At 40.7% G+C, this 288358-nt stretch overlaps 7 protein-coding genes across 22 annotated transcripts; 2 read left to right on the plus strand and 5 right to left on the minus strand.

Annotated features, from left to right (window-relative positions):
• Nucleotides 1–19312: 19312 nt before the first annotated feature.
• On the minus strand, nt 19313–20184 carry LOC134208270 (transcription factor SOX-4). Its single transcript, XM_062684297.1, has one exon. The coding sequence runs from the start codon at nt 19907–19909 to the stop codon at nt 19577–19579; it is 333 nt and encodes a 110-aa protein (XP_062540281.1). The 5' UTR covers nt 19910–20184; the 3' UTR covers nt 19313–19576.
• Nucleotides 20185–102168: 81984 nt separating this feature from the next.
• Nucleotides 102169–242314, plus strand: LOC134208272 (allatostatin-A). 3 transcript variants are annotated; one of them, XM_062684301.1, is made up of 4 exons: nt 102169–102842; nt 230946–231334; nt 231398–231519; nt 241121–242314. In XM_062684301.1, exons 2-4 carry the CDS (start codon nt 230994–230996, stop codon nt 241240–241242), a joined length of 585 nt encoding a protein of 194 aa, XP_062540285.1. In that variant the 5' UTR covers nt 102169–102842; nt 230946–230993; the 3' UTR covers nt 241243–242314. The 3 variants fall into 3 exon arrangements, with proteins under 3 accessions (XP_062540285.1, XP_062540284.1, XP_062540283.1); XM_062684300.1 differs by having other exon boundaries at nt 102173–102842; nt 231392–231519; nt 241124–242314; XM_062684299.1 differs by having other exon boundaries at nt 102188–102842; nt 231392–231519.
• Nucleotides 163795–173352, minus strand: LOC134223867 (uncharacterized). 2 transcript variants are annotated; one of them, XM_062703083.1, is made up of 2 exons: nt 173053–173352; nt 163795–164523 (listed from the first exon to the last, which is right to left on the minus strand). In XM_062703083.1, exons 1-2 carry the CDS (start codon nt 173094–173096, stop codon nt 163944–163946), a joined length of 624 nt encoding a protein of 207 aa, XP_062559067.1. In that variant the 5' UTR covers nt 173097–173352; the 3' UTR covers nt 163795–163943. The 2 variants fall into 2 exon arrangements, with proteins under 2 accessions (XP_062559067.1, XP_062559075.1); XM_062703091.1 differs by having other exon boundaries at nt 172913–173102.
• On the minus strand, nt 173491–174254 carry LOC134223877 (probable salivary secreted peptide). Its single transcript, XM_062703106.1, has 2 exons — nt 173993–174254; nt 173491–173914 (listed from the first exon to the last, which is right to left on the minus strand). The coding sequence occupies exons 1-2, from the start codon at nt 174170–174172 to the stop codon at nt 173741–173743; spliced, it is 354 nt and encodes a 117-aa protein (XP_062559090.1). The 5' UTR covers nt 174173–174254; the 3' UTR covers nt 173491–173740.
• On the minus strand, nt 184254–184958 carry LOC134208271 (probable salivary secreted peptide). The gene is made up of 2 exons (XM_062684298.1): nt 184697–184958; nt 184254–184616 (listed from the first exon to the last, which is right to left on the minus strand). The coding sequence occupies exons 1-2, from the start codon at nt 184874–184876 to the stop codon at nt 184443–184445; spliced, it is 354 nt and encodes a 117-aa protein (XP_062540282.1). The 5' UTR covers nt 184877–184958; the 3' UTR covers nt 184254–184442.
• Nucleotides 242315–254954: 12640 nt separating the features above from the next.
• On the plus strand, nt 254955–261716 carry LOC134223885 (short neuropeptide F-like). Of its 13 annotated transcripts, XM_062703115.1 has the most exons (13): nt 254955–255106; nt 257370–257465; nt 257540–257635; nt 257694–257804; nt 257865–257960; nt 258019–258129; nt 258190–258300; nt 258362–258472; nt 258534–258644; nt 258705–258815; nt 258890–259000; nt 259061–259171; nt 261456–261716. In XM_062703115.1, the coding sequence occupies exons 1-13, from the start codon at nt 255010–255012 to the stop codon at nt 261512–261514; spliced, it is 1332 nt and encodes a 443-aa protein (XP_062559099.1). In that variant the 5' UTR covers nt 254955–255009; the 3' UTR covers nt 261515–261716. The 13 variants fall into 13 exon arrangements, with proteins under 13 accessions (XP_062559099.1, XP_062559144.1, XP_062559116.1 ...); XM_062703160.1 differs by lacking the exon at nt 258890–259000; XM_062703132.1 differs by lacking the exon at nt 258362–258472.
• Nucleotides 261717–271899: 10183 nt separating this feature from the next.
• Nucleotides 271900–273077, minus strand: LOC134208273 (uncharacterized). The gene is made up of 6 exons (XM_062684302.1): nt 272968–273077; nt 272659–272703; nt 272497–272592; nt 272320–272436; nt 272219–272260; nt 271900–272145 (listed from the first exon to the last, which is right to left on the minus strand). Exons 1-6 carry the CDS (start codon nt 273041–273043, stop codon nt 272057–272059), a joined length of 465 nt encoding a protein of 154 aa, XP_062540286.1. The 5' UTR covers nt 273044–273077; the 3' UTR covers nt 271900–272056.
• Nucleotides 273078–288358: the final 15281 nt, after the last annotated feature.

Below are 288358 nucleotides of genomic sequence, written 5' to 3' on the forward strand. Positions count from 1 at the left end.
TTTTTTAGTCTTCATTAAGGTATTTTTTTAATCTACTCAGGCTTCGCGGAGGAATGTTTTGGGAAACTCCTGGAGGGATTTCCGGAATAATTTCTGTAAGTAATCCCAATTGAATTTCCATAAGTATACCTAAAACAACTTCCGGGGAGGTTGGGAGTTGCATTAGAAATTCTATGTGAGATTCGAAAAAGAGTTTTCAAAGTAATTTAAGAAGAATTATTACAGGAGTTTTTGCAGGAACTCCAGGGAGAATTTCAGGAGATTCCCCGAGGAAAACTTGAAGACATTTTAGAGGAATATCCGTAAAAAATCTGAATTTCGGGACTCCACGGGGAAATTTTGTAATAGCTCCTATTAATTATCTGAACTCCAGAGAAATTTTTAAAAGGATTTTGGATGAATTACTTCAAGAAATTCAGGACAAATTCCTGTAGGAATCCAGGGAGAAATTATCTGAAGGGCTTCCAAACGAACTCCCTAAAGAAGGAATTTTTGGAGAATCTTCCGAAAAATGGTTCCATGAAGGATTTTTTTATGAGAATTTTGTAGGAACTTCTGCTGAAATTCCTGGAGAGACATCCGAACGAAATCCGTAAGAAATCCTGGAGGAACTACTGGACGAAATCTTGTAGGAATTTCCTAATGAAATTCTGGAGGATCTTCCTGGACGAAATCCTGGAGGAACTTCCGGACGAAACCCTGGAAGAACTTCCGGGCAAAGTCGTGAAGGAACTTCTGGACGAAATCCTGAAAGAACTTCCGAATGAAATCCGGGAGAAACTTCCGGATGAAATCCTAAAGGACCTACGGGACAAAATTAAGAAGAAACTTCCGGATGAAATCATGGAGAAACTTTCGGACGAAATCCTAGAGGAGCTTCTGGCCGAAATCCTGGAGAAACTTCCGGACGAAATCCTGGAGGAATTTCCAGACGATATTCCGGAAAAACTTCCGCACGAAATTCTGAAGGAATTTACAGACCAAATCCCGAAGGAACATCCGAACGAAATCCTGGAGGAACTTTCGGACGAAATCTTGAAGGAACTTCCGGAAGAATAAATGGTGAAACTTTCTGGAGATACTTGCGAAGAAATATCTGGAGGAACTTCCGGGCGAAATCTTGGAGGAACTTCCGGACGAAATTCTGGAGAAACCTCTAGACAAAAACTTGGAGAAACTTCTAGAAAAAATCTTGAAGGAACTTCCGAATGAAATCCTGCAGGAACTTTGGAATGAAATTCTGGAGGAGCTTTCGGGCGAAATCCTGAAAGAACTTTCGGACGAAGTTCTGAAGAAACTTTCGGACGAAATCTTGGAGAAACTTTCGGACAAAATCCTGGAGGAGCTTCCAAACGAAATCCTGGAGTAACTTCTGGAGAAATCCTGGAGGAACTTCCGTCGAAATCTTTAAGGAACTTCCAGACGAAAGGAGGAACTTCCGGACGACGAGATCCTGAAGAAACTTCCGGAGGAAATCCTGAAGAAATTTCCGGACAAAATCCTGAAGAAACATCCGAACGAAATCCTGAAGAAACATCCGAACGAAATCCTGGAGGAACTTCTGGACGAAATTCTGGAGAAACCTCTGGACAAAAACCTGGAGGACCTTCTAAAAGAAACCTTGAAGAAACTTCCGAATGAAATTCTGGAGGAGTTCCAGACGAAATCACAAAAGAAACTTCCGAATGAAATTCTGGAGGAGCTTTCGGACGAAGTCCCGAAAGAACTTCTGGACGAAATTCTGGAGAAACTTACGGACGAAATCTTGGAGAAACTTTCGGACAAAATCCTGGAGGAGCTTCCAAACGAAATCCTGGAGGAACTTTCGGAAGAAATCCTAGAGGACCTTCCGTCGAAATCTTTGAGGAACTTCCAGACGAAATCCTGGATGAAAGTCCGGACGAAGTCCTGAAGAACTTTCATACGAAATCCTATAGGAACTACCGAAAGAATTTTTGGATCCTGGAATTTTTTAAATCCTGGAGAATCCTCCGGACAAAATCAAGGAGAAACTCCTGGATGGAATCCTCGAGGAACTTTCGGACGAAATCCTGAAGAAACATTCGAACGAAATGCTGGAGGAACTTCTGGACGAAATCCTGAAGGAACCTCAAACGAAATCCTAGAGAAATTTTCGCATTAAGTCTAACTTTCGGACGAATTTCCGGAAGAATTCCTGGAGTATGTCCGAAGAAATATGGGGCAAAAATTTCAGAGGAATTTCTTAATGAACTTCCCATCGAACTTGTTGAAATTCTGAGGAACATGTTGAGAATTTTCTGAAGAAAGTTCTGAGAATTTTGGCGCTTGATATTAGTCCACGGCGACCCACGCCGCCGTCGCTGGCTGAAAATGAGCTATCATGCCCCCGCCAGTAAATTTTCAATCGACGCACAGGTCTAATAAATAAGACAAAAGAAACAATATGGACTAATAAGACAAAAAAATTCAAGACGAAATCCTGAAGGTTCTTCCGAATAATATTCTGGAGGAGCTTTCGGATGAAATCCTGAAAGAACTACCGGACGAAATTCTGGAGAAATTTTCGGACGAAATCTTTGAGAAACTTTCGGATGAAATCCTGGAGGACCTTTCAAACGAAATCCTGGAGGAACTTCTAAAGAAATCCCGAAGGAACTTCCGGACGAAATCTTGGAGAAACTTTCGGAAGAAATCCTGGAGGACCTTTCAAACGAAATCCTGGAGGAACTTCTAAAGAAATCCCGAAGGAACTTCCGGACGAAATCTTGGAGAAACTTTCGGAAGAAATCCTGGAGGAAACGTCGAAATCTTTAAGGAACTTCCAAACGAAATCCTGTAGGAGCTTCCGGACGAAGTTCTGAAGAACTTTCAGACGAAATCCTGTAGGAACTACTCGAAGAATTTTTGGATGAACTTTCGGAGGAATTTTCGGACGCAATCCTGAAGGAACTTCAATACGACGAAATCCTGGAGAATCCTCCGAACAAAAGGAAGGAGAAACTCCTGGACGAAATCTTGAAGGAACTTCCGGACGAAATCCTGAAGACACTTCCGGACGAAATCCTGAAGAAACATCCAAACGAAATCCTGGAGGAACTTATGGACGAAATCCTGAAGGAACCTTGAACGAAATCCTGGAGAAATGTCCGGATGACTGAGAAATTTCTGGACTTTCGGACGAATTTCCGGAAGAATTCCTGGAGTATGTCCGAAAAATTATGGAGAAAAAAATTCAGAGGAATTTCTTAATGAACTTCCCACCGAACCCGTTGAAGAAAAAAACCTGAGGAACACGTTTAGATGCTTCTGAAAAAAGTTTTGAGAATTTTGACGCTTGAAATTAGTCCCCCACGCCGCCGCCGCTGGCTGAAAATGATCTATCACGCCGCCACCAGTAAATCTCAATCGGCGCACAGGTCTAATAAATAAGACAAATGAAACAATATAGACTAATAAGACAAAAAAAAAACACAAAAATATTTCCAAGAAGCCGTTTATAAAAAACTTAAGAAATTTCAAAAATTGAAGCTATTCTATCCACTGATCAACTGAAGGTCGTCATTATCCCTGAAAAACAAGCTTGCTGTCTAAAAGCCAATTATACCAACCCCTTATACCAAGCTGCGCTCAAATCCACCACCTAAAACATTCCAACGGGCTTAAAACGAGTTCCTGACGAACACCTGAGATCCACCGTCTGTCCGTTAATTGGATGTTTTACGAAAACTTTGGTGAGTGTAGAGATTTAGGGTCAGCGTTCCAATCAGTGTTTGATCCGGGTCGATTATAGTAGTTAGGTTGTCAAATTGTAGCTAATAAAACCATTAAATTTCAAACTGTTAAATAATTTAAAAAAAAACCAATTGAACAAACAACGACGATGGGCCAAAAATCTGAAACAATATTGTAATAACCAAAAATTAAAAAATAAACATAATATTATTGTGAAAAAAAAACAAAAATAATTGGAACATTCTTAACACAAATTCAAAGTAGATCGAAGAAGTTGATCCATTAAAAAGACCAGTTGAGAAACAATAAGCTTTTCCATATCTGGAATATATGTTTGATCTTGTCTTATTCTTAATGCCCATTAAAACCCACATTACAGTGTTGGTTCTGCGCAATTAACAGCTAATCGGTAATAAATAATAGTCTGTCTGAGCTGACTGCTGAGCACCCCGTTAAAAAGAAACAGTACCTGAATCTCACCACGCAACTCTCGTGAATCTAGATAAAAAAGTATTTTCTCCGTAATTAGTAACCTTCAAACTGGTTCTTGATCTCGACAACATTCACATTTTGCTTTTACAATGTATCATGAATAGAAGCCGGCAAAGACGACGGTGACGGCCGAAGTTGCACGAGAAAAATCTCCTATCGTGTGTCTATCATTGGCACCGTTTCCATGCTGCCTCCTTATTGCGTCATATCAGACCTCCATTCCGTACCGTTACCTAAAAGGTTACGAACCGAACGCAATCCCCATAATTGGACAAAAATGCACCACGCTGCAGCGTCTTATAGATGCATCTTCGTGGTGCGGCGCAGCTGATTGTGGAACAATGCAGTAGTGGACTGCCGTGGGTGCCGGTGCATCATCAACCATCATCCACCGCGAAAATTGTATTTCACATGAAAAGGAAGTTAATCCCCACACGCGTTTCTCCTCCAGTTGCGGCAGCTGGGTGTCAATCAAGGGGGGATTCCAGGTCGCATATTTTATGGAGCACCTGGGAACATAAAGTAGGTGCCGTGTCAAAGTGACAATGAGCGGTAATCACTTTGGAATCCATTATGTTTTAAAGGTGAAGATTAAGATCTGGAAATGTGTTCGCTGAAACTTTTGTTCCTGAAAAATTGGAAGATTAGCAAAAATCGTCTTTCTAAACATTGTTTAAATTGTGCGTTCGAAGTAGTGTTTTGAAATCATATCTCGTGTCTGCTTACTAGCACCTTCGCAAGTACGTATAGACCAGTTTTCAAGCCATAAATTTCTTGAGTAAATTCTTTTATTATTGAGGATTAAAGAACGCCCTCTCTATAGCCTTTTAAGCTCAAATTTAGCTTCAGCCTTCTTGGTACACCAAAGCATAATGGTTAAGTTTCAGAAAGCATTAAGAATAAACTTGTTAGTAGTGAATTACATACAAGACGAATGGTTGTAATAAATTACTTATTTGACATCTTTGTACTTTAGACATAATTCAATGGGGATTTTTAGTTTGCTTCACAGAGTTTGTTCTGAAATACTCTGTTTCATTTGACGGTACATAACTATCTACAATTCCATATCTCACCAGCTTTTGCAGTGAATCATTTCCTAGGTGGTCAAGCCATAGCCAATACCTTCAAGGTACTGCGCTAAGAAGGTAACGAAGGATCGCCGATCGATGACGATCGTTCGGAGAATACGCGAGACGAGAGAACTACCGATCAAGTCTAGGTCAATGTCATACAGAGAGCGCGAGAGAAGTTACAGTCCATGGACGAAAACGGTTGTTGTATACAACTCTGGTTCTTTGTGTTTCCTAGACTCGGAGCATGCCGCGAGAAAGACCCGCTCTAGTCAATTGAGGTGAGCTTTAGGGGAGAGAGAGAAAAGCACAGAGCTTTGACTTATTTATCGCTGCGTTAGTTTTATGATTGAGTATGCTTTCTGATGCATTCAAACCTTATTTTGTTTGAGAGAGGCTATATGATTATAAAAGTGTAAAATCTCTCATATTGACGCCAATGATGTAAATTCCTAATTGTGTGTTATCAGCTAATTTTGAAGTATTGTCTTCTGTTTTGATGATGATGTGTTATGTTTAAATGAGGATCAAGCACAGAAGATTTTCGATATACTGACTGCACTAAAATAAGTTATATGATAAAATCTTTACAAGTTTTATTTTTTTATCTTACTTAATTATTAGACGATGTTCTAATTCAAAGTAGTACCAAACAATTTCAAAATTTTACAAACTTCTGTAAGCACGAAGCTATAATCTGAAAGATAGCAAGTCGACTTTCTGTTGAATCAAGTGCGAGACACTCGAGGTCGAAGTACACGTAGTTGAAGTTGAATACTCTTCATTAAAATTTATATTTTCAATAAGGTTTGCGAAGAGTTTGATTTCAAAAGTCAGATAATAACGGGGGAAATAATCATGCTAGGAAGATTGTTATCTACGTCACAATCACCATATGTGATGTTCACTGTGAGGGATGGAGGCAGTGTGGAATTTGGAGCAAATATTGGAAAGTTTGGAGCTCACCGGGAAACGAGCAATGACGTCATTCGGCCGATTTGTTTTGCCACCTGAAAAGTATCTTTGATCTATTTTTACCACAGATGTATCTCAATGATATATTAACAGGAGGTCAACGTATCCAATTGGAAGATAATTCTTTTCTGTCATTGATAATGGTGCCAAAGTAGTTGTAAATAGATCTTAAAACCATGCAGAATAAGTTGGCAAATCCTTGACGTGGGTGGCGTGTAATATAAAGCTTGCGAAGCGAGGCTCGGGTTAGTTTTCAATCATTCTGTATTGGGTATCAATGACGCAAGTGAGGTATGCTATTGGTGTATAAGGTGGTTGGCTCTCTAATCATACTGAACAGACTTTTTCGACCGCAGGATCGGTTTGTGATAATGGCGTGCTTTGGTCCGAAAATCTTTGGCGATATTGAACGTTAAAAGCTCAGCCGTTATTATAATGTTTTTGGACCATTCGATCAAGAAAGAGTCAACGCTTCATTGTAAATTTTTATTAAAATTAAACATTTAGGATGAGTGGAAAATTGAGAAAATGTAATAGTGTAAAAACTCAAAGGTGCAGCTCAATCGGGTCGTACGCAAAGGTGACGTAGGGCTACGTATCTATGCAAAATGGATGGTATTTGTCATCATATTTTGTGTCTCTTTATTAACTTTGATATTTCACTCTTTCTAAAATCTCAGTTATATCTCTTTCTTACTCAGCCATGTGTCGTGACATTGCACTTTCTTCTTAAACTTTCCACTTACACACTTCCTTCTTCTACACTTTTTCAAAATGTTCGCTTTTATATCGAATGATAGGGACTCTATCCAACGCATTGAAACACTTTCTAGCACTGATTGGAATTTGAAGATAAAGTTTTCAATGATTACCAGGTGATATAAGACATTGATGTCTGTGCTAGGAAAGTGTATGGTGAGATTAGTTCATTTTCATAGTTACTCGATTGCGTACCCACAATACCAGCTGTCAGATGCAAATTTTAAACCATTTTTGATCGATCAGTCGCCGATGGAATCGAAAAGCCGAATAGCAGCTTCCAGTTGGATGGACTTTAAGTCTCCAACCATGGAAAAGGGATTAATACGACTCATCAGCCCCATCGCCGCTGAAGCCATTCATCTGACTTTTAGTGGAGGACATCGGAATACCAGAAGCACCATCCTCAGAAATGTAAAAAAGGAAAAATAAGCCGAATCGGAAGCGGCGTGAAACCAAACGCAAATATATTTATTTGTAACGTTCGGTTTCGACCTGCGGTTGAAGCTATCACTCTCCATGGTATTGGTGGAAAAGTGAGAGGAAGTTAAAGAATTTATTGCAAGCAGTCCTTTTCAGGACTAAAACTATTTATCCAGGAAGAGGTATTGACCGTTGTCAAAAATCTTCACTCAGTCAAACAGGCTATTCAGCTTGAGTTTTCGAATTTTCTTCGTTTAAACGACAGTGTCGATTCCTTACTTATAATACGCCTTTTCGAGCATTAATAGCAGCTAAACGAAATTTTCCACGCTTGACGCCTTCAACAACTTGGCTGGCAAGATTATTTGGTTTTGTGTCTGTTAAAGATTGGAAATTAAATTGATTTTGAATTATCTTCAAAGTGCAGAATTTAACCGTTTAGCGACGACAGAAAGTTGCCTTTCAGTAGTAAAATAATAAGCGCGCTTTGAATAAAGATGATGCGATACGTTTGTTCGAATGGATGGCATCAGTGGCAGTAAAATAAAATTTCTTGACTAGATTCTGATTTTGTTGCTGTTAGAGATTGAACAATGCATTGGAAAAATATTGGTTCTTTGCTGAACCATTGTTTTACACAGCGGAAGGTAGATCCAAAAATTTTCTACGAAGTGTAAAATTAACCATTTGGGACGATAGACAGTTGCCCTTCTGCAGCAGTATTACAAGCGTGTCGGAGGGAGATGATGCAATAAATTTGTTTGAATGGATGGAATCACTAACAGCAACTAAGATACCACGCTAAACGCCGATGCCACCGGTTAACGGTCCATTTTTGCGGTCAACTCTTTCTTTCTAGGAAATGCTGGTCCTGAGAAGAACCATTTTTTCCCCAATGCGCCCCAATAATTACTAACTGCATTCAAACGCTTGTCCGGACCTTGCGTTGAAATTGTCTGACAGCCACTCGATGATTTTTCACTCAGCCCCCTCCATTTGGAATAAACTTTCAGCATTGCCACTAGGGCTTCCATTTTTCCCGGGAATCAACTTCCCGGGAAACGGGAAGTGAAACAATAAATTCCCGGATTTCCAGGATCCCGGAAATAAAAAAACTCTCGAAGCTACTTCAAAATCGTAGTTTCAATTTTGTAGTAAAATATGATTTTGAAAATATACATTAGACATCAGGGATGCTTGTTATTTTGTCCTCAAATTATGAAAGAGTTGTTGAAAGCCTGAGAATGTTTTTGTTCAGTTCGAAAAGCGTTAACTCCTTCTACAAAACGTTCGCCATGTCATAAGTATTAGCATCTGATCTGGCTCGAGTGTAAGATCTACAGTGTCCTGATAAGCTCCGCTATATGCTACTTTTCAATATTTTTTTTAAAACTTTTTCAGGTTGTATCCGCATTTTTTTTTCAGTTTTTGGACAACGACGGCTTCGAGAGATTCTCTTCTATTATCGCCAAAATATTCCTAACTTGAACTATTCTTATACTCGACGACTTTTTTTTTGCGTATAGAATCTTCAGGTCAACTTTGAAGGATAAACCATTTTTATTCATGTACGTCCACTTGAACACATTTTGTATTTAAAGCAGATGAATGAAATATTTGAAATGAGAATTCTTCGTACTTTAATGATCCTGACTATAACATTTTTTCAGTCAAACTATCCTTGTAATGCCAAACAGCACCTAAAAATGAAATGAAATGTTTCAGAAATATCTCAAAATACAAACGAGTCTTCGGAATATGAGTTTGTTCAGGAATTGAATAAAAAAGGATTAAAGGTCTTAAAATTTTTTGACAATAATAGAACAAACCTGCCAAAGCGGTCACTGCTATTGCCTGAATATCTGCGAACATTGGTAGCTCTGCTGTTTCACCGCAGACACTTAATTTTAATTCGACTTTACAACACTTACCGACGTTTGAACCTACTAAATAAACGAACGATAGATACAAACTGGTTCTTTGTCTCGCCTCTCTTCAACACGTGTTAAAATACACCGTATGATTATGTGGCATTTTCAGTTTTAACTTAAATTCTTAAACTTCAAAAGTGAAATAAATAGATAGATGATGCTTGAAAAAAAATGTAATTGATACCCCAAAATCCGATATCATCAAATTTAAAAAATAAGACAATTATTAGAAAATATTTTAGTATGTTCATTTCCCGGGAAATTCGGGAAACTGATACATAAATCCCGGGAATCGGGAATCCCGGGAAATATGATTTCCCGGGAAATCGTTTCCGGGAATGGAAGCCCTAATTGCCACTGGTGTCACTGGTGCTGCTGTGTTCGCTTCGCCACGTCGCTGGGCGTGAAATCTTGTGAGACCGCTCCTAGCGGAATCCCGATCAAAATGGCTTACGCGCGCCGTAAAACAGCTTTCTAGTATTTAATAAATAGGCCCGTAGGCCCCGCCCCTTTGTGATCTGGTATGGGTGAAAATATAATGTACACTCAGAACGATTAATCAAGGGGCGGGGCTTCTTCTTCTTCTTCTTCTTCTTCGTTGGCATTACATCCCCCACTGGGACATTGCCGCCTCGCAGCTTAGTGTTCACTAAGCACTTCCACAGTTATTAACTCCGAGGTTTCTAAGCCAAGTTACCATTTTTGCATTCGTATATCATGAGGCTAACACGATGATACTTTTATGCCCAGGGAAGTCGAGACAATTTCCAATCCGAAAATTGCCTAGACCGGCACCGGGAATCGAACCCAGCCACCCTCAGCATGGTCTTGCTTTGTAGCCGCGCGTCTTACCGCACGGCTAAGGAGGGGCGGGGCTAATGGGATTAATTCAATATATACAAGAATGATGCTCTCCGGCGCACGCATAGCAGGAATGACAATATTAAGAAACTAAGATGAACCTCCGATCTGTTTTCACAGGGTTCTAGTACTAATTATCACATTTCAGGAAATCATTCGATCAAAATATTCTATCGGTGAAAACTTAAGAAAATTGGGTTTTAAGATTTTACAGGGGTTAGACATAAAGGTTGAGATAGTAAGAAAATTGTCGAAATTCAAACTAGCATAACTTTTCGTAAAATAATTCACCATTGGATGCTAAATGTTTTCTAGGTTTTACCTCACATGAAATTTCATTTCGGTCTGAAGGTAGCTGAGATATTCCGGAATTCTGAGGTTGGTGGAAAATGCATTTATTCCACAGATAGTTTTCATTATTTGAAACGTAAGATTTGAATATTGTTTATGCCTTCTTCAGGAACTAGCACAAATACAATGCAGGCTATATGTCGATAATCCGCAAGGAATTCTCAGATATATGGTCCTTTCCGTGGAATTAATTAAGGGAATATAAACGAATTGATTATCGAAATCATGGAAAGTAGTTGTTCAAGACGATGATAATAGAGATTTTCAGGATCTTAATGTGGACTGACTTCCTTAGAATATGTTGGGGGAATTGGTTAGTTTTGGAATCGATCGGAATTGCATGCTTATGGATTGGGTATCGTATTTTTGATTTTATTTAAGGGGCAAGCCAGAGTAAACGTGACGAGCAATGCGACGCGACAGTGCAATTTGACAGCTCCTTGATAATGCTTGTTATTCTTTTATGTGAGTCGCGCCGCATCGCATTTACTTTGGCTTGCCCCTAAGACTACGTAGAGATTCTCTAGACCATGATATTCAATAGCCACTCTGTAACAGGTCTTCGGTGCTCCGGAATTGTGACAATTGGTTCAGGGAATATGACCAAATTGCTAACGAACGAAATTATGGTAATGTGGGTATCAAACTTTATAGTTATGCTAATCGATGACTATTTAGACATTTTCAAGATAATAATTATATCTGACTATCCATTAGTTGATTCCAGATTCGACAAGAATGCCATTTTATGTTTTTTGAACAAAAGTTGCACTCACAACAAAAATATTATGATAGTTGTTGCTTATATTTTTTTCATTTGGTAAGCAATTTTGGCAATTACTGATTTCATATTTCTATGGCACCTAGCAACTGATAAAGATTAGTCAGTGAGTTTTACAGTCCTGAAAATCTAATTAAAACCAGAGCAAGAGGTAATAACATACATACAAATATCATAACTTGATATTAATAAATGATACTCGTCATAGATAAGTTACAATGACTGTGACACGACTTTAATAATTTATATGGAAGTTGTTGTAACCAAATCGGTCTGAATTGTGTTGATAGGATGATAAATACCTCAACCATGTTGTTATTGTGTACTACACAGCTGTCATATGCATATCTATCCCATGTTTGCTGGGATTTCCTATGTACATGGGACAATTATGCGTAGAACGGCAGTATATCCGTATTATAATAACTGAATTAACATGCATTTGATATTCGTGAACATGGTTGAGTTACTATTTCTGGCTATTTCCGTTATATGCAAAGCTCTCCCAACCCATAGATCATTGCAGTATTGGATATTGAAGTGTTTTAAATTTATTTCCTCTTGCTAGTAGTTATCGTTTTCAAAATATGAAAGCTAATATTATAGTTTCGGTCAGTGTAAAGCTCTCCACATAGCGGTGATGATGCCTTATTCGTGTCTTTGTAAGAGTTAAAAGGCTTACAAGCAGAGATGCATCCTGAACAGAACATGAGCCAAGAGCGTGCCTTGGTGTTCAAATTTTTGAACTCTGAACACAGTTCAATGTGCACTGGGTTGGTACGCAAGCAAAACGATCATAATAACTAAGATTCCTTAGATTTGGAACTATGCAAAAACATACGAGCATGCTTGATTTCTATCCGTTAGATGCCCACGTGTTCCATTACTAGCCGAAAAATGAGTAGCATGCCGTCGCTTGAGTTTGTTTTCCTAGGATACAAGTTGCTAAGTTCGGTCAGTGCTCTTCCCAAGTAACATTTTAAGTTTAATAACGCTCTTGAAGACCATAATTTACTCTACAAGAGTGTTATAAAACCAGTATAAAACCAAAATGTTACTAGGGTTGAGCAGTGTGCAGTGTTCAGAACGTTTTGAACACGAACACGCGTTCTCGTGTTCAGATGCATCTCTGCTTACAAGAAAGGTCAAGAATATCATTGATAGGTAGATAGGTCCTGATTTTTGAATCCGTTTATACCCATTTTATAATTTCACGTCGAACGCAATTTGTTTCTAGTACATCGGATGACCATAACTTTCAAGCACATAGTCCGACGTATGGCATATTTTTAATAGGAAATAATGGGGATGATGAATACCAGCCTTTTCAAGCCAATCGGATAACACTGAGTTATTTCACGAAAAATTATGCTGAATTGAATTTTGACATTTTTTCCTATCTCAACCTATATATCTAAACCCTGCAAAATCTTGAAATCTAATTTTCTTAAAATTTCACCGATAGAATATTTTGATCGCATGATTTCCTGAAAGGGAATGATTAGTACTTGAACCCTGTGAAAACAGATCGGAGGTTCATCTTAGTTTCATAATATTTTCATTCCTGGTATGCGTGCGGCGTGCGTGAGCCATTTTGATCGGGATTCCGCAGAGAGCGGACCAGTTCTGACTTTAGTTATAAAATGTTGATTATTCAAAATACGATAAGGGTAACATCAGAAATTTGACCCAAGACGAAGTTTCTTCATATTACAAAACATTATCGCTTGGGCACGGCAAATGCTGGGTACCCTAGCAGCACACATGTTGCACTGAAGTTAATGCAACTCATATGTGACCCGAATCAGTCACAATCAAGTTGCTGCAACTATTTTTGACTGACTTGTGCTGCTCGGGTAAAGCGTACCATTGATACTTCGCGTACCTGAAGGAATAAAATAGACCCCATCTCGCGGTCCTTAGCCTCTTACCCAGCAACTCCTATCTCTACCTTCCCGTGGTGCTGGCCGAGATACGAGCAACCTTATAGAAGATCGGGTAACCAACCCCGGTGGGAACTATGGTCGTGTGCTGACAGGGAAGGGGGGGGGGGTGGATTTGTTCCTCTCCGGAGGAGCAAATCTTACTGAGCGTCTGTTCTCCATGTCAGGATCGGCTGCCAGCGAGGGATTCTAAGTGAAACTGTGCACCATGGTCCACCGGGAATAAGGAGGAATGGTCCTCCGGAAATTTAGGGGGTTTGGTGTCAGGCCCTGCAAGCCACCAAAAAAAAATCACGCAACGAACAATTACACTCTTGAACTCCAATCCTCAAAATTCTTAGATGACTGAAATCCAATTCTTGGAATTCTTGAGCGACCCGAAATGGAACATGTATTCCAATCATATCCAAATTGTTAAAAATGAATCGGCGCGCCTCCGAGTATGTTCTTACTACGACGATGGTTATTGAAAAACTTTTGAAGCAGTAGCGATTCGAATGTTTACAAAAATTTATCTTGCAGAAAGCACACACAGTCAAGTTGGTATGACATAGAGTATTTAATCTTATATCCGTTAAATTTTCTGAATCATTGGATGGAAACCTACCCACTACTGTTTCTAGCATGTAAATATTTTTAGCTGAATTAGTGCGAAAAAGGTTATGAGGAAAGGTCTTTGTAAGGCCAATTTGGCCACTACATCTCTTATTGCTTTACAACGGCCATACATTAAAAATAATGTTTAATGAGAAACAACAAATTATGCACAGTTCACCAATTGAATAGTTTTCTCGGAACTAGAAAGCTATTCTCACTGTACATGCTTCAGAGTTTCTTTAATTCAAGACCAATAACGATGCCGGCCACGTCCTCACAGAAAAATTAGTTCGACACTCATTGCTACAAGAGACCGAGGAATCCTCTGCATATCCATGAGCGCACGGGAAAGGAATAGTATGTTGGTTGGGAAGGAAATATATTGGAAATCGCCTTGGTAAGCGACTAATTATTTTATTTGAACGACGCCATATTCATGATGATACAAACACGGAAAAGCAACGTGTGTCTTACATATTTTCCCGAAGACTGTTTCGATATCTTAACTACTTCGCGACGACTAAAACACGCAATGCACAACGCGTGCTCGAAAGCTACTCCGAAAAAACACGCACTGAACTGATTAACTATAAACAATGCCACACAATGCAGAACACAATATTTCGGCAGATCGCGCGATCGTTCTGCTGTCCGAAACAAGAGAAAACACGCACTGGACTGATTAACTTTATTACCGGCCGCGCAATCTCCATACATTAAAAATAATTTTTAAATAAAAATCCACATGACATTTAATGTTTGAGAAAATGTGAAAATTTTTGGAATGATTTCTGAAATAATTCTTGAAGTAAATTCCACGGAAATTTCTGGAGGATTTTTTGAAACAACTCGAGGAAGATCTCTTGGAAGAAAGCTTGGGAGGGTAAATTCATTAAGATATTCTGGGGGAGTTCCTGATAAAATTTCGCGGAAAATAATGCAGAAGAGTTTGCTAGGTGATATCTTGACGAAATGGGTAGTACCTGGATAATGTTTTTGGGGACTTTCGGCAATAATTTCTGAGAAGTTGTACTAATAAGATTGATGGTTCTCGGCGATGGCATTTTAATAAGTAGCAAATACGTTTTTTGCGCCAACATTTCAGTAAGTCGGATGTACGAGCAAAAAATACATTTGTTACTAAAATATTAGGACTACTATCGCCAAATTAATTCAAGCGTTTCTGTAGATGTTTCCGAGTACTTCCCAATAATTTTTCTAGAGAAATTTCTGTTTGGATTCTCAAGGAAATTTCTGGAGATGTTTTTGGAGAAATTTGAAGAATTTTTGTACCAATTTCTGAAAGAATAACTGGAAGAATTTTTTGAAGGAACTCTTTTAGGAATCAAGGAACTTCTAAAAAATTCTTTAGAATTGTTGAAGGAATTTTGGTAGAAAACCTGCAGGAACTTCCGAAAAAATTCTGAAGGAATTTCTGGTAGAATTCTCGGAGGCTGGATGGGAGGTGGAACTTCTGGAACATTTCCCGGAGAAAATTCCGGAGGAATTTCTGGACGAACTTTCCAAGAAATGTCTGAACAGAGTACCAAAGGAAATCCTGGAATAACTTCCTGAGGAATTCCTGGAAAACTTTTCGTGGGAATTTCTGGAGGAACTTCCGAAGGATTTTCCGGAGGAATTTCTGGAGGAACTTGCGGAAGAATTCCTAAAGGAACTTCCGGAGCAGTGGATCACAACCTTTTTCTTGATAGGAACTTTTACATCCATTGGCACTCCCTATTTTTTTTTTTTGAAAAACGGACCTGAAAACTAACGGAATACATGGTTGTCCAAAAGTTGTCTGAAATCAGCATTATTCCGTGAAAGTTTTCTATTCCAATTAACTTCTATCTCAAGCTTCCTATGAGACTCAGGACTTTTGGTGGGTTCCGAGCATCCTGAAAGGAAGTTTCCGAGAAAGGAGGCTTCCGAGCCTCTCGAAAGGAGGCTTCCGAGCCTCTCGAAAGGAGGCTTCCGAGCCTCTTGAAAGGAGGCTTCCGAGCCTCTTGAAAGGAGGCTTCCGAGCACCGAAAGGAAGCTTCCTAACCTCTTGAAAGGAGGCTCCGAGTCCCCTGAAAGAAAGCTTTCGCGCCTCTTGAAATGAGGCTTCCGAGTTTCTCAAAAAAGAGACTTACGAATTTCTAAAAAAGGAGGCTTTTAAGCCTCTTGAAAAAAAAACTTCCGAGCCTCTTGAAAGGAGGCTTCCGAGATTTTTGAAAGGGGGCTTTCGAGCCTTTTAAAAGGAGGCTTCCGAGCCTCTTGAAAGGAAGCTTCAGGCCTCTTGAAGGAGGCTTCCAGGCCTCTTGAAGGAGGCTTCCAGGCCTCTTGAAAGGAGGCTTCCGATCCTCTTGAAGGAGGCTTCCAGGCCTCTTGAAAGGAGGCTTCGAGTCTCTTGAAGGAGGCTTCCAGACCTCTTGTAATGGGGCTTCCAGGCCTCTTGAAGGAGGCTTCGAGCCTCTTGAAAGGAGGCTTCAGGCCTCTTGAAGGCTTCCAGGCCTCTTGAAAGTAGGCTTCAGGCCTCTTGAAAGGAGGCTTCCAGGCCTCTTGAAGGAGACTTCCGAGGCTTCTTGAAGGAGGCTGAGGCCTCTTGAAGGAGGCTTCCAGGCCTCTTGAAGGAGGCTTCCAGGCCTCTTGTAAGGAGGCTTCAGGCCTCTTGAAGGAGGCTTCGAGGCCTCTTGAAAGGAGGCTTCCGAGCCTCTTGAAAGGAGGCTTCCGAGCCTCTTGGAAGCAGGCTTCCGAGCCTCTTGAAAGGAGGCTTCCGAGTCTCTTGGAAGCAGGCTTCCGAGCCTCTTGAAAGGAGTCTTCCAAGCCTGTTGAAAGTAGGCTCCTAAGTCTCTTGAAAGGAGGATCCAGAGCCTTTTAAAAATAGGCTTCCAAGCCTCTTGAAAGGAGGCTTCCGAATTTCTTTAAAAGGAGGCTTCTGAGCCTCTTAAGAGGAGGCTTCCGAGCCTCTTGATAAGAGACTTCCCAGCCTCTTGAAAGGAGGCTTCCTAGCCTCTTGAAAGGAGGCTTCCTAGCCTCTTGGAAGGAGGCTTCCTAGCCTCTTGAAAGGAGGCTTCCGATCCTAAGCAACATTTTAGCAATTTTAGTCGTGTGGTGGACAAAATAACTTCACTCGATTCCGTGGAAAATTCTAGATGAGATTTGTAATGCGAGGTTATTAATAAGCATATATAAGCTCACATAACACGATTTTCGGCAGAATTTTGGGTCAAATGTGTTATGTTTTGTCGATTATTTGTAGCTCCGAGCTTGATAAATTACATAACTAATAAGGGGCATTGGGGTAAAACGAGGAACTTTACCACCTTTGTATGATGTCCCAAAAAGTTGTCCGCCAATACTGAACCGAGATAGTGAAATTATTCGCGTTTTGGACAATGTTTTCCCATTGTTCACTGTGCTGGTTGTAGTGACGAAATTCAATAGGTTTTGATTTCTTGATCGCCATGCATATTATGTACAATACAAAGTTTCTGAATAAAAAAAAAACATAAATATCAAAACTGCATCAATAAGCTTTTATTGCAATTGTAATACACCTGCCATTACGCATTTCTGTCCGAGGTACCCCCTGGAGCCAGTAAAAGTGCTCTCAAGGGTACATGTACCCCAGGTTGAGAACCGCTGTCCTAGAGAAACTTCTGGAAGCTTCCGAAGATATTCGAAGATTTTTTGATGCATAAAATTAGCGCACGCCGACCCACGCCGCCGCCGCTGGCTAAAAATGATCTTTCACGCCACCGCCGATAAAATTTCAAAAACAGCCTGAGCCTACCATGCGTCTCCATCTTCCATATTTTCTTCACAGAACGCTGTGAATTACTATTTTCATTTTGACTTTCGTTAACAAAGCATCCGTATAAAGTGTTAAGGTAGTGAGTTCGAGACGAGGATAATGCTTATTTTGAAAACTGTACTGTACAAACTGTTGAAAAAAAAAAATTACCCAGTAAGGTGGAACACTATTTTAAACAATAATATTAAATTGCTTTCAGCAGCGAATCATTTCACTCAAACTAACAATGATATGGAAATGCTAATATCATCTTCCAAACTTGGACGTACATGTTCATGATAGAATTAGAGGCGAAAGTATAGAATTGATAGTTCCGTTAGGATACGGCAGGCATGAAGAATGTTTTTATAGAAGTCGATTTGAAAGCGAGCGGAGGGCAATATTTGTGATGGCACATATCACACGACCTTCTTTCTGCCAAGCTCCCGTATGAAGGGGGAGGGAAGAATATCAGTGTGGAAGCTGATAATAAATTGTTTCGTAAATCGTTTAACTTCACGTACAAGTAACACACACGAAATCATTAATTTAGTCAAACTAACAGTTCCCCCGACAAAGAAGTTAGAAGGTTATTCAGAGTTTAGGACCAAGGGGCAACTAACTCTAAACTTTCGACAGTATCCAGAAATACTAACAAATACTAGCGAAAAACTACGTCATATCAACGGTAAATTGATCGAAGAGCCCTGGTTGGGAAAGCATGAAAACGACGCCACCCAGTGAATACAGTACACCACGTTTTATGCAACACATAATTTCAGTCTCTTTTGAATTTCTAAAAAAAAGCCCTGAACAACTATTTCTATTACCAATAATTTTGGAATAATCTTTTGGGCCCCTGTTTTGGTTTTATGGCATTAGAAATATAAAATGTGGTTCTAGTGTTTTCTAGAATCTGTAGGAGGTAGAAAACAGATGTTTTCAAAACGGGGGAGCACTGTGTTTCATTAACTAACCAGCAAACGCCATAACAACCGAACTAGCAACCGTATCGTTGTTTGACGAAAATCATGGATACTAGAAATACCACGAAATACTATTGCGGGACAATGAGTAATATTTTCGCAAAGTTTAGAGTTGGTTGCCCCTTGTTTAGGACTGATTGTGAATTGGTCAAACTTTGAGGAAAGAGCAGGATGATCCAGAATGTTATCAGGTGAACCATCAGAATAGTTTCCTTTGAAATATGGTTTCTGTTATAAATCATAGAATACCTTCATTGAAAAACTAAGATTTGCAATAAATTCCACAAAATGAGTTGCGCACCTATCACTGAAATCAAGACAGTTTCACCATTGCAATAAGTAAATTCAATTAGATATTTTAAAATTATGTTTTAAATGATACCTCTACTATTGGTGCGGTATCCCTAATGCAAGAACAGACAAAATGCAAATTCACTTTTTAATTATGTATAAATTGAACTGTAAACTGTGCTTTCTCACATCACGAGTCGAGGACCTCTACTATGCATTGAATACACGCCTCGATGATGAAGTTTGAGAAAGGCTGGTAAGCATAATTAATCATTAATATTAAATAAAAACCGGAATAGATTGCATGAAATGCTATCTTCACCAGTCCGGGCAGCTACATCTTTGGAAACTCACCTGGTTGTCATTGACGTAATTCCTTGCGTTGTTCGGTCGGTGCTGCAGTATGTCATAAAAATCTCAACGATTTGATAATGTTAATGATAATAAATTAACTACTAGTTTAGATAGAATAAAAGTTGATAACATTGAAAAATCGCACACGTTCTGGCTCAACAACAAAAGCAAAAAATTAATAACTTCTTCTCCAAACCGCTTTTGCGCACTGCTCACTAGAACAACCTTTTCCACTACTACTAAATATTGCTTCTGCACACACCGACTCTACTGTCGGCGTCCGGCCCTGGTGACCTGATTTCGTTCGGCTTGTTCCTTCTCGCGCAGTTCTTTGATCGCTCCGACACTTCCCCACATCACTTTGGCCGTCACCTGGGTGGCCCCTGTCACTTGGGAACCCGTTCCCCCGTTGGCACTGCCGTGGCTGGATCCGTTAGCGTTTTCGTTAGTGCCGCCCCCATTGCCGGCGGCGTTCCTGCTGGACCGGGTTGAACCGGACCTATTGCCACGAGTGCCATGGGCATTGGCCGCATAGGTGGCATTGACGTAGTTATTGTTTTGGTCCTTCTCACGCTCACAATTCTTGCACTGATAGGACATTTTCGATGAACTTTGTTCCGCACCCGCACAAAACGATCAACACGCCTGAGCTGACAACAAATTGCAGTTTAGCACCTACGTGAAGCTGTGAAGCTGGAAACTTATGCAATCTACACCGCACACTACCGATCGACGGGAGCCCGTTTCGCAGAATCACGCGAGTGGTTCGTCAAGACAAGTTTCGTCTTCCAGATGCAAGTGCGCATTGAAGTCTCGCGAGCCCAAAAATGCTGCGATCCACTACCACACAGGCAAACTCGACTCACGATCTCCCAATTGAATGAGATGGGATAGGCGATGGGGAGGCCGACAGGTTGTCAGGTGAAGTTGGATCTTTGTGCGAGTTCGCGATATGGCTCTTTTTCCTCTTCACCCAACGAATCACAAACGACGGAGGCCTTATACTCTGGAATGTTATCTCCGTGTTGACATACACTGCAGAACAACGACGCTGCAACCTCGGAACAACAGAAGAGAGAGGCAGGCTCACCCGAAAACCCGTACAGGCCACGAAAAACAAAAACAATAAAATATGAAACCTTTGCCACACAACACCGCATCGATCCGAGTAGATTAGAATACATTGTGCGCAAAGCTGTGGCGAGCTTGCGCGATCATACACGGACGGGAGGGATAGAAAGAGAGCGATCTTCCGAACATGATCTGGTTGCCGTGTACGATCCATTCGCTCAGCCGCGACGACACACAGGTGTGTTGCGATCTTTCTCAATTTATCTCACTCTCCTATATGGTGGCACCGCGACGACAGGTTCGACGGTGGCTTCACCCAAGCAGGCAAGTATCACCTGTTCGATATTCGAAAGCTCGCCAACTTGCAGCAACGGAGTATTCAGCGCGATCTTCGAGCGGCCGGCTCGTTCTCCGCAAGATGGGTGAAGGTATGCGTGTGACCAAGTTTATCTGGCCGGTGATGGGTCGTTGAACTTTGATACTACTTTGGCGAAAGCTTCTCCAATTTTGTTTCGCCTCCTTTCTTCCGGGTTTCGTTGGTTTCAATTGCGCGCTTGGGAATCCCCACATTGACTGCTGGGCGTGTGGCGTAGGTAAGGTAATGTAAGATCAGACCGAATTGCAATGCACCAGCCTTCGCTCATAAGAGTTGTTTGTAGCTTATTTAGTGTTGGGGATTTGGGGATGGTGGTTTTAAGTATTTATGGATAATCAACGTAAAAATATAGAAAGGTAAATTAGACGCCCAGGAAAAACCATAGGAAAGTATAGCTGCTAGACTGCATGTAATCGCATGTCTGTCTCTTCTTCTTCTTCTTCTTCTTCTATGGCTCTACATTCCAATTGGAACTGGAATCCTGCTTTTCAAATTAGTGTTCTATTAATTGAAAGCTTTCTATGCCCGCAAATGCATGAATATGGGTCTTGTGTGGCAAGTGCAATGGATACACTGTGCCCAAGGAGTTAAGAATGTTTTCCACCCGAAAACATCCTGGCCCGAACCGGGAATCAATCTCGCTATCTCCGGATTTGAAATCATTTGCCTTGCAAGGCTAACTGGAGACCCCTATGTCTGTCTCGAATTCGTTGAATATTTTAATCACATTGGACAGATACACGATTACAAGCTGACTAATAAGTTGTTACGTTTTAATATGAATTCTATCACAAACACTTGAACGACACTTGTCTGAGTTCCATTCGTTCGAAAAAAAACCAACCGCCTGAAGGGACAACACACTTAAACAGAATAAAATTTTCCCATTAAAATAAAAAAATATTAAAAAAAATCTTTTTGCTAGAATCACAAATTTAGCCAAGCTGGGTGGAAATCCGATTGGCGTAAAGTCGTTTCGCATAATGCAATATACCGTATTTGAAATACCCAGAAAGTTAATGAATGATTTTTCTAAATTTGAATTGGCTCGCAATAAGGCATAAGAAAAATATTTTAAAAAAATAGGTAGGGTCACGGGAGGTAACGTAACGTTGGATCGTCACGCAAATTATTCAAAATTCACGCAAATTTATAAAAAAGCATATCAAGTACATTTTAGTAACATTACGCAGAAATGCACTTTTCAGCTAAGCGCAATAAACTTGCGTAAAAATCACTTTCACTCGGTGTCACTTAAAAGGACATGATTAACGGTTTGTACAAGATTGTATCCCTTAACCCTTAAAAGACCGGAAAGACACTCACCTCGTTCAAATTGCTCAAATTCAGCAAGTAGGACATATTACAAGTAGGACATATCCTACGCATGAATTTTCCTGGGTGGGACAGTCAAACCGTTGTCCTATCCATGATTATGGAAAGAACATATGAAGTCATTGGCTGTGTGTTAGTAAAAGGTGATTTCAAAGTTAATCAGAGTCCAAACAATAATAATAGAGGTTTCTCGGATCCTATAGAAATAGACTACTAATTGCTCCTAAAGTGAAACTGCCCAAAACCCAAAAAAAAATTTGCCACGCATTTCAAGAGAAGCAACAAATAACTGTCATATTTTTATTTTTGCTTTGCTGCGTCGCAGAAAGCCTAGAATAAAAAGATGACAGCTACTCGTTGCTTCATTTTTGATAATAGTGCCCTTGAAAACGCGAGGTGGAACAACATTTAATATAGTAAAATTCATCCTTAGGGACTTCAGGTATATTATATAATACCTATAGGGCACTACACGGACTGCTTTGTCTCTTTCTCGCTGCAAAGAAATTCGAATAAACAAAGTCAGGCCAGTAAACCAGGCCAGTAAACGTCAAAATTTATGAAGAACGAAAGAGAAAGAGATTTTCCGTGCAGTCCCCTATAATCAAAGATGTCTAGAACTATGATGATTTCGATAATCTAGTAATTTTGGTTAAAATAATTAATTCCCATAATAAAAAATTCCTCAATGTGGTGTATGGTGGACTTCTATTGTAACGGTTTTTCTGCGACTCGGCTCAACAAATTGATTTTTGAAGCATTAGTTGCAATGTTTTATTCGGAATGAAAACATAATTTCAATTATGTTATTATGGAATTCAAACAACGAAGTATTAGGAAAAGTTGCAGTAAAACCTTCGCACTAGAAGTCCACCATACTACACATTTTGGAATGCAGCCGATCCGACAACATTATAATGTCGCTGGAATGAGTTGTTGGCAAACTACTATATGATCGAACCCCGAATGACTGAAAATATCCTTGGTTCTCCAGAGATGAAAAAAAAGCGGTTAAAATCTGCAAATTTTATTATTTAAATTTGTTTAGAAGTTAGTTATTTATGAAGCCAACGGAATTATGCATTCATTTATTTAGTCTACATCTAAACAGATAACACTGAATCAACAAATTGACGCCACAATACACGGTTCGAGGCCGCATCTCTCCATCCTCGAATACACCCCACGCTCGCCAAGTCGTTTGCACCTGGTCTGCCCATCTCGCTCGCAGCGCTCCACGCCGTCTCGTACCTGCCGGGTTTGCAGGGTTGCTGTCCGGCATTCTTGCAACATGTCCTGCCCATCGTACCCTTCCGGTTTTAGCTACCTTCTGGATACTGGGTTCGCCGTAGAGTTGGGCGAGCTCATGGTTCATTCTTCGCCGCCACACACCGTCTTCTTGCACACCGCCAAAGATGGTCCTAAGCACCCGTCTCTCGAATACTCCGAGTGCTTGCAAATTCTCTTCGAGCATTGTCCATGTTTCATGTCCATAGAGGACAACCGGTCTTATTAGCGTCTTGTACATGACACATTTGGTGCGGTGGAGAATCTTTTTTGACCGCAGTTTCTTCTGGAGCCCGTAGTAGGCCCGACTTCCACAGATGACGCGCCTTCGTATTTCACGACTAACATTGTTATCAGCCGTTAGCAAGGATCCAAGGTAGACGAATTCCTCGACCACCTCGAAGGTATCCCCGTCTATTGTAACACTGCTTCCCAGGCGGGCCCTGTCGCGCTCGGTTCTGCCCACAAGCATGTACTTTGTCTTTGACGCATTCACCACCAGTCCAACTTTTGTTGCTTCACGTTTCAGGCGGGTGTACAGTTCTGCCACCTTTGCAAATGTTCGGCCGACAATGTCCATGTCATCCATGCAAGCAAATAAATTGACTGGATCTGTTGAAAATCGTACCCGGCTGTTACACCCGGCACTCCGCATGACACCTTCTAGCGCAATTTTGAACAACAGGCACGAAAGTCCACCACCTTGTCTTAGTCCCCGGCGCGATTCGAACCAACTGGAGTGTTCGCCCGAAATCTTCACACAGTTTTGCACACCATCCACCGTTGCTTTGATCATCCAGGTGAGCTTCCCAGGGAAGCTGTTGTCGTCCAAAATTTTCCATAGCTCTACGCGGTCTATACTGTCGTATGCCGCCTTGAAATCAATGAACAGATGGTGCGTTGGGACCCGGTATTCACGACATTTTTGAAGGATTTGCCGTAGAGTAAAAATTTGGTCCGTTGTCGAGCGGCAGTCAACGAAGCCGGGTTGATAACTTCCCACGAACTCATTCACTAATGGTGACAGACGACGGAAGATGATCTGCACACTCAGTTTTTAATTCTGCAGCTTGGCAAAAATCCGCACAGTCGTCTGCCCAGCAAAATAAAAACTGATATCCCGGCAAAAATGACGTTTGTTAGCTGATTTTCAGCAAATTATTTACTGATTTTCAGCAACTCAAAAATCTCGTCAAAAAACATGTTTGCTGGGGCTCGGCTGTGTGAAACTCGGTAAAAGTTTAACATTTTGCTGAGATCCCGGTAAAAAAATTAAGTGTGTGGGATATCACTTTATAGGCGGCATTAAGGATGGTGATCACTCGAAAGTTCTCACACTCCAGTTTGTCGCTTTTCTTGTAGATGGGGCATATAACCCAGCAAACACAAGATCGTATATCATAGCGAATAAGTGTACAAAGTGGAGGCCATATACGTGCACTTTGCATGCAGTCAAATGGAAGAATGCGCCTATATCGCCTCCACCTTGTATACTTATTCGCTAGCATATGCGACTTTGTGTTGGCTGGGAACCCCTTCCTCCCACTCCTCCGGTAGCTGTTCGGTTTCCCAGATTCTGACTATCAGTTTGTGCAGACAAGTGGCCAGCTTTTCCGGGGCCATCTTGATGAGCTCAGCTCTGATACCATCCTTACCAGCTGCTTTATTGGTCTTTAGCTGTTGAATGGCATCCTTAACTTCCCTCAAGGTGGTTGGCTTCCATCGTCCGCTGAACTGACGTAGTCATCTCCTCCTCCTCAAATGTTCCTCGTAGTGCTGCTTCCACTTTTCGATCACCACACGTTCGTCCGTCAAGATGCTCCCATCCTTATCCCGGCACATTTCGGCTCGCGGCACGAAGCCTTTGCGGGATGCGTTGAGCTTCTGATAGAACTTACGTGTTTCTTGACAACGGCACAGCTGTGTCATCTCCTCTCACTCCGCTTTTTCCAGGCGGCGTTTCTTCTCCTGAGAAAGGCGGGTCTGCTGTCTCTGCTTCCGTCTATAACGTTCCATGCTCTGCCGGGTGCATTGCTGCAGCGCGACCGCCCGCGCTGCGTCCTTCTTCTCCAGAATATGTCTGCACTCTTCGTCGAATCAATTGTTCCGTCGACTTCGTCCCACATACCCGACGTTGTTCTCCGCTACGTCGTTAATGGCTGCTTTGACTGTATTCCAGCAGTCCTCAAAAGGGGTCCTCACCCTCTTCCGGCAACGCAGCCTCGAGATACTGCGCGTATGCAGTGGCGACATCAGATTACTTCAGTCGCTCTAGGTCGTACTGCGGCGGTCGTCGGTACCGAACATTGTTGATGACGGATAGTTTTGGGCGCAGTTTAACCATCACCAGATAGTGGTCATAGTCGATGACGTTGATAATGTCGGAGAAGTGCCGTCCATCAATCAGAACGTGGTCGATTTGTGATTCTGTCTGCAGTGGTGATCTCCAGGTGTACCGATACGGGAGGCTGTGTTGGAAGCAGGTGCTGCGAATGGCCATATTCTTGGAGGCGGCGAAATCAATTAGTCGTAGGCCGTTTTCGTTCGTCAGCCGGTTAGCGCTGAACTTTCCAATAGTCGGTCTAAACTCCTCCTCTTGGCCAACCTGAACGTTCAAATCTCCTATGATGATATGCAACTATCGTACTCACGTTCCAGCTGCGGGTAGAATGCGTCCTTATCATCATCATTGCTTCCGGAGTGTGGGCTATGGACGTTGATTATGCTGAAATTGAAGAACCGGTCTTTGATCCTCAACCTGCACATTCTCTCGTTGATCGGCTACCACCCGATCACGCGCCTTTGGATATCGCCCATCGATGTGAAAGCTGTTTCCAGCTCGTGAGTGTTGCCGCAGCTCTGATAGATGGTATGATTACCTCTAAACGTTCGCACCATTGATCCCTTCCAACAAACCTCCTGCAGCGCTACGATGCCGAATCCACAGTCCTTGAGCGCATCGGCGAGTATGCGTGTGAAGTTCTTCTTCGATGAAGTTGAGAGGGTTATTCCTCGGTAATTGGCGCACTCCAGTCTGTGCCCTTTCTTAAAGAGAGGGCAAATGAGGCCGTCCAACCAGCTAGCAGGCATTTCCTCGTCTACTCATATTTTCGACATAATATGGTGCAGAACTTCATAAAGCTAGGGGCCCTCCTTAGCCGTGCGGTAAGATGCGCGACTACAAAGCAAGACCATGCTGAACACTAAGAACACTAAGCTGCGAGGCGGAAATGTCCCAGTGGGGGATGTAATGCCAATGAAGAAGAAGAAGAACTTCATAAAGCTGCTCACTGCCATGTTTGAGAAGTTCAGCCGGGAGCTGGTCCTTCCCCGCAGCCTTATTGTTTTCCAGCTCTTTAACAGCTTTTTTAACCTCATCTAGTGCAGGTGACTCCACAGCTTGCCCATCGTCGCTAATATTTATTCTGTTCACCGATGCACCGTCACTTCTACTATTCAACAAAGTCTCGAAGTGTTGCTTCCATCTGGCAGCCACTTCGGTTTTATCTGTCAGCAAATTCCCTTGTTGGTCGTTGCACATGACGGGAGATGGCGCTGACTTTCTCCGCACGCCATTGACAGACTCTTAAAACCTCCGCATATCGTTCTGCTCCATTTTTTCCTGTGCCTCACTAATAACTTGGTCTTCGTACTCTTTCTTCTTCCTGCGGTGGGTTCGTTTTTCGGCTGCTTTTGCTTCCTTGTACCGATCTCTATTCGATCGGGTACCCGACACCAACATTCGGCTTCTGGCAACGTTCTTCTCGTCTGTCACTCTCTGACACTCCACATCGAACCAACCCGTCCTGGGTCGCCTCTGTGCAGTGCCTACTTTCCTACAGTGCTTTCGGATATTCTTTCGTGCAAAGTTGGTGCTACTGATGGCCATCCCTCTGGCAGCAGCGAAGTTTACTAGCCGTAGGCCGTTGGCATTGGTAGCGGAGTGAAGGCTCTCCCTACCGATTATGGGACGGGAAAAGTCCTCTCTACCGACCTGAGCGTTAGCGTCTCCGATAACAATTTTCACGTCATGCTTTGTGCACTCTCCATAGGCTTTATCAAGGCATTCATAAAACGTGTCCTTCACGTCGTCGGAATTATCGTTTGTCGATTCGTAAACTTTGATTTGGCTGTAATTGAAGAATTTGCCCCGTATCCTCAACACACAGATTCGTTCGCTAATGGGTTTCCACCGCTTCATCTGCTTGCCCATCACTACGAAACGAACTCCATGCTCTGCTTTTTCGCCGCCGCTGTGATAGATGTTATACTTGAATGCAGTGTTGGTCGTTGGGCCCACGGCTCGGAATTCACGTTCACCGGATCTGGGCCATCGGACTTCTTGAATAGCGGCAACGTTCACTACAATCTTCTGCAGTTCGCGAGCCAGAAGGCTCACTCGTCCAGGTTCATTTAGGGTCCTGACATTCCAGGTACCGAGTTTCCAATCATAGTCCTTATTTCGATGCCGGGTCGGTTGCCAAAAATTACGTTCTCTTTTTCTTCTATCTCCATTTTTCGTGGTATTTGAGAGGCTTCAGTAAGCTACCTTACCGGGGTCGCGTTACCTACATCGCGCGTATCGCTGACGCGATACATCTTTGCCTGGTGAACAGACGCTCGAGGCGTACCTTCTTACTCTAGCTGATGTCAGAAGGACAACAGTACCCAGGCTGCACTACCAGCTAAGTACACAACCCTTAGCTGGCGGTCTTTTGTCATCGGACGACCCGTGGAAGCGTGAGATAGGAACTTGTGGGAAGCTGAGCTCTGTTGGGCGCTCCTTCCTTGATGTCAACCCACCATTTTGCAGCCCTATGGCCTTACTATTTCGAACAATTTTGTAGAAAAACAGTACCTCCTTTTTTCTTATTGTACCACGACTCGGAACGTGGATGCGCCTCTGCTCAAATTGTCAGTAATGTGCTGCCGATTTGCATAACTTTGAGAGTTTCTCAAAGGGATTTGAAGGGCTTTATTTTGACCTAAGTGCAGCCCTGCTACACCCCTCCTTGCGATCATACTTACTTACTTATGGATCCTGTACACCTCCGGTGGTGCAAAGGGCCGACTTGAAAGATCTCCATCCTGAGCGTTGTCCAGCTATCGCTTTAACCTGTTGCCAGGTTAGATTTCGGTCGACTTCTTTTATTTCTTTATTGAGGCTCCGCCGCCATGAGCCTCTGGGTCTGCCTCTGCTGCGATGTCCCGCTAGGTTCCAGTCTAATGCTTGTTTGCAGATTTCGTTTCCGCCCCTACGTAGAGTGTGGCCGACACAGCCTCACTTCCGATCCCGAATTGCTGTTGCTATCGGCCTCTGGTGACAACGACGATGGAGCTCGTTGTTTGAAATCCACTTGTCAAGCCACCATTATATACCGCAGGCATCTGTTAATGAACGCCTGCAGCCGTTGAGTGTTCTCCACTGATACACACCATGTTTCGCTAGCGTATAACAGCACAGATTTCACGTTAGAGTTGAAAATCCGTATTTTGGTGCGTTCACTTATCTGTCTGTTTTTCCAGATATTTTTTAAACTCGCAAAGGCCGCCCTTGCTATTTTGATCCGTGCGCCTATGTCGATCTTGGTACCGCCGTCTGACGCCATTTGGCTACTAAGATATTGGAAGCTTTCAACATTCTCCACTGGTTGCCCGGCTACTGTGAAACTGGAAGGAGTCGCCGTGTTTACATCCAACGATTTGGTTTTGTTGACGTTGATGACTAAACCTGCCGAAGAGGAGCGCTCGGCAAGGTCAATGAGCTTACTCTGCATATCAGAGCGCCGTTGAGCGAGGAGTGCAACATCATCCGCCAATTCGAAGTCATTTAGGTGCTCCATGGTTTATAGGCTGCCATAACAGCCCGCGGTTTTGTTCGCGGTCAATCGCACCTACCAGAATCTCGTCGATTACGATGAGGAACAGTAGCGGTAATAGAATACATCCTAGTCTCACGCCAGCTACTACCTGTATAGAGTCAGACAAGATCCCATTGTGCAGCACTCTACACGAAAAAGCCTCGTACCACAGAGAAACAGACGTCTCACTTAGAACAAATTGCAATCAAAATCATCGTCACGAAAACATTGTCGCCCAATGCTAAAATCCCGGTGAGTGGCCAAGCGGCAACCAGATGGCGGTAGTGTGCAAACGTCAAACACAAGCAAAATCGATGGAAGCGCCATCGGTGGCCGATTGACCACCTACAAAAAGTTAAATAAACCGTTAAAAAGGTGTACGATGGAACATATGTTGAGTGAGACGTCTGTTTCTCTGTGCTCGTACTGTGCCTCGATGAGGCCGATGATTATCTCAGGAACCCCCTTGCGTCTCAGGGCACCCCACATATTCTCGTGATTGAGACGGTCGAAAGCTTTTTCGTAGTCAATAAATACCAAGTAAAGGGACTCTTGGAATTCGTTGACCTGGTCCAGAATGATACGGAGCGTGACAATATGGTCCACACAGGATCTTCCGGCACGGAATCCGGCCTGCTGCCGCCGGAGAGTCGCATCGATCTTCTCCTGAATCCGGGCTAGGGTTACTTTGCATAGAACTTTGAGAACGGTACACAGCAACATAATGCCTCGCCAGTTATCACATACAGTCAGGTCGCCCTTTTTGAGTCCGTTCACTAAGATACCTGGCATCGAGCGGGAAAGTTGCGGTGTCCTAGATATTATGAAATAAACGATGCAGTAGTTGAGCGGATGTCATGGGGTCAGCTTTGAGCATGTCGGCTTGTATGCGATCGACCACTGGGGCTTTATTCGATTTCATGTTTTGAATGGCTGTTTGAATCTCTAGCAGTGATGGAGCTTCGGTATTGACGCGTGTTATACGTCGGATCCTATAGGCAGATCATGCCGAGATAGTGGTGGCCTGGCTGGCACTTATTTATCTTCGCCCCGCTTAAGCGGCGTGAGATATCGTAGAGGAGGCGAATGTCCCCGGTTACTGCGGCTCTCTCTCCTTTGTCGGCCAGAGAGTCTGCCCACACTCGTTTGTCCCGTCGACATGAGCGTTTTACTTCCTTCTCCAGAGCCGAGTATCGTTGACGGGCTAAGACTTTGGCTCCTCGGTTTTTGATCGCTCTATCGCGGCTTTGGTTTCTCTTCGCTCCTCTATCTTCCTCCAGGTCTCATCGGTGACCCATTGCTTTCTCTGGGTGCGAAGTTCGCCCAGATTGTTTTCGCTGGTGGTGATGAAGGCATTCTTGATGGCGGTCCATTGGTCTTCCACGCTGCCACCTTCCGGAATATCTGCAGCACGCGTCTCCAGTTCTTCAACGAAGGACCGTTTCACCGTGACATCTTCCAGTCGGAGTATGTTGAACCGTCGTCCACCTCTCTCCTCCTGCCGACAATTCCGCGCAATGCGCAGGCGTATTTCACCGATGAGGAGGTGATGATCAGACGCGATATCGGCACTACGTTTATTCCGTACATCAAGAAGGCTCCGTTTCCATTTTCGGCTGATGCATATGTGGTCGATTTGATTTTCTGTAAAGCCGTCGATGAGGGAAGAGCGATCCTCCGATCACCATGTCGTTATTACCACAAAATTCTTCGAACAGCTCTCCGTTTTCGCTCATTTCTCCGAGACCATGGCGTCCCATAATGCACTCATGGTTCGAGTTGTCGGATCCGATCTTCGCATTGAAGTCACCCAAAAAGATCTTGATATCACCCTTCGGAATTCTATCTACGACGGCATTGAGTTGACTGTAGAAGTTCTCTTTGTCTTGCAGATCAGCAGCATCGGTTGGCGCTTAACATTGGATTATAGTAAGGTTTCGGACCCGTGTTCTAAATCTGGCAACGATTATCCTTTCACTTATAGGTTCCCACTTCATAAGCGCAGAGTGTGCCTGAGCGCTTAGTAGGAAGCCAACTCCGTGATGCCGGTGAGCGTGTTCACCTCGTAAACCACAGTATAGCAGAACTTCTGTATTCTCCAAAGTTTGGCCAACGGACTTCACTCAGTCCCAGGATCTCAAGCTTCATGCGGCGTGCCTCATTGGCAGCTTGTGCCAATTTGAACCGTTTGTTTGAGAAACTGCATATGTAACATTTTTGGCCAAAATGAGATTTTTATATATTCTGAATCCTCGTCCAAAAATACGTATTCTGGCAAAAAATACGAAAAAAACATTTTTGTTCAGGAACGTATGAAATTTTTTTCGTTTGTTTGAGAAACTACAAATGTCCATGTACTTTGAAGAGCAATTGTGGAATACTGCTTAGATTTTTTGCACTGAAATTGTCCTAGGGTGTTAAGTTTTTCCAAAAACTATTCATCTGTATCGAAGAAATCGAAAGATTCGGTGCAAATTTGTTCAGAAAACAGTTTTTTGTTGTTTTCTCAAAATAGTGTAAAATGGACTTATGCAGTTTCTCAAACAAATGATTCATTTACGTTCCAGGTTCCTATTGGTGTCCGTTGTTTCACTCTAAGAGTCGTCGCCGTCAGTTCCTATTCTTCCATTATCGGATTCTCGAACAAATTGATGTTTCGGGAACAGTAGGTTGTTGGCCCGAGGTTCCCTATCCACCGGGATGGGGCTGCCATCTTAGGTATAGCTTCCGGGGAATAGCATTTCATACTCAGCCGCTGGATGCCAGAACAGACGCTGTTGGAGCCGCACCTCCTTGGTGGACAGACGCTCGATCAGTCGGGTCAAATTTGTTTAAAGTCCCACCCAACACCAGGACTAAGCTAGTGCGCTTTGAGCGGCAAACGGTCGCTTTGATAGGGCCTGCTTGGGGACACATGCAGCTTTTTATGGAAGTTCAACAGAGCCCACTGTCGAACCCACCACATCCTAGGCATTGCGTTGGTTCAACACAATTTGATAAAAGCAAGCTTGTTGAACAAAAGGAAGCGAGCTTCCGTGCGCTGATGTAAGAATGACAACAGTGCCCAGGCTACACTACCAGCTAAGTACGCAACCCTTAGCTGGCGGTCAATTGTCATCGGAAGACCTGTGGAAGCGTGAGTATTGGAACTTGTGAGGTCCCCGGATGTCAACTCACAATTTCGTAGCCACACTTGGGCAAATGGTCCTTTGTAAAGGGCGTTTGTCTTTTGTGATAGAATCACACAATATCTTGAACAAAGTAGTGAAACTCGTTGTTGCACCTAATAGCTATTCTTGGCTTTGAGCAAAATGTTAACCTTGAAGTAAAACATCCATCAAAATAAACAACGAGATGATCCGGTTATTTTTCTTGGATTTGGGAGCATAGACTACTCAGTGTTCCGCATACTGACTATAATATCTACATCTTTCCAAGACTATCGCACACCATCGGCATGTCGTTAATTTATCCATTTATTATAATCACTATGCAAGAATGGGAAGCAATCAACCAGTTCCATATTCATATGCAGTTCGAAATATTTGCCTAGCAACTGATTGGATTGTTTTGTCTTTCATTCTCTTAGCTGCCGAACCACCTTGAAATCGCCAGAACCGCATCATAATGACGGCAGTAAATTTCCCACACCTTCTCTTATGGCAATACTGCGACGAATGCAACTCGTAAAGTGGCCTGGTAACGAAGCGAACACATTTTTGGCAATGCTTCGTGTCTAAAACCAACCACAACCAACCTGGCCTTATCGAATCCTTAACGATTTTTTCATCTGATGTGTTTGAACAACCATGATCATAGGGGAGATTTAGGTAGGATCAACATGTCAACATTTTACATAAGTAACAATGTTATTAATAAGAACAACGATAGTAATTTAATATAGTGGACTAATGTTTCAAAAATGTAATTGATATATGAATGCGATAGGTGGTCTAGGCAGCGTGGTAGGTAGGTTGATGCCAAATTCAACAAGCTTGTTGAACAAAAGGAAGCGAGACTGCGTGCGCTACTCAAAGCCATTTGAAATCTGCTCCAAAGCGTTTCAAAGTACTTACAATCATGAATAAAAATGTAAGACATTTGCTATATTAAGATTTCAGATACATTCAAAGACAAAACCAAACCCTAAATCCGATAGAGATTGGGAATTCAATGACTTTTTTCGGTATCAATCGTTGACCGTTCCGTAGCTTAGATTCGCATAAAGCTGGTTCACCGCACCCATTTTCCCCTACACATATTTCACAGCTGGTTGACTAAACGGACACGGGTAGACGATCACATCGTTATCGCTAGAAGATCTATGTAACCTTGAACGATATTTAAGAATACAAATCAAAATGTGAGTAAATTCTAGTTAAAACATTTTATGATTTTAAAACTAATCAGCTACAATCAGCAACTCATTTTAAAACCAATTTAACTTCCGGAATCAACCGTATGGGAGCATGTTCGACTTCATCGAGACATAAGAAATGCGAACGCGCATGCGTTGCCTCGTGCCTATGAATTCGAGGGAATGAACTCTATACTGATATTCGTCATGAATAGCTTGTATTTCGTAAAAGAATTTGTTTTATGGCTTTTTATGGCATGTTTGATATGTGAAAGGGGTTAAACCGTTTCAACCGGAAGATGGCTCTCGAGTCTTGACTCAATTAGGACAAGAAGGATTAAATTTATGTTTCAAACTTTTCATCTTGTTTTTTTTTTGCAGTATTTCAGCAAATTTCAGTTTTAAGCTATCGTAGTTTATGCTTTTTTTTGGAAACTTTCGATAATCAAACCTTAATTTTAAAAAATCAGAAAGGCTATGTACAAGACACGACCGTCCGACGTGAATTAAAAAGTTTGGTACATTGAGGAATATAGTGCTATCATGTGTGAATATGATAAGACAATAAATTTGATTACTTATGACACTGAATACGAACAAAACTGGCGTTACTCAATATATGACAATTGCAGGATATTACAATACTAGGAACTTTTTTTCAAAAAGTAGTAACTGTATTTGACCTTGATATTTGAAAAGGCTAATACTCTCTCAATTCAGCAAATTCCATACAACTTACGATATTACCAAATATATCAGAATCTATTTTTTTCTGGAAGGCCAAGCTCACCAAAAATAGTTGGAATGAACATCACAATCGCCGTTCCAAAAATCAAGGTCAGAATCAATTAGGCCCATTTGAAAAAAGTTCCAAGAATTTAAAATTTTACTTCATTCAAAACCCAAATTTATTTCCCAATGGTGAATAGGGTAGTGAGCTAATTCCTGTCGTAGTTTGTACTACTTGGTTTTCAAATCTAATTTAAACGCTAGCCCAAGCTCTGACTCTAACTAAGTTGTATGTAACATATATTTTAGAGTTCCTACTTTCCATTTATTAAGAACCGGTAATCAAATTCCAATCTTTTTCTTACGAAAATCTGTCTTCGTCCATAAAAGCTTTCATTCGTCCATTCCAATATTCACTGGTTTGACCTGAAATAAAATTATTAGTATTAGTGTCCGATTTCAACATGTACACCGCATTAATTTTTTATGCGGTATATAATATATATGCACTGTGTTAAGGTTCAAATGTCATACATCAAATCGACTTCTTTTTCTTGCTGTTCGCTTCTTTTTTTGCGGAGAGCCTACTCATTCGCTCAGATCTGATTACACAAACATTAGTACACAAACATCTGAAGTACACAAACATTTCAAAAGGTATCAAACACTATATATTTCCACAAAATATTAACGTCCTTTTCAATACCTGTACAGCGCACAGATTGACGTGATACGCATAAACAACCTCAAACATGCATCTTAGATTGATTTGTTGTGCATCCTTCTCCTAATTACCCAATTTCCTACATGCATTTTACATGAATGTAAAATTATGATGCAGTTGACTACCTTCTCAAATGTTCGTCCAGATTCAATGGATTGTTTACATGACCATATGATCGGTCTTCTCTCTGTGTACATGAAAAGTGATGCCGTTTTAGCATTACATTATTATTTTAGCGTTACATTACATTATCAACACTTGAATTATGAAAAAATAAATAACCTGCGTTGCTTATGAATGCTTGCGTTTTTACAGTTCTAGCTCACATCTAATATTTAATGTTAATATATAGCATGAAAAGCATCATTTTCATAGATTATTGCTTGATGTTTACGAACATATTCGAGAAAAAAAAATATCATATAGAACAAATCAACACGCAACACTGAACGATGATTTTCGAGTATCTGCAAAGTATAAGAGAGCGTGAGAGTAAATCGACGGTTTCCCCTCCTGGAAAAATATTTTTTCAACTTTGCAATATTTTCTGCAAAAGGCAGTTTTTTCAAATAATATTACAAATGAAGCATCCCACGGATGTATTGAAGTCACCACTATATGTTGATGTAGTTTTAAAACAAGAGTGCTTCCCCGATTCAGCTGGGGAATGCATTTTCTCCTCAGTGGGCGGATTTTTTCCTGCGGGTGGTACAAGCACGTGGCTGTTTTCTTGTCAATGACTGGATTACGGTAATTTGGGCCTTAAATCAAAATTACATAATCTCATCATAAATATAATACCCTAGCAGCACACATGTTTCTCATTGGTTTCTGCAACTGATATGTGACCAGATTCAGTCACAATCAAGTTGCTGTAACCATTTTTGGCTAACTTGTGCTGCTCGGGTAGCCCTGTTTGTCTGTCTGGTGACTAGCCAACCAGACGCAGCACGCGTGGAAATTCTCTCGAAAAATAAAATATTTGACACTTCAATTATTTTTGATGTAGATGCAGAAAACAAAACCAGCGAAAACCTTAGACAACCAGACACAGCATTTGATGAAAAAATCACAGACAACAGACGTTGAAAATTTTGATTTTTTTAATGCAGAAAAGAATCTATCACTTTTATTGTATTGAAAAAAAAACTTGCCACGGATGCTACTGGGTTCACAATTAAACTAATTTCATATAATCTTGGCCTGTTCTGAACATGAATATGTTCATTGTAGAACATAGATTGAAAAATGTGTTTGGACGATGTTCTTGATTATCCAAGAAATTTCAGAAATGAAGGTCTTCAGATCGAAGATCAAAGTAAACAAAGATCTTTGGCCCACTTTAAAATATATTATGAGCCCATTGCGGTCCATACAACAGAATATGTACATAAAGGCGTTAGCGGTTAACCAAGAAATCTCTGAAGTGAATGCCTTCAGATCTTCACACGTAACCAATGATCAACAAGTCTGTTTTGAGTGAGTTGTGTGTCCATTGTGGTACATATAATAGCTTGTTTTAATCATGTCATTTTTTTAACTAATGTTATTTGCTAATTATATTATACATGCATTCATCTCTTAGGTGTTCCATGTTTTCTTAACACTATCATCCTTATTTGCTATGATACATTTTTAGTTTTTATAAATATATTTCAATTGCCTCTGGCAGTTAGGATTTTTCCTTTGGTTGATGGAACCATGTAGGAATTAGGGAAATCGCCCTCATCCCAGTGTTCGCCCACTAATTTTAAAATCTTCATTTCTTGAAAACTAGTTGTTGGAAACAGTTGAAGTTCTAATTTTTCCATACAATTATCAAACGGGGAAGGATCATTTGGCCGAAACCCATTCGGCCGAAAACCATTTGGCTGAACGCCACTAGGCCCAACAGACCATTAGGCCGAAACCCATCTGGCCGAAAGCCATTTAGCCGAAAGGTTTATTTGGCCGAAATGGTCGTTTGGCCGAAAGGGTAATTTGGCTGAAAGGGTCGTTTGATCGAAAGGATCGTTTAGCCAAAAGAGTCATTTAGCCGGAAAGGTCATTTGGCCGAAAGGGTGATTTGCCCGAATAGGACATTTGGCCGAAAGGGTCGTTCGGCCGAAAGGGTCATTTGGCCGAATAGTTCATTTGAAAAGTGAGAAATTAGGAATGAGAAGAGAGACGTCTCACTTCACGCTTCTCATTTTTTACAGCAAGAAGTGATAAATGAGGAGTGGGATCGTAGTAAGCGATGTTAGTGAAACTTACTTACTTACTTATGGATCCTGTACACCTCCGGTGGTGCAAAGGGCCGACTTGAAAGATCTCCATCCTGAGCGATGCCCGGCTATCGCTTTAACCTGTTGCCAGGTTAGATTTCGGTCGACTTCTTTTATTTCTTTATTGAGGCTTCGCCGCCATGAGCCTCTGGGTCTGCCTCTGCTGCGATGTCCCGCTGGGTTCCAGTCTAATGCTTGCTTACAGATTTCTTTTCCGCTCTACGTAGAGTGTGGCCGACCCAGCCCCACTTCCGATCCCGAATTTCTGTTGCTATCGGCCTCTGGTGACAACGACGATGGAGCTCGTTGTTTGAGATCCAGTTGTGAGGCCACCAGGCCCGAATTATATACCGCAGGCATCTGTTAATGAACACCTGCAGCCGTTGAGTGTTCTCCACTGATACACACCATGTTTCGTTAGCGTATAACAGCACAGATTTCACGTTAGAGTTGAAAATTCGTATTTTGGTGCGTTCACTTATCTGCCTGTTTTCCAGATATTTCTTAAACTCGCAAAGGCAGCCCTTGCTTTCTTGATCCGTGCGCCTATGTCGATCTTGGTACCGCCGTCTGACGCCATTTGGCTACCAAGATATTGGAAGCTTTCAACATTCTCCACTGGTTGCCCGGCTACTGTGAAACTGGAAGGAGTCACCGTGTTTACATCCAACGATTTAGTTTTGTTGACGTTGATGACTAAACCTGCCGAGGAGGAGCGATCGGCAAGGTCGTTGAGCTTACTCTGCATATCAGAGCGCCGTTGCGCGAGTAGTGCAACGTCATCCGCTAATTCGAAGTCGTTTAGGTGCTCCATGGTTATAGGCTGCCATAACAGCCCGCGGTTTGGTTCACGGTCAATCGCATCTACCAGAATTTCATCGATTACGATGAGGAACAGTAACGGTGATAGAATACATCCTTGCCTCACACCAGCTACGACCCGGATAGGGTCGGACAGGACCCCATTGTGCAGCACTCTACACGAAAAGGCCTCGTACTGTGCTTGCGTTTCAGGGCGCCCCACATATTCTCGTGATTGAGACGGTCGAAAGCTTTTTCGTAGTCAATGAATACCAAGTAAAGGGACTCTTGGAATTCGTTGACCTGCTCCAAAATGATGCGGAGCGTGACAATATGGTCCACACAGGATCTTCCGGCACGGAATCCGGCTTGCTGCCGCCGGAGAGTCGCATCGATCTTCTCCTGAATCCGGGCTAGGATAATTTTGCACAGAACTTTGAGAACGGTACACAGCAACATAATGCCTCGCCAGTTATCGCATACAGTCAGGTCACCCTTTTTGGGCACCTTCACTAAGATACCTTCCATCCAGTCGACCGGGAAAGTTGCGGTGTCCCAGATATTACGAAATAAACGATGCAGTAGTTGAGCGGATGTCATGGGGTCAGCTTTGAGCATCTCGGCTGATATGCGGTCGACCCCTGGGGCTTTATTCGATTTCATGCTTTGGATGGCTGTTTGAATCTCTAGCAGTGATGGAGCTTCGGTATTGACACGTGTTATACGTCGGATCCTAGGCAGATCATGCCGAGGTGGTGATGGCCTGGTTGGCACTTGATGTTAGTGAAAGGACGTATTTTTTAACCTCCGTCAAAAAATAGTTTCTTCAAATGTGCAAAAAAATAAATAAAGATGTCCCGTCAAATTAAAAAATCCATACCTTTCAACCGTTCAAAAATAAGCGAAATATGTGATTTGGCTTCATCGAAGACATAAAGCAAGTAGAATGTTTATAAATCAAGAAGTTTTGGATAGTTTGGAAGAAATTGAAAATATGGAAGCAATTGGACGTTGAATCAAGAATATCAAATGGAGCAGATTCGAATGAGAGGCAGTGTGGGAATTGCATTCGTGTGGATTCTCCATTAGCCGAGATATTGTTACCGGACTGTCTGTCAAGCCGAATGGGAGACGCGTGTGCTGAAATATGTCCCGCGTGCTGAGGAATCGCATCTTACTCAAACTTCCCAGTATACGACGTCGTGATCCATGAATCGGGAGTGAGGTGAGGGTGTACTGGATGTGTTGGTAAGTTGTAGGGGTTTTTACTCCTAGAAGACAAGGCTGCAGATATTGCCCCGCAAGGTAGGTGCATGATTTATCATTTTTTAAAATAAGTGATATAGCAACAAATGCGCTGCATAAGTGAGTGTGATATTGTTACAAACCTAATCCCGCATTCACACGTTTGGACGAGTTTGGGAAACATTGGCTCCGCCGCTTGAAGAAGGCCTTGTGCTCTGATTGAAGGCGATTGTCAAACATAAACGAAATTACAGTTATTGCTGTCAACACCTCCGAATAAATTCTTACGCGTTTTGTTTCAGTTCTGGTTAATCATAATAGTATAGTAATTACGAAATTATTGGAATGTGGCATATTTTCATCGTTTTGGGTGTCTGTATTTTGTTTTTTTTCTCGTTCCAGAGGGTGAGCAATGGCGCTTGAACCTAGGCTTATATAGGGTAAACTGGGGTAATATGCACCCCCGGGGCAAAACGACCTTTTGGCTTTTTTAGCGGTGTTCCAGGAATATTTTTAAGAATGTTTACTACTGAGTTGGTAGCTCGAGATCCGAACTACATGCTCTGTCGTAAATACTATCGAAAAACTGCTGTAAATGTACTCAAAAATGCCAAAGGGTCGTTTTGCCCCGGGGGTGCATATTACCCCAGTTTCCCCTAAGGTGCCATTAAAAAATTACGTACCGTAGATTTGGGTAATTTTAGACCCCCTCACTCCCTCTCGTAATACTTTTTGTATGTATGATTTAATTATTTTGTATCAACCGTAACGATTAATCTGAATCCCTTCCTCTCCTACAACGTTACGTAATTTATGCACGGTACCTAAGCCAGGGCACTAGACTAAAAACTGTGTCCCATCCCAAGACGTCGAGGACCCAAGGAGTGTATATTAATCTTCTTAGCTAAGTCACTCCCAACGATTCGTCAATCATCTATCCCCTTAAATGTGAAACGGTTGGTACGGCTGTCCCCGTTTCTTCCTTTCGTGGATTCAAAACTCTTTGTTGATCATGTTATTTTTACTAAATAATCTGATTGCCGGGGAGTAATGAATTATCTCCCAAATTCAAGCCTGCACGGTGGGCCTGGCCGTTTTAATACTTGTGCTATATTCAGGACCGGATTTAGCCGGAAGGGGGCCCCGGGACCGACGGTATGTGGGGACCCCAAAATGTACAAAAAAGGTTGGTTTTGGTACATAAGATTAAAGAGATATAAGATTTGGTACATAAGAATAAATCCGTTCCCTGGCTATATTTATGATATGCTGCAAATATTAATGCAGACAAGAAAATGCTCGGAAATACAACCGACATTTCCAGGATGCTTTTCAATACTGGCTGTGCATGTGCTAAGACAAGCCAATAAGACAAGACAAGACAAGAAGTGATAAATGAGGAGTGAGAAGTGAGATGTCTCACTTCTCAATCCTCATTTCTCACTTCTCATTGTAAAAAAGAGGCTAAGGGGCTATCCTTAGCCGTGAGGAAAGATGCGCGGCTAAAGCTGTGTCCATTTAGAATCCGGAATAATAAAACATCTGTATCTAGGTAACGGATTGACATACAAATAAGGTTAATACATCAAAACAAAGATAATTTACTGTACTTTAAGGAAAAAATATAAATGCAAATCATTTCAAGTTTTCTAGTGACGATTCGCACTTTCTTCTTTATTCCTCTCATTAAACGCTGCACACCTCCGGAGACAACTTCCTTGGTACATTTGTTCCACATTTTGGTCATCTGAGTCGCGTCCCGAGCTGTTTATCCACTTTTATTAAGCTTCCGCTTCATTGTTGCCCAAAATGTCTCGATGGGCCGGAACTGCGGGCAGTTGGGTGGATTGTGTTTTTATTGTCGAAATTTACGTTATTATCGCGGTACAACTGGATGACTTCCCGGCTTTAGTGGCAACTCGCCAAATCTGGCCAAAACTTCACGGGACCTTCATGGGCTTTCATGAAACTTGGTACGCGGTTTTTGAGACATTCTTCCTCGTACAGCTTAGAGTCCATCGTCTTATTCGTCACGAACACTTTGGTATTTGCTCAACAGCTGCATATCTCTCGCCTAATCATCTTTTTTTTTGGCAAATTTGTCCATAAAAGCAAACTTAATCTCGCAGGAACAACTCCTCGTGCCGTCGCCATGCAGAATTTTTGGCCAGGAAGCTGTCCAAAATCCATTTTGACGTAGGTTCCACCGTCGATGAGCAAGATTATCAACGGGGAGGTGCAGAATTTTTTCTTTGACTTGCTGCACGAAACACCATGAAATTTATACCACAGAAAGTGGGCGCCTAGGTAGTCATACTACTGTAATATAAATCTTACAGTGGTCACTTTCCCTGTCGCTGCAATACAATAAATGATTCCGGATTCTAACTGGACAGAGCTTTACAAAGCAAGACCATGCTGAGGGTGGCTGGGTTCGATTCCCGGTGCCGGTCTAGACAATTTTCGGATTGGAAATTGTCTCGACTTCCCTAGGCATAAAAGTATCATCGTGTTAGCCTCATGATATACGAATGCAGAAATGGTAACATGGCTTAGAAACCCAACAGTCAATGACCCATTCGGCCAGATGACTTTCGCCCAAATGACTCTCTCGGCCAAACGACCCTTTCTGCCAAATGACCCATTCGGCCAAATGACTTTCGGCCTAATGGTCTGTTCGGCCTAATCGTGTTCGGCCAAATGGTATATTCGGCGAAACAACTTGGCTTTCGGCTTTCGGCCGAATGGGTTTCGGCCAAATGACCCTACCCTCTTCCGAAGGAATTCCTGATGGAATTGCCAGAGGGACTCCTGACGGAACTTCCGGAGATATTCTTGAAGGAACCTCTGGAGGAGTTCTAGAAAGAACTTTCGGAGGAATTGTTAAAGGAGCTTTTGCAGGAATTGCTGAAGGAACTTCCGGAGGAGTTACTGAAGGAACTTCCGGAGGAATTCCTGAAGGAACTTCCGGACGAATTTCTAAAGGAACTTTCGGAAGAATTTCTGTATGAACCTCCGGAGGAATTGATGAAGTTACTTCAGAAGGAATTGCTGAAGGAACTTTCATTAGGAATTCCTGAAAGAACTTCCATTAGAAATTCTTGAAGGAACTTTCATTAGGAATTCCTAATGGAAGTTCCTTCAGGAATTCCTCCTGAAGTTCCTCCAGCAATGTCTGCGGAAGTTCCTTCAGCAATTCCTAATGAAAGTTTTTTTCAGGAATTCCTAATGAAAGTTCCTTCAGCAATTCCTTCGGAAGTTTCTTCAGCAATTCCTCCGGCAGTTCCTTCCGTAATTTGTCTATAAGTTTCTTTATGATTTTCACTGAAAGCTCCTTCTATAATTCCTCCGGAAGCTTCTTCAGCAATTCCTCCGGAAGTTCCTACAGGAATTCCTCCGGAAGTTTATTCAGAAAATCTTCTAAAAACACCTTCAGGAAGATTCTTTTAGGAATTCTTCCGGAAGTTTCTTCAGTAATTCCTCTGGAAAATGTTAAGGAATTTCTCCTGAAGTTTCTTCAGCAATTCCTTCGGAAGTTCTTTAAAGAACTCCTCCAGAGGTTCCTTCAAGAATTTCTTCGGAATTTCCTTCAGTAGTTCCTTTGGCAGTTCCTTCAGGATTTCCTCCGGAAGATCCTATAGAAATTGCTCCTGAAGTTCCTTCAGAAATCCCCAAAGGAAGTTCCGGAGGAATTCCTGCAGGAACTACTGGATTAATTGCTGTAGGAACTTCCATAGAAATTGCTTAAGGAACATCCGGAGGATTTGCTGAAGAAACTTTCGGATGAATTTCTGAAGGAACTTCATGAGAAATTCCTAAAGGAACTTTCATAGGTATTCCTGAAGAGACTTCCAGAGGAATTCCTGAAAGAACTTCTGTTTGAATTCCTGAATTAACTTCCGGAGTAATTCCTAAATTAAGTTACAGAAGAATTCCTGAATTAACTTCTTAAGGAATTTCTGAAGGAAGTTCCAGAGGAAAAAAGGTTATGCAGGAAGGCGTGTGCTTTGGCATGAGGCGTTGATAAGTTTAGAACTTGGCCGCCAGGTGGTGGTATATTTGAATTCATTATTTTAGACTACTCAAGTAATTCCGAACACATTCTATTATTTGCAGCATCGCTGGAGCAGGTTGAATACAAAGAAAACTTTTGATTAACTCTACCACAACATTTATGTTTGTCAAAAATGCTACAAACCAAAATACATCAGATCTCATATGGAACAATATACTCAAATATAAAACAGCTTACTAGTGCCGCATCTTAGAAGAAGTGTTCATTATATTGAGCACCGCTTTGTAGTCCTGGACATCCTGAGCAATGTTGCCGAATACAACTTGGGTGTAGGTATGAGGGATCTCAAGCTAAAGCAATATTTCAAACATGCAAGAATATTGCAAGTACACTAGCGCCGCCTATTTGTAAATTTCCTAATTATTTATTTCGTCCCATGACAGTCCAGACCAGACGAACTTTGTTAAGGACGTTATCTTTGAAAATTTCAAAATTGTGCGATAAGAATATTTACAATGAGGAAAATTCCATATATCGGAATTACTTGAGTAGTCTAAAATAATGAATTCAAATATACCACCACCTAGCGATCAAGCTCTAAACTAATCAATGCCTCATGTCAAAGCCCACGCCTTCCTGCATAACCTTTTTGAAAAGGTGCAGTTCAAAATGGGTAGGATATTCAGATATAAGTAAAATAAGCATAAAAAATCACTGTTGTTGTACCCTTTTTTACGAAAACCGCTCCCCGCGATGTACCCGCCCACCTATAGTCAGTTTTTGGTAACGACCTGAAAGATGATTAAATTATCTTTCGAAACAGCCCCAAAAATTCAAAATTGGCCAAACATTAAGAAAGTTATAGAAATTTTAATTTGGGGTCAATTTGACCCCAGAGCACAGACAACGTTTTTTGAAAAAAGTACACTGTAGCGCATATTTTCAAGATTTTGCGAATTTGCACCTAGGAGATAGATCTCGGCGAGTTTTAGCAAACTACCAAAAATTAGGAGAATCGGTTGAAAACTAAAAAAATGGCAACCACTCAAAGTGGCCTGGGGTCATATTGACCCCAGAGCACAGACAAAAGGTTAATGCACCCATTTGGATGGTATGGAAAGTAGGACGTTTTATCACTCAAACTTAAATTGTAAACCAGGTATTATGATCAATAATTGCAAAAAAAAGGTAGCAAGCGGGACAGCTATTGCTGACTCTGCACCACTTGCAAGCTCCAGATTATCTGTGTCGGAATCTGAAAAGCTATTTTCAGTAAGGGATCATGTATGACGAAGTATTACGTTTAAACGTCACGGCCAGCGTGAAAAAAGACGGGTTCGCGGATGCTGTAATGCTTGAGGTTACTGGGGACAATCTCGATAAATTTTAGCCATAAGTTATACAAATCAATGGTCGACCTTTGAACAATCACGGTAGAGTCCAAAAATAGCTGCCACAATGAATGCTTTCTCGCCTCGCGTTTTTATAGGGACAAAAATCTCAATTAAATAGGTCACTCATATCGTGGAAAAACTAAAATGTTCTACCGGGGGATCTAAAACAATTTTTATTTGTTCACTATTTTTTGTGCAAATTCCATAGAAATCTCAAATAATGAACCCCCGATAGAACATTTTAAAAAATGCAACTACGTGAAAGAGGAAAACCTATACTTTAGTGGGTGTTTTAGAGATACTGATTTTTTGAAAATAAGCCCCTTCGGACTAAGACACCGTGGGTAATCAACATTCAACAAATCTAAAAGTTATACTATGCAAAGCAGCAAAGAGGACATGGTTTTTACTGGTTGCAGAATCTTACCTTTTGAGATGTGTGTCTCTGAGATCGAGAAGTAGATTTGACTATCAACCTTATCTCGAAAAAAAAAACGTTCAAAATAATAATCCACGTTCTTACTAGATTAGGATGTCTACTAATTTATGAATAAAACATGAGTTGCCGAAATAGGATAGTGGCAATTATTGTTTTGCCAAATCTACCCACGTGTATGCACTGGAACCTTCCTTCCACAAAGTAGGTGTTGCTTTTCTTTTGTTTGACGTCATTCGCTCTGCTCGCGCTTTAGAAGAGCACAGAATGACAAATTACGCGCGCTAACCTACCGAGGCAAAGTAGGTGTCATCGAAACAATATGCTGTGCTATGCCATGCTTGGTTACGCGTTGGACCGTGCTCAATGGGAAAATTCTCAGCTTCCCCACCCTCAGTTTCCCAGTGGCTGGCGGGAAATTGTACTGTGTGGGTGGCCTTGTGATGTCACACCGCCCGCCAGTAGCCATTCGGAGCCGGTAGCCGTAGCCCAATCACGCAACTTTCTGTGATTTCAGTCGTATCATCGCGGCACTACGCCATCGCATCGGCGAGATTACAACCAGTTCGACGCACGGGATATTTATGGCACTTGAAGGCGGGGTGTAATAATTAGCCCTCAGCCGGCGGAGGGCCGATGATAAGGACAATAATGAAGCCGACGATGTCTGTAACGTTGGTTGGTGGAGTGGTTCTGCTGGATATGGATTGCGAGTCTATGCGTCTATTGTTTATTGAAAAAAGTGGAAGCTCTGCGTGCAGTTTTTTTGCCGCACAGATTGAGGGCATGAAATATTTATGGCATGGACTTTTATTTATCTTTTTGAGTGATATGTGTCCCCAATGCTGGTGGTAGTGCTGGAGGAATATCTCTATTATTTTGCTCGACGTTGCGCTGATTCATATGGAAATATTAAATTTATCCAGCACATAGCCCGTCGTAAATATTGTCGGTTATGGATTGTGGTAAATGCGAGATATATAATTGAATATGATGACGTTGGCATGCTTAGAAAAAGAATCCGGGATTTGTTGGATTTAGAAAATATACGATATGGAGTGTATATTAAGCATGCTGGTGTTTAGGTGGTAATGAAACAGTGAATAGGAAGTTGTGTCTGGTTTCCAACATACCGCTGCAAATACCATGGCATTTACTACTACACAAAATGCAGCTAAAAGTATACCGCCAAATTTTTATATGGTAGACGTACAGCAACCGTTTGTTCACTGGGCGCTCTTTAATGAGGCTGCTTTTTAACTGGGTGTTTGCTATTTGGGCTACTGCCCAGTTAAAAAGCAGTTATCCATCATTAATAAACGTCAAATGGAGTTTGGCATTTTACTGTCAAAACTAGCAAGAGGCATGCGAAAGAGAGACGAGTGAATATAATTAATTCTCGATTAGCATGCAAATCGGGCGCAATCTAATTACACTGGACTACAAAATCAGATAAAAAAGTTTGTTTTGCGAAGCTCATGTGTTGCATTTGTAGTTCTCGCCCTCTAACATCGACTGGTTACTGATGTTTGTTGTTTGATTGGGGAAATTCCAAGATTATTTGGTCACAAAGTAGAAAAAAGATCATCGCTTTAACGGCGTTGAAGTCACTTGCATGTTTGCATGATTGCATATTTAGATTATTTTTTAGTTAATTCAAATAAAATTTGAAATCGCAAAGTTGCTACCAAAAATTTTGCTATATAAACCTTAGCTTTATACCTGCCATAGAAGTTCAGATATGGGTCGTTATTTATGAACCACCCTCAGGTTTTTCACGATACTTTCGTCAATATATTTTTAAGATTATTCAAATGTTCTACAATGATGTCCGTCGTAATAAAAAACATGATTTTTTCACTTAATTTCTGTGAATTTTGAAATTACTTCAGTTCTTCACTTGTCATGATATTGCCAGCGCTAAGGGAGCAACTGGCAAGGGTGGGCGCTGAAAGCAGCAACCCTCAGGTCCAACCTAGGGGCCTTCCGCAATTTAAAAATAAAACCAAAAACTTCGAAACAAGCGTGGCTCATTCTGAGAGCGACAGCTTTCGTATTCCTGCTAAACAGGACTTGGTCGGTTGCTATCAAGATGAGGATACGATGGTAGCGAAGTTAGAGAAGGAAAGGCAGCCATGGTCCATGGGGACTGTGGGAAGCGTGGGGACTTACAACCCTGGGAAGACCAGGGAAGCTCGCTTACCTCCATGGGTGGGACTTATTTCCGGGTGCCCGGAAAGTCAAGCTGAATCTAGATCTGGTGGTACAGTCCTCCATCTTTGAAGAAGCAGATGAGGACAGATAAGCTAACGGATCGTCAGCTAGGGCATCTCTCATTTGTCGGTATTCCGTAGCTAGAGCGAGGAATTTAAAACTTTGGACATCGGCAGATCACATGTTCCACTGAGTTTTGTACTCCGCAGATGACACAGACAGTCCGAAAGGGCCTTCCGCCGAAGATATGTGAGAATCGAGTGTGGCCGGTGCGGAGGCGGGAGATTACTTGCTGGTACTTGAGACTGGGCATGTCGTTCCAGGGTACCGTAGATCCCTTGACCTTCCGCAATTGCGTGGTTCTGGAAGCAGCCCATTGGTTTTTCCAATCCTGGCTGACGATTTTTTTTATCCAGGCTTTAACGTCAGCCAAGGGAACCGATGTTGTGAAACGTCGGCCTTGGTGGCCGGCTCCAGCCAGAATGTCCGCAGTGACGTTGCCTCGTTGCCTCGCAATGGAGCTATTTATGTTGGCTGTGATGGAGTGCCAGCTCCTAGCTCCATGCCAGTGAACCCTAGCCACCGGGGGGAGATTGGCGCTGGCCATCATGTGCATGATCCGATCCCCTTGAACAAGGAGAGGGTTCCTATGGTTTTCGAATGTGACGGAAGCATATGCGGCGGATTTTAGGCAAATAGCCACTTGCACACGATGGCGAAATGGGAGGACACCTGCTTCGGCGCAGGCAGCCTCAGCGAGTGTGAAAGGAAGAAGTCCGGAAGCTTTGCGGAGGTATTGGTTGAAGACTGGGAAGAGTATGTTGACAAGCTAACAACGTGCTACAAAAGTCAGTTCTAGTCCGTACAGCATTCTGCTGTTGTTAATCAGCGCTTGGCCGATATGATACCGAGTGGCACTGTTGTTCGTCCAATGCGGTCTTGATAATGTTTTTATAAGGTTGGTCCTTGATTTGCAGACGACTTTGACCGCTTGGAAATGAGGGACGAAGGTCAGTCCTCGGTCGATGAAGACTCCGAGGACCTTGACGAGTATCCGGTTAGGAATCGGCTGACCGTTAATCTTGAGACTATGGTTGGAGAGACGGTGTCGTCCATTGCACACATGTCTGCGGACGCTTTTTCGGCCGACATGGGGAAGCCAACCGACGAGGCCCACCGATGAACTGCACTAACCGCTGTTTGGGTTCGGATACGCATTCGCGCCGGAGTGTCCCCGACTACCACAAGCAGGATGTCCTCCGCGTAGACGAAGATGTAGGTGTTCTTGGGAGGCCATTGAAAACCCCATTCATGGCAACCAGGAACAGAGTTACTACCAGAACAGACCCCTGCAGAACCCCAGTCTCCTCTGGGAAGGTTCTGGAGGCGGAATTGCCGATAAAGACCAGGTAAACTAGATCGACGTGTTTTCCTTGGTCAAAGGCACTTTGGAGTGCGTCTCCTAATCCGGAAAAGTACGAACTTGCCTCATACCCCAGTCGAAAGGCGTGTTGCCGAAATCCAAGTCGTCCGCCAGACTCAAGATTTTACGACCTATGATACACAGTAGGTTTAGCGAGATAGACCAGTAATCAGTGGCGTCGCGGGAAGAGAAACTGTTTTTAGGAATCGGAATAACGTGGCTGAGGCGTCACTCGTCGGGAAAGTTTGATTTGTTCAGGCTTCATTCACCAGGCCGAACGCTCCACCACCACGGACCAGGTGTTCGCCATTCGCCAAGTACTGCAGAAATACCGCGAATACAACGTGCCCACACATCATCTATTCATCGACTTCAAAGCCGCATATGATACAATCGATCGGGACCAGCTATGGCAGCTAATGCACGAACACGGACTTTCGGATAAACTGAAACGGTTGATCAAAGCGACCATGGATCGGGTGATGTGCGTAGTTCGAGTTTCAGTTCGTTTCTTTCGTGTCTGCTATTCAACATCGCTATTCAACATCGCATCAAGAGAAGATAATGTGAGCCACCCAGCTCGAGTTTGCATCGGTGGTGAATTTGTGTACTTGGGCTCACTGGAGACTGTCGAAAATGATACCAGCAGAGAAATTCGAAGACGCATAGTGGCAGCAGGGACTATGTCCAAGGGCTTGACGACCCCTCCCCAGGCCATCTGCGAGTTGTGGGGCTTGCCTAGGGTGTGGTGGGGTTTGACAGTGGGCCCTGTTAAACCTCTATAAAAAGCTGCATGTATCCGCAAGTAGGCCCCACCAAAGCGACCGTGTGCCGCTCAAAGCGCACAAGCCCAAGTCCTGGTGTTAGGTGGGACGCTAAACAGCCCTGACACGACGGCCCTCCGACGAGACAGGAGGTTGCGCAGGCCCAATAAGCCGCCTAGAAAACCAATCATTACGAACAATATAAGAGATAATGCGACTCGATATAATCGGCAAAGACCTGAGCGACGAATACAGGATCACGATTGGAAGCTTGGAACATGGAATTGCAAGTCGCTAGGTTTCGCAGGTTGCGACAGGATGATCTACGATGAATTACATCCCCGCAACTTCGACGTCGTGGCGCTGCAGGAGATTTGCTGGACAGGACAGAAAGTGTGGAAAAGCGGGCATCGAGCGGCTACCTTCTACCAAAGCTGTGGCACCACCAACGAGCTGGGAACCGGCTTCATAGTGCTGGGTAAGATGCGCCAACGCGTGATTGGGTGGCAGCCAATCAACGCAAGGATGTGCAAGCTGAGGATTAAAGGCCGTTTCTTCAACTATAGCATCATCAACGTGCACTGCCCACACGAAGGGAGACCCGACGACGAGAAAGAAGCGTTCTACGCACAGCTGGAGCAGACATACGATGGATGCCCACTGCGGGACGTTAAAATCGTCATCGGTGACATGAACGCACAGGTAGGAAGGGAGGAAATGTATAGACCGGTCATCGGACCGGATAGTCTGCACACCGTATCGAATGACAACGGCCAACGATGCATAAACTTCGCAGCCTCCCGCGGAATGGTAGTCCGAAGCACCTTCTTTCCCCGCAAAAATATCCACAAGGCCACATGGAGATCACCTAACCAAGAAACGGAAAACCAAATCGATCACGTTCTAATCGACGGTAAATTCTTCTCCGACATCACGAATGTCCGCACTCACCGCAGTGCGAATATTGAATCCGACCACTACCTCGTTGCAGTATGCCTGCGCTCAAAACTCTCGACGGTGTACAACACGCGTCGAAGTCGGACGCCGCGGCTTAACATTGGGCGACTACAAGACGGTAGACTAGCCCAAGAATACGCGCAGCAGCTGGAAGTGGCACTTCCAACGGAAGAGCAGCTAGGCGCAGCGTCTCTTGAAGATGGCTGGAGAGATATTCGATCCGCCATTGGAAGCACCGCAACCGCTGCACTAGGGACGGTGCCCCTGGATCAGAGAAACGACTGGTATGACGGCGAATGTGAGCAGTTAGTGGAAGAGAAGAATGCAGCATGGGCGAGATTGCTGCAACACCGCACGAGGGCGAACGAGGCACGATATAAACAGGCGCGGAACAGACAAAACTCGACTTTCCGGAGGAAAAAGCGCCAGCAGGAAGACCGAGACCGTGAAGAAACGGAGCAACTGTACCGCGCTAATAACACACGAAAGTTCTATGAGAAGTTAAACCGTTCACGTAAGGGCCACGTGCCACAGCCTGATATGTGTAAGGACATAAACGGGAACCTTCTTACGAACGAGCGTGAGGTGATCCAAAGGTGGCGGCAGCACTACGAAGAGCACCTGAATGGCGATGTGGCAGACGAAGATGGCGGTATGGTGATGGACCTGGGAGAACGCGCGCAGGACATAATTCTACCGGCTCCGGATCTCCAGGAAATCCAGGAGGAGATTGGCCGGCTGAAGAACAACAAAGCCCCTGGGGTTGACCAACTACCAGGAGAGCTATTTAAACACGGTGGTGAGGGTCATTACCAAGATTTGGGAGGAGGAAGTTTTGCCGCAGGAGTGGATGGAAGGTGTCGTGTGTCCCATCTACAAAAAGGGCGATAAGCTGGATTGTAGCAACTACCGCGCAATCACATTGCTGAACGCCGCCTACAAGGTACTCTCCCAAATTTTATGCCGTCGACTAGCACCAACTGCAAGGGAGTTCGTGGGGCAGTACCAGGCGGGTTTTATGGGCGAACGCTCCACCACGGACCAGGTGTTTGCCATTCGCCAAGTACTGCAGAAATGCCGCGAATACAACGTACCCACACATCATCTATTCATCGACTTCAAAGCCGCATATGATACAATCAATCGGGACCAGCTATGGCAGCTAATGCACGAACACGGTTTTCCGGATAAACTGACACGGTTGATCAAAGCGACGATGGATCGGGTGATGTGCGTAGTTCGAGTTTCAGGGGCATTCTCGAGTCCCTTCGAAACCCGCAGAGGGTTACGGCAAGGTGATGGTCTTTCGTGTTTGCTATTCAACATCGCTTTGGCATGGTAATACGAAGAGCAGGGATTAACACGAGTGGTACAATTTTCAATAAGTCCGTCCAGCTATTTGGTTTCGCCGACGACATAGATATTATGGCACGTAACTTTGAGAAGATGGAGGAAGCCTACATCAGACTGAAGAGGGAAGCTAAGCGGATCGGACTTGTCATCAACACGTCGAAGACGAAGTACATGATAGGCAGAGGTTCAAGAGAAGACAGTGTGAGCCACCCACCGCGAGTTTGCATTGGTGGTGACGAAATCGAGGTGGTAGAAGAATTTGTGTACTTGGGCTCACTGGTGACTGCCGAAAATGACACCAGCAGAGAAATTCGGAGACGCATAGTGGCTGGAAATCGTACGTACTTTGGACTCCGCAAGACGCTCCGATCGAATAGAGTTCGCCGCCGTACCAAACTGACAATCTACAAAACGCTAATTAGACCGGTAGTCCTCTACGGACACGAGACCTGGACGATGCTCGTGGAGGACCAACGCGCACTTGGAGTTTTCGAAAGGAAAGTGCTGCGTACCATCTATGGTGGGGTGCAGATGGCGGACGGTACGTGGAGGAGGCGAATGAACCACGAATTGCATCAGCTGTTGGGAGAACCATCCATCGTTCACACCGCGAAAATCGGACGACTGCGATGGGCCGGGCACGTAGCCAGAATGTCGGACAGTAACCCGGTGAAAATGGTTCTCGACAACGATCCGACGGGCACAAGAAGGCGAGGTGCGCAGCGGGCAAGGTGGATCGATCAGGTGGAAGATGACTTGCGGACCCTCCGTAGACTGCGTGGTTGGCGACGTGTAGCCATGGACCGAGCCGAATGGAGAAGACTCTTACATACCGCACAGGCCACTTCGGCCTTAGTCTGAATAAATAATAAATAATAGTGGCCGTAAGACGCTCGAATAGAGTTCGCCGCCGTACAAAACGCACATTAGACCGGTGTTCTGTACGGACACGAGACCTGGGCGATGCTCGTGAAGAGCGAAGGAAAACTCGGCTGGAGTCGTCTTAGCCCTGGTGGCTACGAGACTTTTAAAGTCGGTTGAATAGCCGCTTACTGATGCGAAGCACTTCCTAAGAACATTGACCACATCCGGCGGCTTGTAAATAGCACGGTCTTACGAATCAATGTGGTTGGGGGCGCTCTGCGCTTTCCCGAAAGACCTGCGACGTCGAGAACGATCTTCGAACAGGAAAAAGGTTGTTCACAAAGATGTCGTAAGCAACGTCCCAGTTTAACACGGCCATTAAAAAAGGAAAACCTCGAGTAGGGGAGCACAAAAGAGAGAGAGAGAGAGAGAGAGAGAGAGAGAGAGAGAGAGAGAGAGAGAGAGAGAAGGAGAGAGAGAGAGGGAGAGAGAGAGAGAGGGAGAGAGAGAGAGAGGGAGAAAGAGAGAAGGAGAGAGAGAGAGAGAGAGAGAGAGAGAGAGAGGTAGAGAGAGAGAGAGAGAGAGAGAGAGAGAGAGAGAGAGGGGGGGGGGGGGGGGTGGCATGTGGCCCTTACGTAACTTCTCATAGAACTTTCGTGTATTATTAGCGCGGTACAGTTGCTCCGTCTCTTCACGGTCTCGATCTTCCTGCTGGCGCTTTTTCCTCCGGAAAATCGAGTTTTGTCTGTTCCACGCCTGTTTATATCGTGCCTCGTTCGCCCTCGTGCGCTGTTGCAGCAATCTCGCCCATGCTACATTCTTCTCCTCCACTAACTGCTCACATTCGCCGTCATACCAGTTGTTTCTCTGATCCGGGGGCACCGTGCCAAGTGCAGTGGTTGTGGTGCTACCAATGGCGGATCGAATATCTTTCCACCCATCTTCAAGAGACGCTGCGCCTAGCTGCTCTTCCGTTGGGAGTGCCACTTCCAGCTGCTGCGCGTATGCGTATGCGCGTATGCCTAGAATAGATTAGGATAATTTTTAGTCGAAATTCGCAAACAGCAAAATCGTTCAAAAAGGTCTCTTATGTTTTAATCTTCTTGCCCTCAGATATATTCAATATATTCTACAAGCATTCTAAGTAGTTGAAACAGTGACCCATCCTCATCCCCATTTGACCCATTATCACCCCCGACGACGGTATATTTTTAATTCAGTTTGCCTGCACGTTATCGTGGGTTCAAAAGATCTGCAACATATTATATGACAATGGACACTAGACAATGGTCATATAATATGTCTCAAATATTTTCACGCAATGACTATGATTTACGATTGGATTTAATTGAAATGGCGATTGCCGTCCGATTTTTTTTACCAAATTAGACACAAATCTCATCTCATAACAATGAAAATCTGTCCCACTTCGCCGGAAATAACTAATAATCTGCAGAAAAGAAAATCAACAAGTTTTCCACACATCACAACAAACGCAGAAAGGACATAAATCTTTCTTTCTATTTTATTGCGATTCCATTCCGCATGATGTGAATGGCAGCTGGAGGCAACGACGATAGCGATATCAGCCGGAACATTATTAGAGTGGATGGTTCACTTTCGCGCGCGCGGTATCATTCCACGTTGCTGCAGACATATTGTTCGGTTGGCCACGATTGTTGCTATTCACCCCCGGTTTTATGTGAGAAGCTGTCAGATTTGTCACCTAGCTTATTTGGAAAGTAATTTCCAGGGCGTCCTCCAACGCATTCAACGCAATTGTCACCCCCGTAACTGCGTACTGTTGATGCACTGCCAAGATTCGCCGAATGTATTTTGTATACCTTGTTTCACTTTTGGTGGCATCCTCAGGAGCGGTGGCAAAACTTTCAACGAATGTGTTTGGGTCATAAATCTCTATCATCTCCCACCGTCGTTGTCGTTGTTGTGGCTTTTTGGAGCCATCTGTTAGTGTACTTTATTATGCTGGAAATAATAGTAATCTTTGGTGTTTACTACTGTTTCGTAAATTAAAATGCATATTCACATGACCAGGCCAATGTAATATCTTCATCTCATATCTCCTATTATTCCAAACAAAAATAAAAAAAATGAAGAACAGTACCACCGCGATCAGTTCTCATCAAGCTATCGAGAATCGCATCGCTTCGCTCTACAAAAACGTCAAAACACAATTAAGGAGTTTTTGTTTACATTTGAATTTATTAACCATTGTTTCATGTGAAAAAAGTTAATTCAATGCATTCAACAATGAGGAACACGTAAAAATCATGCAATGATGCAAATCGCGATTCGAATTGTGTGGTCCTAAATGTGGAAATTATGACAGCGACTCTCCGTGGATGCGTGCGCATGCCGCGGAGATATGACCAGGAGAGGCATAGTCATGGCTTGATGTTAGCCTATTGAGACGCTGAGGTGTGACTATTTAAACACACGCTGAATGCATTTTACTTAAACCCAACATTCCCCCTCTTCTCTCGTTAAACCGCAAAAAAAATCTTCTAGCATAGGATGCAATGCTTGTTTTTGCACTATTTAAATGAGACTAAGATGAACATCAGAAAATTGCACATTAAAATAAACTTGTCTCAACATCATGGTTTTAATATTAGAACATTGATTTAGAACATGGGTTCCCAAACTGTGGGTCGCGAAAGATAAAACGCGATTCATACTTTCGTTCCTATTCCGTGCTTTTACATTAGGATCTAAGTAATGAATGGATGATTAGAGAACAACAAATTAACGAAGCCAAATGGGCTTCTTTTGTTATCCGAGATTTTCGCAAATACAATGAAAATACTAAAACATTCCAAAACCCATTCTAATGCAATTCAAAACAAAGCGGTGTTGGACTTCATTACTAATAAGATTAAAAAACAACATAATTATATGGCTACTGCTTCGGTCTCATACGCAGGAAGTCGTGGGTTCAATCCCAGGTCCGTTCCACTTTCCTATTTTGTATCTTTCTCTAGCAATCGCTAGAACTGGAAATGGACTTCCATACCGTTTCCATTTCTATCCTATACCTTCAACTTGACTATTCTAGCAGTAGCTGCTAGAATTGGAAATTAAATAAAAGCTCGTTTCCCTTCATCAAATTAGAAATTCCATCAAATGCTTTCTCCTATTCATCACATTAGCAGCACGTTAACCAAGACGAACCTCTGCCTCTCGAACCTAACCCAAAAATTCCAATAAATTCCGTATGATCTCGTGGCAAGTGCAGAGGTATATTCGGCTTGCAGTGAGCGAATGATTACATCACCATTTCCTCCCCTTCCCTACATTGACTTGCATTCTGACGTGCAGGCGCCAGTATGACCTAACAAATGAGATCACCAGTACTTGTACATTGAAGATGAGTGCTAGTCCCAAGCAAACATCTGTTGGTTCTTTGTGCAAAAACAGCTGATCTGGTCATAATGGAGTAGCAACTACGGGCAGTCAATCAAGCTCAAGCAATACGATTAAAAAACAACCTAATAAAGATAAGAAAATGCTAATCCAAATCGAATCCAAATCCAATCCAAATGCTAATCCAAATCCAATCCAATCCAAATCCAGTCCAAATCTAATCCAAATCCAATCCAAATGCTAATCCAAATCCAATCCGAATTCAATCCAAATCCAATACAAATGCAATCTAAATCCAATCCAAATTCAATCAAAATCCAATCCAAATCCAATCCAAATCCAATCCAAATCCAATCCAAATCCAATCCAAATCCAATCCAAATCCAATCCAAATCCAATCCAAATCCAATCCAAATCCAATCCAAATCCAAATCCAATCCAAATCCAATCCAAATCAAATCCAAATCCAATCCAATCAAACCAATCAAACCCAATCCAAACCCAATCCAAACCAATCCAAACCAATCCAAATCCAATCCAAATCCAATCAAACCAATCCAAATCCAATCCAAATCAATCCAAATCAAACCAACCAAACCAATCCAAATCCAATCCAAATCAATCCAAATCAATCAAATCAATCCAAATCCAATCAAATCCAATCCAAATCCAATCAAATCAATCAAATCCAATCCAAATCAATCCAAATCAATCAAATCAATCCAAATCCAATCCAAATCAATCAAATCCAATCAAATCAATCCAAATCCAATCCAAACCAACCAAATCAATCCAAATCCAATCAAACCAATCCAAACCAATCCAAATCCAATCCAAATCAATCCAAATCCAATCCAAATCAATCCAAATCAATCCAAATCAATCCAAATCAATCCAAATCCAATCCAAATCCAATCAAATCCAATCCAAATCAATCAAATCCAATCCAAATCCAATCAAATCCAATCCAAATCCAACCAAATCCAACCAAATCCAATCAAATCAATCAAATCCAATCAAATCAATCCAAATCCAATCAAATCCAATCAAATCCAATCCAAATCAATCCAAATCAATCAAATCAATCCAAATCCAGTCAAATCAATCCAAATCCAATTCAAATCCAATCCAAATCAATCAAACCAACCAAACCAAATCCAAATCAATCCAAATCCAATCCAAATCAATCCAAATCAATCCAAATCCAATCAAATCAATCCAACCAATCCAAATCAATCCAAATCAATCCAAATCAATCAAATCAATCAAATCCAATCAAATCCAATCCAAATCAATCCAAACCAATCAAATCAATCCAAATCAATCAAATCCAATCCAAATCAATCCAAATCAATCAAATCAATCCAAATCCAATCCAAATCAATCAAATCAATCAAATCAATCCAAATCCAATCCAAATCAATCCAAATCAATCCAAATCAATCCAAATCCAATCCAAATCAATCCAAATCAATCCAAATCAATCAAATCCAATCCAAATCAATCAAATCCAATCCAAATCAATCAAATCAATCAAATCCAATCAATCAAATCCAATCAAATCAATCAAATCAATCCAAATCAATCCAAATCAATCCAAATCCAATCCAAATCAAATTCAATCAAAATCCAATTCCATCCAATCCAATCCAAATCCAATCCAAATCCAATCCAAATCCAATCCAAATCCAATCCAAATCCAATCCAAATCCAATCCAAATCCAATCCAAATCCAATCCAAATCCAATCCAAATCCAATTCAAATCCAATCCAAATCCAATTCAAATCCAATCCAAATCCAATCCAAATTCAATTCAAAAACAATCCAAATCCAAACCAAATCCAATCTCAATCCAATCCAAATCCAATCTAAATCCAATCCAAATCCAATTCAAAAACAATCCAAATCCAAACCAAATCCAATCTCAATCCAATCCAAATCCATATTAATTGTGCAAATTCCAAGATAATCTGATCCTACAGGTTATCCCGCTATGGCTAGATCGTAAACCATTTTGGAAAACATACGCACTTTGTAGTTTCACAAACTACAATACATTTTTCGGACACCTTCCAGACACGCCTTATAGTTTTCTATAGTTTCTTTTCCATAAACCATTTTCCACCGGTCTTCCAGACGCCCATTGTGATTTATTACTCTTCACAATTTAACCACTTGAATTCAACTCACCTCATGAAATCAGCGACAGGATCCAAAAAATAGACTAGCAGGATCGCCAACAAAATGTGTGGCGCTAAATGGCCGGAACGAAATTATGACAGCGACTCTCTGTGGATGCGTGTAAACGCCACGGAGATCAGACCAGGAGAGGCAGAGTCATGGCTTGCTGCTAGCCGATTGTCACGCTGAGGTGTGAATATATACACGGACATTTTCAAGAACCCATTAATGGGTATTTTCGTACCCATTTCGAAGAAAAGCGGCATAACTCATTTAATGAGTAAACTCGATTTACTCATTAATGGGTACGCTAGCGAAACTTCACAAAATGGGTAGTTTTGACTCCTAGTTTTCAATTATAAAATGGGTAAAAAAGTCCCAATAAATTGCTTTTTTTGTTTGAGGTTATGTTTCAAATGCAATGAAAACTAATGAATATATTTGAACAAAAAAATAAACAAAATTTATTTTCTCTGATGTATTAAACACACATAATGCCGCTTCATAACATAAACAATAATCTAAAAAAAAATCTCAAATAATGTTTATAACTTTTATACGACGCATTTTTGCTATAACATCCGGCGATCCTTGGTGGATTGATCCGTACACGGTAACATCGATTCCACTGGCGATCCAACACATATCAGGATAGGGGTATCACACGATGTCTCATCCTGCAGCCGGCCATTGGCCTTGATGATTGGAGCGGATCAAAAGTTGTTCTGGTGATCTTACAATCATCAGAAATCTCCCCCATCGGCATACTTCTTTCTGAAACAAGAAAAACGATTGGAAGTCAGTGGATACGCGTATTTCGGTAAAGTTCTGGGGTCAAATTGAAATTCAAACATGCGTATTAATTCAAATAAACTCACCTTATTTGTTTTTCCAAGAATGAAAGGAAAATTCAATATTTTTTCGCAACAAAAGTTTCGACGCGTTGGAACGGCGCAAAAATGGCGTTAACACTTGTTTCCGAAATGGTGCGTACAATTTACCCATTATTGTTAGAAAGCAAGGAATTTCAATATGAGGCTTAAATACCCATTATTTGTATTCGAAAAAATACCCATTTTTTGACATTTCCGTACTGAGACGAATAATGGGTACATGAAACCCAATTAATGGGTATATTGAAGCTTCCGTGTAAACAGTAAACACACGCTACTTAAACCCCACACGATTAATGAGCGATTCTCTTGGCAAAGATTCTGATGGGACTCACGCATTATTTGAATCACCGATGAGATTTGAAAATTTGAAGTATATCCAACACTGTTTATGAAGCGGTAACAGCGCACTTTTTAAATGGTACTGTTCGACATTCGCCATAGACGTCGTCATAGAAATTCTGTAAATGTCGCCTCACGGATTCACGTTTTTTGTTGAGAACGCATTTAAATATTTCTAAGTGAGATTCACTATACGGTTTAAGATTTAATCGAAAAATATTGTCTCGGCTTTTGTAAAATGATCAAAACAGGGCAAATGTGGTTAATGTAGGGCAATATTAATTTGATGGCTTATCATGGCCATAGCTTATCCGAATATTAGTTTGTTTAAGACTTATGCACATTTATTAGGCTTGTTTAAAATGCTGTATTCAATTTCTCCTCTTCCTGGAATATCTGTTCCTTCATTTGCAAACCGATTTTTGCAATTGATATGACATTAAACTCTGTATTTCCGTAATAAAGAAACTTTTGCTATATAAAACCAATCCTCGGCAAATATCGAGCAGTTTAATATGCGGTTCAGATTGAAAGCGCTCCGGACTGGCCGGCGCTACTAAAATAAGCCACAGAAAAGTATCAATTCCCTGCCCTCCCATTCGAAGCGATATTTATTGCCGCACACAGGCATGAACAACTTTTGAATAATGATGGCTGCCGGTGGCCCAATTCGACCAGCAATAAAGCCCAGCTTCCCGCCACATCGCTGGTTCATCAGTCTAGTGGAGTTGAATGTTAATCTTATTAAAACCGCATCCTGCACTGCCGCCCCCGTCGACGAGTTGGTTCTGTGCAATCTTCCATCGTAATCTGTTGTAAATATTGCGTGTTTCACGTGAGTTTTTTTTTACGGACGATTTAAAATTGCAGCAATTCAACTGCAGAGTAAACGAGCGATAGATGAAAACGGGATAAAAGATCAGATCGATAGCAGAGGTAACAGCATCCTAGGAATTTAAATAATTTGGGGCATTTTGACCATTTCCTGATGTTGAGGAATCTAATACAGGTTGTTGAAAATATTGTGATTCGAGCATTTATTCAAGCATACGAGCCATTTTTGTGTTTGTTAAACTATTACACTATTTGTGTGTTGTCTCAGAAGAGGTTGAAGCAAAAACATCTCTGTATAATCATAGTTTAACGCCATTGATGCTGGGTGGATCAATCATAGATTTTTCAATCGCACCACGTGCATCGCAAACTCATGCCGAGTGACTCTCCCAGAGGGAATCGATATTTACAAAATGCTGAATGGCTCCGCAGTAAAATATGGGTGGCAAATGGTTGGTGGAAACATGTATAGAAGAGGTACACTAAAATTATGAGTGCTTGGGGATTGATGCTCTATTTACTTAACAAGGACTTGTTACAAACCGAATCTATGCACATTTTATTTTTTCAATTCTTGACCAATTTTGCTGATTCAACCATCAAACGAAACGATTTTTATATATGAACCGGTGCCAGCGAAAGTGGTACATGTTACATTGAATAAATTTTTCAGGAGACGCATTCTCCCAAAAACATCAAATAATAAATTCATATTTGCAATTTTTTGCAACTAAACTGTACCAACATTATGACTGATGTGCCTAAAGATAATAGTGAAAAATAAGCGAAGTTTATGACAAATTTCAAGTTTATTGGAACAAATTGCACATGTACCACTATTAATGAGAACAAAAGGAAACAGAAACCAAAAAACGTTGACAGTAAAAGTGGTACATGTACATTTTTAAAATCATTCTAAACGGCAGAAAGCTATCTTGAAATTCAAAATAGGATTAAAATCTGTTGTGAAAACAGTCATGTTGCCAATTTTCCTTTAAATAAGCTGATTTTAGTGGGTGCAACTGTACATGTAGGGACACGGCAGGTATTTCCGTCCATCGTCGTAGGGTCTAAAATCAATGAAAGCAATGTCCATTTGCCATAATTTCACTATAGCTGAACGTTTTTCCTGAGCTTACGATTTGGTACGGATGAGTTTAGCAAAAAAGTGTCTCTTCTATTGGTTTTTGAGACTGTGACGAAAAGACGAAAATACCTGCCCTAACCCTACCACTTTTTCTGGCAACGAAATGGCCATTGTGATATATACCAGAAAATAAAATGTGCATATTTCCCGATTTAGTTGCCATAAATCACTTTTTCGTTATTCCCTTACTAGATCTTTGCGAATAGAAGCCGTTGGTATGGAAAACTCAAAATTGACAAAAATGGTTTATGTACCATTTTCGCGGGCACCGGTTCATATGAGACTGATTTGTAACACAGTTTGACACATCCGCTGGATAAGGGTATCCGGGATTGTGTTCTGACCACAAACATCTAGCATTGCTCTTCTTTAGAGGTCAAAGCGAGGACATATTCCGAACAGTATGTATATGCAATTTCGTCAACACCTGGGCAGTCGGGGATTCACGTGTGCTTAAACTTGAGGAAGTACTGTTTGAAGCAGCCATAGCCTGTCCCCATGGGGTCTCTCCACCCAGCTCGATATGTTAAGTATCAGCAGGTGGGTCCACCTACCTTTCAAGTAGTTGTCCCACACGCGTTGCCATCCGACAACCGAAGCTACCCTGATGCATTCTCGGGCTCCTCTGGTGCCACGTAGCTCGAAACACTCCTCGACACAGGATGCGTCGTGTGATAGGCAGATATCACTCTGAGACACTTAAAGCGGTACGTTCTCTCCAGCTTCCGCAGGTAACTGGTTAACCCCAGCGCACGTGCCCCGGACATGTCGCCGTTTTTAAGGCTAGATACGGCATGGCCTACTAGTAGCCTACGTCTACCGGCGCACACCTTGAAGCTGTTGGACATCATCCTCGATAATGTCAGCAATTGTAGCTATCTTGCATGCATAGTCGACAAGGCTGCGGAAAGTCAGCTTGTCGTCTATCATAACTCTGAGGAGCTTCAGGCTCCACTTTGACGTGATCTCAACTACTCACACATGAATCATTACATGTTGTGCCGAATTGCGGTTGTGGACCTCTGTCTTATGTTGAATGTGCTTCAGGTCTCTGGCGCTCATCCAATCCACCACCGTGCTGATCGCGTGTGCTGCGGTCTATTCTACCTCGGGAATTGACTTTCCGTAGACCTCCATGGTTACGTCATAGGCGAAGCTGACGATCTTAACACCAGGAGGGAATCCAGCTTTCCACGATCGCCATAATTGCGGATGCTATAAATTTTTTGACATAAACTGCTTCTAGACACTGAACTTAAATTCCGGGCTAAGCAAGCATTGATGTTGCTCGTTACTAATAACAACCAATATGTTGTTTATTTTTCTTCAATGGGCAGTACTTGTATAAATATGAAATCTATTTAAATTTTAAGCTTTTTCTTTAATATTGATAATATTTATTCCGTTTGAAATATTTAGAAACTTTTGTAATTTTTTGGACGTTGAAAGTTATATACCTGTGAACATTTTAACTCTCGTGAAGTCAAAAAAAAACAACTTTATCTGTTTACGTGGGACACTGGTAAACTAAAGTGGACGACTGAAACTCTCGACGGACATAGAGCACGAAAGTCTTATCTAAATTTTATCCATACCTAATCAGCTTGAAGGTCACATATTCCCAAATGGAGATAATCTGAAGTATTGTCACTAAGATCGTAGTGGTATCACATGCTGACTATATATGTTTAGTGCCGCTTCACATATAATCTGGTATTGACGCACTGATTTTACGCATGTACATGTGATCCAACGGACATCGTATCTTGGAGCCTTGAATGGTGGTTCAGTAAGGCAGAGTCCTTTTTCATCAGTGATAATGATGTAAGATCTTTTCTTTTCGACAATACTTTTCTGATGCGTTCCCTGTGACGATGAGTCGTAGCCACGCTTACATTTAGCTAGCTAGGCATTTATTGTTAAATAATGTGTTCAAGACATTCGTAGGGAAGCGACTGCTGGATTCACTGAGAAGAAGTTTTTTTTTTCAAAATTAGGAACGTGGCGCCAATCTTATTTTGTTATTATGGGGAATAAAGTGAGTCGGAAAAAAGTATTCGTATTTTTGGTTACATTGAATACACGATAAAAATACCGAAATAAACTTAACTATTTTAAAATGACAATAATAAAAAAATGATAACGTATTTGAAATTCAATCGTAGTAGGCATTTGAAATGCCAGCATACTAAGAAGCTAATGAGAAGAAATTTGAAATTCAATCTCAGTAGGCTGACAGGGAATTCTAGATTGTTCGAATGAAAATAAACGATGATCATTCAGTGTTCATTTCTTGGAGCGTAAGCACGCTTTCCAATTTTCGGAGTTGAAGACAAATTTTCCGCTGAGCAAGGATTTGTAAGGCTACGACAGTTATGTCTCACTTCGAAGAGCCATAATAAAAAATACCCCACATTTTAATGATGGTATATGAACAATCTTATGACGGCATCATTCTCGATAATTTTTACTAGTAGATAGGGAATGGGCGTGAGGAAGCTTTACTTTGCCACCGAAAAGTGACTCCTATAGCTGACCTATACCTAATTAAAACTGTATAGACAAGCACCGTCGATAAAAAAAACTTGTTAGTACAGTTCAAAGTTGTAGGCAACAGTTGATAACAGAATAAACTAAATTGATAAGGGGTCATCCAGAAACCACGTGGTCATATTTTTGAAGATTTTTGACCCCCTCCCCCCATGTGGCTTATCGTGGTCATTTGGCAGACCCCCCTCCCCCCCTATGACCACGTGGTTTTTTTTCAAGTACAAAAATTAAAAAAAAAAACCTTATTTAACTAAAACATATGGTTAATCCGATCAATTTTGAAGATGGACAATTTCAATTGATTCAAAATCAAACTAAACCCAGCATGGAAATTATAAATTTTCATGAAGTTGAAAATTTTGATGATATCATGTTGTAATGTGTATCAGGTATTAGGATATCTAGAACTCGCACACCTTCAATGCTTCAGGAGGATACAAAAAAATGTGGTCTCGTGAATATCTTATAAAAATTTCGAAAAAAAAATATAATGGTTTAGAAATTTTCCAAAATATCCCGATATTTTTATTTTTTTTTATTAGTGTTTTTTTAAATAACTATAAAGTACATCACTGAATATCCCTATAGATTCCTTAGAGTATTTGGGACTTTCCATAGCTCTGGAGCTACTGGAAATTCTTAAGTATTAACCTCAACTGAACTCCTAAAACGAAAAGTTTATCAGAGAATCACAAAGTTAATATGTAATCTTAGAGATGCAAATAAAACCTCCTACTGTTGTTTCTTTTGAATAGCATTCCTGTAGAAATTTCAGTATTGTTTTCAGAATCATCAATATTAGAAATAAATTTTGTATTTCTTCTTTGAACATTTTGATTTCTTTATGGAAAATTCTTATTTCATAATTGCAATTTTTGCTTTTACAAGTGCTGATTTATTATTGTTGTGTGTATTATTGTTTTTTATTGGCAATTTCCTATTTTATTATGGAAATTTTCTATTTGTTTCTCTACTAAAGAGATTTTCAATCCAGAGCTGGCTCTCTCAAAATTTCTAATTCTTCATTGAAATTTTATTTTGATATTGACTCGTGGAAGCCAATGATTCGAATAATTTCCCACGGAACTTCTATTTCACATCTCGAATATGCTTCAGCCAATGGTCCTTCCACAAGCGACTCATAGAGGAATGAATGTATTATAGACCAATTATTATTTTGGAGTTCGGATCATTCGATTTGCGCATGTTATCAAAGGTGGCTTAGATATGTGCTGTGGCGCGCGTTCTTCTGCATATGTTTGAGTGTGCGCGAAACCACACATCGCAGGCATCTTTGATGGCATGCGTATGTTTTTCATGGCAATCAATGAATTCCAAAGTGCACAGACCAACTCCTAATAAATCATCCGAAACTTTATAAAAAGCCATTTAATCATCGTATAATGTTCTGTGGAATTGATCTTTGTGATCTTTGTTGCAATTCTGAGCTCAATCGGGCATACCGAACCAATTTCATGAATGAAAGAGTGCGCACTACTAGAATTTTGTGCATTTAGAACATTTAGGTGCATTATTAATTTTTTCGATCATTAATTATTCAATATCATAAAAACTAGGCTTCTTAAGCCTAAATTATTGGATTAATTTTAAATCCCAAGATCTTCTTAATTTTCAAGAATAATTATTCTGGAGTTGCAAGGGAAATCCTTCGGAATATTGATAAGAAATTCTTCGGAGTGTCCCCGGAAAATCTTTAGAATTTCAACGACACTTTTTTCCGAAATTCTGCGGAAGAGTTCCAAAAAATGTTCTGTAGAAATTTTGAAGAACTAGAAGAATCCGTGGAAGGATCCGAAATGCATATTTACAATGATAATTCCAATAAACATCAAATTCCGAAGAATTTCCAGTATAAATTAGAGAAAAAAATCCATCTTACTTTTTCACAGAATCTCTTAAAGACTTTTTTCAAAATCCTGGACAACTTTAAGGAATCTTCAAATGAAATCCTTCTAAATTTCCAATGGATTTTTTTTTTGTTTTCCAAAAGAAATTCTTAGAAATTTTCAGCAGTTTTTTTTTAATTTCCAAAATAAATTATTCGGAATATGTCAAAATATTTCCGATGGGAATTCCTAAGGTTTTCCAGTAGAAAATCGAAAAAAGTTCATCTGAAACACCAATAACGAATTTCCCGAGGAAATTCTGATGTTTTTACAAATGGTAATAACGAAAAAATTGTACTTTTGAAGTACTTGTTTGAAGCATTTCCAGTAGGAATTCCTTAAAAAATTAAATCAAAATTTTAAAGATTTTCTGATGTGAAAATTCCTTAAACTTTCTAAATCATTTCCTGTGCATCTTTGCATGGTAAAGATTTAAAGCAATGTTTAGCTGAACCTACAAAGAAATCAAAATGACATCCCGAAGAAGAATGAATTCCCGATGCAACTTTGAAATGATTTCTGGTTCAAATAAAAAAAAAACATGAACCTTGAGAATTCTAAATATTTATTCTTTGAAAATGCAAAGATTTTTTTGACGATAATCCATAGACTCTTCCGTGGAAATTCTAAATAATGCCTGAATAAAAAAATACATGGAAAATATATATAAACAAAAAATATATATATAAATAAAAGATATCCATCGGCGTTGCGACCGACGCTGCGTTATCGATTTTTCTCGATGCACACCTACGTCTTTCTAACGCTAAGTTGAAAAGACGCTACGTGGGCATCGGCTCTTAGATGCGCTTTACGTTTAATGATTAAATCATTGAATTTTAATGATTTGTATTTTAAAACATGATGAACCCCCCCCCCCCCCTCCCCCCATGTGGCTTATCGTGGTCATTTTCCAACCCCCCTCCCTACCCACGGGGCTTCCACGGAATGTAAAGTGTGGAGTTCATCCTGACTGTTGGCAAGCGGGAGCCACTTGGAACACCTTATCGCACTGTTTGTTCACTGAATGTGGTTGATGACACATTCCCCGATTGCTTTGATTGCTGATGATGTGACTCTAAGTTGTGGTTCAAATTGGGCCTACTTCGATGGTTTCAAAGCAATTGAATATATGATTAATGTAGTAAACAGCTAGTACTGTTTCACTGCCATGCTGTATCTGTCCAGTAGCCAATCCTCCAAAAGGTTCAAAGCGTCCTTTACTGGAACGCTTGGGAACAATGCCGCTATGTCAAATGATACCATGATGTCCTCTTCTCCGATGATTCCTGATTCCGATATCCTTTTGGTGAACTCCTGGGTGTTCACAACTGATGTGCTGGGGAACGGCTTCGGCATACTCTGAAACTCCTTGACTAACCACTTGGCCAAGTTCTGTGTAGGGGATCCCACTGATGAAACTATTTCTCGCATCTCTGTACCTGGCTAATGTATCTTTGGTAGTCCTTTGATCCTTGGTAACACAGGGTTCGTCATTTTTACCCGGGCTTCTCCGATGACCGTCTTGCATTCCTTTAACGTTTTGTCCGTAAGTTTGATAAGTCCGGGTAGTGGGTCCACTCTCAAATGCCTGTATGGTCCTCAGTTGATTTTTGTCGTCATTTGTTCATCGTAGTCCTCTTTCTCCATTACCACCACTGCGTTTCCTTTGTCCGCCTTCATGTAGTAAATAGGTTTCTCCTTCAACTCCTTCAAAATCCACCTCTCGTCTTTGTTCGATGTCCCATGCTGTCCTGTTTTGATGGCGTCTGCTACGACATTTCTCACACTATTCTCGTCCCGTTGATTAACATTTCGTGAAATCGCTGTCTCAGTATCCACGATTATCTGTTCTAGGTCCGCTTTCTGGGTTGTCGCATATCCTAAACCCTTGTTGAGGTGTGCTAATTGTTCCTCCGTAAACTGCTGTGTCGAACGGTTAACGACGAATCCTTCGATCAATTGTACTGTAGGGTTAGTCGTTCTACCTTCCGTCGCTGATTTACCTCGTAGAATGGTCAATTTCTTCTTGTGCAGTCTCCTCTTCCTATCGGTACTCCACCAATCTATCGGGCGTCTCCCATTACTCGGTATGGTTTTTCTCGGCATGGTGACGTCGCATGCACGTTATGGAACAGCTATCGGGCATCACCTGAAGGTGGCTGGAGCATGCTTATTGGGCATACTGAGCAATCAATCTTCAACTTCCCTCGATCCAGTACCCTTTCGGCTTCCACGGCCAGTAACTTGAAGTAAGCTACCTGCATGCAAAAGGGTCCGCCTCTTAGGCGTACAGAGGTCCGAACAAACTTTATACCGCTCTGCGTTTTGATGGCAGGGTCGATGTCGTCTGCTACACTGGAGGGTCATTTCCGCACCCATCGACTCCAGCCCGATGCCGTCACCCAGGACCTTCTTGTGTTTTACGTTTCAGCACCCAGAACAGTTCCCCTGCCTTGGTGCGTCAGACGCTTCGCACTTCTACTCCCAGAGCCAAAAGACTTTCGGCCGCTAGCATCGATTTAAGGACTTCGGCGTACTTTTCCTAGTCTGCTATAACCAACAAGGCCTCGCCTCTGTTCTTAATTTTCTTAGCGAGTCGGGATGCGTTCGGTTTCCGTTTTGCCCTACTAATCAGCTGCCATGGATTCTTGGTCTTTTGTGCCGATGGCACAGGCTGGCTGGTACCTTCTTGAGGCCCGGCGAGTTGCGAGAACTAGCCTTTCGGGTTCCACTGGCTCCCCGAGCTGCTCCGTCAAAACGACGTTTGGCCTTTATGGTCGTACGTCGTATGGCTTACTCTTACCAAATTTTCTTTTGTTTGTCCTGAATGCGCGGGATCCTCTCTTCAACACCAGTATGTATCTGAATTGATTTTTGAGGAGTCAATATCTTGAGACAGAACATACTCAAAGTTTGAAAAATATTAGTTTGTAATCCTGAAAGGATGAGGTAAAAAGAACGGAAGCAGAATCAAACATTATAGCAACCGTTTTGCTATGTAGGCACATAATTGTCTTCAATTAGCCCGATCTGTTTTATCGTCTTCTGTGCATAGTCCAGGTCGTGTTTAATACGACGCGTAATATCCCTGGGAGCAGTTAGCTTCAACGGACAGTGGTGGATATACCTATAATGTTGATTAACTAATCGATTCAGTCGATGCTGTTCGATTTGTTTTAGATCATGCATTTAATCATATCAGCATTAGTCAACATAATCAAATGATCCAACCTAAAATAAAAGAAAGACTGTTGTTTTCTCGTGCGGACGTGTCTTGTACCTAATTCTTCTGATTTTTATTTCATATTTCGGTTGTCAATCGGTCAACAATCGAAAAAACGTACCATAATAAATGGGTTCTTTAAAGTACTTATGAATTACACACATCTGACGGTTGCTTGCTAGCTGCATTGTTCAGATTTAGTATCTGCCAGGTTCTATATGCAAAAACCGTAGCAGGGGTAACTTTCAACACGCGTTTTGGAAAATTGAAATAATAATACCGAGCTATTCGATAGCCTCTCGGTAAGCTTTGTCTCATTCTCCTCCACTCGTTCTATCCAATCTGAAGGGGACCCAATGGTGTGTATAATTGTTCCCACGAGAGAAAAGTTACTACGAATAAGGCCAGTGGAACATGGAGGAGAACGTTCGATTGACTTTCATGTTATTTATTGCCACATAAGGAAGTTATACATAAATTACAGAGCCCGGCTGATGATAGAAAAGTTCTTTAGTGGCGGGCGTATTTAATGGAATGATTTTACAACTCACGAGTACAAGTACAAACTATTCTATTTAAAAAGATAACTTCGATATCTGGAGCTTGACTGGAAAAAAAAATTTAATCGAGAAGAACAAAGAACTCATCTTCCACATCCGTTACACGATGATGCATTTGAAACATTCTTCTCTGCATGGAATAGGTATGATTGACTGCTCAGTTGTTGAGAATGCACTTGCGAAACGCGAAGCATGCCTTCTTATGAACTGCTACGATTTCTTTTTTACCGACTTTAAAATTGAGCATCAATCGTTTGTGTATGCAATAGATCATTTATGTATTAGGCTAGATGTACCAGTTGTGGCTATAGCACCAGTTGTCGCACTAGTGCTTTATATGCCAAATGGCCAATCAAATCACTACAAACCAAGTTCAAATCGATAAAGCATATTCATACGATACGATAACACCTTTGATGTCCTCCAAGACAAGCAAAGCATAATTGTAAAAATTGATTTTGCTTAATTTTTGACGTCCTTTGCACCAGTTGTCGCACTAGTGGTCCCTATTTGGCCAGTCCCATAAGAAAACAATGGGATTTGCCAAATAAGGAACCAAAATTAAGAATAGTGCCACAACTGGTGCATGCGTTCCTATTATGGATTAATAAATTTTGAAGATAATAACAAATTTTATTGTGGTTTTCACAGCTGTTCTAAGGACCAGGAAGTAAAACCTTTCGCTTGATATATAAAGTCCACCCACATGCCTTTTACTTATTTTTTTAAAAATAGTTATTCTTATGTATGGCGACAATTGGTACACCCACCCTACACATATACCGAATGAGCAACCCTGTAGATAATATGGCATCGGAAAATGAGAAATGGAGAGATGGTTAGATTCAGTCAAACCGCCAGGAGTCGATAATGAGGATAGACTCATGAAAATATCGAGATGTGGAAAAGAAAATTCTTGAAAAGCTTTTTGAAGGGACCATCACAATTACTCTTGCAAATATTTGTTTAGATATGACATAATTTGCTTCCATGAGTCGACATCAAGACATAGAACATCAACTCATGGAGGTTTGACGGTAGCTGCATCTGGTTCTATGGTGGAGCACATTGTTTAAAATCATATGAACCATATTTATCTTAATCTGAAAGTAAACTATGACAGGGTTTGATTTTCTTTTTTCCACTCTCTACTGCATTCGAATTCCAAATATCATTTCCTTCTTTTTTCCCTTTTCTTCTCGGCTCTCGCATTTCGTTTTTTTGCCGTAAAAAACTTGCTCTTTTTTCATTGTGAGACTTATATCACCAACCCTCTATTTTTAGAAAAAAGTTTTCAACCAGAAATAGTTCGATGCTAATACCGGAAATCGAACCATTCAGCATGATCTTGCTCTGCAGCATTAGGCTAATGGAGACTAATTGTGGACTAAAACTCTATTGAAGATCGTCGAAAACGACACATAGAATGCACTTCGTAAAATGCTAACTAGTTTACCATTTATCACCTGTACAATTGATCAATTGCATTATTCTCATCAAGATTTTTTTTGGTAACATTTCTCGCAAGCAGTCAACACTGTGAGTATGATTCCGCAAAATTACGAGAAATATGGCAAAAATAAATTGCTGTGTCATTTTCCATCACAGGTTCACAGACTCTTCTTATTTCAATTGAAATGAATAAAGCACCAATTCCGTCAATTGTTTTTGTCAGCATGCGAAATCACGAAAATAAGAAACTATCACATCTGTTTTTTTTCGTAGTTTTCAAAAGTATGAAAATGGGAGCAATTCGATTAAAAACCGGGACAGTTACCAACCCCCTTCCGATTGAAAGAAACGGGGCTAAACCAAGCGTTTATTTAATATTGCATATTTACAACGAAACAGACAGCATCACTCTTACTTGCCGACATGATAAACATCGCCCATCAACGTGTGGCCAGCTGCAAGTAATGAAATTGTTGCCTACAATAGAAATATTTGCTCGGTCCTTTCGCGAACCGCACTGACTCGCTAATGGCAGCAGCATCCTTTCGTGAAAGCAATGACGGCGATGGCGGCGACGACGACGACGACGAAGACATCGACTACTCAACGATGTCTCCCCAACTGTTGGCAACCCAGCAACCAACCCGCCAGTTCGAAGCACCAGCAGAATGGTTTACTCCCAATGCCGCCGTTTAACTTTCCGTCAGTTCGGCAATTGGTTCCCGAGTAAGAGGCAATAGTAAATCTTGAATAAGCGATTCTTTCGCAGTATTTGATATCTCCCTGAATAGAAGTACCCAGTCGGCAGAGGGAAGATATCGAGGACAAAATGTTAAAATTAGTATGAAGGAACTCAGACCGCATCGTGCTTTCGTGCTGTGCGGTTCTTTCTCTCTTTGCGGAAGGAAGTTTTTAATACTACCCGAAGCTATTTTAATTTCAACGGTGCTTCTTAGCGCTATTTGTACCCACTGATCCCGTTACTATCTTTGCAAGGACCCGTGCCTTCGTTTTACGTTGGACCCGTTTGCGGAAGTAAAATTCCGACAAGCGGTGGTAATCCTGCAGGGACACCGTTCTGGGAAAAAACCTCTTAGAAGGTCACGTCTCCACGCTCAGCAATGAGTATTAAAAAAAACAAGAGGAAGGGGAGTCTCTGAGTTCTCCACTTCCTTCAAAGAAACAAGGTTTCAAGACCGTCCTGCCCAAGCGCGGAAAAAATAGAAGGAAGCTGGAGAATTCAGATATTCCTTCTAACTCTAATATCGGAAATAATTCTTCTCCAATCGAACTGAGCAATCAGTTCGATTTGATTAATGATGATATTGAGCAAATCGAATCTACCTCTAGCCCAGGTGATTCGATTCATGCGAAAAAGCAAAGGATTCCGCCAATTGTGGTATCTGTTGCCGAGTTTTCTGGCTTCCGGAATGAGATTTTGAGTAACCTTCAGGGGATCAAGGTTTCATTTCAGATTGCTAGGAAGGGTGACTGCCGCGTTTTGCCGGGATCCTTTGACGATCGCAAACGTCTTCTTCACTATTTCACTGAGAAGCGCCATAAATTCTTCACATACGACGACAAAACTGAGCGATTGTTCAAAGTCGTCTTGAAAGGTCTCCCCAGTGATGACAAATCACTGGATGAGATTAAAATTGAAATTTCTCAATTACTTGGATTTTCACCAGTCCAAGTAATTAAGATGAAATCTCACTCTGGTACTTCCCAGAGGGGCATTTCTCAAGAATTTTATTTAGTTCATTTTAACAAAAGTGAACTAAATAATATGAAAAGTTTGGAAAAGGCCTGTATTATGTCTCATGTCCGTGTTACATGGGAACATTTCCGCAGGCCAAAGTGCCAAAAGTGGGGTCATGGAACCAAACATTGTCACATGGATGCTAAATGCATGATTTGTGGTGGAACCTCTCACGCCAAGGACGCATGTCCTGTGAGAGAAGATTCCAATAAATTTAAGTGCGCAAATTGTGGGGGCAATCACAAATCCAATTTCTGGGAATGCCCTTCACGCAAAAAAGTTTTGAATTCCCGTGCAAAATTGATGACGGGAAATTCCAATCGGATCCCAGATTCGACGGGTAGAAATTTTTCAAACGCTCAAATTTCGAAACCGGTTACCGGTCGAGCAATTCATAACAACCACAATTCACAAACAAATTTTGCCGCTCGTCAACGGGTAGCAAGCACTTCAGTAAATTCAATTTTCCAATGTACCTACGTATGCAAACATCGCTGCTGGTAGACCAAATTTCTCTTCTCAAAATGAGGTTTATACCAATGTCCCAACGGAAAATAACGGTCATGTTGCCGATTCAGATAACATGACTGCTTCAGATTTTGATTATTTAACTGAACAATAGCATCAAATGATTGATGCAATATTCAAAGCAAATACCATTCCTGAAGCTGTTCAGGTTGGTATAAAGTACACACAAAAAATTGTTATCGGACTCCGTTTCAATGGATCCAAATAATTGTGTGAAAGTTCTAAATTGGAATGCCCACTCTCTAAAGGGTAAGGAAGATGAATTATTCAACTTCCTTTCAGTTCATAATGTGCATATTGCCATTATAACTGAAACGTATTTAAAACCAGGACTCTCTATTAAAAGAGATCCAAACTATTTTATCTACAGAAATGATCGTCTTGACAGCGCCTGTGGTGGGGTCGCCATTGTCATTAATAGACGTATCAAACATAAATTATTTTCTTCGTTTGAAACCAAAGTTTTTGAAACCTTGGGAGTTTCTGTTGAAACAAATTTTGGACAATTTTCCTTCATTGCAGCCTATTTGCCTTTTCAATGCAATGGGCAGCAAAAGAATTTGTTGAAAGCTGATCTTCAAATTCTGACTCGCAACAAATCAAAATTCTTCGTAATTGGTGACTTCAATGCCAAACACCGTTCATGGAATAATGCTCAAAGCAATTCCAATGGTAAAATTTTATTTGAAGATTGTTCTGCGGGATATTATACTATTCAATATCCCAATGGACCAACTTGTTTTCTTCCAGTCGAAATCCTTCTACAATTGATTTAGTTTTAACGGATTCAAGTCAGCTGTGTGGCCAATTGGTAACTCATGCTGACTTTGACTCTGATCATCTTCCTGTGACGTTTGAAATCTCACAAGAAGCCATTTATAATCCAATTAGCTCTACTTTTAATTATCATAGAGCTGATTGGGATTTATATAAAACATATATCGATAGGAATTTTGATGTTGATATTCCTCTCGATACCAAAAGTGATATTGACAATGCGCTCGTATCTTTGACAAATTTAATTGTCGAAGCCAGAGGCATTACAATTCCGAAATGTGAAGTTAAATTCAACTCCATTATTATTGACGACGATCTTCAGCTACTGATCCGTCTTAAAAATGTGAGAAAGGCAATACCAAAGAACTCGCGATCCCGCGTTGAAAGTTATTTGGCGAGATTTGCAAAATGAAATTAAAAAACGTTTCGCTATTCTGAGAAATACCAACTTTGAGAATAATGTCTAGAAGTTGGATCCCAGTTCGAAACCCTTTTGGAAATTAACAAAAATTCTTAAAAAACCTCAAAAGCCAATTCCAGAGCTTAAAGAGGGAAATAAAATTTTATTAACAAATGGCGAAAAGGCTCAAAAACTTGCTCAGCAGTTCGAGAGTGCCCATAATTTTAGTCTAGGTCTCACTAGTCCAATTGAGGATCAGGTTACGGAGCTTCGAAGACATTCTCAATCAAGATAATGTTTTGACCCTTCGTTGGGAACTAATTTGGATGAAGTGAGATCTATTACTAGAAAATTTAAAAATATGAAAGCCCCGGGTGATGATGGTATTTTCTACATACTTATCAAAAAACTTCCTGAGAGCTCTTTATCCTTTTGGTTAATTTATTTAACAAATGTTTTCAATTGGCATACTTTTCAGATAAATGGAAAAACGCCAAAGTTGTTCCAATTTTGAAGCCGGACAAAATCCAGCTGAGGCTTCTAGTTATCGGCCAATCAGTTTGCCTTCTTCAATAAGCAAACTGTTTGAAAAGATTATTTTAAATATAATGATGGTTCATATTAATGACAATTCTATTTTTGCTGATGAGCAATTTGGTTTTCGCCATGGGCATTCAACCACTCATCAGTTATTAAGAGTTACGAACTTAATTCGGCTCAACAAATCTGAAGGATATTCGACTGGAGTTGCTCTTCTTGATATAGAAAGCATTTGACAGTGTTTGGCATGAAGGTTTGATTGTAAAATTGATGAATTTTCATTTTCCTCTGTACATCATTAAACTGATCCAAAATTATTTATCAGATCGCTCGCTGCAGGTAAACTATCAGAATACTAAATCTGATAGATTACCTGTAAGGGCTGGTGTCCCCAAGGCAGCATACTGGGGCCATATTGTATAACATTTTTACTTCTGACTTACCTGATTTACCACCAGGGTGTCAAAAATCTTTGTTTGCAGATGACACGGGCCTCTCAGCCAAAGGGCGAAGCCTTCGTGTCATTGTAGTAGATTGCAAAAAGTTTGGATATTTTCTCCACTTACTTGCAAAAATGGAAAAGTAAAGTGTGAATGCTTCCAAAACTCAGCTTACAATTTATAAAGCTTCTTATTTGAAACCTTCTAGCAGACATATTGTCACTATGAATGGGGTTCCAATTAATTGGTCTAGCGAAGATAAATATTTAGGACTTCTGCTAGATCAAAATTAACTTTTTAAAAATCACATTGAAGGCCTTCAAGCCAAATGTAACAAATATATTAAGTGCCTATATCCACTTATAAACAGAAAATCAAAACTTTGTCTTAAGAACAAACTTTTGATTTACAAACAAATTTTTAGACCTGCCATGTTGTATGTTGTGCCAATATGGGCTAGTTGCTGCAATACCAGAAAGAAGGCACTCCAGAGGATTCAAAATAAAATTTTGAAAATGATTCTGAAGTTGCCTTTGTGGTGTAGCACCAATGAACTTCATAGAATTTCTAATATTGAGACATTGCAACAAATGTCCAACAAAATAATTTCCAATTTTAGACAAAAATCGTTGCAATCTTCTATTGCAACGATTAACTCCTTGTACCCTTAGTATAAAATAGATTAAGTTTAGTTTAAGTTGAAAACATTGTAATTCCTACATGGTTCAATTCAACCAGAGGAAAAAATTCTAACTGCCAGAGGCAATTGAAAGGTATTAATAATAACTAAAAGCGTAGCAAATAAGGATGATAGTGTTAAGAAAACACGGAACACCTAGTCTAAGAGATGAATGCATGTATTAGATAATTAGCAAATAAAATTAGTTAAAAAAAAAAAAAAAAAAAAAAAAAAAAAAGTATGAAGGAACTGATCGGCCACGATTTCCAATAAGATAAAGTGACCAGATATTTCTTGGGCCAATCCGGGATACAAGCGTATCAAACTTACTACACCCAGTATGATAATAGCTACTCAATTATATACAGATAAATACCCCAAAATTTTAGAATTTCAAAGTATTTTTGAAATAAGAAATGTTTTACAATCCATACTTCGCCTGGGGATATTGTGTAGTCCACTAGAATCGTTTCACTTTCACGTGAATCGTTTTAACGCGACTATTTTGACACGATTTGTTTGCGTTGCGTTGCGTTGTAACAGAGTATTTCGTAGATTGCATAATGATAGCTGTCATGTATTTTCTTTAACTTTCTTACCCCAACTGCTTATGGATTACTATTTGGGATTTAATAGCAACCCAATTGGGGGTCAAAAATGATAAGGCATGAAAGCTACCATTGCCGGCCACGCCCATCTTCTCTGTTACTAAGGAAGGGAAGGAAATGATGATATGACATCTACTTAACGAGAGGCCAGCGACTCACCGACGACCTCATAGATGTCAAGGAGTTGGATGGTTGGTAGGGAATATAATATATACCAAAATTACTTTATTTGAGAATGGAACGTCATTGTTACCGTCATCCCTGTCGTACATCAGGCCTGTTACTAACATCGGATTGGAAAGCTGCCCCGTCAAACGTTCAAATGTCCGGCATTCTTCATGTCTAGCCCACTGTATGCATGACTGCATTTGCTTCATGTGGATGGTCCCTGCTATGGAAGGCTTGGATTTTAACTAAATAAGTTTGATATCCTTGTCTTGATCAACCATCTGCAGCAAGCTTCCCGTAGAACGCTTTTTATTACTTTTGATAAAAAAAAACTCAAAATACAACTATTCTTCATTATCAAGAAGAAAAATTTCACTGTCAGAAAAAATACGTCTACTTCCGACCTTCGTCTACTACGTTCTCCACTATTTTTACACGATTTGTTTGCCCCGGAAACACGTGGGACCCACAGAAAATTGCTTTTCGATGAAATCGTTATTTTTCTACGGGTTTCGGGACCTTGGGACTATTGTCCGTTGACTCTTGTAGGTAAGTGTTCAGTCTGAAAAACCACTGGCTGAAAACAGTGAAATTGTCTTTTTTAATCTTCGAATGTTTCAGTCGTTTTCCTGATTACATATTCAGATTTTTAGATCTTTGCTGATTAAACGATGCTTATTTTTCACATTTTCTGATATCCCAGTTTTATTTCCAGATTCTAGAGCAGACTCAGATCTTTCCGATTCAGATTATTGACATGACCTAAACTTTTCAAAATATATTCAGATATTTTTAATATTCTCACATTCTTTAGACCCTCCAGGATATTCAAATGCTTCAGATTTCTAAGATTTTTGCATTATCCAGAGTCTGACATATAAACTCAATTCAAACCTTCATTCTTCAAATTCAGTTGACCCTCTAGACTGCCCACGTTAACCTTTTTCTGAGTATTTGGATCTGTTTAAGTTTGCAAGACACCCATTTCGTATAGATTTCATAGATTTTCCAAACTTTAAAGAATCAACATGGAATGCGGGACGTTTTCCGAGACGGCTAGCAATGCGGGACAAGTAGGATGAATCTGGGACTGTCCCGCATAATCCGGGATGTCTGGTCACTATACAATAAGAAGAACACATCGAGTGAGAGTGAGTTTTCTTTAGTTCCGAAAAATCCCAATTTTCCATCTCCTAGACCTTCCACTTTACCTGTATTTCCAAATCGAAACTCCTTATTTGCATTACATATTTAAGTATTGCAGGTAGCATTCGATTTTGCTAAAACATGTCTTTTGACATACACCTATGTTTATTTTTAGGTAGTTTGATTTTAGTCGATTCGATGAGTTGACTAAACAAAAAAACTCATCAAAAATTGGTTTCGCGCGATATGAGCATGAGCATGAGCATGATTGACCGCCCACGGTTGCTACTCCGTTATTGCCAGGCCAGCTGTGATTACACAGAGAACCAACAGATGATATTTGGGAATAACATCATCCTCAATGTGTAAAAACTGGTGATCAAAAATTAAGCAATACCAGCGCCGGCCGTGTCCGAATGCAGGTCAATTGAGGAATGGGTAGGAAAATGTTGACGTGATACTCGCTTTGATGGAAGCCGACAAGTCATCTGCACTTCCACGAGAAATCACTGGGATATATTGTGTAATTAGTTTGAACGCACAAATCAGAGCAAAGTATCGCGGATCTCGAGATCGTTCTGCACTTCCAAAACACATTCAAGCCCGCACTAATTAATTATCTTTCCGACCGCACAAGGCAGAACAAAATAACGCGGATCTCGAGATCGTCCTGTGCTTCAAAAAAACGTACGATCGCGCACGGGTTATTTATTTTTCCGACCACACAAGGCAGGACAAAATAACGCGGATCTCGAGATCGTTCTGCGCTTTCAAACGTGTCCGATCGCGCACCACTTGAATTTTAAAGAGTATTGAGACTATTGCACATCTTGTATCTTCTATTATTAAAAATGAGACTAAATCAAAAATTTCGTAGATCGCACGAGTTCTTTTCAAATTGAAATGAGTTTAAGAATCTCATAAATTCTTATTATGAACACCCCTTACTAGCTTTCAAACAATGTGCTAGCTAACATTTTGAAAAAAAACCCAGATTAATCCACCTAGCGGCGATGGTGCCTTTCTCGACCTTCGTAAAATGTGTGTGCTTGAAAAAAGATGAGCTAGTGGCTAGGAGTAAAAAAGACAAATTTGTTTGTCCGTTCTATGAAAATCAGATTATTTATGGCAAAGATATTGTAGATCCAGTTGAAAACCGAAAATCATATTTTGTCCCATTCCCGGATGCCGCAACTGCATCGCGAGTGGCGCCCGACTATGGCACAGTTGCGCACTACTCGCGATGCAGTTGCAACATCCGGAATTGCGAGAAAATGCGATTTCGCGGGACCTAGGTTCGGTTTTCAGCTTGATCTACAATATGCTAATAAGAATTTCGACATTTTTGGTTCCTTTTCCAAACTTTTTGACGTACATAACCCTGTTTTATTTCATCCAGTCATATATTTTAAGGATATCACTTTTGGATGTTAGTTGAACTGAAGCTCCGACTACACAAAAAGAAAACGAAAATGTCATTCCCATCACGCGAGCGAAGGGCAATATTTGTTATGATATAAATCTCATGACCGTCTTTCTGCCAAACTCCCGTATGAAGTGGGAGAGACAGAGACATCAGCTCAGTTCGTCGAGCTGAATCGATTGGTATATAACACTATGGGTCTCCAGGCCTTCTGTAAAAGTTTGGTTTTTGGAGCGAACATACAGCCTTTTCGTATAAAAAGGCTAAAATGGTGTTTCGGCCATAACTTCCGATCCCATAGTCCGATCTAGCCATTTTTCATTAGGAAACAATGGGACAGGATTCTGCGTCGAATGCAACTTGTTTCGTGTGAATCGATTAAGGTTAGGTGTCCGAAAATAGGTGACATTTTTTGTGATTTTTATGAAAAAAGGTATTTTGGTCATAACTTCTAATCCCATAGTCCGACCTGTCCAATTTTCAATCGGAAACAATGGGAAAGGATTTTGCGTCGAATGCAATTTGTTGCGAGCAAATCGGTTGAGAATAAGTGCCTAAAAATGAGTGACATTTCTTACGCAATATTTTCGTATGAATTTGTATTTTGGCCATAACTCTCGATCCCATAGTCCGATCTGGCCAATTTCAAATAGTAAATAATGGGACAGGATTCTGCGTCGAATGCAACTTGTTGCGAGCAAATCGGTTGAGGATAAGTGTCCGAAAATGAGGGACATTTTTTACGCGATATTTTTGTATGAATTTGTATTTTGGCCATAACTTTCGATCCCATAGTCCGATCTGGCCAATTTCAAATAGGAAACAATGGGACAGGATTCTGCGTCGAATGCAACTTGTTGCGAGCAAATCGGTTGAGGATAAGTGCCCGAAAAATGAGTGACATTATTTACACGATTTTTTCGTATGATTTTGTGTTTTGGCCATAACTTTTGATCCCATAGTCTGATCGGGCCAATTTCAAATAGGAAATAATGGGACAGGATTCTGCGTCGAATGCAACTTGTTGCGAGCAAATCGGTTGAGGATAAGTGCCCGAAAAATGAGTGACATTTTTACACGATTTTTTCGTATGATTTTGTGTTTTGGCCATAACTTTTGATCCCATTGTCCGATCTGGCCAATTTCAAATAGGAAATAATGGGAGAGGATTCTGCGTTGAATGCAACTTGTTGCGAGCAAATCGGTTGAGGATAAGTGCCCGAAAAATGAGTGACATTTTTTACACGATTTTTTCGTATGATTTTGTGTTTTGGCCATAACTTTTGATCCCATAGTCTGATCGGGCCAATTTCAAATAGGAAATAATGGGACAGGATTCTGCGTCGAATGCAACTTGTTGCGAGCAAATCGGTTGAGGATAAGTGCCCGAAAAATGAGTGACATTTTTTACACGATTTTTTCGTATGATTTTGTGTTTTGGCCATAACTTTTGATCCCATAGTCCGATCTGGCCAATTTCAAATAGGAAATAATGGGACAGGATTCTGCGTCGAATGCAACTTGTTGCGAGCAAATCGGTTGAGGATAAGTGCCCGAAAAATGAGTGACATTTTTAACGCGATTTTTTCAAATGAATTTGTATTTTGGCCATAACTCTCGATCCCATAGTCCGATCTGGCCAATTTCAAATAGGAAACAATGGGACAGGATTCTGCGTCGAATGCAACTTGTTGCGAGCAAATCGGTTGAGGATAAGTGCCCGGAAAATGAGTGACATTTTTTACACGATTTTTTCGTATGATTTTGTGTTTTGGCCATAACTTTTGATCCCATAGTCCGATTTAACCAATTTTAAATAGGAACCAATGGGACAGGATTCTGCGTCGAATGCAACTTGTTGCGAGCAAATCGGTTGAGGATTAGTGCCCGAAAAAAGAGTGACATTTTTTACGCGATTTTTTCGTATGATTTTGTATTTTGGCCATAACTTTCGATCCCATAGTCCGATCTGGCCAATTTCAAATAGGAAACAATGGGACAGGATTCTGCGTCGAATGCAACTTGTTGCGAGCAAATCGGTTGAGGATAAGTGCCCGAAAAATGGTGACATTTTTTGCGATTTTTCAAATGAATTTGTATTTTGGCCATAACTCTCGATCCCATAGTCCGATCTGGCCAATTTCAAATAGGAAACAATGGGACAGGATTCTGCGTCGAATGCAACTTGTTGCGAGCAAATCAGTTGAGGATAAGTGCCCGAAAAATGAGTGACATTTTTTGAGTAGTTTTGCGCACACACACACATACACACACACACACACACACACACACACACACACACACAGACATCACCTCGATTCGTCGAACTGAGTCGATTGGTATATAACACTATGGGTCTCTGGGCCTTCTATAAAAAGTTTGTTTTTGGAGCGATCATATAGCCTTTACCGTATACTTAGTATACGAGAAAGGCAAAAATTATATGAAATCATCGAAATACCATTACCCATATGAATCATCGCATATGCTTAAGAATATACTGGATACATTTTCTATCAAACGCTCGTTAGCTATAGAGTGAGTGTCAACTGTAATGAATTAAATGAATTGAGAATACTGCAATTATAGATGTAATGTAGTGTAATAAAATATTACGCATTCAATTATATTTAGTGTGCAATAGTGCAGAATGCCGAAAGTTGAGCGTAAATTGAATGGAGATGAATCAAGTCTAGTGATTTACTCAACTTCATAGAACCGTCTAACCGATGCTTATTAATATTCATTGTAGTAATAATGAGAAGAAAAGAAAAAAAATAGGAAAAGAAATAAATAAATATGCAGATAATTCATGGATGTCAAGAAAGGATTAAATGTGTTGATGTGAAAGGAATAACGATAGGGAACGTTTGATAGAACACGAATCATAGATTATAAATAAATAAACTGGTTTAATCTCACCGAACATTCACTTTTTTTTTTGGTCCCGTACATGATGTTCACGACTGCAGCGATACTTCTTGTCTTCTTGATCTGACCATTTGATTCGGGGCTATCCATAAACCACGTAGACTCTTGAGGGGGAGGGAGGGTTTTTGAAAAAGTCTACGATAGTCTACGAAGGGTGACGGAGGGGTATACCAAAAGTCTACGTAGACTTTCTAATTTAATGTTTTTTAAAAGCGATTTATACAGCAGCATCGTGCCAAACTCACTTGTTTGATTTTTTTTGGGATGTTCCGTTTTTTTTTGCATGACTTTACCGAAATAATCTTCTGCATTTCTCCTTAAAAAATTAATGAATTTCACTAAAGAAGTAAAAGTCTGAGCTACGGCTTAAAACTATCATTTTTGTAAAAAAGCCCTACTAATTTTCATAAATTTATTCGAATTTTTTTCAAGAAGTTCACAAAAAGTTCAACTGAAAATTCTCCATAATTTCCACCGAAATTTTTTTAAGAAAATATTGTTTGGGATGCCCATAAAATTTATTTAAATTACCTCAACAAATTGCTCCAAATTTGCAAGACAAATTAAAAAATATCGTAGGAAACCATTCTGAATTTCCACGGGAAATATTTCAGAATGTCCGTTTAAACTAAAAATTACCTCGGGAAATAGTTCTAAATTTTCACGGAAAATTACTCGGTTTTTTAACGGGGAAACTTTTGGAATTTAGAAGAAAAATCTTGGGATTTCAACAGATGATTATTCAGCGGGATATTACATGGAATTTTCAAGAAAAGCATCGGAACTATCACGGAGAGTTATTAGGAGTATTTCAAGGTTATCAATTGGGAAATTTTACGAAATTTCCACGCAAAACTTATTGGAATGTAGACTTGACATTCTCGAAATTTGAACTCGAAATTTTTCTAAATTCTGTAAATTCACGATTTTCAGTGAAAATTTTTCACAATTGTGAATAGGCGTTGAGAATTATAGGTCAGATGCGTGACAGATTTTATCAGTGGCGCACCGATGCAGAAATGTCGGCGATGGTGGTGCACACTTCTAGGAGGAGTTGAATTCAACAGTAATTAAATTAATTGCGTTTTAGATTTGATTTCAGGATTTAGGGACAGAGGATTAAATTTGATTTCGTTTCAATTTGATTTTTGTTTTGTTGGATTTTGCTCAGTGTGATTTTGTTAAGTTTGAAATTCGAATTTTGTTGTAATGTTTACATGGAAATGGAATTGAATAGCTGAATTGCTTAAAACGCGGTTAATTTCCATATTTTTCCAATCACATATGTGTTAAGTCTACGTAGACATCATGGGGGGAGGGAGGGGTTTTGAAAAAGTCTACGAAAGTCTACGACGGGGGGGTTTGAAAAAGTGAAATTTCGGTCTACGTGGTTTGTGGACAGCCCCTTCCAGGTTCTGTTCATAGTTGGACACGTCATAAATTATTCATTGCCCGATTGTTATAAAATCAACTCAATGAGCTATCACAGGCGGCAAATAGTCGTGATTAACGCCGCCCAGAGCCGAACATTCATGCTCCCCCACAAAGTTCTTCATACATTTTTTTCCCTCACAAAGTGCACCATACATTTTTTTCTCAAAAAACCCATTCAATATCGTCTAAACTCCGACACTTCCCTGAAGCACAATTAAGAAAATCACTATTCCTAGTTTTAATGTCCTTCCCGGTTGTTTAAAAGCCTTCCACAGGAATATGTTTCTGTAGGTTTCAGAATATAAAAAACACCGAAAATATGAAATTTAGGCACGCGTCAAAATTTACGACCGATCGCATTCAAGGCCTGTATGGTTTCGCGCGATATAATTCATAGTTACCTAAAATGGGTCATGCAACCTAACCTTGATTTGTACGCTGAAACAAAAGTGAACATTAGTAAGGTTTTGGAGCAATCGAACAAAAATGAAAGCAAAGAGAGCTACCACCTTTTTTTTTTCTTTTGACCTCCAACCAACATCGCCCTTGACTTTTTTCCCAACTGTCTCGATACCGTAGGCACATTTCATCGATTGGAACCAAAGATATTTTCACTGTTTAATTCTTCTCGATGCCGGTAGCCTAAGAAAAACAAATCCACATTAGTAATGATAACAGAAATGTCGCAACGGCAGTAGAATATAAGGAGGGTGACAATGGCTATGTTATGTTTCATTCGCGGTTATAGGTTCTATCGTGGAATGTGTTATAAAACGCTTCTGTTAAGTTTTTTATGTAAAATAATTTCCAGCTTTCATTACATTTACATTAAGCTGCAGAAAATAATACAAATGCTTTGTTCTAATATTGTATCTATACACTACGTGAGGTCATAGCTCGAATGTTCTAAATGTCATAAGGGTCTGTTCACAAATTACGTAACGCTGTTTGGGGGAGGGAGAGGTCCAACTTGCGTTATACTTTGTTACACTAAAATATGGGGGAGGGGGTGGGTACTACCAAATGTTACGCATAACGCGAATAAAAATTTATTTGAATGTCTTTTTTTTTAATTACTGATTGCTGTTTATCGTTATCGTATATTAGTCATTATCGAAATCAAGCATTCTGACATAGCGGGACTGATATGCGTAAAATACCGAGCGAATATTGTATTTATCGTTACGCACAGTTCCGCAAAACTATATAAATGGTTATGATCGCAAATTCTATTTTCGTTTCTATAGCTGCATTCTTGATAACCTTGATTTTTGATCATGTGCCGTCCCTATTCTAACAGTGTTCAAAAAAATACCAAAACCCAAAGGCTTCAGAGAAGGAAACAAAATCTGCCTTTAAAATTTTCTCAGTTACGCGTCACATGGGGGAGGGAGGGGTACCAAAAATGTTACTTTTTGTTACAAGGGGGAAGGAGGGGGTCGAAAACTCGGATTTTAGCGTTACGTAATTTGTGAACAGACCCTAATGGATATAGCTTATAACTTTAATCCACTGATTCGTTTATACGATACTCCCCCCTAATCCCCAATGTTGACTGTCGAGATGCACGGTTTTCAGGGCAAAAACTTTTTCTGTCGGGCCGAGCTTTCAGGACAGTCACATATAATTGGTCGTAGATTAGACAGTTTTAGTAAATTGAGCCAGTAACTTGACCTTATAGGGAATTTAAGTTGTAAATTCCACTTTTACATTCGAGTCAGTTGTGTTTTAACAACACTAGCAAATAAACATCACTTGCAGTGCACAGCACGACCCAGCCTGCATGATTGTACCTAGAGCTGTGCGCCGCGGCCGCCGACGATTTTTATGCGCCGCCACCGCCACCGTTTTGGACCGGCGCGCCGCTGCAATTTTTTGACCGCGCCGTTGAAATAATTTAAATGTCGTAGCCTGGGGGTAGTTTTGGGAGTTCATACTCCTCCCCCAATTTGTTAGAAGAAAAAATCCGTTCCAACCCTTATACATTTGAAAAATTTCGGCTGCGCCGCTGAAAATGTACACTCAACCCTCTTTTCATATTATTTTGTTGTTAGGATGCAAAAATAATTTCTGTTAAGATTTCTTGTTTTCATTTAATTGATCTTCGAATTCTTTTAAATTTTATACATAGCAATCCAACAACCCGAAATAAATTAATTTATTAAATATTTTATTGACAGGATCGTTTCAGGTCTTCCAATAATTTCCTTGAGTTTAGGCTTTCAGATCTTCACAAACTAATATCTTAAGGTCTATATATCAATATTCCTAACGATAAATGAATCAAATTGGACGTACATTAAACATGTATTCCATTAGAGGTAACCCAGAATTCCGTGACCTTAACTGCCCCCACTCGCATAACAGTCCCATTTGACTTTTCATCACTGATGAGTTAACCAACGGAATGGTGTTTATTTCTGATGTACTTCCATAAATCATAATAAAAATTGTTATTTTATATGTCCATGAGTGAAAAAAATACCAAGTCATGTGCGTCTCATATTAAAAGTAACCGCATAACAGTCCCATTCAGAATTTACATGACCTAATTACACAGAACTAAACAATGCTTCAATCAAACTAAATCGTGTCACGATAATCTATCGAATGAAGAACAACTCAGCAACATTTCAACAAGATTCGATGATGTTTCAATTTATTAGATTTTTTTTTTAAGTTCTATATGAAAGATGGTATTTAAAACTTCAATGGCTTTTATCTCAGTAGCATTAGCATTAGCATTAGCATTGTTACGGTGTAATTCGTAGATTGGACACTAGTGATACTCATGTTTTACTTTTGAGATCCTTATCTAGAATGCTATCAGAAATCAAGAAGGGGAGTGGTCCTTGATTACAGTCTTAAACAAGAATAACAAAAGCATGAGGATTACTACTCCTGGCCACGCCCATCTTCACCGTAACTAGGGAGAGGAAGGAAGTGTTGATGTAGTACTTACTTAACGAGAGGCCACCGACTTAGCGACACCCTCATAAGTACCACGGAGTTGGATAATGAGGAAGGTATTCGTTGGGTCAGGATTTGCCTGTAGCTGGCAATGTAACCGTGGTAGATCTAACCCCGTAACACACCACGTAAAGGTGTCTACCCAGCATTACGGGTCGACTTCATTGGCTTTTATCTCAGTATGCGAAAAAACGGTAGGGGACTGATATGCGGTTGGAGGCAGTTAAGGTCTATACGGGTAATGAAAGATCTATTAGCTCCTATTTGAAATGAACATACTGTTAGTAATGTTTTGGATCAAATAGCATTTAACTTCTTATTTAAGAGTTTTATGGATCACATAGAGCATGAACAATTTTTGGAAAGATCTAACAGCCAATAAGGCGTATTTATTATCACCTCGATATTATCACCTCGCAGCTTAGTGTTCATTAAGCACTTCCACAGTTATTAACGGCGAGGTTTTTAAGCCAAGTTACCATTTCTGCATTCGTAGATCATGAGGCTGACACGGTGATACTTCTATGCCCAAGGAAATCGAGTTAATTTCCAAACCGAAAATTGTCTAGACCGGCACCGGGAATCGAACCCAGACACCCTCAGCATGGTCTTGCTTTGTAGCCGCGCGTCTTAACGCACGGCTAAGGAGGGCCCCTAAATAGGGCGTATACTCAAGTAAATTCTCGGAGTAAAATAGTTTTTGAGGGCAGATTCAATTTGGTTCTATTGAATACAAAGCGCATTATTCATTTTGAAAAAGAGATAATAGCCGTTTGGATACGCGTGCAGACCTTCATACCTAAACTTCAGGGAATTCTCGGATGAACTGTAATGGAAAAGTTGTTGACTTTTTCTATTTAATTTATGGAATTTTGTTTTGCCTTTTTTATGGAAAGTCCAATTCAATTATATGGATCACAGTCAGCATAAACGAATAAAAAAGCAAGCAGCTTTTAAGAACCTCAAGGCCTATACTTCAGGCAATTCTTGTATGATGATGTTGTCCTACCGATATAGATGCATATGTTTTCTATATCGGTAGGGATGAGTCTTTCATAAGTGATACAGGGTTTAACTGGAAGTAAAGAAGGATGGTGGACGGTTAGGATGAGGATGGTGAGCACGTTCAAATTATTTACTTTCGCCATATAAAATTCAAACTTCTGAAATTTATCACTAAATACGTACAGGGCATCGTTTGCTTCTATTGCCGCGGATATTGTGGGAGTCCCAGGTATTCGGTTCACGCTTTAGTAAGCAACGGTGGCTCTTCTCTACCTTCTATTCCCTGAGTAGTTAGTACGAATAGTTTTGCTGTACCTGTTATGAACAACAAGTACATCCCATTCCCTACACTAGCTGAAGAAACTCCCTTCTGTAGTACACTAGATTCTGTTTTTACACGATTTACATTTTCTCAATTTTCCACTCATCCTAAATGTTTAACGTATATTAATTATCATGTGATTTTTCTTTGATTTATTCTGGATTTTTTGAAACATGTTGCGAAGAGTTTGGTGGCAAATGGAAGTTACACGATCAAAAATACGAGCGGAAAAAAATCGTGTAAAAACAAAATCCTGTGTACTAGTCTTCGTAACTAAAAGGGCACCTTTACGGAACATGAGATCTGATCAAATTATTCGTAGTACTACTCTACCAACACCCCCAGCTGGGTGAGGGGTAGAGGATGACTCACACACACACACACATTGGTAGGGATGAGTATTTCTTAATTATTATAAAAATTTGAAAACGATCCGTGGCGCTTAATATTTTACTTGTTCAAGGGATGCTTAGAAAATGAAAAGATTCTGGATCTGGACTCGTGTTTGAACAACGAAGGACACAAAGTCGGGCAGAAACATAATTTTTAGTTGCTTAATCGAAATCAATACAGAAGTCCCTCCCATCTCCAACAACAAAATTTTCTCTTTACACCACTAATTTGCTAGATGTGCTATAGTTTGTGAAGAAAACTGAATTTGTAACTGATGACAGACATAATATAATGTGCCATCAAATGGTTCGATACGGTGATCAGCATATCATTTCTGGCAATGACAAAACCATCATTGAGCCATTTTACACATAAGAGAGCTAGAAATATTTTTGAGCATCTTTTTACATAACTGGTATCAAACCAGGAAATCCTCCAGGTACATTTTTTACTAACCCTTCCTAGGAAAAATTTCTTCTCCCGGAACTCTGGAAAATCCATTTCTGGGATTCTGAAATTCTGGGAACTCCGCCACCAGTGATTCTTTCTGCAGAAGTCCTGGGGATTCGAGACTCCTCCTAGAATTCAGGAGTTCCCAAACTAAGAATTTTGAGGAATTGCTCCGTTAAGAATTTTGGACTCTTTAATTCTGAGAAAATCTCCTCCTAAAAATTTTGCGAAATTCCTTCTTTAGCAATTCGGGGAAACTCGTATTTCAAGAATACAGGGTTATACTTTCTCTAGAAGTTCTTGAGAATTTCTACCCAGGTGTTCTGATCATTTATTGCTTCAGAAATTATTGGGAATTCTTCCTCTAAGGAATTCAGGATTTTGTCCCGCTTGCAGACTGTTATTTTTCTTTAATTTTAAACAATTTCTCTAGTGTCTTACTAGGAAATTCCTGCTCAATGGACTCTCGGAAACTGATTTTCTAATCATTCTTGGTTCTTCCATCTCGAAGAATTCTGGGGATTTTCTTCTTCAGGAGGTGTGAGAACTTGCCCATTCAGGAATTATGGGGAATAATTCCACAAAAAAATCTATGGAACTACAGCTCCACTGCCTCCTATGAATTATAGGTAATTTATTCTCCTTGGATTCTGGGGAATTCCTTCGATAGGACTTCTAAAAAGCTCCTTCTACAAGAATTCCTGTGAAATTGTAGAGGAAAAGTGGTTTATACTCCCAGTTTCTTAATTCACTCTAAGAATCGTTTATCAATGATTTTTAGGGATTTCCTTGTCCGAAAGTTCTGAGGAATTAACAAATTGTGTCCCAGAATTTATGTATGGGAAACTCCTGGAATTGATTTTTTTGGAATCCCTTTTCCAGGAAATAAGATGAATTCCTCCTTATGGAATTAGGAGGAATTTATCCTCCGAGGATCCCAGCGAGTTATCCATCTCATCCTAAAAATTCTAGATTATTCTCTCTCTAAAAACTCTGGGAAATTGATCCCTCACGAATCATGAGGAAATCTTCTCCTATGAATTATAGGAATTTTCTTCTCCTTGTATTCTAGGGAGTTCCTTCGATAGGATAGTTCCTTCTACTAGAATTCCAGCAAAATTGTAGAGGAAGGGTGGTTTATACTCCCAGTCTTTAATTTCACTCAAAGAATTCCTTATCTATGAGTTTTAGGGATTCCCTTGTCCAAAGTTATGAGAAATGATTATTCGTATATATATATATATATATATATATATATATATATATATATATATATATATATATATATATATATATATATATATATATATATATTATATATATAATAGAAATTATATATATTATAGAAATGATAATACGTATCCCAGAATGTCTGAATGGGAAACTCCTGGGAAATTTCCATCATCAGTTCCTGTAAATTGTTGTAGGATGTTTTGACCTTTGACTTCTATAGTTTTTATCTGCGAGTAAATTCACTATTTTTGCATTCCTGTGCCATAACAATAACACGATGATGCTCATAGGTATAGGAAAGAGACAAAAAAACTTACACTGTACCATGAAATAGATCCAGTCACTTTCTGCATGGCCTGGCTTTGTGGCCGACAGGCTAAGGAAGGCATAATTCAGGATTTTTGGATAGTATTTTCACTAGGAATTGAGAACCCTTCCGGACGAACAGCTGAATAAATTTCAAGTAGAATTCCTGGAGAGAAAGTAAAGAAATTCCTGAAGATTTTTTGAATGAATCTTGGATGCATTTTCTCATTGTATTCCTGAAGGATTATTTAACAGCGTTCAATATAAATTATGCTTATTGCCATTAATGCACGAGACATGCAAATAATATTCCAAAAAAGTATTGTTCGTCAACACCGTTGAAATAATAATTTTGAATCGCGCCGATCCGAGTCGCCGCCGTAAGAAAATTGCGCTTATGCCGCTTCCGGTTCAAAGTGGATCGGCGCACAAGTCTAATTGTACCAAGACCACGCGCGTGTTGACAGTTTAAATCCCTGTGAATTTCAAATGCCTCTAATTCTCCTTCTGTTGCAATATTTTAATTTTTGACACTTGTAATGCTTGGTAAATAAGTATAATGACCATATGCAATGGATTTAGTGTGAATATTGATGAGAAATTTGAATAAACTGTGTTGTCAAAACTGTGTGAAGGAGAAAATCCTAAAACATGACTTATATTCCATAAAATCGGCAAAACTCGACACTAGAAGAAAATAGACAAGATAATAAACTATACGTAGCCAAAAGCTTGTAAAAAAAAGTTGAAAAAGGTTCGAAATATTTAAAAACCAAGTGTGCTTATAATTTCTGGAACAGTCTATAATTACATAAACATGTCTAAGTTTTGACTGCCCCTAGAATGAATTTTGAAAGTCTATAGAGGAAGAAGAATTATTCCAATTTTTTTGGGAGTCTATATTACAAACACAAAATTGTGCCCGGCACAATGTACCGTTTAAACATTTTTCATCGCTAAGCCATAAATTACATTTTATTCATGCTGCTTTGAGCTCCATAATGAACTTTTTTTGATGCATTTTATAATGAACGAGAAAGGCATCATTAGACTGGCCCAAAATGCATGAAATCCTGAATTTCAAACCTAGCACCCTTAAATGACAGTTTGGGGGTCCCAGAAGCTCCCCTGAAAATTTCAGCTCATTCGGTACAGTGGTTGGCGTGCGCAAATGGCTCAAAGTTTGTATGGAAAAAGTGATCCAAATGCAACCGTTTCAGTTTTTTGCTTCTAGGTGGCGCTGTAGTCGACGGATTCCTGTTGTGGACAAAATGTAGAGCCTTTTTTATATAAGGAAGCGACTAGTGAAGACCGGATGTAAATCCCTTTGAAATTGGCCAAGTTATAAGCATCCAAAGTCGAGGAAGTCGAGCGTGTCCCCCAGGGGTGTTTAAAATGAGAGCAACGTACCACCGACCATTGCGGCGGCGATGCAGGCGTATTCGGTGCCGTGCGAAATTAAATGCATGATTATCACGCAATCTCGCGAATTTTTATCCGATTGGTAAATACTTTCCGTACTCTGTACAGTAGTGTAGCTAGAGTGGGAGGGGGTGAATAAGGGGGGGATCTTTTTTTTTGTAGTAGAAAAATACATCCGGGATATTGTTCGATGTTTAATCTCGCAATTTTCTGGCGTCGTTTTATCTTCGAGCTAACACGCTAAAAAAATTTACTTAAAATTGACATAAATTGAAGAACTCAAAATTTGGTCAAGTTTGGTTTATGCTATAGTTTAGAGTTCAATTTTCGAAGCGTGAATGTTCATTTCATTTATTTAGTCTACATCTAAACAGATAACACTGAATCAACAATTTGACGCCACAATACACGGTTCGAGGCCGCATCTCTCCATCCTCGGATACGCCCCACGCTCGCCAAGTCGTTCTGCACCTGGTCTGCCCATCTCGCTCGCTGCGCTCCACGCCTTCTCGTACCTGCCGGATCGGAAGCGAACACCATATTTGCAGGGTTGCTGTCCGGCATTCTTGCAACATGTCCTGCCCATCGTACCCTTCCGGCTTTAGCTACCTTCTGGATACTGGGTTCGCCGTAGAGCTGGGCGAGCTCATGGTTCATTCTTCGCCGCCACACACCGTCTTCTTGCACACCGCCAAAGATGGTCCTAAGCACCCGTCTCTCGAATACTCCGAGTGCTTGCAAGTCCTCCTCGAGCATTGTCCATGTTTCATGTCCGTAGAGGACAACCGGTCTTATTAACGTCTTGTACATGACACATTTGGTGCGGTGGCGAATCTTTTTCGACCGCAGTTTCTTCTGGAGCCCGTAGTAGGCCCGACTTCCACAGATGATGCGCCTTCGTATTTCACGACTAACGTTGTTGTCAGCCGTTAGCAAGGATCCGAGGTAGACGAATTCCTCGACCACCTCGAAGGTATCCCCGTCTATCGTAACACTGCTTCCCAGGCGGACCCTGTCGCGCTCGGTTCCACCCACAAGCATGTACTTTGTCTTTGACTCATTTACCTCAAGTCCAACTTTTGTTGCTTCACGTTTCAGGCGGGTGTACAGTTCTGCCACCTTTGCAAATGTTCGGCCGACAATGTCCATGTCATCCGCAAAGCAAATAAATTGACTGGATCTGTTGAAAATCGTACCCCGGCTGTTACACCCGGCTCTCCGCATGACACCTTCTAGCGCAATGTTGAACAACAGGCACGAAAGTCCATCACCTTGTCTTAGTCCCCGGCGCGATTCGAACGAACTGGAGTGTTCGCCCGAAATCTTCACACACAGTTTTGCACACCATCCACCGTTGCTCTGATCAGTCTGGTAAGCTTCCCAGGAAGCTGTTCTCGTCCATAGCTTTCCATACTGGGCGGTCTATACTGGCGTATGCCGCCTTGAAATCAACGAACAGATGGTGCGTTGGGACCTGGTATTCACGGCTTTTTGAAGGATTTGCTGTACAGTAAAGATCTGGTCCGTTGTCGAGCGGCCGTCAACGAAGCCGGCTTGATAACTTCCCACGAACTCGTTCACTAATGGTGATAGACGACGGAAGATGATCTGGGATATCACTTTGTAGGCGGCATTAAGGATGGTGATCGCTCGAAAGTTCTCACACTCCAGTTTGTCGCCTTTCTTGTAGATGGGGCATATAACCCCTTCCTTCCACTCCTCCGGTAGCTATTCGGTTTCCCAGATTCTGACTATCAGTTTGTGCAGGCAAGTGGCCAGCTTTTCCGGGCCCATCTTGATGAGCTCAGCTCCGATACCATCCTTACCAGCTGCTTTATTGGTCTTTAGCTGTTGAAAGGCATCCTTAACTTCCCTCAAGGTGGGGGCTGGTTGGCTTCCATCGTCCGCTGAGCTGACGTAGTCATCTCCTCCGCTGCCTTGACTTTCACTGCCTGTACTCTCAGCGCCATTCAGATGTTCCTCGTAGTGCTGCTTCCACCTTTCGATCACCACACGTTCGTCCGTCAAGATGCTCCCATCCTTATCCCGACACATTTCGGCTCGCGGCACGAAGCCTTTGCGGGATGCGTTGAGCTTCTGATAGAACTTGCGTGTTTCTTGAGAACGGCACAGCTGTTCCATCTCCTCGCACTCCGCTTCTTCCAAGCGGCGTTTCTTCTCCTGAAAAATGCGGGTCTGCTGTCTCCGCTTCCGTCTATAACGTTGCACGTTCTGCCGGGTACCTTGCTGCAGCGCGACCGCCCGCGCTGCGTCCTTCTCCTCCAGAATCTGTCAGCACTTTTCGTCGAACCAATCGTTCCGTCGACTTCGACCCATGTACCCGACGTTGTTCTCAGCTGCGTCGTTAATGGCTGCTTTGACTGTATTCCAGCAGTCCTCAAAGGGGGCCCCATCGAGCTCACCCTCTTCCGGCAACGCTGCCTCGAGATGCTGCGCGTATGCAGTGGCGACATCAGGTTGCTTCAGTCGCTCCAGGTCGTACCGCGGCGGTCGTCGGTACCGAACATTGTTGATGATGGATAGTTTTGGGCGCAGTTTAACCATCACCAGATAGTGGTCAGAGTCGATGTTAGCGCCACGATATGTCCTGACGTCGATAATGTCGGAGAAGTGCCGTCCATCAATCAGAACGTGGTCGATTTGTGATTCTGTCTGCAGTGGTGATCTCCAGGTGTACCGATACGGGAGGCTGTGTTGGAAGTAGGTGCTGCGAATGGCCATATTCTTGGAGGCGGCGAAATCAATTAGTCGTAGGCCGTTTTCGTTCGTCAGCCGGTGAGCGCTGAACTTTCCAATAGTCGGTCTAAACTCCTCCTCTTGGCCAACCTGAGCGTTCAAATCTCCTATGATGATTTTGACGTCGTGGCTTGGGCAGCTGTCGTACTCACGTTCCAACTGCGCGTAGAATGCGTTCTTATCATCAACAGTGCTTCCGGAGTGTGGGCTATGGACGTTGATTATGCTGAAGTTGAAGAACCGGCCTTTGATCCTCAACCTGCACATTCTCTCGTTGATCGGCCACCACCCGATCACGCGCCTTTGCATATCGCCCATCACTATGAAAGCTGTTCCCAGCTCGTGTGTGTTGCCGCAGCTCTGGTAGATGGTATGATTACCTCTAAACGTTCGCACCATTGATCCCTTCCAACAAACCTCCTGCAGCGCTACGATGCCGAATCCACGGTCCTTGAGCGCATCGGCGAGTATGCGTGTGCTCCCGATGAAATTGAGAGATTTGCAATTCCACGAACCGAGTTTCCAATCGCTAGTCCCTTTTCGTCGCAGTGGTCTTCGCCGATGGTTCCGGTCCGTACTCTCTTGTTGATTGTTCGTTGCTTATGATTTTTTAAAGGCTGGCTTGCAGGGCCTGACACCAAACCCCCTAAATTTCCGAAGGAGCATTCCTCCTTATTTCCGGTGGACCATGGTGAACAGTTTCACTTAGAGTCCCTCGCTGGCACTCGGACGATGATCAGCCGCCCCTAACATGGAGAACAGACGCTGTTGTGAGCCGATCCTGACATGGAGAACAGACGCTCGATAAGATTTGCACCTCCGGAGAGGAGCAAACCCCCCTTCCCTGTCAGCATACGACCATAGTTCCCACCGGGGTTGGTTACCCGATCTTCCCTAAGGTTGCTCGTATCCCGGTCAGCACCGCGGGGAGGTAGGGATAGGAGTTGCTGGGTAAGAGGCTAAGGACCGCGAGATGGGGTCTATTTTATTCCTTCAGGTACGCAAAGTACCAATGGTACGCTTTACCCAGCATTTGCCGTGCCGAACGAACCCGACATTGTTCTAATTTTCCAAACCCAAACCCAAAAGGGTTTCGGGTTTTCAAACTCTGCAGAAGGAGTCCAAGGAGCAGCTTAAGGCGCGTTGCTGGCTTACGTAAAGAAAGAGAGGAGCAAAACGTAAATATAGTGATGAAAGTTGAAAACATCTCCTATAAGCTGAAGGCTGGTTTCACACGATTATTACCTAATCCCGTTGGTGCTGTTTCCGTAACACAATCCACTTCAACCGGAATTTTAAGGGTGGAGCTTCCGGAAATACGACTACCATGCTTCAGTGGACAACTCAGAGAGTGGATTACCTTCCGTGATACTTTCCGTAGCCTAATACACGATAACCTTCAGTTGACAGCTATGGACAAGTTCACGTATCTACGGTTGTCGTTGATTGGAGAAGCCTAGCAAGAAATCAACTCGGTCGAGATGAGCTAAGCAAATCACGAAGTGGCTTGGAGCGAAAGTACGAGAACAAGAAGTTGATCGTGAAGGCTTATTTGGATACTCTATTTGCTGTGGAAGGAATGAGCAATCATACCCGCCTGTCAAATCCTCCGTCCCGCCGCGAAACGAACCTCCCATGTCAAGCTCTCAGCAAGAGCAAAGTTTATCACATAACCAAGACCAATATGCAAACAACCAGGCCACTCTACCTTCCACAAGTGCCCTGTCACCTACTCGTCAGACACACCACCACAGCCCTCCACAAACTAGTCATGCACGACTCGAAACACAGTAGCACTTTTTTTTTCTTCCTAAGCAATGGAGGGGGAATCTGCTCAACAGACATCCTGGCAATGATATGGAAATGCTAATATCATCTTCCAAACTTGGACGTACATGTTCATGATAGAATTAGAGGCGAAAGTATAGAATTGATAGTTCCGTTAGGATACGGCAGGCATGAAGAATGTTTTTATAGAAGTCGATTTGAAAGCGAGCGGAGGGCAATATTTGTGATGGCACATATCACACGACCTTCCTTCTGCCAAGCTCCCGTATGAAGGGGGAGGGAAGAATATCAGTGTGGAAGCTGATAAATCTTCACTGGCAAAAGGAAGGTGGTTCGACTTGCTCATATGCCATCGCGTGCGGAAGGATTTTCTATCGACGAGTACTGTCTCCTAATTTCTAATATGACATCAGCATTTAGTCGAATAGTATTTTTATTGCACAGTTCTGTTTTCTCATTGCTTGCGCTTGCTGGCATAAACCGCAGAGGCATTGGACATCATCCGGGACAATGCCACTATAGCTGTGGAGGCACGCTTGCAGGCGTAATTGACGTGGCTACCAAAGGTGAGCTTATCGTCGATTATCGGAGCGTTCAGAGGTGACCGTGCAGTTGCCTGCGCTTATCACCGCTTGTTGCTCCGACTTTCGGTTGTTAACAACAACCACCTCAGTCTTGTGGTGAGCCAGTTCTAACTTCTTGGAACTCATCCACTCCTTCACAATTGCGATCGAGTGGGCTGCAGTCAACTCCACCTCTTCGATCGATTCGCCGTTGACCTCCAGCGTAATATCATCAGCGAAGCCGACGATTACCACGCCCACCGGGAACATCAACCTCAAGACACCGTCGTACATCACGTTCCATAACACTGGACCCAGTATGGAACCTTGCGGAACCCCTTAGGTTATGTCAACGCACTTCCGACCCGCCTCCGTGTCGTATACCAGTACTCGATTCTGGAAGTAGCTTCCGAGAATCTTGTACAGTTACTCGGGAATTCCAAGACGCAGGAGCACATCTGCAATAGCTGCTCAACTGGCACTATGGAAAGCATTTCTCACGTCGAGAGTCACTACTGCACAATAGCGAACTCCCCTCCTCTTACGCTGGATAGCTATCTCCGCAGATTTGGTAACCGACAAGATAGCGTCTACGGTCGACTTACCCTTTCGGAAGCCAAACTGGTTACTCGATAGACCATCCACACCGTCCGTGCGTATCAACAACCTGTTGAGGATGATGTTCTCGAGCACCTTCCACGCCGTATCAAGCAGGCATATTGGTCTATATGCCGACGGATCCCCCCGTGGTTTTCCCGCCTTTGGCAATAGGACCAAGCTCTGCCGTTTCCATGCTTCAGGGAAGACTCCCTCGTCCAGGCATCTCTGCATGACAGATCTGAACATCTCGGGAGCCTCAGCAATGACCGCTTTGATGGCCAGGTTCGGAATACCATCAAGTCCTGGCGCCTTACCTACACTAAGGGACTGTGCAATCCCTGCAAGTTCCGCCACCGTTACTCTTCCCTCGTCGGCCACCCTGGCCCGTGGCAGCTCCACAAAGGGAAGCCAGGGACTTGGGTCGTGACGTGGGAAGAGCCCCGCGATGATCCTCTCCAGCATCTCTGGAGACCGCTCTGTAGGGGCCATCGCCCCACGTGTCTTGGCCATTACGACCCTATAGGCGTCACCCCATGGATTCGCGTTGGCACTTTGACACAGGCCCTCGAAGCAGGCTTTTTTGCTTGATCTAATCTCAGTCTTCAGAGCGGCTCTAGCAGCCACGAACGCCACCCGTCGTTCAACACGCTCCTCTTCTGTGCGTGCTCGCTGCATCCGCCTCCTTGCCCGTAGGCAGGCGCGGCGCAGGTTCGCAATTGCTTGAGTCCACCAGTAAGCCGGTGGTCTCCCATTCCTAAGGTTGACTTTCCTAGGCATGGTGGCATCGCATGCACCCGAGAGTACTGTTACCAGCTGCACGCCGCTCAGACCGAGAGTATTGTGCTCGCGGCGGAGCGCTTCCTTAAACACCTCGTCGTCGAAGTATGATGTCTTCCACATACGAGGGCTAGGCCTCGCCCCTTCTTCCGTCCGCTGATTGCTGGTCGTATAGTCGATACTGTAGCGAACCGCCAGGTGCAGGTGGTCGCTGTGAGTGTAGCCATCATCTACCCTCCAGTTCGAACTACTCGTTTGGCTAGGGCTCCAGAACGTAACGTCGATAATCGACTCGGCCCTGTTCCAGCTATAGGTACTTTTGGTACCGACATTAGCCAAGTCCACATCCAACATGGCCAGTGATTCCAGCAGGATCTGCCCCCGTTGATTCGTGGATCGGCTTCCCCATTCCACGGCCCAAGCGTTGAATTTCCCCGCTATCACCACCGACCTACGCCCCATCAAGTTAGCCGTCAAACAATCTAGCATTCGACTGAACTGCTCGATCGACCTCGGAGGCGCATAGCAGCTGCAGAAGAAGACCCCGTTGATTTTGGCAATGACGAAGCCACCGTGTGTCGAAGACACCAACTCTTGGACTGGGTATTTCCCCGTTGTCCATATCGCCGCCATTTTAGACCCATCGGTGACCCAATTACCGTTCCTGGCGGGTACTCGGTAAGGATCTGCTATGATAGCGATATCCGTCCCCCATTCAGCAACTGCCTGACACAGCAGTTGCTGGGCTGCATCACAGTGGTTCAGGTTTAGCTGCGTTACCTGCACTGTGATTTTGCAGCACGCTTAAACGCCGGGCACTTCGAACCCCCCATGGGGTGCTTACTGTTCGCAGCTTTGCTGGAACAGATCAAACAGTTGGGAGGGTTCGTGCAGCATTGTGCCTTATGTCCCTCCAATCCGCAGCGTCGACAGAGCTTGCTTCTGTCAGGGCCTTTGCAATCCCATTGCTTGTGTCCCGGTTCCAGGCACTTGAAGCAAACTTCGGGTTGCTCGTATATGCCCACAGAGCATACCGACCAACCCACCTTGACGCTCCCTAACTTGACTACCTTGGAGGCGTCCGCTGCAGGTAGCCGAACCAATGCTACCTGTGTCCCTGCTGGACCTTTCCGTAGCCGAACGGCTGCGGTGGACGCCTCCACTTCACACTGTCGCCGCAGTGCCGTGACGAGCTCTTCGACTTCGGTGATCTCGTCCAGGTCTTTAACCCTTAGATTCACCTGCGTCGTGAGTGCCCTCACCTTGACCGTCTCACCTAGGACTTCCTCCGCCAACTTCTTGTAGGCGGCGCCCTTTTGCGAGACGCCCCGCTTTAGCTCGAGGATCATCTCGCCCATCCGGGTACGTCTTATTCGACGTACGTCGGCGCCGAGTTCACCGAGCTTGACGTCACTCCTCATCGCCTTCAAGACGTCCGAGTACTTAGCCTCGTCCGTTTTGATGACTAGGGCATCGCCCCTGGAGCGATTGGCACCTACCCTAGACTTCTTGCTACCCTCATTCGACTGGGCCCTTCTTTTCGGCCCTTGACATCTTCGGTTTCCTCTTGTTCTTGACCAGGGTCCAGGAGGCGTCATCCCCCTCTATTTCCCTGGTCTGGGGCGGCTGAGAGCTCTCAGCCTGCCGTAACCCCTCACCACCGTCCTTCCTGGGTGGACGGACCTTTCCAGGTCCTTCCTCCCCCGGTTTTGGAGGTACCTGGCCGGGGTTCAGCTTCCCAGCCCCACTACCCTTGTTCGGGGTAGTAACCCTCTCCGTTTTGGGGCGGCCCCAGGGAGCTCATCCCCTGGAGACTGTCTCCCCCGTTTTTGTGTCTGCTCCGTTGGAGCAGTCACCCCCGACGTGCCCACGAATACTTGAGCCTCAGTCTGGGTAGACTTTGGCACCACCGTCTTCGCTGGCACGCCCTCGGTCGATTCGACCTTGCCCAAATCCGCGAATTCTTGGGCCTCAGTCTGGGTAGACCTCGACTCCACAGATTTCACGGATTCGCACTTGGCCATCCCGACCGCCGTTCCCAGCTTGGCGTCCAACATCGACTTTCGAAGTTTCAGCAAGCTCCTCTTGAGGTCCTTACTGATATTATGCTTCGATGACGCAAAGTCGATGATGGCGTCCAGCTGTTCCGTCGCCACCTCGAAGGCCTCGAAAAATCAAAGACATGTAACGATTGGAAATGGTATCAAAATGTGGCGAATTTAGCCAAACTATGACGATAAGTGCGAAAAAACAACTTATTTAAAAAAAAATGCTCTGCCGGAGCCTCTAAACAATTTTTTTTAGAATTTTGGGTTGTTCTACAGAAATGCTGCAGATGCAAAAATCTTTCATTTAAGGCTTGAGCTACAAGACTTTGCAATCTATTCCCTCAAAGTGCTATTTTGACCACTCTTTTCTCATTTTTATAATGGCCGAAATGGACCACCAATTTTGTTCATATGATTAATTATTTTTTGGTGATGTGATACATACATTTTACCATATGATCCAGTGATTTTTAAAATTTTGTGGGTCAATTAATATAGTTTTATTGGCCTTTTTTCCAAGCGTTATGTATCATATTACCAAAATTTTGAATCATATGAACAAAATTATGGACCATGATCACGATAAAAATTGCGCAAATTTGAAGTTTTATTGATCAAATTATAGTTTTTTATGAATCATTTGTCTAATCTTCATGGGAAAATAGCAGGAATGTTATTGTTTTCCTTGATTATGTCTAACGGAACATATTTTTATATAGCGATTGATAGCTAAATTTGTGTTTTGTTATGGATCTTAAAATTATTCTTTATGGGGGTTCCCGAACTATTCTACGGATTTATTTTAGCATGTTATTAGAACTTTCAGGATCGTTTTTCTTTTTTTATCGTTTTTGTACAATTAACGGTACAAAGTCAGGGCTGCCAAAAAGAATGGTAGTAAAAAGAATACGCATGGCTGCAAAGATCGAGCTATTATTGATTAGCTATTAGTATTTTTTTGTCTCTTATTGCTAATCCTACAAATCAGAATGCTTAACCGGAACGAACAAAGTGTCAAAATAAGATATGGAAGTGGTTAACACATTCTTACCATTTTCATTGACGATCTCATCGACTTTCTAAGCAAACTTTGCCTGGTTAAATGCCTAGTCAATCATCAAAAACATTGGAACATAAGGTCGTCAAGCAACTGGTCAGTTGAAACACATGTTCCCAATTTAAGCCAAATTGACTTAACGTTCTACTCCAAAAATCAATACTTTTATAACCATATCGACTGGTGGCGTTTGATTTTCCTCCGATCGGGGTTTTCTGGTATACCAATATGGTGCGGATTTGTACCCAACATTGCCTATGAAAAGACGAAGAGATGAGCATAAAAATCGCTACTCAACAGCGAACATTCCACCCCACCCCTGCCGCCTTGTCAACACTCTATCCGCACCGCTTTGTCGTTATCGTTCGCCGCCGTCGCCGTCGCCGCCTCGTTCGGTTTGGAAAAGCTTCCGAGTAGATTTCGGGATTTCCACGGGATAAGCGGTTGCGGATGCCACGCCGGAGGGAAAACGACAAGCAGCAGCAACAAGTTGGCAAAAGTGTCCATGCAATATATAAAGCGAGTGCTGTGATACGGATCGACTGTAAATGCTCTCGAACCACCGACAGAAGCGGGCTCCTGAAGAAGATTACGACCCACAAAGCTGCTTCATTGGTAGTGGCTCTCGGGCTGTTGAGAAGCCATCGCGCGGTTAGGATAAATCAGGATCAGCAGCATTGAGTGTTTATTGAGTGCTATTCCGTGGTCGCGAGTGGCTTGACCAATCGAGTGTGGTGTGGTGAGGGGACTTCTGCTTCGGTGAAAAGATTTCCTCCCATCGCCGTTGACCAAACATTAGAAAGGCGGTTTCCTTTCTTCCTGCATGGGAATGTGCGATAATGTGAAGTGAAGACACGACGGAATTCGAATCGAGTACAACAAGCATTCCGGACGGTTAGTGGCGCGGTGTGAGACGCGCGATAGTGGGAAGCCGTGAAAAACTGTGGCCGGAAATTAAAATATTTCTTCGAGTCCGGAGGACTCATTATTGATACAAGTGCGAAAGAGCAGTCGCAGCCTAGCAGCAGAATCAACGGGCGCGAACAGCAGCCGTGACAAAAGGTAATGATATTGCACCCATGATTGAACAGTAAAGCGATGTTTCATGTTTCGTCGGGAAGGCTGTGACCGCATAGATCGGTTACGAATACGAAATTCGCCTGATGCTGCGTGTTTAGAAATGCAAATGCCCCCTCCATGTGAGCCAAATTGTTGCGTATTGTGATGAAAATGAGCTGGCTCCCGCTAAAAGTGCATCCCGAATTTAATGCAGGCGCGATGCAGAACATGAATGAACTTCGCGGGGCTTGCATGTCCAATTTAATGCAATAAAGTTGTCAACTGATGTCGTGTTCTACTTTTGTGAAATATCGGATGTTTGATAACCCCCTTTTCATGCATATCGTTTGCTTTTGCTGAAATCTGCTGGGTAATTAAACAGTGCAATGGCAAACAGCAATTAGATTGCTTCATAAATTATATTGCTCGGAGAGCTATTACAGATAACCATTAAATATGAATTTATTCTAAAATCGTGCCCATGAAGGATTATGTTAACATGAGCCTTAAATAAACAATAATGTCATGGGATTGTACAATGCGCATACGCACGTTATTAAATATAATTGATATTTATTGAATGAATGGATTTTTTTAAAGTTTGATTTTTAGTGAAATTAATTTACTTTTTTTACGACAAGTTAGTAACTTCACAGATACGTATTTTGAATTCAATACTTAGGCCACCCTAAGTGTCTCGTATTTGTCTCGAGAATTGTTCACTAGTTAATTGATTAGTTAGTGTTAATTAAAAGAAGACTAAGCATAGACATCACTAGATACCGGATCAAGGAGGGAAGGGGCATTCCCAGAAATATCACGATAGGGCATTGCACGAGCACTTTTAAGAGATTTTGTTTTCAAGTCTGTTTAACTTGCCTTGTTGCTTACATTTCGAAATAGGCAAAAAAAATAACGAAAAATTCAATCACTGTGGGCTTACGAACAACAATTTGTGTGTGGATATATGTGTGGTCTCAATTAAAAATTATGAGCGTCGAAGTTACCAGTTCAAATATAAGCTGAGTTCATTGTTTTTTGTTTTTTTTTTGTGTTTGTTAATATTTACGTACTGGACCCCCGTTATTTTTTTTCAAAGCTTTATTTATGTGTTTTTTAACGTTACATTAAGTTCAACACGGAACCCCCGTTATGCCTTCTTGCACCTAGAACAAAGTTGTACCGAAAGGCCATCATTTCACTTCGAAGGCGAACTTTTTATAGAAGGCTTGGATACCCATATGGGTATATACCAATTAACTCAGCTTGACGAACTGAACAAATGTCTGTCCGTCCGTACGTATATGTATGGGCGTGCGTTGTGCACAAAAGATACAAAAAATTGTTGCAAACTTTTCATTTAGTAATCCTTAAACGATTTTCTTGCAACTTGCCTGTAAATCGCTATTGAATTTGAAAACGATCGGCAATTGCGTTTGAAAGTTATGAAGAAAATTGTGTACCAAACCGAAAAGGTTGGTATTTTGGCAAAAGGCGAGAAAGGCAGTATCACTACTAGGTGATTTTTTTGGGATTTTTGAAATTAAATTTGCAATTAATATTTATAGACATTATAGGGTGGCTCAAATTAGTATGTGAAAAACTTTTTTCTAATTTTTTGAAGGGCCGCCCTCTTATTCGGTTCTATTTGATGCCTTGGTGCTCTGGACAAAATTTCAGCCATATCGGTCAACGTTTGGACGGTGCTAAACTCGTTGGAAGTTTATATGGAAAAATGTATGCAGAAACATCCGAAAACAGTAAATAGCAGTTGGACGACACAACTTACGATCAAGAACTATAATACTCATTCAAATCCTGAAGAATTTAATACAGAATGTTATGCAGAAATCCGCGAGAAGATTAAAGTTTGCCCGGCTAAGTTATTAGTATTTCTCTGAAGTGGGGTTTGAGCAAATTTCGTTTCTTTTACCTTTGAAAAGAAATAAATTCACCCGTAGGGTAACGATGGTATTTTGGACATCTGAATATATTTTGGACTTTAAGCTATATTTTGTTTATTTTGTTACATAAATGTGGTTAGAAATGTGATTATGAAAGAGGCCAAAGAGACACATGATCCCTATTTATTTGAAGAAAGCTAAGTCGAAAAACACACAAAATATTACCAAAAGTCCAAAATATATTCAGATGTCCAAAATACATCATTTACCCTACAACACTGCAGTAAAATACTAATATCTTTGCCTAATAAACTCTAATCTTCTCGCGGTTTTCAGTATAACATTCTGTATTTAATTCTACAAGAACTGGATGAGTATAATGTTTCTTGATCGTAAATTGAGCCGTTCAACTGCAAACCGATTTGGCTGAAATTTTGTCCAGAGCATCAGGGCATCAAATAGAACCGAATAAAAGTGCGGCCCATCAAAAAATTTGAAAAAGTGTTTTTTGAGCCACCCTAATACACAATCAGATAAGAAAAATAAAGGTTTTCATCTAAATTTGTTCTGTCTTGCATTGGTTCTGATTTCTATCACCAATCACAAAATTCATATTGTTCTCCTTTTGAAAAAAGCAATGGTTTCCAAGATATTGCTGGGATACTGGGGTAACCTGCAGTCCTGAATAAATTGACACTTCCTAATTGAACGAGAATCTTTGTATCGATGTCTCCAATTTATTAATTTTGCGAAATTAAAATCATAACTGTTTTTTTGACGACTGTTTTTATTGTAATTTTAAAACAGCTAGGAAAAAAACGTCCTATCGTTGTGGTATGTCCTAATGTTACGGTAGGGTGAAAGTAGTCCATTCTGAATATGATAGCATTAAACACAATTGCTAAAACTCTTCGAATAACGACTAGAACAGCTTTTGTTTGACAAAATTTCGTTAAAAATGATGAAAAATCAAAATTATTCGTTAAACATTTGAATCCTACCCTAATAAAAAATCCCAAAGGAATTACAATAGAAGTTATTGTGACAGTACGCTGAAATGAATAGTAATTACATTGAACTCTATTGTGGTTCACAATAGTATAACAATTTAGACTATTGTTTTCCACCATAAGCCTTATTGTAAATGGCAGTTTTACAATAGAAAATAGGAGTTGTTATGTATCTTTACAATAAAAAAATCGATATTTTCTCGAAGAAATTTTTGCCATTACAATAGAATTTATTGTAATTATTGCCGACATTTTACCGGCAAATGAATTTATTGTACGTCTGTTGGAATAACAATATGGCATTTTAATTGGTATGATATAAAAACAATACAATTTAATGCTCATCAATAAAATGTATTGTATTTTTATGATATTTTATTGCAACTCTATTGTATTTTTTATCCGGGTATTGAGCCTATTATTGCGGTAGTGCTTGTGGTAGTAGCGGATTGTGTTAAAAGAATAATCGAAGATGCGAAATGAAAGCATGAATTATTTGAATTAGATTTGAATTTCTAAATCGAAGCAATCGGCGTTCGAATAGTAGGCGCCCATTAGCACACGAATATGGGCTGTGTACTCACAAGTATGTTCTGACAGAACGAGTAGCTCTAGTGATACATAGACGATGTACCTAATATTCGGATTAGTACCGTCTCTTTCTTTGTTTCGTTCTGTCAATCGAGCTCATATTCGTGTGCTAATGGGCGCCTACTATTCGAACGCCGCAGTGGGATGGTTTTGAAAAAAGTGGGACATTAGTATTATCGGCGAAACTATTGATTGGAGACTTTTGACGTGTTCTGGAGGGTGTATTTATTTTTAGAGCATTTTATTTTAGGAGTAAGAGAAATTGACTTAAAAGGGTGCACCCCGAGAAAAAATTATTTTTTTTTAATTTTATTGATAAAATTGTTTATATTGTATGGAGACATTGTAGAAATGACAATTTCAAGACACTTTGTCGAAGACACCAACTTTTTATCTCTGAAGTGGAAAAAGTTATAGAGGTGCGAAGTTAGTAACCCCTTAAAATTATTTTTTTTAGCTCTAACTTTTTTATTTAAATTTTTACATTTTTACAATGTTCTACAAAGTTTTAGGTGCTTCAAAAAAACATTTTGTCGTAGAAGAGTGCAAATCGCTATCTCTTCATTTTAAGGAGCTATATCAGATTTTATAGTTTTTTAACACTATTTTTAATCGGGTATACCTTTTAGGGTAGCAGGTTGTAGCAGCTGTTATTTATGTCATCAGCTTCAGTAGCTCTTACTCTTTTGTTACATATATAAATCATAGGTGGATTCATAAAAATATTCCGCAAAATGCACATCAACTTTTTTAATCTTATTTTGTTTCTCCGTGCATAATTTAGTTATCAGGGGCCGTCCAGAAACCACGTGGTCATATAGGGGGGGAGGGGGGGGTTTGGAAAATGACCACGATAAGCCACATGGGGGGAGGGGGGGTGTTGCTCTCGAACCACGTGGTTTTTTTAACACGAAAATTTTTGGTAAATAACAATAGCGGTGTAAAAAATACAAATCATCAAAATTTAATGATTTAATCATTAAACGCAAAGCGCATCTTAGGGCCGATGCCCACTAGCGTCTTTTCAACTCAGTGTTAAAAAGAATTTAGCATTAAGCATCGAGAAAACCCGGTAACGCAGCGTCGGTCGCAACGCCGATGCATATCTGAGTTATTTGGCCAACTTAGCTTTAGATCCTTTTCCATAAAAAAATAAACGAAAAAGCAGGTTGCGTTTCAGTCTCAATTTTCACCAAAAAAATTGGGAAAGAAAATGAAAAAATATTTTTTAAATTCCGCCGCAGATGGTTTTTGGCATCACGCCGCCGACACTTTTGCATCAGCGGACTACAGCTACAATTTTGAAAACTGTTCATGTTTTTACAATAATTCAAGAAAAATCTTCAAAAGAATGTCTTGTGGATATTCAGGAAAATTTCCTGTAAAAACTTTGACCTTACTTCATACAATCCTGATAAAGTGCTAGCATTCAGAATGTTTTTTGAACAATTTTCTCTGGAAAATTTTGCTTGTAAATTTTGCTACAAATTGGTCATGAAAAAAAAAACAAAATATCGCCAGTGTAAATGCCGAAAAAAATTCTATGTGAATTCTGTCTGAAAATTCAAAACAGTCTCGTGGGAAATACATATAATTTTCGGTGGAAAAAAATGTTCATATTTTCATATTTTTTTTACATTCTAATGAATTTCTTCGACAAGTTCTTCCGAATCTTCACCAGAAATTCTATTTCATTTCCAAAATAAGTTTTTCGAACATTTTGGGGAGTGCACTTCGGTGGAAAAAAATGTTCATATTTTCATATTTTTTTTACATTCTAATGAATTTCTTCGACAAGTTCTTCCGAATCTTCACCATAAATTCTATTTCATTTCCAAAATAAGTTTTTCGAACATTTTGGGGAGTGCACTTCAAAATGTTTAGTCTCCAGTTAGCCTTACGACCAAAGGCATAGGATTGCCAATCCGGAGATGACGAGTTCGATTCTCGTTCCTGTCTAGGATGTTTTCGGGTGTCAAACATTGTCGACATCCTAGGTATAATGTATCCTTCGTACTTGCTACACAAGATATATAATCGTACAATTGCTGGCATTTAAAACTTTCAATTTATAACTGAGGAAATGCTAAAAGAATAAACTAAGTTGAAAAGCAGACCAACTTCCAGTTGGAATATGGAGCCACAGAAGAAGAAGAAGACTTCTAAATTTTTCAAATAAAAATCTTCTGAATTTTCATGAGAATTTAAATAGCCAATGCCACATGAAACACTTTGATATTACCGTTGATTTTTTGTTTTTGTTTTCAAATTTGGAATTTTGAAATGAAATTTTTTACGCTCTTTGTGAATTTTAACACATTTTTTAAATTTTCCAAATATTTTTTTATTCGAGGCATTATTTAGAATTTCCACGGAAGAGTCTATGGATTATCTTCAAAAAATACTTTGGATTTTCAAAGAATAAATCTTTAGAATTCACAAGGTTCGTGTTTTTTTAATTTGCACCATAAATTCTTCCAAAATTTCATGGGAAATTCATTCTTCTTCGGAAAGTCATTTTGATTTCTTTGTAGGTTCAGCTAAACATTGCTTTAAATCTTTACCATGCAAAGAAGCACAAGAAATGATTTAAAAAATTTAAGGAATTTTCACATCAGAAAATCTTTAAAATTTTGATTTAATTTTCTAAGGAATTCCTATTGGAATTGCTTCTAAAGTACAACCTTCACAAGTACTACAAAAGTGCATTTTTTTCGTTATTTCCACTTGTAAAAACATCGAAATATCCTCGGGAAATTCATTATTGGTGTTTTAGATGAACTTTTCATCGATTTTCTACTGGAAAATCTTAGGAATTTCCATCCGAAATATTTTGGTATATTCCAAATAATTTCTTTTGGAAATTAAAAAACTGCTGAAAATTTCTAAGATTATTTTTGAAAAACGAAAAAATTTCCATTGGAAATTTAGAAGAATTTCCTTTGAAGATTCATTAAATTTGCCCAGGATTTTGAAAAAATCTTTAGAGATTCTGTAAAAAAGTAAGCTGGATTTTTTCCTAATTTATACCGGAAGTTCTTCGGAATTTGATGTTTATTGGAATTTTCATCGTAAATATGCATTTAAGATCCTTCTACGGATTCTTCTAGTTCTTCAAAATTTCTACCGAACCTTTTTTAGGAACTTTTCCACAGAATTTCGAAAAAAAATCGTTGAAATACTGAAGATTTTTCCGTGGAGACTCCGAAGAATTTCTTCTAACTATTCTGAAGGGTTTCCCTTGCAACTCCAGAATAATTATTCTTGAAAATTAGGAAGATCTTGGAATTTAAAATTCATCCAAGCAATACATGCCTAATTAGAACATTTAGGTGCATTTTAAATTTTTCGATCAATAATGCACAAAATTCTAGTAGTGCGTCTGAAAAAGGTTATGACATAGAGAAGTTTGCATTTAAAAAATCCACATGAAATTCTAAATAAAATGCTTTTAAATTCATAAAAGGTCTTAGAACTATGAAGAGTCCGGCGATATGAAAAAAGTGGCAGTGTTCCAGAAAAAAAAAACAATCTAGGTAAAAAAATAGTGTTATAATAACGATTGAAATTTAATTCCAAAACAAATCTCAACTCTTTCAGGACGGATGGGTCATATATGCCCAGCGTTTTAGATTGTCTATTAAATCACAAAAGAGAGCTAGACCACCATTTTCTTCAGTAAAATTGTTCATCTAGATATTGGTTTTACAGAAAAAATATGGGAGCTCAAATTTGACTGACCCTGAAAACTCAGTTATCCGAAACTTTGGGAAGATTTCGATTCTAAGAGCATGCAAATGAAGTTGAAATGTTTGAATCATTCTGAACACTCAGATAAGATGGGTCATCCTGAACGTTAAGCCAGTGATTGCTCTCAAGTTCAGCCCACGACTTCTCGGGTGATCAATCATGACATTTGTAATGTCCTCATCATCGGTATGTACCCAATCCGATGAAATAAGCATATGATCCTAATTTCCATTAACATGAGATCTAAGAGACAAGGTACCCAAAATTATCTTGAGTCAACATCAAGCTGCACAATGACTATGCCTTTTTTGTAGGGCCTTAGAAGCACTGGGTTCACGGACTTGGATGATTAAGTAGTTCAAACAATACGACTTCCAGGACGTTTTTTAAAACCTAAAAGTTTTGTATAACCTAAGTCGAGTCAAGTACGAAACACTGAAGACGACCTTACTGTTGAGGTCGAAATACGTATCTGTCAAGGTACAATCAAGTGGTGGAATTAAATGGGAAGGTACAAACTCGTCTTATGACAAGTAAAGACATTCCATTAAAAAGCTCAACATAATTTTTTAACTAAAAAGTCTGTACTGCCGTCATACGCATATTTGTCCCATGTTTGCTGGGATTTCCTATGTACATGGGACAATTATGCGTAGAACGGCAGTGTAGTAGCTTGTACAAATAACAATTGTCATATCAACCCAATGGACCTAATGGGATATTATATCATACATCATTCATAATTTGGTTAATTGGATAAATCGAATGATCCGAACTCCAAAATGATAATTGATCTATAATAAATTCATTCTTTTATGAGTCGCTTATGAAAAGACCATTGACTGAAGCATATTCGAGATATGGAATAGAAGTTCCTTGGGAAATTATTCGAAAGACATCAGAGTGACCGAGAAAATATGTTTAGTATGGCATCATTGGATTCCACGAGTCAATATCAAAATAAAATTTCAATGAAGAATTAGACATTTTGAGAGATGAGCCAGCTCTAGATTATTTATTAGAGAAAAAATAGAAATTTTCCATAATAGAATTGGAAATTGCCAATAAAGAAATCACTATGAGTATTAAATAAATATAGAATTACTGCCAATAGTGCAAAATTTCTATAAACAGTTGAAAATTTTCCACAAATCAATAATAAATTAGCACTTGTAAAAGCAAAAATTGCGATTATGTATTTAAAAAAATCACCAATAAAGAAATTAAAAAATATTGGGATATTTTGGAAAATTTCTAAACTATTACAAATTTTTCTCGAAATTTTTATAACATATTTGCGAGTCCGCATTTTTTTGTATCCTCCTGATGCATCGAAGGTATGCGAGTTCTATAAAAATCTTCGAAATAATGAAAATTTATAATTTTCATGCTTTTAGTTTAGTTTTAGTTTGATTTTGAATCAGTTGAAATTGTCCATCTTCAAAATTGATCGGATTAACCATATGTTTTAGTCACATAGATTTTTTTTAAAATTTTTGTGGTTGAAAAAAAACCACGTGGTCAAAGGGGGGGTCTGCCAAATGACCACGATAGACCACATGGGGGGAGGGGGGGTTGAAAATCTTCAAAAATATGACCACGTGGTTTCTGGATGGCCCCTCATTATTTTTTCCTCGTTAATTTTTCCCTGTACGCTGTCTGCTGGTCTAGGTGCTGCGCTGTTGTTTGGAAAATTTTTTATTGTGATTCGAAATCGAGCCTTTTTAAGTGATTTAGAGCGTATATTTATTCCTAGACCACTTTATTTAAGGGGTGCACCCGAGAAAAAAATTTCCTCAAAATTATTTATCTTGTGCAGATACATTTTAGAGACGGAAATATTAAGATACTTTAATGAAGACAAAAAATGTCAATCCTCATGTGAAGGAAATTATAATGGTCCAAAGTTGTCAAGCATTTAAAATTATTTTTTTTTAAACTTTTTATTGTGGAAAACATTTTGTCGTAGAAGAGAGTAAATCGCCACCTTTTCATTATGAGGAGCGATATCAGTTTGCTCTTTCAAGACATAATTTTCCGGTTGACAATATGTTTTTTCGAAACACCTACTATTTTGTAGAACGTTGAAAAATGCGAAAAAAAAACAAACAAAAAAAGTTACAACAAATAAATTATTTTCAAGGAGGGGGTAACTTTGCATCACTATAACTTCGTCATTTGAGAAATAGAAATTTAAAGTCTTCGAAAAAAAATAAGTTGCCGTTTTTACGATGTCTCCATAAAAGATAAACAACTTGAGCGATAAGGCCGATAAAAATATATGTTTACCACTACACCCCACGCCTAACTTCTCCCCACCCAGCTAAGATTTTGAAAACAAAATCTTCAGGGGCAACAACAACATTTCAGAATAAAAATTGTGAGTTTTCAAAACACTCCTTAACAAGTCCCAGAGTTTGCTGATGAGGTTTCTCTTTCTCGTTCAATAAAGCACTCAAGGTATAAATACACGCTCTAGATCACATCAAAAGGCTCGAATCACAATTCAAATTTTCCAAACAGCAGCATAGCACCTGGACCAGCAGACAGCGTACAGGGAAAAATTAACGAGGTAAAAATAATGATAGCTAAATTATGCACGGAGAAACAAAATAATGGATCAAAAAGTTGAGGTGCATTTTGCGGAATATTTTTATGAATCCACTTAGATCCACCTATGATTTATATATGTAACAAAAGAGTATGAGCTACTGAAGCTGATGACATAAATAACAGCTGCTACAACCTGCTACCCTGAAAGGTATACCCAATTAAAAATAGTGTTAAAAAACTATAAAATCTGCTATAGCTCCTTAAAATGAAGAGATAGCGATTTGCACTCTTCTACGACAAAATGTTTTTTTGAAGCACTTAAAACTTTGTAGAACATTGTGAAAATGTAAAAATTTAAATAAAAAAGTTAAAGCTAAAAAATTAACTTTAAGGGGATACTAACTTCGAACCCCTATAACTTTTTCCACTTCAGAGATAAGAAGATGGTGTCTTCGACAAAGTGTCTTGAAATTGTCATTTCTACAATGTCTCCATACAATATAAACAATTTTATCAATAAAATAAAAAAAAAATATTTTTTTTCCCGGGCTGCACCCTTCTAGGTCAGTTTTTCTTATTCTTAAAATAAAGTGCTCTAAAAAAAAAAGACACCCTCCAGAACACGTCAAAATTCTCCAATCAATAGTTTCGCCAATAATACCAATGTCCCACTTTTTTCAAAACCATCCCACTGTGCGCCGATTGCTTCGATTTAGAATTTCAAATCTCATTCTAATAATTCATGCTTTCATTTCGTATCTTCGATTATTCTTTTAAGGCCCAAATTACCGTAATCCAGTCATTGACAAGAAAACAGCCACGTGCTTGAACCACCCCCAGGAAAAAATCCGCCCACTGAGGAGAAAATGCATTCCCCAGCTGAATCTTGGAAGCACTCTTGTTTTAAAACTACATCAACATATAGTGGTGACTTCAATACATCCGTGGGACGCTTCATTTGGATGAATTTCGTAATATTATTTGAAAAAACTGCCTTTTGCAGAAAATATTGCAAAGTTGAAAAAATATTTTTCCAGGAGGGGAAACCGTCGATTTACTCTCACGCTCTCTTATACTTTGCAGATACTCGAAAATCATCGTTCAGTGTTGCGTGTTGATCTGTTCTATATGTTATGCTTGTTTTCTCGAATATGTACGTAAACATCAAGCAATAATCTATGATAATGATGCTTTTCATGCTATATATTGACACTAAATATTAGAACTGTAAAAACGCAAGCACTCATAAGCAACGCAGGTTATTTATTTTTTCATAATTCAAGTGTTGATAATGTAATGTAATGCTAAAATAATAATGTAATGCTAAAACGGCATCACTTTTCATGTACACAGAGAGAAGACCGATCATATGGTCATGTAAACAATCCATTGAATCTGGACGAACATTTGAGAAGGTAGTCAACTGCATCATAATTTTACATTCATGTAAAATGCATGTAGGAAATTGTGTAATTAGGAGAAGGATGCACAACAAATCAATCTCAGATGCATGTTTGAGGTTGTTTATGCGTATCACTATAATCTGTGCGCTGTACAGGTATTGAAAAGGACGTTAATATTTTGTGGAAATATATAGGGTTTGATACCTTTTGAAATGTTTGTGTACTTTGTACAAAATCAGATCTGAGCGAATGAGTAGGCTCTCCGCAATAAAAAAGAAGCGAACAGCAAGAAAAAGAAGTCGATTTGATGTATGACATTTGAACCTTAACGCAATCCGCTACAACCACAGTGCTAAGGAACTATTGTTGCAGTATCGCTCTCCATAAGAACTATATGCAATACCGCAACAATAGAACTGACCAAGATTTTGTATGTACAGGCTATCCGACTTCGTCAGTAGATGGGAATAACCAGCGCGGGGGGGAAACATACATTTTCAGTGCAAAACGTAAACAAACGAGCATAAATTCCATACAAAAATCCAAGATGGCTGAGTTGAGGATATTGACAAGTCGGATAACCTGTACATAAAAAAATCTTGGAACTGACCTTCAAAAAATCGCAACAATAGGCAACTGCGTCCAATTATTGCAGTAGTTTGTTTTTATTATGAAGAAAACAAAACAACATAAGTTCAGCACAATTGACGTAATATTTACGAAACTATAGTTAACGAGCATCCTATTCGACTACTACAATGTGGAAAACGACCAACAGGTAATTTTTTAATAATTGTTGAAATCAATTTTGTTTCGACACGGTGCTTAGCTCCTCCATAATAGGTCGTTTGACCCTACTAAGTTGTTAATTATGTGAAACGAACATTTTATTTACCAGGTGTTTATGTTTTCGTAGCTATTTACCGGATGTGAAATTTTGTAGAAAAGCTGTTTTGGTTTCACTTCGACGTGTGTCCAGATTGCATAAGCCCCACATGACGGTAAGTTGTTTTCAAAACTTCTGGTTATACAATTTTTTCTATTAACGCTTACTACATAACCCAAGCAACCAAAAGTTCATCATTGCATAATAAAATCCCCTTTGAAGTTCTAAGAGTTCATATAAAGTTCCGACAGCACCTTCTAGCTGATAATAAGTCTTGAAGCTATTTCTGGCTCCCAACAGTTCCAATGTGAACTTTAAGCAACTTCAAGTTCCAAAGAAGTTCGAAAGGTACTCTCTAGGAACTACAAAGTAGAATAAAGGCTTCTTAATAGCGCCTTAAAAACTTCGAACATAAAAGTTCACATGAATTACCTTCTCTACTAACCAACGATTCCTTTCCCGTAGCGCTCACGGAGATGCAGAACATTCCTCGGTATCTTATAACAATGAGTGTTAAACTAGTTTTCCTTCACGGTTTGAAAAAAATTATCTTCCTTTTACTTCCACTATTTGTTTAACAAAATAGTGGAAGTAAAAGGAAGATAAATGATGTAAAATTTTCCCCTAAGATGCTCGAAAATAATTATTAACATTCCCTTCCTAATCCTTAATTAACTGTAAGGACGGGACCAGCATCGTTATTGGTCATGAATTGGAAACTCCGAAGCAAGTATACAATAAGAATAACTTTTTTGTATCCCAATAATATTATTTAATTGGTGAGGTGTACATATTTGCTGTTTCTCGGCCAATCATGATAAGCAACTACGGTGTATACAGTTAATCAAGCTAAGGTCTTCTTTGACTATTTACACAATATGTAAGGAACATTGAAGATTTATGGACATTTCTAGAACTTCGCATGAAATTTGCAAAAAAAAAATCCAGAACGGGTTGAAAGATCATTAAAATTCCAGAAAGTTCTTTACTTATGATTGCTTTCAGCTCATACTGACTATAACAGCTGTTCTCATATGCCAAGGACACACTGACAATAGCTCAGTTCGTCGATCTGAGTGTATATAAAAAAATTGTCTATATATAAATTGTCTTTATATATATTATATGTGTATATAAAAAATTTTTAAATGTCTGTGAAATTCAATTTGAAATACATATCTTTGTGCATTTTAGAAAGAGGCACAGGATTCTTCTAGTGAGCAAATGTAAGCTTTGTATATGTAGACAAATAATAATAAAGAATCAGTTTTGTATGTTACGTCCTTTTCAAATATCAATTATCTATCTGTGTATGTGCCTGGCAGATGTGGATACATAATTGAGTATCCCACTAAATAAAAAAATAAATCTAAGCATTCATTTTCTAATTTTTACTTAGCTCAATACTTAAAAACCGCGCTGACAAGGCAATATGAAGTATGCTTCAGCATAATTACATAATTCTTAAGTGAACTAAGGTTTTAAACGAAATTTGAATCCGTATATGAAAAATCCCACAATTTCTATATTTTTTATATTTACTTCATCATATTTGGGAGCACACGCTCCACGATGAATTCCTTTGAAAGCGGCACAAATGCTGGGGTATTGCCTTATAGCCAATGGCATATGCGGCGAGAATGCGGGGATTTATCAGACTGCCTCTCCTGTCATTATAACTCTATTGGTCGCAAAACAGTTATTTGACTTGACTATTTGACTATTTGAAAAAGTGAAATCAGAAATGCGTACATAATGTAAAACCAATTTAATAAAAATTCCGCGGAAAAAAAAATAAAATTTCGTTTCGTTTCGAAGTCTCGAAAGTAAATCTATATTTCGTTTCGTTTCGATCCGAATCAACAAAGACATTTTAAATTTCGTTTCGTTTCGTTAGGAAAAAGTATGTTATCGCATGCCCTTAGCGACAACTCCATCTTCATGGTTAGTCACGAATAAGTCGAGTCAAGAACAAGACACTGGAGACGGCCTTACTGTTGAGCTCGAATTACGTACAAAGATACAATCAAGTGGTAGAATAACATGGAATCGCACGAACTTGTCTTATAACAAGTAGGGGAACTGTTCCGATCTCCATCTCACTGAACATATATCCATCTCATCGCTAAACAAAGAAATACGGCACCAAATTCATCGATTATTTTTGTCTTATTGCGTGCTCACTGCTGAAAAAAATCACAAAAATAATGAACAAACCAAATTCCTTTACATTGCTTTGTTTTTGATGAGATGGAAATAGGAGCTATGAGATGAAGTGGCGAACCGTTCCCCTACGAATAATCTTTTGAACAGTATAAAAAGACAATTGACCTCATTAGCCACTTCCGGAACACTACGTAGTGTTCCAAGGGAGGCTTTAGAAGGAGACATTTCTGATTTTATACTAAAATGTGTCATGCGTCAGTTTATTCGTTATTTTTTTCTATCATCTATTGTAGCAAGGCAGCTGTCGGTAGCAACGGTTGAAACTAGAAAGCGATTTCATCAAGGTTGTGATGTTGATTGTGATCAAACTGTTGTATAAAGCCCGTGAGGAGAAGCACTTACGCGAGACTCGCGGGGGAGTCGAAGAATCTCCTCCCATAATAAACAAGCAACATCACGACCGAGCCCTCAATTGACAAAATTAACCCAATAGATTTGGTCAAAGAGCCGTCCCTTATTCCACAAAATATTGCAATAGAGGAGGAGACAGTCCCATGCTCTCCGTCAAATCGTTTTATTGGGGTGCCCAGTTAGTTAGTTCAATTTCCAGTATATAATATGCTTATTTATTATTATCAATGATAATTCAATGCAATATAAAATGGCATAAAAATATAAAATTATTTACCGACTGAAAAAAAATTCAACGAATTAAGGTTGGATATATTATTTTATTGATAACCATTTATTTATTTATTTATTACCAGACTAAGGCCGGAGTGGCCTGTGCTGCACATAAAAGTCTTCTCCATTCAGCTCGGTCCATGGCTGCAGGGTCCGCAAATCGTCCTCCACCTGATCGATCCACCTTGCCCGCTGCGCACCTCGCCTTCTTGTTCCTCTTGGAGCGTTGTCGAGAACCATTTTCACCGGATTACTGTCTGACATTCTGGCTACGTGCCCGGCCCACCGCAGTCTTCCGATTTTCGTGGTGTGAACGACGGATGGTTCTCCCAACAGCTGATGCAACTCGTTGTTCATTCGCCTCCTCCACGTAACGTCCGCCATCTGCACCCCTCCATAGATGGTACGCAACACTTTCCAACACTATCTCGATTTCGTCACCACCGATAGAAACTCGTGGTGGGTGGCTTACATTGACCTCTCTTGAGCCTCTTCCTATCATGTACTACGTCTTCGACGGGTTGATGACTAGTCCAATCCGTTTAGCTTCGCTTTTCAGTCTGATGTAGGCTTCCTCCATCCTCTCAAAGTTACGTGCCATGATATCAATGTCGTCGGCGAAACCAAATAACTGGACGGACTTCGTGAAAATCGTACCACTCGTGTAAATCCCTGCCCTTCGTATAATAACTCCATCCAAAGCGATGTTGAATAGCAGACACGAAAGACTATCACCTTGCCGTAACCCTCTACGCGTTTCGAAGGGACTCGAGAATGCCCCTGAAACTCGAACTATGCACATCACCCGATCCATCGTCGCCTTGATCAACCGTATCAGTTTATCCGGAAATCCGTTTTCGTGCATTAGCTGCCATAGCTGGTCCCGATCGATTGTATCATATGTGGCTTTAAAGTCCATAAATAGATGATGTGTGGGCACGTTGTATTCGCGACATTTCTGCATTACCAGGCGTTTGGCGAACACCTGGTCTGTGGTAGAGCGTTCACCCATAAATCCCGCCTGGTACTGCCCCACGAACTCTCTTGCAATTGGTGTTAGTCGGCGGCATTAAATTTGGGAGAGTACCTTGTAGGCGGCGATCAACAATGTAATTGCGCGGTAGTTGCTACAATCCAGCTTATCGTCCTTTTTGTAGATGGGACACACGACACCTTCCATCCACTCCTGCGGCAGAACCTCATCCTTCCATACCTTGGTAATCACCCAGTGCAGCGCTTTAGCCAGTGCCTCACCACCGTGTTTAAACAGATCTCCTGCACAGAAAAAAATAATGAATAGTAATTAGCGCGTAAAAAATATTAAGACGTGGAAAATTACACTATTCTGGGCGTACACGAATCTTTTCCAACAAGTTAGTCCTAAATGTATGCAATTTACATAGCATTATGACACTTATAAAAAGTGACATAATGCAATACAAATTGCATACATTCAGGTGATAAAATCGTTTAAATGTACGTTCTTTTTGGCATTCCCTTTGTGTGCATTAGTTTCGTGTAAATTTCAACAACTTTTTTTTATCTGTGTGGTAGTTGGTCAACACCAGGGGATTTGTTGTTTTTCACCCGGCCGATCTCCTCCTGGATTTCCTGGAGATTCGGATTCCTGGAAGTCGCATGTCCTGCGCGCGTGCTCTTAGGGCTGTGACACGTGGCCCTTACGTGAACGGTTCAACTTCTCATAGAACTTTCGTGCGTTATTAGCGCGGTACAGTTCCTCCGTCTCTTCACGGTCTCGATCTTCCTGCTGGCGCTTTTTCCTCCGGAAAATCGAGTTTTGTCTGTTCCGCACCCGTTTGTATCGTGCCTCGTTGGCCCTCGTGCGGTGTTGCAGCAATCTCGCCCATGCTGCATTCTTCTCCTCAACTAACTGCTCACATTCGCCGTCATACCAGTCGTTTCTCTGATCCGGGGCCCCCGTGCCTAGTGCAGCGGTTGCGAATATCTCTCCAGCCATCTTCAAGAGATGCTGCGCCTAGCTGCTCTCCCGTTGGGAGTGCCACTTCCAGCTGCTGCGCGTAGTCTTGGGCTAGTCTACCATCTTGTAGCCGCCCAATGTTTAGCCGCGGCGGATGACTCCAACGCGTGTTGTACACCGTCGAGGTAGTGGTCGGATTCAATATTCGCACTGCGGTACGTGCGTACGTTCGTGATGTCGGAGAAGAATTTACCGTCGATTAGAACGTGGTTGATTTGGTTTTCCGTTACTTGATTAGGTGATTTCCATGTGGCCTTGTGGATATTCTTGCGGGGGAAGAAAGTGTTTCGGACTACCATTCCGCGGGAGGCTGCGAAGTTTATGCATCGTTGGCCGTTGTCATTCGATACGGTGTGCAGACTATCCGGTCCGATGACCGGTCTATACATTTCCTCCCTTCCTACCTGTGCGTTCATGTCACCGATGACGATTTTGACGTCCCGCAGTGGGCATCCATCGTATGTCTGCTCCAGCTGTGCGTAGAACGCTTCTTTCTCGTCGTCGGGTCTCCCTTCGTGTGGGCAGTGCACGTTGATGATGCTATAGTTGAAGAAACGGCATTTAATCCTCAACTTGCACATCCTTGCGTTGATTGGCTGCCACCCAATCACGCGTTGGCGAATCTTACCCAGCACTATGAAGCCGGTTCCCAGCTCGTTGTTGGTGCCACAGCTTTGGTAGAAGGTAGCCGCACGATGCCCGCTTTTCCACACTTTCTGTCCTGTCCAGCAAATCTCCTGCAGTGCCACGACGTCGAAGTTCCGGGGATGTCATGTCATTTGACCATATGAGTCCACTTTTGTTGATGATTGTATTACATTTTGAATGAGAATTCAGCAATTCCATGTAAAACTATGTATACGCAGAGGCGTCGCGTTCGCATGTGCAACATGTGCACTGCACAGCTGGCTATTTTGTCTTTAACATTTAAATTCTTGCTAGATATCTTGTCATTCTAATCCAAGTTATGTACAGCTGTAATATGTTTTGTACAAATATGAAGATTAGATACAGATTCGGAAAAAAATTCTCGGATTTTGACGTAAACTACGTCTAAGGGGAAGACTCGGATACAGGGTGACAAATGAAAATTTCCAAATCCGAGACCGTCACGAAATCATGTAAGATTTTGAACGTTAACAGCGCATTCATCTTTCGATGGATTTTTGAGATTTATATATCAATCGACTCGGAAACTCTCCACCAATTTTCCAGTTATATTGAAACATTTGATTATCAACGTTAAAGTAGGGTATTGGACCATTTTGGCAGCACCTCTTTTTCCCGTTCGCAACGTGAGTCTCATTCGGCCGTCGTTCAGTGTAGTTGGTTTTTGGGCTCTTTTTTTTTGTGCGGTGCTTCGCACCAGTTTTCCACAATAAGTAGGGCCAGAGCAGTAACCGCAGTCGGCGATATACATACAAGCGCATGTTTGTGCAAGGATAGGATGATCGATTGTTGGCAACGGCAATGCAATGTCATAATGCGATAATCGCAATGCAGATGAACAAACATGTTCGATTCAAAGATAACTTGGGAAAATGGTAAGCCATTTTATGATAAACTGCAAATTGTTAATTATATTTTTAACATTAACCCTTAAAGGCGCAAGGCGATTTTTTTTAGAAATCGTCGGAAATATTTTTAACGTAAATAACCATTGAAATTATTAACATTAAACGTATTTTTGGTTTATTGTTTCAAAACAACATTGCGCATTGGGTTAAATATGCGCCAAAATCAAAAGAATTCAATTTTAATTCAGGCAGTTTGAATGCACTTCAGATACTCTGTGGGTACAATCATGCGGGACTTATTGTATACGACTATAGCTTCGGAATGCATACTTTATTGAAACGGGCTATAGGTTACAATAGAACTATTACTTTTAAGCTCCCGGATCTAAGATTCTTGCAATTATATTAATAATATGGTTGCACGAATATGTTATCCATAATGCTACTGGCAGATAGTGGAAGTTAGATTGTAATAAAATAGCACAAACACCCTATTCCCGTTCCAAATTGTTGATTCAGTGTTATCTGTTTAGATGTAGACTAAATAAATGAAATGAATGACCCTATTCCCGTCCGCAGCGTTTACTACTCTGGCGCATCTCAACCGAATGGCTTGGTTTTTGGTACCGTTCTGACTCAAACCCCGAACATGACTCATATTCCGAACTCTGGCGTTTTAGCGCCCTAAAACTAAAACTGTCATTGGTTTTCCGCACTGAGGATCAAGATAACAAACGAATTCAAACTCCTGTGGAGAAAATTACACGAATAAAGTTAAAATGGGCATTTAAAAACTAAAGTTCGGAATATGAGTCAAGTTCGGAATTTGAGTCAAAATGGTACATGGCTAGTATTTGTTGATTTCTAGTTGGCGCAACCGGGTTTTATCGACTCGCGCTTCTTTGTCGGACTCAACAATACGACTATCCCTTCTCTGCCAACTATTCCTCGTCACTCCAAATAACAGAAGGCGGATATTCTGCCAAAGGTCCAAGGCTCGTATTCTTCCACCAGTGATGACTCGATGCTCTGACTACCATTGGACAGAGGCACCTGTTTGTCCGTAGCCAGAGCAGAGATTCTTTGCAAGGTCCAGGGCCGATGCGTATCGTCTCGCATCTGTCGTAAAATCGCTTAATCGTGGTACACGCACTCACCAGTATACACCCCCAGCAACAAACATATTGCACATCGATCACAGCAACTTATATATGCCCGAATTCTCTCACAATATGGTAACTGCAACAAGATTGGCTCAACGTGTGCTGCTTGGGATATCATAACCATGTAACGCTAGTGAGTTATTTTTATTTCAGAATAGTATTATTTAATAATCATACTCCACTATTTCCACCTATATATTACTACAAATAAACTAGAATAGTGGTCGAAAATTTGGAATGAAACTGAATCCCTACTAATTTTACCTTAAGTCGAATGCAACAGTTGGAATTGCGAAAAGCATTATTACCACTTGGGGATTTAAAGTTAAAATTTTAAGTTATCGTAAAGTCGTCTGAGAGACAACGGGTCAAATGGGGGTGAGAATGGGTCACTGTTTCAACTACATAGAATGCTTGTAGAATAGATTTAATGTATCTGAGAACAATAAAACTGAATTATAAGTGACCTTTTTGAACGGTTTTGTTATCCGACCTCCAGATTGTCGGTGAGGGCTCGGACGTCACCCCTGACTACGGTATCGAACTTTTTTTTTTATATTTATGGTAATTTTGTTATGGTAATTTTGTTCTATGGTAATTATGGTAGTTATGGTAATTTTGTTCTAAACCAGTGACATAAGTAATCGAATGAATGATCTTAAAATATGACTACATTCCTCAATGCACCAAACTGTTCTACGTAGTTTACGTTGGGCGGTCGTGTCTTGTACATAACCCTTCAGATTTTTTTTTGGGCAGCTTGAGATGTGAGGCAATCAAATGCTGCTATGGAGACGCGTTATAGCTTACTTCGATATTGAATCGATCGCCGAAAACCCTTTGTCATGCATTATACACGCGTCATTTTGTATATGTAGGTCATCCGCTCTAACCGCAGTCAATGCATTCTTCGTGGGCGCTAGGGTCGCCTCCGGCTTAGCAGACAAGTGCCTTCGCCCTTTTGCAGGACGACCATTACTACACACTGATTGAGGTCTGCCTGGATTGTGAGCTGCCAACTTGGGGTACCTCCTGCACGGTACCTGGACGTCGTCTTATTATTAGTCTTGTGGCTCAGGTGGGTGAGTGTTGGGGCACATGTGGTGCCAGTGTGTCTTTCGATTGTATCCAGATAAGCATTATCACTGCTAGATGCATTCATATGTATAATTTTTCTCATTATCAGAGGCTTTTTTAAGAACCTGATTTTTTGTTACTCACAAACAACATGCTTTGATATGCAAAGAATCTTCAAAACATATCTCAGCGCAAACGATCTCAAATCATCTCTTCCCATCCTCCTAACAAAAATAGAATAAAACCTTTCAAAGCCCTTAGATGCGATAACGATATTTTGATAGACAACCTCACCAAATATTCTAGCCTTTACATCTTCGCATCAAAAAGCTCAAAGTGCAGTAATTAACCCCCGACTATCATGCCATAATATAAGATATCATTCTTTGAAGCTATTCGATAGCAACAGCAGCAGCTCCATTCCCGGAACAAAATATTGAACCAATTAGGTATCACAGCAGCTGTTCTCGTTTACACCGTATCATTTACACGAAGAACGGGAATTAATAATCGGGCACCATTCCACGACAAGTCAAAGTTTGATTCCATACTTTGGCACATGATACTCTATGACGTCGAGTTTATGCGAGTTTGGCGTAATTCAATAATGCACGATTTACGTAACGTGATACGCAAGGCATAACGATTTTCTTATTTTGCGATGGCTGAATCACCTTGATAGTGACATCCATCTCCGCGCTTGAGAAGTTTGCCTTTTCCTCTGGGAAATTGTTGATGCGGAAGCAGTTTCTTTTTTTACGCTATCAATTTATGCATCAGGTGATGATTCCTTTTTTCCATATATTGCCATAGAAGCGCATTTTGAAGAATGTTAATTAGAAGAAGGAAGAAGGAAGATATCAACTAGCCTAGGGCTGAAAATCTTTTCAATAAAAAAATTGAAATGTTCGGATCTGAATTTCTAACTTTTAAAATAGGACTGAATCCTCCGTCGATTCCATTTTGTTGCAAACAATGCTTGCTAAGTTCCAAAAAATGTGTCCACAATGGCTAAACATTTACGAAAAGATAAAAAGATGTTATATTAAAAAACTTTTGATAGCTGCAGAACTTAAGTCTAACCATTTTCTAAACTAGGCCAGAAAGTATTTTTTTAATTTGTGCGAGATAATCCAAAATTCAAAGATCTCCCAAAATATCCTTCTCTCTTCATCGCTGGGTAGTGAATAGCTGTTCGATATTCCATTTCTTTTTCAAAGCAAGGACCAACGCGGACGATAAGTTTGATCCGTAGAATTGAGTTATTGGGCATCACATTTCAAAGTGACATTTTCCTTAACCTAATCCTTTTCGAAACTATGTCATTTCAGTTCCGTATTGTGCAACCTATTTACGGGCAGCATATCGGTTTAACCACAGCAAAGACGGTGATCGGTTGCAGCCACAATCGCCACAATAACATCCATACTTACTTACTCATATTGGATTATGGTAGAGGACGCGCAGCACTGAAATCGTTCGGTTGATTTCATTTTGCCAAGCTTATCGCAGTATCGGTCCTTTCTACAGCTCTATTGATGCTCTCGCATAACCATCTGCCCCTCCCTCCGAACGTTCGACTATTGTATTGGGAAGTAAATGTGAATAAACTGCTCCTGATATCGACTAGGAATTGTCACGTACCTACCTCCGACGACAGAAAATGTCCCGAAAGTTTCTCGCAAAATAAATTACCGATTTATTCGAGGCAATTCAAGTGGCTCACCAACTATTGATCCGAGTTGCCTTTGTTGGAGATAGTTGCGAATTGTTTTGCTTGTTTTCCCTGTCGGTAGAAAGACAATATAAATGGACCTGTGAAAAACGACATTAGGATGGAGTGAGCTATCAATGCCCTGAAACGCGAGCACGAGTCGGAGATGAATGGTTGGGTGTCACGTGAGACATAATCAGGAAATCCCTTGCCTGAGCAGAACATATGTCTAAGTATAGGTATCCGAAAGCAAGCGGGTAGGTGGGACAAACTGCTAGTACCAATAAGTTTGCCATTCTGCGTGAATAGTAAGTTTATTTGACATTAACTACAGTTCGACAAAATTTCAAAAAAAATAATGTAGAATCTTGGTTAACATTGACAGTAAATTCCGTATTTCCAGATACCTTTGCACCCCTTTCAGAACGGGTGTGTCATGAAATTTGCCCATTATTTTAGATTGACCCAAAATTTTAGAATAGAGCATCACACTTTCTATAGGGAAATTGTTCATCAGGAGTTGATTTTCCAGAAAAATATCGAAAGTTAAGATTGACTTCAACCTGAAGCCCGAGATATCCAAAACTTTGGGAAGAATTTCCGACACTTTTTAATGCCGTGCCCCGGTACTTCGACACTAGATGTCGAATTAAAACATGTAGGTATACGTGCTCAGCTGTTACATTTCGCGCTAATTAAATCAAAAGTTTCTATTCAAGAGTGCGACGCACTGCAATATAAGGGGAAGAACCAAATAAAAATGAAATGAAAATGATGTGATTTTTTTTGTCACCGTTAGATATGATGATATATTTTTTATGGCACTTTCTATGCTAAAAAATGGTAACGAAAGATCGAAAAAGGAAAGTTCACAATGAAACGCAAGATTAAAAAATTATTTGAAAACTCATTTAGAGTCATACACACTTAATTTTTTACGCCAAAATCCATTGGCGTAACTACAGGGGGGCTAGGGGGGGCTATAGCCCAACCTAGGATCTGGCTAGCCCCCCCTAGAAAAATTGTTACTTTGTATAAGTATTACGCATATCTAGTCCACTGATTATATACGGGGGTAAATGCAGAGAAAGGATTGTCTTCATTATCCAATTACTCTCTTCGAAACACTACAGTAATCTATTCGCTCAAGTTTTTGAACTTCGAGCAATTGTTATAAGGCTTGCTCACGACAAAATTTGGATCCCTCAAAACATGTTATAACTTATGAAATACCAAAGGAAATACCTCATCAACAAGTAAATTAAAAAATATATTATTTATTAGTATTACAAGTACTTAATAGATAATGGACAATTCCTTGAGATTTTCAAGTTTTTCCAGGGTTTGTGAGTAATTGTTATCTAAATCGAGCGTATGATCTTAACCTTCCTAACTAATACCAATCCTAAAAGATGCAGCGCATTTTAATTATCACTGTAGGCTTCTTGCGAAAGGTTCGGTAAAACTCTTAGATTTACAGTAGAGGTAACTAAAAGTTGAATAAGAAAGAACTTTGTTTTCTTTCGGATGGATTTTAGAAACTCCGCATACTATTTAATTCTCTAAACTCCTATTGTCGCTGCAGCAATGAAACCAGTGAAAATGTCTCAGTAGGCGTGAAACAGACCTACTGAGAGAAAAGATGTGTTAAATGTTCCTATGTGTTAACTTGTTAATTTGTTTTTTTTAACTAAATTGAAAATTAACGACCAATAAGTTGTATTGGGATGTAAAACTGATTTTTTTAAATCATCCTAGAAGTTATTCTAGCAGAAAAGAAACGGTAGTTTGTTGTGGTTAGATCGCCGTTTGAAAGCTCGTAGGAATTGTCAGGCCACTGAATTCAAAGCTGGCGAAAAGAGTTTAACTAACTAATTTATTCAATATTTAATTTATAATGTATTCTAGGTTCGAAGCAAATAAAGCAAATAAAAGTCTGCTTTCTTTTGCCAAAATCCAAAATATTCGGCAAAAGAAAGCTGACTCGACAATTAAACTGTTGATAATATGGCCCGAGCTGAGTTCACAAACTAATTTAAGTCTTGCGCTGTCTTGTGTACATTTCTCTTTTGACTTTTCGTCAATAGTTTTTGACGTTGGATAACGTCTTACCCAAAGGTACTGGGTGTCAAATTTGGGGACCGTCACGAAATCATGTAAGATTTTGAAACGCTAATGGAGCCTTTATCTTTTGATGGATTTTCGCAATTTATATATCAATGGACTCCGCAACTCTCCAGCAATTCGTCAATTTCATTGAAACTTTTGATTATTTACGATAAACTATTGAAAATTTCAATGCTTGTCCTACCCAGTAAAAGTATCAGAACCAACCAATCCCATTCATGCAATCCCAACACGGACATCAGAATGATGTAAGTTACGGGCCTTATGACCTACCGTTTCATTTTATCCGGGTATAAAAAAGCCCATGATTCGCGCTCGCACGTCATTTCTTTACGATGATCCATGGTGAGTGGTCACGGAGAGAGGAAACGGAGAGCGCACAGAACGATGGCGTTAGTCCTAGCATCGAAGGTGGTGGTTTCTGCATCTGTAGCGGTTAAGCGACAAACTATCGATTCTCAGGATCACAATTTTGTGGAAGCGAAGCTTTAGCCGAGACGAATTTTGTTTAAAGTGCAAATTATAATCGCTTGACGACAGCAGAATGTTGCCGTCGGTAGTGAAATCACAAGCGCATGTTAGAAGTAGAAGCTGCAAAAACGTATTCGTATGAATGGAAATAAAACCTGAAACATGTGCAGACTACCTACTAAAAATACAATTTTGGAGATTTCACTTGGCTGCTACTCCTACTGCTGCTATCCGTGCGAATAATTTTCTGCTTCGTCTTCCTCTGACGCGCGCTCATGATTCTGCTACCGACGGAAACTATCTGCCATCACCAAGCGATTAATTTGTACTTTGATCAAAATTCGTCTCGCCTCAAGTTGAAGAGTAAGAGCGGCTTTCACTGATGGTAGCCAATCGTTAGTACTTCAGCCAAGAAGATTTAATCTGAGGGCTGCTGATGCTGACGACGACCGCACGACCCACACCATCGGTGGAAATAAACGCAGTCTGCTCTTCGCGGCATCTCGAACGAAATGGCTCGCGCGAGCGAAGAAGCTGCTTTCTTGTAATCAATTAAATGAACCATGTGGCCACGCCCCTTTGATGAGTGTTACGGTTATACAATATTTGCTCTCATACCGACCAACAAAGAGGCGGGATTAATGGGCCTCCTTTATTGACTGACTCCTTCATAAACTGTTTTCCCGCGCGCGCGTGGCATTTCATTTGAACTACTTAAATTCGTTTTTTTTAATTTCTAATTGTTACATTATTTTTATTTCCAGTGGGTGGCCACTTCTTCTTTGATTTTGTTTCAATAGGAAATGGTTGGAATTCAAACGTAGTTTATAAAGATTACCTTATTTATTAAAATATCCAAAACAATAATACTTTAGTTAACACTAAAATCATAACCATAATAAACTACAATGCGTATTGTGTTGCAAGAATATCCTTACGTTGTCCAACATCTACCTTGCGGTCGTGTCTTGTGCACAACCCTTCTGATTTTTTATTACGGATCATGCACTTATTGTTTTACCGGGATCTCAGCAAAATGTTAAATTTTTACCGAGAATACCATTTTGCTGGCACTCGGCTTTGCGAATTTTTGCCGAGCTGCAAAAATAAAAACTAAGTGTGTGCCATGCCCAGGCATTGAAGATCTGAATGAGCACAATGAGCATTGACCTCCCGTGATCATAGTATCCACGATTTGTGATCGAACGTGTCCACTCAATTAGCTTCCCATCATTGATCAGTAATGCTCGTTGCTATGATAAACAATGAGTAGGAAAGATCGGCTGACTAAATCCAAGTGAGCTTGCCTATAATGAAGTGATTAGTGCACAGTTTTCAAAATGTCACGAAATTCGATTTGCCACCGAGAAGCGGTTCTAAGAAAAGCAACAACTGAAATCTCGAATCTTGGCACACAATGTGGAGTTAATGGTTCTTCATTTGTTCAATGTACTTCTAATGCCTCAAACTTCACTCGTCAATTTAAAGCCCTACACCATACAGAATATTAATTAATGAAACTTGGGAATCCAGTTACAGATACAAAATTTGGTTCTACAATTGCTTTATTTTAGGTGTTATTGAGCTTTTTGAGCGGCATACTAAAAGATATTTTAGTTACTAGATAAAGATTGTCGCTGTCGTCGCTGTCCGGAACATCTTTTGCTGGCGAGGATAGGGGAGCTAAATGTCAAAGAAGGAAAATCCATACGATTTGACAGGTATGTACCACACATGTTTCGGACAGCAGAACAAAGGGAACCGAAGCGACAATCTTTATCTAGTAACTAAAATATCTTTTGGCATACTGGTGAACATCTTTACAAAGAGTATTCAAGCTTACTACGGACTATGATATCCAGAAGACGCAAATCTTTTACGTAACAGATGACAACGTTTTTCCCTCGTGACATTGTTAGAGCAACGTGACAAGATTCTGTTGGAAACCCCTGAAACCCATGCTTTACGAGCTGCACTATATGTAGATCCAAGATTGAATTACGCTGGGTCGCAGTTTTTTACACCCGCTAAGAAAAATTATGGTATGAGAATGTCTCCATGGACAGCACCTCCCCTTCCCATCCACAACATCAGGTATCAGGTATCAGAACGTCGGCTCCAGGGGCACGTTCACCTCATTTCGGGAGATTTGTGCCATCGCCTTCACAGCCTTTATCATCACGCACCTGACGGAAAAGGAAGTGAACAAAAAGGAATTGAATATGGATGGGAGAAAAATGGGAAGTTGAGGAAAGGTACCCTTGAAGAGGGCATGCATACAACGTATACAACACGTACAAAAGCTCATAGCTCCTTACCACAACGGGTTATGAACAACAGAATGCTTTGAAGGTTCAGGTTTCTGTAGTCAATTTCACTTAGTAAGTGTTTACCAAATATTTGGAAACGCAGTTGCGCATAAACTGGGCAGTTACAGATTCACAACCATCACAGACAAAGGATTCAACACGTTGAATATTTGCCATGTGATAGTTGAGTCGGCAGTGACCTGTCAAGGCCTTGACTAAGACACTGCAATTCTGTTTAGACAGATTAGCTAAATAGTTAGCTACTACCGGAGATGGCTCTCGGATATACAATTTTGTTTGTCGACATGAATCCAAACTACTCCAATACCGTTTGTGCTGAGTGGAAGCCCAAGAGCTAATCAAACGCTTCACCCAACACTTAGATATTGGAATAGCTGGCTCAGGACCAAAAAAGTCTTGTGATGCTCCAGTGCGAGCTAACTCATCAGCCAATTCGTTTCCAGCTATGGACGAATGGCCAGGTACCCATATAAGGTGCAATGTATTAACTGAATTCAGTTCCTCTATTTGAGTTCGACATGCGATTACTAACTTCGACCTTGAGTTGGCCGAAGCGAGGGCTTTGATAGCTGCTTGACTATCTGAACAGAAGTATATTACTTTGCCCATTATGTGTTTCTGAAGTGCGGATTGCACTCCACACATAATGGCAAATATTTCCGCTTGAAAGACAGTGCAGTGTGTACCCAGTGAGTGTGACTGTTCCAATCTTAGCTCACGCGAGTAGACACCTGCACCCGCTCTACCTTCGAAGAGGGAGCCGTCAGTATAACAAACAATGCTGTCCGACATACTTCTCTCCAAACAGCCAGATGTCCACTCATCCCGCGAGGGGAATTGTGTTGAAAATGTCCTATAAGGAAAACTACTAGCGAGTGTGAGATCACTTGGAGCAAGGACTGTTCTGTCCCAATCAACCATGAGTTGTAACAACGAAGTGTGTGTAGAACTGCGGTTTACATGATTCTCTTCCAAGAAACCGAGAACCCATAATCGGTAAGTACAAGAAAGTGCTTCTTGTTTGAGATGTATGTGTAGTGGGACAACGTCGAGAAGAACCTCGAGAGCAGCCGTGGGAGTCGAAGAGAACGCATCAGTCATTGCCATTAGGCACATCCTTTGAAGATGGCCTAATTTAGACTGAATTGTCCTCACTTCACCCTTTTGCCACCACACAAGACATCCATAAGCCAAAATTGGTTGTACAACTGTTGTGTAAATCCATTTGATATATTTAGGTTTAAGACCCCAAGTTTTACCAAAAGTTCGTCGGCATTGGCCGAAAGCCATACACGCCTTTTTGACTCTGAGCTCAATGTTAGGAGTCCAGGAGAGCTTGGAATCAAGAATTAGTCCCACATACTTTACCTGATCCGTTACATTGATTTCAGAGTCAAAAAGATGTAATGGGCGAATACCGTTACGGTTACGTTTTTCCGTGAAAAGAACAATAGATGTTTTATTCGGATTAACCGAAAGGCCATATTGGCGACACCAACTTTCGACTGCCTGAAGAGCGTTTTGCATCAGGTCGAATAAAGTAGTAATACACAAACCGACTATCAATATTAGAGCAAGTCGTCAGCAAATCCATAGGTAGGAAAACCGCCATTATTGAGTAATCTCAATAGCGTATCTGTAACGAGGTTCCACAAAAGTGGAGATAATACTCCCCCTTGGGGGCAGCCACAGACACTTAATTTCCTAATCGCTGCTTGACGTAATGTCGAGTAGAGATGTCGGTTTTTAAGCATCTGGTGAATCCATTTGGTAATTATATTAGGTAGCCCATGACATCGTGCGGCTTCCAATATTGCATCGAAAGACACGTTGTCAAAAGCACCCTCAATATCTAAGAACGCACCCAAGCATGATTGCTTTTGGGCAAATGCTTTTTCGATGTCGTAGACAACCTTGTGTAGAAGAGTCACGGTGGACTTTCCAGATTGGTAAGCATGTTGATTAACATGAAGAGGCATGTTTGCCAAACAGTCATCACGAATGTGATGATCGATAATACGTTCTAAGCATTTCAGAAGAAATGAGGTCAGACTGATGGGTCTAAAACTCTTTGCTTCTTCATACGAAGCACGTCCTCCTTTTGGGATAAACTTTACAGTGACATCCCGCCAGGATATGGGAATATACCCAGTAGCAAAACTGCATACTAAGAGTTTTTTCAAAACATGTTTGATATGCTCAAAACCCTTCTGAAGAAGAACGGGATAGATCCCATCTTCCCCTGGAGATTTGTAAGGAGCAAAACTATTAAGAGCCCATTGAATCGATTCAGTAGTTATGATTCTACGAGCCTGAGCCCAAGACCCATAACTACATAAAAAGACATCAGGAACATCCGAAGATGCAATATCTACACATCCAGGGAAGTGTGTATCAAATAAGTGCTCTAACGCTTCTTCGTCAGAAGTGTAGTCGCCATTTGGCTTGCGAATTTCGCCAACTTGGAAATCCTTGGATCTCGCAAGAATTTTATTCAATCGAGTGGCTTCACTCAAATTGGAAACATTTGCACAAAGGTTTTTCCAGCCGAATCGTTCAGCAGATCGTAGAGCCTTCTTGTAAGCTTTGCGAGCCAACTTGAAAGAATCCGTCCCTGCTGAATGGCGTCTGTTCCAACTCCTTCTACACTGCTTCCTGAGCTTAGCCAAATCGGAATTCCACCACGTGGTTCCTTTTGAGGTTTTCACAGAACGCAAGGGCAAACTTCTTCAAAAGCTTCCACGATATGCAACGTTGTAGTATCAACGGCATCATCCAAGTCGGTAGGAGTTTCAATGGATGGTAGATATCCATGAAATTTTGTCGAGAGCAACTCTGTATAGAGATCCCAGTTGGTTGAACGGGGATTTCTAAAACGCAAGGTCTGCGAAGAAACATTCAACTGATCAAAATAGATGTAGCGATGGTCAGATATGGATTCCTCATCTGACACATGCCAATTCGTCAACTCGTGACTGATTCGATTGGAGCAGAGAGTTATGTCTAATACTTCTGCTCTATTAGATACCATAAAGGTTGGGCGATTGCCTATGTTAAGTAAACCAAGTTCGGTACTACTTAAGTATTCCATCAAGCTGGAGCCTCTCAGATTGATATCCGAGCTACCCCAGATGATGTGATGAGCATTTGCATCACTGCCGCCAATTAGCGGAAGGCCTTTTGAAGTGCAATATATGACAACTCGTTTGAAAGCATCCGTAGGGGATGGTTCATCATGTGGTAAATAAACCGAACAATAGACGTATTTCCTGACGGGGGATCCGCCAGTTGCATCAATTGTGACAGCACATACATCTCTGGTTGTTAGTTCAGAGATAAGTGTAGCAACGATAGCGTTGTTAACAAGTACACATGCACGCGGCATTGATCGAGAGTTTGCCATTTCATTACTGAAAGCAGCAAAAACCGGGTTCACTAGGTTACCTAGGTAAAAGCTACCCTTGCGAAAATAGGGTTCCTGCACCAAAGCCACTTGGGATTTGCCATTTTGCATAAGTCTACAAAGATTAATCGTTGCTGTTCTTTTGTGCTGAAGATTGATTTGAGCTATCCTAACTGTAGTCATTGTTAATTACGATAATACACTCCACAACTTCAACATTTTTGTGAACAGCAACGATGAAACCAAGTCGGTATCGTATCAAGAACGTCAAAGACGAAACACAGAGTACACTGTGAAAAACGCATAAAGCGAATCCATATAGGTGACAATTAGATGAAAAACTAAATAAAAACATACTCATAATCCCACCCTTATTTATCCTCAAGTTGAGATTGAATAAGAGTAGCCGATTATTCCGGAGAAGCAAAAAGTCAACTACGCCATAGCTCCGGTTAGCGCAATAAGGGCTCAATACTGTGAAGGGTGCCCTGGTGCTTCACAGGCTCCGTTAGCGGTTAGGTTCTTTTTAGACCCCCCTAACCATTCATTCATAGGCACGGTAAGCATAAAGCCGCATCACACCAAGAATTAGGGGTCACCTGTATGGTGGACTTTTACCACTGGAACAGGCAATCCGTAGCATTATTCTTAGCCAGACAATCGGCTGCCGACACCACACGGCTATCTAGGCTGTTCGTGGGGAGAAGTTGACATTGACTTTACGTCAACTCTCAATGTGGCCGAACAGAACGAGTTGACAACATAAATAACGTTTTGCACATTTGGTTGCAAAATGCATCCGATTAAAAATTGTTGGGACGAAAACATGGGGACTGCTAAAGCATTTCTCTCCTTATATTTTTAACACATTTCCAATTTTTATTCGTAAATCCATATATTTTCAGGATTTTTTTTGTACAATTCTCCTCTCGTATCAGTCGGAATAAAAGCGTAGAACGCGTTGATAGATGTCCAGAAAACTCCCAGCTAACAACTGAAAGTAAGAATATGGGCCTGCGTGATTTTCTTAACCAGAAATATGGCCCGAGCGTAGTGAAGCCGCTGGTAAATATAACTGGTACCATAGAACCCAAATGCTGGATGTGCAATTCACACCTCAACAAGATCCTAACGATGAGCATTTCGATGTGTGTCAATACTGGATGAATGCAAAGTATGAGAATCCCTTGTTGTGGAAAATAGCAGATACTATTCTGGCTATTTCGGCAACACAATTTTCGGTTGCAAGAGATTTTAGTTTTTTTAAATTTGATATTAATGATATGTCATGCAAGTAATGTAAATGTCATGTAAATTCGAACCAATTCGGAATTGATAAATTGTGCGAGTTGTGTGAGTTTGTATTTGAAGATCCATAACATTTTGTCGTTGAGTTCAATCAAAGTTAATTGCCTATTTCCGGGGATTAAACCACCCGACTTGGACGTTAATTTACAATGTTATGAAAACTCATATGTGAATATGTACGTTATGTGGAAGATATTGATTTGGAAAATGTATTGGAGGTAACCACTTTCCCTTCGATGGGACTCGAACCCATGACCCTGCAGTCGTTGTATTGTTATATGTCTCTAAGAACTCATAAATACCTACAAGCAAAATAAAAATATTTCTGGAATACAAAGAATCTAAGATAAAATTTTTCACTCAAATCTGAGTTTATAATTCTAGGTTGCGGCTAGCATTAGTATCTCTATCGTAATATAGGGGAGGTTAGCATTGATCTACAAAGTAGTTTCTTGTTGAGAGACGATTGACTCAGCGACATCTTCATAAGTACCACTGGCTTGGTACGTATTCATTGGGTAGGGTTTTCCTGGATAATATTAATTATTCATGTGTTTCTATGCGCGCTTTATTTTCATTTTTTTCGAACACCGTATCCCACGACAGGGGATCGTGGGAGCAAATTCATATTCGAAAATCATTGATCAAATCAGCCGATTGATACATTTTATTCTCAACTGATATATTCTTTGTGGATGCAGTATCATCGATGACTTAAGATAAATAAAACATTTGAATCCGTATTTCGGGAATTATTTGACCAAAAAGGTGAGCCTCAATCACTCTGATCAATCTGATCAATATGTTGTAGAACTATAAATCATGCAGAAAACCATGAACAACCAAAATACCATTTAGTATAAATGTTCTATATTAATGAATATTATTTATTCAAAACCTAAGAATCGTATTTTCCATACAATTTCGTACTTGATCACTTCACTTCCGTAGATGATTTCCCTCACTCAGCAAGTTTTGGATAAAGAGCGATGATGATCAAATGGTGTTTGGGCGATGAACGTCATTATTCAGTGAGTCAGATTGTTCAACGCCTACCATTCTATTGATCATCAAGTTAACATAAAATAGGCCGATTTTTACTCATGAACTGATTTTTTTCAATGCCTGGGCCCATGCCATGCAAATAAATCATTGAAATGAAAAAGTATAAATACCTGACTGTACAATCGTATTGCGGAATATAAGCTTCTTTATGATCCCATAATCGTGTAAAGCTGTGTCATCAGCAAGAAGGGGGATAATAAACTCTCGGCCACAATGCTCAACAAAACTACTAGGGGAAACTGGACACACATGATTCTCGGGGACACTTGATCTGTTTTCTCGAAATCTAATCACATTTTTATACTAATAATATGTGAAAACAGATCTGTTAGACAGATGATAGAATTTGCGTAACATTTGATATTAGTTACTCAATCCTATTCTCATCAATTTTTTTTAATAACTTTGTAAATATAAAACCGAAACGTATCAAATTTTTACTGGACATAGTTTCATTATTGCAGAATTGATTTTGCTCATTATATTAAACATTTAATTGAAAAAACAAATCAAGATGAATACTCGACACTGGTTACGCATGATCCCCCACCGTTATGGGTCTATATTGCAAATATTAGGGCGTTTGATGTATTCCATCTCATATGTATTACTTGAACTAGTTGATCTGTTATAACTCTTTTCTGGTTTAAAAGTTTAAATAAATTTATTTACTTACCTGAACAAAGCGTAGTTGAACTTGGGTGAACCGGCCCAGGGCCGAAAACCTCATTAATAAAGATAATAATAAAAAGTTTATTAAATACGAGTAAATCAGATTCAACTAAGAAAAGATAAATCCTTGATAACACACACGAAAATACTGGGCGTAAAATAGTACTGTTCAATTGTATTTTCACTTTTATCTAGGCCAAGATAACTTACAATCACTTTGTATTTTATTCGTCAGACTTCTTGTCCTGTCTTTCTAAATAAAACATTATCAACCTTTTGTAATTTACCACTGGCCATGGCTTTTGAGGTGCGATCAATTTTAAAATTAGCAACAGAATAATTAGGTTTAAAAAATAAAAATAAATATTTAGGTATCGAACTATTAGATTTTGCACCATAATGGAATAAAGGAACAATGAGTGTGGGTTATTCTAAATAGTCGGAGCGAAATAGGTTGACAGAAGCTCTCCGTGAGAGCAAGAAGATCCAACAAGAAGAGGCCGAGTCATGACTTGCTGCTCACTGATTGACACGCTAAAGGTGTGGATCCATAAACACAAGCTGAATGTGACATACTCAAACCCCACATTCCTCTTCTTCTCTCAATTAAAAAGGCAAAAAGAAATCCTCTAGCATAGGATGTAAATATTGCTTTTTTAATTATTGCGTAAGACAAAGATAGACAATGAACATGTTGAATTTGAGAAACTATTCAATTCCTTTGAAAACTGAACTCCAAAATAAACTTGTCCCATCATCGTGGTTTACAGCAATAATCTAAATCCGTAAATTCCGAGTTATTTGATCCAATGGGTAGTTCCGCTATGACTTTTAAGTCAGTGAATTTCAAAATGAAACTTCAAGATCTTTTATTTATACAAACTATTTTGTAGCATACAGTAGTTCTCCTTATCTCTCAGATTTCATTATATCTAGCTCAACTGGTTGTCTCATGTACACTAACATCGCCAAGTGTATACAATTTTCTAGACGCACCTTGCCAGTTTCCAAAAATATAAATCATTTTGCAGCGGTCTTCCAGCCGTGCTCAAATCACAATACATTATCCGGCCGTCTTCCAGACGCGGCTTGGGATTTTTCTAACAATAAACCACAATAGAGTCCCACAAGCAATCATTTAAATGAGTTCCTACCCTAGCCAACTCGCAAATGCTGTAACCGCCCAAAAAGGGAAAAGTGATAGCAGCAGATATGAAATTTGCGCGCTTGCTGCTGTGCATTGACCCCCGGAGGAATGCATTCAGGGGATATTGAACTTATCCCGAATGGGTCCGCTCTCTCAGATCTAGCGAGCCGTTTGATGTAAGCCTTTCGGCGAAGACAAATCCCCCTCCTTTTAGCCTTGATCGTTTCGCGAGCGTGGGAATTATTTAACCTTCGGATTTCCTCTCAGGATTTCCCGAAGGTTATTATTGCGAAACTAATTAATAATGCGCACCTTGATCTGAGGACAAATTGATTTTGATCGATCACTTCGTTCTGGCAGGAGTGATCGGATGTATAATTGTCGCGCCGTGATCTGTTTTTGGAGGTTAATATTAACATGTTTATCTTTAATTATTTTTTTTTAATAATAGAATGTAGTAAACTTGTTGAGTTGCAAAGTTGTGCGAATAGTAATTAGTTTAGTGCGTGTTGAAATTGTGCAGGTAATTCGTTGGTCTTTTTTGTGTGCATTGAGTGTGTGTGTGTTAATCGTGTCGTCGAACGACACCACGTGTGCTCAAATTATGCAGGATTGTGGCATTCTGCGAAGCTAGACACATCACCCACCCAGCTAAAGATCGCTTCTGACCCCACCGTCAGCTACGAGGGTTTTCCCGGAAATACGTCGACCGGAAGAGGGATTGCGTACATTCTTTGCGCCCTAGGCTGAGGTAGCAGACACCCACGTTCATCGCGGAATCGCGCCAATCGCCGGCAGTTCATCACCGCCGCCGAAACATTCATCGACGCCGTCGCGTGAAGCCCACATACCGGAGGGAATCATCAGCGTCACGCTCATCGACGCGAGTTTCGAACCACGGTGCGTCTCTTCATCGAATGAACGACCGTGGTGATTTCCGTAAATCCCCTCCAAGCGTACGCAAAGCAAGCAAACCGTAGGTAATCATGATTAGCAAGTTAGTCCATGCGCATGACTTAGTTCCCGCCGCTACCGAAGAACTAACAGTAAGTAGCGTGCCAATAAATCTTCCACGTGACTGTCCTTAGCCCAAGCGCTTGAGCTGACAGCCGCGTCTGAGCACTCACACGACCAACCAAATGAACACCGCACGCATAGCACTCAACACACCCGAATGAAAGAGAGAAGCAAGGGAAAGCACACAGTAGGCCTAGGCCAGGGTGGTATATATCGGGTGGCCCAAACGACCGAGTTTTGCGAGTGTTGGTGAGTGTTTTGCCGTTGCAACGGAAAAAATTCATCGAAAATTTACCATAAAGAAACCAAATCAGCTGTTGTTTACTTTTTTGAAGTAACAAATTTGAGCAAAATGTTAAAAATTTTAAATGAAGGGATGTGTTGTCAGCATAAATACGACGAAATCTTAGTACTGCATGAGAAAAATCTTGTGCAATACTTCAATTTCGACGGGAATTTTTTCTTTGTTTTGGTTAGTTGCCATAAGGAAACCGAATCGTGAACATTTTGCCATAAGAAAACCGAAAAGTTCACTGGGTGAGTACAAAATTCACATCTTCCCACCCGTAATGTAGAGCCCTGGGCCTAGGCAGAAAGTAGTGTGTAGAAGCATAAATACGAAATACATGTATGAAATGAATGAACATTTGTAGTGGGATGTTATTATTGTAATGCTGGTAGAGTAAATGCAGGCGAACCACCGTTAAGGAAAATCTATCCCGAATAGCATGTGATAATAAAGTTGGTTAAAGTTTAGCATGTTAATCGGTCGTTAATTTATTTTTATTATTTATTATATTTTGCTGGGGCGGTTCCCCGAAACAATCACGATAACTCCCTATACTACCATAGCAGGATTCGCAGGATTGGTCAGGTCATCCAGTGATGATAAAAAGGGCGTAAGTAATCGAGCGTAATCGCCCAACTCCTACGCTTGTAAAGTCGATTTCCTTTCCCCCTGTTCCCCTACATTGTCTTTCCCCTCAGTCTTACATCACCCGATTCTTTCCCTCTCTGAAAACGAGAGTAACTAGACCCATTCCCTGGGATCTCAGCGGCCGGGCAGCCCTATATCTGGAAGGTGGTCTCCGAAAGGAGTGGCGCATAAACCACATATCTTATGTCCCCGGGAAACGTGCGGGTTGGCGGGTTATAACTTCCGGAGGAATTCTTGGAGGAACTTCCGGAGTAATTGCTGGAGGAACTTCCGGAGGAATTCCTGGAGGAACTTCCGGAGGAATTCCTGGAGGAACTTCCGGAGGAATTCCTGGAGGAACTTTCGCAGGAATTCCTGGACCAACTTTCATAGGAATTCCTGGAGGAACTTTCGCAGGAATTTCTGGAGGAACTTTCGGAGGAATTCCTGGAGGAGCTTCCGGAGGAATTCCTGTAGAAACTTCCGGAGGAATTCCTGGAGGAACTTCCGGAGGAATTACTGGAGGAACTTCCGGAGGAATTCCTGGAGGAACTTCCGGAAGAATTCCTGGAGGAACTTCCGGAGGAATTCCTGGAGGAACTTCCGGAGGAATTCTTGGAGGAACTTCCGGAGGAATTCCTGGAGGAACTTCCGGAGGAATTCCTGGAGGAACTTCCGGAGGAATTCCTGGAGGAACTTCCGGAGGAATTCCTGGAGGAACTTCCAGAGGAATTCCTGGAGGAACTTCCGGAGGAATTCCTGGAGGAACTTCCGGAGGAATTCCTGGAGGAACTTCCGGAGGAATTCCTGGAGGAACTTCCGGAGGAATTCCTGGAGGAACTTCCGGAGGAATTCCTGGAGGAACTTCCGGAGGAATTCCTGGAGGAACTTCCGGAGGAATTCCTGGAGGAACTTCCGGAGGAATTCCTGGAGGAACTTCAGGAGGAATTCGTGGAGCAACTTCCGGAGGAATTCGTGGAGGAACTTCCGGAGGAATTCCTGGAGGAACTTCCGGAGGAATTCCTGGAGGAACTTCCAGAGGAATTCCTGGAGGAACTTCCGGAGGAATTCCTGGAGGAACTTCCGGAGGAATTCCTGGAGGAACTTCCGGAGGAATTCCTGGAGGAACTTCCGGAGGAATTCCTGGAGGAACTTCCGGAGGAATTACTGGAGGAACTTTCGGAGGAATTCCTGGAGGAACTTCCGGAGGAATTCCTGGAGGAACTTCCGGAGCAAATCCTGGAGGAACTTCCGGAGGAATTCCTGGATGAACTTCCGAAGGAATTCCTGGATGAACTTCCGAAGGAATTCCTGGATGAACTTCCGAAGGAATTCCTGGAGGAACTTCTGGAGGAATTCCTGGAGGAACTTCCGGAGGAATTCCTGGAGGAACTTCCGGAGGAATTCCTGGAGGAACTTCCGGAGGAATTCCTGGAGGAACTTCCGGAGGAATTCCTGGAGGAACTTCCGGAGGAATTCCTGGAGGAACTTCCGGAGGAATTCCTGGAGGACTTCCGGAAGAATTCCTGGAGGAACTTCCGGAGGAATTCCTTGAGGAACTTCCGGAGGAATTCCTGGAGGAACTTCCGGAGGAATTCCTGGAGGAACTTCCGGAGGAATTCCTGGAGGAACTTCCGGAGGAATTCCTGGAGGAACTTCCGGAGGAATTCCTGGAGGAACTTCCGGAGGAATTCCTGGAGGAACTTCCGGAGGAATTCCTGGAGGAACTTCCGGAGGAATTCTTGGAGGAACTTCCGGAGGAATTCCTGGAGGAACTTCCGGAGGAATTCCTGGAGGAACTTCCGGAGGAATTCCTGGAGGAACTTCCGGAGGAATTCCTGGAGGAACTTCCGGAGGAATTCCTGGAGGAACTTCCGGAGGAATTCCTGGAGGAACTTCCGGAGGAATTCCTGGAGGAACTTCCGGAGGAATTCCTGGAGGAACTTCCGGAGGAATTCCTGGAGGAACTTCCGGAGGAATTCCTGGAGGAACTTCCGAAAGAATTCCTGGAGGAACTTTCGCAGGAATTTCTGGAGAAACTTTCTCAGGAATTCCTAGACCAACTTTCACAGGAATTCCTGGAGGAACTTTCGCAGAAATTCCTGGAGAAGCTTTCGCAGGAATTCCTGGAGGAACTTCCGGAGGAATTCCTGGAGGAACTTCCGGAGGAATTCCTGGAGGAACTTCCGGAGGAATTCCTGGAGGAACTTTCGCAGGAATTCCTGGAGGAACTTTCGCAGGAATTCCTGGATGAACTTCCGGAGGAATTCCTGGAGGAACTTCTGGAGGAATTCCTGGAGGAACTTCTGGAGGAATTCCTGGAGGAACTTCCGGAGGAATTCCTGGAGGAGCTTCCGGAGGAATTCCTGGAGGAACTTCCGGAGGAATTCCTGGAGGAACTTCCGGAGGAATTCCTGGAGGAACTTCCGGACGAATTCCTGGAGGAACTTCCGGAGGAATTCCTGGAGGAACTTCCGGAGGAATTCCTGGAGGAACTTCCGGAGGAATTCCTGGAGGAACTTCCGGAGGAATTCCTGGAGGAACTTCCGGAGGAATTCCTGGAGGAACTTCCGGAGGAATTCCTGGAGGAACTTCCGGAGGAATTCCTGGAGGAACTTCCGGAGGAATTCCTGGAGGAACTTCCGGAGGAATTCCTGGAGGAACTTCCGGAGGAATTCCTGGAGGAACTTCCGGAGGAATTCCTGGAGGAACTTCCGGAGGAATTCCTGGAGGAACTTCCGGAGGAATTCCTGGAGGAACTTCCGGAGGAATTCCTGGAGGAACTTCCGGAGGAATTCCTGGAGGAACTTCCGGAGGAACTGCCGGAGGAATTCCTGGAGGAACTTCCGGAGGAATTCCTGGAGGAACTTCCGGAGGAATTCCTGGAGGAGCATCCGGAGGAATTCCTGGAGGAACTTCCGGAGGAATTCCTGGAGGAACTTCCGGAGGAATTCCTGGAGGAACTTCCGGAGGAATTCCTGGAGGAACTTCCGGAGGAATTCCTGGAGGAACTTCCGGAGGAATTCCTGGAGGAACTTCCGGAGGAATTCCTGGAGGAACTTCTGGAGGAATTCCTGGAGGAACTTCCGGAGGAATTCCTGGAGGAACTTCCGGAGGAATTCCTGAAGGAACTTCCGGAGGAATTCCTGAAGGAACTTCCGGAGGAATTCCTGAAGGAACTTCCGGAGGAATTCCTGAAGGAACTTCCGGAGGAATTCCTGGAGGAACTTCCGGAGGAATTCCTGGAGGAACTTCCGGAGGAATTCCTGGAGGAACTTCCGGAGGAATTCCTGGAGGAACTTCCGGAGGAATTCCTGGAGGAACTTCCGGAGGATTTCCTGGAGGAACTTCCGGAGGAATTCTTGGAGAAACTTCCGGAGGAATTCCTGGAGAAACTTCCGGAGGAATTCCTGGAGGAACTTCCGGAGGAATTCCTGGAGGAACTTCCGGAGGAATTCCTGGAGGAACTTCCGGAGGAATTCCTGGAGGAACTTCCGGACGAATTCCTGGAGGAACTTCCGGAGGAATTCCTGGAGGAACTTCCGGAGGAATTCCTGGAGGAACTTCCGGAGGAATTCCTGGAGGAACTTCCGGAGGAATTCCTGGAGGAACTTCCGGAGGAATTCCTGGAGGAACTTCCGGAGGAATTCCTGGAGGAACTTCCGGAGGATTCCTGGAGGAACTTCCGGAGAGATTCCTGGAGAAAGCTTCCGGGGGGATTCCGGGAGGAACTTCCGGAGGGATTCCTGGAGGAACTTCCGGAGGGATTCCGGGAGGAACTTCCGGAGGATTCCGGGAGGAACTTCCGGAGGATTCCTGGAGGAACTTCCGGAGGGATTCCTGGAGGAACTTCCGGAGGAATTCCTGGAGGAACTTCCGGAGGAATTCCTGGAGGAACTTCCGGAGGAATTCCTGGAGGAACTTCCGGAGGAATTCCTGGAGGAACTTCCGGAGGAATTCCTGGAGGAACTTCGGAGGAATTCCTGGAGGAACTTCCGGAGGAATTCCTGGAGGAACTTCCGGAGGAATTCCTGGAGGAACTTCCGGAGGAATTCCTGGAGGAACTTCCGGAGGAATTCCTGGAGGAACTTCCGGAGGAATTCCTGGAGGAACTTCCGGAGGAATTCCTGGAGGAATTCCTGGAGGAACTTCCGGAGGAATTCCTGGAGGAACTTCCGGAGGAATTCCTGGAGGAACTTCCGGAGGAATTCCTGGAGGAACTTCGGAGGAATTCCTGGAGGAACTTCGGAGGAATTCCTGGAGGAACTTCGGAGGAATTCCTGGAGGAACTTCGGAGGAATTCCTGGAGGAACTTCCGGAGGAATTCCTGGAGGAACTTCCGGAGGAATTCCTGGAGGAACTTCCGGAGGAATTCCTGGAGGAACTTCCGGAGGAATTCCTGGAGGAACTTCCGGAGGAATTCCTGGAGGAACTTCCGGAGGAATTCCTGGAGGAACTTCCGGAGGAATTCCTGGAGGAACTTCCGGAGGAATTCCTGGAGGAACTTCCGGAGGAATTCCTGGAGGAACTTCCGGAGGAATTCCTGGAGGAACTTCCGGAGGAATTCCTGGAGGAACTTCCGGAGGAATTCCTGGAGGAACTTCCGGAGGAATTCCTGGAGGAACTTCGGAGGAATTCCTGGAGGAACTTCCGGAGGAATTCCTGGAGGAACTTCGGAGGAATTCCTGGAGGAACTTCCGGAGGAATTCCTGGAGGAACTTCCGGAGGAATTCCTGGAGGAACTTCGGAGGAATTCCTGGAGGAACTTCCGGAGGAATTCCTGGAGGAACTTCGGAGGAATTCCTGGAGGAACTTCCGGAGGAATTCCTGGAGGAACTTCGGAGGAATTCCTGGAGGAACTTCCGGAGGAATTCCTGGAGGAACTTCCGGAGGAATTCCTGGAGGAACTTCCGAAGGAATTCCTGGAGGAACTTCGGAGGAATTCCTGGAGGAACTTCCGGAGGAATTCCTGGAGGAACTTCCGGAGGAATTCCTGGAGGAACTTTCGGAGGAATTCCTGGAGGAACTTCCGGAGGAATTCCTGGAGGAACTTCCGGAGGAATTCCTGGAGGAACTTCCGGAGGAATTCCTGGAGGAACTTCCGGAGGAATTCCTGGAGGAACTTCCGGAGGAATTCCTGGAGGAACTTCCGGAGGAATTCCTGGAGCAACTTCCGGAGGAATTCCTGGAGGAACTTCCGGAGGAATTCATGGAGGAATTTCCGGAAGAACTCCTGGAGGAACTTCCGGAGGATGTCCTGTAGGAAACTTGAAAGAATTTTTAAGACATGAAATTAGTTTACGCCGATCCACGCCACCGATCACCAACTGCGTGACACCGCCACTGTGAAAATTATTCGTCACGCCGCTGCCGATAAATTTTTAATTGGCGCGTAGGTCACCCCTTCCCTTATGTGAACTCGCTGTTTCGTTGCCCTGTGTAAGATGCATACTTAGTATAATGGTTAGCCTCCTAAGCTACACGGTATCGGAAAAGGTATAAAGTTGCATTTTGCGACATCATCCCATATCTGCCTACTGCTTCTGATTGGGATTGATTACGTAGTCAGATACATCTGGAAGTACAAATGTAGCCCACTCCGATCAGATGGGTGGAAGATATCAACAGGTTTGCGTCGCGTGGGTAAATGCCGGATCGTGATTTTATTTTTTTATTTTTTTGCTTGTGTAGAGCAAGGCGTCCCTTACTGGGAATAAGAACATCGGGTTGAAACAAATTCGATTGACGCTACTATGGGAAATGCTTTCAATCAAGACTAAAATAACTTTCACCACAGATGATTTGTTTTGTTTTAGACACATAGAACAGATATTCAAGCTAAAATATTTCTAATTGTGGTGTGAGAGGATTTCAAATAAGAGTACATTAAATAACTAGCGCCCCCTCAATAGCAAGTTGTGCTTTTCAACGGATAAGTAATAAAGTAAATAAAATTCAGGTCAAATGCATACTCACTTTTTAAACTATAGTTGGATGTCTCTTATTTGTGCTAAAAGGGATTATGCGGCATTGTCATCTGTGTATTCCTTAAGGATATTTTCCAACAAATGGAATTTCGCTGAAATAATCTCCCCCTGAAACATCCTGATGACAATGTTAACGACGCACGACTAATATTCCAATCAACATGTAGCGTTATATTGAATACTAGAAAATCGTTGTCCATTTTTACCATTCTGTGAATTTGTCTCCCTCATATCTTTCCTCATATGTATCGAAAACACTAACGGACCCGAAGGTTCAACCACGCAACCTCTCGTGTAGGTGTCATGTAGACATAATTTCCACTTCAATCAATTTTACGACCAAATTTCCACACCTTGTTCCGGTCGTTCGAACCACACTCTACAGCATTGCTCCCTACCTCAGCTTGAAAAAGTGCGAAAAACGAATCAAAAGACACTTGGAGCGATAATCAATCAATTGGCTTCCGTTTGCCATATCCTTCGGACTCGGAAGTGTCGAAATCGTCGCGTCATGGTGCTTCACCATAAGTACCAACAATACGCACGCCATGCGGTCATTCTTATAATCGGGACTCTGGTCTTTTGTTGTTGATTTGGGATGTGGAAATCGTCGTTCGTCCGGAATGGGTTGTTTGTACTGTTTGGGATTTATTGCTGGTTAGCAAACACCGACTACAGATTGAGCAGACACAGGCCAATTGAGAAGCGTGAGCGTGGCACTGATGTGTCGCATTTCGAGGATGACTTTTATGTTTGGTTTCAAGGAAGGAAGCGGGGGAGGAGGATTTCCACGACACGGCACATCAGACGTGGAATTTCACTTGATTGTTGAAATGATATCTTTCTTGAAGCATCACTATATATAAAAGAGCCTGAGCTTGATAAATCATATTCATCTTCTCCAGTTAGTGCTGACGCCAATTTATCATACTTTCCCACACAAAGGGTGCTCGTTGAAACTACGACGCGTTTGTACCTACATGGCATGAAATATGGATCAAGTTTGTCACAGCTGAATGATGGAAACGTACTATCAATTAGTTTGATTCCAAGGTTTGTTAATGGGATAATGAAAAGAATCCTGTGACACAGCATATTAAATTTGGTTGAAAAAGTAATAAGAATACTTACTATTTAATGTAGTTCATTAAATAAATGGAATTGACAAATTCATATTTGCAAGAAGGATTAATAAATAAGAGGAAAAGATGTTGATTCATACATACACATATGTACTATACTATGTGAATAAGGCCAGTATCATAAGGATTGCTTTTCTCATGTCGTGTTACATGCTTAAAACAAACTAAATCTTTTTTTCAAGCTCCTTGTAAGGACATAAATACGTATAATTAGACGTATAATCATCCCTCGAAGTTCGAGCTTATTTATTTTTATTCAACTCCTACAATAATCAATCAGCAACACACAGTTTATTCCAATCCATTGAGCACACAATTTCTCATCATTCCGAGCGATTTGCATCAGCCGCTTCCTGAGAAACTCATCACTTCCTGCCCACAATCGATACTCGATGTAAACTGTTCAAGCTTCAGAATGACGCGATTTTCAATTGTTGAATGTATTTCGATCCCCCGCCACCGAGCCTAGCTTTCACCATGCAACCAGAAGTACACGGCAGCGGCAGCATTGAACAGACCATTGGAAAATCGACATCGATCCCAGTTGTCATCATCTTGTTCAGCATCATCGTCATGTATGTATACTAAATGGCCTATTCTAAGGCAGCCAAGCACCGCCGATTCCGATGCCTTTCCGATTGAGGGCAAAGCACAAACCAACAAATACTATCCGGGATGAATTCGATGGAAATGGATGGCAATGAAGGAAAAACTTTTCCCTTACTCGTTATAAATTTCTATATAGATTAGGTATCAACATTGTTGCTGCAAATGGTGTACGAGAGTAAGCCGTTCCTAAGGTGGATGGATGGCGGATATGTTTATCAAAAGGCAATTTCGATTGCGAGATTTGGTGGGAAGCCTCTTCAAAAACGTTGCGTGCTGAAGTGAGCTATTATTTGGAAAATCGTATCACAAGTCTTTGCAGGGCTTGTTCGGGTTACTTTGTAGCCGAGGGCGGATTGTAGTTTGGCAGACCGCAAAGTTAAATGACGTTACTACGAGAACGACCACGCACACGATTGATGGTTGTGAACATGTGGGATGGCAAAGTTGCGTGAATTTATTCGAAAAGCACTTGAATGTTTTCTATTTAGAAATTCGACTATACTCAGTTCTAGTATTGGAAAGCAAGGAAATTTTAAAAGGTTATGCGGTTGAGTATGTTTTATCCCCAATCTTCTGAATTGAGTTCGTAAAACTTGAGAAATGCCATAATGGTTTGATAAGTAAGGAATTATTGAAAATAAAATCATTCGAGGATAAATACGTCATGATTTTTGGCATTTCAAAGCTTGGATGTTTATTCCAAGAAGCCGCTTAGGTCTTTGAGGGGCATACATTTTAACATGTTATAATGAAAAAGATCTTGCATTGTTGATTCATGCGTCAAATTGTTGATTCAGTGTTATCTGTTTAAATGTAAACTGAATAAATGAATCGTTGTGAAATATAAGGCAGAAATATATAAATGACTTGAAGGTTTGGTACCTTTTGCGTCAGTCCACTGTTCAATCCCTGGCTGTTTATTTTCTATACTTGTATTTGTTCAGTTTATAAATTAGAAATTAAATTTTTAGCATTTGTTCCTCAACTATTTCTATTTATGCATATTTATGAAAATAAGGGAATTGTGGCTTGTGCGCTCGCTAAAATTTTACAACCAGTGTCAATCAAACATTTTTGAAGGTCAGAACCCCATTCCCACTTGTAAATGTATTCCAGAAACAGAAAGAAAATGATATTTGTCCGTCTTCAAGCCATGTCTAAAAAAGCATTGATTGATTGATTTTAGCAATCATGCATTTGATTGACACAACGGAAGAACGACAGTCAAATTTCATAATCTAGGTCATTCTATCATTTTTTTCCTTTCAGATTTTGTTTTTTTCTGGCCAGTTCAGCAGGTGAATACTAAGTGGTTAATAGTTTTCAACGCTATATTGACGATGGGAAATGCCATTGAACATTTCACAACGATTCGATTCAGCATTTCAGCAGGAAAAAAATATTTTCCTGCGTTCTCATTCATTTTGGTCACTTGGTGTCTTCATAGAAGTTGGTTGTAAGAAATGTTTTTGCGGTAAAAAAATGATTAGGGTAGTACTCATTTACGTATATTGAAATATGAAGCCAAATTTTTTAATTGATGATAATACGTGGATGTGCTCTTCAGCAACGATGTTATCGATCATTTAGTAATCTGCGTTCGATCATTTAGTAGTTTGTCAATAACTCATTCCAGAGGCTAAATTTCAAAATGTGTTGTATGGTGGACTTTTAGTGCGAAGGATTTTCTACAACTCTCCTTAACAGGTCGATGTTCGAATTCCACTGCTAAAGGAATTACGGTGCTAGTTGCTATACCTATACTAAATGATAGCAAAATATGCAATCATTTAGTCTAAGTTACTGCTACTAGCGCTATAGCTCCGTTATTAGTGAAATTCAAACAACGAACTGTTAGGCAGAGTTGTAGATAAACCTTTGCACTAGAAGTCCACCATACAGCACATTTTGAAATTTAGCCTCTGGAATGAGTTATTGAAAATCTACTTAATGAACGAATGCAGATTACTAAATGATCGATAACATCCTTGCTCTTCAGCAAACTTGTAGAAAACTTTATTTTGAGAAATATTGCCGAAGATACCATTTTTATAGCACTTCAATTTAGCTCATTAACTATATACCCTACCAACCATCCAACTGCTTGACATCTATGAGGGCGTCGGTGATTCGCTGGCCTCTCGTTAAGATGTCATATCATCATTTCATTCCTTTCCCTAGTAACGGATAAGATGGGCGTTGCCAGCAATGGTAGCTTTCATTGTTTATCATTTTGAACCTCCAATTGGGTAATCTATAAACAGTTGGAGTAAGAAAGTTATAGAATATACATGACAGCTATTAGTATTCAATCTACAAAATACTCCGTTGCAACGCAACGCAAGCTCTCCCAGACCGGCATGCCGTATTCGATCACAGGGAGGATGAATTGCTTGTAGACAGTAGGGATCCTATAAGGTACACTGGGGAAAGAGAAAAAAGGGGGTAAGTGTAAAATTCGACCTGAAAATTTTTATTAATTCAAATTTTACAGTTTTTACCACACCATATTGTCATGGTCTGCCCATCTATCCCCACGCTTGCCAAGTCGTTCTGCACCTGGTCTGCCCATCTCGCTCGCTGCGCTCCACGTCGTCTCGTACCTGCCGGATCGGAAGCGTACACCATCTTTGCAGGGTTGCTGTCCGGCATTCTTGCAACATGCCCTGCCCATCGTACCCTTCCGGCTTTAGCTCATTAGAGTCTTGTACATAACACATTTGGTGTGATGGCGAATCTTTTTTGACCGCAGTTTCTTCTGGAGCCCGTAGTAGGCCCGACTTCCACAGATGATAAGCCTTCGTATTTCACGACTAACATTGTTATCAGCCGTTTGCAAGGATCCGAGGTAGACGAATTCCTCGACCACCTCGAAGGTATCTCCGTCTATCGTAACACTGCTTCCCAGGCGGGCCCTGTCGCACTCTGTTCCGCTTACAAGCATGTACTTTGTCTTTGAAACATTCACCACCAGTCCAACTTTTGTCGCTTCACGTTTCAGACGGGTGTACAGTTCTGCATCTTTGCAAATGTTCGGCCGACAATGTCCAAGTCATCCGCAAAACAAATAAATTGACTGGATCTGTTGAAAATCGTACCCCGGCTGTTACAACCGGCTCTCCGCATGACAACTTCTAGCGCAATGTTGAACAACAGGCACGAAAGTCCATCACCTTGTTTTAGTCCCCGGCGCGATTCGAACGAACTGAAGTGTTCGCCCGAAATTTTCACACAGTTTTGCACACCATCCACCGTTGCTTTGATCAGTCTGGTAAACTTCCCAGGGTAGCTCTTCTCGTCCATAATTTTCCATAGCTCTACGCGGTCTATACTGTCGTATGCCGCCTTAAAATCAACGAACAGATAATGCGTTGGAACCTGGTATTCACGGCATTTTTGAAGGATTTGCCTACAGTAAAGATCTGGTCCGTTGTCGAGCCGCCGTCATCGAAGGCTTGATAACTTCCCACGAACTCATTCACTAATGGTGACAGACGACGGAAAATGATCTGGGATATCACTTTGTAGGCGGCATTAAGGATGGTGATCGCTCGAAAGTTCTCACACACCAGCTTGTCGGCTTTCTTGTAGATGAGGCATATAACCCCTTCCTTCCACTCCTCCGGTAGCTGTTCAGTTTCCCAGATTCTGACTATCAATTTGTGCAGGCTAGCTTTTCCGGGCCCATCTTGATGAGCTCAGCTCCGATACCATCCTTACCAGTTGCTTTATTGGTCTTTAGCTGTTGGATGGCATCCTTAACTTCCCTCAAGGTGGGGGCTGGGTGGCTTCCATCGTCCGCTGAACTGACGTAGTCATCTCCTCCGCTGCCTTGACTTTCATTGCCTGTACTCTCAGCGCCATTCAAATGTTCCTCGTAGTGCTGCTTCCACCTTTCGATCACCACACGTTCGTCCGTCAAGATGCTCCCATTCTTATCCCGACACATTTCGGCTCGCAGCACGAAGCCTTTGTTGGATGCATTGAGCTTCTGGTAGAACTAGCGTCAGAAAAATATATATAGCTCTTTTAGTGGAATGTATTCAACCGTCTAAGACGAATTAAGTACTGTCCATTTAATTCCACCAGTTAATTTTCGTTATCTTTGCAGATACGTATTTCGACCACAACTGTGTGGTCGTCTTCAGTGTCTTGTACTTGGCTCGACTTAGTCGAGTCGATTTCGTTTCCGCCCCTACGTGAAGTGTGGTCGGCCGCCGACCCAGCCCCACTTCCGATCCCGAATTTCTGTTGCTATCGGCCTCTGGTGAAAACAAGGATGGAGCTCGTTGTTTGAGATCCAGTTGTGAGGCCACCAGGCCTTAATTATATACCGCAGGCATCTGTTAATGAACACCTGCAGCCGTTGAGTGTTCTCCACTGATACACACCATGTTTCGCTAGCGTATAACAGCACAGATTTCACGTTAGAGTTGAAAATTCGTATTTTGGTGCGTTCACTTATCTGCCTGTTTTTCCAGATGTTTCTTAAACTCGCAAAGGCAGCCCTTGCTTTCTTGATCAGTGCGCCTATGTCGACCTTGGTACCGCCGTCTGACGCCATTTGGCTACCAAGATATTGGAAGCTTTCAACATTCTCCACTGGTTGCCCGGCTACTGTGAAACTGGAAGGAGTCACCGTGTTTACATCCAACGATTTGGTTTTGTTAACGTTGATGACTAAACCTGCCGAAGAGGAGCGCTCGGCAAGGTCGTTGAGCTTACTCTGCATATCAGAGCGCTGTTGCGCGAGGAGTGCAACGTCATCAGCCAATTCGAAGTCGTTTAGGTGCTCCATGGTTATAGGCTGCCATAACAGCCCGCGGTTTGGTTCACGGTCAATCGCATCTACCAGAATCTCATCGATTACGATGAGGAACAGTAACGGTGATACCTCACACCAGCTTCGACCCGGATAGGGTCGGACAGGACCCCATTGTGCAGCACTCTATACGAAAAGGCCTCGTACTGTGCTTCGATGAGGCCGATGATTTTCTCAGGAACCCCCTTGCGTCTCAGGGTGCCCCACATATTCTCGTGATTGAGACGGTCGAAAGCTTTTTCGTAGTCAATGAATACCAAGTAAAGGGAATTCGTTGACCTGCTCCAGAATTATGCGGAGCGTGACAATATGGTCCACATAGGATCTTCCGGCATGGAATCCGGCCTGCTGCCGCCGGAGAGTCGCATCGATCTTCTCCTGAATCCGGGCTAGGATAATTTTGCACAGAACTTTGAAAGCGGTAAACAGCAACATAATGCCTCGCCAGTTATCGCATACAGTCAGGTCACCTTTTTTGGGCACCTTCACTAAGATACCTTGCATCCAGTCGACCGGGAAAGTTGCGGTGTCCCAGATATTACGAAATAAACGATGCAGTAGTTGAGCGGATGTCATGGGGTCAGCTTTGAGCATTTCGGCTGATATGCAGTCGACCCCTGGGGCTTTATTTGATTTCATGCTTTGGATGGGTGTTTGAATCTCTAGCAGTGATGGAGCTTCGATATTGACGCGTGTTATACGTCGGATCCTAGGCAGATCATGCCGAGGTGGTGATGGCCTGGCTGGCACTTGAAAGAGTTGTTCGAAGTGCTCGAACCAGCGTTTCAGCTGGTCAGTTGGGTCGGTCAATAACTGATCATTCGCGTTTTTCACAGGCATCGTTGCATTCATCTTCGCCCCGCTTAAGCGTCGTGAAATATCGCAGAGGTGGCGAATGTCCCCGGTTGCGGCGACTCTCTCTCCTTCGTCGGCCAGAGAGTCTGCCTACGCTCGCTTGTCTCGTCGACATGAGCGTTTTACTTCCTTCTCAAGAGCCGAATATCGTTGACGGGCTTTGGCATCTCTGCTTTTTGATCGCTCTATCGCGGCTTTGGCTTCTCTTCGCTCCTCTATCTTCCTCTATCTTATTGTTCTCGCTGGTGGCGATAAAGGCATACTATATATAATAGCCCTGTTTGCCTGTCCGGTGACTAGCCAACCATACGCAGCACGCGGGGAAATTCTCACAAAAAAATAAAATATTTGACCTTTCAATTCTTTTTTACTATCATATGCAGAAAACAAAACCAGTGACAACCTTAGACAACCAGACACAGCATTTGATGAAAAAAGTCACAGACAACAGACGTTGAAAATTTTGAATTTTTTAATGCATGAATTAATGAACCATATTCATATTGAAAAAAAAAAACACTTGCCATGGGCGCTACTGCGTCCACAAATAAACTAGTTCTTAATAACGGTCCATTGCTCTTCCACGCTGCCACCCTCCGGAATATCTGCAGAACGCGTCTCCAGTTCTTGAACGAAGGACCGTTTCACCTTCCAGTCGGCGTGTGTTGAATCGTCGTCCAACTCTCTCCTCCTGCCGACGAATCCGCGCAATGCACAAGCATGTTTCGCCGATGAGAAGGTGATGATCAGACGCGATGTCGACACTACGTTTATTCCGTACATCAAGAAGGCTCCGTTTCCATTTTCGGCTGATGCAGATGTAGTCTATTTGATTTTCTGTGAAGCCGTCACGGGAGACCCACGTGACTTTGTGAACCGGTCGATGAGGGAAGAGCGATCCCCCGATCACCATGTCCTTATTACCACAAAAAATCTGCGAACAGCTCTCCGTTTTCGCTCATTTCTCCGAGACCATGGCGTCCCATAACGCGTTCATGGTTCGAGTTGTCGGATCCGATCTTTGCATTGAAGTCGCACAAACAGATCTTGATATCACCCTTCGGAATTCTATCTATGACGGCATAGAATTGACTGTAGAAGTTCTCTCTTTGTCTTGCAGATCGGCAGCATCGGTTGGCGCATAACATTGGATTATAGTAAGGTTTCGGACCCGTGTTCTAAATCTGGCAACGATTATCCTTTCACTTATAGGTTCCCACTTCATAAGCGCAGAGTGTTCCTGAGCGCTTAGTAGGAAGCCAACTCCGCGATGCCGGGAGCGTGTTCACCTCGTAAACCAGAGTATAGCAGAACTTGTCCCGACGGCATTCTGTGTTCTCTAAAGTTTGGCCAACGAATATGCAGGCCCTTGGCAAGTTGTGCCAATTTACCCCGCTGGGCTAGGGTTAAAACGTTCCATATTCCAATTCGTGCCCATTGTTTCGCGCTAAGAGTCGTCGCCGTAAAATCAGTCCGCATTCTTTCATTATCGGATTCTCGAACAAATTGATGTTTCGGGAACAGTAGGTTGTTGGCCCAAGGTTCCCTATCCATCGGGATGGGGCTGCCATATAGCTTCCGGGGAATAGCATTCCATACTCAGCCGCTGGATGCCAGAACAGACGCTGTTGAAGCCGCACCTCCTTGGTGAACAGACGCTCGATCAGTCGGGTCAAATTTGTTTAAAGTCCCACCCAACGCCAGGACTAGGCTAGTGCGCTTTGAGCGGCACCCGGTCGCTTTGATAGGGCCTGCTTGGGGATACATGCAGCTATTTATAGAAGTTCAACAGAGCCCACTGTCGAACCCCACCACATCCTAGGCAGACCCCACAGGACGCACCCTCTCACTCTAGCTGATGTCAGAAGGACAACAGTGCCCAGGCTACACTACCAGCTAAGTACGCAACCCTTAGCTGGCGGACAATTGTCATCGGAAGACCCGTGGAAGCGTGAGTATTGGAACTTGTGTGGACCAGAGCTATGTTAGGCGCTCCTTCCCGGATGTCAACTCACCATTTCGTAGCCCTCTATAAAGAAAACTCGTCTAAAATCATCTTTCTCACTTACAGCACGTAACCGAACTCAGAGCTTTGAAAAAAAAATATCTCAACTCAACATTCTTTCCAAATATAATGGTGGTCCTACAAAGAACCGATTTATTTCTACTTATGTGCCTCTGAGCAACCATTTGATATTTTGTTTTGGAAAACGGAAATGATTCCATGTTAATTCATACGTACATGTTTTGTATGACATCCTCAGTAATGGCGTTGAGCGATGTCCGATGATATTTGTGATCAATTGAATCTGCTACAACAAGTTGGGTAAAAAAATAGGAAAATTTTCATTGGCAGAACCCCGACGATTTGTAATGCGACGTACACACCAGTCAAGCATTTTGGCGAACATTGACTCCGCCCCCAAGAAAACGCTTCGGTTGCTGCTTTATTTGCACGTGTGTGAAGTTGTTCGAACAACCATTTGACAGTTGGCGGCTCGGTTGGAAAAAATTAAAACGGTTTGATTTTGGTTTGAGTTGCCGGGGGTGGAGTCAAGGTTCGCCGAACATGTTTGAGCATTTGTAGTGAAGTTGCACAAACCTCCATATATTTTTTGATGGTTGGTGCTCAAGTTGGCGCTTCTGTCGTTCGTGTGTGATATTGTTGGTCGAATAAACTGATTGTTCGTGCCGCTGTTGGCAAAACTTGATGGATGTTTGAATAAACGGGAGGTGGAGTCAATGTTGGTCAAACTGCTTGACCGTGTGTACGTTCCATAAAGCGGATTGGTCTGTTTGCCATACACCAATGCACTTACAAAAAAAATATCGTTCGATTTATTTGAGGTTCGAATCCGCAGAAAATAAAACTAAACAATATGACTGTTTCAAGTATATGAATCTAAACTGATATAAAGATGAATCCAAAATAGCCTTCTGAGAAAACGTTTGTTTCTCAGATCCAAAATCAGTTTCGTAGAACAATCTGAATTACTACTCTGGTAACTCTAAGTATTTCCAAAGATATTGACGAACTTCAGACCGGACCATTCTTCAAATCTAGCCACGTAGCACTATTGGATTTGTAGACTCGACAGTTTTTATCAAGGAGACCCATGTAAAAGGCAATATTAAATATGCTAACTAAACTATCCCTTTTCAGTAAAGCAGTCGGCTATTCTATCCATAATATTAAATACTTGCATAAGTGAATATTTTATAAAGTTCGTTGTTCATGAAAGGATGCAATTCGAAACCGCCGAGGAAACCACCGTAGAATCAGGGAAACTTTCATATTCCAAGAATAGTTGTAGCAGCACATATGAATTTGGTTAAAAAATGTCACATTTATCTGTACGCGGCAAAGAAAAAACTTTAAATCTGATAGAAATCTCGCTTAACTTTTCAAAAGGTCCTAAGTAACATTTTTTTCATGAATTAATTTGAATAGCGCAAACAACAGAACAACATGAAAGCTATTGATTGCAGTATTCAAATTAATTTATGAAAAAAATGTTACTTAGGTCCTTTTGAAAAGTTAAGCGAGAAATATTTTTTGAATTTGAAAGCAACTAGAATAAGATTTGACGTAAAACAAATTTGCAAAGAAACTCAGCTGACAAAGCTTCCCTTGCTTCACAAAAAAATCTGAATCATGAAAGTTAGTGGAAATGTTCGTAACTAGAAAAATGCCCACGACATTACTGTTCAATATTGAGCAAACCTGTTGAAAATATTTGTAAGTAGTAGATGCGGATGGATCCTCAATTCATCTTATTCAAAGATTCAGTTATATCGCAAGTGATATGAAAGACATAATTACATATGGAATACTTTGATCCAGTCTTTAATGCCAATCCAGTGGATTAGACTATGGCTTAGATGCAAAATGTCATTATAACTACCCAGGTAACCATTAAGCACTTTAATAAGCCTTATATAAACCATATAACAACATTTCAGTGCCTATAAGCTGTATATATGATTTTTAAGTGCTAATTAGCCGTATAAACTTCAAGCATGAAAAGAAGCCGTATATCGGTATATAACGCTATGATATTAGCCCTGTGGATTCAAGCCGAATAAGGGAATTATTATTACCAATTTAGAGCTACTGTCTATGACGTTTTGGTTGAATCAATAACAATCACACGTAGAATTTTATAACCTGTCTCTTTTACTCGCATTAAAAACATTTGTTTTTGTAATCCGTCGTGTATGCTTTTCAATATTATTACAATGATAAATAATAATCTGCAGCCAAGTCTGCATCATATTACATGAAAAATGCCAGAAAAATGTTTCATGAGCTGTGAATTTATTGTACAGCAATATTTGTTAATCTTCACCTGAAAGATATTTTCTAAATGGGTTTTTTAAATACAAAGTCGTTTATAAATAACTACTAACTCGCCCTTGATAAAGAGGCAAATGAAAACCTGCTTTTTATCCCTTCCAATCATACAGCCATGCAGATCTGTGTTGGATCAGATGGTAAAGTAAGCGACAAACCTAAACAAAAATCATCAAACACAGCTCCAAGCGTTCAAGCCCGGAGTTAAATTTAATTAGCAAAAATTTGAATCCCCAATAGGAATAAAAGAGAAAGAACGCATTAGAATGTAAACAAGTATTTTCCATTTCATTTTTTTTCTTCGTTCCGTTTCAACTCGTCTAAAAAATTTGACATTTCGGCATAGGCGTGGAAAAATTGGTAGGGGCAAGCACTAAATCAGCCAAATAATTTGCCAAAAGCGGCTTTTTTTTGAGCAGCACTAAAGAATATTGTCTTATTAGCACTGTTGACAGGATTTTAGTGCGACTATAGAGCCGAAATAAAGTCGATTTTAACGGCTTAATGGTTACTTGGGTAATTAAACAAAATTAAGGTAAATGCGACAACTGGAGATTGAAATATTCTGATAATTGCCTAGAAACTAACTGAAATTATTAGAACCGTTTATGAGAAAGATTACTTTGTTTACCGTGCCTTTGGTTGGCGAGTTAAAAATCGGTAGTTCTCGGTAGGAATTTTGAGAAATCTGTAGTTTTCGATCTTTCGTCTGTGAATCGGTAGGTGAGTCAAAAATCGGTAGGACTACCGAGAAATCGGTAGGTCTGGCCACCCTGCCGACGATGTTCATTGGTGCACGGACGTAAATGATGCACTGCTGCTGTCATGACCGCCACCGTAGCGAAAAATCAAGACAAAATTTTCAAAACGACTTATCTGCTTTTGTAAATAAAGATTCAAACGACGATTTGACGAATCTGATAGCTCTCCCACGCAAATCAACACCATCAACAGCGGAAAGCTTCATCTACCAATTAGTGGTGTTGGTTTGCGTAGGAGAGCTATCAGATTCGTCAAATCGTCGTTGGAATCTTTGTTTACAAAAGCAGATAAGTCGTTTTGAAAATTTTGTCTTCAAATGTTCTGCTACTCCACCATAGGGCACTGCACGGAAACATCTCTTTCTCTTTCGTTCCTCATAAATTTTGACGTTTACTGGCCTTGTTGTTTTCTAATTTCTCGCTTAACTTTTCAAAAGGTCCTAAGTAACATTTTTTTCATGAATTAAGTACATGAGTACAGCAATCAATAGCTTTCATGTTGCTCTGTTGATTGCGCTATTAAAATTAATTCATGAAAAAATGTTACTTAGGTCCTTTTGAAAAGTTAAGCGAGATTTCTTCGCAGCGAAAAAGAGACAAAGAAATTAGAAAACAACAAGGCCAGTAAACGTCAAAATTTATGAAGAACGAAAGAGAAAGAGATCTTTCCGTGCAGTGCCCTATAGCTGTTGTCGCTTGGGCCGCATCTGGACGCACTGGTCCGCTCTCAGTGGAACAAAAAGCTTACACCAATCTGATGTCCGTGATTGCTTTATTCTGAATTTTTTACCGGATTTGGAAAGAAATAACATTTTCAATAGTTTAACGTTAATAATCAAAAGTATCAAAGGATTTGGCAAATTGCTGGAGAGTTTCCGAATCAAATGATAAGAAAATCTTTAAAATCCATTGAAAGATAAGAACGCTATTAACGTTTAAAACATCTCCTAATTTCGTGACGGTCTCGAATTTGGAAATTTTCGTTTTACACACTGCATTCGAGCCTTCCGTTATTTGAAAAATAAAAACTAGGGACACGGCAGGTATTTCCGTCCATCGTCATACACACCCGTTTCAAATCACTCAGAGACTGAGTGAAATTGTATTGCCGTCTCTTTTTTTCTCACTGAAAAGTTACTCAATTTTCGTAAAAAGTGGAACTACTCAAAATTTGAGTACCACTTTTTACGAAAATTGAGTAACTTTTCCGGGGGAAAAAAAGAGACGGCAATACAATTTCACTCAGTCTCTGAGTGATTTGAAACGGGCGTGTAGGGGCTAAAACCATCGAAAGCAACGTACATTTGCTAGAACTCCACTATAGCAGAACGTTTCTCCTTAGCTTACGATTTGGTACGTATGAGTTTTACAAAAAAGCGTCTCTTTTATTGGTTTTCGAGACTATGACGAACAGACGAAAATACCTGCCGTCTCCCTACTCACCCATTCCATTTTCGATCAGTGGATCTCTCGCCACTCAGCCACCCAATTTTGCTGCCCAATCTAGTGCGCCTGCCGCTTCCATCGACTGCCCATGCATTTTTCTCAAATTGAATGGTGTCGCAGTAGGTAACTTGACATTTATTTCCCTGAATTCCCGAAATCATGATTTTCGATAAACACAATGTTACTTGCCGGTAACAACGTTAGGCATAATTCTGCCTACTTTATGTCATGGGCTGTTCTTTGCGGACATTTTATGCCCAACGTACTTTTGCCTAGAGGGGTATACTCGTGGAAAGCCAACGTTAGATACTGAGAAAAATATATCAGCAGTCTATTACCGTTGAACTAGAATGTTTTACATGTGGCCATTTCGAATACTCATAAATTAGAAACCGTTTTCATGTTTAGTGTGAAACAAATAAAACGGTCTTATATGTACAGTGGCAAAAATTAAAAAAATATAGGGTTCTTATTCAGATATTGTATAACTATTTATTATGACCCTTGCAGTTTTTGCAAGCAATTTTTGAGTTAGGTGTACTCATATCTTTATGTGTTATAGCTATTTTAAGGGCAAGTGCGGAACCCAGTTTACAACAAACTGTGGATACTATCATTTCTTGGAAAAAAGGTTGCTCTTCACTTCGACAATGAATATATGGGGTAAAGCTTGAACCGACTCAGAAAAGAGACGAAAACATATCCTCCGGCAAGTTTGAAAATCAACAGCCAACCAACGTTGAACCGAAATTGAAGCGTTTCAAAAGTGAACATTTTTCAGCATCTAACAGAGGAGAGTGAACTCTACGGAAATAATGCCACAAGAAGCATTTTCGTAGACAACGGTGACGACAAACACGAGGAGGGTGTTACGGCGAGAAGACACTAATCTTCTGTCGGCCGGTGGAGGTCCCCCCGCTCCTCGGCTGGTGGTGGGTGGCTTGAATGAGCGAGATTTATGCAGCCAGTAGCTTATGGAGCTGTGTGGGTAGGAGTGTGCCAAGTGTGTTTATGAGAAGATGAGCAGCAAAGGATCGTTTTGTCAGTAAAAGGAAAATCCTTGCCATAAGGCAATATGTATAAGGGAAAACCTCGGTCCGGTACGTGATGGAGCCGCTTTTCGAAGTTCGAGCAATGTCTTTTGAAAGGAGGAATTCAATTCCCCCCGAAACCCGAAGAGATGCCATCGCACTGTTGCTGCTTGTTGGGAGGATATATAATACAGTGTGTGTAATAAAACATTATGAAATCGTGACAATTAGGTTATCAATTTTCCAGTTAGTTAAGGCAGACGAGTTGTTTGTCTCGCTGTGATGTGGGAAAGCAGGAATTGGAGAAATACAAACGGTTATAGATATGACAATTGGAACGACAAAAGGGTGAAAACATTTAGATTTTCGGTATTAAGTTACTGGAAGCTTGATGAAATCATAGAAGTAGTGGGAAGCTGCTGTAATTAGCTTTTTTATAAGATAAGGGTTGAAATTGACAGAGGCATTCTTTGCAGATAGCATTTTGTCATTTACTTAATTAATCATTGTTATTTGCAACAAGAAAACAAGTTTTGTTAAAATATTTTCCTAACGTCCACTCTACCATTTCCATCCGTAGGAAATTATTAGATTGAATCTGTTTCACCTCACCTCACTCACAGTAAACAGAGGCTCCGCATCTTCATCTGAATACAATCAAAATCAACGTTCCACCTGTCGGTCTCTCCGCTTGGCTGTGCGGCACAATCGTTCATATATGAACAACTATCGAACCAGGTGGACAAAGCACTCGGGTTGTTTGACATTGTAAATCTATTCAACTCCGCCACCGGACATCACCGGTGGACACCGCGTGATTGATATAGGGATTCCATTTCCCTCACTGATATGAGTTTTGTGAGCCATCGACCGTGTAGATCATGGACAGTCAATCCTTGTGTACGATGAGTAGTCTGTCGACAGTTTGTTCATTCAGTAAAACAAGAATCGAACTACCTATGGGGAAGATGAACTTTATGTACTATAGTTTTTATTTTATTTGATCTTTTTTGAACTTGTAAGCGTACTTTGGGAAGATCCATAAAGTACATCACGCAAAATTTGGCTAGTTTTGACCCCCATCCCCTTTCGTTAAACTTTTTGTATTAAGCCTCTAAAATTTTTGTTTGACCCATCACGCTGCTCGGAATCCTTCTTCCCCCTAGAAGTGAATGGTACTTTGTAGATGGCCCCTACTAGTTATTCAATATTCGATGCACAATGAAACAATAATTGATATTTAAATTTATTCTAAATAAAATGTTCATAACTGTTTAGTTTATTTGTCTATCAATACCTTTCTTCGGATGTGTGAGAAAAAAAAAATCATTGGCCTTTGTAGTGTCGTTACTAGAATGGTTCGATTGTAGGTTTTTCCATTCACAAAGGTGATGATTGAAATCGTGCCGCAAGACTAATAGTATCCAAGTAGCAAACCAATACAGTACAGGAATAATATTGGATATGTGAATTGCGCGATAAATTTAAAAAAAAATCAAGAGTTTTAAATGTACTTTTTGTAATGCAACAAGACCAAATAATTCGTGCATTGTGCTTAATTATTGTTTCATTTTCTCTTAATCAAATATTGACACTTCTTGCGATGAACGGCCGCCTCCAGAATATCAATAATCCTTATTCTTCTAGTCTATTAAAAAGAAAAGATAAGGCACTGAAGGAAAGCAGACAGCTTGACGTATTCTCCTCTCCAATTTGGGGCGGCTAACGATGGGTGATAATAAGCTCTCGCGAACGTGACTACATCGGCATATGCATGCATGGGTATTATAATTACATACGGCGACAACGGATCTTGACACCACCCACATAAACGGGCCTACAAAATAGACATTTTTTCGGTACATTAGCCGCGGGTGATGGATTGATCATTGCTAGACGTTGTTCATATTATAATTGGATGAAGCATATGCGTTCATCTCTAACATGGGTTTGTCTGCTGCGTGTAATGTTGTTATTTGTAATTTGATTTTTATTTTATCATCAATGATGTCAACTCCAGGAAAAAGTCTTTTGCACCTGTACTTCATATATCGATCGAATCAATACATAGACCGGATTCGGATGTACTTCACGTGCGAGGAAGGCCTGAACGGATATCTTTCCATTTGTCAACGATGATGCTGGGTCATTAGACCGAAGGCCATGAAGCCGAATGGTTATTAGGCCGAATGGCCATTAGGCCGAATGAGAATTGATGAGTGAATAGTGAGTAGTGCGAAGTGAGGAAAAAGGAAAAAGAAGGAAGAAGGTAGAATGAAGAGGGAAGAAGAAAGAAGGAAGAAGTAAGAAGGAAGAAGTAAGAAGAAAGAAGGAAGAAGTCAGAAGGAAGAAGGAAGAAGGAAGACGGAAGAAGGAAGAAAGAAGAAGAAAGAAACAAGCAGAAAGACGGGAAAAAGAAAAAAAGGAACGGAAGAAAGAAGGAAAAACATGGAAGAAGGAAGAAAGAAGAAAGAAGAAGGAAGAAAGAAGAAGGTAGAAGGAAAAAAGAAGAAGAAGAAAGGAAGAAGTAAGACGAAATAAGGACGAATTAAGAAGGAAGAGGGAGAAAGAATAAGAGAAGAAGTAAGAAGGAAGAAGGAAGAAAGAAAAAGATAGAAAGAAGAAGAAAGAAGAAAGAAGAAGAAAAAAGGTAGCAGGAAGAGGGAAGCAGGAAGAAGGAAGAAAGAAGAAGGAAGAAAGAAGAAGGAAGAAGGAAGAAGAAAGAGGGAAGAAGAAAGGAGGAATAAAGAAGAAGGGATAAGAAAGAAGGAAAAAGAAAGAAGGCAGAAAGAAGAAGGGAAAAAGAAGAAGAAAGAAGGAAGAAGGAAGAAAAAAGAAGGAAGAAAAGAGAAAAAAGAAGGAAAAAAGAAGAAGGAATGATAAAGAAGGAAGAAGGGAAAAGGAAGAAGGAGAAAGGAAGAAGGAAGAATGAAGAAGGAAGAATGATGAGGGAAGGAGGAAGGAGGAAGAAGAAAGAAAGAAGAAGGAAGAAGGAAGAAAGAAGGAAGAAGGAAGATAGAAGAAGGAAAATGAAAGAAGGGAGAAGGAAGAAGGGGTAAGATGAAGAAAGAACTTCTCATTTTTGCTAATTCGGCCTAATGACTATTCGGCCTAATGACCTTCGGTCAAATGGCCTTCGGCCTAATGGACTGACACCGTCAACGATAGGGTAGCGGGAGGTAATGTAAGGCCTGGATGCAACGTTGGCTCATCATGCAAATTAATCAATAATTCAGTTTCCACGGAGAAGAGACATTTCTTAAAATTTTAATGTTTGATGTCGTAATTGAATGATTTTCCTGATATACATGTTCAGCTACCTTAGACCTAAACTCATAATTTAATCCCTTATCAGTTTCCCTCTTAGCCTTACTTACTTCTGCAATATGTTCTTTGAACCTTACATCTAACGATCTTTTTGTTTGACCTACATATACTTTATCACACTGTGAACAATTAATTTGATAAACCCCGGCCTTATTTAATATTTCTACTCTATCCTTTGTGGAGCCCAACAGTGTCTTCATTTGATTGCTTCTGCTGGAGAATACTAAATCGATGCCGAATTTCCTCAGTCGATGGCGTAGCTGGTGGGTGATGTGTCGATCATAGGGGACCGATACCCTCTTCAGCGGTTCATCGATCGGTGTCAGTGTTGTCAGTTCGTTTTTACGTAGGTTCCTCTGCTTATTGTTGATGATTGCTTGTATTGTTCTTTCCTTGTATCCGTTTATCCTCGCTGTTTCCAAGATGTGTTGTAGCTCCTTCGTTTCTCCTTCTTCGCTCAGGGGAATCGTCTGCATCCTGTGGATCATGTGATGAAAAGCTGCCATTTTGTGCTGATACGAATGATTTGATGTGTATGGGATGACTCTCATGGTGTTGGTGGGCTTCCTGTAGATTTCGAAGTCTAATGTAGGAAAGGAAACAAATGCAACATTAGACTTCGAAATCTACAGGAAGCCCACCAACACGATGGGAAATCGGTGGAATGGTTCACAGCCTTAGATAACCAACAGCTCATAACCAAATTAAAAAAAAAATTCATGGTATTCTTAGAATTTGTCATTCTCCAAACGGTCCGTTGTCTGCGGAATCCCGATCAAAATGGCATTTTAATCGGGATTCCGCACTCTTTAGAGAGCGGTCGAACAAGCTTTCACGCAGAGCGGACGCAGCGCAGCGGACTCAGCAGTACGAAGGCGCTGGTAGAAGTTGCAATGGAAAACCATCGCATTGGTGGTGGTCATCGGGATGGTTGCTGCAGATCATTCAACCTCAGACCAGCATTTTATGTGAAGAAAGGTTGATTACAAAACAGGCGTCTGTTGCGATCCCGTGCCACCAGTGGCGATGCTGAAATTTCAACGCAAGGTTCCAATTTTGATCAGAAAGGGTTGATTGTAAAAATGGACTGTTTCTGTGCGGCGATTGGCGTAGTATCTTGGTTGCTCTTAGTGATTCCATCCATTTAAAGAAATTAAGTGCATCATCCCCTCCATCTAGCTTTGTGATTCTGCCACCGAAGGGTAACTGTCTGTCTTCGCTAAACATTGAGGTTTTGCACTTTCAGGAAATTTATTTCGGATTAACCTCTTCTACTATAAAATGGTTGCCCGGAAAAAATCGATTTCATTTCCAATGACTAACAGAAACACAACCAAATAATATTGCCAGAAAAATGCACTTTCCGCCGACGACAGCCCAGGCATTGAAAGCGTGAGTGAAGCGGACGAGCATTGATCTAATTCAATCATAGCATCCAATGCCAGTGAGTGAACAGCCTTGCTCAGATGGATACCAAACAACGATTATGAGCGATCGTTGCTGCGTAAACAACGAGCGACAGGGTTCGCCAAGGCAAACTTGGTATGGTATCCAGGGAAGCTACGACTGTAGCATTTGTATTACGCTTGCTCTACTAGAATAAAACCAAAACACATCAGGTGTTCTGCTTTATTTACTCTGCTTTCAAGTTGCTGGGATGGGGGAGAGAAAGTATCGAAGCCTCCCATGCAGTGTATCCGAGTTCCATTCTCATAGCGGACTTAATTTTCCTAATGTCTGAAAAGATTTTTCTAACACCGTGTGGTAACAACACTCATTGTTAGGTTACCAAGTGATTTGCCTCGCTCAGTTGCCTCCCATTGGTGAGCGATGAAGATCTTTAAACATTGAATCAACGAACGCCAAATTTCAACGATCTAGAAAGCATCAGCAATTAGACCACAGGAGATTATCAAGTTGGCATGAATTTAGCTGATTTTTACTCATGATCTGATTTTTTTCAATTCCTGCGACAGCCAAATCGATGAAGACGCCATATTAGTTGAAAATTTCGTTAAGCTGCTTTAGGCTGTGAACCATTCCAGCGATTCGTTTAACTTTTAGTTAAAATTTGACAATTCGATGGTTATTTTTCTGTGGTAAAAAATAACCCTGCTCCGAAGCATGGTTAGATTTGACAGTTCCATAGTTAAACTTTCTTCGCGAGAAAATTGGCGCCAAATCTATTTTGTTCCAAATAACTATCAATCTATCAAAACTCAAATGGGTCGACTTCGGGGTAAAATTTCAACCACGATGGGGAAATAACCATCGAACTGTCAAATTTTAACTAAAAGTTAAACGAAGTGCTGTAATGGTTCACAGCCTTAGTGTTTTAAATGGCGCATTATTAAAAATTAAGGATATCTACAGAATCGTTATTGTCGTTTAAACGGATAAATTCGAAAACTTAAGTCTGTTTGTCTGGATGAAGATTTTTCCCAACGGTCAATACCTCTTCTTGGATAAATAGTTTAAGTCCTGAAAAGGACGGTTTGTAATTAAGTCTTAAAGTCCTCTTATTTTGCTACCGGCGCCATAGAAAACGATACACGTACGCTTCCATCGCGGGCTAAAACCGCTCAACGAACATTGAAAGCTAATAAAGCACTTATTCAATCAAAAATAGTTTTCTTCAGCTAGGAAACTAGCTTATTCAACTAAAATTGTTTATTGGGTGAACTTGCAAATAAATATATTTGCGTTTGGTTTCGCACCACTTCCGATTCTGTTTATTTCTCCTTTATTTCGAACATTTTTGAGGATGGTGTCTTCTAGGATTGTGATGTCCTCCACTAAAAGCCAGTCGAGTGGCTTCAGCGGCGATGCGGCCGATGAGTCGCGTTAATCCCTCTTACACGGTTGGAGACCCAAAGTCCATCCAACTGGGAGCTACTATTCGGTTTCTTGATTCCGTTGACCTCCGAGCAGTATGCTCAATGTTAATAAAGATACACAAATCATAATGGCAAATACCATCCATTTCGTATAGCTACGTAGTCCTACGTCACCTTTGCGTACAACCCGATTGGGCTGCACCTTTCAGTTTTTATATATTCTGAATCCTTGCCCAAAAATGGAAAAAAAACACGAAATTTTTTTTTTTGTTCAGGAATGTATGAATTGAAAAAAACGAATATTTTATAGAAGGCTCGGAGACCCATAGCGTTTTATAACAATCAACTCAGCTCGACGAACGGAACTAATATTACAGACATTACTGTCTCCGAGTAAGGGTATGCGATAAAACACTTTTTCATAACGAAACGAAACGAAACCAAATTTAGAATATCTGATTCGAAACGAAACGAAATATAGATTTACTTTCGAGACTTCGAAACGATACGAAATCAAGGTCCATTTAATTCAAAATTTTACGAAACGAAAAGAAATTTAAAAAAATTTCCGCGGAATTTTTATTAAATTAGTTTTACATTATGTAATTTCCGTTTATATACCAATGGCGATGATGCAAGGCCCCAGCATTTGTGCCACTTTGAAAGGAATACATCGTGGAGCGTGCGCTCCCGAAGCTGATCAATCAGGTCAGTTTTATATTAGTGAGTATATAGAAATATAAAGATTGTGTGATTTTTCGCTTAAAATTTCGTCAAAAACCTTATTTTACTTTAGATATGTATTTCAGATTGTATTTCACAAATGTGGTCGCAAAGCTCATCTTTTTGATCGTGTGACTTCAATTTGTCACCAAAATCTTTGCAACATGTTTCAAAAGATCCTAAATAATTTAAAGAAAAATCACATGGTAATTAATATGCGTTAAATATTTAGGATGGGTGCAAAATTGAGAAAGTTTAAATCGTGTAAAAACAGAATCCAGTGTATACAATTAGCTCGACGAACTGAGCTATTGTCTGTTTGTCCTTGTATATGTATTTGAGACACGCAAAAAATGTTGCCAAATTTTCATCATCAATCGACTGCAATTAAGTGCATGAAACAGCAGTTATGATCAGTATGAGTTGAAAACAATCATGAGTAAAGAACTTCAGCAATTTCAATGATCTTCCAACCCGTTCTATTTTTTTACAAGTTTAATGCAAAGATCTAGAAATGCCCACGAACCTGTAATGTTCCGTACATATTGGGCAAATAGTCAAAGAAGAGCCTATAGGCTAAGCTATAGCTATAGCTTAGCTTGATTTACCGTACACATCGTAGTTGCTAATCATGATTGGCCGAGATACAGCAAATATGCAAAGCTTAGGAGCACAAGATGCTCCCTCACGAAAATTTTCGGGGAGAAATCACTTTTCGAAAAAAAAAAACAGTCTGGAGAGTGATAACCATTTTTCGCTCACTTTAATTGCCGTGGAAAATTGGTTTACTTGTTTTCTTTCATATCCGAGCATTTTCGGTGCCTTCAGCAACACAAACAGTAGTAGCCTTTGTGGAACAAATAACCTGGTGCTTATATGCGGATAGCGTGGTGGCGTGGCTAGAGTGTGCGCATCCCTATAGCTATTATTGTTGATATGCTGGGTTCGAGTCCCATCGTGGCCATAACATTTTTATATTTGGTCGGGGTTCAGCCAAACCGCACCAAGCCGCTTTTCGACTGACTTGTGATATTGTGTTCGTAAAAGGACAACGGAAATAGTTTCATATCAATTTAAACATACATTTGCAGTAGGATATCCTCAGTTATGGGGTTGAGGGATATCCGATACGATTTACGATCAATTAAATCTGCTAAACGAAAGTTTGAGCAGAAAAATCGGTATTTTTTCGTTGGCGCTTGGTGCGTTTTGGCTGAACCCCGACCATTTATTCTGCGATAATTCTCATGAAAAATGATAAAACGAAAAAGGAATTTTATCTAATAAGCACGATTTTCGTTCATCCTTCAAGGCTAGCTCCAGAGAAAAGATTGGTGGGTAGGTAAATGATGTTCTTCACTATAAATAACGAAAATAGTTTCTTCCTGGGCCCAAAAAACGCTTGCTTTGGTTTCATCGAAACGAAAAGTCGAAACCCTGTTCATGGTACTTGCTTCGGAGTTTCCATTTCATGACCAATAATGATGCCGGTCTCGTGCTTACAGTCAATTTATCCTTTCTTAACTTTTAAACGGTTCTCAACCATGTGCTTAAACCTTGAGCTTAAAGCCTCAAACCACTTTAGCGGAGGTGTAGAAATCAGTCTTCAATAAAAAAGAGACTTCGCAAGGGACCTTGGAATCCACGCCGCCACAGCTTTGCCTCAAAGTTATACTAATCTGATATATATCTGAATACATTCACACAAATAGGATAGAATAGATGACGATATTAAATATTTTTTCGTTTTCTGTTAGATATTTCTAACAAAATACTGGAGACGTTTTATAGAAGAAAACTAAATACGTATTTGTCTACTTAGAATGGGGTTATTTAACGGGTGGCCACTAAATAGCGGGAATGGAAAATTATATAAAGAGTTGGCTTTAGTCTTTAAACATGCGTTTAAACGTTATTAATTAATGAATAGTAGCATGACCGCTGCTGGACGGCTGCCATTTCCGGATGGTGCTTCTGATCCTATGGATGAGTTGCTTCGTGTCTTTGGCCTTCCAATAACCTTAGCATACAATGGAGCTTTGTAGACCAAAAAAAAAACAGTTCTCGAAAAAAAATTCACGTCTAAAATTGTCCACCGTGTACTTTCTCCACGATCTTTGTTTGCTTGAAAGAATTGTACAATGTGCGCTGCAGTACTTCCTGTTGACGGCATGTTTTAAGCAACTGAAGATGTTGGAGTAAATGTATGTGGGCAACAATTTTCTGAATATTCTAAGGATTCATTCACATAAAGAAGTATTTCTCTGAAAGCATTAACGTTCTCAACGAAAAGTATTGAAATATTGATATTTTCATTTTTAGTGGCCACCCTTTAGTAAGCGTCTCAAGTTACCTTACGAGCAAAGGCGTATGATTGCTAATCCGAGTTTAATTCTCGGTCTGGTCTGTTTGTTTTCGGGTTGGAAACATTCTCGACACCCTGTGTATAGTATATCCATTGCACTTACCACACAAGATACTAATTAATGCTATGGCGGGTGTGGTAGTCACGTGTGGTCATCACGCTGTGTGTATAAAAGTGTGTGTATAAAAGACTAGCAGCTTGATTGACTGAGCTGTATAGCAAGCACTCACTATCGCACCGCTGGTCACTGGTCAACCAGTGTGCCGCATATAGATGTAATATAGTATGCGTACAGTCCGAACCGCAACTAATAAGTATGAGCATCCAGATGATTAAAGCACCAATCACCACAGCGGGCATAGAAAAGCTTTCAGTTAATAACTAAGGAAGTGCTAATGGAATACTATGTTGAAAAGTATGCCAAGTTCCAGTTGAAATGTAGAACTATTGAAAAATATGAAGTAAGTGTTATTAAAAAAAACCAGATTAATCCACCTAGCGGGCATGATGCCTTTCTCGCTCATTATGAAATGTGTCGAGAAAAAAACCTTAGAGAGGTCAAATAAAAGAATTATAAAGCAATGAATGGGTTTTGACTGTCATATAGACTTCCAAAAATGTGACAAAATTGGATCGTGAAGAAACCATATGAAAACCGTCATAAAATCGGGTGTAGACTAAATCAGGGGCAGATAAAGTTTTAACATGCTAAAAATCGATTCATCACTGGATCTTGTATATATTCGTTCATGGAATGATGCTATGGCAGTTTCAATTCGGAAAATTGAAAATAATTTTATTTGAAGTTAAATTGTGAACAAATAATCAGAAGCCTGAATGCGGAAAAAAAAAAGAAAAAAAATGTGAAATATTTAAATTGGATTACGCCGGAAACTAAATGGGCGGTTTGATACTTTGAATTAATCGGATTAAAGCAGAATTTGTCATCTCCTAACTCACACACCAATTGAGTCGCTTTCTCCAATGTATGTGTAATTAATCCTACAAAGGATTTCAAAATCAACTAATGGAAAAAGCTCTAAAAGTTGGCGAAACTTTTACGCCTTTTTACGTAAAAAATGTATTTTGACCATAGTTTTTGATCCTATCAGCCCAGTTTTCAATATGGGACAGAAATACCCACCGAATGTTGCGAGAAAATCGGTTGGGGCCTAGGTTGGGGCTAAGTGTCTGAAAAATGGGGTAGACTTCTCCACTCGTTATTGTCTAAAATAGTATTTTGGCCATAACTTCTAGGCCCATAGCCCGATTCTGCGTCGAATGTGACTTGTTGCAAGCAAGGATGAGGGTAAGTGCCTGAAAAATGGACTAAACGTTTTGCGAACCTTTGCTCACATACACACATACACACATACACACACACACACATAGACATCACCTCGATTCGTCTAGCTGAGTCGATCGGTATATAACACTATGGGTCCCCAGGTCTCCTATAAAAAGTTCATTTTTAGAGCGAACATATAGCCTTTACGTATACTTAGTATACGAGAAAGGCAAAAATATATAACAAAAAGTTTTGAAAATAGTTCTATGATTTAATTCAGCGGCGCAGCTAAAAAATTTGATAATATTAGTGTGATTTAAGTTTAAATTTGTTTCGAAATTCCGTTAAATTTCGTTAGAAGCTAGTTTTTTCTAGCGAAATTTTTGTAATTTTACGAAACGAAACGAAATAAAGAAATCAGATTTCGCCATGCTCAAATTCCGCTAAATTCTGCGGAATTTCGTTTCGAATCACTTGAAACGAAATTTTTCGAAATACCGCATATGCTTATCTCCGAGCCTATAAAAAAAATCTATAAAATATTCTTTTTTTTTTCGGCTTGGTACAACATTGTTGTACGAAAAAGGAAAAAAAGACAATAGCTATTTGGATACGAGTGTAGACCTCTAAGCATATACTTCAGTAAATTCCTCGATGACCTGGACTGGAACAATTGTTGAAGGCAAATGTTGAAGACACAACCGAGCTTCAACTAAGAACTAAGGTTAAAATAATAGATAGGAACGTAGGAAAAACTGAAATTTTCCACATTTTGACGAAACATCTAACATTTCGGCGAGGCAAAACGTCCTAGTGGAACTGTCCTACAATGTACTCGCGTCTCCACGCACTGTCCATACCAGAATGCTGATGCGCCGACGCGTGGTACGTTGTTCCCTAAGAGCTGCCGGCTAAAAGGCGTTTTGCTTCATGAGTTTTCCGGCAAGATATTTCCACTTTAATGAAATGTGAATATTATCAATATTATTGCGATTTTTTTTTCTAATTTTAATATGGCATCAGCTAGCTATATTGTTTAACTGTTGTGTGAGGTTGAAACACCCATTAAAATCTTTATAGTTAAGGCATAAAAGCAGTCTATGCTTAGCTAGGGCATATTGCCCCTCCTTCCCCTACTAGGTAGATCACCAACAAGCATGACCATAATTTAATTATGTAATAGAAGAAGTTATCTGAATCGAAAATGTGGACTTCCGTTTCAAATAACCCCTTAACCATCGTCGTACATCTCCTCTTGTATAATTTAACGGAGGCAGTTCATCACCTTTTATTGAAACATGAAAACCTGCAAAGTGATTGCTCTGCTGCTTTCAACAGATTAGCCAGACATGTTTTTTCTCGTCGGGAATCTGTTTTTTGATAACCAGATTATAAGGAAAGCTTTTTCAGCAGCTTATCACACGAAAAATGGAAAACAATGGCCACTTTACGTTCTCAGCTATGCATGAATGGTTCCTTTTAATCATGATGACTTTCTTGCATACTAAGAATGTCATCAAAGCGTAGAATTTCCCTATTAATGTCAGGCAGGGTGCAGCACGATTTAGCATCGCGACGGCTATGGCAAGGATTTATTGTGTAGAAACATGATGCATGCTGAAGTTATTGCTGACTAGCATACGGCATACTTACTCGATGGGATGTAAAAAATTGCGAAAACAACCCATCCCTAAGAGGAAGACGTTCCCGCTGATGGCCACAGTAACAGCTGCACGCAGATTAAATCGAGCTTGAAAAGTGTCGTCGGCATGCCACGAGCTCGCGTCCCTTACCGTTGAAGATGTTGAGCGGTGAAGCGTAGGGTTTGCGGCTGCATTTTTATTGCATTTTTGCTAGCACATACTTTCGACGAGATCCTCGTTGTCAGTGCATTACCGTCTGTTGTTTGATGACAACTCACGATGAGAGTGGCCTTCCTATATAGTAGCAATTGTTATCAATGGGAGGCCGCGATACTTCGCTTCTGCAGTAGAACTCGTGAACGACAGACGATTATGCTTGTTATACCATTTTCAACGTTTCGCTGCTCAACGGAGGGTGCACTTTCATCTATGAGGAGAATGGTGTCCTTAGGACTAAGACCTTCCTCTGCCTAGCGGTAAGATGCGCGGCTTCAAAGCAAGACCATAACTGAAGTTGGTTATATTCGGTTCCCGGTACGATTTTGGAAATTTTCTCGATTTCCTTGGGCATGAGAGTTTCATAATTGATTCGCTCGTGTTTATTATTTTATTGCAGATCTTAATACCATTCAATAAATAACATTTTGTTCATTATGAAACTGAACCGGCAACGTTCATTGAATCAATATTATCAAACAGCACCAAACAGATAGCACAATTATTACCACGCTACACCCCGCTTCTTCATAAAACAATCAGAAACTGATAATCCTTCGAAACCCCTCACATGCTCCCTAATTGTTTTGCTGCGGCACCAAACCCCAGCCAGCGAGCGAAATTATCGGCCATAAATTTCCACGATAAAGCTGAATCCGTTGCCCCGCTGTGATTTCAAGTGAATCGTCGTGTGATTGTAACCGATGCCACCGGCCAACAAACTGGCGTATCCGCCCTTGCCGTTGATGTACTGGTCGGTGATACTGATGGCCGATATGTTACGACCCACTTGACCCTGTAATGAACGAAACAGAAAAAAAAATCAGAATAAGTATCGATACGACATTCGACCCGGTGAACTTTTGCAACCAACCTTAAGCGGATAGACCAGATCCATGGTCTTCACTTGCAGGATGGAGGAGGACTTGATGGCGAAGGTGCGATTCAGCAGGACATCGTACTGGCCCTTGTAGCCCCAGAAGTAGTTGTGGCTCTGGCTAATGACCAGCGCACCGAACGATACCAGGATGAGGGCGAACACGACGGATTTCATTTTGGTCGAGAAGTTGTATTTTGCGATTGCACTTTTTGCTTTCTATCGGATGGTGTGGCCAACTCGTAACTGATATCGAATCCACGAATGAAAGACTATTTTATAGCACTTTGAAGACGGTGTTCCCTCGCGAATGATACATAAGTGATGCACCCTTCTGAAGGAAGTTGTTCGTCCAATGTTATCTTATCGGTTTGCTAGTTCTATTTCTTCCGAACAGGTGATTGTAATTGTTTGCAGAATGATAGGTTTTGAAAACGGATATTTACCGCCGTGCAGCTTCCAAAACACTCTAACACATTTGGCGACTTAGTTGACGAATCATTTCTAAGAGGTACTCGTGTGAGTTTTATTTACAAACCGGCAAAATACATAACTTATCATTTCGTGGATGAGGTGAAACACTTGATCAAACTTGTCGATTTTCTGTTCAGCAAACAGGTGATAACACGGTTCCCACATTATTGAAATCGAAAAATATGTCTCACTTTGCAATTTCATTAACAATTGCATTTTTGCTAGAACATACTTTCGACGAGTTCCTCGTTGTCAGTGCATTACCGTCTGTTGTTTGATGACAACTCACGATGAGAGTGGCCTTCTTATATTGTAGCAATTGTTATCAATGGGAGGCTGCTCCTTTTGGAGGATTGGCTACTAGAACGGATACGGACGGATACAGCATGGCGAGGAAAAGTATCTCAAGCTTGCAAGATTATGCATGAATGAGAACTGCTTTACATTCCGTGGAAGCTTCTACAAACAAACGAAGGGTGCTCCAATGGGAAATCCGCCATTAGAGTCATCCCATACACATCAAATCATTCGTATCAGCATAAAAAGGCAGCTTTTCATCACATGATCCACAGGATGCAAACGATGCCCCTGAGTGAAGAAGGAAAAACGAAGGAGCTACAACACATCATGGAAACAGCGAAGATCAACGGAACCTACGGAAAAACGAACTGACAACACTGGCACCGATCGATGAACCGCTGAAGAGGGTATCGGTCCCCTATGATCAACACATCACCACATGCTACGTGTGACATCACCCACCAGCTACGCCATCGACTGAGGAAATTCGGCATCGATTTAGTATTCTCCAGCAGAAGCAATTAACTGAAGACACTGTTGGGCTCCACAAAGGATAGAGTAGAAATGTTAAATAAGGCCGGGGTTTATCTAAATTATTGTTCACAGTGTGATAGAGTATATGTAGGTCAAACAAAAAGATCGTTAGATGTAAGGTTCAAAGAACATATTGCAGAAGTAAGTAAGGATAGAGGGAAACTGATAAGATAAGGGAATAAATTAAGAGTTTAGGTCTAAGGTAGCTGAACATGTATATCAGGAAAATCATTCAATTACGACATCAAACATTAAAATTTTAAGAAATGTCTCTTCTGTTGCTGAGAGCTTGGAAATCTACCGACAGGTACAAACGCGGTTGTTGAATAAAGATCAAGGAAATGGTAGCTCCTGGCTCTTCAAGTTTATACCTAAGCATTAAGCGCAACAAGCGAGTAGAAGTAAACACCGTAGTAAATGCATCTAGATAAGTACCTAGATAAATTATAGTGTAAGCTGCGATCATTTTCTTCAAGTCGAGTCAAGTACGAGACACTGAAGACGGCCTTACTGTTGAGGTCGAAATACGTATATGTCAAGGTACAATTAAGTGGTGGTATTCAATGGGATTGTACAAACTCGTCTTGTGACAAGTGAAGACATTCCAATAAAAAGCTCAAAATGACAAGTGAATTTCATTCATTTGTAAAAAGCCACCACATCCACCCCCCCCCCAAACACCATGGTGTCTTCTAGGATTGTGATTTCCTCCACAAAAGCCTAAATAAAGATTAAAAAAAAAAAAAAATCCACAAAAGCCAGTCGAGTGGCTTCAGCGGCGATGCGGCCGATGATTCGCTTTAATCCCTCTTACACGGCTGGAGACCCAAAGTCCATCCAACTGGGAGCTACTATTCGGCTTCTTGATTAAGTTGACCTCCGAGCAGTATGCTCAATGTTGATAAAGATACACAAATCATAATGGCAAATACCATCTATTTCGTATAGCTACGTAGTCCTACGTCACCTTTGCGTACAACCCGATTGGGCCGCACCTGTCAGTTTTTCAGCAGCTTATCACACGAAAAATGGAAAACAATGGCCAGTTTACGTTCTCAGCTTTGCGTGAATGGTTCCTTTTAAGCATGATGACTTTCTTGCATACTAAGAATGTAATAAAAGCGTAGAATTTCCCTATTAATATCAGGCATGTAAAAAATTGCGAAAACAACCCATCCCTAAGAGCAGCGGTTCTCAACCTTTTTCTTGAGAGGTACCCCTTGGAACTTTTGCATTAATTGAGGTACCCCCTCTCGTAATTAGGCTTCCAATTCTTTTGAAAGAATAATACCGAGCCCTTTGAAGAGAATCTCCTTTAAGCTTTTGAATCCCTTTGAAGTAGACTCCCGCTCCTCTTCATTAGAGGCTTCTGAGCCTCTTGTAGAGAGGCTTCCGAGCTTCTTGAAGGCGGTTTTTTAACCACTAAAAACGACGCTTCCAAGCCTCTTGAAAGAAGGCTTCCGAACCACTTGAAAGTAGACTTCTGAGCCTCTTGAATGGGGGCATCCGAGTCTCGTGAAAAAAGGCTTCCGAGCCTCTCGAAAGGAGCCTTCCGAGCCTCTTGAAAGGAGGAGGCTTCTGAGCCTCTTGAAAGGACGCTTCCGAGCCTTTCAGAAGGAGGATTTTGAGCCTCTTGAAAGGATGCTTTTAAATCTCTTGAAATGTGGCTTCCTATCCTCTTGAAAGGAGCCTTCCGAGCCTCTTGGAAGGAGGCTTTTGAGCCTATTGAAAAGAGGCTTCTGAGCCTGGAAGGAGGTTTTTGAGCCTCTTGAAAGGAAACTTCCAAACCTCTTGAAAAGAGGCTTCCGAGCCTCTTGAAAGAAGGCTTCCGAGCCTTTTGGAAGAAGGCTTCCGAGCCTTTTGGAAGAAGGTTTCCGAGCCTTTTGGAAGAAGGCTTCCGAGCCTTTTGGAAGAAGGCTTCCGAGCCTTTTGGAAGAAGGCTTCCAGGCCTTTGGAAGAAGGCTTCCAGCCTTTTGGAAGAAGGCTTCCAGGCCTTTTGGAATAAGGCTGAGCCTTTGGAAGAAGGCTTCCGAGCCTTTGGAAGAAGGCTTCCAGGCCTTTTGGAAGAAGGCTTGAGCCTTTGGAAGAAGGCTTCCAAGCTTTGGAAGAAGGCTTCCAGGCCTTTTGGAAGAAGGCTTCGAGGCCTTTGGAAGAGGCTGAGCCTTTGGAAGAAGGCTTCGAGGCCTTTGGAAGAAGGCTTCCAGGCCTTTGGAAGAAGGCTTCCAGGCCTTTGGAAGAAGGCTTGAGGCCTTTAGAAGAAGGCTTCCAGGCCTTTTGGAAGAAGGCTTCCAGGCCTTTGGAAGAAGGCTTCCAGGCTTTTGGAAGAAGGCTTCCAGGCCTTTTGGAAGAAGGCTTCGAGCCTTTTGGAAGAAGGCTGAGGCCTTTGGAAGAAGGCTTCTGAGCCTTTGGAAGAAGGCTTCCAGGCCTTTGGAAGAAGGCTTCCAGGCCTTTGGAAGAAGGCTTCCAGGCCTTTGGAAGAAGGCTTCCAGGCCTTTGGAAGAAGGCTTCCGAGCCTTTTGGAAGAAGGCTTCCGAGCCTTTTGGAAGAAGGCTTCCGAGCCTTTTGGAAGAAGTCTTCCGAGCCTTTTGGAAGAAGGCTCCCGAGCCTTTTGGAAGAAGGCTTCCGAGCCTTTTGGAAGCAGGCTTCCGAGCCTTTTGGATGTTGAAAGGAGTCTTCCGAGCCTCTTGATAGGAGCCTCTTGGGTGGAGGCTTTTGAGCCTCTTGAAAGAAGGCTTCCGAGCCTCTTGAAAGGAGTCTTCCGAGCCTCTTGAAAGGACGCTTCCGAGCCTCTTAGAAGGAGGCTTTTGTGCCTCTTGAAAGGATGCTTTCGAGAATCTTGAAATGAGGCTTCCGAGCCTATTGAAAGGAGGCTTTTGAGCCTCTAGAAGAGGGGGCTTTCGAGCCTCTAGAAAAGAAGTCTTTTGAGCTTCTTGAAAGGGAGGCTTTTGGGCCTCTTAAAAGGGATTTTTGAGCCTCTTGAAATGAGGCTTCCGATCCTCTTGAAAATAGGCTTCCGAGCTTCTTGGTAAGAGGCTTTTCAGCCACTTTAAAGAAGGCTTCTGAGCCTCTTGAAAAAGGCTTCCGAGCCTCTTGAAAGGAGTCTTCCGAGCCTCTTGAAAGGACGCTTCCGGGCCTCTTAGAAGGAGGCTTTTGAGCCTCTTGAAAGAATGGTTTTGAGCATCTTGAAATTAGGCTTCCTAGCCTCTTGAAAGGAGCCTTCCGAGCCTCTTGGAAGGAGGCTTCTGAGCCTGGAAGGAGGTTTTTGAGCTTCTTGAAAGAAGACTTCTGAGCCTCTTGAAAGTAGGCTTCTGAGCCTCTTCAAAAGAGGCTTTCGAGCCTCTTGAAAAGATATTGAAAGGAGGCTTCCGAGCCTCTTGAAAGAAGGCTTTTGAGCCTCTAGAAAAGGAGGCTTCCGAGCCTCTAGAAAAGAAGTCTTTTGAGCTTCTTGAAAGGGAGGCTTCCGAGCCTCATGAAAGAAGGCTTTTGGGCCTCTTAAGAATGATTTTTGAGCCTCTTGAAAGGAGGCTACCGCATCTCTTGAAAGGAGGCTACCGCATCTCTTGAAAGGAGGTTGCCATGCCTCTTAAAAGGAGGCTTCCGAGCTGTCGTGTCGCTTTGCCGCCATTTCTCCCACAGGGATGGGCTAAATATCCTACACGTGCCTCTTAAATTCACTCCTGACAGAATCCAAGTTTAAAAGTGATCGCGTTTTCGGGGGCACACCACTCGATACGGAAGCAGCGCACAACTGTCATTTTTATTTTTTCACGCACGCAGCAAAGCTGAATCAACAAAAATGGCAGTTGTCCGCCGCCTCCGTATCTAGTGGTGTGCCCCCGAAAATGCGAGCACTTTGAAACTTGGATTCTGTCAGGAGTGACCTTAAAAGAAGGCTTACATACCTCTTGAAAGGAGGCAACCTAATCACTTGAAAGGACGCTTCAGAAGTGCCCAGGAGGCTTCCGAGCCTCTTGTAAGAAGGCCTTCAAGCTGCTTGGAAGAAGGCTTTCGAGATGCGTAGAAGGATGCTTCTAATCCTCTTGCAACGAAGCAACCGAGCATTAGTGAAAAAAAAATCATTTAGTTCATTCGACGTTTTGCTCGTTCGATCTTTTGTTCCGCAGCGCTTTATACATTGTGCTGGTTGTGGAAGGCAGAATTCAATTGGGATTTATTGATCACATTGCATATTATATACAATATAAATTTTTGAAATAAAAATACACAATTATCAAAACTATATCAATGAGTTTTGATTGGAATTGTAATACGTCCGCCATTACGCATTTTTGTCCGAGGTACCCCCTAGGGCCAGCGAAGGTACCCCCAGGGGTACATGTACCCCAGGTTGAGAACCGCTGCCTAAGAGGAAGACGTTCCCGCTGATGGCCACAGTAACAGCTGCACGCAGATTAAATCGAGCTTGAAAAGTGTCGTCAGCATGGCGCGAGCTTGCGTCCCTTTCCGTTGAGAATGTTGAGCGGTGAAGCGTAGGGTTTGCGGCTGCATTTTTATTGCATTTTTGCTAGCACATACTTTCATGGGCGTTTTTTTTTTAAAAAAAAATAAAATTTATTTTTAAAAATGCGTGATTTATTGCTCATCAGATATTTTTAAATAAAGTGAGAAAAATATTAACGAACTTAGTATTCAGAAAGAATATTAAATCGGCTGTAACAATTACAGTCGACTCTCTACATCTCGAAGTTCTATATCTCGATATCTCTCCCTATGTCGATGGTTTCCTCGGCCCTTTCAATCTATATACAGTTGGGCATTCTACATCTCGATAACCTCTCTATCTCGATATCTCTCTATCTCGATGTGTTCTGATCATATTTTGTTCTGGATTCACTCTCCTTATGTCGATATGTTCAAATTTTTAGGCTACTAGACCATCTTTGGACAATAACAAACGGATCATCAACAAGAAATGACATTTGTTATGTTGTAGTTTTTCATAGCAACGAGCTTTTTTGGATCTAGTATCCATTTCAGTTTTGCTTCCATTCCTCGATCTCTCCCTATATCGATGGTCCCTTCAATATCGAGATGTGGAGAGGCGACTGTATTATAAAAATCCTGATTTCTTCCATAAGTTTAAGAAAACTAGAACCATACATCTGAATTTCTAAACAAATCCTCTCTGAAATAATATTTTATATAAAATAGGCAGAAAAATCAATATGCAAGCTTTATCCAGGAATTCCTTCGACAATTGCTCCTGGCATTCTATCCGAAATTCTATCAGGGATTCTTAAGGAATGCCTCCAGCAACTTCTTCGGCAGTGTTTTCAGGAATTCCACCATAAATTTTGCCGGGAATTGATCCGAAAATTCCACCATTATTTACTCCAAGAAAATCTTCACGAACTTCTTTATAAGTTCTGCAGAATTCCCTGCAATAATTCAAATAATTTCGTGCTGTTTCCCATAACTTTTAAGAATAAGAATATTCCGTGGAAATTCCGCAGAAAACATTCCTAAGAAATTCACGAAAAATCTTCGAATTTCTTGTGTAAATTCCATAAAATTTTCCGTGAATTGTTTCGAATAATTTCTTGTGAAAATTTCAAAGAATTTATCCAGAAATTCCACCAGAAATTTATACAGAAACTATACCGAAAATGAAATCAACAATGGAATTTTCGGAGGAATTCCTAGATTAATTCGCAATGAAATCCTGAAAGAATTCCGGTGGAAACTTCAAGATTTCCACTGGGAGATCCTCCAGGAGTTTCTCCGAAAATTCCTCCTGGAATTCTTCCAGGAGTTCCACCGGCATTTCCACCAAGAATTTCTCTAGGATTTCCTTCGAGAATTATTCCGACAGTTCCTCTGAAAATTCTTCCGGGAATTTCGGCAATATTGGAATTTATTTAGGCTTCTTCAGGAATTTATATAGATTTGCCACCAGAAGCTCCTCCGAGAATTTCTCTGCGAGCTCCTCAGGGAATTCTCAGGAGGTCCTCTGATGATGATGATGATGGTCCAGCTACAAACCCCAACAAATCAGCTAGACGAGATTTGCCTATAAGATGAATTCTCTTGTTTCCGAGAATGCTTCTGGTAGTTTCCCCGGGGTTCCTTTGAAAATTCTCCCGGGAGTTTCTTCAGAAATTCTTCCAGAAAATTCCTTCGAGAGTTCCTCCGGGAATTCCACCAGTAATTCATCCGGGAGTTTCTCCGGAAATTCCTTCGGGAGTTCCACCAGAAGCTATTCCAGGAAATTATTCAGGCTTTTTCAGGAAATCATTTAGGCTTTCTTCAGAAATTAAGCTGGAAATTCCTCCCGAAGTTCTACCGATAGTTTCTCTGGGAGCTCATCCGGGAGGTCCTCTAGGAATTCTTCTAGGAGTTCCTCCTGAAATTCCTCCGGGAGTTCTTACAGGAGATCTTACGGGAGCTCCTCCGGCAGTTCCTTCGGGAATTCCTCCGAGAGATCCACCAGCAGTTTCTACGAGAATCCCTCCGGGAGATTCACCTGCAGTTTCTCCGGGTGTTTCTCTGAAAAGGAACTCCCAGAGTAATTTCCGGAGGAACTCCCGGGGGATTATCTATAGGAATTCTCGGAGAAATTATCAGAGGAATTCACGGAGGAACTGCCGGTGGAACTTTTGGAGGAATTTATTGAAGAACTACAGGAAGAATTTCTGTAGGAAATCCTGGAGGAACTCTCGTAAGAATTCTAGGATGAACTCCCAAAGGAACTTCCGTAAGAATTCCAGGAGGAACTCCTGGAAGAATTCTTAAAAGAACCTCCCGGAGGAATTCCCGTAAGAACTCCCAGAGAAATTCTCCGAGAAATTTCTAGAGGAATTTGTAGATTAATGCCTAAAGAAATGCTAAATGAATTCCTGGAAGAAAGCCTGATTGAATTCCCGAAGGAACTACGGGTGGAACTTCAGAGGAACATCCGGTGGAATACCCTAGAGGAAGAGAAAAAATATTTCTGAAGGAACTTCCAAAATCCCATTTCCCGTGCAATTCCTGCCAAATATCGTCCAGGAATTCCCTGCACAGTTTCTGGAGGTATTACCGGAGAATTTCTTGGAAAAACTCCTGGAAGAACTCCCGGAGGAACTCCCATAAGCACTTCCGGAGGAATTCCCACATGGAAGTCCTGAAATAATTCTTAGAGAAGTTCCTAAAGGAATTTCCGAAAAAATATCTGAAGGAATTCCCAGATTAAATCCTGAAAGTATTCCCAGATTAATTGCTGAAGAAAATCGAAGAAATTTCTGGAAGAACTCTTGGCAGATATGCGAGTAAATTCCGAGTGAAGTCCGGAAGGAATTCTAGTACACTTCCGTGGAAAATCTCCCCGAGAAATTCCTGAAGGAATTCCTGGAGAAGTACCTAAACAACCTCCCGAAAAAATACCTGTAAGAATTTCTGGGGAAATACTTGGACGAATTCCAGAAGAAATTCATGAAAATATTTCTAGAGGATTTCTTGAAGGATATTCTGAAGTAATTGCCAAAAGAATTCCAGATTGGAATGCTAGATGATTTCGCTATTGAATGTTTGGAGGTATTCCCGGAAAATTCCCTGGAAGTAATCCCTTAGGAATTAAAGGAAGAGTTCCGAGAGGAGAAGTTCCTAGAAGAATTTCCGAAGGAATTTCTTATAGATTTACAAGTGAAATTATGGAGCTAAATCGGAGGATTTCCGTCATAAATTTTTGAAGAAACTTCTGGTAGAATTTTGGGAAGAAATTCCGTATGTATTCTTGACGGAACTCTCGAATGCATGCCTGAAGGAAATGCCGGATTCTTCCTGAAGAGAGAATAGCCGAAGAAATATCTAGAAGTAAATCTTGGAGAGAAGAAAAGAAATCTTCAAGGAATTTCCTCGTGAATTTCCTAAAAAAAAATAAGTGGGAGGTTTCTAGATAAGAAGGAATTACAATTACATGAAAAGGATTTTCGAACGATTTTCAGAGGAATTTGTGGATAACTTTCCGGAGGAATTTAGAAGTTCCCAGGGGAGCTTCTAGAAGGATTTCAAGGAGAATTTTTGAGCCTGCAATGTTTCGAGTTGTTTTGAACTTTCATATATTATGGATCCTGGATGCCCTAATAAGTTTTGGGAATTTTTTGAATTTCAACCACCTATTTCTGTATATGATTGGATCGTAAAGTGCACATGTTTGAGGGAATTCATTTCAGTACCCGTTCAATCTTTCCACAATTTAGGCCCCCCCTGCCCCCCTTGGCTACGCCCATGCATACTTTCGACGAGATCCTCGTTGTCAGTTCATTACCGCCTGTTGTTTGATGACAACTCACGATGAGAGTGGCCTTCCTATATACTGGAAATTGTTATCAATGGGAGGCCGCGATACTTCGCTTCTGCAGTAGAACTCGTGAAAGACAGACGAGTATGCTTGTTATACCGTTTCCAACGTTTCGCTGCTCAACGGAGGGTGCACTTTCATCTATGAGGAGAATGGTGTCCTTAGGACTAAGACCTTCCTCTGCCTAGCGGTAAGAAGCGCGGCTTCAAAGCAAGGCCATACTAAAGGTGGTTGGATTGTATTCCCGGATAGATTTTGGAAATTTTCTCGACTTCCTTGGGCATGAAAGCTTCATCGTGTAAGCCTTATGATATACGAATACAAAAATGGGAACTTGACTTGGAGTCCTCACTGCTCATGACCAAGGATATGCTTAATGAAAACTAGGCTGCGGTTCCAAGAACGGTTTCTTTTTGTTTTTGGTAGTTCCATACATATACACCCGGTTCTGTTTTTACACGGATTTTTTTTTACACGGCTTTGTAAAAAAAATCCCATATAAAATTTTTGCAAAGTTACTCCATTTTACATGATTCGTCGAGAAATCATAAAACTTTTTTTACACGGATTTTCAAATTTTGAACTGAAAACTTTTTTTACACGGAACGCATCCCCCGTGTAGAAAAAGAATCGGGTGTATAATTGATTCGCTCGTGTTTATTATTTTATTGCAGATCTTAATACCATTCAATAAATAACATTTTGCTCATTACGAAACTGAACCGGTAACATTGATTGAATCAATATTATCAAACAGCACCAAACAGATAGTACAATTATTACCACGCTACACCCCGCTTTCTTCATAAAGCAATCAGAAACCCCAGCCATCGAGCGAAATTATCGGCCATAAATTTCCACGATAAAGCTGAATCCGTTGCCTCGTTGTGATTTCAAGTGAATCTTTGTGTGATTGTAACCGATGCCACCAGCCAACAAGTTTACGTATCCACCCTTGCCGTTGGTGTACTGGTCGGTGATATTGATGGCCGAAATGTTACGACCTACTTGACCCTGTAATGAGCGAAACAGAAAACAAAAAATCAGGATAAGTATTGATACGACATTCGACCCGGTGAACTTTTGCAACCAACCTTCAGCGGATAGACCAGGTCCATGGTCTTCACTTGCAGGATGGACGAGGACTTGATGGCGAAGGTGCGATTCAGCAGGACATCGTACGGTCCCTTGTAACCCCAGAAGTAGTTGTGGCTCTGGCTAATGACCAGCGCACCGAACGATACCAGGATGAGGGCGAACACGACGGATTTCATTTTGGTCGAGAAGTAGTATTTTACGATTGCACTTTTTTGCTTTCTATCGGATGATGTGGCCAACTCGTAACTGATATCGAATCCACGAATGAAAGACTATTTTATAGCACTTTCCCTCGCGAATGATACATAAGTGATGCACCCTTCTGAAGGAAGTTGTTCGTCCAATGTTATCTTATCGGTTTGCTCGTTCTATTTCTTCCGAACAGATGATTGTAATTGTTTGCAGAATGATAGGTTTTGAAAACGGATATTTACCGCCGTGCAGCTTCCAAAACACTCTCACATGTTTGGCTGACTTAGCTACTTAGTTGATGAATCATTTTTAAGAGGTACTCGTGTGAGTTTTATTTACGAACCGGCAAAATACATAACTTATCATTTCGTGGATGAGGTGAAACACTTGATCAAACTTGTCGATTTTCTGTTCGGCAAACAGGTGATAACACGGTTCCCACATTATTGGAATCGAAAAATATATCTTACTTGGCAATTCGATTCAATTGTGAAAAGGGGATTCCTAGAAATTAGCTTGTTATGAAATGAAGGAATTCCATTAGGCTTCATGTCATAACGATTCATAACCGTTGGACAGCCCAAGTAACAATTTCCATGCTTCTAATTCTTATTGCGGACTTATGATAGCAATCACCAAGCTAATTGCTCAGTATTATTGGCGCTCTTATTGCTATCAATAAACCTCTCATAAATCTGTTGAAAAAAGCTTCAAACGTTAAACGTTAACAAGGGTCAATAGGCAGACCATATGAACAGATCTATGGTTGTGATGAAGACGAAGAGCGTAATAAATCCAATTTTCAAAGCTCGAATAAAGCTCCTTTTTTAATCATAATGTGGTCAAATGAATTACTCCCTTAAGAATTTTAGCAAAATTTTTCTGATCAAATTCCATGATGGTTATATTGAAAATGAGAAGCATTTCGCAGTCAGTGAAATATATCACTGAAATTCATGATTTTACATTTTCACCACTTTTCGCATTACTTCCACATCACTTTTTCTGATAAATAATTTTATTTGTTAATGATTTGAGCAAAAGTACTTATCGATTTGGTGAACATTCTAGATGTTGCGGTTAAAAATATTTTCTATTCATTTCCCTGAACTACGTTATATTGTCGGCGCGTGGTGTTCAACCCTATTTTTTCACCAGCTTTGCCCATAAAATCGGACGCGCACTCCTTTTCAATGGTAGGGTTATGCGCTAATTCGTCCATGGCGCTAGTATCCGTCATATCAAATTCTAAATCACTAAATACTCGCGAATCGTAAACTAACATAATAAACTAATCATCTGGCGAGATAGAAAAAGTGTACACTACGATCTGCATTCATTTAAATTACATTCCGGTGTTACTTACTTGAAATATACTTAAATTTAACTTTGCGACTGTGACTTTTTGCACAATTTCCTACGTTATCCGTGCGACGAAGGAAAATCCAATTATTCGTTCACTGCTGTAGAAGACGCGCAACACCGTCACCAAAATCAACGTAATTCACTGATTTTCACCGCACTTTTTCACATGAATGTCACACTGCGCACTAAATAAAAGCAATGTTTATTGCTCAAGTGAAAAATAATTGTAAAATAACTACCGGAAGGCGTTCAAATGATCTGTTTTTTTCAAACTTTAGAGCGTTCGAAATTTATTTTCTTCGTCGCCTTGTTTATAGTCGAAAAACGCGTTGCCAAACTGGCGGTTTGAACTGAAATAGTCTTATGTTATACATCTGATAATACATCATGCAGTCAATAAAAGTAGGTTTTTCAATTATTTTCCGCTTGCGTAATAAAAGTAAAGTCTTCCAAACAAATATTTTTCATACGCACTCGTCATTCATACTAACATTTTTTTTGGAAATTTTTGTTAACTAGAACCGAAATAAACTTTCAAATTTGACTTTCAAAATTTACCGAAATGATAGTTATTCTGCATGAAATCACAGATAAGTCATCCAGTTATCCAAGAAATGGCTTGAGCTCAGGAACAAAGATTTGCAGTCCTGTTTTAAGTATGGTACATGCTCCTTGTGGTACAGAGAAAGGATACGTAGATGATCAATTTTCCGATTTCAAATATGGAACATGCTCTCTGTAGTACAAAGAACAGAATGTGTTCTTAGCATATGTTCTTGGTCATCCAAGAAATCTCTGGAGTAAGGCCTTTCGATCTACACAAGTAACTGAAGATCAGTTTTCCGGTTTCAAATATTGTACATGCTCTCTGTAGTACAAAGAACAGAATGTGTTCACAGCATATGTTCTTGGTCATCCAAAAAATTCCTGGAGTATTATCGCGGGTACTCTCACTATGTAAGGTGGGTCTTGTTAGGGGTCCTAAAAATTCTCAGCTTTAGCGCCAGACGACGGAGTCGTCTGCCAAGAACCCAAGTTCAATATCGCCCAGCTAACAGTGTTTCCACCTGCTAACAAAAACCGCCTCCATTTTTTCCCAACAACCGATCCCGACTCCTAAAATTCCACAAATTTCCCCAAAATAATCCCTCCCGATTCAAGAGTTGTTTTCTTATTCATAAACTAGTCCAAAGGTTTTAAGATGCAATGAGAAAAATTTATTTAAAAGCATTTTAGCTTATCTCTTAAAAGCGAGGATGAATAAAAGTTTGCTTATTCATATAATTGAATTTAACGACGTAAATTTTTGGTGGTTTCTCATTATTATTTTTGTTTGTTCTTTTCTTTGTCATCTACAAACCCTGCTCTGCTTCCTGCAAGAGCTAGCTGACCACTGAACGATCATCGGCTGTTCTCCCGGAGCAAATAGCTAGCCTACGGTACCGAACTGGCCGATGGGCACTCAGTCCCTGCTCGTGACGTCACTCCCCTATATGTATTCCTTACGTGAGTCCTCCTATCCTCTACTATGATTTTTCCCCTACTAATACAATCAGTGGTTCCCTACTGCTCCGTGGTACTATGCGTGTGTTGTTGTGTTTTCGGTTCCGGTACTTACAGTTTTGACGACGTGTGTGGTTACCTGTATACCACTACCTGTTGATGGGCCGATCGATGACCAGCGGTGAGCGAACTAGTGGCTGGCGAGAGAGATGATCGGCTGAGCAGAAATCGAGCAGTGGGCTGATGATTTTCCGCCCGTTCGCGAAAGGATATATGGTCGGGCCGCGAATATACTCGATCGGGAACTGCTGCCTAGCAGTAGTGCGTTGGTTGACGTGCTGCCGAACCGCCGCTTAGCGGTGGTAGGTACGATTCGACCAATACTGTCGACGATCGTTGTCGCTGCACCGGTACCGTACGGAGGGCCTCCGATTATCGGGACGTGAGTCGAGGCGGGCAAGCTGGCGTTGGGATTCTTTCCCCTTGATGGACAAATTCCCACGGTCTACGGGCGATCACGTGTAGCGGGTGATGCACGTGGGGCCAAGTCTTCCACTCGATGGCCAACGCGCTCTGGGTGCACCTATAGTGGTACGCAACCACGAGACGATAGGTGCACTCAGGATGCCTCGCCTGGTACCACCTGCGTTTGATCGTGTCCTGGGTAGATTGTGGACCGATCTAGCGTTCACACTCGCACTCGGCCGTGAATGGCCGTCACTGGAAATCCTAACGAGGCAGAGCCCTTATAGGCGGGCGGCTGTAGGAGACCGAGTCTTAGAACTGAACACACATATTTCACATTATCTTTTCCAAATTACCTTTTTTTTTCTTTCCTCGAATATTCCCTCTTTTTTTACGACTCACTTCCTACGGCTAACTTCAATCTACAGTAAATTATGTTTCTTTAAAATATGGTTTGAATTTAAATGATATTTTTTTAATTAACTCACATTTTCTTATACAATCCAATGCACGACTCACGATTTCTTCAGTGCTTTTTTTTATCAAATTGAAAACAAATCTAAAACAAAAATAATATTCATTTCGTTAAATTTAATTTTATTCTGAATTTTTTGCCTTTCTCGTACAACAAAGTTGTACCAGAAGGCTATAATTTCACTCCAAAAGCCAAATTTTGATAGAAGGCTCGGAGACCCATAGTGTTATATACCAATCGACTCAGCTCGAAAAACTGAGCACATGTCTGACTGTGTGTGTGTGTGTGTGTGTAGCCCCGGGAATTTTTTATTGTTAAACACGTTTCATATAGAAGGACTTGACCGATTCGAGTGCAACTAGTTTCATTCGACGGAGAAACTTTCCTAGTTGGACACTATTGTTTTTGATTGCTAATAACTCATTCGATTTGAATAATATTTCTATTTTTCTTTTAACAAATACGCTGTTTACATGCACACTTTAAGCAAATATATTATATTAACAATATAGGTCACTTCGCTCTTCCCCATACATCAAAATAGAGACAACCTTTCTAGTGGATACAGCACCATCTGTTATCTGAAATGGTCGATAAACTTGTTTTGGCCATTATCTTCTAAGCGTGTAGATGTGACGTTTCTCCTGAAAATCAATACCAAATTTTCAAAAAGACTTATCTGCTTTTGTAAACAAAGATTCAAACGTCAATTTAACGAATCTGATAGCACTCCCTCTCGCACCGGCACCATAGCAGAAGCATTCAACTATGTGTTGGTTGGTTTGCGTGGGAGTGCTATCAGATTCGTCGAATCGACGTTTTAATTCTTGGGTTTTTTTAATGGTTAGACATTGAGAGATCAACCCCTTTTACTGACGGCATTTCATCCATTGAACGCAGTAGGAATGACTTCCATAAAGTATTTCACTATTATTACCTTATTTTTGCTGCATTAGATAAAAAAGAAGAGATTTTCATCGAGAAGCATGTTGTTAGATCCGAAAGTGGTGAAGTTTTTGTCTTTTAATGTAGCGCCTACGTTGATTGTTTTTTCTTGTTTTAAATTTTCTTGATGCATTATGACGGTATATATTTAATTTGATGTGTAGTATCGAGAGCTCCCTGCCAGGCGTGTACTACGTATCTTTTGATGGGCACGAATTTACGTAGCACAGGTAAAATAATAAAAAAAATGCTTTAGGTATTACATCCCACATGATGTATTGTTATGATCCGCAATAAACCCCGCGCCAGGAGGAACTGGTCGCAGTGGCACACTCCAACAAAAATTAAAAAGGCCATCTGCTGGATGGAAGTGTCCAAACTTCAGAAATCGAGTTTACGCTTCCTGTTGATTGGCCATGTTTATGGTAAACTAACTATTGTCGCGAATGCTGCGCCGGTCTTACACTCGCAGGCTCGACTGCGAAGGTAAACGTTAAGATAGCCGCCGTGTTAAAAGATAGGCAGCATTTTCCCGCTCTAAAACAAAACCACGTGCTTTTCGCGAAATGACAGCAGTGTTCAATTGTATTAGTGAGAGACAACCGGAGTCACTGAGTACATGGAGAGTGTTTATCATGGCAAGTGCATACGGTGTGTGAGTTTTTCATTGAATCTGTTGTGTTTAGCGACCGTTGCGATTACCTGAGAAGCAACCACCAGGAAGCCGCAGTATTCTATTTGGTCGGGGTTCAACCAAATTGCACCAAACGCGAACGAAAATTACCCATTTTTCTGCTCAAACTTTCGTTTAGCAGTTTTAATTGGTCGCAAATCATATAATATATCTCTCAACTCCATAACCGAGGATATAGTACTGCAAATGTACGCTTAATTTTGTATGAAGCTATTTCCGTTTTCCTTGTACGAACAAAATATCACAAGCCAGTCGAAAATCCGCTTGGTGCGGTTTGGCTGAACCCCGACCATTTTATCTCGAGATGCAAAAAATAGTAAAAAAAATATCGATTCCACAGTTTTGCCATTCCGTCCATTTCATGAAGGACTCTTGCTATTTAGATTTGACACCACTTACGTCAATTAGGGTTGCGCGAAATTTTAGCGTGTAGTAGTTGCATTTCTGCCACGGGTGGCGCCACATACGCTAAATCATGGGTCGCCAGTATTGCATGAGAGTGAGCTATATTGTTAATATAATATATTTGCTTTAAGTCATTAATCAATTTAGCCATGACGCAATCCATTACTCTCATAATAATTGCTTAAAAATTACTCAATTATTGAGTAATTTATAAGCAGCGTGATAGAGTTGCATCAAATATTTTAACCGCCAAGATGTAGGCAATTAGCACAGCATTTACAACATTAATTCGAATCCAACATATCGAATCGAGAAAGGCATAATCACCACTTGGGGATAAATTTGGGTTTTTTTAGGTACTTTTTTCTCACTTGAGTTTTTACAAAATTTTTCTCACTGCACTACTAAAATTTACTTTAACTTCAATCACAACTTAACGACTTGGCGGTCCAAAAGGGAAAGAACCCGTAGTCTTTCCTTACCTGCCAAGAAACTTTCTTTTTATTCCCATCTCTGTTATAAAGGGTTTCCGGATTTTGTCTTGATAACCATTTTCGTTCTAACAATTTTCCTGAATTCATTTGGTCATTCTGGTTGGGGTTTCCTGTTTTCCCTGTTTTCACCCACTCATTCCAAACTAAATTACTACCACTTATATATTATTGATTCGAGCACTGTCATTGCCTATATCGGCCTGGCTAAATTGGTAGCTAACGCTACTTTTTGAAACGACAGATTCAAATCTGATCTGCTCGTTTCAACTATGGGGACCTAACCAAAGCGGACGCTGGGGACGAGACCTCACAGGCCTTGCCACCAGGGGTTCCCAAACTCTTTTTTTCAGGGTCGGCTCTTTGCGCTGATCAGAAGTTCAAACACTCAGTTTTTTTTCACTTTTAGTCTATTTTTTTTATTGAACTTACTTTTAGTGTAGGTGTGTAAGTGTATGTTGGGCCGGCCGGCGATGGTGGGGGTTTCTGGGCAAATCTGGGCGTTGCGGCGCAATCGGAATCGTGGAATCGCATGCGCTTGGGGGCGTCCGATATCGCGCGGGATGTCAATCACGGTATCTTTCTCTCGTGGATCGTAGCACAGGGATAAGGCAGACCTCGCTACAGGATACCGCCATACGTGCTTGGCGAACCGACAGGGTCACGGGATTGGAGCCTATTCTCCGAGGCTATGAGTTGGCGGTGGCACTGACAACATGGTCACACACTGGCTCAGGGTCTAAGCCAACACTTAATGGGTCCTAGGAGGAATTCGGGGAGGTCTTAGGGTTCCACTTATTTATCCACCGTGGTGAATAAAGGTTCCCTGACTCAAATTTTCCTTTATCTATGATAGAATTATTTTCCACTATTATTCCACTCAAAATTTGGTAATGGCTTTCACTTTAAAATGGAATTCAACTTTTTATAACTACTGTTAAATTCACACACGTTCTTGATTGATCAAAGTCTCCAGTGGAAAAGGCGGATTAGATCCAGGTTCAATCGTGGCAAACCCCTTTTATACCTCCCCTCCATTTCCTCGCCCCTCCTAAATATCCTTTTTCCCCTCCTTTGGGTCCATTCGTTATTCCCGGCATGTTCCATCCACCCACCCCTTGTATGTGTGTTTCGTGTTATGTGCGTTACAATTTCATTTGTTATTCAAATTAACAGTTGGATTTAGGGAGTTGTGTGCTTATAGTTTTTCTTACTAGAGAAGTATTTAAATACTTGTATACAAACTTTTATACAATGTAAACAATATTAATTCGTCCTGAACAGTAGTATGCATGATATTTGCGAAACTCTGAACTAGGGATCCTACATTCAGAGATATGCGAAAGCGGCCATCTTGAGCCAATCGAGCATTGAGAACTGTCAAAATCTGAGCCAAACGAACATCGTTATTGTTGCAGATCGAAAGGTATTGCGATTTTGGTGAAATATAATTTATGAAAAGTTTTATCGAATAAACAATTTGTTTTGCTTCCGTAAGTAAAAGTAGTCTAGTTGATGCCTTATATCGTGTTCATTCGTATTGCTCTGAAAATGCACTGCTAGAGGATAGACAAAATAATCAAAAAGTGTCTTCGAATGTGAAGTCATGTGCAAGCCTAAACATTTTTCACTGCGGCAAGTGATGGCAGCGTTTGTTTACGAAAGTAACAGCGTTGCTAAATCGACTGGAAAAGTATTCGCACATCTCTTAATATAGGATCCCTACTCTGAACACCTTACTGCTCTACCTATACATTGCTAGGGTTGGATCCTAGGGTGAAGTACCCAAAACGGTAACAGGAGTAAGGCCTTTCGATCTACACAAGTAACTGAAGATCAGTTTTCCGGTTTCAAATATGGTACATGCCCTCTGTAGTACAATGAACAGAATGTGTTCTTAGCATATGTTCTTCGTCATACAAGAAATCTTTGGAGTAAGGCCTTTCGATCTACACGCGTAACTGAAGATCAGTTTTCCGGTTTCAAATATGGTACATGCTCTCTATAGTACAAAGAACAGAATGCGTTCACAGCATATGTTCATGGTCATCCAAGGAATCTCTGGAGTAAGGCCTTTCGTACTACACAAGTAACTGAAGATCAGTTTTCCGGTTTCAAATATTGTACATGCTCTCTGTAGTACAAAGAACAGAATGCGTTCACAGTATATGTCATGGTCATCCAAGAAATCTCTGGAGTAAGGCCTTTCGATCTACACGCGTAACTGAAGATCACTTTTTCGGTTTCAAATATGGGACATGCTCTCTGTAGTACAAAGAACAGAATGCGTTCACAGCATATGTTCCTGGTCATCCACGAAATCCCTGGAGTAAGACCTTTCGATCTTCACACGTAACTAAAGATTAGTTTTCCGGTTTCAAATATGGTACATGCTTTCTGTAGTATAAAGAACAGAATGTGTTCACAGCACATGGTCATCCATGAAATTCCTAGAGTACGGCCTTTCGATCTAAACGCGGAACTAAAGATCAATTTTCCGGTTTCAAATATGGTACATGCTCTCTTCATAATGGGTACATTACATATTCAAAACAGGCCTTTGGATCGTTGGTTACGCGTGTCGACCTGAAGGCCTCCACTTCAGGTATTTCTTGGATATCAGCGAACGGCTTTCATACGCAGATTCTGTTATATGTACCACAATGGGTACATAACATTTACAAAACAGGCCTGTAGATAATTGGTTACGCGTGTCGACCTGATGACCTTCACTTCCGGTATTTCTTGGATAACCGTTAAGATCTTCCATACGCAGGTTCTATCATATGCACCCCAATGGGTACATTACATTTACAAAACAAGTCTGTGGATCATTGGTTACGCGTGTAGACCTGAAGTTCTTTACTTCAGGGATCTCTTGGATAACCGTGAAGATCTTCCATACGCACATTATATCATATGTAGCACAATGGGTACATTACATTTACAAAACTGGATTGTAGAAAATTGGTTACACGAAAAGATCTGAATGCCTCCACTTCAGGTGTTTCTTGGATAACCGCGAACATGCTTCATACACATATTCTATTCTTTGTTTCACAATGTACACATATCATGTTCAAAACAGGCCAATATTGATTGAATTTATGTTATTTTTATTTAACACGGTATGATACCGCATAAAAAACTAATTTTGTGTACTTGTAGAAATCGCACACCAATACCAACAGATTTATTTGACAGCAATCCATCGAATTTTAGACTGGACGACGGGAATTAACTCACTACCCTACTGAATCGAAAAAAACAACCTGAAAAAAAAATTGTTGTCATCATCATAGTTTTCATCAGCAATCCATTTTGTTATTATTTTTCTACAAAGTTTTGTTTATTCTTTTTCAAAGCAACATTTTGACAGCTGCCGCAGCAAAATTAACTTTTTTGTTTCTTTTGGGTTTCTAAATGCTCTTATAATAGGTTTATAGTGGTCATCTGGAGAGGGCCACTTGGCAATATCTTACTCTTATAGTGATCATCATAAGGTTGCCGTGTATTATTCGGTTTTATTGTTAGATCTTATGAATTGATCTTGAAAATTATTCTTAGAGCTGAAATTAACTTGAAATGTTACTTGGGAGATTTGACATCAGAAAATCTAATCGAAAAATAGCACTTTTCATATTTGTTTATTTCTTGCTGTTAAGTCAAAAAACGTTCTTAAAAAAAATCTAATGATATTCCAATTGGTTCGTCGGATCGATATGTTAAAATGACTGAAGTAACCATGCGGCATAAACAACATGAAATGCATATTGATGAACTTCATATCCCTCAACTTTTCTTTTTTAGAATTTAAAGTTTGCAGAGCATGAGCATAACTGACCGCCCTCGCTTGCTATTCCGTTATTGCTATATCAGCTGTAATTACACAGAGAACCAACACGAACGAACGAATGCAGGTCAGTTAGGGAATAGGTAGGAAAATGTTGACATGGTACTCATGGTGATTTTAGGACTGACCCCAGAGGTACCGGCTTACTCGAATTGTTCAACAACGGTTCGTCCACCTGCTGTAACGGCCACTTGGCCACTGCCATCGACGTGACTGCCGCCAGTCGGTCTATTCTTTCCGCTCTTAAGTGGGAAGGCATATGACCTCCACTGCCCATGATTGCATATTTGTAACACTTGAAGTTTTGTTGATTTTGTAAAATACCTATGAATCGTTCAGAAAGCTCAATTTGCTGCATCTACCACAACAGTAAAATAGGTTTTACTATCTAGCTATCCTGTGGTAAGCTGAAAATGATTTAGTTTGTGGAAAGCTATGACAAACTTTTTACAAAATCAACCAAAATGCAAGTGTTACAAATATGCTATAATGGACAGTCTACCTCCGACGCATGTTTGAACTAGACACGTCCACAAATCTTCCAGGCTCCCCCAAACCGTACTGGACGCCGCCGTTGTTGGTGGTCGGATGAAATGCGAGATTTCCGATAGTAAATGCTCTTCAGGCCTGCAAAGAGAAGCACTATGAATGCAGATCAGTGATATTTGAAGCCAAGAGGAAACAGTGGATTTTCTCAGTTCGGTCAATTCGGCTCAATCCACTGCCGAACACTGAGGGAAAGTCAATTACCATTACCGATCCCATCGAGATAGCCAACACGTCAATCAAATGGGAGCTGACCAAACCTTCCCAGAAGAATAACGAAAAAGTTTGGTCATTCCCATTTCTAAAATCAGCATCTCCTCCCGGGTTGTCACGAAGTACCGGCCCATCTCGCTGACTTCATATGTGTCCAAAGCTGTCGAGCGGATGGTGAACCGGCGGCTGAGCAACAAGCCCGGATTCTGGCAGCACGCACGTTCCTTTCAGGGTACGGTACTAGCACATACTTAGCAAACTTGCGTGACGTTTTGAAAACGCTTACAATGAGGGCAAACACGCTGACCTGGATATTTCCAAAGCCTTCAACAGCACTTGGACCCCTTTCCTTCAACAATTGAACGAGTGGGGATTTTCCGGCAACATCCTTGCTTTTGTTCGGAATTTCGGGCGCTCCTTTATAGTCCAAATTGGAATCCAGGGTTCGAGGACTCTCCCGGAGGAGACTGGGATACTCCAGGGCTCCATTCTGGCGGTGACTCTGTTCCTTGTCGCCATGAACGGTGTGTTCCGTTCGCTTCCACCGAACATTTACGAATTTGTCTATGCCGATGATATATTGCTGGTAATCGTATGCGACACTCTAGGCTGAACGCGGAGAAGAACCCAATCTGCCATCAGGGCTATCCATCGCTGGGCCAGCTCTGTAGACTTCACTATGGTGAGGGTGAGATATATTAGAAACTAGTCGACTAGCAGACGTTGTCCTGCATAGTAGGCAAAAATGCCCATGTGAAATTTCCATACGAAACTTAATTTTAGGGTAAAGTGCCCAACCAATAGTGGACCCTCTAGCCATTTTTGCATTATTACAGCACAATGTAAACATTTTGCTATGAAATTTCATCGGGAGAACCTATCTTACAGTTCTATTAATTGATTACGTGCATTGGAAATGCTATGGAAAGTAAAAATAGATGATTTTTTACAATTCTATAAAAAATTAACACGAGAGTGTCCATTATAGGAATATTTTGGGGGGTCCATAATAGGGAAGAAGAACGTCCCGAAACGGAACATAAAAATCAAATGAAGTGTCGACTATAGGGAAGCAATTTCCTATTATGGACCCCCAGGGGGTCTACTATAGGGCGAATTCAGTCAGACTTTGAAATGCTAATTCCAACGAATAACGTCGAGTATTTGCGTGTTTCATGTATGTATAGTGAAGAGGAGATGTAGAGCTTGATATTAGATATCACGCAGAATTAATATTTTGAAAATTTCCACTCCTTATGCCAGGAAGAGCAAAACTTCGCTACTAGGGGGTCCAGTATTGGGCATTTTACTCTAGTTTTTTACAATTTTCTCCACTCTACTCGTGATTATCGCATGAGAAAATATCATATAAACCCGTCGGAAACGATAACCATCATACCTGCTGAAGGAGTGAAAAAAATACATCTAGCCGTTTTCGAGTTATGCGGATACGAACACAGACCATTTCATTTTGATTATATAGAAGACTAGTCGACCCGGCAGACGTTGTCCTGCATAGTAGGCGAAAATGGGCGTTGTGAAGTCACCATGCGAAATTTCCATACGATTCTTAATTTTAGTTTTTCACGATTTACCCAACCTTTCTCGTGATTTTTGCATTTGAAAATATCATATAAACCCGTCGGAAACAGTAACGAATATTTCTGCTGAAAGAATGATGAAATCCATCCAGCCGTTTTCGTGTTATGCGGATACGAACACAGACCATTTCATTTTTATTATATAGATTGAGCAATCCACTCACAGCGTGCATTGATGACAGTTATGCTAATATCATCCGTAAAACGGTTCGGTTGCCAACATTGACTAGTGAATAGCAGGCCATGACGTGCCATGACTTTGTCTCTTTCCTCGTTTTGCAACGAACGCAGTTGTACGCTCGATAGGACAGCGACACACAGCGATCAAACCAACGGATAGCTCGTTCAGCGGAATTAAGCCGCACAACTATGACCGCCAGTAAGTGCGTCAGACGACATGTCTGCCGTTGGATACATCAATTGGGTGAGCATCCTATTCCCAACAAGAAAATTGTAAAAGATCTTGGAGTGTCCATAGACCGGAGCCTTTTATTCCTATCGCACTTCCCCGAAGTCAAAGTTAATTGTAAGATAAGAGTTGATTCGGTTCGGATGCTTTCTAACACCGCACCGAGCCAATAACAAGATGCTCCGGTTAAGGATCGGATAAGCTAGCCGAATTCGGGTTGCTACCTTCTACAGTATCTGAGTCTACCTGTGTCGTTGCAGGTATCTTGCCATTAAGACATAGTGTGTTTTTTTTACAAGAAAGAATGCATTATGCACTGACCCAGCACACGCGTAGTAGTTGCCAAGCTTCCGCAGTGTACCGAAGTGTGGAACTCTCACACAGCATGCACAGTCCACACTGAAACTTCTGCCATGCCTCGAGGTGACAATAGCGGTTACCTGCTACGACACTCCTACCTCGGCACAAGCAGATCACTCGCTCTACTGCCGAAGCAGCCCACGCGCTACCCTACCGAAGTAGGGACAGTCCCCATGCACCTTAGGGGTTTCGGGACGTCATATTTTCAGCTTCAGAGTTGAATCGAGCCTGGCGATATGACCGGACATACACCGTTACGCACTACTTCAGAGTATCCTCCATATCCCAGCGTAACGGGAAATCGTGTGCGAACGGTCATCTGCCACAATGCCGCTTCTTTCACCGCCGTAACTTCCGGAGAATACAGGATCCTTCTCCTTATCGAAGGAGACCAGATTCCACACGCGATGGCCAGAGTCGATTTCTCCCAGTGCCAGGTGCGCGAGTCTACTGGTATGGAGCGAGCAGCTGGCAATCTTCAAAAGCCAACATTAACAGCTGAATAGCACACTATTTTCGAAGGGGTGACAACTCCTTGGCTCTCAGAAGGTCGGTGGCCGAGCTATTAAACAAAGAATTCAACAATTACGAACACAGGTATACGGATGGGTCCGTTTCGGGCCATGGAGTAGGCATCGGGGTCACCGGGACCAACATGACTATCTCGAATATCTGTACCATTTTTTCGGCCGAATCAGCTGCAGCTCTCATCGCCACCGCGTACCCGTCCACGAAGCCCATCCTCGTCCTATCCTATTCTGCTAGTGTTATCTCCGCACTTCAGAGCGAAACGTCTGAACATTCCTGGATCCAAGGCATCCTAGCAAATATGCTCACGAATCTGGAACCCAGGGCACTGCGGAGTGCCTGACAACACCACGGCCGATCACCTTGCCAGAGTCGGTTATCAATGTTGGCGATTTGCGTCAACCCTCCCTGTGGGAGACGTGATAACCTGGATTAGAAAGACAGTGCGAGACAACAGGGAAATGTCATGGAGAGCTTCCACTACTGCAGAGCTGCGGAAATGAAAGGCAACATGTCGGCTTGGACGGACTAGAGCAATCAAAAGGACCAGCAAACCGTCTCTCACACAACTTTGGGGCTAGTCCCTTCCGGACTATTTGCGACGTTTGCGAGGTCCACAACACTGTGGAACATTATGTATGCTGATGTCCCAAATTCCAGGTTCCTAGGGTTACCTATGGGAAACCTTTCAAATGATGCAGCCAGCATCACTACCCTCATCTGTTTCCTTAAAGATAAGGGTGTATACAGGATAGGGTGGCTCAAAAAACACTTTTTCAAATTTTTTATTCGGTTCTATTTGATGCCCTGATGCTCTGGACAAAATTTCAGCCAAATCGGTCAACGTTTGGGCGGTGCTAAACTCGTTGGAAGTTTATATGGAAAAATGTATGCAGAAACATCCAAAAACAGTGATTTGCAGTTGGACAGCACAATTTACGATCAAGAGCCATGATACGCACTCAGTTCTTGTAGAATTAAATACAGAATGTTATGCTGAAAACCGTGATTTTTTCGATGGAGTTAGAAGTTCATCACTTAGCCACCCTAATACAGGAGCATCTAATCCAAACGATTTCACTGGCATCCCAAGGATAAGACCATTAACGCGAGACAATCGGGCTTTCCTTGAAATCTCCCAAGGTTATAAGTTCTCACCCCTAGTGATCAGGCGACCCGGGAGCCTTAACCCGGGTTCTAAGGACCCTTCTATAACCTTAACTATGGTTTTCCAATAAGATCAGCTGGGAGGGCCTCACATTTCCCAAATTCCATCAACGTCGCCTAACCCGCTCCATCTATCTGCTGGTCGTTTCTTGCAGCACCGCAAGTTTGAAAATGCTGCCTTCGAAAACTTCAATGGAGCTCCCCAGCTGAATAACAGCGTTTTGATTTTATATTGTTTTCGTCTATAACCAGGCGCTCTGTTCAGGCTAGTTAACTGTTGGATAAGTCTGCGATCAATCTAGCACAAATTTTTGGAAATTTCTCCGTACTGAGAAATCCTTTCGACCAGAGGGATTCAGGGGTATGATTGGTGACTTCTGGGTATGGTTCTCTCCTTAAGCCAACTTCATCCTGTAATGTTGGATAGACATCTTTTCGTGGTGCATTACGGAGTAAGATCTACCATACTGTGCTCTAGTTCTTAAAATTCTTGTTAATAAGTAATGGTCGGTAATAAGTGATGGTCGGACACACCTTTTGCACATTTTGGATGAAGCCAATGGAGTAAATTATAAAAACGTAACTCAATTTTAGGCTGGTTTTTAAGCCGACGACCAATTTTCATTTTATTTTATCAAAAGCAACATCCATAAATTACGCAACGCTTAGCTGGGTACTATTTTGGTAGATCGACTGAACCCTCTGACTGGATAGAACTCTGTGTAAAAGTGAGATTCCAAAATATCAATCGCAATGAAATCTCTGAACAAAAACGAATTCGGAACTCATAAGAAGAAACAAATCTATGTTGGAACTTCAGTTCCGACGCATGATCAAAACCACTTTTTGTGGAAGCTAAAACTGATTGAGAGGTGCGCCTTTGAGCGATAGTACAGTGAACTCTCCCTGAAGTGAAGTGAGAAATGTAATGTTCGAAGTGAGTACAGAGTAGTTAGAAGTGAGTAAAGTAGAGTGGGGCAAGAATGCGCGTAGGGTAAGAGTACGTTTTCAATTTTTGGAAGTTATGAAAAAGATAAACTAGCAGTTTGACAGGTATTCTGACCAACTATTGTCATGTGTGATTGTAAACTATTTTAATAAATAACATGGGAAATATGAAGATAGATATTTTTTGGTCATATTGCTAAAAAATAATTGTGTTTTCACAACTAGTATTCCATTACCATATATAAGTTCATGCAGCTGAACATTATACCATTTCGATAATTGTATAGAGTACTTTATAGTGCAGAACACTAATCGGGTTGGTTTTCCAAGAGGTCAAAACCATTAATTGTATAAATTTTGGGGCTGTGGGGTGAAAGTACGCAGGAACGGGTGGGGCAAGAGTACTCATGTGAATCTTTAAGTTCTGATGTCAAACCAGTATCTCCGGCCAAAACAAGACTACTTCCGAAGCGTTAAGCTCCACAACAATGAAAAAAGGACAAAAATGACAAAATCACAAGTTCTCCTTCTAAGTATAAACTGAAGTAGTTTGGTATAAGAAGGGATTTATCGAAAAAGCGATGAAGCGAAATTATGAAAATACAAATGCATCTAAATGATTATTTCATTTTATCAAAAGCAACATCCATAAATTATGCTTAGCTGGGAGAGGTTTGCGAGATACAAGGAGGAGTGATGAAATTCCAATGAGTGCAAAAAAAAATTGAAATAGGAAGCATGAAACAAGCTCACCGCGAATTCCAGTATATTTCCGTCCATCCATGCTGCCATTAACATGAACCAAAGAGCTTCCAGCAGGTCCATACGGTCGTCATCGCCGGTTTCGAACACCGGCACTGCAGTCTCGGTGATTCTCGGCCTAATGGTGATGTCGTTGTGTGCCTCCGGTTTTGTGATTGGAGGGAAGATTCTGCCGGATTTTCGTAATGAGGCATTCCACGGGGGCCAGTCGATCCTGAGCGACCATTTCGAAAATATTTGAAACTCTGCACAGTTTTTCAATTTCATCTAAATCGTCATTTTTCGATATCAAATCTTCATATTGAGTCACGACTAACTTTTCAAAAGGGTGTATGTGAAAATGGTTCAAAAATATTTAAAAAGCTGCACAGCAAAAACGGAATGTTCGATTGTTATGATTTTTTCAGCAAAGTTAGACAACTAAATGGTGATTCTTAAGAAAATGTGCACAGTAAAAAAATTTTTTTTGCCTTTAAAAATATCATTTTTGTCACAAAAACTCAAATATCTCAAAACCCTATCTTTTTTCGAACGTAATTTTTTTAGGGAAAACGGTCCATTATATTAGCTATCTACCATAAAAATTTGGTGATGGTAAACTAATAAACAAAAAAGTTATGATATTTCAAACATTTCACAATTTTCACATATAGTAAAAAAAAATTTTTTTCTGTGTAAGTAATTTCGAGAATTGCAGTTTGATGCAGATTTTATTGTTAAGGGACGTGATTTAAACAAGTTGTTTTCATGATATTTTGATTTAATTATTCATAGCATCTATAAGAAACTTAGACACGATCCAGTGTTGTGATCAAAAGTATTGATAGTGTCATAATTTTCATTGCACGTGACTGGCGAAAAATTCTTTTAATAGTGTTGAAACCTGTTGATAATAACGTTGATAGAAACATATCAGAAATGTTATTTTTAAGACAAAGCTGCAAAATCAAAGATTTATATACACGTGTACGTCTATAGTTTACCTGCAAAAAATATACCTCTTAGAGAATAGACTTTATGATCAGGAGGAAACGGGTATCTTCAACAACAACAAATGCATGATAGGTACATACCATGACAATGCTCACGAAAAAGCAAAAAAATTACTACTACTAAGGTTGTTAAAGATCTTATAGTAATTTTTTTCTTCAGTCAAGCAAATGACACCAAACTAGTCAGTAAAAACTTAAAAGTGATTTTGTTTATTGAAATATTACGAACAACACGAGTAGCCGCTTTCTCAGTTGTTGTAGGCCGTTTGATGGAAAAAAGTGTTCAAAAGAGTTACGAAATCACACCGAAAGCACCATAGATAAACTGAAAGCGACTGGTTATGCTCCAATGTCCACATTGAATACAAATTTACGCATTTGCACGTCCTGCCGTCTAAACGTTGACAAAAGAGCAATCTGTATATCATCGGTTGAGCAGAGCGCAGGAAGTTCGAAAACGACAGCAACTGAGGAATTGCCAGATGTATCGACAACAACTGAGGAATTACCAGAAGTATTAAGTGCTGAGAGCCTTGCCACCGTACCATCAGCGAAATCTGTTTCAACAAATCAATCGGAAGATGAGTGTATCCAAAAGGTCAACATCGAACGCTTTAACGAGGGCATAGCTGGGATAAAAGTGACTCTGATTAAATGGAGTAAGATGGACTACGTTTATTACCCGGAGAAAAATACCGTGAAATAAACGAAGCTGTACGAAGAAACCTCTTCAAATTAGGACCTGATGATGTGGAAAATACAGACTACGATGAGGTAATTATAAATATGAAGGAAAGGTTCTCGAATGCAGCCACGACAAGGAAAGAAAAATTATTGATTTTGTCGATGCTGCCAAGTTCGTGGTCTATTCAGGATGCCATTGATGAGTTCAAAACCAATAGAAATACAGTAAAAGAGGCAAAACAATTGAAGAATAACTGTCTTTCAACCAAAAATACTAGGTCTAGTACTGCATTAACAGATGAGACAAAAGAAATAGTAGTTCAATATTTTGAAGATGATGAAGTAAGTCGAGCTATGCCTGGTCAAAAGATTATGTATCAGTAAAAAGATGGAAAGCGTCAAGCAATCCAAAAACGATTAATGATGACGACTTTGAAAGAAGCGTACACACGCTTCAAGGAAATTCACGATAATATTAAAATAGGTTTTTCCTCATTTGCAAGCCTTCGGCCAAGGCAATGTAAGCTTCTTTCCAATTCAGGAACACATAATGTGTGTGTGCACAACCCATGAGAATATTAATCTTATTTTACATAGTTTGAAAAGAATCAATTTAACAAAGGATATTCAAATGTTAACTGGTAGTCTTTTGTGTGAAAATACAACATCAAATTGCTATCTACGATCTTGTTCGGATTGTCCAGATTCTTCATCATTGGAAAATACTTTATTCGCTGAGTTTGAAGAAAAATATATTGATCAGTTATCATTTGAGCAATGGGTGACCACGGATAGGTGTGACATAGAAACTATTGTAAAACCTGTAGATGAGTTTGTGTCATATTTTTGCTTGAAATTAGAAAGTTTAATCCCTCACGATTTCATTAAAACAGAACAATCCAGCTTTTTAAAAATACGAAAAATACATTACAAAATGGTGAATTTTTAGTCATTTGTGATTTTTCTGAAAATTACAGCTTTGTATTGCAAGATGAAGTGCAGTCCCATCACTGGAACGTACAACAAGCTACAATTCATCCATTCGTTATTTATTTTAATGGAAGTACGCAAATTGAACACTTAAGTTTTATTATAATTTCCGAAGATTTAAGACACGATTCAGTATCCGTAAACTTGTTCATTGAAAAAATGATTAACTTTTTACGCGTTGATAAGCATAAAGAAGTCAAAAAGATATATTTCATGTCTGATGGAGCAGCGTCGCAGTACAAGAATCGTAAGAATTTTTCGAGCCTATGTCAATTTAAATCAATGTACGGAATTGATGCAGAATGGCATTTTTGCTACATCACATGGCAAAGGTCCTTGTGATGCTATTGGAGGAACAATAAAGCGCATGGCCACAAGAGCAAGTTTAGCCAAAGAACGTGAGCATCCAATTAAAACTGCGAAAGAACTTTTTGATTGGGCAAATCGTAGAAAAGAAAAAGATTTAACCAAATTATCATTTTGTTTTACTACTACTGAAGAGTACGAAATAAAGGCTTCAGAGCTCAGCGAGCAATTTAATAACGCGAAAACGATCCAAGGAACCCAAAAATTTCACTGTTTCATTCCATTGTCGGAAAATAAAATTAAAGCAAAACTATACTCAAACTGTGCTGATAATAATTCAAAAGTGTTCGATATTTTAAAAAATTTGAAAAAAAATAAATAAAAAATAAGTATTAATAAACTGTTTTCATGATATCATAACCCATACCAAAATTCAAACCCAAAACTCTTAGAGTTTCTATAACAACATTGTGTAACTGCCACATTTAATTTAATACTTAGGATAATATTAATTCATTTTTATTTATTTATACATATAATATTTACACATATAATATACATAATATCGATGAATACATAAATATGGAATATCATACAAACAACTTGTTTAACTCACGCAAGGCCCTTAACAATAAAATCAGCATCAAACTGCGATTCTTGAAAAAAAATACACGGAAATTTTTTTTTGTTTACTATATGTGAAAATTGTGAAATGTTTGAAATGTCATAACTATTTGTTTATTAGTTTACCATCACCAAATTTTTATGGTAGATAGCTAATATAATGGACCGTTTTCCCTAAAAAATACGTTCGAAAAAAGATAGGGTTTTGAGATATTTGAGTTTTGTGACAAAAATGATATTTTTAAAGGCAAAAAATTTTTTTATTACTGTGCACATTTTCTTAAGAATCACCATTTAGTTGTCTAACTTTGCTGAAAAAATCATAACAATCGAACATTCCGTTTTTGCTGTGCAGCTTTTTAAATATTTTTGAACCATTTTCACATACACCCTTTTGAAAGGTTAGTCGTGACTCAATATGAAGATTTGATATCGAAAAATGACGATTTAGATGAAATTGAAAAACTGTGCAAAGTTTCAACTCAATAGAAAATCATGAATTAAAAATTTTCTTAAATTTTGATGCTGTTGCTTGGAATCGCTCTAATTGATCCATAAGCAAACTTCCAGATTATTCAATCCAGCGCTTATTTATTTTGATATAGGAAACATAATCGTAGGAAACATAGCAAGAACATAATGAGACAATCCCACAAAACTAATCCATTTCCAAAAAAAGGGAGAGACTTTTAGCTCCCATGAAGCTTAATAATGACTTAAAAGGAGGAAGGCCTTATGAAGGAAAAAGAGCACTATCTGTTTGGGGAAATATGGCAGACGTCTGAATTCCGAGCTGCTCCAAGTACACAAACATACTGACAATAGGCCTGTGCGCCGATTGAAATTTTATCTGAGGCGGGGTAGGTTGGAGTGGCCTAATTTTATGCATTAAAATTTCTGCGGATTTCTTCGGAAGCTTCCAGGAATTCATCCGGAAGTTCCTCGAGGAATCCCTTTGGAAGTTTCCTCAGGAAATTCCCGAATTTCTCCGAGATTTTCTTAAAGGTTTTTTTCTGAGATTTCCTTAAGGGTTTCCTCCGGGAGATCCTCCAGGAATTTTTCGGGAAGTTCCTCCAGAATTTTCTCCGGAATTATGCGGAGGTTCCTCCAAGACTTCCTACAGATGTTCCTCCAGGATTTTCTCCGGAAGTTTGTTCTGAAAGTTCCTCCAGGAATTCTCCGAATGTTTCTCCAGGAAGTTTCTGCAGGAATTCCTCCGGAAGTTTCTCCAGGAGTTATTCCGGAAGTTCCTCCAGAGATTCCCCCAGAAGTTCCTCCAGGTATTCTCCGAATGTTTCTTCAGGGAATCCTACGAAAGTTCCTCCAGAAGTTCCTGCAAGAATTCCTCCCGAAGTTTCTCCAGGAATTCCTTTTGAAGTTTCTCCCGGAATTTCCCCGGAAGTTTCCCCAAAAATGCCTCCAGAAGATCCTCCAGGATTTCATCCGGAAGATTGTACAGATTTTTTTCTGGAAATTCATCCCGAAATTCCTCCGGAACTTTCTCCAAAAATTCCTGCGGGAGTTCCTTCTCCGAAGGTTCACTCAGAAATTCTTCCGGAAGTTCCTCTAAGATTTCTTCCGGAAGTTTTTTCATGAATTCTCCAAGTAGTTCCTCCAGGAATGCATCCAGAAGTTCCGCCAGGATTTTTATTCAGCAATTTTTCTGAAAGCTAATCCCGAAATTCCTCCGAAAGTTCGTTCAGGGATTGCTCCATAGTTTGTTCCACGGAATCTTTCGAAAATCCGGCCAGGGATTCCACTAGGAGCTACCCCAGAGATGAGAACTCCATTAATTGTTTTTTTTCGTTCAAAATTCGCATTTAATTCATGTATACCCATCCAACACCTGCGAATTCTGCCAGAAGTTCGTCCTTTTCCCCCAATTTTTTTCAAGAGTTCTACTTTAAAATCGTTTTTAAATTTTCTAGGATTTACTTCCAGATTTTTTCTGGAAATGCCAGAAATAATTCCTTCAGAAATTGCTACAAAAACTTTTCCGAAAATTTATCCAAATCATCTCCGGAAATTCTTCTGAGATTACTTCCGAAAATTTCTCTAAAAATTATTTAAGGACGTACTCCCGGTAACTCCCACGGGAACATTTCCAGAAACTATTGAATTTCAAATCAAATATATACATATTTTCCGCTAGGTAACATAAAAGAAAGTTTACGAATCGTCGACATTGATTTGATATGCAGAAGTTTGTCCCATGTTCGATTGAATACTAAGTGCGTACTCTTGCCCCACTCTACTCTACTGAGTAGTGAGATGTGTGCAGTAATAAGTGAAAAGTGAATAATGGTCCCTTCTCACTTCTCATTTCACCCTTCTCACTTATCACTTCTTATTTTTCGCTATTTACTTCTCACTTCTTACTTCGCACTTTTCCCTTCCCATTTCTCACTTTCGCACCTCTCACTTTGCACCTCTCACTTCTTACTTCTCACTCTTCACTTCTCACTTTATACCTCTCACTTCTCACTTGTCACTTCTCATTACTCACTTCTTATTTCGCAGTTTTCACTTTTCACTGCTTAATTTTCAATTCTCACTTTGCACTTCTCCCTTCCCACTTCTTAATTCTCACTCTTTAATTCTTAGTTTTCACTTCTCATTTCTTACTTCTCACTTCGCACTTCTTACTTCTCACTTTTCACTTCTCATTTCTTATTTCTTCAGCCAAATAGCCCGACACCGTGTATATCATTCATATGAACTGTTTCTGACAACATCGATTTAGCGAGCTGAAAATGCATTGAACAATTACTTCGACTTAGACGATATCGAGTAAGAGAGGTATCGACTTACGGAGGAAACGCAGCATGATCCAAATATCAAAATTCACCTAAATAAAGACAAAAAAATAGTCTCAGTTGGAAAACCTCCCACATAAAATACAGCAATGATTATATAGATAAAAATATTGTCTTGCATGATGGAAGCTTCGATTTTGTTAAAATGTTACACTTTTTAACACCAAAGTTACTATTTCCACAACAAAACAAAACACAACACATTACACACTACATTTTTTTTTTTTTTAACGAGGGTAATGGAAATCTGCAAACAGACACCTGGGGAGGCGAACCCAGGTAGTGTGGGGATGGGATCACCACTCCCGACCCACTAAAACCAACTCCTTCCTCTCCAGTCATTCCCCCGGCCCGCAATTAAGCAATACTTCGGGGGATGACTATTGGGCATTGCACCCCCTCCATGACGTACACAAGTGCACGTATGCGCCTCAACTCTTCGACACTCCCCATGCGACACATTTGCACAAGACATACTGGCACCACATGTGCCCCAACACTCACCTGCCTATGCCGCTTGAATGACTGCAGGGGAAGACCAGGTACCCTGCAGGGGGTACCCCCATGCCGCCATCTCACAACATAGACAGTCCTCATTCAGTATGGTGCTCACCCCGTCCTGCAACAGAATGGCACCACTTGTCTACCAAGCCGGAGGCGACCCTAGGTTGGTGGCTCCTATGCCGCTCCTACCTCAGCTACGAGGCAGACCCTTTCATGTCTCCTATTTCTGAGGTGCCGCAGAGGCATCAACCCCCCGACACTCCTGCCAGTCATAGCGGGACTTTCGTGTCCCCTACTTCTGAGGTGCCGCAGAGGTATCTGCCCCCGACACTCCTGCCAGGCCTAGCGAGACTTCACTCATTCCGTCCCTGACAGCCGGATCACACTACTGCCTAAGCAGCCACTCTGACCATACGTACCATGCGAGTCTGACTTGTGTGCTCGCTCATACATTCAGTCCCAATCGCTTGCACCACTTGTGCACCACTCTCTTTGACATTCAGTCACTCACTCAGTGGGGGTTGTGATACCCCCATCTCCCATTTTTATCCACTCTGTGCACCTCCTGTGCATCGTTTGGGCGTGGAACACCCGGCACGTCAAGCGTGCCTAACACTCACCTACCCAGGCTTTGATACTGTCAATAGGTCTCCGTAAGGTACTTTGCAGGCAGCACCCACCTATTGACATTTCGAGGCCCAGATAGTCCTCAGCCAGTGTGATGGTCTCCCCATCCTGCAACGGGGCGGCACCACTTACCTTACATGTCTCCGATTTCTGAGGTGCCGCAGAAGCATCAACCCCCCGACACTCCTGCCAGACGCAGCGAGACTTTCGTGTCCCCTACTTCTGAGGTGCCGCAGAGGTATCTGCCCCCCGACACTCCTGCCAGGCCTCACCAGACTTCAGTCATTCTAACACTACCGACTATGCGTACCATGCGAGACTTACTTGTGTGCTCACCCATACACTCGGTCCCTCATTCTGTGGGAGTATTACGAGTAATACCCCCAACTCCCATTCGCTTGCACCACATGTGCACCACTTGGGGGTGTGTGGGTACCACCCACTGCCACCCGAAGCAGCCCTCACTCTGTGGAACCTCCACAGGCTCCGTTAACGACCTGACTAATTGTTTCACCCCCCAGGCCATTCATCCCTTCGGCACGGGTCGCCTGACATCTTGGGATTCGGGGTTAGGGGCTTGTATGCTTTAAGCGGCACACGGTCGCTTGATAAGGTTTGCTTGCGGATATGTGGTTTTTGGGAGGGAATTAACAGCGCCCCCTGTTAACCCCACCACCTCCTAGGCAGAACCCCCTGACTCACAGACAGCTGGGGAGGGGTCGTCAAGCCCTTGGACATGGTCCCTGCTGCCCCCACATTACACACTACATGGAAGAACTAAACTACCCAAAAGTGAGTTCAATCCACGCAACTTCGCACTCCCGTACGGGAAGCCAAATTTAAGTAAATGGGGTTGAAGTAATTTGCCTTTACTCGACTGCAGGCTGCAAACACAAGGTTGGCTTCTTGTATCGAACTGGCGTCGATGCATTGTTTTGCTTCTTTGTCCTTAATGAGAGGATGATTTAAAATTTAAAAAGTAAATTTTGAAATATTCAACGCTGGGTACTTTTTTTCTTCTGTGTAGGGTGGTTCAAAAAATTGATTTTGCTTCACAATACTCATCTGATTTTGTCTCATGTTCTGAGTGTCCTACGAAAATTTGAACTGATTTGGATGGAAACTGAATAAGCACAAGCCGTTTCAAGTTTGCATGGACATTAGTATGGGGAAATTGAGTTTTTTTTTTCTTCATGCTGATTACAGCGCTTTCCCATTGAGCTTAGGTGAAAAGAAAGCCTACATAGCTAAAAGTAATACTCAAGAGCTTTCACTCAACGAAACCCGCATCTTAATTCGCCTCAATAATTTGTAATCGAACTCGCCATCTTCGGATTGGCAATCCTACGCCTTTGCTCTCAAAGGCCCCCAGGCTGATACCATCTACGATTTTCAATCAAGTGATATCAAATTTACTGCCATTCTATTGTCCAATTATTTAACTATCTAATCTTTCTATTGTTATAAATCAATTCAAGACGATTTCAATCGCTAATTAACTACATACAATCCTTTTACTCAAAACCACTTCAATCGAATCGGTTTCAACTAGCTGACGCGTCGAATGGTCCCTCTCTCGGATCACCTGGCCCCATCTTGCGTGTAAATTAATTAGCGAAATAACAAGTCCAACAATTAAGCTTTTCATTGTTTCCGACTGTTGGCTGGTGGCGTGACATCGAGATGATGATTATATGGAAAATGGTCTGGGAACTGAAGACACGTACACCATTATTCGTTCCGTTCGGTCTAGCACGGGTCACACCACACACGACAAATCATCAATTATGCTCAAATGTTCATGCTGGATTTTCAAGCAGTGACACCGAAATTCTGCCATACGAGTTAAGTATGACCGAGTTCCGTATGTTTACCATGGCTTCAGCTCCACCGACAACGGAGTGCTCGGTCATGGAGATGCTGGGTATTTAACACCTTACGAAGTGGAAACTAATTGAAACCATATTCAGACCCACTTCGTTGGAAAGCAAACTGAGCATCCGGCACCGAATATCCAAGCATCTACAGGAAACAACGGACATTGCCGTTTGGGGTGTTGTACCAAATGGCATTAAACATTCGACACGCCACAAAGAAAGTGAGCTCCACCCACGATAGCGGGAACAGCTGTTGACGAAGAAGCCCTCCATGATTTATGGTCATAATCCAATTTACACGTGCATAATGCGGATAAAGGCTGTTAAAGTTCTTTGAATCGAATTAAGCAGTTAGTATAAAACTAATTTTCACAAGAGCAATCACAAAAATGGACAGCGTCCTCCCACCGAGTAGACTCATTATGAATTCTGAACAGAAACGGAGGGCAGTTTTTCTCAATTCGCAATCCACTTCATTCTACCAACCATTAAATGGCGTGGCACATTGGCTAGTTGTGGTGTCAAGATGTTCTTCTAGCCGGGGTGCTGTATCAGGTTACAATATTATGGAGTCTGTTATATGAAGCTTTTGTAAATAATCTACTGATACTATAGCGCCACAGATAAGTGAACACAAGACTTTGTTCGGTGTAATCAGTTGTATCCTAAAGGTCAAATAGCAAATACACCTCACTCTATAGGCTAGATCTATTCCTTTAATCGGACCGGAAAAATTAGAATATTAATATTAATAAAATGGAGCACAAGCTTGAACTGGGAGGGGTAGGAAGTGACTTCAAAAGTTGATATCGATATAACGATACCCGAGCAACACAAGTCAGATAAAAATGATTGCAGCAACTAAATTGTGACTTAATCTGGTGACATATGTATTGCTGGGGTAACCTGCTTATCTTCCCTATAACGCCGAAAATATCTCTGAAAAGAATTTGGTAAACCAGGAATTACAACAAAAATGAAATCAAAAATTTCTAATTTTCAAATTTTGAGAACTGCTGAATTCGATGCCTGAATTAAACTCACTCTCTGTACGGCAGAAAATCTCTGAACAAAACGGAGCTAAAACCTGACAAGATGAAAAGAAAATATGTTTGAACCTCAGAACTGCTAAATGAACAAAATCAATCTACTCTCTTCCCTATTTTTGAATAAGCAGAAACTTAGATTAAGGGCACACCATTGAATCGGTGTTAACCGTTTTTTTGGAAGTCCATTAAAGGACAATTTAGCCTGATTTAATTTATGAACGCAGTGTATATGGTGGTTTGAATACATTTCTAAACTAAAGGACCACGCGCCTCCATCGACAGACACTTGACAGAATGTAAGTTTTTCACATTGTTCTCCTATCCAATATTCGATTGTCTGTGACATCCGAGTACAGCCTCAATAGATGAAACTCTGAAAAGTGAAAATGTCATTCGCACATTCACAAGCAATGGAACTGCATAAACTGCGTTAAATGGAAGCAAAAAGGCGTTAAGAAGAACAACCACCATTTAGTAGTCAGTTCGAGTCATTCAGTCAGTCATGGTATGGTGGTGGCTTGAAAAACAATTAACAAACTTAATTGAAAGCGCAATTGTCAATTACGGTTCATGTCGCCATCAGCCCGCGTGCCCTTTGTTTCTGGTTTGCCGTTAGTTGATGGCACTTGATGGTGCGGCTTTCAGCGGCAGTTGGAATCGTAAGAAACTTTTATTGTCGTCGCACCAGATTGCAGCTTGTTCCGGGTATTACATAAAGTCAGCTGCAGTACTTTTTCACAAATGGTTATTTAGTTTTCGCTTTATCCATTAAAAACTAATAAACTGCATTAGATCGGGTAATCAGATTGGTCTATTGTTTCAAGTATTGAGGAGATATTTTGTTCCAACAGGATGAGAATCTGTAAACCGGCAAACACGTCGATGAGCCGAGCTGACTATTACGGATCGGCAAAACTCACCCTCTCACACACGGGTCCGTATCACAAAACAGATATACGTCTTCACCGTGGAATGTGGTTCTCTCTCGATTTTGAAACACTAGCCAACCTAGGAATGGGAGGCAAGCTTTACTTGACAAAAAAAATGGAAAAGAAAATTGCGAGGAATACGCTTTTTTGAAACAGATACAGAGAGGAAGCAAATAAAAGTCAAGCCTATCAAGCTACAACTCTGAAAGTCCCTGTCATTCAACAGGATACCCGATCTTCTCCTGGAGTACTAGTAGGTGGTTGAAAATCCCAAAAGTTTTGTCATTGGGGTTCAAGTGCGAGTCTGGTGCCATTCTAGGAACATCCAAAATCACAGCTCTGTTCCAGTTTTACGTTTATACAGTTTACAATAACAACAACACCAGCGAGCACCTCAACACAATCAAGTTGAGATCTCAGATAAAGTGGCTCCATCTGGGATTGTGGATTTTATCTTCAATACATTAGAAATATCACCCGCAATAAGAAACATGGATAATTGGCCGGGGTTCTGCTAAATCGCACCAAGTGCCAACAAACAATTAGCAATTTTTCCTGCCCAAGCTTTCAGTTAGCATATTTTATTTATTTATTTGGGGGAAATGACGGCTTTGGCAAGTTTTGTTCTATTATTGTCAGGGAGGTTTTCTATAACTAATCATGCTCAAATTTAGCCTAAACATTCTTTGCATATCAAAGAAATTGTGGCCAAATTTCATAACATTTTCCCCTATTTTTTTTTTCCTCGTTTGTCGGGTGAAGATCACTGCGTCCAGATTTTAGGACTATTGTGATATACCCTTTTACTGTGAAATACGCAAGTTATCTCAGTAACATGTTTGTCACTGAGATACCTTGGTATCGACTGAACTCAAGACCATCTATTATTGGTGAATAGAGATCCTGAGTTACAGTATGTGACTCCCCCATTCTGGCGAGACTAGCTTTATGAAGCCAACCACGTCCTTGGGGGATAAGATCCATATGTCAGCAGGCCCTAAAAAGGGCTTGCTGAGAACTTTGAACCTACGTTGGGTGAGTGCACTGCAATAGCAGAGGATGTGTTCTGATGTTTCTCTCTCCTCGTCACAGAAGCGGCAATTTGAGGTTTGGATTGCTCCGATCTTTTGTAGATGGTATCTGCAGGGGCAGTGTCCAGTTATTAGACCGGTGTAGATGTTGAGATCCCTTTTGTTGAGACCTAATAGTTGTTGGGTTTTCTTGGGGTTAATCGTTACGAGCCTTTTGGATTGGCTCGTATGGGGAAGTGCATTCCAGTTTGATGTGATTTGACTGACCATATATTTGTTCAGTTCCATTTTTACAGAGCAGTCTGAGATCCCGCAGAAGGGCTCAGGGCCAATGAACCTTTCATTAGATCCATTCCTGGCTAGCTCATCAGCAATCTCGTTTCCCTCTAGACCCGTATGTCCTGGGATCCAATATAGGTAGACTCGATTGCGTATGGATAAGTTTTTCAAAGCCAGAATGCATTTCCCCTATTTATTTATTTATTTATTAATTTTTTGTCGAAAAAACAGTCAAAAAAAGTCGAAAGTCGAAAAAACAACACTCTTCGTTAAATAGTCTGCAGCATAAGTCTAATGGATTATTTTGACCGTAATGTGTGCGGTAGCCACGGATCCGTAACAGTTGACGATTCCTGAGTTGACGAGACGGTGCATGAAATCGAACATTCTCCAGGATGTAACGGCAGTCTATGTTGCACGTTATGGCGTCTAAAATAAACATCCTCTGAAGCATCACTCGACGGTCTGCCAAGTCAATCAAAGCACAACGATTTCGGTATGGAGGCCGGTTTGATGGATCGTTCCATGGTACGCGGCGCAAGGCGTATTTGATGAAACGTTTTCGTATTTTCTCGATGCGTTCAATGTGAACGGAATGATAGGGAGCCCAGATTTGCATTCCATACTCTAGTATGCTCTGAATTAATGCACAATATAATGATTTGAAAGCATGGACATAATCGAACTGTGCTGTATTCCGCCGTAAGAATCCAAGCATAGCATTGGCCTTAGTGATAGTTAACTGATAAATGATCCGTAAAACGAAGCTTACTGTCGAGAACGATTCCAAGGTCTTTGATCGATGTAACCCTCTGAAGCGCTGTGTGAAGCAGTCCGTGCAGTGCCCTATTCGTCTAGCACTGTATGAGTGAATGCCATTACTGCCCATGATTTCATAGTTGACGTATCAACCATTGCACTTGTCGATGTAATTGGGATGATTTACGGACAAACATCACACATTTAACACATTTCAACCCGTAGACACTTAAAAGAGATTTGAATCATGCAACGTATCGATGTTACAGCGTTTAAATTACCCTTGTGAACGCGTAGTAAGTCATATTCGCTGAAATTCTGAATGGTAGATACGTCAACTATGGAATCATGGGCAGATTAGGTTGGATGCAGGGGGTAATATGCGATGCATCGCGCCTCCTCTGCATGTAGTATGAATGTAAATAAACAATCCCACAATTTTTTTGTTAGTCAGCAGTAGTGTAGATTAACCAATATTCTACAAGATTCCAATGCGAACACTGTTACACTTCACGCAAATAAAAGCGTTCATGAACTCGTGAACTAACAATTTTCATTTTTCATTTATTTAGTTAACATCTAAACAGATAACACTGAATCAACAATTTGACGCCACAATGCACGGTTCGAGGCCGCATCTCTCCATCCTCGGATACGCCCCACGCTCGCCAAGTCGTTCTGCACCTGGTCTGCCCATCTCGCTCGCTGCGCTCCACGCCGTCTTGTACCTGCCGGATCGGAAGCGAACACCATCTTTGCAGGGTTGCTGTCCGGCATTCTTGCAACATGTCCTGCCCATCGTACCCTTCCGGCTTTAGCTACCTTCTGGATACTGGGTTCGCCGTAGAGTTGGGCGAGCTCATGGTTCATTCTTCGCCGCCACACACCGTCCTCTTGCACACCGCCAAAGATGGTCCTAAGCACCCGTCTCTAGAATACTCCGAGTGCTTGCAAGTCCTCCTCGAGCATTGTCCATGTTTCATGTCCGTAGAGGACAACCGGTCTTATGAGCGTCTTGTACATGACACATTTGGTGCGGTGGCGAATCTTTTTCGCCCGCAGTTTCTTCTGGACCCCGTAGTAGGCCCGACTTCCACAGATGATGCGCCTTCGTATTTCACGACTAACGTTGTTGTCAGCCGTTAGCAAGGATCCGAGGTAGACGAATTCCTCGACCACCTCGAAGATATCCCCGTCTATCGTAACACTGCTTCCCAGGCGGGCCCTGTCGCGCTCGGTTCCGCCCACAAGCATGTACTTTGTCTTTGACGCATTCACCACCAGTCCAACTTTTGTTGCTTCACGTTTCAGGCGGGTGTACAGTTCTGCCACCTTTGCAAATGTTCGGCCGACAATGTCCATGTCATCCGCGAAGCAAATAAATTGACTGGATCTGTTGAAAATCGTACCCCGGCTGTTACACCCGGCTCTCCGCATGACACCTTCTAGCGCAATGTTGAACAGCAGGCACGAAAGTCCATCACCTTGTCTTAGTCCCCGGCGCGATTCGAACGAACTGGAGTGTTCGCCCGAAATCTTCACACAGTTTTGCACACCATCCACCGTTGCTTTGATCAGTCTGGTAAGCTTCCCAGGGAAGCTGTTCTCGTCCATAATTTTCCATAGCTCTACGCGGTCTATACTGTCGTATGCCGCCTTGAAATCAACGAACAGATGGTGCGTTGGGACCTGGTATTCACGGCATTTTTGAAGGATTTGCCGTACAGTAAAGATCTGGTCCGTTGTCGAGCGGCCGTCAACGAAGCCGGCTTGATAACTTCCCGCGAACTCGTTCACTAATGGTGACAGACGACGGAAGATGATCTGGGATATCACTTTGTAGGCGGCATTAAGGATGGTGATCGCTCGAAAGTTCTCACACTCCAGTTTGTCGCCTTTCTTGTAGATGGGGCATATAACCCCTTCCTTCCACTCCTCCGGTAGCTGTTCGGTTTCCCAGATTCTGACTATCAGTTTGTGCAGGCAAGTGGCCAGCTTTTCCGGGCCCATCTTGATGAGCTCAGCTCCGATACCATCCTTACCAGCTGCTTTATTGGTCTTTAGCTGTTGAATGGCATCCTTAACTTCCCTCAAGGTGGGGGCTGGTTGGCTTCCATCGTCCGCTGAACTGACGTAGTCATCTCCTCCGCTGCCTTGACTTTCACTGCCTGTACTCTCAGCGCCATTCAGATGTTCCTCGTAGTGCTGCTTCCACCTTTCGATCACCACACGTTCGTCCGTCAAGATGCTCCCATCCTTATCCCGGCACATTTCGGCTCGCGGCACGAAGCCTTTGCGGGATGCGTTGAGCTTCTGATAGAACTTGCGTGTATCTTGAGAACGGCACAGCTGTTCCATCTCCTCGCACTCCGCTTCTTCCAGGCGGCGTTTCTTCTCCTGAAAAAGGCGGGTCTGCTGTCTCCGCTTCCGTCTATAACGTTCCACGTTCTGCCGGGTACCTTGCTGCAGCGCGACCGCCCGCGCTGCGTCCTTCTCCTCCAGAATCTGTCTGCACTCTTCGTCGAACCAATCGTTCCGTCGACTTCGACCCATATACCCGACGTTGTTCTCCGCTGCGTCGTTAATGGCTGCTTTGACTGTACTCCAGCAGTCTTCAAGAGGGCCCTATCGAGCTCACCCTCTTCCGGCAACGCTGCCTCGAGATGCTGCGCGTATGCAGTGGCGACATCAGGTTGCTTCAGTCGCTCTAGGTCGTACCGCGGCGGTCGTCGGTACCGAACATTGTTGATGACGGATAGTTTTGGGCGCAGTTTAACCATCACCAGATAGTGGTCAGAGTCGATGTTAGCGCCACGATATGTCCTGACGTCGATAATGTCGGAGAAGTGCCGTCCATCAATCAGAACGTGGTTGATTTGTGATTCTGTCTGCAGTGGTGATCTCCAGGTGTACCGATACGAGAGGCTGTGTTGGAAGTAGGTGCTGCGAATGGCCATATTCTTGGAGGCGGCGAAATCAATTAGTCGTAGGCCGTTTTCGTTCGTCAGCCGGTGAGCGCTGAACTTTCCAATAGTCGGTCTAAACTCCTCCTCTTGGCCAACCTGAGCGTTCAAATCTCCTATGATGATTTTGACGTCGTGGCTTGGGCAGCTGTCGTACTCACGTTCCAGCTGCGCGTAGAATGCGTCCTTATCATCATCAGTGCTTCCAGAGTGTGGGCTATGGACGTTGATTATGCTGAAGTTGAAGAACCGGCCTTTGATCCTCAACTTGCACATTCTTTCATTGATCGGCCACCACCCGATCACGCGCCTTTGCATATCGCCCATCACTATGAAAGCTGTTCCCAGCTCGTGTGTGTTGCCGCAGCTCTGGTAGATGGTATGATTACCTCTAAACGTTCGCACCATTGATCCCTTCCAACAAACCTCCTGCAGCGCTACGATGCCGAATCCACGGTCCTTGAGCACATCGGCGAGTATGCGTGTGCTCCCGAGTTTCCAATCGCTAGTCCCTTTTTGTCGCAGTGGTCTTCGCCGATGGTTCCGGTCCGTACTCTCTTGTTGATTGTTCGTTGCTTATGATTTTTTAAAGGCTGGCTTGCAGGGCCTGACACCAAACCTCCTAGATTTCCGGAGGACCATTCCTCCTTATTTCCGGTGGAGCATGGTGCACAGTTTCACTTAGAGTCCCTCGCTGGCACTCGGACGATGATCAGCCGCCCTAACATGGAGAACAGACGCTGTTGTGAGCCGATCCTGACATGGAGAACAGACGCTCAATTAGATTTGCACCTCCGGAGAGGAGCAAACCCCCCTTCCCTGTCAGCATACGACCATAGTTCCCACCGGGGTTGGTTACCCGATCTTCCCTAAGGTTGCTCGTATCCCGGCCAGCACCGCGGGGAGGTAGGGATAGGAGTTGCTGGGTAAGAGGCTAAGGACCGCGAGATGGGGTCTATTTTATTCCTTCAGGTACGCGAAGTACCAATGGTACGCTTTACCCAGCATTTGCCGTGCCTAATAAGTCCACGGTGTATTTTTTCGGGAACAACAGTCACGGATTCGGGAATACAGTCACGTTTTCTGGAACGTTCTGGAAAACGTGACTGGTGTTCCCGAATCCATGCGTTAAATTACGGTGTATTTTTGCTGGTTCACGAATTCGGGAACGTTGTTTTTTTGCGTGTTGCCAAGCGGGGTGGCCCGCCTTTTCCAAGCGACTTGGCCCAGATAATACATCTTAGGTAGGCTTGATTTTTTCGTTAATGACAGACTTACCCCCCCTCTGGTTGGATGTCGTCGAGCGCTTTTGCATGAAACCATGTTGATTAGGGTGGCTCAAATTAGTATGGGAAAAACTTTGTTCAATTTTTTTGATGAGCCGCCCTCTTATCCGGTTCTATTTGATGCCCGGATGCTCTGGACAAAATTTCAGCCAAATCGGTCAACGTTTGGGCGGTGCTAAACTCGTTGGAAGTTTATATGGAAAAATGTATGCAGAAACATCCAAAAACAGTAAATTGTAGCTGGACTTCACAACTTACCATGAAGAACTATGATACTCATTCAGATCTTGTAGAATTTAATACAGAATGTTATGCAGAAAATCGCGAGAAGTTTCGAGTTTGCCCGGCTAAGTTATTAGCATTTCTCTGCAGTGGGGTTTGAGCAAATTTCGTTTCTTTTACCTTTGAAAAGAAATAAATTCACCCCTACAACACTCCAGTAAAATGCTAATATCTTTGCGAAATAAACTCTAATCTTCTCGCGGTTTTCAGTATAACATTCTGTATTTTATTTCACAAGAACTGAATGAGCATCATGGTTCTTGATCGTAAATTGTGCCGTCCAACTGCAAATCACTGTTTTTGGATGTTTCTGCATACATTTTTCCATATAAACTTCCAACGAATTTAGCACTGCCCAAACGTTGACCGATTTGGCTGAAATTTTGTCCAGAGCATCAGGGCATCAAATAGAACCGAATAAGAGGGCGGCCCAAAAATATCCGCATTGCTAAAAGTGACTTGAAGAAGCCGGACGGAATAAGACGGAAGACTTTCGATGTAGCTTTGATCCAATGGAGGAGGATTGTCGTCATGTACTGAGCGGAAGAAGCTGGCAAACAAACTTGCTGTTGCGTCAGGTGATCGGGAGGAAAGCGTACGATAAATGATGTCAACAGGGATATTGTTCGACCCCTTCCGTTTTTTAATGTAGGCCCAGAATGATGAAGGATCATTCTTCAAATTTGCTTGAAGGCTTTCCATGTACTCATGGAACCGACAATGCTGTATATTCTTCTTCAGCAAACCGCAGATTTGCCGCGTTCACTTTAATTCTGTTTCGGATAAACTTCTTCCTGCATTTCCGCAGACGATTGCTAAGATTCCGGAGCTGTGGCGTCCACCAGGGTTAATTGTACTTCTTAGATGATCGGCAAATTTTGATCGGCACGTTTTCTCGGATGATCTGTTCGATGGTTCGATAGAACGCAGTAACAGAATCGTCAATTGATTCCAGTCCAGGGCAGCAATCCGTGCATTGACGATTTGATAATCACACCAAATCACAGTATCATAATGTGATATTTATTTGGTCACAAGTGTAATGTAATGTCAACCGATGTAGACTAGTCTACCCGGCAGACGTTGCCCTGCATAGTAGGCGATTATGGGAAACTTCCATACAAATCTTTATTTTAGTTCTTCACGATTTACTCAACCCTTTCTCGTAATACTTGTTTTCATGTAATTGAAAAACTCGTTGGACTGACCTTTTTTCAAGTTCGATTTTTGAATTGTATTAATCAAAAGCATTACAGATGGCCAAATTGAATTGCTCACCGATATTTAAATAATTTTCCAAACATTCATCGATGTTATTTTTCTTGTAAATTTATGAGCTTTCAGTTTGCGGTTCTTTAATTGTTTATGTGTCTATTATACCATAGTGGATATTTTTTATTTATGTGACATATTTTTCTTTTTGGAGGTATTTTTCGCCTAATTATATCTGATAAAATTTTGTAAAAAATATAGAATAGTTTGCCAGTCTATATATTTAATATATGTATGTTCAATATTTTTATAGTCTGCATAAAAGACTTCGTCATATTCACAGTCGTCAGGTCTTTGATGCGTATGTTAAAATAAAGAATATTCAATTGCCGTGTGGAATGCCTAATTTTTCCACAATGGAGTTATTGATTCATTTACACCGACATCTTCGCAGATATTTGTTAATAAAAAGTCCGGAAAACAATTGTTTCTGTTCTTAACGTCATTAATTAGGTTTAGCTCTTAGCACTTTGCTCCAGTCGAAACAAGCGCAATCTTCAATAGTTTGCAGTAGCCATCGATCAAGTAAGTGAAGTGCGGAGTTTTAAAATGTAAATTTTACGTATCTAGCACGGATTCGAGCAAATCCGAGAATTTAGTTCTGTGTTGATTACGCGATTGATCGTATTTCGATTAGCAAGCATAACGGTCGCCTGATCCGAGATATTTTGTTTTGATCTGTACGGTTCGGAGAGTTAATCAAATATTACGCGATTCTATTCGCATTTCATATAATTCCCTCCCTTAGATCGCATCACTCACCAAAGTGAATCCAAATTAAATATCCTAGTTGCCTAATACCACATCCCAAGACAACCGTGGAGATGCAGAGGTGTTGAACTAACAATCCTTCTTTCGTAGGGCGAACGGGACAAAAGGTCGAAAAGGACAAAAGGTCTATCAAGATCAAGTTGATCACAAGTTGGGTGTATCTAGGTTTTCTGAATATCACTTCGATCAGTCAAAATAGTGCACGTCACGGAGGCGCCACGGGGGCGCACGCATTGAAAATACACCGGCGTATAATACACGCCGGTGTATTTGATGTTCGGCGTGCACAATTTTAACAGATCGGTGAAATTTAGAAATCTCAAAGTGGTACTCATTCAATGAATTTTATTTAATTGTTAAAAATTGTGAAAAACAAAAGAGCAGTGTTTTTGCTAACTGTAATGGGCAACTCAGGTGCGAGATTGATTCTCTCCGTTTCAATTTCTTGTCTATTTCAAACTTTTGTCCCTTTCGACCTTTTGATCTTATTGATCTTTTGTCTCTTTCGACCTTTTGTCCCGTTCGACGTTTTGCCCTTTTGACGTTTTGTCCTTTCAACCTTTTGTCCCTTTCGACCTTTTGTCCCTTCGACCTTTTGTCCATAACCCTAGCATAGAATTCTTGCGCAAATCGTAGATCAGGCCTGCCCAACCTTTTCAAGTTACGGGCCAATTTTTATAATTCCCACTTGCTGGCGGGCCAGAACATATTCGGTACATAACAAAATTATCAGTGTTTATTTATTCACTAAAAAAACGAAACACGATTTGAATGCTTTCAAACAACCGTTCTTGTTTATTTTTTTTTTTTCGTCGCTGCATTAGGGATCCATTTGAAACATTTCAGGTAAATTATTCACATCGGTAAACGGTGATGAAAAATGGGAATTTTGTTACTTTACCAGCCAGCCTTTACCTTTGCCAGATAGTTGCTCCCTGTATACTACCGTCCCAAGCATAGTTGTCCCATGTCGTTTTTAGTTGATGACCTTCTTGCTTCCTGATGGCCAACAAAAGAATTCATCAACGGATTTAAGATCTAGAAAGGATTGCTGGCAAGCCTAGCCATGAAGTCTGATAGAGAAATAGCTTGTCTGAAAAAAATGCGACACCGCCAGCATAGAGGGAATGGCATCGTAAAAACGACATGGGACAACTGTGCTTGGCACGGCAGTACAGGGATCAAAGCTGCCAATTTCTCTGTCATTCGAAGATGACCATCAATTTGTCTTATGAAGACAGCCTTCTTTGCCACGTTTTTCACGTCAGTATTTTCATCGTTTGTTTGTGAGAACTTGTACTCTTCAACGTGTTCCGCGCAAACTAGTGCTACTGAAGGAGGCTTTTTCCTTAGGACACACGATGTACCTAAACAACAACCGAAATGCTTTCCTTAACAAGCTCTTCGTCCTGGAAAGGTTTCACCCGTTTTGCCAAAATATTACCAACAGCAAAATTGGCCCGTACTGCATTTTCTGACTTCGTATTCACTGTATCATTTTTTGAATCAATTATTGGAGATTTAAATTGACTGAGCACTCTACCTTTGAACTACCGTAATCTGAGAAAGTGACGTAATAGCCAAATTACAACATGCATGTTTGCCATTTTTCTGTTAAAGAGCTCGATGAGTACTACTCGTTAACACCATTTTTGGAAAATAGCGTATACGTCACTTTTTCAGATTACGGCAGTGAAGCTCTACCAACTTTTGTTCTTTACCTGAGCCAAATATCATATTTCATACAATGCTTGGATTCAGATTTTATTCGTTGAATAAAGCAAAACTTTCTGAGAAAGTTAAGTAAACCGGCTCTTTTTTTTAACGTAAACGTAAACTACTCGTGCCAGCTTTAAGGAGCGTCCACAAATTACGTAACGCTTAGAAGGGGGTGGCCTAAATGTGACGATCCATACAAAAATTTCAGATGTTTCATATTTAATGGATCTTCCTTTATTCAAAAAGGGATGTTCTACATCAATATTTTGTGTCTTGAGATCACTCTATACAATCATTTCAAATTAGATATAATATAATTTTTCGTTTCGAGATTTGATTTAAAACTTACGTATTTAATAATGAATAATTAAAAATAGTTTCCCGGGCCAGCTGGAAAAGCTGACGGGCAGAATCTGAGTTAATTTTTCATACACGCCGCGGGCCACAAAAAATGGAGCCGAGGGCCGAATCCGGCCCGCGGGCCGTACGTTGGGAAGCCCTGGTAGATGGAGCTGAAGAGATAAACATTTCCACGGTTATTGTAATTGCAATCTACAAGTAAACGGAACCGATTCTTTCCACACACCTGGCCACGGAATCTGTGTCAAAAGGTCGAAGGTCAAAAGGTCGAAGGACAAAAGGTCGAAAAGACAAAAGGTCGAAGGGTCAAAAGGTCGAAGGGTCAAAAGGTCGAATGGACAAAAGGTCGAAGGGTCAAAAGGTTGAATATGCATCATAACGTCGAAGGTCAACAGGTTGAAGGACAAAAGGTCTAAAGTACCAAAAGACAAGAAATGAGTAGTGAGTGAGAAGTGCGTAGTGAAAAGTAAAAAGGAAGAAATGAGATGTAGAAAGTGACAAGTAAGGAATGTGATATAAGGAGTGATAAAAATAAGAAGTGAAAACGTAGAAAGACGAAGGGAGAAAAAATATACGGTAATAAAGAAAAAAGAAGAATAAAAAAGAACGGAAGGAGAAAAAAAAACAAAAAGAAAGAAAGAAGAAATTAGACGGAAAAAGAAAAAAAGAAGGACGAAGGAAGAAAGAAGAAGGAGAGAAGACATAAGGATGCAAAAAAAGAAAGAAGCAAGTAACAGGGAATGGAAAAATATAAAAGAAATAAGGAACAAATAAAAAAAGAAATAAGTGAGAAAGAAGAAAGAAAAAAGGAAATAAGAAGAAAGGAAGTCAGAAGGAAGAAAGGAAGAAGAAAGAAGGAAGAAAAGAAGAAGGAAAAAAGAAGGGATAAAGAAGGATGAAAGAAGAAAAATGGAAGAGAGAAGCAAAAAAGAGTGAATTGATGAAGAAAGGAAAAAGAAGGAAGAAATAAAAATACAAGCAGAGAGAAAGGAAACAACAAGGAAGTAAGAAAGAAGAGATAAAGAATGAAGAAAGAGGGAAGTAAGAAATAAGTAAGAAAGAAGGTAGAAAGAAAAAAGAAACACTAAAAAAAGGTGAAAGAAAGGAAGAAAGAAGTTAGAATGAAATAATAAGTTAGAAGGAAAGTAGAAGAAGGAAGGGAGACACAAGGAAACAAAAAAAAAGTCGACAGAAGAAGCAAGTAACAGGGAAGGACGAAAGGAATATGGGGGGAATAAAAAACAAAGAAGGGAGAAATAAGGAAGTAAAAAGGAAGAAGGCAGGAAGAAAGAAGGAAAAAAGAAGTTAGAAATAAAGAAGAAAAAAGGAAAAAAGAAGGGAGAAAGAAGGAAGAAAAAAAGGAATAAAGAAGAAAAAAGAAGGAAGGAAGAAGAAAGAAGGAAGAGAGAAATAAAAAAGAAGAAAGAAAGAAGGCAAAAAGAGTGAAGAAAGAATGAAGATAGAAGGAAGAAAAACTGTTTCTTGAAAAACTGAAAAAAGAAAGAAAGATGGGAGGAAGCAGGAAGAAAGAGAGTAGAAAGAAGATAGAAAGGAGGAAAAAAAAGGAAAAAAATAAAGAAGGAAAAAAGGAGAAAGAATGAAAAAATACAGAAAAAAGAAAAAAGAAATAGGAAAGGAAGAAGGTGGAAATAAGCAAAAAAGAAGGAAAAAAGGATGAAAAAATTAAAAAAGAAGAAAGAAAGAAGTTAGAAATAAGGAAGATGAAGTATGGAAGGAAAAAAGAAGTAAGAAAGAAGGATGAAAGGAAAGAAGCATATGGACGTAAGAAGGACGAAGGAAAAAGAAAGGAGGAAGAAAATAGAGGGTAAAAGGAAGACAAAATAATAAAGGAGGAAGAAAAAGAAGGGTCTTTCTTAAATTTGACCCTTTTTTCTTTGACCTTTAGACGCATTTTTTTTCGTTTCGACCTTTTGTCCCTTCGACCTTTTGAACCTTCGACCTTTTGTCCTTTCGACCTTTTGACCTTCGACCTTTTGTCCTACAACCTGGCCACGTTCTTACGAAATAATTGACGGAGGCATTCCTTACCTTAAACATTAATCCATACACTTTTCTCGATAGTTAGCCCGGTGATCAATACATCATGAGTAAAATTCTCTCATATGATGAAAATGATCCATATCTTTGAATAAATTTGAAAAAAATTGTGGGCAAAAAAACGTTTTGCCATCTTCAAAGGAATTCCTGGAGAATTCCCGAAGCAATACCTAGAGAAATCTAAGAATTTATTCGGGAAATCGATTGTGCATTGCATTGTAAATTATTTTGAGAAATTCCTCGAAAATTTGTATCCTTTTCTAAATTAGTAAGAATTATTCAAATCAATTCCTGAAGGAACCTTGCGAAAGAATTTCGGGTCAATTTTCAAACGAATTTTTAGAGGATTTTCCAAAGAATCACTGAAGGAGTATATCCTAGGAATTATTTGCATATTTTCTAAACTATCCCTGGTGGAATTTCCAAGATAAGTCCTGAAAGAACTCCTGAAGGAATTCCTGAAGGAGTATCTGAAAGGATTTTCAAAAAACAATCAAAAGAAATTTGTGAAGGATTTTCGAAAGAATTCCCGAAGAAATTTCGAATGGATTTTCCAAGAGGAATTTTCAAAGGAATTTCTAAAAAAAATATTCTAGAAAGAATTCCTATATGAATTTTAAAAGGATTTCTCAAAAGGAATCTTTACCGCATTTTTTGTAGGAATATCCGGAAGCATTTCTTAACCCTTTCTTAACGGCTGGGTCATATTTTCCCAGCGTACTGGGCATATATGACCTATCCGTCCTGAAAGGGTTAAGATGTTTTCTAAAGTTTTCGTAAGGAAATTTCCAAATGGATTCCTAAAAAAATCCCAAGGAATTTCTGAAACATTTTCCGAAGGTATTTCCAATAGAAGCATGCATACGTACTACAACGTTAGTGGCGCTGTAGTCATTCAAATTATTTTGCCATGCCCATCATGTTATTTGGTTTTGGTTTCATCACCAACATCGGTTTGATATTTAAAGCATCGATTCTTTGGCTGCTAGGTCCAAGCCAACTAGATGGTGGTCATGCGAACGGGAGCGATATGACTGCCGTAATCTGAAAAAGTGACGTATACGCCATTTTCAAAAAATGGTATTAACGAATAGCAGTGCATCGAGCTTTTTAACAGAAAAATGGAAAACCTGCTTGTTGCAATTTGGCGCTTACGCCACTTCCTCAGATTTAGGCACAAAGCAATCTTATACTTTTGCATCAACCGTATTGCTTTTCCGTTAGGCCCTCCTTAGCCGTGCGGTAAGACGCGCGGCTACAAAGCAAGACCATGCTGAGGGTGGCTGGGTTCGATTCCCGGTGCCGGTCTAGGCAACTTTCGGATTGGAAATTGTCTCGACTTCCCTGGTCATAAAAGTATCATCGTGCTAGCCTCATGATATACGAATGCAAAAATGGTAACTTGGCTTAGAAACCTCGCAGTTAATAACTGTGGAATTGTTTAATAAACACTAAGCTGCGAGGCGGCTCTGTCCCAGTGTGGGGATGTTATGCCAATAAGAAGAAGAAGTATTGCTTTTTCACAAGCTTTTTCATATTTCTTTATGGAAATTTTCATATTCTTTTGTTGCTCTTTATTGATTTTTTCATGGAAAGTTTAAATTTTTTCGTGGAAAAAATAATTATTTTGAGGATTTTTTTTAATTGTTTTTTGCTAATATCGATTTATTTATGGAAATTTTGTATTTTTTTAGGTGGAGCATTTTGATTTTTTTATGGAATTTTTTTTTTTATAATTGCAATTTTTGCTTTTAAAAGTGCTAATTTATTTTTATTCTGTAAAATTCTTAATTGTTTGTGAAAGTTTTGCATTATTTGTGGATATTTTATATTTATTTTTATTGCTCATACCCTGATTTCTTTATTGGCATTTTCCTAATTCTTTATGGAAAAATTCTGATTTTTTAAGGAGAATTGTTATTTAAGTCTTAACTAAATTTTCGGAGAAATTCCTAACAAAATTCTTGAAGATATTTCCAAAGAATACCTGAAGACATCTTCAAAATATATTACGAAGATATTTCCGAGAGATTTCCTTAAGAAATTTTCGAAGAAATATCTAAAGGAATTTTTGAATGAAATCATGGAGAGAGTTCTGAAGGCATTTCGAAACAATTCCTGTGATTCCTTATTTTTCCATTTCTGAAAATTTTTTCGTAGGAATCCCTAGAGCATTTTTTGACGGAATACATGGAGGAATTCCCGATGGAGTTACTGAAGGAATTTTTGATTGAATAACTGATTTATACATGTACTTGCTGAGAAAATTCTGGAGGTATTTACAAAAGAATTTTTTGAGTAATTTACGAGAAAAATTTGAGGCCAATCAATTCATTTGAAAAAGGTTTTTCGTAACATTTACTTGTTTGAATGGATTGTTTTGCTACAAAAATCAATACAAGGCACGTTTGGAAATTAATGTAAAGCACCTGGAAAAATCATGTAATATGGATTTATTCAGATGAGCTGCTCTAGTTGCTAAGAAAACGCCAACCGGAAGAGGAGTCTGTAAGCTTTCCGAAAGACGTATTCGTTTAGATCTAGAAGAAGTTTTTCTGGTTGTTATTGCTGGTGTTGTTCATCTAGTTCGTGTTGTGTCAAGAGGGAATATAATTCATACAGATTTTTTGGTCCATTGGAAAGGGAAGATGAAATCAAGTCGTTTCTCAGTTCAACAGAAGCTATTAAGCTAGCCCTGGTAAATGTCCCTAGGTTTAAGCACCATTCTTCGCTCTTTGAAACGATAACGAAATAAATTATATTGGACTTCTCAGCCCCTTATTTTTTCCAGTTGATCCATTCTTTAATCTCCAATACGCTACCAAAAATAGGCAACTATTCATCACTACACCTTAGAAGATTTAAAAATATTTTACAAATAGCATGTGGTGCATTGTGTTTGGAATAATTTTTTAATATGTTGCTTCCAATGTTTGGGCTGAATTTAAATAAGAAAATTATTTTGAGCTTTTTAGTGGAATGTCTTCACTTGTCATAAGACGAGTTTATACAATCCCATTGAATTCCACCACTTAATTGTATCTTGACAGATACGTATTTCGACCTCAACAGTAAGGCCGTCTTCAGTGTCTTGTACTTGACTCGAGTCGAGAATCAATCCACCCCCCCCCCAGACTTATACTTACCCCCTATGGCGGTACTCTTGTTACATGATCACGTGTATGTATGTAGTCAACCGTTCGCGCCTCGCGGCGAAGCCTACTCGGGGTGCTATTTACCGCCGTTTCCACAGGTGTGTCCAAAAATGCTAAGATTTTATTTTTCATTTCTGTGGCGTATGTTTAGCTGTTGTTGGTGGCATTGATGAAGCCCCGCTCAATGTTGGTAATTGTGAGTAATTGTTTCGCAATGTATATTGTTGAAGCTCTTGAAGCTTGTTAACATCTTATGATTTTGCATCAATGTGTGCTCAATGTTCTCTGAGAAGCTTTTCAGAGACATTGACAATGCATTGCAATTTAGTTCATGAGCGAAGTTTTCCTGGCAATCATTGCAGAGAGGCACCATAAAAGTGCGATCCATCGTCGCCGTGATCAACCGTAGTCACTCCTGCGCAGAACCTCCTCCTCCCAAACCTTGGTAATTATCCAGTGCAACGCTCTAGCCAGTGCCTCACCATCGTGGGCTTTGTTGTTTTCAGCCGGCCAATATCCGCCAGGATTTCCTAGAGATCCGAAGCCGGATATCGTATGTCCTGCACGCATGCTCTCAGGTTTATCACCACACCGCCATCGTTATCTGCCACATCGCAAATTGTTCAATCAGTAAGGATGGCACTTCATCACTTAATTGTAATTTTAGCTATCTTAAAGACAATAAAGGCCAATTGAAATTATCTTTTCCACTCATTCATGAACATCGTTTCCAGTTGTAAAGGTAAATGCTCTGTAGTCATATTATTGTGAAAGTGCAATCAAGTTACTCATATTACAAGCAGCGTTGTATTTCTTATCAACAATCTAATCATGACCTACGTCAAGTTTGACTCATTCAGTTTATATCAGATAACTGCTTTCAATGATAATGGAGTGAAAGGTGTTACTTAGAGAGGAACTGATGGGATACAATTAACGCGCACCTGGCTCTAAATCTACGAAATGTAGCTGCATTATTTTCTGAGCAAAGGTTAGGATATCGCTCCATAGTTTGAGCTGTGCGATGTTATTCTACATCTGGAGAATTTTTAACAATGTTGTTCTATAGGCCAATTTGATTTCAATAGTAAGAACGCTCATATGTAGTGAATCAGAACCCGAATAATCCATTTTCAGTGGGTTTGTGCATTTCGGAAGAAAATTGCGAGAACAAACTCATGACACTATATAACTGTCGCCTCACCTGGGTGCTTGTTTGCAGAGTTTCGATACCCTCTATAAAAAAAATCAGTTCGACTCTAATTTCACTTGTAAATAAACCGAACATCCAAAACTAGAGTTGTTCCAAACGAACTTTTTCCATCTTTAAACTTTTTTGACCTGAACATTTAACCGATTGGCATTTTGGCAGTTAAACATAATCTCGTACAGTTCCTGAATGAGGGGAAGTGTGAGCTATCAGCCGAGATCTGATCGACCGAAGTGTTAGAAAGTACGACGAAGGATTAATTTTAACACAATCGAATACCACCATCAGCTTATCTCACGGAAGGATTAAACGATTAGGGAAACTTGTTCTTCGCCCCTTGACATATTGGTAGAGCCGTAGTGCCTTTAGCGAGAATAAGCCCTGGACGAAGCACTCGCCTTAATCTTATTGATCCCATTTTATATCATACTAAGCAGTAGTCGAAAATTATAGAAATCTGGTATTACTTTGTGAAGAATCACAAAGTTAAAAGCCTATTAAATAAGTGACCTGTGACTGATTCGATAGGCTGAATTCGAAATTGGGACCGCAGGACATAATATTCGTTGAGTTTCTTTTTTGTTCTGCGGATGGAAGTTTAAAATTGAAATGTTACTCACTCGAATGGAATGTGTGCCAGACTTGTTTTCACCTTGCGTGCTTTATTCCATTCTTTTTACGACTTTTTTACAACCCAAAATAGGAAGCTAATCTACTGCAGACCACCTGGATTTATTTCTCTTTCACTGATGCTTTATTATCGCATTTCAATTTTCCCAGGACCCACCTGTTCCAGTGCCAAAAGTGAAACCCACACCTTGCGACAAAATGCGCCCAAGCACAACGCCGGTGGTCATCATGAGCTACACCGCCATCGTCCTCAGTCTGGCCTGTGTGGCGTACGGTTCGGCGGGGCTTGGATCCAGCTCGGGCACATCGGACCATTCGCTGTTCAGCAGTGGGACCGCGGGCGGCGGTGGTAGCTCAGAATCCGACATCGGGGACGACCGGGGCCAACAGGAGATCTCCCAGTCCACCTACCAGCACTTGCTGGCTGTGCGTTCGCCCAAGTACAACTTCGGACTCGGCAAGCGGAGGTACGTCATCGAGGATGTTCCCGGAGCGAAGCGGTTGCCCCACTACAACTTCGGGCTGGGAAAGCGAGCCAGGTGAGGTTGAATAGGTGATGGGTGGACAGGTTCTTAACGAAAGATGGTCTTTTTCAGGAACAGTTTGTTGGACTACGAAGAAGATAATGTACCCAGTTGGAGCGATGACTATTCCTCACTGATATCGAAAAATGCTCTGGACTATGATAGTGATAAGGATCAATCGGCAGAGAAACGTTCATCAGGTAAATGAAAATTTGTAAACTAGTTTGAAATTTATGTGATAAAGATCGAATTGTTTTTTTTTGCATTTTATTCCACTAATTTCACGCAACACTTACAAGTCGCAATATGTTGCTTGCAGGTCGTAGCGCACTCTTTGTATAAAAGCCGTTCGAATTAAAATCATTCAGAATTTTATGCCATCAAATGAAAATTAACATTATGTTATATCATTAGTTCGTTTTATCTGTGTTTCTAAAAATCCAGTTTGTAAAAAAATGAGCAAGAAAAATTAATAATTTTCTTATACAGAGAAAATGGGATTAGAAACTGGATGATTTGTGCAGTTGAACTATGGTTACTGGGGGAATCGAAGTTGAATCGCGGCGCAACTGCGCTGGCCAGACTGAAAACTGCAATCTGAACAATGACAAGTAATGAAGATATGTCAAATTTTGGATTTATTTATATTGATTTATTTATCGGCTTTACTGATCAGTTATCAGATTCGTCAATTCGTCGTTTGAATCTTTGTTTTCAAAAGCAGACAAGTCGTTTTGAAAATTTTGTCTTGAGTTTTACTCAAAGTATTGGGGATAATCGATAAACGAAAGTAATTATTTAAAAATCAACAGATTGATAGCCGTTCGTTAGGGTGCGAGCAAGTATGAAGCGGCATAGAGACCATCTATTGAATAGCACACAATCGAAGCGTGAATCTTCTTGCCTATCGTCCTGGTTGTTGGCGGCGACGAACTTAGGAAAATAGGAACTCAGGGAATTTACGATTTTGAAAGTTTTGAAAATTTGGGGATTTAGCAATTTATGAAATTAGGGATTCCGGAATTCAGGAATTTAGGAATTCAAAAATTTGGGAATTTAGGAATTCAGCAATATAAGAATTTATAAATTTAGGCATTTACGAACGAAGGAATTTGGGAATTTATAGATTTAGGAATTTAGGAATTTGGAAATTTAGAAATTTAAGAATTTAGGAATTGATGAGTTGCGGAGCTTAGGAATTTGAGAATTTAGGAATTCTCGTTGAATACCTCCTATAGTTCTTCCAGAAAGTTCTAATAAAGCTTAAGAATTTAACCTGCAGTTCCTATATAAATTCCTTTTGGAGTTTAACCAGGTATTCCCCCTAGATTTCTTCAAGGAACTACACTAAGAGATCATTGGGACTTTCTCCAGAAATTTCTTCTGCAGTTCCTCCAAGTCTCCTGGAGTTCAGCCAAAAAATTCAGCAATTCTTCCGAAAATCCTGGAGTTAACCAAGGAATTCACCCTAGGGAGCCCATAGCAATTTATCCAGCAGTTCCTATTCAACTCCACCCTGAAGTTCTTCCACAAACGTGTCATGAAATTCCTCCTAGAATTCCTTCTCGAATTCCACCAGATATTCCTCCTGGAGCTCCTACGATAACTCCACCCAGATATTTTTGAGAGTTCCTTCTAGAAATCATCCTGGAACTCCTCCATTGATTCCTTCTTTCGTTCCATTAGAAATTTCTCCTCGAGACTCCCGAAGCTCTTCTAGGAATCCATCCTAAAGATCCAGTGATTTTTTTTCCAGAAGTTACTCCACGAATTCATCTGAAGTCCCCCCACTTTTTCTACAGGAATTCCTCCTGGAGTTAGAGGTATGCGCTGGTCTAGAAATCGTAGGCGGCGGAGTTTGTCGGGATTTGGCTTGGCGGCATTTTCTCCTCTACATATTCTTAAAAGTATAGAAATTCTTTGGATACCCAACCAGAATAAAATAACCGATTTGTAGCAGCTGGTGTTATTAAGTTGTGAACAGATTAAATTACAATTAGTACTTAAAAAAGGGAAAATGATAACAAACCAAAATAATGAAAAATATCTTGATAAAATTATTACTCGAAACGAATGGCATTAGTAACTGGCATTATATTAAAGTTGTTATTTATATCTGAAGTTGTTATAAGTTTGATATAATTTTGCTTTGCTTTCTTGGGTCCACATAAGAAATTCCACGGATTTTCTGAGAAAATCTTCGAAATTCTCGAGGAGGAATATTTTTCGGAATTTCTTCCATGGAATATACAAGCGATATTCTCTGAAATATTTTCGGAATTCCCAATGAATTTTTGGGTTTTTCACAAAAAAAAATTATGTAGTTTCCACTGGAAGTTTTCCGAATTTTCGCGGCAAATTCTAAATTTAAAAATTCTGTTGTTGAATGATTTCTTCTTTTCACATTTGTCATTCCTAAAAGTTTGAACCGACGTGATCGGCGGCATGAGTTATTCCAAGACATCCTGGATGAACTCCTTGTGTAACTCCAAGATAAGATTCTGGAAAGACTCAAAGATGAATTTTTGATAAAAATCTAGGAAGGAATCCTTGCTGAAATCCAAAAAGTATTTCTGGAGGAAATCCAGATAGAATTCCTGAAGGAACTCCAAGAAATAAATCCTGAAAGAACTTCACAAAGAAATCCTGGAAGAGCTCCTGAAAAATCAAAGAAGAAATATTGAGAAGAACTACAGGAGGATCTACAGGAATAGTTTCTGGATGAGCTCCAAGAAGAATTTTTGGAGAAACTCCAGCAAAAAATCCTGGAGGAGCTCCAAGAAGAATTTCTGGATTAACTTTTAAGAACTTCTGAAGGAATCACATATGACTCATCCTGAATTCCCTGAGGAATTCATTTTGAACTCCCCCCGGAATCCATTCCGAATTTCCCCAGGAATTCATTCTAAATTAAATAAGGAATTCAATCTCCACCTTTCAACTTTCATTTTGAATGCCTCATGGAATTCATTTTGAATGCCTCGTGGAATTCTTTTAAGGAATTCATTCCGGATTCCTCCAGGAATTCATTCCGAATTCCTCCAGGAATTCATTCCGAATTCCTCCAGGAATTCATTCCAAATTCCTTCAGGAATTCATTCCAAATTCCACCAGGAATTCATTCCAAATTCCACCAGGAATTCATTCCAAATTCCACCAGGAATTCATTCCTAATTCATTCCGAATTCCTCCAGGAATTCAATTCAATTTCCTCCAGGAATTCATTTCGAGTTTCTCCAGGAATTCATTCTGATTTCTTCCAAGAATTCACTTCAATTTCCTCCAGGAACTCATTCCGAATTCCTCCATAAATTCATTCCGAATTCCTCCAGGAATTCATTCCGAATTCCACCAGGAATTCATTCTGAATTCCACCAGGAATTCATTCTGAATTCCTCCAGGAATTCATTCCTAATTCATTCCGAATTCCTCCAGGAATTCATTCCGAATTCCTCCAGGAATTCATTCCGAATTCCTCCAGAAATTCATTCCAAATTCCATCAGGAATTCATTCCAAATTCCACCAGAAATTCATTCCTAATTCATTCCGAATTCCTCCAGTAATTCAATTCAATTTCCTCCAGGAATTCATTTCGAGTTTCTCCGGGAATTCATTCTGATTTCTTCCAAGAATTCATTCCGAATTCCTCCAGGAATTTATTCCGAATTCTTCCAGGAATTCATTCCGAATTCCTCCAGGAATTCACTTCAATTTCCTCCAGGAATTCATTCCGAATTCCTCCATAAATTCATTCTGAATTTCTTTAGGACTTCATTCCGAATTCCTCCAGGAATTCGTTTCGAATTTCATTCTGAATTCCTCCAGGAATTTATTCCTAAATCATTCCGAATTCCTTCAGGAATTCATTCCAATTTCCTCCAGAAATTCATTCTGAATTCCTTCAGGAATTCACTCCGAATTCCTTCAGGAATTCATTCCGAATTACTCCAGGAATTCATTGCAAATTCCTCCAGGAATTCATTCCGAATTTCACCCGGAATTCATTCTGAATCCCACCAGGAATTCATTCTGAATTCCTCCAGGAATTCATTCCGAATTCCTCCAAAAATTCATTCCAAATCCCACCAGGAATTCATTCTGAATTCCTCCAGAAATTCATTTCGAATTCCTCCAGGAATTCATTCCGAATTCCTCCAGGAATTCATTCCGAATTCTTCCAGAAATTCATTCCGAATTCCACCAGGAATTCATTCCAAATTCCACCAGGAATTCATTCTGAATTCCTCCAGGAATTCATTTCGAATTCATCCAGGAAATCATTCCGAATTCCTCCAGGAATTCACTTCGTTTTCCTCCAGGAGTTCATTCCGAATTCCTCCAGGAACTCATTCCGAATTCCTCCAGGAATTTATTCCGAATTCCTCCAGGAATTCATTCCGAATTTCTCCAAAAATTCATTCCGAATTCCTCCAGGAATTCATTCTGAATTCCTCCTGGTATTAATTCTGAATTTCTCCAGGAATTCATTCTGAATTCCTCCAGGAATTCATTCTGAATATTCCCAGGAATTTATTCTGATTTGGCCCAGGAATTCATTCTTAATTCCTCAAGGAACTCCTCCTGGAATTACTTCAGGAATTCATTGTTGGAGTTCTTTCAGCAGATCGCCTGAAGTTTCTCCAAAAAATCTTCTGGAAGCTCCTCCAGAAATTTTTATCTTGGAGTTACCCCAGGCATCCATGAATTCTTGGAATAACTCAGGCCTGGGGAAATTCAGATTGAATTCCTGGATGCATTTAGAATGGATTCCGGTATGAATTCAGAATGAATTCTAAAAGGAATTCAGAATTAATTCTAAATGGAATTCAAAATTAATTTCTTTAGGAATTCAGAATGAGTTCCTGGAAGAATTCTGAAAGAATTTTCCCGGGGGAATTTAAAATGAACGTTCCTGGGGACATTCAGAACGAGTTCATGGGGAAATTCAGAATGAAGTCATGGTGGAATTTAGAATGAAATCCAGAGGGAATTTAGAATGAATTCCTGGGATATAAATTCAGGATGAATTTCTGTAGGATTTCTGGATGAATTCCTGCATGAGAACTCCAGAAGTACCAAGAAAGCAACAAGTTAACGCGATAGCTGGAAATCGCTAAGGATGGAAATCTTTCAAGTCGGTCCTTTGCACCACCGGAGGTGTACAGGACTCATAAGTAAGTAAGTAAGCTCTTGGAGAAACTCCAGTAAGGATTCCTGCACGAACTCAAAAAAAATAATGGATGAACCCCTGGTAAAATTATTAAAGGGATTTGAAGAAGAATTGTCGAAGAGACGCCAGGAGGAAATTCCTGAAGAAACTTTAGGAGGAATTCGTGATGGAGCTCAAAGAGGAATTTCTTGATGGAGGTTCTGCACTAGGAATTCCAAAATGAATTTCTGGAAGAACATCCGAAAGAATTCCTGGATGAACCACAGCAGAAACATCTTGTGGAACTCCTCTAGGAATTATTCTTGGTCTTTCTCCAAATATTCCTACTAGAATTCCTGGAGAAACTTCTCATGGAAATCCTCCTGGAACTACTTTCGGAATTTCTGCAGGAATTCAAATCTTTTTGCCTTTCTCGTATACTAAGTATACGGTAAAGGCTATATGACCGCTCCAAAAACAAACTTTTTATAGAAGGCCCGGAGACCCATAGTGTTATATACCAATCGGCTCAGTTCGACGAATTGGAGTGATGTCTGTGTGTGTGTGTAAGTGTGTGTGTGTGTGTGTGTGTGTGTGTGTGTGTGTGTGTGTGTGTGTGTGTGTGTGTGTGTGTGTGTGTGTGTGTGTGTGTGCGCAAAACTTCTCAAAAAATGTCACTCATTTTTCGGGCACTTATCCATAACCGATTTGCTCGCAACAGGTTGCATTCGACGCAGAATCCTGTCTTTTTGGTTCCTGTTTGAAATTGGCCAGATCGGACTATGGGATACTTGCGATGGCCAAAATACAAATTCATACGAAAAAATCGCGTGAAATATGTCACTCATTTTTCGGGCACTTATCCTTAACCGATTTGCTCGCAACAGGTTGCATTCGACGCAGAATCCTGTCGCATTATTTCCTATTTTAAATTGGCCAGATCGGACTATGGGATCGCAAGTTATGGCCAAAATACAAGTTCATACGAATATATCGCGTTAAAAATGTCACTCATTTTTCGGGTACTTATCTTCAACCGATTTGCTCGCAACAAACTGCATTCGACGCAGAATCCTGTCCCATTGTTTTCTTTCTGAAATTGGCTAGATCGGACTATGGGATCGAAAGTTATGGCCAAAATACAAATTCATACGAAAAAATCGCGTAAAAAATGTCACTCATTTTTCGGGCACTTATCCTCAACCGATTTGCTCGCAACAAGTTGCATTCGACGCAGAATCCTGTCTCATTGTTTCCTATTTGAAATTGGCCAGATCGGACTATGGGATCGAAAATTATGGCCAAAATACAAATTCGTACGAAAAAATCTCGTAAAAAATGTTACTCATTTTTCGGACACTTATCCTCAACCGATTTGCTCACAGCAAGTTGCATTCGACGCAGAATGTCTCATTGATTCTTATTGAAAATTGGCCAGATCGGACTTTGGGCTTAGAAGTTATGGTAAAATTACTATTTATTGTGAAAAAGAGCTCAAAAAAGTCTAGCACACTTTTTTAGCACTTAGACTTCATCTATTCCCCAAGCAACACAAGTTCAACAAATCTGGTTGCAGTAACCATATTGTGACTGAATCGGGTCATATATAAGTTACTGTGATTGATGTGCAATATGTGTGCTTTTCAGGTCTCTCGCATCAGATTGCATTAGACGCAGAATCTTGTCCCATTGTTTCATATAGAAACTTGGCCGGATCGTACAAATGGGTCAAAAGTTATGGCGAAATGACTAATTTCAAAACTACAAAATAAAATGCCATTTTTTGCTCTTATGCTCATCCGATTTGTTTGCAACAAATTGCGTTTGGCGAGATTTTTTTTATGCATATAAACAAAAATGAAAAATAAGACCAATCCACATATTGGTGTTATTTTAGATTTTTCCAAACCTTTTGAACGAACGAGAAAGGCACCATCACCGCTAGGTGGATTAATCTGGGTTTTTCTGAAATACCTTCAGGTATTCATCAACGAATTCCTTCGGTAAATACTTCAACAATATCTCCCAGGAATTCCTTTCAGAATTCTAACACGTTTCAGGAGCATCACTGAAAATTCCTCAAGCATATTCAATGAAAACCCTTCCAAAAATTCAACTAAAAACTCTTTAAGATATTCACTGAAAGTCCTTCCTGTCTCAATAGAATAACTTCCCCATATTTTCATCAGGAACATCCCCAGATCATCAGAATAAATAATAATTTCTCCAGAAATCCAGAAGAAATCCCCTCGGCCCTTAGTATTTATTCAGAGTTACATGTAGATGTTGATATTTCTGGAGGATTTTATAAAATTATTTCAGGATTTATAAGAATTCTAGTAGAAGCCTTTTGAATTTAGCTTTCTCTGAAATTTCCAATGTTTTCAGTTTTTTGGGGAGTTTTTGAGATAGGTACTTTCGAAAAAAAATTTAATGGAGATCTAGTGAGTTTTTGGTGGAATAACAACAAGAACCCTTCAAATTTGAAATCGAGAACGATAACATCGATTACAAAGTTTGGTTCAACTCATAAAAGGATGCCTTCAGAAAGGAACTATTGGATACTGTTATGGCTCGAGGTAAACAACTTTTCAGGAAAATATGACGTGATGTGGTATATATGCAAGCTACTTTTACTTTTCATTTACATACTTTATTATACATTTTTTCATATACTCACTTTTCTAAAATTCTCTTCAGAGGCTCTAAGAACGTGTTTAGATATGTTCTATTGGCTGTTCGATCAGCACATCCACAGTTATTAACTGCCATTTTTGCATTCATATATCATAAAGCTAAAACGATGATACTTTTATGTCCAGGGAAGTCAAGAAAATTTCCAAGACAGGACCGGGAATCGAACCCAGCCACCCTCAGCATGATCTTGCTTTGTAGCTTCGCATCTCACCGCACGGCTAAGGAAGGCCTTGCAACGTAATGTTGGTATCGGAATAAACATGTATTATTCAAAATTCATTAGATTTTTTATTCTATAAGCAATACAAAATTGAATAGCTCGATGAACTAATTTTGTACCGTCAACTGGGGGGAAGATGATCATTGAGGTGAAGATGATCATGTGATGTGTCAGTCAAAAGTGCCAATTTTTTTTATGAAACGGTAATCAACAATATTTTCCGTTCAAGTAATGTTACCGCTAGGTAGAAATCCGAGTTTTTCGATTATAATCATGAAAATGTATTTTGTAGAAGAAAGAGAGAGATAGTCATAAATGACGCTTTTTTCGTTTCAAATATTGACTTCGTAGACTTCTTTACGATGTAAATTAAACATTCATACAAATAACCTAATGTATTTTGACTACTAGGTCATAATGATTTTAGTAGAGCTGTCTTGATCAACTTCACCCCAAACCAGATTACTCAAAAAATGTGTGATAATTTAATTAATTTCAATAAATGCGAATGCATTTCAGAAAACTAAAGTTGTTGATTATTGCAACGTATAGCAGTACATGTTTTGAAAATATTCGTTTCGATTTAAAATGTAAACACACATTGTTATTGCATGTTTTGTGTTAAAAATGATCATCTTCCCCCCAGTTGACGGTACCTACTTTCCACAATCAGTGACCGTTATTTGAATATGTAATCTGCCTTCAATATCCAATTTTTTACATCCCACAGAATGTTCTGTGAAAAAATCAAGAGATTTGGTTAAACAACGGCTGAGGTGTGAGTGCTCAAAGTTTCCGATCCACGTTTTTTGTGACCTTAGTACTTAACGTTACAAATCTTGGCTCGGTACTTGTAGTGTTAACGCACCATGCGTCTCCATCAGTTCGTATAATAGAGCTCGCGATCAAACGTGTATCAGGTCAACATTTTCCTACTCAATCCTTAATTGACTTGCAATCGAATTGAAGAATGCAAATAAATTTACGAAGGCAAAGAAATGGAAAAAAGATATTTTTGCAATTCCTGATCATAATACCTGGTTTACAGTTGTCATTTGAGTGATAAAACGGCCTACTTTTCCATACCAACAAAATGGGTGCTTTAATGACCATTATGCAACTCAAATGGGTTGCATAATATTCATTATAGCACTCATTTGGGTGCTATAATGAAAAACCTACATTGGGACAGTAGTTACTTGACTACATTTAGCTGAATTAGTTTGGGTGAGTGTTAAAATAGTGTACTCTAAGAGTCTCGTAATAAATGAAATGGTTTGTTGGACATAACATCACATTTTTCAAAGGCAATTGCATCCATCGTTTCATAGCTTTTCAAGCTATACAATTTGGCACGATAAGATGGAATCTTATTGTTCGCTGCCGCAACATAATTTATTGGCATTAATGATCATGTGGAGTAAATTCGATTGTACAATTTTGGTATAGATTTATCATATTAAAGCCCATTTTTCGTCATTGCAAAAAATAGCGTGTGCAACTCGTTGCAAAACTCGATTTTTTCAGCACTCGTAGTATTTATCCAACTCGGCAAGCCTCGTTGGATAAACGTACAACTCGGGCTGAAAAATTCATCTTTTTGCAACTAGTTGCACAAACTACTATTTTTGTGTGGATCAGAAATAAATAAAAAACAGGGGTGACATAAAAATACTAACTGATGCTAACTAAATACTTAAATACTAACCCAAACTTACTACTTCTGTCATTCAGCAGCCTACCGGTATCACTTCGGTCTGGGAAAAAGACGAGCATACGACTTCGGACTGGGCAAGCGTCAGTATGAAGACAAACGTCTCCCGAATCGATACAACTTTGGTCTTGGCAGACGTTAATACGAACAGGCGACCACCAACCGCAATCCACCTGAGTCGTGTCGAAATTCACTGGATCGGATGATCACTGTTGGGCCCGAAAATAAGACACGAACAATGACTGCATACACATCCCATCAACAGAGCGGCATGCCCCCAGAACACTTATCCAATCTGCTACCAACGAATGTTTTGTTTTGTTTGCGTTGTTTTGAATGAACATGTGTGACCTATACAACAAATCATACTTTAATCTATCGTGCCATTGCTACTAATCGACATCAACTGTTAAAATACCAAACTACCGAGAAGGAGACGTGTGCTAATGTGCCAAAAACATATATATTTAAAATCTTAGACTCAATGTGTGTAATATATTGTTAAGAGAAACTATTAAATATGGTTTACAAAACACAGGATAAATCGATGGTCAACTTTTTTTGGAGAGCATGAACCAGTCTGGACGGATGTATCAAGCAAATTCCATGGACCAGCACACATGGGCCACTGTACATCAACGCTTTGATCTATTTGATATAGTAGAGAGCCCTACTGTAAATAAGAAATCACCGAACGCAAAATATCACTGAATTCCAACCCTAATCTTCTGATTTGTTGCAAAATGGCCGACTTCGCAAAAAAATCCAGCCGCATTATTTAAAAAAAACTATTTTCCGCTTCATACTTGACCAAGGTTTGTAGAAAAAAGAAGAAGCGAGTTACCGGGGGAGCAAGCAATTAACAATCAAAGGAACCCATGAAGTCGAACACTATGGGAAGCAGGGCATTGAAATGGTTAATTGAAATAACTTCATAAAATTTATACACGTACCGTTGTTCATGCAAACTGTTTTACAAACCCGTATTTTAAACTAGCAAACCATAATGTTATGACCAGTGTATAAGTAAAAAAAGACATTATCAATAATAAAGAAGCGCATTTTAAATGAATGTATACACAAGCAAAGGAAACACTATGCATCAATTATTGAGAGCTATCAAAGCAAAAATCTACATATTGTAATATAACAAGCAACCAAGCGAAACCAATGAAGAGAATAAAGCTGAGCCGGACGTTAGGAAGGCAACTGAATTAATGGGGAGTTTGAATTTCACATGAAAGAAAATCGCTCAGGGGCTGTCCAGTCCACAAACCACGTAGACTCTTAAGGGGGGAGGTGTTTTAAAAGTCTACGTTTGGGTTTTTTTCGTTTGCAATATAGCACAGCTATGAAACGTGAAACATTATTCAATGAAATACAATCTACGATCATCCCGCATAATCATTTATCATAACAGTGGTTAGACAAAAGGGTTATGATAGGCGAACTGCGAACATGAAATCAGTATAACTTTGCTTAACGTAATTCTAATTACATTTAAATCAATGAACATTTAGAACAATGACCAAAAAATCCGTCCGGAAGTTAATAAAAATCTGTGGGATTTTCCCGAGGTAAGAAAATTTCGAAGCATTTCGAGAAAACTCTTCAGACAAATGTTCTGATGAAACATAAAGGAATTTGTTGGAAAAATTCGAACAAAAATTTCGTTGAGGAATTTGCCATGGAAATTCAAATGGCTTTTTGAAGAAATTCAGAAAACATTGGAATATCAATAGATTTTCCTGTGGAAATTTAGAATCGGTTTCAAAGTTTTTCGAACTTAGATGGAAACAGTGTCCAAGCACAAATATTCATGAGTCTTTATAGAAATTCAGAATATGAAAAAATTCCAAAACAACATTTCTGCAGCTTCTGCCGAAACTACGATTCAGTACATCTTAAAAAGCCGCATCGAGGCCGCATCCCTCCATCCTCGAAAGCGCCTCACGCTCGCCAAGTCGTTTTGCACCTCTGCCCACCTAGCTCGCTGTGCTCCACGCCGTCTCGTACCTGCCGGATCGGAAGCGAACACCATCTTTGAAGGGTTGCAGTCCAGCATTCTTGAAACATGTCCTGCCCATCGTACTCTTCCGCCTTTGGCTACCTTTGGTTTCGCCGTAGAGCTGGGCGAGCTCGTGGTTCATTCTTCGCCGCCACACACCGTCTTCTTGCACAAAGATGATCCTAAGCACCCGTCTCTCGAATACTCCGAGTGCTTGCAAGTCCTCCTCGAGCATTGTTCATGTTTCATGTCCGTAGAGGACTACTGGTCTTATCAGCGTCTTGTACATGATACATTTGGCTTTTTTGACCGCAGTTTCTTCTGGAGCCCGTAGTAGGCCCGATTTCCACGATGCGCCTTCGTATTTCACGACTAACATTGTTTTCAGCCGTTAGAAAGGATCCAAGGTAGACTTCTAGCGCAATGTTGAATAACAGGCATGAAAGTCCATCACCTTGTCTTAGTCTTCGGCGCGATTCGAACGAACTGAAGTGTTCGCCCGAAACCTTCACACAGTTTTGCACACCATACACCGTTGCTTTGATCAATCTGGTAAGCTTCCCAGCTTAACATAATTTTCCATAGGCCTACGCCGTCTATACTGTCGTATGCTGCCTTGAAATCAATGAACAGATGGTGCGTTGGGACCTGATATTCACGGCATTTTTGAAGGATTTGCCGTACAGTAAAGATCTGGTGGGTCTGGGTCATATGGCATAAAGTCATTTGGCATAACGCCATTTGGCATAAGGTCATTTGGCATAATGGTCATTTGGCATAACGGACATTTGGCATAATTTCAAACTGTGAAAGCGAAAGGGATATTTCATGTATTGTTAAGCTTAGATAAAGTACGTCGAGGCTGTTTTCTGATGAATTCAGACTGATGGTAGACATTTTCCGGAAGAACGAAATAACAAAACGGCAGAATTACTTCAGTTTTTTTAAAGTAGGGATTACATCCACCATTGCGTCAATCCGGGCATGCGCTTTAAGACCGGATCAAATCCACCATTGCCTTAATCCGGGCAAGTGCCTAACTTTAAAAACTCAAGCAATACACTTGTCGTAGACGAGTTACTAAAACCAATCAAGTCACATATGAAGTTACTGCAACCATATCAATCTGAATTGTGCTACTCGGGGAAGAGATCACATCAACCATTGATTTATTCCCGGCAAGCACCTACTTATAAAGAAGGAATCGCATCCGCCATGGACTTAATCTGGAGATGCACCTACCGTTAAAGAAGGGATCACATCCACCATTGCCTGACTTCGGGCAAGCGCATTCTTTTAAAGAAGGAATCACATCCACCATTGTCATGATCCGGGCAAGCGCCTACTTTTAAAGAAGGGATCACATCCTCCATTGCCATAATCCATGCAAGCGCCTACTTTTAAAGATGGGATCGCATCCAACATTGCCTGAATCCGGGCATGCACCTACTTTTAAAGAAGGGATCACATCCACCATTGCCTCAATCCGGGCAAGCGTCTTCTTTTAAAGAAGGAATCACATCCACCATTGTCATAATCCGCGCAAGCGTCTACTTTTAAAGATGGGATCACATCAACCATTGCCTCAATCCGGGCAAGCGTCTTCTTTTAAAGAAGGAATCACATCCACCATTGTCATAATCCGGGCAAGCGCCTACTTTTAAAGATGGGATCACATCCACCATTGCCTGAATCCGGGCAAGCGCCTACTTTTAAAGAAGAGATCACATCCTTCATTGCCATAATCCGACCACACGCCTACTTTTAAAGAATGGATTACATCCACAATTGCTCTATTCCGGGCATGCGCCTACTTTTGCATTGCATCGCAAATGCATTCTTTCCACGAGAGGATAATGTCTTTTTAATATTGTTATCGACGGGTGTTATATTTACTTTTCCGGGGTGTTTCCCGCACCACTTAGTCACCATTTAGCGAACGCAAAGAAAAATTATGCCAAATGTCCGTTATTCCAAAAAACCCTCACTTTTGATGCTGGTCAAAATTATGCCAAATCTCGCTTAACTTTTCAAAAGGACCTAAGTAACATTTTTTTTATGAATTATTTTGAATAGCGCAATCAATAGCTTTCATGTTGTTCTGTTGATTGCGCTATTCAAATTAATTCATGAAAAAAATGTTACTTAGGTCCTTTTGAAAAGTTAAGCGAGATAGACCTGTGCGCCGCCGCGCCACGCCGCCGCCGCCGACACTTTTTGGCATACGCCGACGCCGGTTAAGGTGTCGGCGGCGCGCCATACGCCGGTTGCCACCACTCCGCCGAATTTCGTATTTCACGCCGATAATTGGCCAACACAAAAATCACAATACCGCCATCGGGGGTGACAATGGGTCTGGGGGGTGAGAATGGGTCATCGCTTTCACCGGTGGTGTGGAGGTCGTACAGCAAAATCATTCAAAAAGGTCTCTTATATTTTAGTCTTCTTGCCTTCAGATACATTCAATCTACTCTACACGCATTCTAAGTAGTTGAAACAGTGACCCATTCTCACCCCCATTTGACCCATTGTCACCCCCGACGACGGTATGCAGTTCTTATGCATCTGCAAAACCAAGGCTACCTATCAGGCATAAATAAATAGCTATTATAACTTTAGCAGATTTGTTTACTATCCCTGTCACTCTTACCTGCATTGGCATGTTAAATGTTAGGTCATCTAAGGTCATCTTCTTGGCTACAGACCTACAAATCAACAAGCGTAGCGATGAACTTCTGATCTCATATGTAACTTCATGTGGAATAACCTCATTCTGGTCGCATTGGGTGGTTCATAATCTTTTTCAAGGTTTGAATTTAACATATCTTAATTGTGCTTATATTCGTGGCTACAAGTCAACACTATGAATGTTGGATTTGGATTCCCAGTCTGGTAGGATTTTTTCCAAACTTCCCTGGGCATGGAGTATCATTGTGATAGCTTCGTGATATACGATGCAAAAGCTACAGCACGATGGGGCATGTGACCCACCAAATTGAATATTTCCTTCACTCCTCCTTGTACTTGAATTGCCAGAAATGTTTTGAAAAAAAAAACTGGTTTTGATTTATATTGATAAAAAAGTAACAAAGAAATTTCTTTGTTTTCCTGAAATAATTTCCGAAGTAAGTCCTAGAGGAAGTTCTGAAGAAATACAGAAAATTCTTAGTCTTAAGGACTTTCTGGATTTATCCCCGTATTTCAGGAGGATTTTCTGAAGGAATCCCTTGAGAAAATTAAAAAAAAGACAGGATCACCGTCTTCGACCAGAGGTCGCACAGACTGAACACTTAACATCTAGCATGAGACAACGGACAAGGACATTTACACAACACCCAGTGGACCAGTGGAGAACTTTTCGCTTTACGAAAGGTTTTCTCCTTACCGGGGCGGGAATCGAACCCACACTCCACAGCACATGCGTTTAGACGATTGACGTCGCTAACCGCACGGCCACGAAGCCCACGAAGTGTAAATTTTGAAGGAGTTCTTGGAAGAATGAGCAAAGAAATTATTCAAGAAATTTGAAAATGTCGGTAATTTCTTTAGGAGTGCCTTTGGAAATGGCTCTAGCAATTCGAAATATCCTAAAATGCGTCTTAGAACTTTGAAAGGAAATGCCGGAGAAATTACTAGATGAATTACCAAGGCAGAGCAGAGACACATGCACGAACCCCGTGGGATAGAGGTAATCTCCTTTCAAAAGTGTAATCCAACAGACTAATAAAATTCTTTATTTTGATAAACAATTCCCATATAAATTTTCTTGGTTTTCTTGAAATAATTTACGAAGGAAGTCCTGGAGGAAGTTCTGCAGGAACATATAAAGAAAATTCTTAGAGTTTTACTTTACTTATGGATCCTGTACACCTCCGGTGGTGCAGCCGACTTGAAAGATCTCCATCCTGAGCGTTGCCCGGCTATCGCTTTAACCTGTTGCCAGGTTAGATTTCGGTCGACTTCTTTTATTTCTTTATTGAGGCTTCTCCGCCATGAGCCTCTGGGTCTGCCTCTGCTGCGATGTCCCGCTGGGTTCCAGTCTAATGCTTGTTTACAGATTTCGCCCCTACGTAGAGTGTAGCCGACCCAGCCTCACTTCCAATCCCGAATTTCTGTTGCTATCGACCTCTGGTGACAACGACGATGGAGCTCGTTGTTTGAGATCCAGTTGTGAGGCCACCAGGCCCGAATTATATACCGCAGGCATCTGTTAATGAACACCTGCAGCCGTTGAGTGTTCTCCACTGATACACACCATGTTTCGCTAGCATATAACAGCACAGATTTCACGTTAGAGTTGAAAATTCATATTTTGGTGCGTTCACTTATCTGCCTGTTTTTCCAGATATTTGTTAAACTCGCAAAGGCAGCCCTTGCTTTCTTGATCCGTGCGCCTATGTCGATCTTGGTACCGCCGTCTGACGCCATTTGGCTACCAAGATATTGGAAGCTTTCAACATTCTCCACTGGTTGCCCGGCTACTGTGAAACTGGAAGGAGTTACCGTGTTTACATCCAACGATTTGGTTTTGTTGACGTTGATGACTAAACCTGCCGAAGAGGAGCACTCGGCAAGGTCGTTGAGCTTACTCTGCATATCAAAGCGCCGTTGCGCGAGGAGTGCAACATCATCCGCCAATTCAAAGTCATTTAGGTGCTCCATGGTTATCATAATGGCTGCCATAACAGCCCGCGGTTTGGATCACGGTCAATCGCATCTACCAGAATCTCGTCGATTACGATGAGGAACAGTAACGGTGATAGAATACATCCTTGCCTCACACCAGCTACGACCCGGATAGGGTCGGACAAGACCCCATTGTGCAGCACTCTACACGAGAAGGCCTCGTACTGTGCCTCGATAAGGCCGATGATTTTCTCAGGAACTCCCTTGCGTCTCAGGGCGCCCCACATATTCTCGTGATTGAGACGGTCGAAAGCTTTTTCGTAGTCAATGAATACCAAGTAAAGGGACTCTTGGAATTCGTTGACCTGCTCCAGAATGATGCGGAGCGTGACAATATGGTCCACATAGGATCTTCCGGCACGGAATCCGGCTTGCTGCCACCGGAGAGTCGCATCGATCTTCTCCTGAATCCGGGCTAGGATAATTTTGCACAGAACTTTGAGAACGGTACACAGCAACATAATGCCTCGCCAGTTATCGCATACAGTCAGGTCACCCTTTTTGGGCACCTTCACTAAGATACCTTGCATCCAGTCGACCGGGAAAGTTGCGGTGTCCCAGATATTACGAAATAAACGAAATTCTTAGAGTCTCCTTTGTAATTTCTGGAGGATTTTCTGACGGAACCCCTGAAGAAAATTCCGAAGAAATTCTTGGAGGAATATTCTAAGAAATTATTTAAGAAATTTAAGAATATCGGTAATTCCTTTTGAAGGAAATTATATCTGATATATGAAAATTCTTCCTAGAATTTTGGAAGGAAATGGCGAAGGAATTACTAGATGAATTTCCGAGGAAATGGAATATCTCATGGAATACATGGAAAAGTTCCAGTGAAATTGCTGAAATTTTGTAGGCATTTTTAAAAGTATGTAGCCTAATTTGGGAAACCCTGAAAAGCTGTTTTATTTTCAGAGTTATGGGCAAAATTGGGCAAATTAGGAACATGGCCAAAACTGGTACAGTTACCTATGTATTTATGCAGTTATCCACCATCCTGGGTTGAGTCTTGCTCTGCATACGGTTCCACCAAATAGTACAGTCAAGTTTAATCACCATTCTGCTTTCAATGCACTGCTATATGAAGGGCGAAATCGGAAGTGGCAGACCCGTAAGCAGAGCACTTACGCGAAGCCCGCGGGATACAGAGAGTCTCCTTTCAACAGTGTAATCCAACAGACTAGTAAATAGATACGCAATCCTTTTTGAGCTTTTGTTTCAAAAAGAATTTCTAAAGAAAGTCCTGATGGATTTGTCAGTATTAATCTTAGAAGAAATTTTGAAGGAATTTCCAGAAGAATTCTTCAAGAAATTTCCTACGGTCCTAACAAGTTCTGAAGCAATTCTCGAGGGAAATTTCAAAGAAAAACCTGGTTCCATTTGTGGAAGTTTTTTAAGGAAGAGTAATTCCCGATCGAATTTCTGACGGAATTTTTGAAGGTTTACTAGAATGAGTTTCTTGATGACTTACCGAAATAATTCCTAAATATATTTCCTAGGGAATTATTTGAGGTATTTACGAAAACAATTCTTTGAAATTTTCAAAGGAACATGCAGTAAATTCCCAAGAAATTCTTTAGTAAATCCAAATATAGACCGTTCCGATTATTATAAATACTTTTTATTTATTGAATTTTTCAAAAAAATTCAAATAATTTACTGTTTTATGGTTACATATAGCCTAACATTCTATTTAATTTCATACAGCATGGAGTTTTCCAGAATGTTCTAAATTCTATAAGTTCTATAATTTTTCTTTCGCCATGTTTCGAGGATTTTACACAACGTGTTTTTCTTACTTATTACTTAAAAATGTTCATCAATATTACTACTTAATCCATTCTATCTGGTTTTTATACTCATTTAACAAGCATTATAGATTTTAAAATTTAAATAATTGCTAACGGACAATAATCAGAACAATTTCAAATTTATAGCGATTAGCCCTAAAAAACACTAAAAATTATTCCGAGCTCTCGTTTTCACCAATGCAACCATTTTTTAGTTTTTGGAGCAATGTGGTCTGTGTCATTAGTGTCCAGCTGAAACTCCAAGATAAACCGTACGTGAAAATCGTCTGATTCTAAAGCGATATCCCTACTAATGATAATTATTCTTTGTTCGAAATATTTTTGTGGTTTTTCGAAATTTTCAGGTCATTGAAATTATTTTCCAGCCAGATCTCGTCGTTAATGCGGAAAGACAGACATTATTATGCGTCTGTATTGAAAATTATATTCTACTTTCTTTTCTAGGTAATTTACCAAAAAACACGTTCCAAAAATAACCCATACTGTGCGAAAAAAAAAATTGATTAAGAATTAAAGCTTCATATTTTCCTAATTTTAAGCAAAAAATTCGGAACTTGCACATCACGTGAAAGAGTAGGATGTAATTTATAGGAGGTATCAACATTTTTCTTGAAAAACAAACGGTATTTCAATTGGTGACTTTTTCTTAGTGTAACTATAATTATCGGAACGTTTATATCCGCAATTTCGATATTTTGGGAATTTTCTTGGCATGTAGTCTTGATTCTAGAGTCAAAATTGAGTTTGTTTTACTGCTGTCCGGATTTTCTGAGAAATTCTTGGAGAAATATAGAAATTTTTATTTATATTCTAATAGCTACTTGTTTGGAAAATCCATTAAAAATTCCTTTGCAAGTTTCATTCAGAATTCCTTAGGATATTCCTTCAGAAATTCATTAAGAAATTCTGTTCGAAAATCTATTTCCGGTTTTTTTTCTTCCGGTTTTTCAAGAAATGAGTCAGAAATCTCTCCAGGAATTTCTTTGAAAATCTTTTTGAAAAAGCCACCAGGAATTAATTTGGACATTCATCCGAAGATTCCTTCAGGAAACCCTCCGGAACCCTATAGAACTTTCTTAGGATTTTTTTCAGTGAACCGTACAAAATTCCTGCAGGAATAATTCCGGAACGAATTCTGATTTGGAGAAATTTTTAAAGGAATTTTCGAGAAAAAGGTATTTGAGTGTTAAACTTATTTTCGATCTAAAAACACTTAAACAATGGATTGAAAAATAAGGAATTTCTCAAAAAAAATTCAGAAGATACTCCCGAAAGAATTCTTAAAGGAAATTTTCGAAGATCAACATTCTGCAGGAATTTTTGGAAGAGTTGCTAAAGGAATTTCCGGAGGAATGTCCGAAGGAATTCCTATAGGAAATTCGGAAAGAAATCCTGGAGAAAGTTCCAAATAAATTTCAGAGAAACATTTCGAAAAAAAATACGAAAAATAACTTTTTGGAGTTACCGAATAAATTCTGAGAGGAATGACTGGAAGAATTTTTATTGGAAATTCCCGAAGAATTTAAAATAATTCCTAAAACAGTGTCCATAGGTATTCCTGTAGAAATTCTTGGAAGATTTTTCATGGGTATTTTCTAAACAATTCTTAAAGGAATTTTCAAAGGAATTCATAAACAAGTTTTGAATTCCCAATTCCCAAAGGCTCAGTGAAAGAATTTCCGAAGCAATCCCTAAACTAATTTCTTAGGAAATTCCTGAAGGAACTTTTGGAGAAATTTCGAAACGAATTTCTGAAGAAATACCCAAATAAATTTTCAAGGGATTTCTTGGAAGGAAGTTCTGAAGGAATGCATGAGGGAAATTCTAAATCAATTCTTAGAATTCCTTTTCTGAATTTTCTGAGGAATATCTTGAAGAATTTCCAAAGGATTTTTTGGATTTATAATCGAATTACTTTCCAATGAGATACCAGCTATAGCTATAAGGATGTTCACCCCATCAGTCTGACTATAGCTAGCAATTGTACAAAACATCGCTCTCACCGGCAGCTTGTAGGTCGTAGAGCAAAATCGTTCAAAAAGGTCTCTTATATTTTAGTCTTCTAGGCCTCAGATACATTCACTCCATTATACAAGCACTATAAGTAGTAGTATGCTCAAAGTTCTTCACGCCGATTCACGCCGCCGCCGCCGCCGAATATTCCCAACTAGAAGGTCATATCAAAATTATATCATCCTATTTTATTATGTTATACTAAATTTTTATAACAAAATTTGTTAGAAACATGGTGCAGGATGTTGTTAAAATATCTAAATTTCTATCAAAAACTACACTACTGGAAACAAAAAAAACTATCTAATTTTGTTACAATTTTATCATAAAAATAACATATTTTGTTAGAAATTTATAACAGAATCAGATACAAAATATATTGTTTCTGTGCAGTTGGACTTTTTACAGGTCGTGATAGGTCTCCAGATTGTGATCAACAATCATAATTTTTTTTTGTCTGAACTAGACTATTTTTCGAGAACATGAAATTAACAACTTTACAAATAAGGCAACCTTTTCAAATTAGGTATATCAGCGTTGTGATATCTATGACTGGGAGACATTGCTACATCTATTTTAATTGCCTACTATTGGGCAATTCGGTGTTAAGCATTTTTCAAATCATATTATGATATAATCCTATTACAACATTTGAAAGATAAAGGCTACTGAGAACAAAATTGTATCGAAATAAGTTATAAATATCACAATATGGTAAAATTGTGTTCAATTTTTGTTATGCTGTTCTAGTCGGGTTGCTTACGGCGTGACGCCGCCGCCGCCGGTGTAAAAATGGCCTTACGCCGCCGCCGTTCTCAAATACTTCGGCGCACAGGTCTAAGCGAGAAATGTCCGTTATGCCAAATGGCCTTTATGCCAAATGACCTTATGCCAAATGACTTTATGCCAAACGGCCCGCTCCCAGATCTGGTCCGTTGACGAGCGGCCGTCAAAGAAGCCGGCTTGATAACTTCCCACGAACTCATTCACTAATGGTGACAGACGACGGAAGATGATCTGGGATATCACATTATAGGCGGAAAGTTCTCACACTCCTCGGGGAGCACAAGTCAGACCAAAATGGTTATAGCAACTTGATTGTGACTAAAATCCGATCACATATTAGTTACAGTAACCCATGCAAAACATATTATGTGCTGCTAGGGTCCAGCTTGTCGCCTTTCTTGTAGATGGGGCATATAACCCCTTCCTTCCACTCCTCCGGTAGCTGTTCAGTTTCCCAGATTCTGACTATCAGTTTGTGCAGGCAAGTGGCCAGCTTTTCCGGGCCCATCTTGTTGAGCTCCGCTCCGATACCATCCTTACCAGCTGCTTTATTTGTCTTGAGCTGTTTGATCGCATCCTTAACTTCCCTCAAGGTGGGGGCTGGTTGGCTTCCATGGTCCGCTGAACTGACGTGGTCATCTCCTCCGTTGCCTTGATTTTCACTGCCTGTACTCTCAGCGCCATTCAAATGTTCCTCGTGGTGCTGCTTCCACCTTTCGATCACCACACGTTCGTCCATCAAGATGCTCCCATCCTTATCCCTGCACATTTCCACTCGCGGCACGAAGCCTTTGCGGGATGCGTTGAGCTTCTAATAGAACTTGCGTGTTTCTTGAGAACGGCACAGCTGTTCCATCTCCTCGCACTCCGCTTCTTCCAGGCGGCGTTTCTTCTCCTGAAAAAGGCGGGTCTGCTGTCTGCGGCTATCGTACTCACGTTCCAGCTGCGCGTAGAATGCGTCTTTATCATCATCAGTGCTTCCGGAGTGTGGGCTATGGACGTTGATTATGCTGAAGTTGAAGAACCGGCCTTTGATCCTCAACCTGCACATTCTCTCGTTGATCGGTCACCACCCTAATTAAGCTAAGAGCTAATTAATTTTCTTGAAGTCGGAGCTCAACTCAACATCGACAAAAATGCAAATGTTACAAATATGCGATTATGGAAATATAAGAATTTATGCAGAATTAGGGTAAAACGACCCATTATGGAGGGGTTAAGCACCGCGTCAAAAGAAAATTGATATCGAAAAATCTTTAAAAAGGAACTGTTTATCTTTTTTTACATTGCAGTAGTCAAGTAGGATGCTTATAAGCTCTAGTTTCGTAAATATTACGTCAATTGTGCTAAACGTATGGACGCAGTTTCCTATCGTTGCGATATTTTTTGAAGGTCAGTCATATTGTTGCGGTAGTGCCTGTATTTCTTATGGAGTATGATACCACAACAATAGAACCTTAGCACTACCGCAATAATAGGCTCGGATGCAATTTTTCAATTAAAAACGTTGATTTTTCATCATTTTGAACGGAATTTTGTCAAACAAAAGGTGTTCTAGTGATTGATTCGAAGAGTTTTGGTTGATCCACAATTATTTTTATTGCTAGTATATCCAGAATGGACTATTTTACCACTACCGCAACATTAGGACATACCACAACGATAGGACGGTTTACCCTATAGAGAATAAAATTTGCAAGAAAATATATCATCTACTGGTTGGGTGACGATATGACGATTATGTTTCATTTTTTTCTTTGGGAAGTGATGTTATCAGATGTAAGATTTTTTTTATAAAAATATAATTTTAATCAAGGATGTTATCGATCATTTAGTAATTTGCGTTCGAACACTTAGTAGTTTGTCAATTACTCATTCCGGAAGCTGAATTTCAAAATGTGTTGTATGGTGGACTTCTAGTGCGAAGGTTTTTCTACAACTCTGCCTTATGATTCGTTGTTTGAATTCCACTAGTAACGGAGTTATAGCTATAGTTTCAGTAGCTTAGACTAAATGATAACAAAATTCCAATAATTTAGTTCAAGTTACTGCAACTAGCGCTATAACTCCGTTATTAGTTTAATTCTAACAACGAATCATTTGGCATAGTTGTAGAAAAACATTTAAACTAGAAGTCCACCAAACAACACATTTTGAAATACAGCTTCTGGAATGAGTTATTAACAAACTACTAAATGATCGAACGCAAATCACTAAATGATCGATAACATCCTTGATTTTTAATTTGGTTATTTGAATTAGATTTTCTTTTGTACGAATTGGAGAACATAGAACTTCTATAGGACTTAAACAGGCTGTTACTGTATTAAAGAGATAGTAATCTGTAAGCGTGCACAAAAGTTAAACTCACTTTTAAAGCATGTAATTGCAGAACAATCAAAAGTGTGACTAAACCTTTGTTTGTATGCACAAAGCGCTTTACACTGATGATCATTTTGTTAAATATCCTATTTCCGTGTTTGCCAATTAGTGTTGCACCTATTTTACGGTTGATTTTAAATTCCTACTGACCCTAGTTCTTACTCCTGGTCAGTACTATAAATAGTAACCGATGCTCCAGTCAAACAGGTAAAGTGAAGTGAAAATGGGGAGGATTACAAGCATTGGCGCACTTGTTCTCTTACTGGCATGCGCAATTCATTGCACGGACAACATTAAATCCGACAAAGTTAAGCGTTCCGGTAAGTAAATCAGTAGTGCTTTAACTCAATGACTCAAGGTGAAATTTGTTTGCGTTCTCGGGCGTTTTTATCAATCAATATATCCAGCATTTCGCGCAAGGTAATGGCTGCCGCTTTTTGACACTTTTCTATGCAGCGAAGTGTCAAAAAACGGCAGCCATTACCGTGCGAGAAATGCTGGATATGGGAAAGGTGGGGAGACTTGATCCCTTGGGAGACTTTATTCTCCCCTGTTTTACCGAAAACCAAAGCTCCGATACCATTCTTAGCAGCTGCTTTATTCGTTTTTCAGCTGTTGGATCTTTGGTATCTTTACTGTGTGGCAGTGAAATTGTACTTGGTGTAAATTATGAAAAGGTAATATGAATTGATTTGAAAGCATCAAAGTAGGCTTGACATGGTCATGAACTGCAACGAAGAGCCACCAAAAATCAAAGTAATCGAGGTACTTTGCCGTCAGTTGTTGTCCAGCAGACTCCCGCTTGCCTAGCAGCATAATAATCTCCACATTTACATCCAGCTTTTCGCGCACGATAATGGCTGCCGTTTTTTAACACTTGGCTGCCTAGAAATATGTCAAAAAACGGCAGTCATTACCGCGCGCGAAATGCTGGATACACACTTCATTTTGTTTACCGAAATCTCAGCATTTTGTTTATTTTTCCGAGGTGGGCACAGCCGAGTTTCAGTAAATATTAGTGCTGTCCAATGAGCAGCTTTAAGTAGCTCGAAGTTGTTTCCGTCCTGCTTGTTCCTTTTTGTCAACACGGGAATAACTTCGAGCTGCTCATTGGAAAGCATTAGTACTATCCAATGAAAGCTTGAAGGTGCTCGAAGTTTCTCCCTGTCCTGCTCATGCCCATTTGTTGACAAAAAAAGTCGAAGTCGTCCCCTCCGCTGCCTTGACTCTCATGCTACGTTTAGACAAGGCAAGTGAATTGAGCAAGTCGCTTGAATCGAACGCGAACTGAACGTGTAAACACCTTAATTCAATTCACTTGAACGAAAAGAAAGTTGAACATGTTCAAGTCAATTGAATTCAACTGAGTTGTTCAACTCACTTGCCCTGTCAAAACGTAGCATCACTCCCTGTACTCTAGCATTATTAAAATGTTCCTCCAAGTGCTGCTTCCACCTTTCGATCACATCGCGTTCATCTGTCAAGATGCTTCCATTTATCACTGCACATCTCATTGCGCTTTGCGGGATGCTTTTTGTGTTTCTTAGACATGAAACAGCTGTTCCATTCCCTCGCACTCCACTTCTTCCAGGCTGTGGCGTTTCTTCTCCTGAAAGGACGGGTCTGCTGTCTCCGCTTCCGTCTTTAGCGTTTCACGTCCTGCCGGGTCTCTATGTTGTTCTCCGCTCCGTTATTGGTAGCTACTTCATCTGTACTCTAGCAGTCCTCATGAGGCGTCGCATCGAGCTCATCGTCTTCAGGTAACACAGCTTCGAGATCGTTCAGCTTCAGGTAACACAACTTCAGTCGTTCTAGGCCATACCGAGACGGCTGTCGGTTCCGAATATTATTGATGACGGATAGTTTGAACACGGTTTTATCAATAGCAGTTAGTGGTCAGAATCGATATGACGATAAGACCTAACCTGACCTGATGTCGATAATGTCGAATAAATTCCGTAAATCAATTAGAACCTTAAGGCGTATACACCAGCGAATTCTCGGATGACCTGGAAATGAACAATTGTTGATATTGAGCGCGCAGACCTCAATGTCTAACTATACTTCAGGGAATTCTTGAACGACCTTCTATGGAAGAATAGTTGGAGGTAATTGTTGAAGATACAAAACAACTAAATACTTAGTTATTTGGGTTTCTAAGGGTGACTTCTTATAGGTTTACTTTTGACTGTCAATAATGTTTAAAATTCGTTTTACGTCACATTTAGTAACGAAAATGTCCGCAGTAAGATTGCACAACATAGAACTACTCCCTAAAAATAAGTCTATCAACCGGTTGTCCCGAAAATTTCAGGGACTAAAATAAATACAATATGTATAATTACAGTAGTAGTTCTACAGCGTAGTTTTACAGCGCTTCCAAATGCTTGAACAGCTTGTTATGTATTCAAAAATTTACAGAGAACAAGCCATTCAAAGTTGTCAAGATGCATGGAAGCACTTATCAGGTTAAGGATTCAGCACTGAATATAATGATTTTGCAACTTGCACATCAGTTTGACGATTTATTTAGAGTAGTATGCATTTTAAGGCGTTTAACTTATGAATTATTATTTCATGCAGAAGATGCTTCGGAAGGACTTCATTCTGAACAATCCAAGCGTTCACTTCCTGATGCAGAGCTGCAGCAAGCGTCGATGAGTAAGCGTGAAACTCAAAGTAAGTGATTCTTGCAAGAGCTTACACAGATTGTTAAATGACTTAAAATATTCAATAATGATCATTCGTAACAGGAGATCCCTCGTTAAAACTGCGTTTTGGACAAGCCAAGCGTTCGCTTACAGATCTGGATCAGCCTCATGAGTCAATGGATAAGCGTTATGCTCAAAGTAAGTTGTTATTGTAGAGGTTCGAAAAAACAAATCCAAAAACAATCAATCGTTACAGGAGATCCCTCGTTAAAACTACGTTTTGGACAAGCCAAGCGTTCGCTTACAGATCTGGATCTTAATGATGACAACCAGCCACATGGGTTGATGGATAAGCGTTTTGCTCAGAGTAAGTTGTTATTGTAGAGGCTCGTTAAATAAAATATCCAAAAATAATCAACCGTTACAGGAGATCCATCGTTAAAACTGCGTTTTGGACAAGCCAAGCGATCGCTTACAGATCTGGATCAGCCCCATGGGTCAATGGATAAACGTTATGCGCAGAGTAAGTTGTTATTGTAGAGGTTCGAAAAAACAAATCCAAAAACAATCAATCGTTACAGGAGATCCCTCGTTAAAACTACGTTTTGGACAAGCCAAGCGTTCGCTTACAGATCTGGATCTTAACGATGACAACGAGCCACATGGATTGATGGATAAGCGTTATGCTCAGAGTATGTTGTTATTGTAGAGGTTCGATAAATAAAATATCCAAAAATAATCAACCATTACAGGAGATCCCTCGTTAAAACTGCGTTTTGGACAAGCCAAGCGTTCGCTTACAGATCTGGATCTTAATGATGACAACCAGCCACATGGGTTGATGGATAAGCGTTATGCTCAGAGTAGGTTTGTTATTTTAGAGGTTCGTTAAATAAAATATCCAAACATAATCAACCATTACAGGAGATCCATCGTTAAAACTGCGTTTTGGTCAAGCCAAGCGTTCGCTTACAGATCTGGATCTTAACGATGACAACGAGCCACATGGGTTGATGGATAAGCGTTATGCTCAGAGTAAGTTTGTTATTGTAGAGGTTCGTTAAATAAAATATCCAAACATAATCAACCATTACAGGAGATCCTTCGTTAAAACTGCGTTTTGGACAAGCCAAGCGTTCGCTTACAGATCTGGATCTTAACGATGACAACGAGCCACATGGGTTGATGGATAAGCGTTATGCTCAGAGTAAGTTGATATTGTGAAGGTTCACTAGATAAAATATTCAAAAATTATAATTCGTTACAGGAGATCCTTCGTTAAAACTGCGATTTGGACAAGCCAAGCGTTCGCTTACAGATTTGGATTTTGACGATGAAAACCAGCCACATGGGTTGATGGATAAGCGTTATGCTCAGAGTAAGTGATTCTTACAAAAGCTTACAAAGGTTGTTAAACAACTTAAAATGTTCAATAACGATCATTCGTCACAGGGGATCCCACGACCAGGCTGCGATTTGGACAAGCCAAGCGTTCACTTACAAATCTGGATTTTAACGATGACAACGAGTCACATGGGTTAATGGATAAGCGTTATGCTCAGAGTAAGTTGTTATTGTAAAGGTTCTCTAGATAAAATATCCAAAAATAATCATTCGTTACAGGAGATCCCTCGTTAAAACTGCGTTTTGGACAAGCCAAGCGTTCGCTTCTTGACCTAGATTATCCCGAAGACTACCAGCCGGATGGGTTCATCGAGAAACGTAATGCTGAAGGTAAATTGTCCTAATCGAAACAGAAACTACTCTTCCGCACTTTGCGATTCTACCGATCGAGCTGGCGTGTGAAGTGATATCACGATCCAACAAGCACTCAGTGTTTGGTTGTCGTTGCAATACCTATTTATCTATCTGAGTTAGAAAATCCACAATCGATTAAATTGTTTGACTTCCTTTTGAATATAACTTCGGACACATTATCACTTTGATTGAACCTTCCTCCAGAAACCCTTCGGTAAATCCTCTGGAAAGGCCTTTGTAAATGTATCCGGAAATTCCTTTGGGACTTCCTTCAGTAAAACCATACATAATTCCTTCCAAAATTCCTGCAGAAATTATTCCGGAAATTTTGTTGGAAGCTTTTTCCGGAAATTCATTTAAGAATTAAATAAAAAACCCTAAATAAATTTTCGGAAGGGTTTCTAACGGAAATATTCCAGACTTCCAGAAGAAATATACGAAGGAACTCTTGGAGTAAATTCTGAATAATTCCTGGAGTTACAAATTTCTAAAGGAATATCCGATGGTCTTAAGAAATTTCTTAATAAATTCCCAGAGGAATGTTCAAAAGAATTCTTAAAGCAATTTCCAAAGGAATTCATTAGGAAATTCATAAAAGGAATTCTTCTAAGGCAATTTTTGAAGTTTTAGCTGACACAATTTCCGTAGGTATTATTGAAGAGATTTCCAAAGAAATTCCTAAATTATTTCATAAAGGAATGGTCGAAGGAATCCCTACAAGAAATAAAAAACCGAGATATTTCTCCTTTCTAATGTCCGAAAATATTCCTAAGACAATTTCCGTAGGTATTCCTGAATGAATTTCCGAAGTATTTTCCATTGGTATTTCCGATAAAAATCAAAGGAACTTCTACAAGAAATCGTAATGGAATTTCAGACATTCCTCTATGAGTTCTTTTGGAATTTCCTCCCTCTCTCAGGAATTTCTTCAGAACATCCCCAAGGAGTTCTTTTGAAAATTCTTCTAGGAAATCCTTCGGTCATTCCTCGGGAAGTTTTCTAAGCAACTCTTTCAGAAAGTTCTATAGACCTCCGGAGATTCCTTTTAAAATTTCTTTTCAGCATTCTCTAGGGATTCTCATCGAAAGTTTTTTTAGGAATCCCTTGGAAATTTAATTTGGAAATTCCTACGAAAGTTTCTTTAAAATTCCTTTTGAAATTCCGTTTGATGAATTTGAAGGAATTTGATATTGTTTCAGTAAAGAAATTTCTGCAGGTTTTCTGAATGGATCCCGGGAAAAAATATTCAAGAATTTTATAAATTATTCCTGGAGGAGTTCGCGAAAGAATTTCTGAAGAATTTCCTGAAGAGAAATTTCAGAATGAATTCTTGAAGGAATTTCGGAAAAACAATCTGAAAAGATTTTGAAAAATCTTTAAATAAATTTCTTAAGCAATTATTCAAAAAAAAAAATCCTTAAGAATTTTGAAAGTAATCCACGAAAGATTATTATTATTATTCTCTTTATTTGAGTCATACTGAAATTCTTTCAGGCATACCTGAAGGATTTTCCTTACATATTTCCGAAGAAATTTCCAAAAGAATTTCTGAAGAAAACCATAAAAGAATTTGTAAAGCGATTTCTGAAGAAATTTCCAAAAATTGTCTTAAATTTTTTAAATAAATGTCTTGGGGAGTTTCCAAAGAAATTTCTGGATTCATCTACGGAGATATTTTGGGAGGTTTTTTAAAGGAAAATCCGACAGAATTCTTGAAGAAATGTCAAAAAAAACTTGGAGAAATAAAACAATGTCGGAAATTCCGTCAGTGATTCTTTTGACGCTAAAATTGCTTGATTGAAACCTCAGAGTTTTCCAGATTTCGTATTAGGAGCTTGAACGTTGGATTTGATGATAATTTTGAAAATGTTTCGTCACTCTATCACACCATATTTGAACCGTTTGTTTGAGAATCTGCATATGTAACATATTTGGCCAAAATGAGATTTTTATATATTCTGAATCCTCTTCAAAAAAAAGAAATACGTATTCTGGCAAAAAATACGAAAAAAGTACTCTGTACTGCTTTCAGTTTTTGCATTAAAAGTGCCCCAGGGTGTTACAGTTACAGTTGTGCCAAAAACTATTGATCTGTATCGAAGAAATCGAAAGGTTCGGTGCCAATTTGTTCAAAAACAGTTTTTTGTTGTTTTCTCGAAATTGTGTAAAATGGACTTATGCAGTTTCTCAAGCAAATGATTCATTTCGAACCAATCATAGATCTGAAAAGCATTAAGTTACAACTTTTGTTTATCAACAGCCAATCTACCTGAAGATCAAGTGCCCCCTGGTCGGTACAACTTCGGTCTCGGACGTTAATGTGAACAGACGACTCAAACTACTGCACTTCACCTGAGTCGTATTGAAATTCACTGCATCTGAAGCTTATGCGGCGATTAGATGCAATACATCCAATCAACTGAGCGACATGCACCCACACTCTAGTCCACTACCAACGAATATATGATCTACACAAAAAGTCACATTTTTTTACATAAATATATAAATTTGTAAAAATAAACTTAATGTTTGTAATATATTGTCAAGAGAAAATACCTATCTGCTATCTATCTATTTATAAAATATAATGCTGACAGTCACGACAAGATTAGAGTTTAGGGGTCGTACACTAATTACGTAAGCATATTTTCCGGGTTTTTAAATCACCCTCCCCCCTTGTAAGATTTTTTCCAAACAAATTATTTTTTGTTTATATGGAGCGTAAGAAAATGACAAACCCCCCTCCCTTTTACTGAAGTGTTGAATGGATGAATTTAATGCTTTCTAGTTACACAGTTACAAGACTTTATAATTTTTCCATTTACCCCCACTGTAATCAACTTTGTTTTTATCAACAGATACGTAGTGTAATTACTTAATTCGCTCAAACTAAACTGCATATAACTTCTAATTCTCTCTGAAAGTCTCCTCTCCGCAGAGGCAATGCATCAGCCGATGATCAGAAAGTGCATCAATTCATCTCTGTTTACTACCAAAACGTGCGTGGTCTGCGTACCAAAACAACGGAATTGAAATTAAGGTTGTCTTCCTGCGACTACGACATCATTATCTTCACCGAAACATGGCTTCGATCTGATATCAGTAACTCGGAGCTGACGTCCGAATATTCCATATTTCGTTGTGATCGTAACTTGGCAACTAGTGAACTTTCAAGAGGTGGGGGTGTTCTCGTGGCAGTGAAGAACGGGTTACAATGTTTAGAGGTCTCATTAGATTGTACCCAGTTAGAGCAAGTGGTGATTTGCGTGAAACTGCCACATCGGTCGCTATTCATCTGCAGCATCTACTTACGACCGAACTCAGCCTCTGAGTCTTACTCAACACATGCTTCAGCAGTCCAACGTATCTCCGATAAATCAGCAGACAACGACATCATTCTGATTCTCGGTGACTATAATCTTCCTCGTCTACACTGGAATTTCGACGAAGACATAAACGGATTTCTGCCAACAAACGCCTCAAGCGAATCTGAACTGATTCTAATGGAATCTACCTCAACATGTGGTCTCGTGCAGCTGAACCCCTTCGCCAACCCGAACGGAAATCTACTTGATCTAGCATTTTCGAATTCTCCTGACAGTATCGAAATGTTGCAACCCCCTCTTCCAATCTTAAAGGCCGACAATCATCATCCCCCATTCGTACTGCAGATCGATCATCGTGGACCAACAACCGCCCATGCGCTACCTGAGGCCACTATGCAACTGGACTTTAAACATTGCAATTTTGACTTGCTTAACGCCGAACTGTCATCAATAGACTGGGTAAATCATCTCAGCGGTCACTCGGTTGACGCCAGTGTGTCCCTGTTTTACGACAAACTGTTTGAAGTTCTGAATACACATGTGCCTCGTCGCCAACATTCGTCAAATGGCATTAGCAGAAAGCCTTGGTGGACAGCTGAATTACGCAATTCACGGAATAGGCTGAGAAAGTTTCGCAATCGCTACTTTCTCGACAAATCGACCGAGAACCGAGAAATGCTCCGCCTTGTTGAATCTTCTTACAACGAGCTTCTATCAGCAACCTACAGGATATACTTGATAAGACTGGAATCTGATTTGAAACAAAATCCATCAATGTTCTGGAGGCACGTGAAAGCTCAAAGATGTAGCAGCGGTATACCAAACAACGTGTCATATCGCGATGAAACTGCTAGTACACCCGAAGAAGCAGCAAATCTTTTCTCGGAATTTTTCCGGACCGTATATATTTCAGATGCTCCTCAACCGACTTCTGGATGTTTCAGCGACGTGCCAAATCATAGTATTCATCTACCACCTATAAACCTCTCTCACGACGATGTGCTTCGGGAGTTGTCAAAAATAGATGTATCCAAGGGATCTGGAGTTGATGGTTTACCACCGTTACTTGTAAAAAACTGTGCTACTTCATTGGTTGCACCACTTGCTCTCTTGTTCAACCGCTCTTTAGATGAAAAAACGTTTCCGAGCTTTTGGAAAACTGCATTCATGATTCCTGTTCATAAATCCGGCAGTTTGAACCACGTTGATAATTATCGCGGAATCTCAATCCTCTGCTGTTTGGGTAAGATTCTCGAGTCTCTGGTCCACAAGATAATCATGAATGCTTCAAAACTGGTAATTTCCGAGTACCAACACGGATTTGTCCCAAACCGTTCCACCACAACAAATTTGATGTGTTACACCAACGTGCTATTTCGTGAGATCGAACGACGCAATCAAGTCGATTCAGTTTACATAGATTTTTCAAAAGCTTTTGACACCGGTTCTCATGTATATGCCATAGAAAAACTAAAACACGTTGGTTTCCCTGAATGGATTATGGACTGGCTCCTCTCGTATCTGTCAGACCGGAAAGCCTTTGTTAGATTAAATTCCTCACGATCTAACATTTTAGCTATACCTTCCGGCGTTCCACAAGGCAGCGTCCTGGGGCCGCTTATCTTTGTTCTGTTCATCAACGATCTGTGTCACCGTATATCTTCCGGAAAACTCTTTTTTGCGGACGATCTGAAAATGTACAGAGTAATATCATCTGCCTTGGATTGTCTCATACTGCAGAATGACGTTGATGAGCTATTAAGGTGGTGCAAACAAAACGGCATGTCGGTGAATATAAAAAAATGCAAAATAATTACATTCACGCGAAGACACAATACTATTCATCACCGTTACTCTATGGAATCCATGGATTTGGAACGTGTGCAAGTTATTCGCGATCTAGGAGTTACTATGGACAGCAAACTCCGTTTCAATGAGCATATCGCTATTATCACCGCCAAGGCTTTTTCCGTGCTCGGATTCATTCGCCGTAACGCTAAGCAGCTAACCGACGTGTACGCGCTTAAGTCATTGTTCTGTGCTCTAGTTCGCAGTATTTTGGAATACGCATCACCTGTTTGGACTCCGTATCACACCACGCAAACTATTCGTATTGAACGAGTACAAAAACTGTTCCTGCGCTTCGCACTTCGTAACCTTCCGTGGAACGACCCTATACACCTCCCCGACTATAGAGAACGCTGCGGTTTGATTGGCTTGGAGCTGCTTTCCGACAGGCGGAAACGCCTGCAGCAACTATTTATCTTTGACGTGCTGCAGAATAATATAGATTGCACCGCTTTGTTACAGGACATCTTTCTAAGCGTGCCTCAGCGCCATTTACGACAGTCAGAATTTATTATCGTTCCCAGACACCGAACCAATTATGGGTATAACAATCCGATGTGCTCCTGTTTAAGGGCGTTTAATGTAGTTAGTGATCGTTTCGATTTTACTATGTCTAAACAATGTTTTAAAAATAGATTAAGGAATTAGAATAAGTCAGTCTGTGCGATCCTCTCGAAGACCAAATAAATAAATAAATAATAAATATAAAAAAAAAACTTCTGATTGCGTATCGAAGTTTTTCGTCGTATAAAGTGTGTCTTCTAGCTCTAAACGAGTGTTAAAAAATGTGAAATAAGTTTTTTTTTATACTAATTCTAGCCACCCCATATTTAACTACATCTTTGTGGCAAATGCTAAGTAATGTGTACCGTTGCAAACAGCAAACCCGCCCGTTTTAGGAGAAGGAATGCCGTCTGGAACCTGGAGAGCAAGGAGATGGAACAGCTGTACCGTTCTCAAGAAACACGCAAGTTCTATCAGAAGCTCAAGGCATCTTGCAAAGGCTTCATGCCGCGAGTCGAGATGTTCAGGGATAAGGATAGGAGCATCTTGACGGACGAGGTGGTCGAAAGGTGGAAGCAGCACTTGGAGGAACACTTAAATATGCTAGGGTACAGGGAGTAAGAGTCAAAGTAGCGGAGGAAATGACTACGTCAGTTCAGCCGACGATGGAAGCCAACCAGCCCCCACCTTGAGGGAAGTAAGGGATACCATCCAACATCTAAAGACTGATAAAGAAGCTGGTAAGCATGGTAATGGAGCTGAGCTCATCAAGAGGGTCCGGGAAAGCTAGCCACATGCCTGCACGAACTTATAGTCAGAATCGGGGAAATAGTACCGCTACCAGAGGAGTTGAAGGACGCGATCATGACCTACAAGGAAGGCGACAAGCTGTAGTACTTTCGAGCGATCACCATCCTTATCCGAGTAGACGAAAATAGCTCACTAATATCAAATGTTGATTAGATAGCAAAATGAGACATGGACATGACTGATATAAAAGATAAATGATCAGACGACAATATCAATATTTTGCACTAAAATATGATATCATATATCGATTTTTTGCTTTACAACATTCCGTTAGAAGGTGTCATGGGGAGAGCCGAGTGTAGCAGCCGGGGCTCGATTTTTAACAGATCCAGTCAATTTGTTTGTTCCGCGGATGACGTGGACATTGTCGTCCGAACATTTGCAAAGGCAGAACTATGCAACCGCCTGAAACGTGAGGCAACAATAGTTGGACTGGTGGTGATTATATCGAAGACAAAGAACACTCAGAATTTAAGAGAGACGAGTGGTCAGGACCATCATTGGAGGTGTGCAAGAGGACGGTGTGTGACCTTTGAGCAGGGCATGTTGCAAGAATGCCGGACAGAAACCCTGCAAAGGTGGTGTTCGCTTCTGACCCGGCAGGTTCGAGAAGGTGTAGAGCGCAGTGATCGAGGTGGGCTGACCAGGTACAAAATGACTTGGCGAGCGTGGGGCGTAATCGAGGGTAGACAGATGTGGCTTCGAACCATGTACTGTAGCGTCAAATTGTTGATTCAGTGTTATCTGTTTAGATGTAAGCTAAATAAATTAAGCACCAGACAGATAAGTGCCCTACCTAAAGGTGACCGCTTTGAGGTTACGACCCTAGGCGACGTCGACTCAAACTTAAAGTGTCCCAAGATCCAGCATACCGACTCTTCCATTGCCAAAACAGTTTGACTGGCTATGCCGTCGTTGTAAACTCAGCGTGACCTAACTTTCTACTGGGAAGGACGGCAAATCTTCGAATCTACCGATGATAACAATCGAAAGTATATATTTCCAATTTGTTTTAACTTACCATATATAATACGGAATTAGAATTTGGATGAAAAGCCTATTATATGCCGAAAAACGTTTTAATGGGTTGAAGCGCGCCACACCGAATAGAATGAAAGTGTTCACAGCATAGGTTCCTGGTAGTCCAAGAAATCTCTGGAGTAAGGTCATAACGTATACATGAGCAACAAAAGATCGATCGGACTGTTTTTGGACATGGTACATGTCCTTTATGACACATAGAATAAAATGAGATCCCAGTATGGGTTCTTGGTCATCCAAGAAATCCCTAAAATAAGGCCTTTAGATATATATGCTTAACCATAGATAAATTGGATTGTTTCACATGTGACACATAGAATATAACGCGCTCCAAGCATATGTTCCTGGTCGTCCAAGAAATCTCTGGAATAAGGCCTTTATGTCTACATGCGTAACCAAAACAAATTGGTATGTTTTAAATATGGCCATGCCCTTTATGATGCATAGAATAGAATGTGTTCACAGTATGGGTTCTTGGCCGTCCGAGAAATCCCTGAAATAAGGCCTTTAGATCTACATGCGTAACCATAGATCAATTGGATTGTTTCAAATATGGTACATTCCCTTTGTGATGCATAGAATTATCTTTTGTTACGCATCTTAATCTTAAGGCCTTACTCCAGGTTTTTGTTGGATGACCGACAACCTACGCCGTAGACACATCTCATTCTATAATTTAAAATGGGCTCGTGTAACCTAAGTGCCTATCTCAAGGGATTTCTTGGATGACCACGATCCTAAGCTGTGAACTCATTTTATTCTATGTATCACAAAGGGCATGAACCATATTTAAAACAATCCGTTTGATCTTTGGTTAATCGTGTAAACCTTAAGGCATAACTCCTGGGATTTCTTGAATGACCAAGAACCTCTCCCGTTAACCCAAACAGACATGAACTTGTCCAGTTTACCGTTGGTTTTTTATGAATATATCCGTAGTCCTTACTCCAGGAATTTGTTGGATGACCGATGATCAGAAAGAGCATGTACTATATTGAGCTTGAGCTTGATTGACTGCTCGTAGTTGCTACTCCATTATGACCAGATCAGCTGTTCTTGCACAGGGAGCCAACAGATGTTTGCTTGGGACTAGCACACATCTTCAATGTACAAGTACTGGTGATCTCATTTGTTAGGTCATACTGGCGCCTGCCACGTCCGAATGCAAGTCAATGTAGGGAAGGGCGAGGAAATGATGATTCAATCACTCGCCCACTGCAAGCCGAATATACCTCTGCACTTGCCACGAGTTCATGCGGAATTTGTTGGAATTTCTGGGTTAGGTTGGAGAGGCAGAGGTCCGTCTTGGTTAACGAGCTGCCAATGTGATAGATAGGAGAAGGTAACTGATGGAATTTCTGATCGGATGTAGGAAACGAGCTCTATAGTTCATTTCCAATTCTAGAAGATTACTGTTAGAATACTCAAGTTGAAGGTATAGGAATAGTAATTGAAACGGTATGGAAGTCCATTTCCAGTTCTGGCGATTGCTAGAACATAAGAAATAAAGAGAAAGATACAAAGTAGGAGAATGGAACGGACCTGGGATTGGACCCACGACCTCCTGCGTATGAAGCAGAAGCAGTAGCCATATGACTACCAAGCCCGCTCTCAGAAAGAGCATGTACTAAATTTAAAAAAAAAACTGATTGATCTTCAGCTACGCGTGAAGATCTATAGGGCTTATTCCAAGGATTTGAGATGATTGACAGAGATTCTAAGCTGTGAACTTTTTGTATTCTATGTATCACAAAAAACATGACCATATTCAAAAGCATCTAATTGATCTTTGAATAATCGTGTAAAAAGCTGTACTCCAGGGATATTTTGGATAAACGAGAAACTCTGACATAAACACATTATTTTCTACACATCCAAAAAGAAATGTACCATATTAAAAACAGTTTGATTGATCTTTGATTACGCGCGTAGATCTTAAGGCCCAACTCCGAGGATATCTTGGATGACCGAGAACCTCTACCGTTGACACATTCTATTTTACACATCCTAAAGGGCTTGTGCCATAATATAAACAGTTCGACTGATATCTAAATACGCGTGTAGATCTTGCCTTTCAAAAGGCTTAGGAGCCTCCTTTCAAGAGGCTCGGAAGCCTCCTTTAAAGAGGCTCGGAAGCCTCCTTTTAAGAGGCTCGGAAGCCTCCTTTCAAGAGGCTTGGAAGCCTCCTTTCAAGAGGCTCGGAAGCCTCCTTTCAAGAGGCACGGAAGCCTCCTTTCAAGAGGCTTGGAAGCCTCCTCTCAAGAGATTTAGGGATGAATGACCGCCTGAGTTAATATCTCTCAAAAACAAACCATCATCATCATCCTTTCAAGAGGCTTGGAAGCCTCCTTTCAAGAGGCTCGGAAGCCTCCTTTCAAAAGGCTTGGAAGCCTCCTTTCAAAAGGCTTGGAAGCCTCCTTTCAAGAGGCTCGGAAGCCTCCTTTAAAGAGGCTCGGAAGCCTCCTTTCAAGAGTCTCGGAAGCCTCCTTTCAAGAGGCTCGGAAGCCTCCTTTCAAGAGCCTCAGAGGCTTTCTTCCAAGGCTTTCTTTCAGGATGCTGTGAAGCGTCTTTCCAAGATACTCCACGAAGCTCGGAATACTCCATTCAGAAAGCTTGAAAGCTTCCTTTCAAGAGGCTCGGAAGTCTTCAAAAGTCTTCAAAGTCGTGTGGAAAGCTTGATGTACAAACAATTATTTGAATCGGAATGTTTCACGCAATAACGAAAATTTCAGACAATTTTTTAGAGAACCATATATACCGTTAGTTTTCAAGTTCGCTTTTAGTATATTTCAATATATTAATATAGTATCTTAAAATATATGATATACGTTTATTTTTATTTACAGCGAAAAAAATGGGGGTACCTCAATGCAAACCGAAGTTCGAAGGGGTACCTCTCAAGAAAAAGGTTGAGAGCCGCTGGTCTAGATCTTCAGCCCTTACTCCATGGATTTCTTGGGTGCCCAAAAATCTATGCCGAAAATAACTCTATTCTGAGTAGTCTCCACACCATTCACTTCTCTCCTTCGTCTCTCTTCTCGCGTTTCCTTTCTTTTTTTTTCAACTTTACTTTTTGCTTCCCACCTTGCAAGTCTCACGTCTCGTTTCTCACTTCTCACATCCTTTTGATCAATTCTCATATTCCTCTTATTGCTTTTTCACTTCTCATTTCTCACACAAAGTATCTCGCTTTTTACTTCTTACATTCTACTATTTGCTTTTCGCTTTTCACTGATAACATCTCATTTCGCACTAATTACTGCTTGCGTATCGCTTCTCATTTCTCAATTCTCATTCATTTTTTCTAGCTTTCTCACATCTCACTCCTTATTTCTCTTATTCCAAATTCCAATTTACAATTCCTGATTGATTGTAAAATTTTTGCTTTCACTTCTCACTTCCCCATCACTCATAGACTTCTCTCTCATCACTTTTCACTTTTAATTTCTCAATTTTTAATTCTTACTTTTTACTTTTTAATTGATACTGGCGCACGCCCTTATCATACTATGTCATCTATAGTCAAGCTTAATGGGCGTGTTTTAGCCTGCATTCAAAGCTTTTATTAAAATGAATGTTTTTCTATAAAAAATGTAGTAAAGTTATCTTTTTAGTAATTTGGCACAATCAACCCTCCTCGTCTTTGCGGACCTCAAATGCGATCCAGTCTCGTCACAGTTCCAGCATTTGCCGACCTGTAGCATGCACGTAACACACACGCACACAGATTTGCACAAAATAGGGCAATATACCGAGAAACAAGTGTAATAGCATTAAAAAAAGTGCCTAATAAATTTCTCACCAGTCGATCTTGAGACCAAAGTGGTTCTCTAAGCCGAGTTAAATCTAAAGAGAGGACGTGTGCCCAGCCTCACACGTTAAGTCTCTTGTCGAGGCCTCTGTTCTGACAAACCACGTGTCGCCCTTTCTAGCAATACCAAATACTTCATACACGTCGTTTTGTCTTTTTGACCCTTTTGGATTACTTCCATCCATCTCCATGAAGAATGCTATCCAACACATGTGGCGTTCAGACATGTATAAGATGAAGAAGTTATGAGCAACGTTTTCAGAAAATTATGTTGTTGAATTGACTTGTTTCCACTGATTTATCAGTCAATTATGGACTAAGTTTCATGGTATTAGGGCATGCTCCTACGATCCGCAAAGAACACAACAAACTTAACATCTAGAGGCTAATTAAGGTTCAAATGTCATACATCAAATCGACTTCTTTTTCTTGCTGTTCGCTTCTTTTTTTTGCGGAGAGCCTACTCATTCGCTCAGATCTGATTTTGTACAAAGTACACAAACATTTCAAAAGGTATCAAACTCTATATATTTCCACAAAATATTAACGTCCTTTTCAATACCTGTACAGTGCACAGATTATAGTGTTACGCATAAACAACCTCAAACATGCATCTGAGATTGATTTGTTGTGCATCCTTCTCCTAATTACACAATTTCCTACATGCATTTTACATGAATGTAAGATTATGATGCAGTTGACTACCTTCTCAAATGTTCGTCCAGATTCAATGGATTGTTTACATGACCATATGATCGGTCTTCTCTCTGTGTACATGAAAAGTGATGCCGTTTTAGCATTACATTATTATTTTAGCATTACATTACATTATCAACACTTGAATTATGAAAAATAAATAACCTGCGTTGCTTATGAATGCTTGCGTTTTACAGTTCTAGCTCACATCTAATATTTAGTGTCAATATATAGCATGAAAAGCATCATTTTCATAGATTATTGCTTGATGTTTACGTACATATTCGAGAAAACAAGCATAACATATAGAACAAATCAACACGCAACACTGAACGATGATTTTCGAGTATCTGCAAAGTATAAGAGAGCGTGAGAGTAAATCGACGGTTTCCCCTCCTGGAAAAATATTTTTTCAACTTTGCAATATTTTCTGCAAAAGGCAGTTTTTTTTAAATAATATTACGAAATTCATCCAAATGAAGCATCCCACGGATGTATTGAAGTCACCACTATATGTTGATGTAGTTTTAAAACAAGAGTGCTTCCCCGATTCAGCTGGGGAATGCATTTTCTCCTCAGTGGGCGAATTTTTTCCTGGGGGTGGTACAAGCACGTGGCTGTTTTCTTGTCAATGACTGGATTACGGTAATTTGGGCCTTAAGCATTATTTTTATTGCACGCATAATGAAATCAAACATGATTATCATCAAATTAATAGTTCGATCGCGGAATTTTGCTTGCATGTACCATCACAAGAGATTTAAAACATCCATAATCAAGAAACCACTTTAGACATGTGTGGGATTGGAACGCAAGAAGATGCTCTTACACCTCGGGAGGCGCCACTTCCGTGAGATCATCTATCAGATCGCTTAGAAATCTCACAAAACGCATTCGAACAATTATTTCATCATCTAGAAAAGGAAAATTGAAAAAAAAATGTAGCTGTGAAATATGTTCCTGCTTCGTTTTTTTTGTGGCACCTACCAGGTGAAAGTCGCAAACCATTATCATTATTTCGGCATGTTTCTAAAATTATACTGGATGAAAGTATTCCTTAGTATCAAGTATCGTTAGCGCTAACTTACTCTGCTGCGTTATCTTCGTCAACCGCTTGTCAGATATTTCCCTTGGACTATTCACTTCGGCATTCGATTCCTGCAAACGCTTGGTTTGTCCAAATCGTGTTCTGCCGGAACGATCCCCTGAGTAAAGTCATATTGAGTAGTGCATGCCGGTTAATATCGTCATGAAAGAATACTCACATTGGGCATTACGCTTATCCACTAAGCCAAGCTGCTGATAGTCATAGCCAGACTCTGGTTCAGTAAGCGATCTCTTGGCTTGTCCCGAAGGCGATCCTGCATTGAGTAATACATGTAATTAACAAGTACATGCTTAATATGAGTTCTAGAGAAATCACTCACTTTGTTCAGCCATGGCTTGTTGTATACTTTTTAAGATTTCTAAACCTAAAAGATACAGAAAATAGCTCTCAAACATAGCTTATTGGAAATATAGCATTCCTAATTTTTGTTGATTATTGTTATTTTACTAAAGCAATAAGTACCCTCTGTGACAACGGCAGATAATGGTTGATTCAACCTGATCCATGCCGATATCACATCAGTCTTCAATTTTGCGATTATTTGACGATTAGTGTAGGTATTACGGTTTTTATACAACCATCAAAATGATTCTTATAGCACAATTTTTATCGTTTCCCTGTTACCGACCTCTATTCTGGTTTGCGCAATCAGTTGCGCATACCAAGCAGATCACAAGTGCGCCTATGCTTGCAAACCGCGGCATTTTGACTGGAATTTGTGTGTTTGGCTAGTTATGTAACTATTTATAGGAAAAGTAGAAACCGGAGCTCTGCTATATATACATTTCACATAAAAAATTGAAAACAAATTTTAATCAACTGTGAAATATATGCAGTGATAATGGGTAAACGCGGAAGTCAAATCTTTTAGGAACAAACCGAAGATTGCAAGCGTGAACAAGCAAAGCAACTTACAACAGAAAGTCAGTAGCTTTTGATCATCAGGTGAGGCGAATGCCTTGATTTTTTTCTTAGAATGAATTCTTTTCATAAAAATGTTAGAAGCTCAGTAGCACTTGACATTACAATTTCCACAGTTTATGAGAACGATTATCTTGTGGACTAGATTTTCAGTTAATTTTGGTGAGGTACAGCAATAGACAGTTACGACGTTTATATGATTTATTAAAATCAATTTCAGATAGAACAGTGATCCCTAGAGAGCCCTCTAAACCTAGGATAGGATGTGACAACTCAATTGAGACTGCCTTGTTGTTTTTTAGTCGGTTGCTCTGACGAGGTGGTCGCCAGTGCATCCAAATTAATTTGGTACATAATCTTCCAAATATCATTAATCAAAACTTGATGTTTTTCTTTCCGTTCCATCCATTATTTATGTGAGAGAGGCGAAAGACTAACAGAGAGTAGTTTTTGCTAATGAAAATATTACTTTAAGATCAAAAATGACAGAAAGGTGAATGATAACGCTTAAAATAAACAGTTTTCAACCTGTACAACCCTTTAGATAAATTTATATGGCGTTTGCAGTTCAATATAAATTAATTTTGTCCCAAAAAACTTTAACTCAACCATTTACGTGTTTTGATTAATATCAACTTTACAAACCAGCAACACGGCCAAACTAACAACATGCTGCCCTACTAAAAACGCGCCACCACCAATCGAAGTAATCGATTGTCATTTTCAACCAATCAGCAACCGGTACGATTGTGACAGAAAATCGGTACGATTTTTAATGACTACTTGGCGCATCCTATCCTAGCTCTAAACCATGTAGCCCTCTAAACCATTTTCTGCAGCCCGCGAAGGAATTCCTAGAATAGCTGATAAGCATTACATGACAAGGGAAATTTTCCATCGTGCCTATTTCTACTTTTTACGCAGGAAACCTTCAAGATCATATCATAATGATGTTTATTTATTTATTTATTTCGTCAACCGACGTAGGCTAGTACAAATACATATACATGTTTTTTTCTTTCGTAATGCTATGGTAGATTATGAAATACAATAAACACATTTAAAAAAAATTTTTTTTTTTGCTAATGTTGTATGTAATTATGAATTTAACGAGCTCTGTGGTCTAGTGGCTACCGCTTGTTTCTTATAAGCAGGAGGTCGTGGATTCAATTCCAGGCTCGTCCCTTTCCTACTTTGTATTTCTATCTTAGTTATTTCTGTGTTTTACGTTGTACCAAATGATTCCTACTGTTATAACCTTCCACACAATCCTAAAACCTCCCGTGGCACCTATGAGAGGTCGTAGAGTTCTCTGCATCTTTCTTAAGTAGGTGTCCAACCAACCATCCTTCCCCTTCCTTAGCATTCGCAAGGATGTGGCCAGGACAGATCTTGACTGTTGGAGAGTGAATTGCTTCCATGTAAGAGATAGTGATTAGTCCCAAATCAATATCTTTGGTAACGGATGAAAGTGATGCTACTCTCATACAATAGTCTTGGCTTGTACCACCTACGAATTTGTGCGAATTGCTCAATGCTAATGCTAATGCTGTATGTAATTATGAATTTAAGTTGTTGAATTTCTTATGTTTGTTTTTTGAAAATATTGTTTAATGTTATGCCGAGATATTGGTAAGTCAATAGCTTCGCAATGTTGGTTAAAAACAACCATCATTCGGTTGAGAGGTCCAAATTTGGCATGGTTAGTTAAAAATAATGTCCTATGTCGAAGTAGCCGGGAAGGTATGTAAAAATTTAATTTCAACAAAATTTCAGTTGAGTCAACACGTTAAGATACTATATCGTTAACAAATGAAACCGTTGCAAACTCTCGACGCTGTTTCAATATTTGTATGTTTTTAAGCATGCAACGTGCTTCATAAGATGGAAGAGGAAATGACGTCCAACCTAATTTACGAAGAGCGTATAGTAGAAATTGTTTTTATACAGATTCTATTCTTTCATGAGTGTGGTTAAGTAAGGCGACCATACAATGCTACAATATTCCAGTATGTATCGTACATATGAAATATGTAGTGTTTTGATTGTGTAGGGATCCTCAAAGTTGAAACAAAAGCACTTGATAAAGCCTACCATATTATTAGCTTTGTGAATGATTGTGTTATAGTGATCAACAAGAGTTAGTTTTGAATCTAAAATCACTCCTAAATCCCTACCTCTTTCACTTCTTTCTACAGTTTTGTTTCCTAGTACAATTTGTGTATTTGATGTTGGTTTTTTTCTACTGAATGATATTATGTTGCATTTCTTTACATTTAGTTGCAATAGGCTTTTTCTGCAAAATGGTGGGTTGACATTGTAGCCGGCACGGAGCGATCCGTCCTTAAAAAGCACGTGGCTTAAGCGCCACTCCATTAAGGAGACCACGGCCCAAGTTATTTTGCCCGGATGAGACTCTCTCAAGGCGAGTCCATTTAAATTTTCCCGATAAGGATTTATAGATCGGTCCAGCCAGCAACAACGAAAAGTGCCAAATCGGGTCCACCCTATCTTCCCTCTATACCGTACAGCCACACCATACACTCAAAGAGTCGGTGAGAGCCCACCAGAACCTAATACACTCTAAGGGGGAGTGCGCCTCTCATCATCGGCAGACTCTCTCCTCTCACCAACAACCATCAATGAGCTGGAAGAAACATAAACAACCCACAGTCAAACTCAACATTTGGAGGACGGGACTCGAAAACTAATAAACAATATCGCGCTGTGACGTTAAACACAATTACTCAATCAAATGGCTAGGGGGACTACAGAGAAACATTTTATTGAGGCAAACACATAGCATATTTATTAACTTAATACTAACAGGGGCACATATCGGTTCGGGGTTTGTGTTTCGTTCGTTTAATATTTGTGTTCGTTCCATTCATGTCTATCTCCTATTTTGTGTGCGTTTTCTCTTCCCTAGCTCTCTCTCTATATTCTGGCTGTGTGCTCTGTGCTTTATGTTTACAGTGACGTCATTTTCTACGCAGCGCAGCTGCTGACTAGCCTGCGCTCCTGCTACTCGACGGTAATTTTCGGTGGTGGCAAAACGGGCTCACGCACGAATTTCACGGGTCCGTGATGGCGGATCCAAGCAATAGTCGGTGGGTTTTGCGACTCGCGAAATGTGGTTCGGCTTTAGCAGCACATTTGGGTCATCAGTCTACGACTGGCACAAAAAACGTTTCCTCCGCGGCGCCCTCCTCGGACGCCGCACTCCAATCAAAAAAAGGTTTGTTGACTCACCGGTTTGTATGGGCTTACTGACCCAGTCGATGACCTGCCGGTGGGGTCGACGCTCCCGGCTTGTTGGCGGCCGGTGATTGCTTCTTAATGAAGCGCTGCACGATGGCGGTTGCTTGCCGGCGGTTTGACAGACCGGCTGGTGGATCTCGTCCACGTGGAGGTCCCCTGGCCTTCCCTCGGACTAATATGTTAACGGATCAGTCCGCTTCCGACCAGTTGACGGTTGTCGGGGATTTTCCGTCCGTTGGGGAGAAGCGTCGCGCTTGGGTGCGGAAAGAATCTGCGGGCGGGAAAATCAAGCCAATCTGGCTACACAAAACACATGAGCACAAACACATTTAGCACACTTTAGAGCAACAAACTTTACCTTCACAAGGTTTTCTTCGCCTACTCTCGCACACAAAATCTTTACGCACACTTTCTGCCTAATTGCTAAGGAATGAACAATTATTAATTAACTAATTACATTTAAAGTCACAGTAACACATACTTTCGAACAATTGAAATAATTACTAGCAAACGCGGACACTTCCAACTCATTAGCTGATCACGGACGAAATGATCGAGTCCGTGAATCCTCAGCTCAAGGATGGTGGGCTCGGACACAACCGGAAACACGTCATTTCCCGACCCTCTTCGTGTACGATCGTGACCTTATTGGCACGATGGATAATTGACACGAAAGTTGTGCTGCTTTCCCTCTCCCACCTTATCCGAAAAACAAATGGCCTCGACCTTGGAGAGCTTGGCTAATTGGTAGTGCCCGTTTGCCTACGTCAAGGGACAATTATGTAAATTAATTGGCGATTGAAAGATGTAACTGCTTACAATCTACCTTATTTACAAAAACTATATACAAATTTATTCACAATATTCCTGACTGCTACAACATCAAGGAAGGAGCGCCCAACAGAGCTCTGTTCCCCACAAGTCCCTATCTCACGTTTCACGGGTCGTCCGATGACAAAAGACCGCCGGCTAAGGGTTGTGTACTTAGCTGGTAGTGCAGCCTGGGCACTGTTGTCCTTCTGACATCAGCTAGAGTGAGAAGGTACGCCTCGAGCGTCTGTTCACCAGGAGGTGCGGCTCAAACAGCGTCTGCCAGCGGCTGATTAACGAAATGCGTTATCGCGTCAGCTATACCTAAGGTGGCAGCCCCATCATCGCGATGTAGGTAACGCGACCCCGGTAAGGTAGCTTACTGAAGCCTCTCAAATACTATGAAAAATGGAGATAGAAGAAAAAGAGAACGTTATTTTTGGCAACCGACCCGGCAACGAAATAAGGACTATGATTGGAAACTCGGTACCTGGAATGTCAGGATCCTAAATGAACCTGGACGAGTGAGCCTTCTGGCTCGTGAACTGCAGAAGGTTGGAGTGAACGGAGAACGTGAATTCCGAGCCGTGGACCCCACGACCAACACTGCATTCAAGTATAACATCTATCACAGCTGCGGTGAAAAATGTAGAGCATGTAGTTGGTTTCGTAGTGATGGGCAAGCAGATGAAGCGAGTGATGCGGTGGAAACCCATTATCGAACGAATCTGTGTGTTGAGGATACGGGACAAATTCTTCAATTACAGTCTAATCAACGTTTACGCACCGACAAACGATAAATCCGACGACGTGAAGGACACGTTTTATGAATGTCTTGATAAAGCCTATGGAGAGTGCCCAAAGCATTGTTATCGGAGACGCTAATGCTCAGGTCGGTAGAGAGGACTTTTTCCGTCCCATCATCGGTAGGGAGAGCCTTCACTCCGCTACCAATGACAACGGCCTACGGCTAGTAAATTTTGCTGCTGCCAGAGGGATGGCCATCAGTAGCACCTACTTTGCACGAAAGAACATCCGAAAGCACACCTGGAGACACCCAAATGGTGAAACTTGCAACCAGATAGACCATGCTCTGGTGGATGGGCGCCATTTCTCGGATGTTATCGATGTGCGGACATTCAGAGGTCCGAACATTGACTCTGATCACTACCTCGTTGTCAGTAAAATTCGATCACGGTTGTCAACTGTATCGAACGAAAGATCACAGCGAACGATGCGTTACAATATCCAGCGATTGTCGGCGGAAGGAGTATCGGCTGAGTACCTACCGCCAGAAGCTCGACGAACGGGTAAGTGCAATCAACGTTAGCGACAACATCAACGATCTATGGGAGTCGATTCATGGAGCGGTGAGCACAACAACACGAGAAGTGGTAGGCACTGCACAGAGGCGACCCAGGACGGGTTGGTTCGATGTGGAGTGTCAGAGAGTGACAGACGAGAAGAACGTTGCCAGAAGCCGGATGTTGGTGTCGGGTACCCGATCGAACAGAGATCGGTACAAGGAAGCAAGAGCAGCCGAAAAACGAACCCACCGCAGGAAGAAAAAATATGAAGAACAAGTTATTAGTGAGGCGCAGGAAAAAATGGAGCAGAACGATATGCGGAGGTTTTATGAGTCTGTCAATGGCGTGCGGAGAAAGACAGCATGTGCAACGACCAACAAGGGAATTTGCTGACAGATAAAACTGAAGTGGCTGCCAGGTGGAAGCAACACTTCGAGACTTTGTTGAATGGAGGAAGTGACGGTGCATCGGTGAACAGAATAAATATTAGCGACGATGGACAAGCTGTGGAGTCACCTACACTAGATGAGGTTAAAAAAGCTGTTAAAGAGCTGAAAAACAATAAGGCTGCGGGGAAGGACCAGCTCCCGGCTGAACTTCTCAAACATGGCAGTGAGCAGCTATATGAAGTTCTGCACCATATTATGTCGAAAATATGGGAAGACGAGGAAATGCCTGCTAGCTGGTTGGACGGCCTCATTTGCCCTCTCTTTAAGAAAGGGCACAGATTGGAGTGCGCCAATTACCGAGGAATAACCCTCCCTAATTCGGCGTACAAAATTATGTCCCGTATTCTGTTCAACAGATTGAGACCGCTTGAAGAGTCCTTCGTCGGCGAATACCAAGCAGGTTTTCGTGAGGGCCGATCAACGACGGATCAAATGTTTACCCTGAGACAAATCCTTGATAAATTCCGGGAGTACAACTTGCAGACACATAATCTGTTTATTGATTTCAAGGCGGCGTACGATTCAGTGAAACGGAATGAATTATGGCAAATTATGCTTGAACATGGTTTTCCGGCGAAACTGATACGGCTGATTCGTATAACGTTGGACGGATCGAAATCAAGTGTACGGGTTGCGGATGAAATATCGACGTCATTTGTTACCTTAGATGGATTAAAGCAGGGTGATGCACTCTCGAACCTACTGTTCAATATAGCGCTCGAGGGAGCGATTAGGAGAGCTGGTGTGCAAAGAAGCGGTACCATTATCACAAAATCGCATATGCTCCTGGGATTTGCGGACGATATCGATATTATCGGAATTGCTCGCCGTGCCGTGGAAGAGGCTTTTGTGTCTTTTAAGAGGGAGACAGCGAGGATTGGACTCACGATCAATACCAGCAAAACGAAGTACATGGTCACTGGCAATCAACGTGGGTTCATTAGTGGTGGTGGTAGCGAAATGGTGCTGGATGGTGAAAAATGTGGTAGAAGAATTTGTGCATCTCGGAACATTAGTGACGTGCGATAATGATGTTACCCGCGAGGTGAAAAGGCGTATTGCAGCTGCAAATTATTACGGACTTCGTAACCAGCTTAAGTTCTTTAGTCTGCAAACGAAAACAAAACTCGCGCTGTATACTACTCTGATTCTTCCGGTGGCTTTATACGGCCATGAGACATGGACGTTAAAGGAGGCTGATCGGAGAGCTCTCGGAGTGTTTGAGCGTAAGGTGCTGCGGACAATACTCGGCGGTAAACAGGAGAACGGTATCTGGCGGCGTCGCATGAATCACGAATTGTACCAGGTGTATAAAGGGCTGGATATTATTAAGCTTATACAACACGGCAGACTACGGTGGGCTGGTTACGTTGTTCGTATGCCGGAAGAACGTTTAGCGAAGATGATATTTAGTAGAGAACCCGGAAGAGGCCGCAGTCTTCGTGGAAGGCCGCGTACACGATGGCTTTTTGCAGTTGAAGAAGACCTGAGGGCGCTCAATGTTCAGGGCGACTGGAAGCGATTGGCCTAGGATCGCGTCCAGTGGAGAAGGATACTCCATTCGGCGTAGGTTCATCGAAGAGCTGTAGCCCATCAAGTATCAAGTAAGTAAGGCTTTTTCTGCACCATGTATAAAACATCTGTATTTCATTCTGGAATATGATAATGTCGACTTCATTTTTTATTTCCATAAATAACTTTATGTCATCGGCATAAATTAAAAGCTCTATATTTTTGAGAATGAAGGAAATGTCATTTACATTTCATTTATTTATTTAGTCTACATCTAAACAGATAACACTGAATCAGCAATTTGACGCCACAATACACGGTTCGAGGCAGCATCTCTCCATCCTCGGATACGCCCCACGCTCGCCAAGTCGTTTTGCACCTGATCTGCCCATCTCGCTCGCTGCGCTCCACGCCGTCTCGTACCTGCCGGATCGGAAGCGAACACCATCTTTGCAGGGTTGCTGTCCGGCATTCTTGCAACATGTCCTGCCCATCGTACCCTTCCGGCTTTAGCTACCTTCTGGATACTGGGTTCGCCGTAGAGTTGGGCGAGCTCATGGTTCATTCTTCGCCGCCACACACCGTCTTCTTGCACACCGCCAAAGATGGTTCTAAGCACCCGTCTCTCGAATGCTCCGAGTGCTTGCAAGTCCTCCTCGAGCATTGTCCATGTTTCATGTCCGTAGAAGACAACCGGTCTTATAAGCGTCTTGTACATGACACATTTGGTGCGGTGGCGAATCTTTTTTGACCGCAGTTTCTTCTGAAGCCCGTAGTAGGCCCGACTTCCACAAATGATGCACCATCGTATTTCACGACTAACATTGTTATCAGCCGTTAGCAAGGATCCGAGGTAGACGAGGTCTATCGTAACACTGCTTCCCAGGCGGGCCCTGTCGCGCTCGTTTCCGCCCACAAGCTTGTACTTTGTCTTTGACGCATTCACCACCAGTCCAACTTTTGTTGCTTCACGCTTCAGGTGGGTGTACAGTTCTACCACCTTTGCAAATGTTCGGCCGACAATGTCCATGTCATCCGCGAAACAAATAAATTGACTGGATCTGTTGAAAGTCGTACCCCGGCTGTTACACCCGGCTCTCCGCATGACACTTTCTACCCGATCAAGAATGCATAACAAAATTATAACAAGGGGAGTTATTTATTTCAGAAAAATATTGTAACAAAATGTGTTATAAATTTTGCTGGTTAGTTGTTAAAATAACAAAAATTATATCAAAAATACCTCTAGCCGTAACATAATTAAAACAGAGGTTGATACCTTCATATCAACATTATAACAAACGTTGATATAAGTTTTCCGTACAAAAATCTATTTTCAAGGTAATTGCCTACATCCCGGATAGAAATCTGGTACGCTACCACCATAGATATAATTATCAAGATGTTGGGGTCAGTGCAAATTAGTACTCATTTTATGGTTCCAGTGTACTAAGCCTTCTGGTACCCGGCGCGGCGGTACCCAGTGAAACAAAGCAACCCCACCATTGAATTGAAATGAATTATTGGCAGTGGCTGATTTTCTACCCGCCGCAGCCACATCCAGGCGCTATAATATATGCACGAAATAGCCAGCAAGAGTTAACCGCCAGAAATTTGTATGGCGAAAGACATCTAACGCTGGTTTTCTCAAAATTAGGAACTTTTCATGAAAAACTATTTGGTACCGGTTATGAGGGATAGTGTCCGCTACTACGCCTACCAAATATTTTTTCGATTAAAGTGCTTAATTTGGAGAAATCGAACCTGTGATGCCTTTCGCCATACTGATTTCAGAAAGTTAACTCCTAGTGTGCCGCTGTAAGCACGCTCAAAGCAGTCGATTCATTAGTTCTAATTTTATACTGTTGCCATAGATGTCATATTGTTTATTTATTTTTCAACGGTGAAATGCGTATCGTTACCTAATATGAATTCCAATTTCATCTAATATTCTCCTTTTCTATTCAGATCGGCGATACGATGATATGAATAATTCATCGACTAGTGTTTGTTACTACCTTCTAAGCCCCACTTACCTCTGAAGTAACGATGATGAAAGAAAAGTAACCCCACCAGCAAGAACAAGGACAAGGGATAGGGAAATGGGAGGGAACGGCCGAATGTAGAGTTGGGGTCCATGAGCTTCATGCGGTAACCGAAACTGACGGTTAGTGGGCAGACGGGGAAGTTACAGTTGACTGGCTTCCAACATGGTGGGACCCTTGGGTGATCAACGTCCCACTTGCTCACAATCGGGATGGTGACACATCGAATATTCAATTCAAACAAACCCTCACCTCCAAAACTAAGGTCCGGTCTCTAGAGGTGTATGGCCCAACGATAGCGAAAACTCGTCGGCCACTAGCACGGGGCTCGTCGATTTCTGTCCTGCTTCGGGGCAAGGATCGTTAGAAGCAATGCTTATGCTTTTCCGCGCACAACTTGTTCGCCACTGCACAATTTGCGTCCACGGCGCACTTTTTAATCCGGCTTTCGGACTCCGGCTTTTGGGACACAAAATCGTATCAGCTCAGACCGAGAACACACTTTCCTATTTTTTTATCTCGTTCTCTCCTCCCGGAATATCCGCAGAGGTACCACCATCTCAGACAGGTGGCGACAATGTAGAAATTTGAGTAGTATTTACCAAGATATTGTAAGGAAAGCTAAAAAAAAAGCCGAAGAATACAATACATTTCAGACAAAGACAGTTCAGTTTTAGTCTTGATGTTATTCTGATGTTTGGACGAGATTGCTATCAAAGGATGTCTATTTCAACCATTCAGTGAAGAATGATGGCTTTGGAGGGTTTATTCTGTTATAATCAGGTTTTCAAGATTGAGGTGAACCGGTCTAGGGCCGAAAACCTCATTAATAAAGACAATAAAAAAAAGAGATCAAGATGTTTCAGTTAGTTGATCTAATTTTGGATGGGGCAAGATGGGTCACCTAAGGCGAACCCTGAATGCCTCAAAACAGAATCATTTTAACTCAACTTTTCAACGTGGATCTATCAAAATAGCTCATAGACTTGAGCCTCTCAAATAAACAAAAGATTTAAAAAAAAGCTCATAGACTGTAAGTCAAGGGTATGAATTAACAAAAATTCCACTTTTTATTTCATTTCGAAGTTTAAAATAGAAGTCTATTTTTCTGTCTATCACAAAATGTCGGGGTAAGATGGGCCAAACAGCGGGGCAAGGTGGGTCACCTTTCAATTCCGTAATTAATATTGTTTTCATTCACATTATTTAATTACACACAGATAGATAGGCTTATTGCCAATGATTTTATTAAATAAACAACGGATTTTAAAGTGTTGGATGGAGAAATGGCTCTACATTTAAATATGTCTGCAATTTTTTATGAAAATAAGCCCTCCGTGTATTGCTTTATTAAATAAATTATAAAAAAATTATAAAAAATAATTATACATTTTTAATAATAAAATTAACACAATTATGCTCAAAAGTAACCTTAAAACCATTAAAGCAGCAATGGAAAATATGTTTTGAATACGAACTATACCGTTCAGTATGTACTGACCCAACTTGCCCTATTTGCAAGTTTATGTTAGAATGTCTAATTTTCATAATTATTGATATTTAAACGAAATTAGTACAACACCACCTAAATTACTTTTAATACTTTCACTATATTACTAAAAATATTTAAATTACACATTGCTCGATGAGATCAAACGTTTTATAGAAACTGTATTTCGCATAAGAAACCATGCAGAAAAATATTTTCTCTTGCCATACTCTACCAAAATAAGATCGAGTGACAATAAAGTAAAACCAAATTATCCTTCCAACAACGTTATAATCTCCACATTAAAATGTATATGATGCTCTAAAACGACCCTGACCCATCTTACCAAAAAATATTTTAGTTACTAGATAAAGATTGTCGCTGTCGTCGCTGTCCGGAACATCTTTTGCTGGCGAGGATAGGGGAGCTAAATGTCAAAGAAGGAAAATCCATACGATTTGACAGGTATGTACCACACATGTTTCGGACAGCAGAACAAAGGGAATCGAAGCGACAATCTTTATCTAGTAACTAAAATATCTTTTATCTTACCCCGTGACCCACCTTACCCTGCCCTATATAATTTTAAGTTTTGCACATGTTTTATTTTTCCCCACACGCAGATAATGGTAGCAAATGTAGATTTTCACATTTCACATTCTTAAAATTTTACATTCAAATTCTTAATGAAATTTTTGGTTTAGGGAATAAATTCTTTGGAAATTATTTCATTCTAGTTTTTCACAACTTATCGTGAAATCTGCCAAAAATGATTCATAACGAAACAATGAATTTAGCTTCTGAAAGATCTGCCGAAAGAGTACTTTAAACTTCAATTTTAGTGCAGCCATAGAAATGATCTGGAGTCAAAATGCATCCGGAGATCCATCACGGAAGGAAACATTCGGTATTCTACGTACGACCGAACAAGCGTCTGGAAACAAACTCAAAAATTGAGTTCATAGTAAATGTGTGTCCTTGCTAACCCTCCAGTAAAATTGACTTCTGTGAACTTGCTAGCCACGGAGTTTTGTTGATTAATTTTTTTTTAATTTTTTTTGCTGTCGCGTATTGGTTTGAAAGAAAAACCATGGAACAAAAACAGTGACAAGTATCCAACCATCATTTTATTCCCGTCCCACGGTAAGATTATTAGAATTTGATCACTTCAATAGTTTCCAAAAGCCTTTGGATTCTTCCAGTTATTTTTTTGTTTTTGTTTTTCAGATAGAGGAACAGATAATTCTCTAGAAATCTTTTGAGTTAACTGTTGATAAATAAATGGTTCAAACATTTCTTGAAAAAAAAATGGATTGGTGTAGAGTAGAGTGGGGCAAGAGTACGCACTTAGTTTTCAATCGATCATGTGGCCCTTATGAAGCAAGCTTCTGCATATTAAATCAGTGTCGATGATTCATGTACTCTTCCTTTATGTTACCCAGTGGAAAAAATATTGAAATTATTGAGATTCGTTTTAGTAGAACCCTTATTGCAAGACAAGTGAAAAACGCACTCTTACCCCACCGGTGGGGTAAAAGTGCGCATCGGGGGGGTAAGAGTACGCATTTATCCAATCAAGTGCTTCAAGTATATATTAACACAAATAAGAGTTAATAACAATTAATTGATGTTTAATGAGCATATATTAGGGAATGTTCAAAGATTACGTAACTCTTAAAGGGGGAGGGGGTCCTAAAAATGTGCTCTTTCATACGAAAAACCATTGTTTTTTTATATATACAAAAAACTACAGAGGTAAAAATATATATCAGGTTTCGCGTGGCGTATACAAAGGCATTTTCCTTAAAGAAAGTCCACCAATCAGGTAACGTAAAATTTGGCTATTTCATCACCCCTCCCCCCCTATCTTACACTATTTGTATGAATCCTCTAAAAATTATATGGATCGTCACACATCTCACAACCCCTCCCAGCTAAACGTTGCGTAATTTCTGAATGTTTCTTTTGCTTAAATGAAATTATCATTTAGATGAAATTGTGTTTTCGTACTATGTTTAGGTGTACAACAAGTCCTAATTCAATTTCATTATTTCGCTTCAGTGCTTTGTTCGCTAAGTCCTTTCTAACACCAAATTACTTCAACTTATCCTAAAAACTTGTGATAATTTCAAATTCTGTCCCTTTTTTCTTAGTTGTGGATCTTTACGCTTTGGAAGAAGTCTTATTTCGGCCGGAGATACGGGTTTGACATCATAACTTGAAAATTCATATGCGTACCCTTGCCCCACCGGTTCCTGCGTACTAGACTGGCCCAGATTACTATGGAGAGAAAAAAATTTTGTCGAATTCCACGGGGCACCCCCCAGAATTGTGTCTTTGGGTGAGAAAATCAATCTCTGAAAATTTCAGCTCAATCGCTTGATGCATAAGCTGGCGCATTTGATTTGAAGTTTGCATGGGGATTTCAGCCAAAATGTATAGGAAAATACACCTCCGTCACTCATTCGATCTGGAAATTGGTTCAGATTGCTCGATTGACCTCAGAATTGCAAAAACGGCAGTTGGTATGCTACAGAACAATTTCACAGAACATTGCATGATGATTAAATGAACTTTTATATAATTTTCGGCTGATTGATTAGGAGCTGATTTGTGTATTTTTGGGTTTTTTGATCGAATCGCATCAGCCGAAACCTATATAAAAGTTCATTTAATCATCATACAATGTTCTGTAGCATACCAACTGCCGTTTTTGCAATTCTGAGGTCAATCGAGCAATCAGAACCAATTTCCAGATCGAATGAGTGACGGAGGTGTATTTTCCTATACATTTTGGCTGAAATCCCCATACAAACTTTAAATCAAATGCGCCAGCTTATGCAACAAGCGATTGAGCTGAAATTTTCAGAGATTGATTTTCTCACCCAAAGACACAATTCTGGGGGGTGCCCCGTGGAATTCGACAACTTTTTGTTTCCTGGGCCAGTCTACTGCGTACTTTTACCCCACAGTCCCAAAAATTATTTAAGTAATGGTTTTGACTTCTTGGAAAACCAACCGGATTGGTGTTCTGTACAATAAAGTACTCTATACAAGAGGTTATCGAAATGGTATAATGTTCACCTGATTGAACGTATATATGGTAATGAAATACTAGTTGCGGAAATCCAATTATTTTTAGCAAAATGACCAAAAAGTTATCTAACTCCACATCTCCCTTATTGTTTATTCAAATCGTTTACAATTACACATGATAATAGTTGGCCAGAATACCTGTCAAACTGATGCAGTGCTGCTAGTTTATCTTTTTTTATTAGTTCAAAAAATCGAAAACGTACTCTTACCCCACGCGCACTCTTGCCCCACTCTACTCTACATAACAAAAAATATAAAAGAGTACATTGCATTGGTTTATGTTAGGTTTTTTTTCGGATTGTTGAAATTACAAGCCCCGAAGTCTGTTATATCTAGGAGGAGGAATCCACAGAGAGATGTGTTGTTTAAGAAGTCAAAGAGGCGGGTAAGAATTGGCAGCAAAATCGTAGGCCCATAAGCTTTCCGAAATAGCTTCAAAATTTTCTGCTTGAATGATTGTTTATGATTTTGAAGTAGTATTGTCTGATCAGCTACCATATATGAAAAATTGGAATCTAATTTCGTATACGTTCTAAATAATAACGAACTAGTTTTCAGAAACATAATGTGTCTATTAAAAAAGATCGAATCTGCCGAAAATGAAAACGAAAGTTAAAACAATTTGAGAATTCGTTGCTAGCACGTATTTACGCGATACCACTAAATCCGAGGCGGAAAACGAATGAGAGGAAAATGGACGATGAACGCGTAAGATAAGGGTAAGGTAAGGGTCAGTTGATCCAAGACAAAGCGAGAGTCAAGACACAAAATCAAAAACTGTAATTGTCCAAAAGTGCATAAAAAGTCACGACTTCGGTAAGCCGACATCCCAAGTGGCTTCAGTGGGTTGAGTGATTTTCTACTTCTGCGGCTTTCGACCATAATTGCCCAGCATCAAGCCGTGCCTGGTTATTATCTGGCGGAAAACCTCGCGCCTAACCCTAACCCTATCTGCGGAGGCTCGCCGTGTTCGGCCAGACTTCGGTGACGCCAATTCCGGGAACGATCTTCGCGTCCAATCAAAACCCACACCCGCGTTGCGTCGTATCGTGTGCAGTCTCCACCTGTCAGAAAATCCCACGCCCAGGACACTCCCGTCGTCCGTTCGAAACAAGCTGCAATCCGACAA

Source organism: Armigeres subalbatus, chromosome 1 (assembly GCF_024139115.2).
Source record: "Armigeres subalbatus isolate Guangzhou_Male chromosome 1, GZ_Asu_2, whole genome shotgun sequence".
Classification (NCBI taxonomy): domain Eukaryota; kingdom Metazoa; phylum Arthropoda; class Insecta; order Diptera; family Culicidae; genus Armigeres; species Armigeres subalbatus.

Coding starts and splice junctions, on each gene's coding strand:
- LOC134208270 (XM_062684297.1), bottom strand. CDS start 19,909: ATGTCCTATCAGTGCAAGAATTGTGAGCGTGAGAAGGACCAAAACAAT.
- LOC134223867 (XM_062703083.1), bottom strand. CDS start 173,096: ATGCAGCCGCAAACCCTACGCTTCACCGCTCAACATCTTCAACG. Junction 164,524..173,052: donor ACCGCTCAACATCTTCAACG/GTAAGGGACGCG, acceptor CATGATCCACAG/GATGCAGACGATTCCCCTGA.
- LOC134223877 (XM_062703106.1), bottom strand. CDS start 174,172: ATGAAATCCGTCGTGTTCGCCCTCATCCTGGTATCGTTCGGTGCGCTG. Junction 173,915..173,992: donor ATCTGGTCTATCCGCTTAAG/GTTGGTTGCAAA, acceptor CGTTCATTACAG/GGTCAAGTGGGTCGTAACAT.
- LOC134208271 (XM_062684298.1), bottom strand. CDS start 184,876: ATGAAATCCGTCGTGTTCGCCCTCATCCTGGTATCGTTCGGTGCGCTG. Junction 184,617..184,696: donor ACCTGGTCTATCCGCTGAAG/GTTGGTTGCAAA, acceptor CGCTCATTACAG/GGTCAAGTAGGTCGTAACAT.
- LOC134208272 (XM_062684299.1), top strand. CDS start 230,994: ATGCGCCCAAGCACAACGCCGGTGGTCATCATGAGCTACACCGCCATC. Junction 231,335..231,391: donor GGGCTGGGAAAGCGAGCCAG/GTGAGGTTGAAT, acceptor GGTCTTTTTCAG/GAACAGTTTGTTGGACTACG. Junction 231,520..241,120: donor GGCAGAGAAACGTTCATCAG/GTAAATGAAAAT, acceptor TCTGTCATTCAG/CAGCCTACCGGTATCACTTC.
- LOC134223885 (XM_062703115.1), top strand. CDS start 255,010: ATGGGGAGGATTACAAGCATTGGCGCACTTGTTCTCTTACTGGCATGC. Junction 258,645..258,704: donor GGATAAGCGTTATGCTCAGA/GTAAGTTGATAT, acceptor AATTCGTTACAG/GAGATCCTTCGTTAAAACTG. Junction 258,816..258,889: donor GGATAAGCGTTATGCTCAGA/GTAAGTGATTCT, acceptor CATTCGTCACAG/GGGATCCCACGACCAGGCTG.
- LOC134208273 (XM_062684302.1), bottom strand. CDS start 273,043: ATGCCGCGGTTTGCAAGCATAGGCGCACTTGTGATCTGCTTGGTATGC. Junction 272,437..272,496: donor GGATAAGCGTAATGCCCAAT/GTGAGTATTCTT, acceptor GACTTTACTCAG/GGGATCGTTCCGGCAGAACA. Junction 272,146..272,218: donor TGGTTTGCGACTTTCACCTG/GTAGGTGCCACA, acceptor TTCCTTTTCTAG/ATGATGAAATAATTGTTCGA.